Source organism: Mobula birostris, chromosome 11 (genome assembly GCF_030028105.1).
Source record: "Mobula birostris isolate sMobBir1 chromosome 11, sMobBir1.hap1, whole genome shotgun sequence".
NCBI classification, from domain to species: domain Eukaryota; kingdom Metazoa; phylum Chordata; class Chondrichthyes; order Myliobatiformes; family Myliobatidae; genus Mobula; species Mobula birostris.
Genome location: NC_092380.1, coordinates 90,665,816 through 90,954,173, shown reverse-complemented (window position 1 = coordinate 90,954,173; position 288,358 = coordinate 90,665,816). Strand labels below are relative to the sequence as shown.

The following is a 288,358-nucleotide window of genomic DNA, read 5'->3' as shown; positions in this document are numbered from 1 at the left end:
TTCTGAATTGTCCATGTGCAATGTAGTTTCAAATTTGTTAATTTCTTACTGGGAAATGTATCTTTGCTCATTATCAAAAGGAAACATCAAAGTAAGCTATGTATTCCTTTGACATTTCTGCCAAAACTTCCTGATGGCATGCTTACCAAGTAAAACATTGAAGTAAATATGTATACCATTCCTGATATACAGCTGAAGTCAGAAGTTTACATACATTTAAACTCAGTTTTTCACAATTCCTGACATTTAATCCTAGAAAAAATCCCTGTCTTAGATCAGTTAGGATCCCTTCTTTATTTTAAGAATGTGAAATGTCAGAATAGTAGAGAGAATGATTTATTTCAGCTTTTATTTCTTTCATCAATTTCCAGGTGGGTCAGAAGTTTACATACACTTTGTTAGTATTTGGTAGCATTGCCTTTAAATTGTTTAACTTGGGTCAAATATTTTGGGTAGCCTTCCACAAGCTTCTCACAGTAAGTTGCTGGAATTTTGTTCCATTCCTCCAGACAGAACTGATGTAACTGAGTCAGGTTTGTAGGCCTCCTTGCTTGCACATGCTTTTTCAGTTCTGCCCACAAATTTTCAGTCGGATTAAGGTCAGAAAATGATGTCAAGTCTGGCTCATCCTTGGGAGCAATTTTCAAACACCTGAAGGTACCATATTCATCTATACAAACAATAGTACCCAAGTATAAGCAACATGGGACCATGTAGCAGTCATACCACTCAGGAAGGAGACACATTCTGTCTCCTAGTGATGAACGTACTTTGGCGTGAAAAGTGCAAATCAATCCCAGAACAACAGCAAAGGACCTTGTGAAGATGCTGGAGGAAACAGGTAGACAAATATCTATATCCACAGTAAAACGAGTCCTGTATCGACATAACCTGAAAGGCTGCTTAGTAAGGAAGATGCCACTGCTCCAAAACCACCATAAAAAAGCCAGACTACAGTTTGCAGGTGCACATGGGGACAAAGATCTTACTTTTTGGAGTAATGTCCTCTGGTCTGATGAAACAAAAATTAAACTGTTTGGCCATAATGACCATCGTTATATTTGGAGGAAAAAGGGTGAGGCTTGCAAGCTGAAGAACACCATCCCAACTGTGAAGCATGGGGGAGGCAGCATCATGTTGCAGGGGTGCTTTGCTGCAGGAGGGACTGGTGCACTTCACAAAACAGATGGCATCATGAGGAAGGAAAATTATGTGGATGTATTGAAGCAACATCTCAAGGCATCAGCCAGGAAGTTAAAGCTCGGTCGCAAATGGGTCTTCCAAATGGACAATGACCCCAAGCATACCTCCAAAATTGTGGCAAAATTGCTTAAGGACAACAAAGTCAAGGTATTGAAGTGGCCATCACAAAGCGCTGACCTCAATCTGATAGAAAGTTTGTGGCCAGAACTGAAAAAGCATGTGCGAGCAAGGAGGCCTACAAACCTGACTCAGTGAGACTAGTGAGACATAATTTGGAGTATTGTGTGCAGTTTTGGTCACCTATCTACAGGAAAGATGTAAACAAGTTTGTAAGAATGCAGGGAAAATTTACAAGGATGTTACCAGATCTGGAGGACCTGATTTAAAAGGGAAACTTGAATAGGTTAGGACTATATTCTTTGGAATGTAGAAGATTGAGAGGAGATTTGATAGAGGTAAACAAAATTATGTGGGATATAGATAGGGTACATGCAAGCAGGCTTTTTCTACTGAGGTTGGGTGGGACTACAACCCAAGGTTATGGGTTAAGGGTGAATGGTGAGAAGTTTAAGGGGAACATGAAGGAAAACTTCTTCACTCAGAGGGTTGTAGAGTGTGGAATGAGCTCCCAGCACAAGTGATGCATGTGAGCTTGACTTGAATGTTTAAGAGAAGTTTAGATCGATACATGGATGGTAGGGATATGGAGAGCTATGGTCCCGGTGCCGGTAGATGGGAGTAGGCAATTTAAATGGGTTTGGCATGGACTTGATGGGCTGAAGGGCCTGTTTCTGTGCTGTGCATCTCTATTATTCTATGACTCTAAAAGTTCAACTTGGTGATAGAGACAAAGTTAAGCTTTCAGGTCAATGATACTTCATCATTTTTGGACTGAATGCATCATGTTCCTTGACCAACCTTGATCTCCACTTTTCTTGTGCTTACTGTATGATTGCTTGGATCAATTATTAATAACTTCTTCAAACAATTTACTGTTTGTAATAAGTATTGAAGACATGTATACAGGCCTCCCAACAGTGGCTAGGAGGTGGACCACAGGTTACAACAGGAAATAGAAAAGGTGTGTCGAAAGGACAATGGGACAGTCATGGGAGATTTTAACATGCAGGTCAATTGGGAAAATCAGGTTGGTAATGGATCTCAAGAGAGTGGGTTTGTTGAATGCCTAAGAGATGACTTTTTAGAGCAGTTTGTCGTTGAGCCTACTAGGGGATCAGCTACTGTAGACTGGATTGGGTGTTATGTAATGAACCAGAGGTGATGTGATTAGGGAGCATAAGGTAAAAGAACCCTTAGGAACCAGTGATCACAATATGCTTGTGTTCAGCTTGAAACTTGATAGGGAGAAAGTAAAGTCTGACGTAGCAGTATTTCAGTGGAGTAAGGGAAATTACAGTGGTATGATAGAGGAGTTGGCAAAAGTAAATTGGAAGGAGCTGCTGGCAGGGATGTCAGCAGAGCAGCAAGGCGGGTGCTTCTGGGAAAAATGAGGATGATGCAGGACATATGTATTCCAAAAACGAAGAAATACTCAAATGGTAAAAGAGTACAACCATGGCTGACAAGGGAAGTCAAAGCTGTTGTAAATGCAAAAGAAAAGGCATACAACATAGCAAAATCAGTGGGAAGATAGAAGACTGGGAAGTTTTTAAAAGCCTACAGAGAGCAACTAAAAAAAAAACATTTGAAGGGAAAAGATGAAATATGAAAGCAAGCTAGCAAAAATATCAAAATGGATATTTTTCAAGTATGTTAAAAATAAAAGAGTAATGAGAGTGGATATAGGACTGCTAGAAAATGAGGCAGGAGGAGTAATAATTGGGTACAAGGAGATGGCTGATGAACTAAATGAGTATTCTGCGTCAGCCTTCACTATGGAAGACATGAGCAGTATAATTGATGTTGTTATGTGTGAAGGAAGAGAAGTGGGTGCAGTTACTATTACAAAAGTGAAGGTGCTCAAAAAGCTGAAAGACCTAAAGGTACATAAGTCAACTGGACCAGATGAACTGCATCCTAGTGTTCTGAAAGAAGTCCTCTTTGTGCAGAACACCCGAGAGGTTAACTTGCAGGTCGAGTCAGTGGAGAGGAAGGCAAATGCAATGTTAGCATTCATTTCAAGAGGTCTGGAATACAAGAGCAAGGATGTGATGCTGAGGCTTTATACGGTACTGGTGAGACCTCACCTTGAGTATTGTGAACAGTTTTGGGCCCCACATCTTAGAAAAGATGTGCTGGCATTGGAGAGGGTCCAGAGGCGTTCACAAGGATGATTCCAGGAATGAAAGGGTTATCATACAAGGAACGTGTGATAGCTCTGGGTCTGTACTCGCTGGAATTCAGAAGGATGAGGGGGATCTCACTGAAATCTTTTGAATGTTGAAAGCCATAGACAGAGTAGACGTGGAAAGGATGTTTCCCATGATGGGAGAGTCCAGGACAAGAAGGCACAGCCTCAGGATAAAGGGCACCCTTTCAAAACAGGGATGCAGAGAATTTTCTTTAGCCAAAGGGTGAATTTGTGGAATTTGTTGCCATGTGCAGCTGTGGAGGCCAGGTCGTTGGGTGTATTTAAGGCAGAGATTGATAGGTTTTTGATTGGACATGGCATCAAAGGTTACGGGGAGATGGCCGGGAACTGGGGTTGAGGAGGAGAAACAAAAAGGATCATCCATGATTGAATGGCGGAGCAGACTCTATGGGCCAGATGGCCTAATCCTGCTCCTATGTCTTATGGTCTTATGGTCTAACGAAGTGTTATTTACTTCAAGTGTACGCTGGGTGGTCAGTTTCTTAGGCACAGGAGTGGAAACCAGTGTGGTCTTCTGGTGAGGTAGCACACACACTTCAGCTTTTGACGTGTCGTGCATTCAGTGATGCTCATCTGCACACCACTGTTGCAACACGTGGCTATTTGTGTTACTGTCGCCTTCCTGTCAGCTTCTACTAGTCTGACCAATCTCCTCTGACCTCTCTCATTAACAAGGCATTTTTGCCCACAGAGCTCTTGCTCACTGGTTGTTTTTTATCATTTTTTTTTGCACCATTTTTGTAAACTTTAGAGACTTATGTGTGAATATCCCAGGGAGAACAGCAGTTGTTGAGATGCTCAAGCCACCCCATCTGGCACCAACAATCATTCCATGGTCAAAGTCACTGAGATGACATTTCCTCCCCATTCTGATGTTTGGTCTGAACAATAACTAAAGTTCTTGACTATGACTTTATGCTTTTCTGCATTGAGTTGCTGCCATGTGACTTACTGATTAGATATTTGCGTTTACGAGCAGGTGTACTTAAACAAAGTGGCCACTGAGAGTATTTTCAAAAGAAATGAAATGAAAGTTTGAAGCAAGCAGACCATAACACAAAATGTCACACAGACAGGAATTCCATTCTGGAAAGTGCAGCTTTCTTTTCTCCTGTGAGTTGTGCGTGTGCAGACAAAGCCCCATTAAGCTTAAAGGCACCACTCCTCATTCCGTGTACTGCACCACGTTTTTACAACTTTCTATCTGATTACTGAAGTGTGCACTACCTGAGACCTTTTATTCCACATCGTTGCAGAATTAGCTATGGTTGACTGTCAAAATTTCATGCAAAAGTGATTGCAGGATTCTTAACACACTTTGAGAAGTACAGAATCAGCCTAAATGACACATCCTGCTTTTCAATACAAATCAATATCAATTCTCTACAATTTAATTTTTAACAAAACTGAACATTGCAGATAGCTTATGTGGTGAAAATAAATAGTAATCCAGGGTGAAATAAATTTAGAGTTTGTTTTGATGAACTCAAGGATCAAGACAGAATTCCTGTGTGGCATGTAGGGAGCTATGCATCTCATTTGTAAACGCAGATTCAAGGTTCACAAATATTTAAAGTAATGAGGCTCAGTTTTCTGAAACTCACAATGAAACATCTTGATTCTTCTAGGAAAAGTCTCCCATTTTAAACAGAATACTTTTTTTTAAATTTAGGTCTAAATTCTAGGAAAGAAATAGTTTCTTTATTATCTCTAGGATTTGGTTACTGCTACTTGATGAGCCAGCTGTGAGCGGGTTATGATCTCCACGATGACTGGAGGCATTTGAAATGTGGTGTTTAAGGAGAATGCAGGAAATTAGATGGGTGATGAAGGTCAGTAATATGGAAGTGTTGAAGAGAGTGAGGAGAGAAAAGGAGTTGCTGAAGAATGTGCAGAAATGGAAGGTGGAACATGCTGGGCACTTGTTACGAGGTGGCGGACGGCAGAAATTGTTATTGGAAGAGATGATAGAAGGAAAGAGGGAAGGGGGAAGGCAGCGAACCACTTGGTACGATAATGTGAGGCAATGGACTGGGTTGAGTTATGCTGAGGCTAGAGAAAGAGCGTAAGATTGAAGAAGATTGACGTGCATAGCCGCCAACTCTGGATTCGGGACGGCACCCACTGACTGACTGACTGACAGTCGAATACTATCTAATGAATACAAACCACATGAAAACCATCAAAGATTTACTGTGTTTTATTAATGAATCTGACTAAGAATTTTTGACTTATCTTTTTGGTGCCTTAGTAAATTGGTTGGGGATTGATCACATTCTTTTTAACCCATCCAGGTGATTTTCTTTTTCACAGCACAGATACAAGCCCTTCATCCCAACTGGTCCATGTTCATCAAATCATAAGTTTAAGAGATTCTACAGGTGCTGGAGAACTTGAGCAACATACAAAACGTGCTGGAGGAACTCCGCAAGTCGAGCACCATCAATGAACGGGGATAAGCAGCTGGCGTTTCAGACCAAAACCAAATGAAGAGTCTTGGCCCGAAGTGTTGACTCTTTATCTCCTTTCATAGATGCTACTTAAAAACATACCTGGGCTTGGTTCGGCAGCACAGCAGTTTGTGCTGTACAGCTGGAGGGATCTGGCATCAAATGCAATGCCTGTGAAGAGTTTCCACACTATAATTCGTAGATTCTCTCAAGGTATTGTGGTTTCCTTCCACATGTAGTGGCTGTTGTGCTTACTGGTTAGTGTAGGTTAATGGCAGAAAAAAACAAACAGAAAGCAAAGGGAAGGCATGGGTGAGAATACTTCGATTGACTTGAATCCAGCATGACTGGGGTACATATATAGTTTCAACAGAGATTAGGGAACTGGTAAACTTGGATCGAAGGTCCAAGCAGCAATTGCAGAAGGATTCTAAAGGGACTTGGACCTAGATTGGATTCCATTGTACTTTTTTCTTCTTTAGTGTGGGATCCTATGTAGATGGTAGATACATAGGTAATGCGAGGTAATGATGCAGCTCTATAAAACTCTGGTTCGGCCACACTTGGAGTACTGTGTCCAGTTCTGGTCTCCTCACTATAGGAAGGATGTGGAAGCATTGGAAAGGGTACAGAGGAGATTTACCAGGATGCTGCCTGGTTTAGAGAGTATGGATTATGATCAGAGATTAAGGGAGCTAGGGCTTTACTCTTTGGAGAGAAGGAGGATGAGAGGATACATGATAGAGGTGTACAAGATAATAAGAGGAATAGATAGAGTGGATAGCCAACGCCTCTTCCCCAGGGCACCACTGCTCAATACAAGAGGACATGGCTTTAAGGTAAGGGGTGGGAAATTCAAAGGGGATATTAGAGGAAGGTTTTTTACTCAAAGAGTGGTTGGTGCGTGGAATGCACTGCCTGAGTCAGTGGTGGAGGCAGATACACTAGTGAAGTTTAAGAGACTACTAGACAGGTATATGGAGGAATTTAAGGTGGGGGGTTATATGGGAGGCAGGGTTTGAGGGTCGGCACAATATTGGGGCCAAAGGGCCTGTAATGTGCTGTACTATTCTATGTTCTATGGGATTCTCAAACTGGAGGGTTGGCTATCCATTGCCCTCTGCCAAGACCTCAACAGTGTAGCTGCGGAAGATGATGACACATCACTATGGCAGTGAAGGTGTTCCCAGTCATCTTGCATTCCATGCTACTAGACCCGACCCTGATCTGTTAACATCCGCATGGAGGCTACCTGTGCGTCAGCCTCCCCATGTTAAACAAAGTTGCACACAGACATTCTCCATTAAGGCAAACTACCCTAACATTCAAAATTAAGTCCTGTGGCGATTAGCAAGTGGCAAAGGGAGCAGGATTGTGAGGCCTGGAATCCCCTAGAATACTTAAGGTAAAATAAAGTAAAGTAAGTTTATTATCAAAGTCAATATATGCCATCATTTACATCCATAAGATTCATTTTCTTGCAGGCATTCACAGTAAATACGAAGAAACACAATAGAATCAACGAAAGACCACAAAGACAACAAACTTTGCAAATACAAAAGGGAAAACAAGTAAGCAATAGATATTGAGAAACTGAGATGAAGAAGTGAAAGTGAGTCATAGGTTGTGGGAACAGTTCAGTGTTAGGGTGAATGTAGTTGAGTGCAGTTATCCTCTCTAGGCAAAAGCCTAATGGTTGACGGTGATAGCTGTTCCTGAACCTGGTGGTGTGGGTCGTAAGGCTCCCGTACCTTCTTCACGATGGCAGCAGTGAAAAGGGAGCATAGCCTGGAATGTGGGGGTCTGCAATAATGGATGTTGCTTTCTTGCGACAGTGCTCCATGTAGATGTACTTAATGATAGGGAGGACTTTACCATGTTGGACTGGACTGTAGCTATTTTGTCAACTTTTCTGTTCAAGGGCCGTGATGCAACCAGAGAGTGAATATACTCTCCACCATACATCTATAGAAGTTTGTTAAAAGTTTTAGTTGTCATGCCAAATCTTCACAAACTTCGAAGAAATTAGAACTTCTAAGAAAGCACTGTAGTGCCTTCTTTGTAATGGCACTTACTTGCTAGAACCAGGACAGATTCTCTGAAGTAGTAACATCAAGGAATTCAAAGTTGCTGACTCTCTGCACCTCTGATCCTCCGATGAGCTCTGGCGGTAGGGATCGTTTGCGGATCAGCTTCTACAGCCACATGAAGACCCACCAATAGACAGCCCCTTAGGAGAACACCCTCCTCAGCTTGAGTGATTGTGTTACTACAATAGATTGGGCATTGACAAAATGGCAACTTTGCTTTTCTTGCATTTAGCGGAGCTCTGGAAGTTCAACTGAATTGGGATTTGCTTTTTGTAATCAGTTTACTTTCCATGCAAAATGATGTTGTTGCTCAGTTTGAAAAGTAGCAAGAGAATAATTTGTATTTTCCCACAAGTGCCAATTGTCCAACAGTTTGCACTGTAAAAAACTTCATTATTTTTAATTCCCTCTACTTACCTTCAAATCCAAGCCTCACAAAGCGCTGAACCAACCTCCCGGTCCTGTTGGATGGTTCTGACTTTAATCATGCCCTCCTGCTGGACCCAGCTTGCGGGTTCAACACGTACCTATATGCTGAGGTAAAAACCTCATGATTAACTACCTCTCTGACTCTCCACCCCACAATGTCTGAGCCAGAGTCACTCAGTCACTCAACAAATACTTCACACTAAGTTACTAAGTGGTCTACCAATCACCATGAAACCACTCTCTTGGGTTGCTTCCCACAACATACGGAGCTATCACCAGTAATCTTGCTGTCGATTATCTTAGGAACATCAGGACTATTTGCAGATGTACTGGGCTGCATGGTTTTGACAGGAAATTTAGTAGTAGAGACAGCCCAGTCCATCACAGGTAAAGCCCTCTCTACCATTGGGCTCATTGAATAATGTTCAGGTCCTGTTGTAATGCCATTCCCAATCACTAAGTCACAATATTTTGGACATTTTTATTTTCTGTGGTTGATAAAGGAACTTGAGATTAGTGTTCACTGTAAGGAAGAGATTCATAAAATTGCCAGTAACTGTAGTTCTGAGGACTGTCAAAGGAGTGGTAGTCCTGAGGGTGAAAACACCTCGTTAATGCAAGAAGCCTGAGGATTATGGCCAGACTGGTTCAAGCTATATCAGCAATTTGAAATGTCCAAATGTCATATTTTCAAGTCTGTTGATGACAATCCCAGGTAAAATCGTGAAAAGTAAGGAGGATATAAAAGGCTTTAAGGGGTGACAGACAAGCTGAGAGATTGGGCAGGGCCATGGCGGGTACCAAATGTGCAAAGATGGGAATCCATGCATTTTGGTACACAGCTTGAGATTTGGGGATTGGCCAGTGTGGAAATGAGCTGCCAATGGGTTCCATTTCAACATTTAAGAGAAATTTGGATAGGTACGTGGATGGGAGGGGTACGAGGTCAATGGTCCAGTGAGGGTCAATGGGAGTAGGCAGCATAATCGCTTGGCACAGACTAGATAGGACTAAGGGCCTACTGTGTGCTATAGTGTTCTAAGATTCTGTCTCTAAAGTTTCACTGAACTGGTTCTGGGGATGGTGGGTTTACTGACAGGAGAGATTGATTAAACTCGGACTGTACTCTCAAGAGTTTTGTCATGGTCCGGTCCGAAGGCCACATTCCGGTTCACGATCCAGTCTGCGGACTCCAGACTCCGGGTCTTCCGGCTGTCCCTTGTTTCAGTTGGACTTAACCGTAAGCACCTGATGCTCATCTTAGGGCTGGGAATATAAGTGGCCCTGGGATTGTGTGTGGTTGCTGGGTTGTCTTGTCAGTCTCCCCTTGGAGTGACCCACTGGTGGAAGGCTAGTGCAGCCATCAAGATATGGATTTGGCTGTTCCGTAGCCTGCCAAGGTTACCGGCCGCCTCGAGCCTTGGAGCCACCATGGACTTAGCTCCCTTCCTGTCCCTTGCCTCTGTCGTTTAAGCCAGGACGATTGTCGTTACCCTGCGGTTGGTTCTGTCCCTTCCTGCCCCTTGCCTCCGTTGGGTAAGCCAGGCCGATTGTCGTTACCCTGCGGTTGGTTCTGTCCCTTCCTGTCCCGTGCCTCCTTCGGGTAAGCCAGGCTGTTTGTAGTTACCCTGCGGTTGGGTCCATCCCTCCCTGTCCTTGCCTCTGTGGGGGAGTCCCGTGTTCTGCCCAGGAGTTGCCTCGAAGTACCCTTGCCCTGTCATGTCCCCGTCTAGCCTCCAAGAACCCGAGCCTCCGAGACCCCAAGCCTCGTCACGTCCTTGCCCGGTCTCCAAGAACCCGAGCCTCGTCACATCTTTGCCTGGTCTCCAAGAACCTGAGCCTCATCACGCCTTCGCCTAGTTTTGGGGTCTGAGCCCGAGTCAAGTCCCAGGTTCTGGGTCCTTGTCCAGTCTCTGGCTCGGAGTCCATGCCCAGGCTCCTTGTTCCCAGTCCCTCGTCCTGGTCCTGCTTCCCTAGCCTAGTCTGTGCTCCTGTCCCTACTCCAAGTCTGCATCCTGTCCCGTCATTTATTTTTGTTCATTCCTGTTCTTAGTATTTCTGTGTCTTGCATTCGGGTCCATTCCCGACGACCCCATTGTGACAAGTTTAGAATAAGAGATCTCTTTGAAATGTACAAAGTTCTTCTGGAACTTGCCAGGGTGGATGTTGGGGGTATTTCCCCTGGCTGTGAAGTCGAGAGCCAGAGCTGACAGTGTCAACATAAAGGCTAGGCCTTTTAAGATTGAGCTAAGACAAGGTGCCGGCTCTTCGAAAGACAGCGACTGTGAAGGCTCAGTTGCTGGATTCATTCAAAACATGGATTGATTTCTCAGGATATTAAGAGAATTAATGGTTTGGGGTGGAAAATGGCAATGGGTTTGGAGATCAGCCGCAATGTTGGTGAATAGCAGAGCAGCCTCCTTGTGGCAAAATGGCTAAATCCTGCTTGTAGCACTTTCCTTACTTTTGTTGTTATTTATTATATTGTCTTCTCCATCGTGCCCCTTCCAATCTCTCTCCCCAGCCCTCTCCGCAGCTCAACCAAAGAAGCTACAGTGGGGACATTCTTGAATGTTTTGAGGTCTTTCATGGCAGGAGGAGCTGCAGATGGAGACTAGCTGGACAATACAAAGATGGCGTACCACAGACCTACCAGCCTTGTCCCAACGTACAAAGTTTATAGTATTTCATTGCTCAGTAGACCACATAGGGCTTTAACAAAAACTTTGCTAATGACTTCTAAAGACTTCATTAAATTCATCAGATAATTTTAATCCATTACAGTGATTATCAGTGATATAAGACTATTGGCTGTGCACAGATTTAATTATCCCCAAGTCAGATAAGAGATGCCAGACAAATTCCTAATTTTTTTTTTTGGAATTGTAGTTGGACATTTGCAGTTTGGCCATGTAGCTGACAGCAATGTGCCAGAACTAAAGCTTCCATGTGGGAGAACAAAAGCAACCGCAGATCCCGGCTGGAGCATAATGAAACTGTTACAGCCCCCATGTACATTTTTGATCATCCCTGTCATCTATTGCAACTAATAAAGTTTCTGTTCTCTATGTGTGCAGCTATAGTGCTAAACAGCCAAGGGGCTGATGGGGGTCATGAAAATGGCCACAACATCAACTACTGCACAGAGTCTTGTCATCTTCAGAAGTTTTCTGATGACTTTGTCATAGTTGGATGCATCAGCAAGGGAGACGAGGCTGAGTATTGGGCTACGGTAGGAAACTTTGTCACATGGTGTGAGCAGAATTATCTGCAGCTTAATGTGGAAAAGACTAAGAAGCTGGTGGTAGACCTGAGGAGAGCTAAGGTACCGGTGACCCCTGTTTCTATTCAGGGGGTCAGTGTGGACATGGTGGAGGATTACAAATACCTGGGGGTACGAATTGACAATAAACTGGACTGGTCAAAGAACACTGAGGCTGTCTACAAGAAGGGTCAGAGCCGTCTCTATTTCCTGAGGAGACTGAGGTCCTTTAACATCTGCCGGATGATGCTAAGGATGTTCTACGAGTCTGTGGTGGCCAGTGCTATCATGTTTGCAGTTGTGTGCTGGGGCAGCAGGCTGAGGGTAGTAGACACCAACAGAATCAACAAACTCATTCGTAAGGCCAGTGATGTTGGGGGATGGAACTGGACTCTCTGACGGTGGTGTCTGAAAACAGGATGCTGTCCAAGTTGCATGCCATCTTGGTCAATGTCTCCCATCCACTACATAATGTATTGGGTGGGCACAGGAGTACATTCAGCCCGAGACTTATACTACCGAGATGCAGCACAGAGCGTCATAGGAAGTCATTCCTGCCTGTGACCATCAAAGTTTATAGCTCCTCCCTTGGAGGGTCAGACAGCCTGAGCCAATAGGCTGGTCCTGGACTTATTTCCTGGCGCAATTTACATACTACCATTTAACTATTTATGGTTTTATTACTATTTATTATTTATGGTGCAACTGTAATGAAAACCAATTTCCCCCGGGATCAATAAAGTATGACTATGACTATGAACTTTAATAACCAGTCTATTCAGTCCAGGGTACAATTTGCAATGAAGTTTGTTCCTCGCTAGGTTACACTATTTGAAATGCTGAAATATCTGGATGTGTTATGTTTTGTAACTTCAAAAGAGGAATCTGAAATGTGGGTCTAACTTTGAGTTTACTTTGAGCGAGATGTATGCATAACACGTGGCAGTGTGATGAGGTATGCAATTCATGTATTTGTACACATATCCTGTAAGGCATTTTTAAATCAATAAGAATGTTAATTAACTAGTATACTGTATATACAAGATTACGCAAATAAACTAAAATATTAGATACACAAAAGTCCTCTCTGCTTAGCCATAAACTCCAACTCAATAGGATGAATCTCAACTACATACACAGTAAATGATATAATGCAACTGCTATACTGTATACAGACATCCACAGCATAGTACATTTTTAAATTGTCCTATTCAGGGCTAAAGATTTAATCTCTGTGGAGGATTTCTTACTCTTGTGGGGGGGGGGGGTATCATTTTGCTTTGTAGATGAGACGTGTGGCTGCGAAACCATCTCAGGTTCTGGGGCCTCCTCCGTGGTGCTTGTAGGAGTTGACTCTGAGACTGCAGGAAGTGGTTCTGACAGTGGCAGCCACCTTTATTCTCCTTCCTTTTTCTTCTTCTAGTTTGTGCATCTTGATCTTGGGAAGGTACATTTAGCTCACTGGAATATTCTCTTATTACACCTACTGTTGCTCCCCTTATGATCTGATCTCTCCCCTTGGTTTCCTGATCCACAGCATTATCTGACGAATCCTCTTTTTTCGTATCTCCATTGACTTTTTTCTGTTTGGCCTTCTATTTATCCAGCTGGGCTTTGGTCTTTGCATCTACTTTTACAAGCAGTCTTTTGTCTCCCAGTTGAAGTTCATGCGATAACCTGAGTGCACTTAAGGTAGATTCTGGTTCTTTATACTCACAAGAGGCAAATAATTGCAACAATTGATCAATTGCTCCTTGATCTCTCTGGAAGCTTAAAACTGAGCCACATTTCACAAGTAATTGCTGAATAACATACAAGAGAAAATCTGCAGATGCTGGAAATCCAGGCAACACACACAAAATGCTGGAGGAACTCAGAAGGCCAGGCAGCATCTATGGAAAGGAGTACAGTTGATGTTTTGGGCCTAGACAGGTCCAGCCAAAATGTTGACTGTATTCTTTTCCATAGATGCTGCCTGGTCTGCTGAGCTCCTCCAGCATTTTGTGTGCTGATTAACACACAGAAGCTTTCTCGGATATGTTGCATCCAAAAACTGTTGTAGTTGGACCACTGCTTTTGTCACTTGCACGCTTCCTCTGAGCATGGTCCTTCCTTGGTCCAATATGCTTTCCAACCAGAGGCACAGAGCTTGGCACCAATACCTGTTTGCCTTCTGTTGAGCCCGGTGTTCAGCATGGAGACAGTTGTGACATCATCCAGTAGGTTTCTTAATTTGCTTTCAGTTGGCTTCATTGTAAGGATATGGCCTGCAAATTGTTGGTCGATCTCCAATCAAGTTGTAGGTGTCTCAGCACTCACATCTCCACTGTGTTGGTCCTCCTGTTTTTACCACATACAAGGTCAATGTGGCTTGCTGGTTGTTGTAACTCACTATAATGAATGTCATTCCTACGGGAGTTATCTTTTCTCTAGTATAAGTTCTTAACTGGACATCTGGAGCTTCAGTTTAGTATCTTTGAAAAGCTGTTCAAACTCATTCTGTGGATGACTGAAACAGCTGAACCAATGTCGAATTTCATGCTAATTAATTTGCCGTTTACTTCCAGCTTAAGCCATATTGCCTGTCTGTTGTTAATCTTTACACTATAAATCTCAAGGCTACACAGTCCTATGTCACTCACATCATTATCAGACTTTTCATCAAAAGCATGCTCTTTTTGAAACTGCAACTTGACTTTTTAGTGTTTCCTCTTCCCTGTGCTCTTTGTATGTGCTGTATTTGTTGCATTTTCTGCAAGTTTCACCTTAAAATCTGCATTTGTTGTGTGTATGTGAGCCCCTGCCACAATAGTTACAGAATTTGTTTGCTGTTTATGCACTGCAATTTTGTTCAAGCTCACTTTCATTCCTGACTGCAACTCAATTGCATCTCTGTCTGTGGTTTCCACTGAAACAGCATTTTCAACTGCTCTTTTAAATGTAAGTAGAGCTTCAGTTAGGAGTCATTTTTAAATGCTTTCTTTTAAGATTCTACAAACTAAATGATCTCTTAGGATATCATTAAGTACATTACGAGACTGATAATGCTCAGACAATGCCTTCAATTCAGCCACGTATGTGAAATGGACTCCCCTTCATTTTGATTCCACTTATGAAACTTAAAGCATTCTGCAATCAACAATATTATTATTTCTAAATGTTCCTGCATTACACTTACAATATCAGCAAAGCTAATTTTGGATGTTTTGGTTGGAGCAGTTAAGCTTTGAAGAAAACTGTATCCCTTTAAACCCATTGCACTCACCAGAACTGGCATTTGCTTCTCATTGGCTGTTTCCTTTGCTTCAACATACTGTTCCAATAGCTCAATAAACATAAGCCAATTACCCATTGTGTAATCAAACTTGTCAATCTTTCTGATGTAGCCAGCCATATCTGATTTTTTAAATGATTATTAAAACTCAGTACTCACTCATCATGAACCATGAATTCTTCCATTTGCTGACTTCAAAAACTCGATCATGTCTTCCTTTCCAAAGAACACATCTGCACTGCACCTTTTGAACTTGACCATCTCTCTGCAAGCGCAGGACTGTGTTTTCAAAAAATGCGACCATTCCTCGCTGCATTTTTTTTAGTTTGGATATCTTGCTGCGCTTTAACAGGTCAATAGCCATCTCAGGTTCGTTTTAAATATACCCAGACATCCCACCTCTCCCGGAAGTTCCGGGAGTCTCCTGCATATGAATAGTGGCTCCCTGATGCCCGCAAATTATATACAATAGCACGGAAATCAATTTTTTTGAGAACGAGCGAGCGAGAGAAAGCAAGCGAAAGCGCGAGAGAGTGAGCGAGAGAGAAAACAAGCGAGAGAGCGAGAGAGAACGCAAGCGAGAGCAAGCAAGCGAGAGCGCGAGAGAGTGAGCGAGAGAAAATGAGAGAGCGAGAGAGAAAGCAAGCGAGAGCGCGAGAGAGCGAGCAAGAGAGAAAACAAGCGAGAGAGCGAGAGAGCGAGCGAGAGAAAACGAGAGAGCGAGAGAGAAAGCAAGCGAGAGCGCGAGAGAGTGAGCGAGAGAGAAAACAAGCGAGAGAGCGAGAGAGAAAGCAAGTGAGAGCATAAGAGAGTGAACGAGAGAGAAAGCAAGCGAGAGAGCGAGAGAGAAAGCAAGCGAGAGCACGAGAGAGCGAGCGAGAGAGCGCGCAAGTGACGACGAGAGGGAGAGAGCGAGCGAGAGTGCACCATGGCAGAATGTTCCAAAAAAAAGAAAATATAAAACATACGTCACCCCAGACTCCACTAAAGTATACCCCTGCCTAATAGGGGTCAAAATAATGACAGTGTTGCTCGCTGGCTGTTTGCAACAATGACTTTTCTATTGCCCATGGTGGGTTAAGATTGTAAAAGACATGTTGAGCTGAGTCTAACAGGTGTCATTCGTTCATTAGCATAGCTAACATTATTTAAACTAGTTGGCCAGCTGCTAAGGAGCTACTCTATTGCAGACATCCCACCTCTCCCGGAAGTCTCGTGCAAATTGATGGTGCTACCTGATTGAAATCAGTTTTTGCAGGGTGGGATGTCTGTATACCTCGTTGTCAATGTTATGTTTTGCAACTTCAAAACATTAAACTAATTCAAAGGAAGACAAGGGAGTCCAAAATGTGGATCTAAATTCAAGTTTACTTTAAGTGAGGCATGCACATATCACATGGTAGTGTGATGATCTATGCAATTCACTTATTTATACGAGTAACCCCTAATGGATTATTTAAACAAACAAACAAACATCAGCGCTGGTCTTCAAGGTGGATGGTCCTGAATTCTAATCCAGCTGGGATCCAACCTGGGCAGCAGCAGTGTCTGCTCTGAAGAAAGGCCTGGCAATCTACTTCCGTACCTTGCCATGGAAACTCTACGGACAACTACACTACCCATAGGGTCACCATGAGTCAACAGCGACTCGACGGCACTCAACAACAACAACAACAAATATACAGTCAAGATTTCTCAAATATAACTGAAATATTAAATACTCAACAGGATATTCTGCAGTGCAATGGAGATCCCAGCGATCATGATGAAGTGTTGTCTGATGCATAACCGCCTCAAAAGAAGGTATTGCAGGAAAAGCCAAGATCTTGTTTGGAGAGAATGTGGCAAAATGTCATTCAGGATCATCACAGCTGGCATGGCCTCTGCCTGGCTGGAAGCTATTGTTGTGGATTGGTTTGGGAATGTTACATGCCGCAGAAGGAATTGAAGTACCATGTCTTTTCTACCTCTAAGCTTAATGAGGCAAATTGTGCTACAACCTTCACTACATGACTGTGCAAAATCATAATTTGCCTTGAATAAGTTAACTTCTGGTAGATCTAGTAAACAGGCCCTTAGGAGACTGTATAAACCCATTGTTTCACACGAACTAGCACACACTAATCTGTCTCCAGTGTGAGTGGGCTACTGACTTGTCATTCTTCACAATAATTTATTTTTGCAATAATTGGAGGCAAGAACATTCCCAGGCCAATTACCACTACCATCAATCAGCAACCCTTAATCCTATCTTTAGAATACAAATGATAGACATGTTTGCATTAATGATATATCATAATATATTGTGCTTAAATGAAACCTTATGCTGCTCTATTTGATTGGAGAGCCCTGGAATTACCACATGACCTCTTGTACCACCTTGTTCTCATCTGATCAGTTAGGGATAAATTGACTGTTTACTCATTCAGAAAATATTTAAACAGGACCTCTGTGTGGGTAATGAATAACTCAGAAGTCTCTGGTCTGAAACAGCAAGTTGTGTCAACTCTGTGCCATGTAAGTAAGTAAAAACAATTCATCCTCACAGTGACTTCTGTGTGCGATAATGAATTACAGAAACATGCTACCAATGGTACTTTTCAAATGGATCTATAAATGGCCAAATTAGTTTGGCGAAATGAACAAAATATGGGCCCAAAGGAATGGTTAAACCAGAATAGATGTGACAGCAATTCATGCAAAGCCAATTGGAAAGATTTGTTAAGTCCTGCAGTTTTATTTGAGCTGGGGTTTTGTCGTGACTTTTGCTATTTATTTTGGACACATGAATGAAATCGATAGTATTTACAAATCTCATTTGACTGTTTGCAAGTTTATTGAAGCACTTAATCTATTGGAAATTTCTCCTTTATCTTGATTCTGCACTCCAATAGTTTTAAATGAAAACTACATTCCTTAAATGCAGTTTGTATTGCTTCACCTTAAAATGAGATTAGAGATTGGATTGATTTGCTTCAAATAATGAATTAAGCTATGCAACTATTTTGTGTTCTTTCTGTTTGGGTAAATAGTTACATGTTGGTGACTATAGTCCTTGTAAATTCAATGCACAAAACCACAGGAGGTAAGTCAATGCGATCTCTGCTTTGTTAAGTAATGAACTATATTTCAATAAAATGATTGGTCTGAGGAGTGGTTAAATCAAACTGTACTTTATTTAAAGTGTTGTGCAATATTTGTGACTCTGGGGCTGAAATGAGTAGCACATGTCATCCAAACTAAACTGAGCTTAAGTTAAATTTTACTGTTGTGGGTATAAATGACTGTGGATAGATTAGCTGCTCTGCTTTATCCCTCTATTAATGTGGGCCCACATTTGACACTAGTTTAATACACAAGCAGCAAGTTTATAGAAAAAAACTATCAATTAGTTTCCTGGACAATTGCTAAAATTCATTTTAACAGTAGCTTTATTTTAACATTTTACATTTAAAAAAACAACTCCTGAACACAACAATGGGCTAGTTCAGTCATGAGGAGGGTGGGCTAACATCACAGTAGTTTTGGCCTGCAGTAGTGTGGTGCTTGGGTGGTGGATGATTATCTGTTGTTGGAGGCTTGGTGCTGAGAAGGGGAGCCTAGATTTCAAAGAAAGTTGTGGTGCGAAAGAACTGGGGAAGTAACATGGGGAGCAACACACATAAAAGTTGCTGGTGAACACAGCAGGCCAGGCAGCATCTCTAGGAAGAGGTGCAGTCGACGAAGGGTCTTGGCCTGAAACGTCGACTGCACCTCTTCCTAGAGATGCTGCCTGGCCTGCTGCGTTCACCAGCAACTTTTATGTGTGTTGCTTGAATTTCCAGCATCTGCAGAATTCCTGTTGTTTGCGTTTTTAAAGTAACATGGGGAGGTGAGTTTTGCAGGATGTCAGGGTGTTAGGGAAATAATTTGTTCTTGGGACTACTGATGGATGTCGGGGTCTTAGAGGAATACCAGGGAGTTGGAGGGCGGTCCCTAGGATTGGTAGGAGTATTTAACTTGGCAAGCATGAAACCATGAATTGAGAAAGATAGCATCAAGATGAAGGTGTTAGGGTTTAGATTTCCAAGTGTAATATTTGGATGTGGGATGTAGGTTTACCTGTAGGCAGGGAACATCCGGTGATTAGATGCATTGCTTCACCTCTAGCTTTTTGAATTCTTTCCGAGTATAATTTCTGGACATCTGACTCATTAATATTCCTCAGGAAAAGGCAATTTTGTTTTACCTCAAGTAAATAGAACTACATGTGACTCCAGACCCAGTAATTTGACTCATTTTTAACTGGGTATGAGCAATAATTAACCACATTTGGAATCGTCAACATTCTGCAGAGGAAAACATTGGAAAAAAACCCAACCTGTAGGTGATTTACTGTAGATTTTAAAAAAAGCCAGATCTTAGTAATTTGATTATAATATACAATTGTAACTTAGGTGCATAGGGTGGTGAAGAAGGCATTTGGTATGCTTCCCTTCAACAGCCAGGGCACTCAATATGAAGTTTTGGAAGACATTTTGTAGCTGTATAAAAGTTTGATTAGCCCACATATGGAGTACAGTGGATTCCAGTTAATTGGGCTGTCGGTTAATTGGGGCAGGCTTGGGACAACTCTTAAAGACCAAAAACTAATTGAGAAAATTGTCAGAATTTCCTTCATTTATTTGTGAATTATGGTGCTTAATTGGGACAGGAGACCGTTGCCAAACAGTTTCTAACTAGCATCAGCTGTGTGCACTTGTGTTTCATTAGACACTAACACCATGCTTTCAGTGAATGGTTTTAAATAGTGTCAGTTGCCTGTGTTTGTGTTCAAAAAGCAGTGATTTTTGTCACTGGTAGTTGGCAAGAAATAAGCAGTAAGAAAATTCAGAACTGTTTTGCTCACAGTGGTTTCAAGGATTCAGACTTGGAGATGCCAGAAACAGCCGGGAGTGAAAATGAAATGATTTCACTACTTTAACAAGTTTGGAACTACAAAGAACTCGAAGTTATTGACAACCACCTTGAATGTTAAAAAATGAAAATAAAGATTTGGAGGATGCAATCATTGAAAGAAATGCATGCAGGCAGTTCTTTATCTGAACTAGGTGCCTGCACTGATTTTGTTTAATTACAGTCAGTCGAAAGAACACACAGTGTACACTGGGCGAATCCCTCTGTCGATGACTATTAGGAACAAATACACAGTTTTATAGCACTGTAATAATATTGGCAGTATTCTACTTTGTTCTGTAAAACATAATTTACTCAGTTAAACAGTAGTTCATCCTTTTTTTTTATAACTTTTAAACTATTTCCAAGAAACTTCAGCTAATTGGGGCAACTGCTTAATTGGGCTAAGATGTACTAAGAGGTCCCATTGAGTCCTAATTAACCAGAATCCACTGTATTTTGTGCAGTCTGGCCACCCCACTGTAGGAACAATGTGGAGGCTTTGAAGGCAGTTCAGAACATATTCACCAGGATGTTACCTGGTTTGGAATGTATTATCTATAAGGAGAGACTGGACAAATGTGGATTGTTTTCTCGGAGATTTGGAGACTGGGGGTGCAAACTGAAAGAAGTTAACACAATTAAGTGAGGTGGATAGAGTCTTTTTCTCCAGGCTAGAAATGTCAATTTCTAGACGGCATAAATGTGAGGTAAGAGGAGGAAGGTTTTTGAGAAGATTTGTGCAGCTTCTTTTTTTAACACCATTGCCAGGACCATGCTGTCAGAGGAAGCAGACGCAATGACACATTTAGGAGGCAATTAGATAGTCACGTGAACAGTGATGGAATATAGAGGCATAGTCAGCACATACAAGTAGATGGAGGTCAGTGAGGACCTAACGGACCCATTTGCTTATGTTATGACAGGTAGAAATTAATAAGAAGAAATTTCTTCATAATATGTCTCTAATAGCATGTCTCAGGATGGATCAACACATTAGGCATTTTTAATGATTGGAATTTTATTATTTTAACTTCATCATGCAATTTTGCTGGAGTCTAAAATTCTGGCTCAATTACACAGTACATTCTAAACCAGTTAAAAATCTTTACTTATGTAAAGATTCCTGACACCTTGTGGCCATTCTGTGTTAATGCAGGTGATGTTACATTTCAGTCCTCCGTCCTCATTGTTGTCATCCTTCAAAGTTCTCTGGCCTCCAGGATGATTTGCTTCCATTTCTGTTCCATGCATTCTGAAGTAGCTGATGAGGCAAAATGGTGACCTGCACCTTCTACCACTGGTAAGGAGGGAGATGCTTGAGGCAGCTGGGTGGGGGAATACTTGCTGTTGTTTACAGAGGGTGTCTATACTCATGACTGCTTTGTTATCTACACCCTCACACTTGCATGCTAATACAAATATCAAATCAGCCAATCTTGTCATAGCAACTTAATGCATAAAAGCATGCAGACATGGTTAAGTAGTTGTTGTTTAAAGCAAACATCAGAATGGGGAAGAGATTTGATCTAAGTGACTTAGACTGTGGAATGATTGTTAGTACCAGATGCGATATCTCAAACTGCTGATGTCCTAAGATTTTCATGCACAACAGTATCTAGAGTTTTCAGAGAATGGTGCAAAAAAACCCATCCAGTGAGCATCGGTTCTGTGGACAAAACCTTGTTAATGCCTTGTTAAAGCGAGAGGTCAGAGGAGAATGATTCCAGGGTGAAAGCAACTCAAATAACCGCCTGTTGCAACAGTAGAGTACAGAAGGGCATCCCCAAACGCACAGCACATCAAAACCTTGAAGTGGACGGGCTACAGCAGCAGAAGATCACAACACAAACGTACAATCAGTGGTCTCTTTATTAGGTACAGGAAGTACTGTGACCACTGAGTATATGTGCTCTCATCAAGTAGACTGTATGTTCTTGGGTTATTGGATCCTGGGTGCTCCTTCCCTTAGAAAGATTGTGGGTCATGGATTCCAACAAGTCACTGGGAAGGTTACGTTTTCAAAGAGCCTTTGGGAACATTCATTTTATTCACCCAGTAACCTTTTGCTATGACTGGACTGAAATCGGATGCCCTATTCTGTGTCTCTCATTGCAAGTGGTCTGCTACCTATTAGAGATGATCGGATGCCACTAGACCCCAACGATTGGGCTGTCGGTCTGAGCTTGCTTCACTTCCCATCCAGTGGCTTTGTGGAGATGGTTTTGGTGGTATCTATGCACCACCCCCCTCCCCCCCCCCCCGAAGGTCCTTCTCTCAGACATGAAAGATGTGGTTGTAAATTTGTCATCGAAATTCCTATCTGTTGATGCTAAAATTTCAATTGCTTTCCAATGCCCTGTTTTACAATTGACCTTATTTTACAACTCTTGAACATTGTTGAGTGGTGGAAAGGTAGTAGTGGATAGTTTACTGTAGGATGGGGTCACGGGTAGTTAAGAGACTCCTGGATAGGTACATGGAGCTTAGGAAAATAGTCAAAGTCATAGTCATACTTGATTTAATCAGCCGATTAAATTTAAGTATTTAATCAGCCGATCGTGTGGCAGTAACTCAATGCATAAAAGCATGCACACATGGGAAGTGGTTCAGTTGTTGTTCAGACCAAACACCAGAGAGTTGAAGAGGCAGAAAAAAGGAAATTATAGGCCAGTTAGTCTGACCTCAGTGGTTGGGAAGAAGTTGAAGTTGATTGTTAAGGATGTGGTATTGGAGTACTTGGAGGCACATGATAAAATTGGCCAAAGTCAGCATGGTTTCCTCAAGGGAAAATCTTGCCCGACAAATCTGGTGGAATTCTTTGAAGAAATAACAAGCAAAATACGCAAAACAAGAATCGGTGGATGCTGTTTACTTGGATTTTTAGAAGGCCTTTGACAAGGTGCCACACACAAGGCTGCTGAACAAGTTAAGAGTCCCTGGTATTACAGGAAAGATACTAGCATTGGCTAATTGGCAGGAGGGAAAGAGTGGGAATAAAGGGAGCCTTTTCTGGTTGGCTGTTGGTAACACAGGGATCTATGTTGGGACCATTTCTTTTTACATTACACATCAATAACTTGGATGATAGAAATGATTGCTTTGTGGCCAAGTTTGCAGGTGTTACAAGAATAGGTGGAGGGGCAGGTAGTGTTGAGAAAGCAGAGAGGCTGAAGGAGTAGGACAGATTAGAAGAATGGGCAAAGAAGTGGCAGATGGGATACAGTGTTGGGAAGTGTATGGTCATGCTACGGTAGAAGAAATAAAATCATAGACTATTTTCTGAATGGAGAAAAAATTCAAAATGCTGAGGCGTGAAGTGACTTGGGAGTCCTTGTGCAGGGTTTCTTAAAGGTTAATTTGCAGGTTGAGTCGGTAGTGAGGAAGGTAAATGCAGTGTTAGCGTTCATTTCAAGAGGACTAGAATATAAAAGCAAGAATGTAATAGAGGCTTTATAAGGCAGTGGTGAGGCCTTAGTTGGAGTATTCTGAGCAATTTTAGAACATAAGAAATAGGAGCAGGAGTAGGCCATCCGGCCCATTGAGCCTGCCCCGTTGTTCAATAAGATCATGGCTGATCTGTCTGTAAACTCAGCTCCATCTACCTGCCTTTTCCCCATAACCCTTAATTCCCCTACTAAGTAAAAATCTATCTAACTGTATCTTAAATATATTTAGTGAAGAAGCCTCAACTGCTTCCCTGGGCAGAGAATTCCACAAATCCACCACTCTCTGGGAAAAACAGTTTCTCCTCATCTCCGTCCAAAATCTTCTCCCCTGAACCTTGAGGCAATGTCCCCTAGTTCTAGTCTCAAGTTTTAAGCCTCCTATCTAAGAAGCGATGTGCTGACATTGCAGAGGGTTCAAAGGAAGCTCATAAAAATGATTCCAGAATTGAATGCATTGTCTTATGAGTAGTGTTTGATGGCTCTGGGCCTGTACTCACTGGAATTCAGAAGAGTGGGACAGGGGTCTCTTTGAAACCTATCAAATGTTGAAAGGCCTCAAGAGTGGATGTGGAGAGGATTCTGGCATGGGTGAGTCTAGGACCAGAGGGCCACCTCAGGATAGAGGGATGTCCATTTAGAACAGAGATGAAGAGGAATTTCTTTAACCAGAGAATGGAGAATCTGGGGAATTCATTGCCCAGGTGACTGTGGAGGCAAGTCTTTGGGTATATTTAAAGCAGAGGTTGATAGGTTCTTGATTAGTCTGGGCATGAAGGGTTACACGGAGAAGGTAGGAGATTGGGGCTGAGAGGGACATGAAACAGCTATGATGACATGGCGGAGCTAACTCGATGGGCTGAATGGTAAAAATTGTGCTCCTATATCTTATGGCCCTATATGTAAAGGAGATATGACGGGCGCACTCCTCTAGGCAGTCTCCTGGAAATCTCTGGAAGAAATCTCTCTGAACTCCAAAGCAGCAAACCTTTAAGACAGTATTAAGGGATGACTCACAAGGGCTACATAAACAGCCCCCAAAAAATTGACAGAACACATACTTATAACCATTTATTAAGCAGCAAGTTAGCCAGACTGGACACCTTCTTCATCTGATCCTGTGGGTGTCATGTTGTCCATTTAACATGCATATTTATCTGCACTTTCCCCCGAGTAATTAAATGCAGCAAACCCCAGGATGCCCCATACTCTACAATGACACTGAAACAGTTTGAAGAATGTTTTTTTTTGTATTACTGGTTGTGATCCCCTGTTAACTCCTGATTTATGTTGCTTCCCCCACCCCACACAATAGTGTTTCCCTCCAGTTCTTTGTGTTTCTTCCCACATTTTCTTTGTAATGGCAGATTCGTGCTGGGCCCAGGACAAATCGCTTGAAATGATAACACCGAGCAATTTAAAGTTGCTGACCCTCTCCAGCTCTGATTATAAGTATGTGTTCTGTCAGGTTTTTTTGGGGGGTGTGGGCTGTCTATGTAGCCCTTGTGAGTCAGTACAAAAGAAACAAGGTATATCTTGTGTATAAGATAAAGAGAGGTATTGATCATGTGGATAGTCAGAGGCTTCTTCCCAGGGCTGAAATGGCTAACAGGAGAGGGCACAGTTTTAAGGTGCTTGGAAGTAGGTACAGAGGAGATGTCAGGGGTAAGTTTTTTTTATGCAGAGAGTGATGAGTGCATGGAATGGGCTGCCGGCGACAGTGGTGGAAGCGGATACAATAGGGTCTCTTAAGAGACTCCTGGATAGGTACTTTACCATCATGGATGGCCCTGTCAGGAGATAAGCTCCAGACAGCATCACACGTGAGATTTCAGGAACTCAAAATCCTTTCCGTGACAACAAGGTGATGATCCTCATAGAAGGATCCGGAACACCTGTGGGGCTAAAACCATTGTATGTAATCCTAATAAATACACAAAGAAAATGAGGCTCATAGCAGTTTAATTTTTAAAAAGCAAAGTATTTTGATGTACTAAATTCAGCCTGACTTGTACTCCGTTGTGGTTGCATTAACACAGTGGTGTCTAACGTTTTTGAATAAAACCCAGTGATATAGACATGGTTCCCCATATCCAACCTCATTTGTAGGCCACTCATTTTGAGAAACTGGCAGACCGGTGGACTGCTAATAGGCAAAGATCTCTTTCTAAAAAAAACTGAACACTCCTTTTGATGTTTGGATTAATTATGTAGGGACCCAGATTATTGCTTCTGGATGGGATTGATCATCTAAAATGAAAATATTTATTAAAAAATTTGCACATGTTGCAAATCTGAACTAGAAACAGAAAATGCTGAGAAACTTAGCGAGTCAGACCACATCTATAGAAAGGGAAACAGTTAATGTTTCAAATCCAGTACCCTTAGTCAGGCCTGGGAATGAGAAAATAAATCACACAGGAGGGAAGGGTTAGGTTGACCTTTCAGTACGTTAAAAGTTTGGCCCAACATCATGTGCTGAAGGGCTTGCACTGTGCTGTAGTGTTCCATGTCTTGTTTTCAGCAGGGTAGTTGGTGGAGGAGGGAGGGTGAAATGGATAGAACAAAATGAATAACTTTGTTAGCCTTTGTTAGGAAAAATTTCTTTGCTGTTCTGACTACTTCTGCCTGACATCGTTGACTCAGTTTGTCTTATTCTAGTCTGCTAGGCACATCCCACAACCTTGCTGTTACCCAGGCAGAATTATCTTGTGCTTTGCCACAGCAAACATTCATATTACCATAGATCACTCCTTTGTTTTATTCACTTCTCCACCCTTCCTACTGAAACTTGTTTTTTTAATCTTTATACTGTAAGGTCGGACTAGACTTGAAGCTGAAATGGATGCTGTAACCTTGAATAACTGGAGCAGATTCAGGGGTGGATTAATATAAATCAAACTGATTCTGACTGAGGCATGATCATTCATTCTGAACCTGCCCACAGGCACCAGTTCTAATGTGCATAAATAATTGGTTAATTCATTAATGCATCTGAGGGTGGAGCTGCTTAATATCCTTAAAATGATTTTAATGTAAGGTGGCATCAAAGGATTTATGGTGCTGGATCTTTTCCACCAGAGATTTGTGATTTTCCACCAGAGATTGGTGCATTTTGCATGTTTTTAAAAGCACTATTAAAGCTGCCAATACAGTTTATCTGATAAAGGGGGTGACTGGGTGTTAACTCTCAGATGATATTTTAAAATTTGGGCATACAGTAGAGTGCACACCAAGCTGAGAGCAATGTGCTCTCCTTCCCCTGCCCTTTATCTCTTTTACCTATCAACTTTCCATCTCTTTACTTCACCTCTTCCACCCGCTCCCAGTTTCCCTAGCACCTACCACCTTGTACTTCTTCCTCCCCTCCCCCCTCCATCTTATTGCTCCGACTTCTCCACTTTTTTTCCCAGTCCTGATGAAGGGTCTCGGCTGGAAATTCGGCGGTGTACTCTTTTCCATAGATACTGCCCGGTCTGCTGGGTTTCTCCAGCAACTTTGCTTGGACTTCGTATCTGCAGAATTTCTCGCGTGAGAGCAACGTGCGTTCTGCCTGTGCTGACAAGCAAGCTTTTTTTTAAAAAGGCCCCTGAGGGAAATAACTCCTCCCCTTCAATTATAGAGCACCTTTGAGCATCACAGGAGAAGAGGGAGCAGTAGGGCAGGTCCATAAGAGAGTATAGAAACATAGAAAATAGGTGCAGGAGTAGGCCATTCGGCCCTTCGAGCCTGTGCTGCCATTTACTATGATCATGGCTGATCATCCAACTCAGAACCCTGCACCAGCCTTCCCTCCATACCCCCTGATCCCCATAGCCACAAGGGCCATATCTAACTCCCTCTTAAATATAGCCAATGAACTGGCCTCAACTGTTTCCTGTGGCAGAGAATTCCACAGATTCACCACTCTCTGTGTGAAGAAGTTTTTCCTAATCTCGGTCCTAAAAGGCTTCCCCTTTATCCTCAAACTGTGGCCCCTCATTCTGGAATTCCCCAACGTCGGGAACAATCTTCCTGCATCTAGCCTGTCCAATCCCTTTAGGATTTTATACGTTTCAATCAGATCCCCCCTCAGTCTTCTAAATTCCAACGAGTACAAGCCCAGTTCATCCAGTCTTTCTTCATATGAAAGTGCTGCCATCCCAGGAATCAACCTAGTGAACCTTCTTTGTACTCCCACTATGGCAAGGATGTCTTTCCTCAGATTAGGGGACCAAACCTGCACACAATACTCCAGGTGTGGTCTCACCAAGGCCTTGTACAACTGCAGTAGTACCTCCCTGCTCCTGTACTCGAATCCTCTCGCTATAAATGCCAGCATACCATTCGCCTTTTTCACCGCCTGCTGTACCTGCATGCCCACTTTCAATGACTGGTGTATAATGACACCTAGGTCTCGTTGCACCTCCCCTTTTCCTAATCGGCCACCATTCAGATAATAATCTGTTTTCCTATTTTTGCCACCAAAGTGGATAACTTCACATTTATCCACATTAAATTGCATTTGCCCACTCAGCCAACCTATCCAAGTCACCCTGCATCCTCTTAGCATCCTCCTCACAGCTAACACTGCCGCCCAGCTTCGTGTCATCTGCAAACTTGGAGATGCTGCATTTAATTCCCTCATCCAAGTCATTAATATATATTGTAAACAACTGGGGTCCCAGCACTGAGCCTTGCGGTACCCCAGTAGTCACCGCCTGCCATTCTGAAAAGGTCCCGTTTATTCCCACTCTTTGCTTCCTGTCTGCTAACCAATTCTCTATCCACATCAATACCTTACCCCCAATACCGTGTGCTTTAAGTTTGCACACTAATCTCCTGTGTGGGACCTTGTCAAAAGCCTTTTGAAAATCCAAATATACCACATCCACTGGTTCTCCCCTATCCACTCTACTAGTTACATCCTCAAAAAATTCTATGAGGTTCGTCAGACATGATTTTCCTTTCACAAATCCATGCTGACTTTGTCTGATGATCATGGAAGCATCTGTCAAGACTCCTTAAATTGTGGCTTTGTAATCAGACAAAATAGGGAGGTTTTGAGGAGGTCAACCTTGTTGTTTATTCAAATTAGTACAAATATCCTCCTCCACCCATGTTATTCAGTGGCTAACCCTGGACTCGGTAAGCTAGTTTGGCTACTGTCCACCCAATGCCACAGTTTAAAGTTCTCACTTACAAGGTTATAAATCAAACTCTTCATTATCTTGCTTCTCTTTTGTTTGTCACCTCTGTCCAAGTGTTGGCATTCCTCCAATAGACTTTACAGTGCCACCTCCTCCAACCCTAGATAACTCTCAGCTTATCTACGACATGCCTTCTTTGAACATGTCTGCCCATTCTCCTTTTATACGATTCCAGTTAAAAGATACCTGATTGGGTAAGTATCGGTATACTAGTGCTGGTGGCAACAAGGCATGCACCAATGTTTTAGTGGAACTTAGATGGCAAAAGACAAAGTTACAGAAACACAAGAGATTCTGCAGATGCTAGAAATCCAGAATAAGGAACTCAGCAGTCAGGAAACATCTATGAAAAGGAAAGAAGAGTCAATAATTTGGCCGAGACTCTTCATCAGGACTGGAAAGAAAAGGGGAAGAAGCCAGAATGAGATGGTGGGAGGGGAGGAGAAGGTGTACAAACAAGGAGATAGGTGAAGCCATGCGAGGGAGAAGGTGGGTGGGTGGGGGAGGGAATGAAGCGAGGAGGTGATAGGAGGAAAAGGTAAAGGGCTGAAGAAGAAGGAATCTGAGAGGAGAGTGGACCGTGGCAGAAAGAGAAGGAGGGACACCGGAGGAAGGTGATAGGTAGGTGAGAAGAGGTGAGAGGAGAACCAGAATGAGGAATGGAAGAGGGGGAAAGAAATTACCCGAAGTTGGAGAAATCTACGTTCATGCCATCAGGTTAGAGGCTACTCAAAGGAATATGAGATGTTGCCCCTCCAATCTTAGAGTGGCCTCAGAGGAGGAAGTCCTTGGGAACCTGTCTGGGTCAAAGGTAGACATCCTGGTTTAGCATGACGTGGTAATCCAAGAAAGCTGATAAAGTTAATGAGTTCAGATGTGGATTGAAGATGAGCACACCTTTATTCCAATATCTAAATTAAGAAAACTTTATTTGATCTGAGACAGCATGACACACTGTTAAGATAGAACTAGATATCAAAGATGGTTTTGGGTGTGGTTGCTGTGGATCTGTGTCTGTATCAATCCTTCGGATGTCTCCCATTTACAACGGAGTGGGACGTAAAGACCACGCAACATACCAATTACAATCTGATGCACTGGTGGAGGGGGAATTGAATTGAATTGACTTTATTACTTACATCCTTCATATACATGAGGAGTAAAAATCTTTACGTTACATCTGTGCCTAAATGTGTCATGTGCAATTATAGTACTTTATGATAAATCTTATGTATTATGTACAACAGGATAGTCAATATAACACAGAAATACAGTTGCGTCAGCATGAGTTAATCAGCCTGATGGCCTGGTGGAAGAAGCTGTCCCGGAGCCTGTTGGTCCTGGCTTTTATGCTGTGGTACCGTTTCCCAGATGGTAGCAGCTGGAACAGTTTGTGTTGGGATGACTTCGGCCCTTTTTACATAAATGTCCTGAATAGTGGGAAGTTCACATCTGCATCTACAGATGCGCTGGGCTGTCCGCACCATTCTCTGCAGAGTCCTGCGATTTGAGGGAAGTACAGTTCCCATACCAGACAGTGATGCAGCCAGTTAGCATGCTCTTAATTGTGCCCCTGTAGAAAGTTCTTAAAATTGCGGGGGGAGTGGCATGCCAAACTTCTTCGATCGTCTGAGGTGAAAGAAGCACTGTTGTGCCTTTTTCACCACACACAGCCGGTATGTACAGACCACCTGAGATCCTCGGTGATGTTTATGCTGAGGAAGTTAAAACCGTTCACCAACTCAACCCCAGATCCATTGATGTCTATAAGGGTTAGCCTGTCTTCATTCCTTGTGTAGTCCACAAGCTTTGTTTTTGCGACATTGAGGGAGAGATTGTTTTCTTGACACTTCTGTGTCAGGATGATGACTTCCTCTCTGTAGGCTGCCTCATTATTATGTGAGATTAGGCCAATCAGTGTAGTGTTGTCAGCAAATTTAATTAGCAGATTGGAGCTGTGGGTGGCGACACAATCACGGGAATATAGAGAGTAAAGTAAGGGACTTAGTACACAGCCCTGAGGGGCACCTGTGTTGAGGGTCAGAGGGGCTGAGGTGAGGGATCCCACTCTTACCTATTGGTGATCTGACAGGAAGTCTAGGATCCAGCTACACAAGGCAGGGTGTATTGGAGTGAAATAAAAGTTATCATACATTTATTTCTTTCAAGCTACAGTGTGAAACAGCTCCTCCAGTCAACAGGCCGCATCGCCCCCTAACCCACTAATTTAATTCTAGACTAATCACAGGACAATTTGCAATGGCCAATTAACCTACTAACTAGTATGTCTTTGGACTGTGAGAGGAAACCCAGGCGGTCACGGGGAGTACATACAAACTCCTTACTGATGGCACCAGAACTGTGGCGTTCAAGTCTGGTGACACAGGTCCGTACAAGAAAACCAGTTACGACTCATGGAGGGCTGTTTCGAGAACTAAGAATCAATTCCAAGCAAAATTGGAGGCAACATCGGATGCACGTCAACTCTGGCGGGTTTACTTCCTACAAAGCGAAACCCAACATCCTGAAAGGCAGACATGAGGAAATCTGACAAACGGTCTCGGGCCGAAACGTCAACTGTACCTCTTCCTATAGATGCTGCCTGGACCTGCTGCGTTCACCAGCACATTTTTTTTTGTGTGTATCATGAATAGCAGATGAGTTCAATGCCTTTTATGTTCATTTTGAAAGGGAGAATAAAACTACGTCTATGAGGATCCCTGCAGCACCTGGTGACCCTGTGATCTCCGTTTAGGAGGCCGACGTCAGCCTGTCTTTCAAGAGGGTGAACCCTTGCAAGGCGACAGAGCCCGATGGTCCACCTGAAAACCTGTGCCAACTAAATGGTGGAAGTGTTCAAAGACATTTTCAATCTCTAATTGCTACAGTTGGAAGTTCCCTCTTGCTTGAAAAGGGCAACAATTATACCAGTGCCCAAGAAGAACATGGTGAGCTGCCTTTAATGACAATGCCCAGCAGCACTCACATCAACATGCCTTGAGAATCAACTCCTGTCTCGGCAAGAACTGGACCCACCACAATTATCCTACCGCCACAATAGATCTATGCCAATCTCATTGGTTCTCCGGTACAAATACTTACTGTACATCAGGATGCTGTTTATTGACTACAGCTCAGCATTTAACATGATCATTCCTATAGTTCTGATCAAAAGGCTCCAGAACCTGGACCTCTTTACCTCCCTCTGCAATGGATCGTTGACTTCCTCACCAGAAGACCACAATCTGTGCGGATTGGAATTAATATCTCCACCTCGCTGACAACCAACACTGGTGCACCTCAGGGATGTGTGTTTAGCCCACTGCTGTACTCTCTTTACACCTATAACTGTGGACAGCTCAAATGCCATCTATAAATTTGCTGATGATACAACCATTATTTGCACTATCTCAGGTGGAGATGAGAGGGTGTACAGGAATGAGATATACCAACTAGTTGAGTGCTATCGCAGCAAGGGTAAGACAAGAGTACACACACCAACCCTCTTAGAGGGATCAGAAGTGGAAAGAGTGAGCATTTTCAAGTTCCTAATGGGAAATAACTCTGAGGATCTAACCTGCATCCAATATAGCGATGCAGCTACAAAGAAGGCACGACAGCAGCTTTCCCATTAGGAGTTTGAGGAGATTTGGTTTGTCACTAAAAACTCCTGAAAAGTTCAACAGATACACTGTGGAGAGCATTCTGACTGGCTGCATAACCGTCTGGTAAGGTGGGGGTGGGGGAGGGGGCTGGGGCTACTGCACAGGATTGAAGTAAACTACAGAGAGTTGTAAACTCAGTCAGCTCCATCATGGGCTCTAGATTCTGTGGTATCCAGGCCATCTTCAAGGAGCAATACATCAATACTTCAAAAAGGCAGCGTCCATCATTAAGGAACACCCCCCCCCCCATCACCTATGGCAAGTTCTCTTCTCATTGCTACCATCAGGAAGCAGGTACAGAGGTTTGAAGGCACACACTCAATAATTCAGGAACAGCTTCTTCCCCTTTTCTGAATGGACATTGAACTCATAAACACTACCTCACTACTTTTTTTTATTTTTATTTTTTGCACCACTTATTTAATTTAACTATTTGGTATATGTATACATTTACTGTAATACAGTTTTTTCTCTATGATTATGTATTGCATTAGGGTACTGCTGCCGCTAAGTTAATAAATTTCACGACTTATGCCGGTGATATTAAACCTGTTTCTGATTCTGATTTGGACTCCGAACTCGACGCTGTAATAACATTGTGCTAACCATTATGCTACGGTGGCAACCTCACAGTGGGTCACATTTTCTTCCAAGTCCAAAGCTTGTAACTTAAATCTCTTGATGACTAGTCAAGAGCCCTAAACTTCTGCGTTTAAATCCTACTCCAGAAACTTGCACACAAAATTCAGGCTGATGCTCCAGTCAAATACTTGGTGATCCTGCCTTTCAAAAGAAACATTCTGCAGAAAGTTGTCATCTGTTCTCTCCATTAGATGTCAGCCTTTCAAAGAAAAACTGAGGTGCTTATCCCTAGCTGCTATTTATCCCTCAGTTACAAAAACAAAAGGGCAGGTTGCCTGGTGACGATCAGATTCAAGATTGTCTATCATCTTTCTTCAGTACATGAGTGTGAAGGAGAACGAAGTGATTGTTATTCTAGGTCTGATGCACCATAAAAATGCACAATTAGCACAAAAACATAATAAAAAAACAAAAAAAACTCAATAAGTATGAATATAAAGGCCAACCTATAAAACAAAGTGTATAAGTAACTGATATATAGATAGACTGATTGTATGTACATGAAGTAGTACTAGCTGATGTGTACTATATGTGGTGGTTGGGTGGAGGTGCTGATCAACCTGATAGTTTGGGGTAAGTAACTGTTCTTGAGTCTAGTGTTCTTGCAGTGAATGCTGTGTAGCCTCTTCCCCAATGGGAGTGGGACAAACAGCCCAGAAGCAGGTTAGGTAGGATCCATCATGAAATCGCTGGCCTTTTTCCAGCACCTTTCTGTATATATGCTATTTATTGTTATTTGTTATCATTATTATAACACATATAAAATTGATAATAATCTATTTTATATGTATCATAATTATGTTATGTTTGTAGCATGCTGTTTGTTGTAAATTGGAAGTGTTTTTTTTTGCAATGGAACAATATCAGAGACTGTGATCATGGCTGTAAAATGTACTGGGATGTCCTGTCGTTGTGAAAATCACTTCTGAATTTTCTTTCGGTTGGGAAACACAGCAGTTTGAAGGATAGCATAGTCAGGCAAGTTGTTGAACTTGGATAGTGTGAATGGTCTCATTTATAGTTCAATTATAGTTAAGTTATGGAGATTATTGATTTGAATGATCATTGGCATGGGTCAAATGAGTGGTAAACTACACATGTGTGAGAAATGTACTGCAGATTGAAGATGTGCCCTAAGATTTGAAAGTGATGGAGAAATGACGTGGTGATTGTGGCACTGTAAAGGAATGATAAGCAGGTTCCCAGGATTCAGATCAATGAGGGAGAAGGAACACCCTAAAGGTGATGTAGGGTATATTATTAGAGTATAATAAGTGATAAGGAAAAAGAAACATACAGATATAGAGACACTAAGTCTAAAACAATGTGTAAAATAATTGATAAAAGAACAAACCCTATGTCCTTCTACTAAGTGATGCAAAGGATTAACAAAACAACAAGTCTAAAACAGAGTACAGAATAATTAATACAGCAACAAGACTCTTGCCTTTCTGCCTACCTAGGACTCTGATTTACGATGACTGGCCTAGAGGCTCTTAGATGTCCTTAGCACCGATCACGAATCTGGTCTGAGGACAGAAATCTTGTTCACTGTTCACACTTACAGAATCATGAAAGCCTACTCTTTTTTTTTTAATCTATGCATACCAGTCAGCTACAATTCTAAAATTAATTATTTCTTAATGATGGATGGATGTATAGGGAGGATTTTATGTTTTTACTGACCTAGTCTCACTTGTTTCCGAAAATCTTACCAGTTAAACTTTACTTTGTCAACTGACATGGTTTTGCTTATCTTTGAAAAAGAAAACAAGTTATCATATTCCCTTAATGGCTTAAATCTGTATAGTTTAAGGCCTCATGAATCATGACTTAATGCTTTACTTACCTTTCTAACAAACAGGCTTGCTCGTTATGAGTACTGTGAATGGACAACTCCAGTCCAAGTAAAAAGATCTGTTTTTAACCCTCTCATTACAGGCATTCAACCCAAACTGCAACACAGAAAAATGGTAAACATAGAACAGTCCAGCACAGGAACAGGCCATTCGGCCCACAATGTTGAGCCAAACCAGCTAAAAAGCAAATCGAAAACGCCCAAACACCATTCCGTCCTACCTACACAACGTCCATATCCCTCCATCTTCCTTACATCCATGTACCTATCCAAATGCTTCTTAAAAGCCTTGAATGTATTTGCTTCTATCACCATACCAGGCAGCACATTTCAGGCATCCACAACTCTCTGAATTAAAAAACTTACCCCTCACACCCCCCTTGAACCTACCCCTTTCACCTTCAATGCATGCCCTCTGGCATTAGATATTCCAACCCTGGGAAACAGATACTCTCTGTCCACTCTATCTCTGTCTCTCATAACCTTATAAACCTCTATCAGATCTCTCTTCAGCCTCTGGCGCTCCAGAGAAAACAACCGAAGTTCAACCAGCCTCTTATGATAGCAAATACCCTCTAAACCAGGCAGCATCTTGGTAATCATCTTCTGCACCCTCTCCAAAGCCTCAATAACCTTCCTATAGTGGGGCAATCAGAACTATATGCAATAATCCAGATGTGGCCTAATTAGAGTTTTATAAAGTTGCAACATAACCTCTTGACTTTTGAACTCAATGCCTCAACTAATAAAATCAAACATTCCATGAGCCTTCTCAACCACCTCATTGACCTGTGTAGTCATTTTCAAGGAGGTATGAACTTAGATCTCAAGATCTTTCTGCTCAGCAACACTGTTAAGGAACTTGTCCTTAAGAGTGCACTGTCTGCTTGCAGTTGCCCCACCAGGGTGCAATACCTCACATTTATCTGGGTTAAACTCCATCTGCCACTTCTCTGCCCATATCTCCAACTGATCTATATTGCGCAGTATTCTCTGCCAGTCTTCTACACTATCCACAACTCTGCCAATCTTGGTCTCATCTGCATACTTACAAACCCACCCATCTACATTTTCATCCAGGTCATTAATGCACATCACAAACATTAGAGGTCCTAGCACAGATCCCTGTGGAACACCACTAATCACAAACCTCCAGCTAGAACAAGTCCCTTCTACCACTAAGCTCTGTTTTCTATGCACAGACCGGTTCCGAATCCAAACAGCTAAGTCGCCCATGTATCTTTATCTTCTGGATTAGCCTCCCATTGGGGACTTTGTCAAATCCATGAAGACAACATCCACTGCCCTATCCTCACGATCTTGAAGTTCCTTAAAACTTGCAAGTATATCTAAAAAGTAGAATTGTAATGGTTTTTCATTTTAGTCTGGTTCCAATAGAGCCACATTCTCCACAGCAAAGCTGATGTCCAGCATTTCCTGAATGGTTATTCCATGGTGACAAATGACTTTTGCTTTTTTTTTCTTACAGAAACATCTGCATAATACTAATGTTTCTGAAAGAAAAAATGGCAATATACTGCAAACCACGATGAAGTCATTTTGAACATATTTAATGCAGAAAAAGTGAGGGAGAAACAAGTCTCTACATAGATTTATCTACTTTGGCATAGTTCTATGTGTTCAATCAATTTACAGCAAACATTTAAAGAGTGACAGTATGAAAATTGGCCCTTCAAACCAGCAAGTCCACAGCAGTCATCAAACCACTCATTTTAAACCAATGCTATATTAATCCTAATTTTAAATTCTCCCGACATTCTCTTCAGGTTTCAGATTCGACTAGTCACCAACACCAGTGACAACTTAAATCAACCTACCAACTTGCATATTTTGGAAACCTACATGTTCATGGGCAGAAATATGCAGACTCTGCAGACAGAGCACCTGAGGTCAGGATTGAAACCAGGAATCTGTTGTTGACAAGCAGCAGTTCCACTCATTGTGCAATTGTACTGCCTTTGATTTGTTTGTCTCAAACAAGTTAATGTTTAAATATTGGTGAACTAAGGACGTGAAAAGCAGACCTGAGGTAAATTGGTCAGCATGTTTCCTTCAGGAGCTTAAATAGAACTTGTGTTAAAATGTCCATTCTCCCTATTATTATCAAGTTTTATTTGTCACATCTCACATTAGGTACATCTTGGAGAATGAATACATCTTAAAATGTTGAGTACCCGATATATAGTACCTATTCCTAAAAGCAACTTCCCTTTTTTTTTAATAATTTGGGGATGCGTATAATTTCATATTTGATCTGTTTAACTCTTCTAGGAATTTTCATAACCAAATACAAGTGCTCATCGAAGGATCTTATAGTCATAGTCATACTTTATTGATCCTGGGGGAAATTAGTTTTCGTTACAGTTGCACCATGAATAATTAAATAGTAATAAAACCATAATTAATTAAATATGTAAATTATGCCAGGAAATAAGTCCAGGACCAGCCTGTTGGCTCAAAGTGTCTGACCCTCCAAGGGAGGAGTTGTAAAGTTTGATGGCCACAGGCAGGAATGACTTCCTATGACGCTCTGTGTCGCATCTCAGTGGAATGAGTCTCTGACTGAATGTACTCCTGTGCCCAACTAGTACATTATGTAGTGGATGGGAGACATTGTCCAAGATGGCATGCAACTTGGACAGCATCCTCTTTTCAGACACCACCGTCAGAGAGTCCAGTTCCATCCCCACAACATCACTGGCCTTACGAATGAATTTGTTGATTCTGTTGGTGTCTGCTACCCTCAGCCTGCTGCCCCAGCACACAACAGCAAACATGATAGCACTGGCCACCACAGACTAGTAGAACATCCTCAGCATCGTCCAGCAGATGTTAAAGGACTTCAGGGAAGCAGAAGTGATATAATGACCATCAAACAAGTTCCTAATACAAATCCAAATATAAAGAGAAGTTTTCAATGTGCAAACAACATGTGCAAATAATACAAAGTCAAAATTCCCTTAGTGCTTATTTTGTGTCAATGAGGCAACGTTGCTAACTTCACAAAAGTACCAGATGGCTGTTTTTTGCAAAGAATCCTAAACTTTATATACTAGTTCAAGGCAGACCTTGTTGTGAAGGAGACCCAGGCTGAGTTGTACTTGGACATATTGATTGTACAGACTGTCCAAATTAATGGACGTCCATACATACCAATGAGATTCCACTGAATTCAAAAGTCAGATTGCCTGCATTCGTTTGTTTCTATAGAATTAGTTTCCTTCACACACTGGAAAGACTTGATGGCAACACAACTCAAGCCTCCCACGCAAACTACAATCACCTTTAGAGTGCCACAATGGACAGTGATGCTTGTGATTTTTACAAACACTGTACCATTCTTAAGAGTATTTTGCTATCACTATGCCTCAGGAGACCAAAAGAAAAATGCACATGATGGTAGTACATCTCAAAAAAGGAAAACAATTACAGTACAATGAGAGTAGAAATGGCTCTGAAAGGGAAGGAAATGCCATCAAAATCTGGCAGTGTGAGATTTTAGTCAGTCAGTGGTTTGCACCATCATACATTTTTGAGCATGCTAAAGGATAAACTCCAATACAGGCTACTATCATTATGAAGCAGTGAATTTGACCACTGAGATGAAAAAATTGTTGGTAATTTAGCTTCAAGATCAAAGTTAATGCTGCATACCTCTTAGCCTGATAATTATTGAAATAAATGAGGGGTGACCTCAATGAAATCTATCGAATGCTGATGAGCTTCAATAGAGTGGATGAGGAGAAGAATGTTTCCTATGGTGGGGGAGTCTAAGACTAGAGGACACAGTCCCAGAATTGAGGGGCATCCTTCTAGAACGGAGATGAGGAGGAACTTGTTTAGCCAGAGAGTGGTATATCTGTGGGATTCAGAGCCACAGGAGGCTGTGGAGGCCAGTCATTGGATATATTTAAGGCAAAGGCTGGTAGATTCCTAATTAGTCAAGGCAAGAAGGGATACAGGGAAAGGCAGAAGATTAGGGCTGAGAGGGAAAATGGATCAGCCATGATGAAGTGCCAGAGCAGACTTGATGGGCCAAATGGCCTAATTCTGTTCCTATATTTTATGGTCTTAAAAGCCAAGGGTCTTCTCAAAGATTTGGTAATGAAGGTGAATAATATGTTGCAAGTACAAGGAGGTTTAACTTACAGAAAGCAAGATCTAATTTGCATATATTCACCATACCTTAGTTAATGCATTTCCTGATATGTTGGTTCAGATAACAAGATAGAGGGTTTCTTGTGCCAAACAAGTATTTGATGTGGATGAGGCTGTGCAAAACATGGCAGGTGTATGCCTGAATGTACTTGTATAGCAAAGTTACTCCATGACATCAATCATCAAAAGGGGCACTTAACCCATTGATGATGGAAATTTAATATGAAATTAAAAACATCCCAAGAGAAAGAGTTTGTAGAATGTTTCCGAGATGGCTTTTTAGAGTAGCTTGTGGTTGAGCCCAATAGGAAAAGGCAATGCTAGATTTGGTGGTGATATGAACCAAATTTGAATAGGTACCTTAAGGAAAAGGAAACCTTTAGGAGGCAGTGATCATAATATAACAGAATTCATCCTGCAGTTGCAGAAGGAGAATCTAAAATGAGATGTATCAGTATTACAGTGGAGTAAAGGGAACTCCAGAAGCATGAGAGGAACTGACCAAAGTTTATTGGAATGGGTCCTTAAATGCCAGCCCAGATAGAATGAAAAGGCAGGGTGTCAGTCAGAATGAGTGCCGATTTCATCGTTCTCCGTGATGGTCATCTCTATGACACTGAGGCTATGAAGACTGCCCCGGCTGCTGTGCTCCGTGCCTGCTGATAGGATGAACTGATAAGTGAGGCTTTGGGCCTACTCTGAGCTGCTCTGGGTTTTGGATCTGAGGATTCATTTTTGGTTCGGAATACTGTTGTTCACTTCAAATGTTTGCATGATATTTAAATTTATTTTTTCTTTCTCTTGCGCATCATTGGTCTTTTATCCTTGTTTTCTTTAAATTGGGTTCTTCTGGGTTTCTTGCATTGTGGCTACCCGTGAGCAAGCAAATCTCAACGTTGCATAATTTATACATTCTTTGCTAATAAATGAATATTGATATTGGTGCAATTATGAAGAAGGCACAACAGCAGCTGTATTTCATTAGGAGTTTGAGGAGATTTGCGACGTCAAAGTTCAAAAAACTCAGTGTACATTTATTATTAAAGTAATCACCATACGCTACCCTGAAATTCATTTTCTTGCAGGCATTCACAGTAGAATGAGGAAATACAATGGAATCAATGAAAAACTACACACAAAGACTGACAGGCAACCAAAGACTCTAGCAAATTTCAAGAGATGTACCGTGGACAGCATTCTAACTGGATGCAGCACCGTCTGGTATCAAGGGCCCACTGCACAGGATCGGAAAAAGCCACAGAGGGTTGTAAACCTAGCCAGCTCTATCATGAGCACTAGCCTCCTCACCATCGAGGATATCTTCAAAAGGTGATGCTTCAAAAAGTGGCATCTATCATTAAGGACAACCGCCACCCAGGACATGGCCTCTTCTCACTACTACCATCACCGAGCAGGTACAGACACCTGGACACTCAACACTTTAGGAGCAGCTTCTTTGCACCTACCATCAGATTTCTGAGTGGACAATGAATCCATGCAATCTACCTCACTATTTTTATCTTTTTGTTCTATTAATTGATTTTTTAAATAAATATTTCTTGCTGTAATTTATAGTATATTTTATGCATTTTTCTGTACTGCTACAAAACAACACATTTCACAGCATATGTCAGTGACAATAAACGTGATTCTGGTTCTGAGTAATTCAGAGGGCATAGGATCTGCTCGTCCCAAAGAAGTATTCTAAAGGGAAGATGAGCCAACTGAGCCTAACAAGGGAAGTCAAAGACAGCAAAAAAGCGAAAAAGAGGGCAGTTTAACAAAAAATAGCGGGAAACTGGAGGATTGGGAAGCTGCTAAAAATCAACAGAAGGGTACTAAAAAAGCAATAAAGAGAGAAAAGACAAAATATGATGTTAAGCTAGCCAACGATATAAAAGAGGACACCAAAAGGTTTTACAAATACAGAGAGAGTAAAAGAGAAATGAAAGTGTGAGTCCTGCTGAAGGGTTTCAGCTTGAAATGTTGACTGTTTTCTCTTTTCCATAGATGCTGCCTGGCTTGCTGAGTTCCTCTTGCATTTTGTGTGTGTTAATTTGATTTCTAGCATCTTAAGATTTTCTCTTGAAAGTGGCTATCAGACCGCTGGAAAATGACACTAGAGAGGTAGTACTGAGGGAGAAAGAAATAGTGGACAAACTTGATAAGTATTTTGTGTCAGTTTTCACTGTGGAATACACCAGCAGTATGCCAGGAATTTGAGAGCATTAGGAGGTAGAATTGAGTGTAGTTACTATTACTAAGGAGAAGATGTTTGGGAAGCTGAAAGGTTTGAAGGTAGATATGCCAGATGGAGAGGTAGCTGAAGAGATTGTTCTGAAGAGGTAGCTGAAGAGATTGTTGGGGCATTAGTACTGATTTTTGGAGAATCACTATACTCAGGAATGGTTCCAGAGGACTGTAAAATTGCAAATGTCTACTCTTTAAGAAGTGATGGAGGAAAAAAGGCAGGAAATTATAGGTCATTTGACCTGACTTCAATGGTTGGCCAGGTGCTAGAGTCCATTATTAAGGATAGGGTTTTGGGGTACTTGGAAGCACAATACAATAGGCTGAAGTCAGCATAATTTCCTTAAGGGAAAATCTTGCCTGATAAGTCTGTTGGAATTCTTTGAGGAAATAACAGGTAGGATAGACAATAGAGGTGAAATGGTGGATATTGTTTACTTGGAATTTCAGAAGGTCTTTGACAAAATCCCACACATGTTACTGCTAAACAAGATAAGAGCCCATGGTATTATGTGATGGCATTTGGTTTGCTGACTGCAAAGGTTCTAATCTCAAATATCTAAATCCTATCAGATATAAACAGCCATGAATACTCTCGCTAAAGGGCGATCTTCAAAGACTCGTTTACTTCCCTGTTTATTCTCCGCAGCGAGTTTAGCTGCCAATACCCACTGTTTGAATGGTGGGTCCCCTCCCCCCTACCAAGGAGAGGATACTTCCTTCTAACAAAGTAATTTTAAACATGCCCTTACACTTCCTCCCTTACCACCATTCAGGGCCCCAAACAGTCCTTCCAGGTGAGGCAACACTTCACCTGTGAGTCGACTGGGGTGATATACTGCGTCCGGTGCTCCCAATGTGGCCTTCTATAAATTGGCGAGACCCGACGCAGCCTGGGAGATTGTTTTGCTGAACACCTACGCTCTGTCCGCCAGAGAAAGCAGGATCTCCCAGTGGCCACACAGTTTAATTCCACATCCCATTCTCATTCTGATATGTCTATCCACGGCCTCCTCTACTGTAAAGATGAAGCCACACTCAGGTTGGAGGAACAACACCTTATATTCCGTCTGGGTAGCCTCCAACCTGATGGCATGAACATTGACTTCTCTAACTTCTGCTATTGCCCCACCTTCCCCTCGTACTCCATCCATTATTTATTTACATACACACATTCTTTCTCTCGCTCTCCTTTTTCTCCCTTTGTCCCTCTGACTATACCCCTTGCCCATCCTCTGGGTTTTCCCCCACACTCCCCATTTTCCTTCTCCCGGGCCTCCTGTCCCATGATCCTCTCATATCCCTTTTGCTAATCACCTGTCCAGCTCTTGGCTCCATCCCTCCTCCTCCTGTCTTCTCCTATCATTTTGGATCTCCCCCACCCCCTCCCACTTTCAAATCTCTTACTAGCTCTTTCTTCAATTAGTCCTGACGAAGGGTCTCAGCCCAAAACGTTGACTGTACCTCTTCCTAGAGATGTTGCCTGGCCTGCTGTATTCACCAGCAACTTTGATGTATGTTGCTTGAATTTCCAGCATCTGCAGAATTCCTCGTGTTGTAGTTTCAAACGCAGTTCATTTATTTACAGTGAAGCTCGATTGAATCCAAACATTCTTAAAACATATTTAAAACTCACAGAGGATTTATATCTTAAACATTTATTCCCCAATTACAAATTGTTTATAGATCATAACACATTTTTTAAACTCAAAAGATTTCCAAAAACATAGGTCCATCTCCTATAAACTTAAAAAAAAACATGATGTGGATGAGCAAATTGTCCATTGCAGAAACTGAAGCTAGAGAAATGTATTCTTTTTACCCCATCTTCATCTCTTGCTTCTCGATGTGAGAACCTGAATTGCTCCCTACACTTGTATCCTTTTTCTACCACTTGGATGACTTCACACACATGATATTTTCTCTGATGTCTTTTCAACACAAATGGTCTAAAAGCATTTTGGACACATAGTTCTTCAGCTATCTACCATTAATGCTGTAAAGTTGTGAAGCTAAATTCCTTGAGCACATAAAACCTTTCAACTGTAAAAAATCATATTTATTGACATGCTAAATAATATTATCCATCTGTTCTGCAAGCTTCCTTCAACCAAGCAACTTAAGAGTCAGCTTGTCTGTTTGAAACAATCCGAATTAAACAACTGCATCTTAAGCAGTAATAAAGCAGGTGTAGTGAGTTAAACCTTACAAATCTCAGACAGGACATTATTATCCTCAAAGCTTGTTTGTAAAGCTTGTTTTAACTTCAAGGTGATAAGTGCTTGCCATTTACATTTTAAGAACTGAAGACTGACATCACTTTACAACCAAAAACCAAACAACCATTTGTGGAAGTTTACTTACTTCTGTTTGTGATCTTACAAGTGACAGGTGCTGTGTTTAGAAAGCAAGATTAGCAAACAACCAAGAGAAATAAAGGACTCACTGGCCAAGAAGTGAATATTCATCACACTTACAGGAAAGGTACTAGCATGGACAGAAGATTAACTGACTGGCAGGAGGCAAAGAATGGGAATAAAAGGAGGTCTTTCTTGGTTTGCTGCAAGTGATTAGTGATATTCTGCATGCATTGGGACTGCTTCTTTTCAAGTTAAATGTCAGTGATTTGTACGATGGAATTGATGGCTTTGTGGCCATATTTGCGGACAATACAAAGATAGCGGAGGGGCAAGGAGTGTTAAGGAAGCAAGGAGCCTGCAGAAGGACTACAGAATAAAAGACTGGGAAAAGAAGTGGCAGATGGAATACAGTGTAGGGAAGTGTATCATCGTACACTTTGGTAAATGGCATAAAGGCATTGACTATTTTGTAAATGAAGAGAAAATTCAGAAATCAGAGGTGCAAAGGGACTTCAAAACCCTTGTGCAAGATCCCCTAAACGTTAACGTGCAGGTTGAGTTAGTGGTAAGGAAGGCAAATGCAATGTTGGTATTCATTGTGAGAGGATTAGAATATAAAAGCAAGGATGTAATGCTGAGACTTTATAAGGCAATGGCCAGTCCACATTTGAGGTACTGTGAGCAGCTTTTACTATCTTATCTAAGAAAAGTTGTGCTGGTATTGCGGAGTCCAGAGGAGGTTCACAGAAATTGATGCCAGAAATGAGTACATTTGATGGACCTGGGCCTGTACCCACTGAAGTATAGAAGAATGAGAATGGATCTCATTGAAATGTGCCGAATACGGAATTGCCTAGATACAGCGGATGTGGAGAGGATGTTTCTAATAATGAGAGAGCCTAGGTAAGAGAGGGAACAGCCGCTCAAAATACAATGACATCCTTTTAGAACAGAGATAAGGAGTTTCTTTAGCTAGAGGGTGGTAAATCTGTGGAATTCATCGCCACAGATGGCTGCGAAGGACAAGTCATTAGGTATATTTAAAGTGGAGTATGTAAGGTTCTTGATTAGTAAGAGTATCAAAGGTTATGGACAGAAGCCAGGAGAATGGGGTTCAGAGGGATAATATATTAGCCAAGATTGAATGGTGGAACTGACTCAATAGGCTGAGTAGCCTAATTCTTCTCCACTGTCTTATGGTCCTAAGCCTTTGCTTGCTTATCGATTTCAGAGACCTTGGGCTCTGAAAGGAATTTGGAAGGCATCTCTTCCAGTCATCTGGAAGTCAAACAAAATTGCTTGAGTGACATTGGTCCATTGTGAAGACTGGTTTATAATCCATTAAGTTTCTAAGGTGCAGAGCTACTTCGAAGAATTTGTCATTCAAATTTTCATTAATTCTAGATATTGCCCCTGCAACCTGCATTTCTGAAGGGATTTTCATTGTATACTTGCCATCAAACACAACAGTATTCTCCATCCAATGGGTCAAGATGTAAGTGCCTCTTTTAAAGAATACTATCTCTGAAAGATACTTCCTCAAACTATTAAAGTAACTAATGTTGCAGAAAGAAAGACGAAGAGAATTTTGGAAGTCATACAACATCTATAATGCAGTGAAGAATATTACAGATGGTTGGACTGAAGTAAAAAAAAATGTGAATGGTGTATGGAAGAAACCTGGCCTTAACTTTGTTCATGATTTCCAAGGTTTTTTCAAAGCAATAGAAGATGTGAGGGAATAAGTGGTGGCTCTTGGTAATCAACTTCAGATTAAGATTAATGAGGATGATGTCACTGACTTGCTTGACTCCCAAGAAAAGCCCAGCAATGAACTTATGGAACTAGAAAACAGCTGTTAGAAGAGGAAAAATAACAAAACTGAAAGCCCAGAGCCGGAAAATAGATTATTACAGAAGGATCAGTGGCAAGATTTGCAGTTTTAAGGCTTGCCAACGATAGTAGAGCCAGGACTCTATCTGGACAAAGAACACAGAGGGTTGTACAGGTGTCAACAAGAGTATTTGTGCTATAAAGAGATTTTGGTACGAAGGAAAAATGCATCAGTTCAATCTTCATTTGGTATGTTTTTAAACTCTGGAAGGAAATTGGAACCACTTTTGCAGTATCTCGAGAACCAGCCACATCAATCTCAATGTGGTGGAGATATAGTAACATCAATCAAATGGATTTGTTTACACACTGCATGAACTTATTTTCAAAGTTATGGAAGCCAAGGGAAGGGCATATAAGGTACTAAATGTGAAGTTGGATAATTGAGAAGCTTTTAATTTCCAACAAAAGGCAACTAAAAAAGCTATAAGAAAGGAAAAGATGAAATATGAGGGCAAACTAGCCAATAATATATAGCAAGATACTTAAAAAGTATTTTTCAGTTATATAAAGAGTAAAAGGGAGGTAAAAGTTGTTATTGGATCATTGGAAAATGATGGTGGTGAGGTAATGATGTCGGTGAGGTAGTAATGGGGGGACAAAGAAATGGCAGATCAACTTAATGGGTACTTTACATCTGTCTTCACTGTGGACGACTTTAGCAGTGTGCCAGTCCTCTGTGAGTGTCAGGGGGCAGGAGTGAGTGCTGTTGATATTCCAAAGGAAAAAGTGCTAGGCAAACAGAAAGTTCTTAAGGTGGATAAATCACCTGGACAAGATGGACTACATCCCAGAGTCCTGAGAGAGGTTGCTGAAGAAATAACTGACGCATTGGTCATGATCTTTCAAGAATCACTTGATTCTGGCATGATCCAAGAAGTCTAGAAGATTGCAAATGTCACTCCACTCTTTAAGAAGGGAGGAAGGCACAAGAAAGGAAATTATAGGCCAGTTAGCCTAGCCTCAGTTGGGAAAGTGTTGGAATCTATTATTACGGATGAGGTTTTGAGGTACTTGGAGACCAATGATAAAATAAGCCAAAGTCAGCATTGTTTCTGTAAAGGGAACTCTAGTCTGACGAATCTGTTAGAGCTCTTTGTGGAACTAACAAGCAGGGTGGACAAAGGAGAGCCAGTGGATGTCATTTCCTTGGATTATGGCATTTGATAAGATGCCCTAGATGAGGCTGCTTAACAAGATAAAACCCTGTGGCATTACAGGAAAGACACTGGCATGGATAGCAGAATGACTGACAGGCAGGAGGTAGTGAGTGGGAATAAAAGGGGACTTGTCTGGTTGGCTGCCAGTGACTAGAGGTGTTCCTTGGGGGTCAGGATTGGGACTGATGATGATATGAAGATAGGTGGAAGGATGGGTAGTGCTGAAGAAGCAATGTGTTTGCAGCAGGACTTAGACACATTGAAAGAATGGGCAAAAAACTGTCCGTGGACAAGTGGCAGATGGAATACAGTGTTGGGAAATGTATGATAATGTGTTTTTGTAAAAAGGACAATAGTGTGGACTGCTATCTAATTGGGGAGAAGGTGCAAACATCAGAGGTGCAGAGTGACTTAGGAGTCTGCATGTAACACTCCCAGAAGGTTAATTTACTGGTTGAGTCTGTGGTAAAGAAGGCAAGTGCAATATTGGCATTTATTTCAAGGGGAATAGAATATAAAAGTGAGGAGATAAGGGTGAGCCTTTATAAGACACTAGTCAGGCCGCACTTTAAGTATTGTCAACAGATTTGGGCCCCGTATCTCAGAAAGAATGTGTTGTCATCGGAAAGAGTCCAGAGGAGGTTCATGAGGATGATTCCAGGAATGAAGGGTTAACATATGAGGTGTGTTTGGTAGCTTTGGGCCTGTACTCATTGGAATTTTGAAGAATGCATGGGGATCTCACTGAAACCTATTGAAAATTGAAAGGACTAAATAGGGTGGATGTGGAGAGTACGTTTCCTGTGGTGGGGGTATCCAGAACTCGAGGGCACAGCCTCAAAATTGAGGTGTGACCTTTTACAGCAGAGGCAAGGAGGAATTTTTTTAGCCAGAACGTAGTGAATTTGTGGAATGTTCTGCCACCGACTGCGGTGGAGGTGAAATCTGTAGGTATATTTAAGGCGAATGTTGATCATTTCCTGATCGGTCAGGGCATCAAAGTATTTGGCAAGAAGGCAGAGTTATGGGATCTGGTATCAGTCATGATAAAATGGCAGAGCAGACTCGATGGGCTGAATGGCCTAATTCTGCTCTTATGTCTTATGGTCTTATGTCTGTAAAAGCAGAATTTGCTTGTAATCAGGGAACAGGGTGTATTGGGAGAAGACTAATTTGAATCTAATTTGGTCAAATGATACCACTGAATGTACTTTTATTACTGATCGTACAGCCAGGGAAAAGAGATCCCAGGATCTTAAAAAATCCCAGAGCCATGAGAAGGGCTAGAAGATTCTGAAGTGGAAACTGCCATTACTGAAAGTACTATAGAAACTCCAATCACTGTCCCAGAGTGTGGTAATACTCGAGTTTTAAAAAGTTGGTGGCTGGTACAAACAAGCACAAAACCCCACTCAGCAATAAACAGTTCCATGCCGTTGCTAATAAAGCACTATTTTCTACCCTTCCAACTGGATTTACTGAAAACATTGTATACTGACAGTCTTTTCATAGCAACTATCATTACTAGAACACATCATTCCTGACTAATGGTACTTTGATCATTGCTGCTACTTGGACTGAACAAGAACAGTACTGATCTGATAGCTCAAAGATTTACTGCTCCGGGATTACTTTCCTTCACGCATTAGCTGTCTTGTCCCAGAGTGTTACCAATTTATTTATTCCACATTGTTCTGACTCAACAGAAAAGTGCTATCACTGAAAGCAAAAGTCTAATGCGACAGTAAAACAAGACGCTGGAAATCCAGAGTAACACACACAAAATACTGGAGGAACTCAGCAGGTCAGGCAGCACCTATGGAAAGGAATAAAGAATTGATGTTTTGAGCCGAGACCTGATGAAGGGTCTTGGCCCAAAACGTCAACAGTTGCTGTCTGACCTGCTGAGCTCCTCCAGTATTTTGCATGTGTTACTCTAATGTGACAGTGTATCTTTTACAACAAGGTGAAAGAGTTGGTAGCTGTCAGCAGTAGTTTATTTTCATATTTGTACATAGGCCCCAACATAATGCCTTGGAAAATGTGAGTTGTTATCTTGAACACTTGCAATCTGTCTACTTCTGCCCCAAACACATACATGCGAACACGAACACACACACACACACACACATCCTCTTCGGTCTCAACATGAAACTGCATTATGTTTCTAAGTCAGGATATATGCAACTTTCTACAGCAGGAGATCGCAATCATTTTATGCCATAGACAAATACCATTAAGCAAGGGGTCCGTAGACCCCAGGTCAGGAACTGCAGTTAGAGGAATCTGTGAGTGTGGTGTTTCATTATGCTTATTGTCTCTGTCTGTGCTGGCAGAGGTCATGGGCTTGAGAGCTGTTGACCTGGTAGTTTTGGCAAGTAATGCATGTGCATTTTGTGGATGGATCCACATTACAGCTGCATTATGCCAGGGAAGGAAATGAACATTTAAGGCAATGCGCAAGGTATTAATCAAGCTGAACACTTTCCCTTGTATGGTGTGGTTGAAATGACACTTATCCAAGCATCTGCAGATGATTCACATGATTGAGCCTTGCAGATGGTAGTAAGGCTTTGGCAAGTTCCGAAGTGGAGGATATGCAAAACATTATTTGCTCTTGTAGCCACAGTATTTGTTTAACTACCTGGCTAAATATTGGGTTAAAACAGGGGTTCCCAACTTTGTTTATGCTATGGCCTCCTGCCATTAACTGAGGGGCCCATGGACCCCAAGTAGGAAACCCCTGGGTTAAAAACACTTAGATTCTCTTGCAGTTATGATTATAATGCCATTGTGTATAATGAGAGGTAGTTAGTCTCTGTTGGAAATGGTAATAATCGTACCAAGAATACTGAGGAGATTTACCAGGATGCTGCCTGGTTTAGAGAGTATGCATTATGATCAGAGATTAAGGGAGCTAGGGCTTTACTCTTTGGAGAGAAGGAGGATGAGAGGAGACATGATAGAGGTACACAAGATATTAAGAGGAATAGATAGAGTGGATAGCCAGCGCCTCTTCCCCAGGGCACCACTGCTTAGTACAAGAGGGCATGGCTTTAAGGTAAGGGGTGGGAAGTTCAAGGAGGATATTAGGGGAAGGTTTTTTACTCAGAGTAAATACACTGCCTGAGTCAGTGGTGGAGGCAGATACACTAGTGAAATTTAAGAGACTACTAGACAGGTATATGGAGAAATTTAAGATGGGGGGGGTTATATGGGAGCCAGGGTTTGAGGGTCGGCACAACATTGTGGGCCGAAGGGCCTGTAATGTGCTGTACTATTCTATGTTAAGCTATAAATTTGACTTCTATGGTGGGTTTCGAATAGAACTGTTTTTCAAGAGGATTGTACTGCATATTGTTATTTGCTATAAGTGATTTGCTTTGCTAATTTTAATCGACACTGTCTTGACATTTCTTCAGACTGAATTGTTGAATTTTTGTTATGATCTTTTTTACATTTATAGACTATTACCACAATGCAAACAATATTTTCAAAGCTAATAGATATATTTTAATTTATATTGCTCTTTCGTTACATAATGTCCTAAATCACTTCCCCAATGAAACCCTCTATACTTAAACAAATTACTAAAATGCATAGTAGGGGAATTAAAGGTTATGGAGAAAAGGCAGGTAGGTGGAGATGAGTCCATGGCCAGATCAGCCATGATCTCATGGAATGGCGGGGCAGGCTCGACAGGCCAGATGGCCCACTCCTCCTCCTATTTCTTATGTTCTTATGTTATTATGTTAATGCTCTCATTTCTTGAAGCAAGTTATTGTGAAGTACTTTGACCATACTGTTTGTAATATGAAATTTTAAAGAAATTATCAGTGATATACAGAAATAATAATGATAATGACTTTATTTATACAGCACCTTTCATACATTAGGATGCAGGCTCAAATAATTTTACATAGATTGTAAAGACAAATCAATATAGTTATAAAAATAAGAAAATGAAAAATCACAAACATTAGGGAGGAAACGTCGACTCAGACTATAAGAGGCCTGCGTCGGGCATTTTCATGCCTTACAAGGTACAGATTGGAAGTCTGTGTGGGGCACCACTCCTTGCACAGACACTAGAGCAATGTGTGGTTAAGTGATTTGCTCAAGGACACAAACACGCTGCCACAGCTGAGGCTCAAACTAGCGACCTTCAGATCACTAGACGAATGCCTTAACCACTTGGTTAATATACCAAATTATATAAATGTAATCAACATCAATAGGTATTAAGTAATCCAATAAGTATACCAAATTAAAAAGTAGGTTTTTAGAGGTGTTTTGAAATGTTCCACAGTACAAGCCTGGCATATCTCAGTCGGTAGAGTATTCCAGATTTTTGGTGCATAAGAGCAAAAGGCCACATCACCAGTTCTTATAGGTTTGGCTCCCGAAACACTAAGCAAACCAGTATTCGTGGATCTAAAATTATGACTAGGGATGTAGGGGAAAGGCACTCCAATCTATATGGAGGAGCTAGATTATTCAGAACCTTACATACAACTAAGAGCATTTAAAAATTGATCCTAATGGACAAAGGCAGCCAGTGTAATAATTTATAAACTGATCAATAGGCAGACTACCAAAATCTTCATTTTTAAGTATTTATATGTTACCATACAGTGCCTGCTTCAGGCAACGGAGCCGTGATAGAACTTCATCCCAATCCAGGTATGCTCCTTCCAGTTGGCGATAATGACCATCAGTAGAGTGATAACCTCGTCGGCCATGCAGTACTCTCCAGTTATCAAAGGTTAGAATATCCCCTGGAATTAAATAAAACCAAATATTTTTTAATGTATTTTCATTAAGTACGATTCCATATATCAGATTCTGCCCTTCATCTATTCAAATTGTGTAAATGAACATTCCTTTCATGTCCACGCACGGTATCTTGATTGTCCTTTGCAGAAGTGCTTGACAAAAACAAAAAAGAAATAAATGTTGTGGGAGAGAATAAAGCTAATAGCAATACTATTTTGTTAATGCTTTAGGATTAAATAGTTTTAGACAGAGGGGAAGTGACCAGAGTATTGTATTAAAAAACTATGATGAAAGGGTAATGGAAATGGTTGTGCTATTTCAGTTAAGGTACAAAGTAGGAATTATGAAAAGTAAATGATAGTATAGTTTCCATTAATTCATAGCATCCAAGGTATAAGTGACGTAACATAAAATGAGAAGCAGCAGGATGTTAATAAATATGAGAGTATCAACAACATGGATATAAAATGTAAATGCAATCTTAGCATTCATTTTGAGAGGACTAGAATATAAAAGCAAGGATGTAATACTGAGGCTTTATTGGTCAGACTGCACTTAGAGTATTATGAGCAATTTTGGGCCTCTTGTCTAAGAAAGGATGTGCTGGCATTGGAGAGGGCCTGCAGAAGGTTCAGAAGAATGATCCTGGGAATGGAAGGGTTAATGTATGACAAGCATTTGATGGCTTTGGGGCTGTACTCACTGGAGTTTAGAAGAATGAGTGGGGGGGAATCTCATTGAAACCTACCGAATATTGAAAGGCCAAGAAAGTGAATGTGGAGAAGCAGTTTCCTATAATGGGGGAGTCTAGGACCAGAGGGCACAGCATCAGAGCAGAAGGACATCCCTTTACAACAGAGATGAGAAGGAATTTCTTTAGCCAGAGGGTGGGTAAATTTGTAGAATTCATTGCCACAGATGGCTGTGCTGGGCACATCATTGTGTGTACTTAAAGTGGAGGTTGACAGGTTCTTGATTAGTAAAGGCGTTAAATGTTACGGGGAGAAGGCAGGAGAATGGGGTTGACAGCGATAATGAATGAGCCATGATAGAATGGCAGAGCAGAGTTAATAGGTTGAATACCCTAATTTTCCTCCTATGTCTTATGGTCTTGGGGTGTATGGGGTGTCCCAGGGGGTGGGTGTGCCACCTCTGGTGAAGGGGGCTAGTCATGTCCATTCCAGGGCAGCTCACTCACCTTTGGTGCCCACCAGACTCAGCTCTCACCTGTGGCTCCAACTAGCTGTTTGCATGTGACAGCAGCCACACCCCGATACACTGCTTTGCCAGGCAGGCTAGACCAGTTGAGAGTAAGCCAGCAGCCTCATACCCCGGTGAGATCGGGACATGCCTGTCCCAGCATGTAAAGCCAGCTCTGGCAAACTGGGCAGATGGGATCTACAGTGAGATCCAATGTCTAGGAAGGTGATATTGCAACACCCATTGGAGAGTGAAGAGCATGACAAGGCACAGAACATGTCATGATCATTCACTACAACTACGGAAGGCTCCAGTTTGTCGCTTGTTTGTACCACTGAACCCGGACTTCTGAAGTTGCGAATGGTTAAATGCCCCAATGCATTGGCTTTTCCACTTCCTGCACAGATTTCCTGTCATCAGCAGACAAGATGGGCAACCATGACTTATGGTGTTAAAATAAAACAGTTACAAGAAACTAAGTAGAAGAGGTTCAAACACACAATATTTTGAAAGAGTGAAATATATGTTTTCTAAAACTTGCTCCACACACCTGCGCCAAAGATGGCTTGTACCATTCAGGGCTGGATAATTACAGTATACCTAAGGAGAGTGTGACCGAGCTAGGTGCTTTTTTAAAAAAAAATCATTGTGAATAATGTTCATATTATGAGAGACCTCAATAAAGATAAAGAGAAGGGACCTATTCCTCTAGCAGAGAAGTCAGCAAGTGAAGAGGAACTGATTCAAGTTTAGTTGTCGAAGGTTTAGGGGAATTTTGAGAAAAAGCTATTTCAGTCAATAACTGATTCAAAACTTCACTGGCTGAAATAGAGACAAAAATGCCCTGTTTTATAAAAGTACTCATCTAAGTTTTTGTACAGCCATATCTACCAGAACTCTGGACAAAGCAGTGTAAGCATACTGTAAGTTACACAAATCAATGAAATTTATTTCTCTTTTTTGTCAGGTTTCCAAGCAAATGGGGAGACCCTGTGATTGGAGACTTGCTGCAAGATTTAAAAAAGTGGATTGTTAAAGATAAGTGCATTTTAGTATTTACAGTACAAGGCTTTTCTGATACCATCAGTAGTGTTACTTACCTGGCTCCATTTTGAAGGTGACCAAGTTTTCTGGCTTGTACATGAGAAGTACATAGTTCTTGAGAGCAGCGAGGAATGGCTGTACCTGTTCTGCAGGCAAATTGAGGACTGAGTCCCGCGTAGCATTGTTATAATTAATCTGAGCAACATTTCCATCATGGTCCAAGCTGCATAGAAGGAGAAAGACTTCTTAAAAATTGTATTAGAATGTCTTTAAATAAAATAATTTTTGCTTTAGCTGCTCAAAAAAAAAACTTCCAAAAGGTTCACAACCTTGTTGTGGTATGGAGCCTTGCATGCCTCAGTGACCCAGAGTGCTATGCTGGCTGGAGTCAGGGCTTTATGCTTTGACTCTTGGTAGGGTCACCCATTGCAAACAGGTCAAAGGGTAGAGACCAGACTAAGAGTGGTCCACAGCACTCTTCCAGGTTTGGGGCTTCAGCTCAGGGCTAACAACCCTCACTAATCAAACGATACCGTTACAGAAACAACAATGTGTGCAATGGTGTACATGGCCAAGTTCAGACACAGATGGAGGACCTTCGCCAGCAGGCATAATGGGCAGTAAGTAAGTAAGTCTGTAAAATAAAACCTTGGCGTCCATTGGAATTATTAGAAGTAAACTATGGTATTATTTTGTCCAATTGTACATATTTATGATCAAATATAATTTGGAGACACAACTATATTTGTCATGACAAATTTAACATCAGTGTTTACTGGTAATTGCATGATGATACATGAAACCTAAGACTGAATGTTTAAAAGATGCTTTAATCTTGATGAGGCAGCAAATATATTTCTCAACAAATAGCTTTCAAATATTTTGCCGGGCCACTAAATTCCATCCTTTTTGTCTCGGGAATGAAATTCTACTGTCAATCTCCTTTCATCTGCTTTTCCGCTATTTTAATCTCTAAGGCCACATCTGCCTTCAATAGGCTTTTATTATTTTTAAGACTGTCTCTGTTCTTGTAACCTTCACCACCTTTGTTGCGATTTGTTGCTGCACAAAACACCTTTCACCTGTTATTGCTTCCTCAAGTCAGAGTAAGAAAGTGGGGGGAGAGGAGGAAGAAATACAAGTAGTAGTTGATAGGGTGATAGGTGAAACTGGGAAGGGCTGGAGAAGTGGGAATCTGATAGGAGAGGCCAGAGGCCATGGAAGAAAGACAAGGCGGAAGAACACCAAAGGGAGGTGATAGGCACGTAAGGAGATAAGGTGAGAAATGGAAATAGGAGTGAGGAATGGTGGTGATGGTGGGTGGGTACTGCAAGTTCCTCTCCTATCAGATTCCCTCTTCTCCAGCCCTTTATCTCTTTCACCAATTGATTTCCCTGCTCTTTAATTCACCCCTTCCCCTCTCCCAGTTTCACCTATCACCTACTACTTTATATTTCTTCCTCACCTCCCCCCACCTTCTTACTGTGACTTCTCATCCTTTTCCTCCAGTCCTGATAAAGGGTCTCGGCCCAAAATCTTGACTGTTTACTCTTTTCCATGTTGCCTGGCCTGCTGAGTTCCTCCAGCATTTTGTGTGTGTTGCTTGGATTTCGAGCATCAGCAGACTTTCTTTTGTTTGTGACTGAAAAATAATATTCCTGTTATTATTGATAACTCTGGGCCTATACTCGTTGGAGTTTGGAATAATAGAGGGGAAACGTTTAAGTCCATTGAATATTGAAAGGCCTGGATAAAGTGGACATGGAGAAGATGTTTTCTATATTGGGCTATCTAGAACCAGAGGGCATATTTTCAGAATACAAGGACATCCCTTTAGAGTAGAGATGAGGAGGAATTTGTTTAAACTGAAGGTGATGAATCTGTGGAATTCATTGCCACAGAGAGCTACGAGGCCAATTCATTGGATATATTTAAAATGGAGCTTGATAGCTTCTTGATTACTAAAGGCATCAAATGTTACAAGGAGGCAGCTGAATGGGGTTGAGAGGGATAAAAATCAGCTATGACGGAGTGTAGGAGCAGAATGGATGGGCCAAATGGCCTGATTCTGTTCCAATGTCTTATTATCCTTGGAGTTTAATTCCAATAGTCTTGTATCATGGTGTACTTCTCAAAATAACACATATAAATGCTGGAGGAACTCAGCAGATCAGGCAGCATCTATGGAAAGGAATAAAGCGTTGTCATTTCAGGCCAAGACCTTTCATCAGGTCTCATCCCAAAACGTTGATTCTTTATCCTTTTGTATGTGTGCTGCCTGACCTGAGAGGTCCTCAGTCACTTTGTGTGGGTTGCTCAAGGTTGTCAGCATTTGCAGAATCTCTTGTATCTCTGATATGAAGTGTGCCAGACCTCTCAGTAGGTTATGGGGCCAAACTGGACATTGTACCTGTAACTCATCAAACGTGTTCAATGACAATAAACTCAACTTGGTTTGATGTGCGGAAATTTGGGTTGGACTGACCAGTACCTTCCCTGCTTTTGTGTTACTAGTATGTATGTCTGGGTGCCTGAAAAGCTCTCACTTAGTTAGGTCCAGTCCAATGATATAAAACCAGGTACTATTTTCTGACAGCATAAAGCAAACAGCTTGAAAGCTGGTCAGCAGGGGGGAAAATACACCTGAGACATGTTGTGGGTAGTCATTAAGATGTGGGGCCTGTTATGAATATTGTATGTGTTCACTTGGATAGTTAATTAACACTGAATCAGTGCAGATGTTCTGCGAAAATCCTGGATCTTTACAAAATGTTATTTGAAAACAAAAATTAGGGCAGGAATGTGCAGATCATTCAGGGAAAAAAGAAAACTTGATCCAGGGATATGACTATTGACTTGGCAACAGCATTAACAAATGCATGACTAACAAAAATAGTGTTGCCATGGTAACAGGAGCACAAAATGCATTTTGAAGGCAGCAAAAGCTTTTCACTTAATGGGATGTGCACCTGAGTTTGACAGCCCCCGTGCACATTTACAGCTGGGAGAGACGGTTCAACTATTTAACAGTCCAATGTAAGTTACATATTAATCAAAATTACAAAGAGCACCAAACAGTATCTGAGTAATTCTACTTCTTGTTTGGGATGTCACGTAGCATGACCCCAGATCGAGAGGTGTTGCACTTAAAACTCACGCGCCTTTGTCCATAGAGGGGGCATGTACCCAGGGGGAGTGCATGCCTTGGTGAATGATTTGATGATGTGTTGCAGTTCTGAGTATGCATAAATGGAAGTGTTCCTTGCATAATTGCAGAGGTTTTGGTGACTTTGTTTCAGGAGTGTGGGTGATGAAATGCTGAACAGTTTCCCATCAGTTCGGAAGATTAGCCCCAGTCCCTGTAGAAAATTTGTTGGAAAAATGCAGAAAGGAAATTTAGGAATTACTGGGACAAAGATGCAGCCTTGTTTAACACTAGTCTTCAGTGAGGTTGGTTCTATTGGAGACTTGCTCTGGCTTGCATTCGTAGAGGTATTTAAGTCTTCTCTGGTCAACCAAATTTTAGGAGATGTTGTATTGTCACTACAAGGTGACTGAGTCCAAGTGTAGCTTTCCTTTTGTAAATGTTGCACAGTGAAGATCATATTCACTGTTTCTCTTTGTAGATGGAATCAACACTGAGACAGACAGGAGCTACTCTTTGGATGAGTGCTCAGATTGTAGAGGAAGACCCTGGCAGTGGATCCCTGTGGTAGAAGGTAGTGAACCTTCTCTGCAGCTACTATTGTCATACTGACACCCCATACAGGGGTGTATGGGGTGTCAGGGAGGGGTAGCACCTTTGGTGGGGGAACATGTTGCATCCTTTTCAAGGCAGTTAGTCCACCTTTGGTCCCCACCTGGCACTCAGCTCTCACCTGTGGCTCCCCATAGCTGTTTACATGTGACAGCGGCCACACCCCGGGGCAGCAGCTTCAACAAGCCGGCTAAACTAGGTGAGGGTGGCCGACGGGTCTCAAACCCTCGTTGAGATAGGGAGATGTCTATCCCAGCATGTGAAGACCGATTCCAGTAGATTGAGTGGACGAGACCAATGGAAGGTCCAACGGTCAAGAAGGCGGTCTCTGCAAGCATCGTGTAACGTATACAGCAGGACAAGACACAGAAGACATCCTAGTCATCCACTGAGCCTAGTCCCATCTCCAGCTGTCTCAACTCTATCTTGCCACTGGATCCAGCTGGGAATTGGGAGGAGAGAGTGAGGCTGACGCTGCACAACTCTCCCTCACTTAAATCCAAATCACGCGCTAGTCTCGACATCATCATAATGGTGTCAAGGTCCTCATCGACGTTGACGATGGACGAACACAGCATCTCTAAGAACCCCTCTCACCAAATGTGGTCAACGAGACTGTGGATTCCTGACTTGTTGCTACTGAGTTTTGGGAATTCAGGGCATTACCATCTGCTCCTTTGTTATTTTTGAGTTTAGGCAGGGCATTCTTGACAACTTGTTGATCAAGCTGGTAGTGGGACTGGCTTGAGTATTTGGTGTGGATGCAATCCAGAGCAACAGTTGAGAAGCCTTTTGAAGTATTCTTTCCAGTGGCTATTGACTGCCCCTGATGAGTTCATATCTTTTGTCTCCTTTTGGAAATGTATTTTCCAAGATAGGAGCACAAGTCTTCCTTGGTCTCATCAGAAATTTCATGGTTGCAGCTGTGTACTCATGACCTTATTGTGTGCGGCCACTCTGTTAGAGTGAGGTGCGGAGTTACTAAGTTGTTTGTTAATTCTTTAGGGGCAGTTGATAAGTTGCTGGATAAGTTCATTTATCTTTGTCACTTCTTAATTTCCCTTCAATATTCTTGTTGAACTTGACCATGTCCCTTACTCTTTGTGACCCAATGTACGTAACTTCAGACTTGGTACTTTGAGGCATTTTTGGCTCCTTGGTAATAAGGTCAGAGCATTAACCTCTTGTACCGTGAAAGGGCATGGGTTTTAACTGTAAGTACAAGGCACAATAAAATGGTAGCAACCAGGCCAGACGTGAAATAAACTTTTCAAAGCACTACTATGTAATCAACATTATTTATCCTAACATTCTCTCCAATAAGTGGCAATGAGATTGGTGATATTTGTAATAATACAGTTTATCAGTAGATGGCAGCACCTCTGAATCCTTGAAGTTCCACAATAGTTGATGATGGATATTGTTACCAAGCAACTATGGAGAAGTTGTTTAATACAGAATATTATGTGAGGAATACACAATAAGTAATCCGCAGAGCTCACTCTTCAAGCCAATGAGATGCTTCCCTATAGACTGGCACTAAACTTTCAGCATGGCAGTTCAGGCTGGGTAGACAGGTGGATCTACCACTCTAATTGTGGGGAAGTTAGTCCTGTTGCAATATTTTGGCTGGTTAAACTCCAGTAGCACCCACAGACACTTTCGAGGGCCGTGGACTTATGGAATTCGTTGCCACATACAGCTGTGGAGGCCCAATCATTGAGGCTTTTTAAGGAGGAGATTAATAGGTATCTAATTAGTCAGGATATCAAGGGATATGGGGAAAAGCCGGAAATTGTAACTAGATGGTAGAGTAGTTTACTCTCAATGGCCATTGAAATGTTGGTTATTTCAAAATTGGATCACTTGGGGTTGCAGCATGCAATAGATGTTCACACAGGTAAATCTTTCCATGTGTTTAACTCTACACATTCAGTGGCTTCTTTATTAGGTGCACTTCCTCGATAATGCAAATATCTAAACAGCCAATCCTGTGGCAGCAACTCAATGCATAAAAGCACGCAGACATCATTAAGAGGTTCATTTGTTGTTTGGGTCAAACATCAAGATGGGGAAGAAATGTGATCTAAGTGAGTTTGACTGTGGAATGCCTGTTGGTGTCAGATGGGGTAGTTTGCGTATTTCAGAAACCGCTGATCTCCTGAGATTTTTCACACACAGCAGTCTCAGAGTGGTGCAAAACAAACAACAAAAAAAAAAACCATCCAGTAAGTGGTGGTTCTGTGAATGAAAATGCCTTGTTAATGAGAGAGGCCAGAGGAGAATGTCCAGAATGGTTCAAGCTGACAGGAAGGCCACAGTAACTCAAATAACCATGTGTTACAAAAATGGTGTACAGAAGAGCAGGTCTGAATGCACAACATGTCGAACATTGAAGTGGATGGGCTACAGCAACAGAAGACCACGAACATACACCTCATGGCCATTTTATTAGGTACAGAAGGTACACAATAAACCCGGCCACTAAGTGTACTTGCTAGATTCTTAAATGTGCACCATTTTCATACAAAATGAGACCATTGTGTTAATTGCTGGATCTTACTTCAACAGCATACAAAATTCAAGCATTTTCATTTCAATGAATGTGTCGTTTGAAGTGAGTAAATCTTGGGTTTAGAACAGTCAGCTTTCACGGTGTGGTTGCATTGTTCCAAGTATAGTGGATTTTGGTTAAATGGGCCATTGGTTAATTGGGGAAGCTCCGGGACACCTCTTAAAGAAAAAATAATCAAGATAATTTCCTGGATTCCCTTTGTTCGTTTGGGACGCTATGCTACTTAATTGGGGCAGGAAACTGTTAGTCAACAATTACTTAAGTCAAATGCATGCACTTCTGAGGATGTTAGATACTACACCATGCTTAGAGTGTGCTTATGCTCAAAAAGCAGTGATTTCTGTCACTGATAATTGATGAGAAATATGTAGCAGTACAACTCAGAATAGCTTTGCTCACTGCAGTTTCAAGCATTCAGGCTTAGAGATGCCAGAAATGTCCAGCAGTGAAAAAGAAACAATTTCACTACTTCAATATGGTAGGACCTACAAAGAGTTTGGAAGTATTGATAATCATCTTGAATGTTACAATGAAAATTAAGATTTAAGGGTGCAATCGTCGAAAATTGTATGACAGCAGTCCATTATGTACACTAGGTTGTCTGTGCAGATTTTTTTTAACTTACAGCCAATCAAAAGAGCACAGAGCACGTACACTGGATGAATTCCTCCATCGATAACTATTAGGAACTATTACACAGATTTATAATGCTGTAGTAGTATTAATAGTGTTCTAATTTGTTCTGTATTTCACTTAACTACTTAATTTGTTACCTAGTTAAAGGGTAGCTTGTTTTTTTTTAATATACTTTTTTAACTACTTCCATGAAACTTCTGCTAACTCAGGCAGCTGGTTAACTCGGCCAAAATGTACTGGTCCTGATGTGTCCTGATTAACCAGAACCCACTGCATTCCATTTGTTTACAACATTAGAGTTTCTTTATATAGTTTGTCTGTTTTCAATCCTTATTATGGTAACAATTATATGGCAATTAATTTTGAAATATTCTGCCACAAGGCAATTTTTCAAACTTGGGTCAGTGGATGGGAAGCTCAATTGCCGCCAACATGTAGCTTCCCGGAATTTTGCAGCAACTCCTAAATTTTTCATACCCGTTTGACTTTGATCTCTGGCTCCTGCATAGGTGTGAATGCAAGTACAAGCTCAAGAAATAGCACTGTGCATGTTGAGAAGGTACTTCCCATCCTCTTAATGGTTTTGATCATAAGCACAGTTCTCATTCTCCTTGGGTTAGTAGGTGCAGGCGATACCTCTGCTGAGTCATTTTCACCCCCATCTTCACTTCTTTATTATCTCCTGAATCTTCTTACCAATAATGTCCCACCTATGTTCTTCTTCCTTACCTCAGCCCCTTTTCCTTAGCTCTGTACTAACTTGTTGTTAAATCGCTAACTTACTCCAGTCTGATGAAAAATAGTTGCCCTGAAACATCAACTCTTGCTTCTTCCTGATCTACTATTTCCAATGCAAGATATTCTGCAGATGCTGATAATCCAGAGTAATACACACAAAATGTTGGAGGAACTTAGCAGTGAGACCCACTCTCACTGCTCCTACTCTGTGATCGCTTGTCCTCTCTACAGATGTTTCCTGATCTGCTGAGTTTCTCCAGCGTTTTGTGTGTGTTTCCAACAACTATTTTATTTTAAACTGTTATTAGCCAAGCCACATGCTCTTCTATAGCTGTTCCTTTTCTTGCTATCCAGGGTAGGACTTCATTTTCATACTGTGAGGACTTAAGTAGACTCCATATTGCACAGGGTAAACTATAAGACAATTCTCAGAAAAAGAGCAACATTTTTGTTGAATTGATCAGTTGTGTTTTTTTTAAGAAAATATCTCTCAAGATACCTTTGTTTGTATTTGATGGATTAGTCCCTCTCATGCTAAGTCCAATGATTATATAAATACATAGCTAAGACACTTTTTAAAATAAAGGATATCACTTAATTTCACTTTTTAAAAAATCATATTCTATAAGCATGAGGTAACAATCCACTTTGAGGGTGTGTGCCAAATTGGTGATAACCTTAAAGATTTCGCATGCCATGGTAATTTTCAGCAGAGATTATCATTGATTAATGAATGAATTAATCAATTCATCAGAACTCATACATTTAAGGAAAAAGATGTTCTGTTGCTTATATGTACTCATTGTTTGAATATCAATAAAATATAAGAGACAGAATGGAAATAAATGAAGCATTTTAGAAAGCATGTTCAAAAATTATTGATATTAATCTTTTAAAAAGATCATTGAAAAGTAACTATTTCTCAGTAGTATTGTCATTGTACCTTATAACATGAGGAATGTGAAATGGCAAGTTTTGCATATTCATAAAAGTTCAAAGAAAGGAAAGTAAACACTTTGAGACTTTTGCTGCTACACTAACAATGATAAATATTTTACAGCTGGCTTATATTTGATTGTACAGACGGCCACAGTTTGAGGATAGAGGGGAAGCCTTTTAGGACCGAGATTAGGAAAAACTTCTTCACACAGAGAGTGGTGAATCTGTGGAATTCTCTGCCACAGGAAACAGTTGAGGCCAGTTCATTGGCTATATTTAAGAGGGAGTTAGATATGGCCCTTGTGGCTACGGGGGTCAGGGGGTATGGAGGGAAGGCTGGTGCGGGGTTCTGAGTTGGATGATCAGCCATGATCATAATAAATGGCGGTTCAGGCTCGAAGGGCCGAATGGCCTACTCCTGCACCTATTTTCTATGCTTCTATGTAAGTCTACTCAGACTTGACCAAGTTCGTCATTGAAAACAACGACTCACATGAATAGTCATGGCGGCTGCACGACATTCAGTATTGGCTGTTAATAAGAGTGAATATTCAATGCTCACTCACAAACAAGAGAAGTAAAAAACACAGTACTGTGCAAAATTCTTAGGCACACATATACAGCTAGGGTGCCTAAGACTTTTGCACAGTACTGTATATGTCAACATGGAGCGGAGAGCGAGTTTGGAAATCTGTCAGGGAACAAAGGATGTTGGGAATGACGAGGGTGAAGTGCCATGGGAGGGTGTGAGATGGGTGGCAGAGAAGGAGTGCCAGGGTGGGGTTGGTACGGGGACAGACACACCAAACCCTGAGATACCAGGCAAGGTCACTTGATTCTAAACAATCGGTTTATCGATCACTGCAGAAAGTCTATCCTGTGATTCCCGCTCCCTTCGCTCTTCCTTCCCCTTCTCCCAACCATGATTCCCCTCTCCCTGCCCCCTTCCCACTCTCAGTCCACAAGAGAGACCCATATAAGAATTAGCTTTATCATCACTCCCATATGTCATGACATTTTGTGCAGTAGAAGTACAGTGTAATACATGAAATTACTACAGTACTGTGCAAAAGTCTTAGGCACCTGAACTATATATACCTGTATGTGCCTAAGACTTTGGCACAGCACTGTATAAGCAGAGCAAAGGCATTGCCAACTGGCCCAATTGTTATTATACCAATACTGAAGTGTATACCATGTCTGTGAGGATTTCAAAACTTATTATCTAATTGCACGTGTTCTCGCAATTGTCTAGCTGACACCAAAGCCGTGAAAACTTCTCACTACTCTTGGGTTGTAAAAAAAATTCTCTGCTTCATTTGGCAGTAAAGATAATCATCATGCATCTTTTATTATTGGTGGTGGTTTGAAGAATTGAGGGGCAGCACTGCATGCCACATGCCAACAAAACTTTTGTCCATGCCACAGGTTTGCCACCCCTGCCTTAGATAAAAATGCTCAACCTTTTGTCTTTGGTAATGGAAATGCAAATTTTTATGGACGTTCAAAGTTAAGTCTGGGAACAGCTGAAACAAACACCCTTCTTCATAAAGCAGTTTCTTCTTGCTAACTTTGTAAGCCCAGCTATTGCAATTGGCTTCTTGATGTGTGGATATAACTTACCTCAACTGAGAGAATTTGCTAAATTAGTAAAAGGAGGGCTATTCAGCACAGAGTATACCAACACAACCCACCTGGTCAAAGGTCTTCCATATAGACACAATCTTCACTTCCTTGAGAGATCTTCACTTCACAGCTTCCAACCTTGTTATGCTTTAGGCCTGCACAGCCTGCTGCTATCATCTACCACAGATCTACAAGTATCTGTAGAGGCAAACCCATTGTTCTCAGCCTGCTCTTGTTCCAATGAACAGATTTCTTCCTACCTCAACTCCATCATTCTCCCTTGGCAAAGTTTCTTCCCACTTTCATTGAGTCAATTTGGAGACTAAAGCAGTTTCCAATTTCCTGGTCCCAGCTGGTTCATTTTCATCATTGATATACAATCCCAGAACATCTCCGTAGCACAATGGGAGAGTTTGGGGGAACTCTGTTTCTTCCAGTCAGATGTCTAACAGATTGCCCTCCACCAACACACTTCTTTTCCTAGCTGAACTTGTCCTCCAACTCCACTCACTTTTTCCAGATCAAAGGTGCAGTTTTGGTACTCGTATGGGGCCCAGACTACATCTTTAGCCTTCTGAGCTCAACATTAAGTTCTCCAACTTTGGATAATTTACTCTTTATTACAGAACCTTGTCAAAGGACTTCTGAAATTCCAAATAAACAACACTCACTGACTCTCCTTTCTCCACCCTGCTTGTTATTGTATTTCCTCAAAGAATTCCAACAGTTTTCTCAGGCAAGATTTCCCCTTAAGGAAACCATGCTGACTTCGGCCTACCTTATCAGGTGTCTCCAGGGTAAATACAAGCAGGCTTTTTCCAATGAGGTTGTGTGACACTACAATTAGAGGTCATAGGTTAAGGGTGATAGGAGAAATGATTAAGGGGAACACGAGGGGGAACTTCTTCACTCAGGGTGGTGAGAATGTGGATGAGAAATTTGGAAAGGTACATGGATGAGAGGAGTATGCAGGGCTATGCTCAGGTGCAGGTCTATGGGACTAGGCAAATTAATGATTTGGCATGGACTGCTTCTGTGTTGTAGACTCCATGACTCTAGAACCACTGAAATCAGGCTAACTGGCCTATAATTTCCTTTTATCTGGGTCCCTCTCTTCTTGAAGGGTGAGGTGACATTTGCAGTTATCTAGTCCCCTAGTGCCATTTCAGAATCCAATGATTCTTAAAAGATCGTTAATTAATGCCCCCACAATCACTTCAGCTACCTCTTTCAGAACCCTTTGGTATGGTCTGTCCGGTCAAGGTGACATCTACTTTCAGACCTTTCAGCTTCTCAAGCACCTTCTCCTTTGTAATAGCAACTACACTCGCATCTGCCTTGACACTCTTGAATTTCTGGCATACTGCTCATGTTTTCCACAGTGGACAATGATGCAAAATACATATTAAGTTCATTTGTCATTAATTTGGCCACCATCACTACCTTCCCAGCATCATTTTCCAGCAGGCCAATATCCACTCTCGCTTCTCTTTTACTCTTTATATATCTGAAAACATTTTTAGATATCCTTTTATATTATTGGCTCTTTTACCTTCATATTTGATCTTTTCTTTCATTATGGCTTTTTTAGTTGACTTTAGTTGGTTTTAAAAGCATCCCAATCCTCTACCTTCCCATTAATTTTTGCTATGTTATAAGCCCTCTTCTTTGCTTTCATATTGTCTCTGGCTTACCTTGTCAGCCATAGTTGCCTCATCCTCCCGCTTGAATACTTCATTATCTTTGGTATGTATCTATCCTGTGCCTTCTGAATTACTCCCAGAAATCCAGCCATTGCTATTCTACCACCATCCTGCTACTGTTCCAAAGAACTCCAGCCAGCTCCTGTCTCATGACTCTGTAAATCCCTATTCCCCTCTGTTAATACTGATAAATCGGACGTTAGCTTCTCCCTCTCAAACAGCAGGGTGAATTCAATCATATTATGATCACTACAACCTAATGGTTCCTTTACCTAAAGCTCCCTAATCAAATCTGGTTCATTAAGTAACACCCAATACAGAATTGCCTTTCCCCTAGTGGGCTCAGCCTCAAGTTGCTTTAAAAAAGCGTCTCGTAGGCATTCTACAAATCCCCTCTCTTCGGATCAAGCACCAACCTAATTTTCCCAATCTTCCTGCATATTGAAATCCCCATGACTATCATAACATTGCCTTTTCTATCCCCTGTTGTAATTTGTACCCCACATCCCGACTACTGTTTGGAAGTCTGTATATACTCCCTCCTCCTCTACTGTAAAGATGAAGCCACACTCAGGCTGGAGGAACAACACCTTATATTCCGTCTGGGTAACCTCCAACCTGATGGCATGAACATTGACTTCTCAAACTTCCACTAATGCCCCACCTCCCCCTCATACCCCATCCGTTATTTATTTATATACACACATTCTTTTTCTCTCTCTCCTTTTTCTCACTCTGTCCCTCTGACTGTACCCCTTGCCCATCCTCTGGGCTTCCTCCCCTCCCCCTTTTCCTTCTCCCTGGGCCTCCTGTCCCATGATCCCCTCATATCCCTTTTGCCAATCACCTGTCCAGCTCTTGGCTCCATCCCTCCCCCTCCTGTCTTCTCCTATCACTAAGGATCTCCCCTTCCCCCCTCCCACTTTTTTACTAGCTCTTCTTTCAGTTAGTCCTGATGAAGGGTCTCAGCCTGAAACGTCGACTGTACCTCTTCCTAGAGATGCTGCCTGGCCTGCTGCGTTCACCAGCAACTTTTATGTGTGTTGCTTGAAATTCCAGCATCTGCAGATTTCCTCATGTTTGCATTTATCATCCCTTCAGGGTCTTTTTAGCCTTACAGTTTCTTAACTCTGCCCACATGGATTCTACATCTTCTGATCTCATGTCACCTCAGTTTAAGGATATCACTTCATTTTTTACCAGCAGAGCAACCCCACCCTCCCTGCCGACTTGCTTGCTTGTTCTTATATTACAACGTGTATCCTTGGATGTTAAGTTCCCAACTATGTTATTCTTTCAGCCATGATTCAGTGATGCCTACAATGTTGATCTGTCAATCTCTAACTGCACAACAAGATTATTTACCTTATTCCATATACTGCATGTATTCAAATATGAAACCTTCAGTGCTGTATTCATCATCCTTTTTGCTTTTGTCCTCATCTTACACTTTATCTCTTCCCATTGACTGCAATTTTGCCCTATTATCTGCCTGTCCTTCCTCACAGTCTCACTACACACTGCATCTACTTGTATATGAGCTGTCCCATCTCAGCCCTATCACACTGATTCCCAACTCCATGCCAAACTAGCTTAAAACCTCCCCAACTGCTCTAGCAAACCTGCTTCAAGGATATTGGTCCCCCTTGGGTTCAGGTGTAACCTGTCCTTTTCATGCAGGTCACACCTTCCCCAGAAGAGATCTCAATGTTCCAGAAATCTGAAATCCTGTCCCCTGCACTAACTCCTCAGCCGCGCATGCATCTGCCAAATAATCCTATTCCTATCCTCACTGGCTTGTGGCACAGGCAGTCTCACTGCACAATGCATCTACTTGTGTACGAGCTGCCCCATCTTCAGCCCTATCACTCTGCTTCCTATCCCCATTCTTCAGGACTTAATAAACTCCTATATAGAGTCCTGATAAAGGGTCTCGGCCTGAAATATCAACTGTTTATTTCTTTGCATAGATGCTGCCTGACCTGCTGAGTTTCTCCAGCATTGTGCATGTGTTACATGTATTAAGTCGTTGAGAATAGAGGAAACATAGATCACATATGCCAGGAAAAGTGAAACAGAGAAGTGGGGTGAGAGCTATGAAACCTGTGAGGAAAAGATATTTCCTGACATAATTAAGCTCTCTACTTTGGCTTGAGGCCTACAACAGAGCAAAGCACAACATGAAGTGCAATAGCTGCAGCTTATGCTGGGCATCGTTGTATATCATAGGAGCCCAAAGATAGAGGGCAAAGTGAGAGTGCAATGGAGAATTAAAGCAACAGATAACTAGAGGCTGACCTTGTGGACTATATGACAACTTCTCCAAGGAAGAGAAGAGTATGCCGAAAGCACTGGATGCCACAGACTAGAAGGAATGCGAGTTAATTGCTGCTTATATTTCTTCCAACATTCAGCGAAAACAAGTCAACCCTTCTGTTCTAATTTTTTATTCAGTCTCTTGGGATTGAGGAGTTGCCTCCATTCCTGGTCTGTTGGTTCTGAGGTTGATAATGAGGCCATTCTTGAACTATGATTGTGGGTCCTGACTCCTCATCCAAAAAATAGTGTGGGTGGAAATTGTATATTTTTTTTATATTATGGGGTAGCTGATAACTACCAACTATAATGTGGGCTTCCCAGACGAATGTAATGAAGCAAGTACATGAGAGATGAAGATAACTAGAATAGAAGCAGACAATTTAAGAAAACATTTAATTGCGGTAGGGGGAAATATGATGCTATTAGCCAGAAACTTGGGAGCGTGAATTGGGAGCAGGTGTTCTCAAGGCAGAAATGTGGCAAATGTTTAGGGAACATTTGCATGGAGTTCTGCATAGGTATGTTTCATTGAGGCAGGAAAAGGATGGTAGGGTAAAAGAACCATGGCATACAAAGGATGTAGTAAATCTAGTTAAGAAGAAAAACTTATGAAAGGTTCAAGAAACTAGGTACTGTTAGCTCTAGAAAATGACAAGATTGCCAGGAAGGAGCTGAAGAATGAAATTATCAGAGGAGAAGGGGCCATGAGAAGGCCTTGGTGATCAGGATTAAGGAAAACCCCAAGGCATTCTACAAGTATGTGAGAAGCAAGAGGATGAGCTCTGTGAGAATAGGACCAATCAGGTGAGATAGTGGAAACGTGCATGGAGTTGGAGGAAGTTAGGGAGGTACTTAATGAATACTTTGCTTCATTATTCACTAGGGAAAAGGACGTTGGCAATTGTGGGGGTGACTTATAGTGGACTGTAATGCTTGAGCATATAGACATTAAGAAAGAGGATGTACTGGAGCTTTTCAAAAGCATTAAGTTAGGTAATTCGCCTGGTCAGAATCAGAATTATTATCGCCAGCATGAGATGTGAAATTTGTTAACTTAGCAGCAACAGATCAATGCAATACATAATCTAAGAGAGAGAGAGAGAGAGAAAAATAAATTGAAACATAATAAATAAACAAGTAAATCAATTACATATATTGAATAGATTATTTAAAAATGTGCAAAAACAGAAATACTGTATATTAAAGAAGTGAGGTAGTGTCCAAAGCTTCAAAGTCCATTTCGGAATCGGATGGCAGAGGGGAGAAGGTGTTCCTGAATCACTGAGTGTGTGTGCCTTCAGGCTTCTGTACCTCCTACCTGATGGTAATAGTGAGAAAAGTGCATGCCCTGAGTGCTGGAGGTCTTTAATAATAGATGCTGCCTTTCTGAGACACCGCTTCCTAAAGGTGTCCTGGGTACTTTGTAGGTTAGTGCCCAAGATGGAACTGACTAGATTTATAACCTACTGCAGCTTCTTTCGGTCCTGTGCAGTAGCCCCTCCATACCAGACAGTGATGCAGTCTGTTCGAATGCTCTCGACGGTACAACTAATGAAGTTTTTGAGCATATTTGTTGACATGCCAAATCGCTTCAAACTCCTAATAAAGTATAGCCACTGTCTTACCTTCTTTATGACTACATCAATATGTTGGGACCAGGTTAGATCCTCAAAGATCTTGGGCAGGTCAAGGACAGGTCATGCCTTATGTGCCTGATTGAATTCTTCGAGGATGTAACAAAACATGTTGATGAAGGTAGAGCAGTGGATGTAGTGTATATGGATTTCAGTATGGTCCCCCATGCAAGTCTCATTCAGAAAGTAAGGAGGCATAGGATCCAAGGAGACCTTGCTTTGTGGATCCAGAATTGACTTGCCCACAGAATGCAAAGGATGGCTATAGATGGTTCATATTCTGCACAGAGGTTGGTGACCAGTGGTGTTCGGCAGGGATCTGTTCTATGACCCCTCCTATTTGTGATTTTAATAAATGACATGGATGAGGAAATAGAAGGGTGGGTTAATAAGTTTGCTGATGACACAAAAGTTGGGGTGTTGTGGATAGTCTGGAAGGTTGTCAGAGGTTACAGCAAGACATCGATAGGATGCAGAACTAGGCTGAGAAGTGGCAGATGGAGTTCAACCCAGTTAAGTGTGAAGTGGTTCAGTTTGGTAGGTCAAATTTAAAGACAATATAGTATTAATGGTAAGAGTCTTGGCAGTGTGAAGGATCAGAGAGATCTTAGGACATTCAAAGCTGCTGTGCAGGTTGACAGTGTTGTTAAAGAGGCGTATGGTTTGTTGGCTTTCATCAGCCATGGGATTGAGTTCAAGAGTCGTGAGATAATGTTTCAGCTATATAAGACCTTGGTCAGACCCCACTTGGAGTACTGTGTTCATTTCTGGTCACATCACTACAGGAAAGGATGTGGATACTATAGAGAGAGTGCAGAGGAGATTTACAAGGATGGTGCCTAGATTGGAAAGCGTGCCTTATGAGAATAGGTTGAGTGAACTTGGCCTTTTCTCCTTGGAGCGATGAAGGAAGAGAGGTGACCTGATAGAGGAGTACAAGATGATGAGAGGCATTGATCGTGTGGATACTCAGAGGCTTTTCCCCATGGCTGAAATGGAGGGGGCATAGTTTTAAGGCGCTTGGAAATAGGTACAGGGGAGATGTCAGTGGTAAGTTCTTAACACAGAGAGTGGTGGGTGTGTGGAATGCACTACCAGCCACGGTGGTAGAGGCAGATACAATAGGGTATTTTAAGAGACTCTTAGACAGGTACACAGAGCTTAGGAAAACAGAGGGCTATGCAGTAGGGAAATTCTAGACAGTTTCTAGAGTATAGAGTAAGTTACATGGTCAGCACAACATTGTGGGCCCAAGGGCCTGTAATGTACTGTAGATTTTTAAATTCTATAAAGAGTACAACTGTGAAATGCTTCAGTACCCAAGGAACCATTCACGAGCCTGCCTGTGCTGCGGGGGACAGGATTAATTTAATGCATTGCATTTGGTAAACAGGCTTTAAACTAAATGAAAGGAGGGAGATACAGGAAATGTTCTTCCACTTAATAAAATGACAGGTCACAATTGTAGTCACCAACATAAGAAACTGATGCCAATTTGGCAGTGAACTGGCTGAAGGGTGAAAGCCAAGTGATTTTCTAGGACATAACATTTGCCTTAAAAAAAAACACTGGTTCACTAGAGATACTGATTAAATTATTTCACCCATTTGTTTTTGTACTTACTCAATAATTCTGTGCTTAGACTGAAGAGAGAAATCACAGTAATCTACCCCAATGTCCATAAAGTCAACAAAAGCAGAGGTAAGGATTTTGAAAGCCTCAGGATTCAGTCGTCTAAGTTGATTGGCAACATGGAATCCATCTACAATCACTGTTTCACCTCCAGCAACTGCCTTTTTTATGCAGTGAAGGAACTGGACCTAGGCCAAAACAGAAGGGCATGATAACTGTCACAGACTGCTTAAGGCACATCTTACTAATGCTGCAGCTTATGCAGGTGGTTGTAATTTTATCGTACATTATTTTTACAAGTTCTCTGTAGTCAATGGACAAATTACTTCCAAAATGTACAATTAAGATTATTTTAATAATTTATATGTAAATTTCTACAAAACAACAGATTACCAAATATCTAGAAAAACAAACTGATGTCTTTGCCTGAGACACAAGAGAGTGCAGGTTCTGGAATCTAGAGTAACAGACAGTCTGTAAGGACAGAGAGTCAAGCAGCAGCTCGAGAGGAAAAGGAATTGCTGATGTTTCGGCTTGAAACCATGCATGAGGACTGAGAGGAGAGAAGGGAGCTGGTGGAGGGGTGAAGATGTAGGGGCAGGTTGAACTAGAATAGGGTACAATTGGGAGATGGAGATGGAGATGGAGACAAACAAAGAGATGCAGATGGATCAAGCTAGGGGAGGGGAGAGTGAAGGTGGATACAGCTTCTGGAATGTGATTAGCAGGAACACATGTTACCAGAGATGCAAAAATAAAATATCCTAACGTCATTACCCAAAATCATAAAGTGCACATTTTTGAATAGGTTGCCATAGATTCCTTCCATCTTACCTCCAAGAATATCAGTGACTTTCTGAAAAAAACACTACACTCCTAGTCACATAGCTCACAACTACCATAGTGTCTTTATTAGCCTCACAGCCAGCTAGTTTCAAAGGCACAAATACAAATTCTTCAAAGTTGAAAATAAACGTATTATCAAAGTACATATATGCCACCATAAACTACCCAAGATTCATTTCCATGCAGCTATTCACAGTACATACAAAGAAACACAATAGAATCAATGAAGAAACACACACAGCAAAGATGGGCAAAACAACCAATGTGCAAGTACAATAAGAGAGAAAAAAAACAATAAATATCAATAACATGAGTTGTAGAGTCCTTGAAAGTGAGTCAATAGGATGTTCAATCCCTTCAGTGTTGGGATGGGTGAATCTGTTCCCCTCTGGTTCAAGAGCCTGATGGTTGAAGGGAAATAACTGTTTCTAAACCCGGTGATGTGAATGCTGAGGCTCCTGTACTTCCCTCCTGATGGCAGCAGTGAGAAGAGAGCATGGCCCGGGCAGTGGGGGTCGTTGAGGATGGATGATGCTTTCCTGTGACAATGCTCATGGTGCTAGGTAAACACAAAGTACTCTGCAGATGCTGGGGTCAAAACAACACTCACAACACACTGGAGGAACTCAGCAGGTCGTCAACGTTTCGGGTCCTGACGAAGGGTTCCGGCCCAAAACATTGACTGATCATTTCCACGGATGCTGCCCGACCCTGCTGAGTTCCTCCAGTGTGTTGTGAGTGTTCCTTGTGCTAGTTGGTGGGTGGGGCTTTACCCGAGATGGACTGGGCTGTATCCATTACTTTTTGTAGATTTTTTTTTCATTTGGGGAATTGGTGTTTCCATACCAGGCCATGATGTAACCAGTTGATATATTCTCCACCATGCATCTATAGACGTTTGTCAAAGTTTTAAATGACATGCCGATTCTTCACAAACTTCTAAGAATATAGAGACAGTGCTGCAAATTCTTTGTCAGATTCAGAACCAAGTTTAATATCACTGGCATGTGTCATGAAATTTGTTGTTCTATGGCAGCAGTACATTTTAATACAAAATAAAAACTGTAAATTACAGTAAGTATATATATATATATAAAGTTAAATTAAATAGGTAGTGAAAAAAGAGAAAAGAATAGTGAGGTAGTGTTCATGGTTCAATGTCCATTCAGAAATCTGATGACAGAGGAGAGGAATGGCCTACTCCTGCACCTATTTTCTATGTCTCTATGTTTCTATACCTGAATCATTGTGTGTGTGCCTTCAGGCTCCTGTATTTCCTCCCTGACGGTACAACTGAGAAGAGGGCATGTCCTGGGTGAGGGCACGTCCTATATGATGGAGGCGGCCTTTTTGAGGCATCGCTCCCTGAAGATGTCTTGGATGCTGGAGAGGCTAGTGCCCATGAGGAGCTGACCGAATTCACAACTTTCCGCAGTTTCTTTGAATCCTGTGCAGCAGTGATCTCAAACCAGAGATGCTTTGTAATGGCAGTTATGCACCGACTCAGGACAGATCCTCTGAAGTGATAATGCCATGGAATTGAACGTTGCTGACCCTCTCCACTTCTGGTCCCCTGATGAGGACTGGCTCATGGACCTCCGATTTCCTCCTCCTGTAGCCAATAATCAGCTGTTTGGTTTTGCTGACGTTGACTGAGAGGCTGTTCTTGTGGCATCATTCAATCTCTCTGCTAACACGCTGATTCATCACTCCTTTGATTGGACCAACAACAGCGATGTCGACAACAAACCTAAGTATTACTTTGAAGCTGTACTTTGCCTCACCACCATATGTATAAAGCGAGTAGAGCAGGGGCTAAGCACACAGCCTTATTCTGTGTAAAACCTGATTGCTTTTCTGATATGCACTGCATCACCTGTATGACTTTCAAACTTATGGCCAGAAAAGGAGAAGGAATACAAACATAATTTAGTCATTGACGAATGGAATCCAGCAAGGGTCAGAGCAAGCACTAATAGTTTGCAATGTACTATATTACAGTACTATGCAGAAGTCTTTAGCACATATACGTAGCTAGAGTGCCTAAGACCTTTACACAGTACTGTAGTAATTTTATGTATTGCACTGTACTGCTGCCACAAAAATAAAATCATGACACATATGAGTGATGATAAACCTGATTCTGATACGGGTCTCTATTGTGGACTGAAAGTGGGAAAGGGAGAGGGAGAGGGGAATCATGGTTGGGAAAAGGGGAAGGGAGAGAGGGAATGAATGGGAAGCATCAGAGAGATATTCTGTGATGATCAATAATTCAATTGTTTGGAATCAGATGACCCTGTCTGATGTCTCAGGGTTGGGTGTGTCTGTACCTGTGCCACACCTGCCCCTGGCACTCCTTCTCTGCCACCTGTCCCACACTCCTCCATGTGGGGCTCCATCTTTTGCTTCAGCAGATTTACAAATGCGGTCTCCACTCCATTCATCACATTTTGTACATATTCTATGTAGATGGTACATTAATGCTAATAATGTTACCATAGTAGCCCAAGGGATTACCATGACAGAATTGCAGTTGTTACTTATTACTGACAGGCAAATAGCAACTACAGCTGAGCGTCAATAAATCATGATCATCACATTTCCATCAACAAAAAAGGCCAAAATGAACAGTGACACAAGAGATTCTGTAGATACTGGAAATCGTGTGTGAGTCACACAAAATGCTGAAGGAACTCAACAGGTCAGGCAGCAACTATGGAGGGAAATGAACAGTTGACCTATCGGACTGAGCCTCCTCACCAGGAAAGGATGGATCCTGATGAGGTGGCTCGGTCTAAAATATCAACTGTTCATTTCCCTCCATAGATGCTGCTTGACCTACTGAATTACTTCAGCAATTTGTGTTTGACGGCCAAAATAAACACCATGGATTTAGGAATGGGGCATCATTTTCTTTTCTGAGAATTATAATAGACTGCTTGCTAACAAATTCACTTCACATTCAGAAAATCACTAATGAATTTAGATTTGCTTCAAGGTACCCCACTAGCACTAGTGGTTCTGAATTCGATGTATGAGAACAAACACTGTTGCCAATGGATGTGCCTGCAGAATATTGTGCTCCCATCTCGGCCAGACATTGTTACTCTAATCAATGTGGCTCGTATATAACAGTATGTTGACATACAACAAATTGTACAGCTTACCCATGTCCTAATGTACTTAGGCATTAAACTAAGAAGCATGTGAGATTTCAATACGGTTACTAGCAACAAAATAAAGTAAATGACTCAAAACATCAACTGCTAAGAGAGGCTCCAAGGTATCTCAGCCATTTGTAAGTCACACGAGGTACACTCAGATCTACAAAGTTCACTAAAATCATCGTATTCACCATTAATAATTAACAATACAGAGACTGAGTGCTACTTAAAGAACAATCCGTGCATCATCTTTCTCCAAATGAGGACATTTATACATAAGACATTGGATGAGAATTTGGCCATATACTCGTCTGCTTTGCCATTTGATCATGGCTGATTTATTTACCCAGTCAACCCCATTATCCTGTTTTCTTCCCGTAACCTTTGACACCCTTACTAATCAAAAATGTAACAACCTCCGCTTTAAATGTACCCAATGTCATGACTTCCACAGCTGTCTGTGGCAACGAATTCCAGATTCACTACCCTCAGGCTAAAGAAATCGCTCCTCACTACTCAGTAGGTTTCCATGAGCTCCCCTTCATTCTTCTAAGCTCCAGTGAGTACAAGCCCAGAGATGTCAAAAACTCCTCATATGTTAACCCTTTCAACCCCAGGATCATTTCTGTAAACCTCCTCTGGACCTTCAATACCAGAACATCCTTTCTTAGAAAAGAGACACTAATTAAACTGCTCACAGTACTCCAAATGTGGTTTGACCAATGCCTTATAAAGCCTCAGCATTAAAACTTTGATACCAGTCCTCTTGAAATGAAAGCTAACATTGTATTTGCCTTTGCCTTCCTTACTACAAGTGGATCCATCTGTGGTAAAGAAAGCAAAGGCAAATGCATGTTCTATCTTCAAATGCAGAAGCATACCCCTTAAAATCAAATATTAGTAAGGTATCAAGTACATAACAAATTTCACCAGAGACTTCTCCTGTCTTTATATTCTGTCAAAATTTTGAGCTTCACCACAAAAGAAAGTATTCATATCAAGGTCTTGAACAACATCCAACCATGGGTTTCTTAGCTACAGAATGGGCTGAGGAGTTGGAACTATTTGCCATAGAGAAATGGAGAGGAAATGACTGAGTAGTTTCATAATTTCCAGCTGGTCAAGTTAGTCTTGAGATTACTTAATTTCCTCAAGAGATTTGAGAATATTTTTCTTAAAATTTAATCACAAATTCTTTATCCTATAGAGTTCCACATTTTACAAATGCCAGTGGATTTTATCACAATGGTAATCATGAATAATGCTGGCTTTATTAAATCTTCAAGAAAAACAAAGATTTTGGTTACTGGTAATGTTTTGATAATTGTAAGAAGAAAATTACTTTCAGTTATGCAAAAGATGGGCATTTAGTTGCTGGCACAGAAGCAAGCTTTGAGCACAGGGGAAATAGGATACATTTATGAAAATGAATTGAAATTTGAATCTTTTACACATTCAAAGTGTATTATTGAGCACTCCTCCCCAACCATGTTCCATATAATATCTGTCCAGTAAGTGGAATTAAATTATAACCTCTTACAAATCAATGGTATTTTTTTGGATTTGATATTGATTCAGTTACATTTTATGTATTTCTTCCATCTGAAGGAAAACTGATTTTTAAGCTCTCTATACAATTTCAAGCCCATAAAAATCTGATTTATCAATTATTTAAAATATTTCAAACTGTAGTGCGCAAATATTGGCTTGTTAGGCATAGTTATTTCAATGGTCCTCCTTGGGTGGCAATGAGCTAAGTAAATATATTTAATTTATTTCAATACAAAGCTTATATATGAAAAGGAGACAACTGTTACCATAGACTGGTGTTTTTTTCCATTATTCAGATTTCTCTTTTGTAGTCCTAACAAGTTTAAAGCTTCATTCACAAACACTGGAGAAACTCAGCAAGTCAGGCAGCATCTATGGAGGGGAATAAGCAGTCAACGTTTTGGGCCAAGACCCTTCATGAGGACTGGAAAGAAACGGGGTAGAAGCCAGAAATAGAAAGTGAGGGAGTGGAAGGAGTACAAACTAGTAGGTGATAGGTGAGACCAGGTGAGGGGGATAATGGGTGGATGGAGGAGGGGATTTTGTAAGTCGCTTGGAGTGTATAGGTGGAAGAAGTAAGGGGCTGAAGATGGAATCGAAAAGAAGAGGACAGTGGACCATGGAAGAAAGGAAAAGAGGAGTTAGCAATGAGCAACCCCATACAGACTGGGGAACTACTTTGTTGAGCACCTTCGTTCCATCTGCTGCAAAAGGCGGGATTTCCGGTAGCCGCCCTTTTCAGTTCGATTTTCCATTCCCCTCCTGACATGTCTGTCCAAGGCCTCCTCTACTGCCACAATGAAGCCAAATTCAAGTTGGAGGAGCAACACCTCATAGTCCGTTCAACCTGTCAGCAGAAACATCGGATTTTCTAACTTCTGGTAGTTATTTCCCCCCTCCCCTTCTCTCTTTAGCTACTCCCCATTCTGGTTACCTTCTCACTCCTTCTCTTCTCCTCACCTGCCTATCACTTCCCTCTGGGTCCCCTCTTCCCTCCCTTTATACTACAGCCTACTGTCCTCTCATTTTCGATCCCTTTGTCTTAAGCCCTTTTCCTCTTCCACCTATCTCCTCCCAAGCTGTCACTTCATCCCTCTCCTGCACCCAACCTTCTACCCCCTCACCTGGTCTCACCTATTACCTGCCAGATTATGCTCCTTTCTCCCCCCCCGACCTTCTTATTCTGACTTCTGCCCCTTTCCTTTCCAGCCCCGATGAAGAATCTCAACCCAAAACATTGACTGTTAATTCCTCTCCATAAAAATTTCCTGGCCTCCTGAGTTCCTCCAGCATCTTGTGTGTTGCTCTTAACTTAGCACACATTGCTTTGTCTCGTTGGTGCAACTACACAAAAGAAAGTATTTTAATGTAGCTGGTTAGTTTTCAAGTTTTAATGCCAACAGATCAAATGACCTGGATGAGGAAGTGGAGGGATGGGTTAGTAAATTTGCTGATGACACAAAGTTTGGAGGTGCTGTGGATAGTGTGGAGGGCTGTCAGAGGTTACAGCAGCACATCGATAGGATGCAAAACTGGGCTGAGAATTGGCAGAGTTCAACCCAGATAAGTGTGAGGTGGTTCACTTTTGGTAGGTCAAAAATGATGGTAGAATATAGGTAAAATAATGGTAGAATAATGGTAAGACTCTTGGCAGTGTGGAGGATCAGAGGGATCTTAGGGTCTGAGCCCATAGGACACTCAAAGCTGCTGCGCAGGTTGACTCTGTGATTAAGAAGGCAGACAGTGCATTGGCCTTCATCAGCCGTGGGATTGAGTTTAAGAGCCGAGAGGTAATGTTACAGCTATATAGGACCCTGGTCAGACCTCATTTAGAGTACTGTGCTCAGTACTGGTCAGCTCACTACATGAAAGATATGGAAACTATAGAAAGAGTGCAGAGGAGATTTACAAGGATGTTGCTGGATTGGGAAGCATGCCTTATGAGAATAGGTTAAGTGAACTCGGCCTTTTCTCCTTGGAGTGACGGAGGATGAGAGGTGACCTGACAGAGGTGTATAAGATGATGAGAGGCATTGATCATGTCAGAGGCTTTTTCCCGGGGCTGAAATGGCTAACATGAGAGGGCAGAGTTTTAAGGTGCATGGAAGTAGGTACAGAGGAGATATCAGGGGTAAGTTTTTTACGCAGAGAGTGGTGAGTACGTGGAATGGGCTGCCAGCAACGGCGGTGGAGGCGGGTACGATAGGGTCTTTTAAGAGACTCCTGGATAGGTACATGGAGCTTAGAAAAATAGAGGGCTATGGGTAACCCTAGGTAATTCCTAAAGTAAGTACATGTTCGGCACAGCATCGTGGGCTGAAGGGCCTGTATTGTGCTGCAGGTTTTCTGTGTTTCTATGTTTCTATCATTTGTAACACTACATTTTTGCTTAATTCTGTAACTGTTTATGGTGCCACAATCAATTAAAAATAATTAGATACATCTGAACAATGTATAGTTAAGTAAAAGTTTGTGTTAATCAAAAACTTAAATTGTAGCTATTTATTTTTTTACTACTAACTTTGAGGATACATGTATTTTTTAATCTTCCAGATGATTTGGCTTATGTCATAAAACATGGAATGATACTGCACAGCTATGTTGTTTTCAGATTCCAGCCTTAAACCTGGATTTCTTCACACACAACTGAAGAATTAAGGGAATTCAGGATTGTCACATAAGTTGAAATGTCATTTTTGGGTAGTAGGGTGTGGGTGTCACCTTAACGTCATTTTGCTATGAGAGGTAATGTGTATCACCTCCCACTGAGATCACCGTTCAGCAAGTGGTGCACAGTTTACCACGGAGTCAGCCTACTTTCAGCTGGCTTGTAGTTTATTACCAAGAGGCACACTTTGCAGCTGCAATTGGTCTATGAATGATGGGTGGATGTCTCCAGCCCTTTCATGAAAGCTGAATCCTCAGGAGGCCAAAAGCAGCTGAGGCATTACAAGTAGGAGTATAAGTTTCCCTTCTAACAGCATCTATTCTTAAGGCAGTTAGCAGGCAAGAGCATAAACTCCAGATGTGATGGTATTGGGTCTGCTGCCCAAGAAGTTCTGAATTCAAAAGAAAATCTTAAGCCCTATTTGATAATACATAACTACAGGTACCTTCACTAAAGGGAGGTTATACTGTACTCACCTACAAAGGCTGTACACTCTTCAAAGGCTAGGTCACTTCTCTGAAGACTGTACACTCCTACAAGTCTGAATCACTTCCCTATTTATCCCCCACAGCAAGTTTAGCTGCCAATACCCACTATTCAAGCAGCATGTCCCTCCTCCCTACTGAGGAGGAGATACTTCATAGAAACATAGAAAACCTGCAGCACAATACAGGCCCTTTGGTTCACAAAGCTGTGCTGCACATGTCCTTACCTTAGAAATTACCTAGGGTTATCCATAACCCTCTATTTTTCTAAGCTCCATGTACCTATCCAGGAGTCTCTTAAAAGACCCTATCTTTTCCGCCCCCACCAGCAGCCCATTCCACGCACTCACCACTCTCTGGGTGGGAAAAAGCCTCTGACTATCTGCACGATCAAAGCCTCTCATCATCTTGTACACCTCTACCAGGTCACCTCTCATCCTGCATCGCTCCAAGGAGGAAAAGCCGAGTTCACTCAACCTATTCTCATAAGGCATGCTCCCCAATCCAGGCAACATCCTTTTAAATCTCCTCTGCACCCTTTCAATGGTTTCCATATCCTCCCTGTAGTGAGGCGACCAGAATTGAGCACAAGCGGGATCTGACCAGGGTCCTATATAGCTGCAACATTACCTCTTGGCTCTTAAACTCAATCTCACAGTTGATGAAGGCCAATGCACTGTCTGCCTTCTTAATCACAGAGTCAACCTGCGCAGCAGCTTTGAGTGTCCTATGGACTTGGACCCCAAGATCCCTCTGATCCTCCACACCGCCAAGAGTCTTACCATTAATACTATATTCTGCCATCATATTTGACTTACCAAAATGAACCACCTCACACTTATCTGGGTTAAACTCCATCTGCCATTTCTCAGTCCAGTTTTGCATCCTATCAATATCCTGCTGTAACCTCTGACAGCCCTCCACAGTATCCACAACACCTCCAACCTTTGTGTTCCAGCTAACAAAGTAGTTAAAACATAGTTCATTTATTTTTAGTGATACACATTTAAATTTCCATAAAATTCTTGAAACACATTTAAAACTCAGAGGATTTCTAACTTATAAAAGATTACAAATTATTTCTAAAACACAAACACACAGGATGTGTTTTGCAACCTTTTTTATGCCATGGACCCCAACTATTGATAGATCGGCTATTTGATGTGCTAAGTGATAGTAACAGTCTGGTCTGCAAACTTCCTTGAACTAAATAACTTAGCTAGTGTTGTCCAGTTTGATGCAGGCCCAATTAACATAACACATTGTCTTCCACTGCATTTCTTGAGCAGTCAGCATCATGCTGTGGCTGGCTGTCTGTGCTCTATAGAAAGTGCTGTTTGTTTGTAAAGCTGCTCTTTTAACTTCTCACTGACTATTGCTTGCAATTTACATTAACAACTGAGTGCTGGGAAGCTCAGGTGAGTGTGCTTTAAAAAGGAGCACGAAGCGGGGACTCCGGACAGTGTGATCGAGGAACGGTCAGAGCAGGAGGAGGTGCGAGAGGCTCGGGAGAGTGCTGAGTGCTGGGAAGCAGCTCAGGCGAGTGTGCATTAAAAAGGAGCGTGGAGGGCAACTGAAGGGTTAAACAGAGTGTTGAGTAGTTGATTAGAGGGAGTGAGTATTTGAGATAATTGGCAGGGACAAATAAAAGGAGGGGTAACTGAAGAGGAGCGGCCAGTGTGTGAGTGGCTCAGGGTAGGAGTGGAGCTTTGAGGCTTCGGTGAGCAGAGGCTGAGGACGAGCTTGCTCCCAGTGAGGTAAGGCCGGGTAAATTCCTTTAACAAATTTAATTAACTTAGGAGTAGGTAATGGAGGCAGCAGTTAGGGCAGTTGAGTGCTCTGTATGCAGTATGTGGGAGGTCAGGGACAGCACAGTTGTCCCTGATGACTACACCTGTAAAAGGTGCATCCAGCTGCAGCTCCTGACAAACCGAGTTCGGGAGCTGGAGCTGGAGCTGGATGAACTTCCGATCATTCGTGAGGCAGAAATAGACAGGAGTTTCAGGGAGATAGTCACACCTAAAAGTCAGGAGACAGGTAGCTGGGTGACTGTCAGGAAAGGGAAGGGGAGTAGACAGAAAGAGCAGAGCATCCCTGTGGCTGTTCCCATCAATAATAAGTATACCGTTTTGGATACTGTTGGTGGGGACGACCTACCAGGGACAAGTTGTAGTGGTCACATCTCTGGCACCAAAACTGGACCCTCAACTCAGAAAGGAAGGAGAGAAAAGAGGAGAGCAGTAGTGATAGGGGATTTGATAGTTAGGGGGACAGATAAGAGGTTCTGTGGGAGAGATTGGGAATCCCGGATGGTCTGTTGCCTCCTTGCTGCCAGGGTCTGCGATATCTTGGATCGAGTTCCCTGTATTCTCAAGAGGGAGGGTGAGCAGCCAGATGTCGTGGTCCATGTAGGGACCAATGATGTGGATAGGAAGGAGGAGGAGGTCCTGCAAAGAGAGTTTAGGGAGTTAGGTGCAAAGTTGAAGGACAGGACTTCCAGGGTTGCAATCTCAGGATTGTTACCCGTGCCATGTGCTAGTGAGTCTAGAAATGGGAAGATAATGCAGCTAAATACGTGGCTAAGGAGATGGTGCAGGAGGGAGGGCTTCATGTTTCTGGACAATTGGGCTTCCTTCTTGGAAAGGTGGGACCTGTTCTGACGGGACAGTTTGCACCTGAACTGGAGGGGGACTAACATCCTTGCAGGTAAGTTTGCTGGTTCTGCTCAGGGGGGTTTTAAACTAGATTTGCAGTGGGAGGGGAACCAGTATTCGAGCAGATGATGAGGTGGAGGAGGATAAAGATCATGCGAGGACTGCATGAATAGATAGTAATCAAAGGTTTGTACGTGATAGAAATGTTCTCAGGTGCACCTATTTCAATGCAATGAATATTGTAGGTAAAGCAGATGAGTTTAGGGCGTGGATTGACACATGGGATTACGACATTATTGCTATTAGTGAGACTTGGTTGCAGGAGGGGCAGGACTGGCAGCTTAATGTTCCAGAGTTCAGTTGTTTCAGATGGGGAAGGATGAAAGGGGTAGGAATGGCATTACTAGTCAGGGAAAATATCACAGCTGTGCGTAGACAGAACAGCCCGGAGGGCTTGTCTACAGAGACCATATGGGTGGAGCTGAGGAACGGGAAAGGTGTGACCACACTAATAGGGTTGTATTATATATGTATCAGAGAGAATTGGAGGAGCAAATCTGTAGAGAGATAGCAGTCCGATGTAAGAAACAGAAAGTTGTAATAGTAAATAATAGTAGGGGATTTTAACTTTCCACATACTGACTGGGACTCCCATACTGTGAAAGGGTTAGATGGTGTGTAGTTTGTCAAATGTGTTCAGGAAAGTTTTCTAAATCAGTATATAGAGGTACCAATGAGAGAGGATGCAATACTTGATCTCCTATTAGGGAACCAGATAGGTCAGGTGACAGAAGTATATGTAGGTGAACATTTTGGGTCCAGTGACCATAAACATTAGTTTCAAGTTAATTATGGATAAGGATAGGTCTGGTCCTTGTTAAGGTTCTAAATTGGAGAAGGGCAAATTTTGAGGAAATGAGAAAGGAACTAGGAAGAGTGGATTGGGATAAGTTGTTTTCTGGCAAGGATGTGTTCAGTATGTGGAAGGAATTCAAAGGCGAAGTTTTGAGAGTGCAGAGTTTGCATGTTCCTGCCAGGATTAAAGGCAAAGTTAACAGGTATAGGGAACCTCTGTTTTCAACGGATATTGGCGATCTGGTTAAGAAATAGGGAGGTGTATAGCACATATAGACAACAGGGAACAAATGAGGTACTTGAAGAGTATAGAAAATGTAAGAAAATACAAAGAAGGAAATCAGGAAGGCAAAAAGAAGACATGAGGTTGCTTTGGCAGATAATGTGAAGGTAAACCCGAAGAGTTTCTACAAGTATATTAAGAGTAAAAGGATAGTAAGGGACAAAATTGGTCCCCTAGAAGATCAGAGTGGCCGTCTATGCGTGGAGCCTCATGAGATGGGGGAGACCTTAAACAATTTTTTTACATCAGTGTTTACTCAGCAAACTGGCATAGCGTATATGGAAGGAAAGGAAACAAGCAGCAGTGTCATGGAACATAGAGATTAAAGAGGTGGAGGTGCTTGCTGCCTTACAGCGAATAAAGGTAGATAAATCCCCCAGGCCTGACATGATATTTCCTCGGACCTTGAGAAAGACTAGTGTAGAAATTGCAGAGCCCCTGGCAGAAATATTTAAAATATCCTTAGCCACAGGTATGGTGCCGGAGGACTGGAGGGTAGTTCATTTTGTTCTGTTGTTTAAAAAAAGCTCCAAAAGTAAACCAGGTAATTGCAGGCCAGTGAGCCTGACATCAGTAGTAGGTAAATTATTGGAAGGTGTTCTGAGAGATTGGATATACAAGTATTTGGACAGCCAAGGGCTGATTAAGGATAGTCAGCATGGCTTTGTGCGTGGTAGATCGTGTTTAACGAATCTTGTAGAGTTTTTGAGGAGGTTACCAAGAAAGTAGACGAAGGAAAGGCTGTGGATGTTCTCTACTAGGGCTTTAGTAAGGCCTTTGACAAGGTCCCACATAGGAGGTTAGTTCAGAGGGTTCAGACACTAGGTATCCACGGAGAGGTTGTAAACTGGATTTGAAATTGGCTATGTGGGAGAAAACAGAGTGGTAGTGGATGATTGCTTATCAGACTAGAGGCCTGTGACTAGTGGTGGGCCTCAAGGATCTGTGCTGGGACCATTGTTGTTTGTTGTCTATATCAATGATCTAGATAATAATGTGGTAAATTGGATCAGCAAGTTTGCTGATGACACTAAGATTGGAGGTGTTGTGGACAGCAAAGAAGGCTTTCAAAGCTTGCAAAGGGATCTGGACCAACTGGAAAAATGGGCCAGAAAATGGCAGATGGAATTTAATGCAGATAAGTGTGAGGTGTTGCATTTTGGAAGGACAAATCAATTTAGGACATACACAGTAAATGGTAGGGCACTGAAGAGTGCGGAGGAACAAAAAGATCTAGGAGTTCAGATACATAATTCCCTGAAAGTGGCGTCACAGGTAGACAGGGTTGTAAAGAAGGCTTTTGGCATCCTGGCATTCATAAATCAAAGTATTGAGTATAGGAGATGGGATGTTATGGGGAGGTTGTATAAGAGATTGGTGAGGCCAAATTTGGACTATTGTGTACAGTTCTCGTCACCTAACTATAGGAAGGATATCCAATAAGATTGAAAGAGTGCAGAAAAGATTTACTAGGATGTTGCCAGGTCTTCAGGAGTTGAGTTATAGGGAAAGAGTGAACAGATTAGGACTTTATTCCTTGGAGCATAGAAGAATGAGGGGAGATTTGATAGAGGTTTACAAAATTTTGAGGGGTATAGACAGGGAGTAAATGTGAGTAGGCTCTTTCCACTTAGATTAGGAGAGTTAAATATGAGAGGACATGGCTTTAGGGTGAAAAGGGAAAGGTTTAGGGAGAACATTAGGGGGAATTTCTTCACTCAGAGTGGTGGGAGTGTGGAACGAGCTGCCGTCTGACGTGGTAAATGCAGGCTCACTCTTAAGTTTTAAGAATAAATTGGATAGGTACATGGATAGGAGAGGTCTGGAGAGTTATGGACTGGATGCAGGTCAATGGGACTAGTGGAATAACATTTTGGCACAGACTAGAAGGGCTGAATGGCCTGTTTTCAGTGCTGTAGTGTTCTATGGTTCTAACTGCAGACTAGTTCTTGTTTATGACAGGAAACTGAGCACAAAGTATTGGTTAGGAGTTTAAATTACTCAAAAAAATTCATTGATCCCTGATAACATCAACTACTGTGTTAGGAAGCTGAGTTTGGCAAAAAGCACGCCCCTCCCCCGCCCCCCCAAATTCCTGGGCAGTGATTATCCATCACACAGCATCATCACTGATTTTTAAAATACTTGCAGTTATCAAACTCCTTTTACAATTCTGGGATATCACAAAGCACTTCATGGTCAATAAAGTATTTCAGAGAGGCAGCCACTGTTGTATTGTAGGAAACAAACACTTCTGTACCTACCCACAAACAACAACTATATATATGAAACAATGCATACTCAGCAGGATGCCAGTGATATCCCCTCTGCTATTCAATATTCAAACTCAAGATGTGGGTCAATGCACTGCCAACTGAGTTTCAGACAACCTGCTGCAGATGAATGTAAAACCTTCCACCTGTGGCCTTCAGATATTTTGAGGCAGCTTTTCAGAATTCAACGATCCATTTTAATTACCTTTATGTTTCCCAAGCCAACAGCCTGAATCTGATTCTCTGGATTTCCATTAGTAATATCGTTTCAGAGATACTTTCCAATTTTTTCACTGAACAGGGCCATCATCTTAACGCCAGCCTGTTCCCTTCTGAATCGGAATTAGGTTTATCTTCACAGGCAGCTGTTGTGAAATTTGTTGTTTTGCACCAGCTACCCAGTGCAAAACACAAAATCCTACTATGTTAGAATACAAAATATATAAAAGAGTAGTGTAAAAAGATAGTAAAATCATGAGGTAGTGTTCTATGTCTGTTCATAAATCTGATAGCAGAGAGGCAGAAGCTGTTCCTGAAACGGTGAGTGTGCATCCTTAGGCTCCTCTACCTCCTCCCTGAAGCCAGTAATGAAAAGAGGGCATGTCCTGGACAGTGTGGGTGCAGATTGAACATTCTGATTCCGATTCAGCCGTGAAGTATCCTTGAACTAGCCAGTTTCTTAAGAGGTCTGAAATCACATAAGTGGCCAGACCAGGTAAAGTCTGCATATTTCTTTTCCTATATTACATTACTAAACCAGAACAAACTGATCATTTATAGTTACTAAACTGATAGCAGATATTTATTCCAAATTTAATTTTACATATACTAGAGAATTTTAACTATCTGGCAAACGTTTGTAGTTATCCTTCACAGAATGCAAAAATAAATAGAAAATTTGTTGGAGTTTGGTAACTACTTTGGAAGCCTTCAGTATTGAAGTATTGTTAAGTATCTAACAAGTCGATGATCTATAACTACCAGGTATCTATCATTTTAAAATAATTTTGGTACTTTGATCTTATCACAGCCTTCTGACAGCTTTATGTATGTTCATTTTCTTGAATTACTTTGACGCCACAGCCAAGAAAGCTCACTGATTTCTCTCCATCCTTAGAAGGTTAAAGAAATTCAGCATGTTATTGTTGACTCTTGTCAATTTTTAATTGATACACCATAGGAAGTATTTTGTCTGGATGTATAATGGCTTGGTATAGCAACTGCTCTGCATGTCACCACAAGAGAGTTTTATGTCATCACAGGAACCACCCTTCCCTCTTGCACTTCTCACTGCCTCAGTAAAACAGCCAGCATAATCAAAGACCCTCCCCCCCCCCCACCTGGGCATTCTCACTTCTCCTCTCTCCCATCAGGTGGAAGATACAAATGCCTGGCAGCACATACCACTGGGCTCAAGGACAGCTTCCATCCCATTATCAGATTCATAAAAGGACCTCTTGTATGGTAAGATAGACTCCTGGCCTCACAATCTACCTCACTAAGATCTTGCACTTTATCGTTGATCTGCTCTGCACTTTTTCTGTAGCTTTTACACTTCATTCTGCATTATTATTATTTTACCTAATTCTAGCTCAATCCATTCACAGGGGTTCTCAACCCTTCTTATGCCAAGAGACGATATCCGATTAAGCAAGGGGTCCAGATTGGGAACCCAATGACTTGAACTTGTATAAACAGAATGCAAGGCAAGCTTTTCACTGCATCTTGGTACATGTGACAGTAATAAACAAATCCACTTATGCCTAATATATTTTTTTCTGTGAATCAGAAACAACAATCTTCGTTTGGAGATATCTGATAACACTGTTATTAGATGCAAAGTTGGTGATCTAATAAAAAGTGCAACCGAAGATCTGGGAATAAATTAACCAGCCATTTTTTCTTTAGCCTTTAAAATTCTAGTAATTGATCATAGATGATCTCATTACCTAATAATTTTTAAGTAATTAGATAAAAAGACAAAAAACCCTGAATAAAGATTAATTCTAACCATGAAATTTGATCTTCATCCTGGGTACCACATTACAGGAAAGATGAAATTGCAGTGGATGGGAGATTCAATGCATGGGAGATTCATGAAGATGTTGATGATATCTGGAAAATGGAGAGGGAAATGAAGCCATTGAGCAGTCAGAAAAGACTGGATAAGCAATGGTCATTGCTTTTGGAATAGAGGAAGCTAAATGGAGACTTCATTGTGGTGTATGCAACAGGAAGTATCTGATTCTCATAGAAGAGGGATCAAAAGCCACACGGTACAGATTGAAAACTGTTGGTAAGAGAGATAAGATTTTGTTTCTCACTCAGACTGAGAGGCGTCTGGGACTTACTGCCTGTGAGGATGATAGATTATTAGTACACTCAGAAAATATTTGGGTCCATATTTAAAAAGCCATGCCTTTGGGTTACAAGTACTAGAAATGGAATGTGAAGATTAGTTCTTCTTTAACCAACACAGACATGACGGACTAAATGGTCCCCTTCTATCTTGTACATTTTCTATGATTCCTATCAATAGCTTAAAACTGATCAAGGGTTCTGAGCAGTGCCTCTCTTCTATGTGTACCCAGTTAACCCAAAATTAGAATTCCCTAGTATATTAATAAATACAGTATGTACCTCAAATTGTAGCATTGTATTAAGCAAAAGTACTTGGAAGTACAAGAGGATTGCAAATTGGCAAACATTGCTTGACAGAAACTTTAGCAGCAATAAGTACATACAGGAAAGCAGTAATTATGACCTTAAGAATGCTGGGGCTTACTTAATTTGCTTATCCACCAGTAGATAATCTGTGTTGGCATATGTTCACTTTTAAAATAGAGTCAAAGAGCACTCCAGTATAGAAACAGGTCCTTCGGCCCGTCCATCTAGTTCAAGCTACTTGCACCAGTCTATAGCCTTCCATACCTCTCCCATGAATCTACTTATCCAAACTTCGCTCAAATTTACAACAGAACTCACATCAACCCCTCCACTGGCAGCTTGTTCCACACTTCCACTGTCCTCTGAGTGAAGAAGTTTCCCCTCAGATTACTCTTAAATATTAAACACCAGAGATTCTGCAGATGCTGGAAATTGAAAGTAACACACACACAAAAAAAAAGCTGGAGGAACTCAGCAGGTCAGGCAGCATCTATGGAGAGGAATAAACTGTCCTGATGAAGAGTCTCGGCCCAAAATGACGACTTTATTCCTCTCCATAGATGCTGCTGACTTCCTGAGTTCCTTTAGCACTTTTTGTTTGTGCTTCCCATTAAATATTTCACCTTTCACCCTAAACCTATAACCTCTAATTCTAGTCTCACCCATCTTGAGGGGAAAAAGCCTGCAACTTTATGCCCCTCATAATTTTATATACCTCCATAAGATCTCCCTTCACTGTAGCTAGGTGACCAGAATTGCACATAATTCCAAATTCAGCCTCACCAATATCTTATACAATGCAACAAATTGGAACCACCTCAAACATGTAGTTCCAACTCACACTATGATTTTTCAAAATTACTAATAATTTGCCTGTAATGGAGCTTGAAATCAGTGGATAAATTTAAAACAAGCTAATATGGTGATGAGAGAAATACTTCAAAAACTTACTTTGTAGATCCAACTAATTACATAATATACAATAATATCATGGTAGCTGAAACAGCAAAACTGAATAGCAATTGTTGAGAGAATTAAGACATTTTTTATAATAATCCGACAAATTATTGAAAATAGTAATATATGTGCTAATTCCTACACAACTCATAATATATACCTTTAAGACATCAAATATCCAGAACAGTCCTCAACATGTTTTTTCACAAGATGGCATTGGCAATACACGGCGATGTTTTGTGGACTGTTCACAAAACTTCTAGATATACCTCTTGTAAACTACTATTACAACAATCTGCAGCCTGTGATTTCCCTTTAGTAACGTACTTTTAAACAGACTTAACTAACCAGAGATATCAAGGTACCCTGAAGGACTTGGCAGACTCAACTCTCAGGAATGTAGGTACGGCACCTTTAGGCAAACGAAGGTATATTGCCATGGCCAGAACAGAGGAAGGAGGACTCTAGACTAAAATGGCAGGGTCAGAACTTCCTCTACCCAATATCGTGTTAGCAACTGTGCAGTCGCTGGAGAACAAGACAGAGGACCTAAGGACAAGATTGCTATGTTGAGGGAAATGAGGGATTGCTGAGTTCTCTATTTCATGGCGACATGGCTCTCCTCAGATAGGCTGGAAATGGCAAACAGACCCAAGGGGTTCTCCATCCACCGGATGGACCGGACTGCTGATTTGAGCAGGACAGAAGGTGGGGGTCTCTGTTCCATGATAAACTCTTCATGGTGCTCAGATGTACTGTTCTTGATGTACTCTTGTTCACCCAACTTAAAACATCTAATGATTAAGTGCTGTCCATTCTACTTACCGAGTGAGTTCTCCTCCAGGATCCTGACCACAATTCAAATCACTGCAGTGTATTTCAATCAAGCTTGCTTGAAGAAATCTTTGCCCATTTATCATCAATATAAACACATGCAGCACCAGGGGTCCCAACATACTCAACCATCTCGACACCACCTGAAGGAATGCCTACTGTTCCATTTTGAGAAATCTGACCATCTGGCTGTTCACCTCCAACCTGCATACAGGCAGAGGCTACAGAGCAAGACTCCATGAGTAAGGATAATGAAGAGGGTGCCGAGACAGAGCAGCAGCTACAGGATTGCTTTGAGTCAGTGATCTGTGTCATGTTCAAGGAATCATCAGACGATCAAAATGAATACCCCATGATTGCTGTGGACTTTATAAAGCCAGTCATGGGTGAATGAGTTCCCACAAAGTCATTTGAATCTTCCAGAGCCTTGGATGAACCGAGAGATCCAGAATCTGCTGAGGGCCATATCAGTGTCATTCAGGTCCGGCGACCAAGTAAAATTCAAGAGGTCCAGGTATGAGTTCTGGAAAGCCATCTCACATGTAAAGTGGCAATTCTGGACCAAACTGGAATCACAGAAGGATGCACAACAGTTGTGGAAGAACTTGAACACCATCACCTTCTACAAAATAAAACCAAGCAACATATGTGACAACAAAGGTTGGGAGTTTGTGGATAGTCTGGAGGGTTGTCAGTAGTGCGACACTACTGGGCTGAGAAGTGGCAGATGGTGTTCAACCCAAATAAGTGTGAAGTGGTCAATTGAGGTCAAATTTAAAGACAGAGTATAGTATTAATGGTAAAATCTTGGCAGTGTGGAGGATCAGAGAGAGCTTGGGCTCCATGTCCACAAGACACTCAAAGCTGCTGCGCAGTTTAACAGTGTTGTTAAGAAGGCATATGGTGTGTTGGCATTCATCAACCGTGGGATTGAATTCAAGAGGTTTACTGTGAATGCCCACAAGAAAATGAATCTCAGAGTAGTATATGGTGACATATGTCATAAATTAGACAGTAAATTTACATTCAACTTGAAGTGATTTTTGTTTAATAAGATTGATTTTTGTTGAACAGCCAGGAAAATGTACATTAACTTGAAGAGGCTCAGAAATTATATCATAATTTGACTTAAAGTTAAAGCTTTAATTATGCTCTCCTGGTATTCTAACAGAAGTATATTTTTCCTATGTTGATGACTTTGTTTGATGATTTTAAAAAAATCTAAAAGCAACACTGTGATGCATCCTTCAAAAAAATCAGTTTAATAAATTTTGTGGTGTAGTTTTACTTGAAATATTACAGTTTTTAAGATTTTAAATATCCTCTCCTTTTTTGACATTCCTCCAATTCAATGCTGGATGTTGTGCTGTGTACAGTGCTCACAGCAAAATAAAAACATGTTATCCACTTCTCAGTATGACAGCTGTGTTCAGAATGGATGTTTTCATTAGATGGAAGACTGGAGTTCAATGAAGAACAAGGAATGCATTAGAAATGTATATGGAGATTGAATTTCAATGGTATTTTTGTAATCTTAGGAACACTTGTATAGATACACAAGGATAGTACACACTGGCAGAAAAGGTCTTTCAGGAAATAAGTTTTTATATACTTCTACAAATGTAAAGGGTTGGTTTTTAATTTATTTTTAACACTTTTTAATGACCTGTCATATTATTTTTAACTGCCAGTTTGCCGCCAGGCTTCCTCCCCTTTAAACTAGGAGCATGAGGCTGTCTAAACCACAAGATTTTCAGACTCCCTTCCCTGCTGTCCTGCAGTGCAACAGTTTGCTTTAGGTGTCAGGCAAGTAGGGACAAATGGAGATACCGATTCATTTATTTACCTCACGTACATACAGCGAAGTGCTTCGTTTACGTTAACAACCAACACATCTGAAGCATGGGATTGGACCAGCCCGCGAGTGTCGCCACACATTACAGGACCAACATAACATGCCCGCAATGTTTGGCAGAACAACTCAGAACATAACAGGCAACAGCAAAACAAGCCCATTTCCTCCGTCCCACGCCCCTACCCAAACAAAGGGTCTTCCAATTCAAGATCAGGTCTCCTACCATCAGGCTTTGACTTTATGCTTTCCGAATGACCTTCAGTACTGAATCCTGGGTGAGCTGCTAGGACCCCAAACCCCAGACCTCGAACTCTGGGCTTGCTGACTGGCCTTTGTGGCTTCTGCTCACACGGACATTCGACCCTGAGACCCACGGATGTTCTAGACTCCGTTTGTCCTTTGTCACCCATCCATATCGCTGGCCTTTGAGCACAGAGCGTAGGCTTAGACTCAGGATGTCCTTTGTTATCCATCCATGTCGTTGGCCTTCAAACGCTGAGCGGAGGCATAGACTCCAGAGGTTCTTTGGCACACAATCATATTGCTGGCTTTCAAGCACGGGGCAGAGACTAGCCTCCTTTGTCACACGTCCATATTGTTGGCCGTCGTAAGCAGATCTGAGGCCATCCAGCCTGACAACCAACTCTTCCTCATCTCTGTCCCTCAGCTCCAACTTGATCCCTAACTCCACCCCCCCATCCTCAAAACCATCCCTATGAAGTTGAAAAGCAACTCAATCTGAGCCATGATCTTGATGGAGACTGTAGGTCAGCGCCATCTTGCCTAGAAGACACTTACGACTTTAAATCAAATTACATAGAAATCCACAAGTAGGTTTCTGCTTTTCTAATAAAAGTGGCCAAACTAACCAGGACAGTAACTGAGAACCTAAAATAAATCAGATTCTGAAAATCTGAAATAAAACAGAAACTGCTAGAAACATTTAAATGGGTCAGTGAGCATCAGTGTTCACATTTCATGTTTGAGATCCATTCATTAGAACTGAGAAAGTGAAATCAAGGTAGTTTTCAGTTACAGGAGAGTCAGGGAAGCATGGATGACAAAAGAATATCTCTGATAGGGTGAGACCAAATGTGTTAATGTTACACGTATTTGTTTGCTAGTACAGGTTAAATACCCCTTATCCAAAAATCCAAAATAGGCAAACCTTCACCTGCTAGTCTACTGAAAATTGACTTATTTTCTCCCTTTCCCAGTTCTGTTGAGGACCTTGAACCTAAATATTAACTCTGTGTCTCATCCCACTGATGCTCTCTGACCTACTGAGTACTGTCAGTCTTATTTCTAATCATAACAGTTCAGACTACCATTCATATGCATTGAACCAAGGTTCTCTATCACTTTACATTAACTACTTATTAATGTTATCCCTCTATGCAATTGGATCCAGGATTTGCTCATTTGTAGACCACAGTCAGTTTGAATTGGCAAAAACATCTCCTCCACAATCTCCATCAGCACAGGAACGCCACAGGGATGTGTACTTAACCCCCTGCTCTACCTGCTTTACACCTATGACTGTGTGGCTAAGTACAGCTCCAAAACCATTTACAAGTTTGCTGATGACCGTTGTGGGCTGTATCAATCAGCATGCAAGAGGGAGATTGAAAACTTGGCTGAGTGATGTAATAACAACAACTTCTCACTAAATGACAATAAAGACCAAGGAACTGATTGTAGTCTTCAGCAGAGGGAAATGAGAGGTCCACCATGAGTCAGTAATCATCCGAGGATCAGAGGTGGAGAAGGTCAGTAACTTTAAATTCCTGAGTGTCACTATTTCAGAGGACCTGTTCTGGACCTATCATATAAATATTATTGCGAGAAAAGCACAACAGGGCTTCGACTTGCTCAGGAGTCTGCAGAGGTTCGGCATGTCATCGAAAACCTTGGCAAACTTCCATAGATGTGTGGTGGAAAGTGTGCATTACGACCTGGTATGGGAACACCAATGCCTTTGAGTGGAAAATCCTACAAAAGGTAGTAGATTCAGCCCAGTACATCACCGATAAAACCCTCCCAACCATTGAGCACACCTACGTGAAATGTTGCCGAAGAAAAGGAGCATGAAAGATCCTCATCACCCAGGCCATGCTCTTTTCTCACTGCTGCCATCAGGGAGAAGGTACAGGTGCCTCAGGACTCGCACCACCAGGTTCAAGAACAGTTACTATCCCTCAACCATCAGGCTCTTAAACAAAAGGGGACAGTTACACTCATTTAAGGACTCTGTTATATTGGTATTTCATGCTTGTAACTTATAGCTATTTACTTATATCTGTATTTGCAGTTTGTTTACAGTTAACAGTTCCTGACATTTACAGTTTACAGTTACTGCTCTATAGATTTGCTAAGTATGCACACAGAAAAAGAATCTCAGAGTTGTATGTGGCGACATGTATGTACTGTGGCAATAAATTTTACTTTGAACTTCGAAAATGAACCTTGGTGGCTTATTTGGTTGTATATGGTGTGATCAGCCACGACTTCTAGTTTAACAGAATTATCTCTCTGTACCTCTGAAACCTTTTGTTGCACCAGCAATATAACTGCCTCTTTTTCCAAGAAAAATCTGATACATTACTCACAACAAAATGATTGACTATATAGAAGTTAATTTGCCAACTACATGTCCATTGTCAAAATTAGAATCTGACTCACTGATGACTTAGATGACATGAAATTTGTTCTTGTGTTTATAAAAATTGCGGTTTTACGTTGAGTCTGAACTTAATATTTTTATGTTAAACTTCAGGACAGGTATGTGTGCATGGAATTTTGCAAATCAGCACAATTTGACGTTGCTCATTCCCATGTAAATCTTGAGGATTAGTTCCAATCCTCAATTACAGCTGGAAAGACTTACGGAAAGCTTACCATGTGATTTCCGACAACTGAATGACAAGTGTAGAGAGATTCGGAAGCACAGATATCAATATGAAACACAAATCATTGACAGATACATCCAACTGCTTTGAAGTGGCTCTGTTCATTTTTAATGGAAAATGGCACTTGCCTTGGAATTTGTTTCAGACTCTCTGAGATTTCAGCATAGCATTGTGAATAATCAACTGGCTATAGAGAGAGGCAGCTCTGAATCAGCCTCCATGTTGGTCTGAAATTCCAAAATCAATGAGTTCTTTATGGGTATATACAGACTGTTTCACTGAGCTGAAACACAGCAGCTACTTGGAGAAGTCCTGATCATTTCACCTGTCAGCTTGTATGCCCTCCCCCACCTCTTCCAGTCCTGAGGAAGGGTCTCAACCAGAAGCGTTGGATATTCCTTCCTTTCCATAGATGTCGCCCAAACTGCTGAGTCCCTTCAGCACTTTGTACACGTCGCTTAGAAAAGAGGTGCAGGCAAACGCCATGTCTGCACAAGCATCAGCAATCTGCTCTGATGAAGAACTTACAAAATATTCATTAAAGTGCCAGAGAAAAAGATATGGAAGAGGGTAGGACTGCACCTTGAAGTGGTGCAAAGGCTTGCCTCTTCCTGTGATCGAGGACTCTGTGGGCCGGAGAGTAGCTCACAATCAAATCACTATAGTTACAGTATAACTCCAGATAAATTAAATAGTAGCTTAGTAACCTAGAAGGCAGAATAAAACTAACTGATTTCCCATGTAAAAATTTTTATATAACTTAATCAGAGAAAGGAGGCTGCAGTCTTGAAAGTGTAAATAGTTAATTGTGAAAAAATAATCTGGTTGACACTTCCAGGTCTTGCATCTGTTGGTCCAGAGATAGACATTGCATATGGAAAAGTCCACTGCAGAATCTGGTATGTTACGAGTGCAGATTCACAGTCACAAACTCTCTAAAGTGCAGAGTTTTCAAAAAACAAACTCCATTTAGTGCTCACTTCAGATGTCAGCCTTGACAGAATCAGAATCAGGTTTATCATCACTAAAGTATGTTGTGAAGTTTGTTTCTTTTTGTGGCAGCAATACAGTGCAAGGCTTAAGAATTGCCTTCAGTTACAATATAAATAAGTAAAGAAATCGTGCAAAAGAGGAATGGCGAGGTAGTGTTCATGGTTCATAAACTAATCAGAAATCTGATGGCAGAGAGGAAGAAGATGCTCTTAAAATGTTGATTGTTAGTCTTCACGCTCCTGCACCTCATCCCTGATGGCAGCAATGAGAAAAGGGCATGCCGCAGATGGATGTCACCTTTCTGAGGCACCGCTTTATGTAGGTATTCTCGACGGTGGGGAGGGTTGTGTCAGTGATGAAGCTGGCCGAGTCCACAATCTTTTACAGTCTCTTTTGATCCTGTGCACTGGGCCTCAATACCAGGAGGTGATGAAATTAGTCCAAATGCTCTCCAGGGTACGGATTGTGTCGAAATTTAAAAGAGTCTTTGATGATATACCAGATCTTCGCAAACCAGGATAGATTCTCTGAGATGTTAGCACTAAGGAACTTGAAGCTCTTCACCCTCAGCCTATCCTTTGTTGACCCCTCTCCCCACCAATCATGAGACTGAAGAGTGTTCTCCTGACTCCCCCTTCCTGAAATCCACAATCAAGTCCTTGTCTTGCTAACACTGAGTGCAAGGCTTTTGTTGTGAAATCACTCAACCAGCCGACCAATCTTGCTGGTGTATTCCTCCTCATTGCCAGCTGAGATTCTGTCAACAACAGTAGTGCCATGAGTGAATTTATCCATGGTGTTTGAGCTGTGCCCAGCCACACAGTCATCTGTGTAGAGAGGGAGCAGACAAAGCATGTATCCTTGAGGTGCTGATGTCAGCTCGGAGGTGTTACTACCGAACCGCACTTACTGTGGTCTCCTAATGAGGATCCAGTTGTGGAAGGAGGTACAGAAGCCCAGGTTTTGAAGCTTGTTGATGAGCGCTAAGGAGATGATGGCTTTTGGAGACTTAAACACATTAATCTTTGATGGAACTCTTTGTGCTACGGAGGCGATACTTTACTGATGAACTATTAACTGAAGCTGTACCTGCTAATAAAAGGTCCCAAGGTATTCCTTAAAGTGCAGCTTGGGAGCTTCTCTGATCTCCAAGTCCGTGCTCACGTGGCATCATTAACCTGAGTAACTGGTCACACACAGAAACACAAGAAATTCTGCAGATGCTGGAAATCCAGAATAACAGACACAAAATGCAGGAGGAACTCAGCAGGTCAGGCAGCATCTAAGGAAGGGGAATAAATAGTCAATGTTTCAGGCTGAGAACCTTCATCAAAACTAGTTACATGTCTTCAACTAGTCATATGTCTCATTGCGTTTTTCCATACAACCCATATGTATATCAGCTGGAAGTTTTGCCTATATAACAACTGTGACTAGACATCAAAGGTACTTCAATAGAAAAGATGGTTATAAGATGGTATAGGAAGGAATGCTGTAGGATTTTAGCCCTTTGAGCCCTTCAGTGAATGGATAGAAAAGGATTCAAAAGAAAGAAAAACAGAACTGGAAATGGAACACACAAAATTAATGAGATAATTTGGAAGGCAGAGCACACAATGTTGGAAATACAGGTGTCCCCTGCTTTATGAAAGTTCGCTTTACGCCACTTTGCTTTTACAAAAGACCTACATTAGTACCTGTTTTCGCTAACCGAGAAAACTCCAAAGAGGATTTTCGCTTCTACGAAAAAGGCGCCCGCTTTAAACTTGTGTTTACCCCGAGGAAGACTACCATGACTGTGAAGCCTTGCGCGGGCAGGTGTGTGCGCATGCCTGTACACGCCGATTTTTTCCTACAAATTTGGCTCAATCTTCCCGATACTGGTAAGTGAAACTACACTGTACATACATTATTTCTACTTTATATAGGCTGTGTATTTATCATATCATTCCTGCTTTTACTATACGTTAGTGTTATTTTAGGTTTTATGTGCTATTTGGTATGATTTGGCAGGTTATTTTTTGGGTCTGGGAACGCTCAAAAAATTTTCCCATATAAATTAATGGTAATTGCTTCTTCACTTTACGCCATTTCGGCACGAAAGGTTTCACAGGAAAGCTCTACTTTCAGATAGCGGGGGAAACCTGTATACTATAGAAATAGAAAATAGAAAGAAATGCCTTAAATGAAAGGATAGCAATGAACAAGACAGATGAGCGGAAGATACTGACAGACATTTGGAAATGTAATTTAGCAACACACAGTCATGAAGAGGGGCAGGCCTGGTAGCTTACTGTTCCCGTTATGGTCCAAGTATGTAGAGACCTTGCAAAAGGAGGTGCACTAGTATCTCTACCTCCTCAGGAGTCTATAGAAATTTGGCATGTTCCCTTTGGCCCTCACAAATTTTGATAAATGCACCATAGAAAGCATCCTATTTGGATGCATCACAGCAATAAACACAAAATGCTGGAGGAACTCAGCAGGCCAGGCAGCATCTATGGAAAAGATGCTGAAGGATCTCGGCCCGAAATGTCGACCGTACTCTTTTCCATAGATGCTGCCTGGCCTGCTGAGTTCCTCCAGCTTTTTGTGTGTGTTGTTTGGATTTCCAGCATCTGCAGATTTCCTCTTCTTTGTGGAGGCATCACAGCTCAGTAAGGCATCTAAATGGACTAAAACCACAAGAATCTGCAGAAAGTTGTGGACACAGCTCAGCACATCATAGAAACCTGCCTACACCTCTCACTGCTTCAATAAAGCAGCCAACATGATCAACCATCTCAACCACGCTGGACATGTTCTCTTTGCCCCGTCTCCCATTTGACAGAAGATTCACAAGTCTGAAAGCACAAACCACCAGGTTCAAGGCCACCTTTTATCTCACTGCTATAGTACCACTGAACAGTACCATATGAGGGACTCTTGACCTCACAACCTACCTCATGATGGACTTATACCTTATTGTTTGTCTGCACTATACTTTCTCTGTAACTGTTATATAGTTGTCGGTGGTTGTCATCTCTCTGTCTCGAAGGACAATGGGTGGTGATGATCATCATCACGAGCCTTGGTGGAAGGTTTGGAGATCCTGAGATGCCCAGTCGTCAAGATCCTCTTCGTCGCTTCACCAGTGTAGTCCAAAGGAAAGCTTATGAAGCAATATGTTTGGCACCAGCTTGGCTTCAGTAGAGGCCGGAAGGATGTTCAATGACATCCAGCCACCTTAGGGGCCCCACTCTGGATTTGCTGTCTAGGTTTACCCCCGTAGCTTTAGTCTCTCCCAAGGCTGCCCACAAGGCAGTGGGGCTATTTTACCCATAGCTGGGGATCTGGTTCACGAGCAACAAGGCATGTCCACAAACCGGTGGGCCTGCATGCTACATGTGCAGGGGCCGGACCTCCTCCCTGTCCTCTGTAATATAGTAGATTCTGGTTAATAGGTCCATTGGTGAATCGGAGCGGCCATTTATTTGGAATTGCTCTTAAAGGACAAAAATAGAGAAAATAGCCGAGATTCCCTTCATTTATTTAGGACACTATGCCATTTAATTGGGGAAAGACATTGTTGTTGAACAGTTTCTATTTAGTGTCAGATGCATGCACTTGTATGGACGTTAGACGCTACACTATGCTTAGAGTGTGCAATTTTTAAAAGCGCCATTTGCATGAGCAAATGCACGTTCAAAAAGCAGTGATTTTTGTCACTGGTAGTTGGCAAGAAATAAGTAGTAAGATAACTCAGGACTATTTTGTTCATTGTTGTTTCAAGCATTCAGGTTTCGAGATACCAGATATGGGCGGGAGTGAAAATGTAACAATTCCACTACCTCAACCAGTGAGAAACTATGAAGAATCTCAATGTATCAACAATCATCTTGAATGTTACAATGAGGATGCAATCATTGATAGTATTGTTTGAAGGTTTCTGTGTTGATCTTGTTCATTTACAGTTAATCAAAAGAAGGTGGCAGCATACACTGAATGCCTCTGTTGGTAGCTATTCAGAACTAATACACAGTTTTATAGCATTGTAGTAGTATAGAGAATGTTCAAATTTGTGCTGTATTTCATATAAATACATAATTTGTTACTTCGTTAAACGATAGCTTGTCTTTTTTAATACCTTTTTAATTGGGCCAAAATGTACTGGTCCCCATGTGCCCCAATTAACTGGAATCCACTGCATTTCATTCTGGATGTTGTTGTTTGTTCTATGGTTCTAGAGCATTAGCATCAGAGCAACTGGAAACATTCAAGAGGACAGTATAAATCTATATTTAGAAAAGCATAGATTATTTGCTTATGGGCCCAGCAAGTAAATGCAATTATAAAGAAGGCACGGCAGTGCCTCTACTTCCTTAGGAGTTGGTGAAGATTTAGCATGTCATCTGAAACTTTACCAAACTTTTATAGCTGTGTCGTGGAGAGTATCCTGCCTGGCTGCATTAGAGCCTGGTATAATAACACCAATGTCCTTGAATGAAAAATCCTACAAAAAGTAGTGGATATGGCCAAGTCCATCACAAGTAAAGCCCTCCCCACCGTTGAGCATATCTATACAAAGCCTTGGCACAGGAAAGTAGCATTCATCATCAGTGACCCCACCACCCAGGTCATGCTCTTTTCTCGCTGCTGCCATCAGGAAGAAGATACAGGAGCCTCAGGACTCACACCACCAGGTTCAGAAACAGTTGTTACCCCTCGAACAACAGGCTCTTGAAGCAAAGAGGATAACTTCAATCAATTTCACTTGCCCCTGTCACTGAAACGTCCCTACAACCTATGGACTCAGTTTCAATTATTTCTTCAGATTTCCTTCTGTAATCCTTCTGATTTCCTGGAGATCAACAATTTCCTGTGCACTTCTGTTTGATCTTTCAGTAAGAATATACTCGAATAAAATGCTCTTTTGATAAAATGACAAGGTTTCATTACTTTCACTAAATATTATGATTATTTTTGAGAATAAATATAGAAATGCTGCAAACCTGAAATAAAGGTGAAGTTAGGGTAAAGGTGAAATAGAGTAGTTAAGAAAGCTTATGGGGTGTTAGCTTTCATAAGTCGAGGGATAGAGTTTAAGAGTCGCGATGTAATGATGCAGCTCTATAAAACTCTGGTTAGGCCACACTTGGAGTACTGTGTCCAGTTCTGGTCGACTCACTATAGGAAGGATGTGGAAGCACTGGAAAGGGTACAGAAGAGATTTACCAGAATGCTGCCTGGTTTAGAGAGTATGCATTATGATCAGAGATTAAGGGAGCTAGGGCTTTACTCTTCGGAGAGAAGGAGGATGAGAGGAGACATGATAGAGGTGTACAAGATAATAAGAGGAATAGATAGAGTGGATAGCCAGCGCCTCTTCCCCAGGGCACCACTGCTCAATACAAGAGGACATGGCTTTAAGGTAAGAGTTGGGAAGTTCAAGGGGGATATTAGAGGAAGGTTTTTTACTCAGAGAGTGGTTGGTGTGTGGAATGCACTGCCTGAGTCAGTGGAGGAGGCAGATACACAAGTGAAGTTTAAGAGACTACTAGACAGGTATATGGAGGAATTTAAGGTGGGGGCTTATATGGGAGGCAGGGATAGAGGGTCGGCACAACATTGTGGGCCGAAGGGCCTGTATTGTGCTGTACTATTCTATGTTCTATGTTAACTGAAATGCTCACTCTTTTTCTCTTTTCACTATTGCTGCCTGGCCTGGTAATTATTTCCAGCATTTACCATTTTTATACCTGTTTTAATATAAAGCCTTCTGTTGCCTGTAACCAAATGTACACAAATATACCAGTGTCCCTGTATACCTGCAAAAAAAAATTATCTTCTCCCTACCAATTTTTAAAGCCGATAAAGCTATACAATACTTTGCTATTAGAACAAAATCATATGCCTTTCAATTACTTCTTTCCTTTAAAAAAATGCTCCTTGAGACAAAGATCTGTGTTCCCTGCAAAACAGCTGCATATTGTCATGCTCCAGAAGCAATGCCAGACACGTTTAACACCACACAAAGTGCTGGAGGAACTAAGCAGGTCAGGTAATGTCTATGGAGAGAATAATCTGTCGATGTTTTAGGCTGAGATCCTTGATCAGGACTGCACTGATGAAGGGTTTTGTTCCAAAACGTCAAATATTTAATCCTCTCCATAGACGCAGCCTGGCCTGCTGAGTTCCTCCAGAAGTTTTTGCATGTTACTGTGGATTTCCAGCACCTGCAAAATTTCTTGTGTTTATAATGCTTGACACGCATTTTCACTCAATCAAAGAGCAGGCATGGGTTCAAACCACTATGCAATTTTCACTGTTTCACATTTTTTTTTGTAACTAATATTGTTTATCAAAAGTAGATTAAGGGATTTTGGGCAATATTCCAAGCAGACTTACCCCAGGAGGACGGTGCAGTGCTGGGTAATCAGTGTGCAGACTCAATTCTCCAGATGTATATGCTGCATTGTTAGCATTAGCCTTATCCTCCACTTGCCAGCAATTCCTTTAAAAAAACAGGAAGGGTATATGAAGAAGGAGAAACATTAATAGTCCGAAACATGGTCACTTAATTTAACCAACAGAATTTGAATTTCTTGTTTTTAATATCCTGCTTGATTAAGGGTAGAAACATATCAGCATTGTGTAAACCATTAAATGTAAGAATGGAAGGATAAGGAGTGTATGGTGAAGTCCTACAAGTCTGTTCACTCTTCAATGAGATCTTGGCATTTTGTGCTAACTCTCTTTACCTGCCTTCTATTCTTACTCTGGAGTATACTTTGATAACAAAAATTGATTTGTCTCAGATTTATCATTCCTGGATGAGAGTTTCAAACTTCCACCACTCTTTTCATATTGGTTTGTTTCCTAACTTCCCTCCTAGATAATCTGACTAGTCAATGCCCTTCGCCCTGGAGTCTTCAGGTGGCAGAAATACTTCTTTGCCTTTCTCCTATCTATTAGTCTCCCTCAAATGGGGCATATTTGGAAACTATACTGTCTCCTAGTAATTGAAGTGTAAAGGTGGGATGTGAACTAAGTTATTCCCTGCACTTATGCTGGGAGAGTTTGCCTGTTCAACCTGCACCAAGTTAGATATGGCAAATGATCAGCAAATATATTCATTGCAATGGCTATGAGAGACAATTAATTGTTTAACAAAATGCTTGTTTCTAAGGTCTTATGTCTTCAGTATGTATTATTTTTCTTTCAAAATGTTTAATTAAAAAAAATTAAATAGATTTTGAATGTCTTCCGATGTCAGAGGCATTCATAATTGACGGATTTCACACCTGTCTTGGTTTGTGTGACTTCCCCTAATGATTTAAGTTATACTTTAAGTTTGGGAAATCATTACAGTAATCTCCAAGACTGATGTTACCTTCCTTAGGAGTAGTGCTCACAATATTGCTGATCTAACCAAAGTTTTATGTAGCTTTCTCATAACTCCTATCAATGCATAAGTTACCAGCTTTTTATATTCTATACTTATCCACAACCCGAATAATTGAGAGTCAGAGAATTTTCATTTCATTGGAGGCACATTGGTAAAGATTAGGTCACACTGAATTAATCGACTTATTTTTTGAGTGGGTAACTTAAGTAACTGTGGAACATCTGTGGATATTCAGAGGCATCCACTAAAATTTCACATTAAATCCCAACAGCCAACGTGAAGATTTATTGAACTGAAGACAAATTGATAATTTGATTGAGTGGTAGTAAACAGATAGTGTGTGGGCACGTGGCCAAGTGGTTAAGGCATTGGACTAGCGACCTGAAGGTCGTGAGTTCGAGCCCCAGCCGAGGGAACGTGTTGTGTCCTTGAGCAACGCACTTAATCATACATTGCTCTGCGACGACACTGGTGCCAAGCTGTACGGGTCCTAATGCCCTTCCCTTGGACAACATTGGGGTTGTGGAGAGGGGAGACTTGCAGCGTGGGCAACTGCTGGTCTTCCATACAACCTTGACCAGGCCTGCGCCCTGGAGAGTGAAGACTAATGGATGCCTTTAAACAGATAGTAGGGTTAACATACTCTAAAAGGAGCAAGTGACTGGGAACCCTTTAAGGATTTGTGCTGGGATCTCAATTATTTACTGTTTTTATGTTATTCTGAAAACATAATAGAGAGGCATTTGTTCTCACATACCAACGGCACAAAGAGAAGTAACTGGCAAACTGGGCTATATTCACTGACATTTAGAAGAATGAGGTGACGGATTGATGTGTGAAGGACCAAAGGCTTTGTCCTCTGACTGTAAAGTCTCAGGATAAGGGAATAGCTATTTAGCATTGAGATAAAGAGAAATTTCTTTATGCAGAGAACTGTGTCTTTGAAAGTCTCTATGTCAGAGAGCTGTAGATGCTCAGTCATTAAGTTTATTGACCATGGGGTATTTTACCTACTCCTTCTGTTTCTGATGTTTTTCCATAAGAGAAATTGAAGTACTTTTAATGATGAAAAGCTGGGAACAATGAAGACAGCATAGGATACTAATGGTCAAATATAAACAATTACCAACAATATCAAACAAAATTTTCAACTAATTCAAAGCAGTATTGTTCAGTTTATAATTGTGCAAAAAATGATGTACTGTTCTAAAAATTTGAACTGTATGCAAATATAGTTCTTTCACAGCATCAGCAAATCTTTAAAACTGAAACACTTTAATTCAATCTCTCTTGAGAGACTCCACTTACAAATCATGACCTTTAAATGTTGTTGGAAAGAGCATTTGGCACTGCTCAATAGAACAATTCACTTCCGAGATGGAAGGCCACACGTTTAGCCCCATTCCAAAATTGAGAGCATAATCTGAGTTGACAGAGCCCTGTTACTGAGGAGCAATTGTGAAGTCAGAGATACCAAAATCCATGATTAAATTGTCAATTTAAGTGAGCATTAAAGATTCCATGGTAACATCACAGGAGTCCAGATACAGTGCATTCATCCAATGTCCTAGAAACAATTATGATTCAACTACCATCTTAGGACAAGATAACTGGGTCATTTCTCTCATTGTAGTTGTGAGCAAACTGAATGCTATACAGAGCAGAAACCACAATTCAAAAATATTTTAAGGCTCAGAAGTGCTTTGGGATATCCCAAGTGTTGTAAAAATCTTGTTCATTTCATTCTCCATAACAAAATTGTTTCTATATCAGGAATTCAGAGGGAGATTACCTTTTGTACAATCTATGGTGATTCACGGCTTCAAATAACAAGACTGTTTTATCCTTTCTGCAGCTACCAAGACAATGCATAATTCTAAATTATATCAAAGTATCAGCATGTTTCCTGAAATTTAGTACTATTGTAAAGAATATTAGATTTTTTCCCCCAATTATCATCCTTAGCGTACCTGCTGTATTGCATATGTAGGCTTTGCTGTTAAGTGTGACATAATGCAAAAGGCCCTATTTTTATGTCCTAATCTGGAAAAGATGCATTCTTGTGCCAATTCCTTTTCACTCCCTTGCACAAGGATTTTTTTTTGTTGCCATCCAATCAATTAACATTATAACTAAAGTGCAGTAGTAATCACAATTCTCAAACGCTTTTCTTGCATAAAATTATGAGGTCAACAGTCCAATGGTGGTCCATGACATTTTGGATGTAGAGCCTGGAACATATTACTCATCATTCGCACAACTTCACTTAACCAAAGAAATTACATAGGAGGAAAAGGAAAAAAACTAACAAAAACTTTTAACCTGTTGAAAGGTTTGTTTTTTTTCATGTAAAATCATGTTGGTAATGTTTAAGACTCTCGAGAAAAGATGATGTTTATAAAGAGCAGGTTATAATCCAGACAACTAAGAAAAACATTGGCACTCCTTTAGAAATAAAAATGATTAATGCTTTTCACCTATTTATGGCATGAGATTCGATGTTTAAAATGAATTGTACTGAACAAATTGTTTAAATAACTAGTTGTGGAGAGTCACAGTCATAATGGTATGAATAAATAAAATTAACATAGTGAAAACAATACTAACGAGTCCTGATGAAGGGTCTTAACCTAATCAGCTGCTATTCCTCTGCATAGATGCAGCCTGACCTACTGAGTTCCTCCAGCATTTTGTCTGTGTTAATACTAATATTGTGTCAGGTTCTGTAGTTATGATGGCATTACAGCTTCTTTCACCCCCATTTACAATGGAAACAGTCCAACATCTCAGCACTGGCATGGATGTGTTTGGACCATTTTTAAGTCCCCTAATCCTCATCACAATTTCTACATTCCTCCTTTAACTCCATCCACATCATTTTGCTCATGATGATCCCCATTTCCCTCCCATTGTTTCTCCTAGTCATCCTCCCAATCTTCTTTCCTCTCCCTCCTCCAAGCTCATTTTTCCAGTCAAGGCCACATCACTGGTTTCAATACCAATCCTCTCCCATGTTACTTCTGAATCATCAGTGGTCCCAATCCTTTTGTCCATCCCCCATCTTCATAAATTTCATTTCAATCATTTCAACTTCTTCCAAAATATCAAACTCTGTTGCTTTGTCTCCTCCATTTCTGGGCACACCATGGACCCGATAAGGCCTATTGCTGCCAACTCCCCTACACTCAACAGAGGTATCAAAATGCAACTCCCAGTCTGTTCTGCTGAAGATCCAAATGTAGTTTTAGGGAAGGATCAATGATTTAAGCAGCTGTTAGGGCTCATCTCCATGCTCGACTAGTAGATCTTTTAGGTAAATAAGATTAAGTGGATTGCAGAAAAGGTTCTCAATGTTATATTTGATGCAGACTAATTTGCATAGATTGGTCAGTATAACTTCAAAATGGAATCCAAACCTTGTGAATTCAACTTCTAGCTTTAAATTCCTTGGCATAAATATATATCAGATAATTTGTCCTGAATCAACATGTGAAGTGTCATTACAAAGATGGCAGTAAGTGCCTCTACTTTCTTTGAAGTTTCTGTTGACTTTGCAAATCACCAAAACCTTAGACAAGCTGAGTGGAGAGTATCCTCACTATCCCATCAGACCTAGTATGAAAGACCAATGCCCAGGAACAGGAAGGGCTAAAGAAAATGGTGGATACAGTCCAGTCCATTGCAGACAAAGCCCTCCCCTCCACTGAGTACACTTACATGGAGCACAGGCACAAGAGATCAGCATCCATCATCAAGAGCCCCCACCACCTAGTCCATGCCCTCTTCTGTACCATTGGGCAGAAGGTACAGAAGCCTTAGGTCCCACATTACCAGGTTTGAGAACAGGTATTACCCAACAACCACCAGGCTCCTAATCCAGCATGGACAACTTCCTTCACCACTACTCTGGATTGATTCTACAAACTCAGACTCACTTTTGAGGTCTCTTTACAAACTCATGTTCTCAGTATTGTTTTTATTTGCAGAGTTTGTCTCCTTTCGCACAATGGTGTTAGCCATTCTTTGTCTGTTTATGCATAGTTTAAGCTCCGGAACCTGGGCCTTAGCACTCAGATCTGCAGCTGGATTTTCAACTTCCTCACAGACAGGACCCAGGCTGTAAAAATAGGGGACAAGCTCTCCTCTACAATCACTCTGAGCACCGGTGCCCCACAAGATTGTGTACTCAGCCCCCTGCTGTACTCACTGTACACCCATGATTGTGTAGCCAAGTTTCCATCAAACTCAATATATAAGTTTGGTGATGACACCACAATTGTAGGCGGTATCTCGGGTAATGATGAGTTTGAGTACAGAGAAAAAATTAAGAACCTGGTGGCATGCTGCGAAGACAATAACCTATCCCTCAATGTCAGCAAGATGAACGAATTGGTTGTTGACTTCAGGAGTAGCGGACCACACGACGCCACTTACATCAGTGGTGCGCAAGTGGAACAGGTCAAAAGCTTTAAGTTCCTCGGGGTCAATATCACAAATGACCTGACTTAGTCCAACCAAGCAGAGTTCACTGCCAACAAGGCCCACCAGCACCTTTACTTCCTGAGGAAGCTAAGGAAATTTGGCCTGTCCCCTAAAACCCTCACTAATTTTTATAGATGCACCGTAGAAAGCATTCTTCTGGGTTGCATCACAACCTGGTATGGAAGTTGTCCTGTCCAAGACTGAAAGATGCTGCAGAAGATCATGAACACGGTGCAGCGCATCACATAAACCAATCTTCCATCCTTGGACTCACTTTACACTGCACGCTGTCGGAGCAGTGCTGCCAGGATAATCAAGGACACGACCCACCCAGCCAACACACTTTTTGTCCCTCTTCCCTCTGGGAGAAGGCTCAGGAGCTTGAAGACTCGTACAGCCAGATTTGGCAACAGCTTCTTTCCAACTGTGATAAGACTGCTGAACGGATCCTGACCCGGATCTGGGCCATACCCTCCAAATATCCGGGCTTGCCTCTCGGTTTTTTTGCACTACCTTACTTTCCCTTTTCTATTTTCTATTTATGATTTATAATTTAAATTTTTAATATTTACTATCGATTTGTATTCCAGGGAGCACGAAGAGCAGAATCAAATATCGCTGTGATGATTGTACACTCTAGTATCAATTATTTGGCGACAATAAAGTATAAAGTAAAAAGTATAGTTTTTCATAAAATTCTATCATATTTCTTTTTTCCTGTAAATGCCTGCAAGAAAATGAATTTCAGGGTGGTATATAGTAACATACTTTGATAACAAGTTTACTTTGCACTTTGATACAGCGCATCAGATCATTCACTGCTGTACGTTTGGTAGTCTTATATATGACAGAGAGCTTGCCTGCAGGATAAGTTAATAAATGGGTTTAGTAGAAATAAAGGAAATCTGAAGAGTGATGAAGAATTAAAGTAGTGTAAGGGATTGATAGTTAAAGGAATTAAGGTCTGGAAATATGAGATTGTGGTATATGTCACAGCAAAGGTGAATAATTACATTGCTGCTGCTGCACACCCAGTAGTGTAAGAATATTGTGAGTAATTTCTAGATCAGAGTAGTAGGAATCCTTAGAGATTTTAGAACCATGATTTGGATCTGGGGCCACAGCAGAAAAAGCTGTAATGTTGGATAGTGAATAGTCCACAGGAATAGGCAAGGAAATAATGAATGTGCTCCTGCTGTGGCCTCTTGTATATCGGTGAGACCTGACGTAGATTGGGATACCACTTCGCCGAGCATCTGCCAGACCGTTTCGTCCGCCAGAACAAGTGGGATCTTCCAGTGGCCGCCCATTTTAATTCCACTTCCCATTCCCATTCCAACATGTCCATCCATGGCCTCCTCCTCTGTCAGGATAAGGCAACACTTAGGTTGGAGGAACAACACCTTATATTCCGTTTGGGTAGCCTCTAACTTGATGGCATCAACATCAATTTCTCAAACGTCCAGTAATGCCTCCACACATCCCACCCCTCCTTCACCATTTCTCATCCACTTGTCCCTTTCTCATGTTATCTCCTTGCCCACCCATCGCCTCCCTCTTTGCTCCTCCCCCCCCTTTCTTCTTTCTTCCCTGGCCATCTGTCCCTTTCACCAATCAACTTCCTAGCTCTTTAATTCATCCCTCCCCCTCCAAGTTTCTCTCTCCCTTTCAAATCTAATCCTCAGCTTTTTTCTCCAGCCCTACCCAAGAGTTTTGGGCTGAAACGTCGACTGTAACTTTTTCCATAGATGCTGCCTGGCCTGCAGAGTTCCTCCAGCATTTTGTGTGTGTTGCTTAAATAGTGAATGTTTCCAGTTTGTCCCTTTTTAAGAATCACAAACAGCCTGCCTGGATACAGAGTGCCTATGTTTACTTCTTTTCAAGATTTGTTAGTCTCACTGGCACTCCAGTGATTTTAGTCGTTAGTGGGCATTACATCTAAAGCAGTTGTATTCTTTGCACTAAATGCAACAAGACACATTACCAACTGCAATCTCTTTTGACCTGATGAGATACACATGCAATTTCTTCCAAAATAGATTAAGACTTAGGACATGACATGTGTCATTTACAGAATAAACTTGTATTTATCTAATGTTTTTCAATACCCTGCAATAGCTTATGGTAATACTTGTTCTAGTCCTGGGTATGACTCTAAAATGCAACTGGTAATGAGGCTCTGATTGGGACTTTCAGAGCTTTGGGGAAAGTAGAGTTACTCCTTAGTCACTCATTGCTCCCAGGGCCGCTCTGACCCAGAACGGTAGCACCTGCAAGGGTTCCTGCTCAGGATACGAGCGAAGGCCAACAGCAGATCCGGCAGGTTCAGTAACTGAACTTATGATGGAGAAGGCGGATAAGCTACAACCTCAAATGTCAACGGCTGATGAACATTTGGGAAGAGAAATGGCGATTTCTCCTGGAATTAGTGAAGTTCGCTGGATAGGTGCTGGAAAATGTCAGATTAGAAATAAAACTCTGGTTTATTCTTGTGGAACATCCCATACGAATGGAGTAGGAATTCTTATGGATGAAAACATGGCAAAAAGTGTTTTAGGACATTGGGCAATATCAGAAAGAGTGCTCCTTGTTAGATTCAGAGGACAACCATTTGATTTAGCAATTATACAGGTATATGCACCGACAACAGATGGAACAAATGAGGATATAGATAAATTCTATGAAGAGCTTGAACAAGCAAAGAATGGATGCAAATCTCAAGATAAGCGCAAACAAGAGGAATTCTGCAGATGCAGGAAATTCAAGCAACACACATCAAAGTTGCTGGTGAACGCAGCAGGCCAGGCAGCATCTCTAGGAAGAGGTACAGTCGACGTTTCAGGCCGAGACCCTTCACCAGGTCTTTGATGTGTGTTGCGCAAATCTCAAGATATTGTTATTGTCATGGGAGATCTAAATGCTAAAGTAGGATAAGGTGCTGATGGAAATACCATAGGAAAATTTGGACTAGGGGAAAGAAATGAACGAGGTGAGAAATGCGTAGAATGGCGCAAGGTGAATAATCAGGTCATTATGAATACCTACTTTAAAAACCATCCAAGATGCTTGTGGACCTGGAAAAGTCCAGGTGATAACACTAGAAATCAAATTGACTTTACTACTATAAACCAAAGGTTTAGAAACTCCGTGACTCAATGCAAAACATATCCAGGTGCGGACTGTAATAGTGACCATAACCCAGTTGTATGTCATGTAAAAGTAAAACTTAAAAAACTAAAGAAGCAAAAACCTGAACAATCCCTTGACTGCTTGCAATTAATTAAAGAGGAAAAATAATGTATGAGATCATGAAAAGGCAACGTAACTTCATTGGACATGCGATTAGGAAAGAGGAGTTAGAATGAGTGGTAATTATGGGAAAGATTGAAGGGAAGAAAGCAAGAGGAAGACAAGGACAAATGATGGTGGAGACAGCAGCCAGAGAACTGGAAATGAATACCAATGAATTGATCCACTTGACCCAAAACAGGAGTGTGTAGGCCGTAGCACTCAAAGCTCAAACTGGGCATGGCACCTGATGATGATGATGATGAATACTTGTTCCCTTATTTTCCCACAAGCAGAATCAATTACAGTCTTACTCACATATATACAGCTAGGGTGTCTAAGACTTTTGCACAGTACTGTATTTGTCAATGTGGAGTGGAGAGCGAGTTTATAAACCTAGTGGGAACAAAGGATGTTGGGAACCGAAGACAAGAGCGTAGCACCATGGGAGGGTTCTGGGAGTAGGTGACAGAGAAGAAGTGCTGGGGTGGGCGGGGGAGGGCGGGGGCGAAGTGGCGCGGGTGCAGACACACCTGGCCTTAAGATATCAGGCAATTCCCAACAATTGGTTTATTGATCATTACAGAATGTCTCTCTGGTGCTTCCCGCTTCCTCCCTTGCCCCTCCCCTTTTCCCAACCATAATCCCATTCTCTCTGCCCCCCTTCCCACTCCCAGTCCATAATAGACACCCCTTTCAGAATCAGGTTTATCATCACTCACATATGCCATGAAATTTGTTTCTTTCGCAGTAGCAGAAGTACAGTGCATTACATAAAATTACTATAGTACGGTGCAAAAGTCTCAGGCTCCCCAGCCATATATACATGCCTAAGAATTTTGCACAATACTGTATTTTCATTAATATGTCTTATAAGAGATGTTGTTACTCAAAAACATCATTTTTTATTTATTATTCCTTTCTGTGATTTTACTAGATAAAATATTTTCTGTATTTCTTTATCATTTCTCTCAGCTCTTAGGCTAAAATCATTTTAACTGAACAAACTATTATTTTCCACCACAGTATTAATATATCTCCTCATCAGTAATAATAGCAATAAAGTTCACTCTATTATTAAAGTGCAAATCAGAATGTAACTTCCGGAGACACACATATATACATATCCAGAATAAACATAATGAATTTATTTTATCAACAAATGTACACTTCAAATAACAGAATAGCATGTGGATGTTGTACTACCCCTACATAAAGGATTATCCATGTCTACAGAAATGTGTTTTAAACAGTGGGATGTCTTAATTATTGTCCATCACATCTGACAATAAAAAATTAATTCAACAAGTAGAAAAGTCTTCGAATTCTAACTTTTTGGACACTTAAAATGAATATTTTCAAGTATTTTGCTCAACTCCCTATGTCATAGTGTAGTCTTTCTATACCTTTTACAGTTTCTGTACCTAATTTGACATGGAAATTTAACATATTCTGGTAGTTCTTAAATCATGTGTTATGCAGTTTTAAAACAATTCATCCATCTGACTGGATAAGGAGACACAGATGCTTACCCTGTTCACACGATACACCAGCTGCTGTATCTTGACAGCAGCTGGCTGACTGGTACTTTGAATGAAAAATTGCCCCAGGCAAGCTCATGGATGAGAGCAAGTGATGAAAGGCTACTGCTGTCTGACAAATGGCTAAGGCTCTGCATTTGTCCTTTCCTCAAAAACTGGACTGAAAGTTTTCAAATTTATAACCAGGATACAGTGTCACCTAAGCTGCTCAGAAAATACACATGTCTTGACACAGTTCGGCAATTCCTGACTAATTATCAGAAAACATTTATGAATTATATTGGGTAAAACAATTTAATTTGGTGAGTGACATGATGGAATAAGTTAGAGCGCTGTATAGCTCCAGAGTCCCATGTTTGGTTCTATTTTCAGGAGCTGTCACATGTTCTCTCTGAATAACACTTCTTCCCAAAGGTTCCAAAGATGAGCTGATCTGTGAATTATTTACCATAAAATACCAAATGTATATCAATAAAAAGAATCAGACTTATTTAGAGTCAATGGGAATCTGTGAGGGAAAATATGTTCCTAAGGAAAATAAAGGGAGAGTTTTGATTTATTATTGTCACATATAGCAATACACAGTGAAAAGCTTCACGTGCATACTGTTTATACAGATCAAATCATTACACAGTGCATTCAGCTAGAATAAGGGAAAGCAAAATAAAATTTAAAAGCTACCAAAAAAGTGCAGTTTAGGTAAAATTAAAGTGCAAGATCATAACGAGGTAGATTGTGAGGCCAAAGGTCCATCTTATTGTACAAGAGGTCCTTTCAAGTGTCGTAACAGTGGGATAGAAACTGTTCTCGAGCCTGGTGGTACGTCCTTCAGGCTTTTGTTCATTCTGCCCGATGGGTGAGAGGAGAAGAGAGAACGTTTGTGATGGGTGGGGTCTTTGATTATGCTGGCTGCTTTATTGAGGCAACAAGAAGTATAGACAGAGTCCATAGGGGGGGAGGCTGGTTTCTGTGATATACTGAGCTGTGTCCACAACTCACTGCAGTTTCCTGTGGTCAGGGGGAATGGGATTGCTCTTCTGGGAGTTTGCATGAACCCACTATGAGAAAATGTCTTTCTATGCCATTATAAATATCAAGATAGAAATTCTGCGCATGGTACTTCTTTTTAAAGGAATATTTGCAGAACAAAAGCCTAAACCTATGGATTCCCTTTCAATGACAACTCATGTTCCCAATATTATTTATGAATTACTATTTTTTCTTTTTTATATTTGCATGATTTGCTGTCTTTTGCACATTAGTTGTTTATCCATCTTTATTATGTGCAGTTCTTCATTGCTTTTATTGTATACCTTTGTATTTACTGTGAATGCCTGCAAGAAAATGAATCTCAGGGCAGTAAATTGAGACATATTTGTACTTTGATAATAAATTTACTTTGAAGTTTTTGAAGTTAATTTGAATCAGCTTTTCTCACAAACAATAATCTCCAGGTCAGTGCTTCAATTAAAACAGAAGTATAAAATTATAGAAACTCGGTTAAGATACCACTGTCATGCATGACATAGATAGAAATATTAATTACTGTATTGTAAAATATATATATCTGCCCCATGACAGCAAGTTTTTCATGCAATTGCTTTGACTTCTCCAACCTCCTTGTAAGTTGCTATTTTTTGTATGAGGTGGGTCTTTAAGAATATAGTTCCATTATGTGGTCTGAACAAAATAAGAGTTGATTGCAAGGGGGTGGGTATAATCTTGATACAGAATTGGCTGAACTAACAAAAAATAGACAATGGTTAGGTTCAAAGTGGGGGCAGAAGTTTAGCAATTCGAGAGATTCAGGTTAAATGTCTTCCCACAAACAAGAGAGAGGACTGCCAAATCTCGACCTCCTTTGATGACAGGTTTTATAAAGACAGGATAAGATAAACTCCCATTAGGGTGTTAATAGAGTTACCTCTCCTTCTCCTAAACTCGCAACTGTTTAATCTCTCCTCATAGGACAACCTCTCCAAACCAGGGACCATCCCATTGAAGCTTCTCTGAACTGCATCCAATGAAATAATATTTTTCCTTAAGAATCAAATTGTTCAAAGAACTCTAAATATGGTCTTAACAGTGCCATGAAGTTGCAGTATGATTCCTCCACTTTTATACTGCATCCTCCTTAAAATAAGGGCCAGCATTCCATCAGCCTCCCCCATTACTAGTTGCATTTGAGTGGCAGCTCTTTGTCTTTCATGCATAAGGCCCCCCGAAATCCCTTTGTACTGCAGTGTCCTACAATTGCTCCCCATTTAAACAGTATTTTTTTATTCATCCTTTATTCCATCTAATGTTTCCCTCATCTTCTTCGCTTGGCAAAATAACTTGTTTACTTTTACCTCGGTTTTCTGAGTTCTTCACATTTCCACCATATGCACTTAAGTTAAATCACTTCTTGTAAAATAATGTTTTGTGAAATCCAAATAAAATACACGGATTTGTTCCCTTCATCTTCAAGGAGTGATGCCTCAAAAAGGGAGCATCCATCATCAAGGACCCCCATTACACAGGACCTGCCCACTTCTTATTGCTACCACCAGGAAGGATGTACCAGAGCTTGAAGGCACACAATCACTGATTCAGAAATAGCGTCTTCCCGTCTGCCATCAGATTTTTGAATGGACATTGAACCCATGAACGCTAACTCACTACTTTTTTTCCCCTTTAGCACTGTATAATTTAACTTTTTTTTACTGTAATTTACAGTTTTTTATTATTATGTATTGCAATGTACTGCTGCCACGTAACAACAGATGTCCTAACATATGCCAGTGATATTAAACCTGATTCTGATTTACTCTGGTCCAGCAAGTACAGGGTCAGAGCCAACAAATGCTCCTGATACGTTAACCTACTCATTCTTGGGAACATTCTTGTGACATTCTCTGGACCCTCTCCAATGCCACCACATCCTTTCCTAAGTAAGGGCCCAAAAATGCTTACAACACTCCAAGTTCTGTCTGACCAATGCCGTATAAAACTTCAGCATTACATCCTTGCTTTTATATTCCAGTCCTCTTGAAATGAATGCCAACATTGCATTTGCCATCCTTGCTGCTGTCTCAACCTGCAAGTTAACCTCTGGGAATCCTGCAGTAAAGCTCACAAGTCCCTTTTCACCACTGATTTTTTAATTTTCTCCTCAATTAGAAGATAGTCTGCGCCCTTTTCCTTCAACCAAGGTGCATCACCATACACTTCCCTACACTGTATTCCATCTACCACTTCTTTGTCCATTCTTCTAATCTGTCTAAGTCCATCTCGGGCTCCATGCTTCCTCAACACTACCTGCCCCGCCACCTATCTTTGTATCATCCTCAAACTTTGCGACAAAGCCATCAATGCCGTCATCCAAATCAGTGACAAATAGAATACAAATATGCGGTCCCAATACAGACCCCTGTGGAACACCACTAGTCACCAGCAGCCAGTCAGAAAAGGCTCCCTTTATTCCCACTCTTTGCCTCCTGCCAATCAGCCACTGCTTTATCCATGCTAAAATCTTGCCTGTACTACCATGGGCATGTAGCTTGTTAAGCAGCTCATATTTGGCATCTTTCCAAAGGCCTTCTGAAAATCCAAGTACACAACATCAACTGATTCTCCTTTGTCTATCCTGCTTATTATTTCTTCAAAGAATTCCAACAGATTTGTCAGGCAAGATTTTCCTTCTAGGAACCTATGCTGACTATAGCCTATTTTATCATGTGCCTCCAAATACCCTGAAATCACATCTTTAACAATCAATTCTAACATCTTCCCAATCACTGACGTCACACTAACTAGCCTATAATTTCCTTTCTTCTGCCTCTCACGCTTCACGAACAGTGGAGTGACATTTGCAATTACCCAGTCTTTTAGAAACATTCCAGAATCCAGTGATTCTCAAAAGATCAATACTAATGCCTCCACATTCTCTTCAGCCACTCCTCTTTCAGAACCCTGGGGTGTCCACCATCTTACCTACCTTCAGACCTTTCAAGTTCCCAAGAACCTTCTCTCTGACCCCTGACACTCTGGAACTTCCACCATACTGCTAGTGCCTTCCACAGTGAAGATGGATGCAAAGTACATGTTCAGTTCGTTCTCCATTTCCTTGTACCCATTACTACCTCTCCAGCGTTGTTTTCCAGCAGCCCAATATCCACTCTGACCTTTCTTTTACACCTTATGCATCTGAAGAAACTTCCAGTATCCTCTTTAATATTATTCTCTAGATTACTTTTGTATTCCATTTTTTCCTTCTTAATGACTTTCTAGTTGCATTCTGTTGGCTTTTAAAAGCTTCCCAATCCCCTAACTTCTCACTAATTTGTGCTCTATTATATGTCCTCTCTTTGGATTTTATGTTGGCTTTGACTTCTCTTGTTAGCCATGATTGTGACATCTTGCCTTTAGAATATTCTTCCTCTTTGGGATATATATATCCTGTGCCTTCTGAATTGATTCCAGAAACTCCAGCCATTGCTGCTCTGCCATCATCTGCCATCAAAAGTGTCCTTTTTCAGTCAGCTTTGGCCAGCTCCTCTCTCATGCCTCTGTGATACTGTAATACTGATACATCTGACTTTAGCTTCTGCTTCTCAAATTTCAGGCCGAAGGTTTGTTTTATCGTAAGCTCTCTAATCAATTCCGATTCATTGCACAACATCCAATCCAGAACAGCTGATCCCCTAGAGGGCTCAACCACAAGCTGCTCTATGAAGCCATCTTGTAGGCAGTCTAGAAACACCCCTTCCCAGAAGTCAGCACCAATCTGATTTTCCCAATCTTCCTGCACATTGAAGTCCTGCATTATTATTGTAACATTGCCCTTTTGGCATGCGTTTTCTATCTCCCATTGTAATTTGTAGACCACATCCTTACTACTGTTTGGGGGTCTGGTATACAACTCCCATCAGGGTTGTTCTACCTTTGCAGTTCCTTAGCTCTATCCACAATGACTCTACATCTTCCAACCGTATGTCCCTTCTCCCTAATGATTTGATTTCATTTTTTGCTAGCAGAGCAACACAACTTCCTCTGCCTACCTGCTTGTCCTTTTGGTACAATGTGTGTCCTTGGACATTAAGCTCTCAGCTATAATCTTCTTTAACATGATTCATGATTCAGTGCACCTACAACATCACATATGCAAATCTGTAACTGTGCTACTAGCTCACCTGTCTTATTCTGTATACTACACGCATTCAAATATAACACCTTCAAGCCTGTATTCACCCTTTTCGATTTTGCTTGCTTTTTACATTTCAACTCATCCTGTTGGTTGTAATTTTGCCCTATCATCAGCCTCTCCTTGCTAGGAGTCTCACTACACATTGCCTTTGTTTGTAAACCAACTCCCTCATCCTCAGCACTATCACTCCAGTTCACATCCCCTTGCAAAATTAGTTTAAAGCCTCCCGAAGAACTCCAGCAAACCTGCCTGCAAGGATATTGGACCACTCCCCTCAGGTTCAAGTGTTACCCGTCCTTTTTGTACAGGGTGTACAGAACCGATTCCAATGTTCCACAAATCTGAAACTCCACGCCCTGCACAACTTCCTCAGCCATGAACTCACCTGTCCAATCATCCTATTCTTATTCTCACAGGTGCACGGCGCAGGCAGCAATCCAGAGATTACTACCTTGGTGGTCCTGATTTTCTACCTAGCTCCCTAAAGTCTCTCTTCAGCGCCTCCTCACCTTGTCCGCCTATGTCACTGGTGCCAATATGCACAGAGGCTTCTGGCTGCTCACCCTTGCCCTTGAGAATGCCATGGACCCTGATCCTGGCCGCAGGGAGGCAACATACCATCCCAATGTCTCGATCATGCCCACAGAATCCCATCTCTGAATACCTTAACAACAGAAGTGTTCAGAAAAATCTATATTTGCTCAGTACTTAAATACTGCTTTTTCATTTGATAGTTCAGGGAGAGAATACCTAATGCTTTGAAGGATAAATGATCATGTAAAGAACACTAGATTGGATAAAGAAAACTGCTACATGGTAAAAATTGATTTTCTCCATCATTGGAGAATTGTGGTCAAACCGTGAAGCTTCAAGAACATTACCAAGATGCTCCTTGACTAGATTAAAGGGGTCCCTATTTATACCAGCTATATATTAAATTGTGTATCATTGCAAAACATCTACACAGAAAGCCAGTGGCATGATCACTCAGTCTTGTAATTTGCTTAAGACAGCATTATTATTTTGAACTCTGCCCATTATGTACATTTAGCCAGCATTCACTGAATTAGGGTAGTTACATCATCAACAAGACATGAAGGGGCCTGTCTGCTGCAAATTTAATAAGTATTCCCAAGTATTGCTAGCAACTATCTAAATCAATATCATTAGAGATCTGGCATGACACAGTTGCATCCTTAATGTGTAGTTGATTGCATTTTGTTCAGTTAAATGTATTGCTTTTGTGTGTGTGCATGTGTGTGTTTCTTAATGTTTTAATTTTCTCTAGAATTCATTAAATATTAATTTTTTAATAGTTCTGAGAGGTTTTTGAATTCTACTTTTAGTTACAGTGTAATAGGTGAGGAGTCAGGGGCAAACCCTCAGTCTTTCCAACTTATTCAAAGCTTGTCAGTCACACCGGGAGAAGTCCTGCAAGGCAGGCATCTGCTGGAAAATAACACTCAGGTCCATATTGAAAGAAACAACATGCTCTAAATGCAAACAGCTGATGATCTGAGAATCAGCAGATCTGTTCAATGAGTCACAATTTTATGACAAAATAACCAGAAGGCTAAGAGCACTCCATTCTTTAGAATTCATACTTTAGTCATACAATCATAAGATATAGGAACAGAATTAGGCCATTTGGTCCATCGAGTCTGCTCTGCCATTTCATCATGGCTGATCCAATTTTCCTCTCGGCCCCAGTCTCCTGCCTTCTCCCTGTATCCTGTCATGCCCTGAACAATTAAGAATCAATTAAATTCTGCCTTAAATATACACAAAGACTTGGCCTCCACAGCTGCCCATGGCAAAGAATTCCACAGATTCACCACTCTCTGGCTGAAGAAATTCCACCTCATCTCCGTTCTAAAAGGACGCCCCTCTGCTCTGAGGCTGTGTCCTCTGGTCTAGATTCTCCCACCAGAGGAAACATCCTCTCCATATCCTATCAGGGCTTTCACCATTCGATAGGTTTCAATGAGGTCACCCCTCATTCTTCTGAATTCCAGGGTGTCAATAAAAAACACACTTGTCGTAATCAACTGGGTTGCAAAGAGCTTTGGAATTTTTGCAAGGGTTGTGAAATGTGTATGGAAAGTTTCAATAGTAACATGTTAGATACCAACTCTCTAGCTAACATAAGACCAGTGAATGGACCTCTTGTATGATAAGATGGACTTTCGACTCACAATCTACCTCTCATGTCTCTGCACCTATTGTCTGTCTGCACTGCAATTCCTCCGTAGCTGCTGGACTTTGGTCTGCATTCTTATTGTTTCACATTGTTCTGCCACAGTGTTTTGTTTGATTATTTTACCTGTATGAACAGTATGCAGGACAAGCTTTTCACTGTACCTCAGCACGTGTGACAATAAGAAACCAATTTCTGTTACAGAGGAAGTGCAAGTTAAAAAAAAAACGTCATAATGAGATAGATTGAGAGGTCGGGAGTCTACCTTATTGTATTAGGGAACAATTTAATCGTAGAAGCTGTCTTTGAGCCTGCTGGTTTATGTTTTCAGGCTTTTGTATCTTCTGCCCATTGGAAGAGAAGAGAGGATGCCTGGTTTCAGTAGGATCTTTTGTGCTGGCTACCTTTACTAAGCCACTGGGAAGTATAGACCGCGACTATAAGGGGAGACTGGTTTTTGTAATGTGCTGACTAGGTCCACAACTCTCTGCCGTTAGTAGCCTTGTGCAAAGCTATAATGCATCTAGATCCCATGGTTTCTATAGTGCATTGATAAAATTTGTTGAGGGTTGACAGGGATAAGGCAAATTTCTTCAGTCTCTTGAGGAAATACAGGCATTACTGGGCTTTCTTGGCCATAGTTGGGTCAGGATAAGCTATTCACTGCTAGGAACTTGAAACTCTCAATCTCAACACTGCTGATTAACACAGGATCATGTGCACCACTCTATTCTGAAGTTCAATGACCAGCTGTTTAATTTGCTGACATTGAGAGAAAGGTTGTTGTCATGACACCAATGTTACTAAGCTTTCTATCTCCCTCCTATACTCCAACTCATCATTATTTGAGATATAGCCCACTATGGTGATATCATCCACAAACTTCAAGATGAGGTTAAACATAGAAACATAGAAACATAGAAAATAGGTGCAGGAGTAGGCCATTCGGCCCTTCGAGCCTGCACCGCCATTTATTATGATCATGGCTGATCATCCAACTCAGAACCCCGCCCCAGCCTTCCCTCCATACCCCCTGACCCCCGTAGCCACAAGGGCCATATCTAACTCCCTCTTAAATATAGCCAATGAACTGGCCTCAACTGTTTCCTGTGGCAGAGAATTCCACAGATTCACCACTCTCTGTGTGAAGAAGTTTTTCCTAATCTCGGTCCTAAAAGGCTTCCCCTCTATCCTCAAACTGTGGCCCCTCATTCTGGACTTCCCCAACATCGGGAACAATCTTCCTGCATCTAGCCTGTCCAATCCCTTTAGGATTTTATACGTTTCAATCAGATCCCCCCTCAATCTTCTAAATTCCAACGAGTACAAGCCCAGTTCATCCAGTCTTTCTTCATATGAAAGTCCTGCCATCCCAGGAATCAATCTGGTGAACCTTCTTTGTACTCCCTCTATGGCAAGGATGTCTTTCCTCAGATTAGGGGACCAAAACTGCACGCAATACTCCAGGTGTGGTCTCACCAAGGCCTTGTACAACTGCAGTAGTACCTCCTTGCTCCTGTACTCGAATCCTCTCGCTATAAATGCCAGCATACCATTCGCCTTTTTCACCGCCTGCTGTACCTGCATGCCCACTTTCAATGACTGGTGTATAATGACACCCAGGTCTCATTGCACCTCCCCTTTTCCTAATCGGCCACCATTCAGATAATAATCTGTTTTCCTATTTTTGCCACCAAAGTGGATAACTTCACATTTATCCACATTAAATTGCATCTGCCATGAATTTGCCCACTCACCCAACCTATCCTGCATCCTCTTAGCATCCTCCTCACAGCCAACACCGCCACCCAGCTTCGTGTCATCCGCAAACTTGGAGATGCTGCATTTAATTCCCTCATCCAAGTCATTAATATATATTGTAAACAACTGGGGTCCCAGCACTGAGCCTTGCGGTACCCCACTAGTCACTGCCTGCCATTCTGAAAAGGTCCCGTTTATTCCCACTCTTTGCTTCCTGTCTGCTAACCAATTCTCCACCCACACCAATACCTTACCCCCAATACCGTGTGCTTTAAGTTTGCAGACTAATCTCCTGTGTGGGACCTTGTCAAAAGCCTTTTGAAAATCCAAATATACCACATCCACTGGTTCTCCCCTATCCACTCTACTAGTTACGTCCTCAAAAAATTCTATGAGATTCGTCAGACATGATTTTCCTTTCACAAATCCATGCTGACTTTGTCCGATCATTTCACCGCTTTCCAAATGTGCTGTTATCACATCCTTGATAACTGACTCCAGCAGTTTCCCCACCACCGACGTTAGGCTAACCGGTCTATAATTCCCCGGTTTCTCTCTCCCTCCTTTTTTAAAAAGTGGGGTTACATTAGCCACCCTCCAATCCTCAGGAACTAGTCCAGAATCTAACGAGTTTCGAAAAATTATCACTAATGCATCCACTATTTCTTAGGCTACTTCCTTAAGCACTCTAGGATGCAGACCATCTGGCCCTGGGGATTTATCTGTCTTCAATCCCTTCAATTTACCTAACACCACTTCCCTACTAACATGTATTTCGCTCAGTTCCTCCATCTCACTGGACCCTCTGTCCCCTACTATTTCTGGAAGATTATTTATGTCCTCCTTAGTGAAGACAGAACCAAAGTAATTATTCAATTGGTCTGCCATGTCCTTGCTCCCCATAATCAATTCACCTGTTTCTGTCTGCAGGGGACCTACATTTGTCTTTACCAGTCTTTTCCTTTTTACATATCGATAAAAGCTTTTACAGTCCGTTTTTATGTTCCCTGCCAGTTTTCTCTCATCATCTTTTTTCCCCTTCCTAATTAAGCCCTTTGTCCTCCTCTGCTGAACTCTGAATTTCTCCCAGTCCTCAGGTGAGCCACTTTCTCTGGCTAATTTGTATGCTTCTTCTTTGGAATTGATACTATCCCTAATTTCTCTTGTCAGCCACGGGTGCACTACCTTCCTTGATTTATTCTTTTGCCAAACTGGGATGAACAATTGTAGTTCATCCATGCAACCTTTAAATGTTTGCCATTGCATATCCACCGTCAATCCTTTAAGTGTCATTTGCCAGTCTATCTTAGCTAATTCACGTCTCGTACCTTCAAAGTTACCCCTCTTTGAGTTCAGAACCTTTGTTTCTGAATTAACTATGTCACTCTCCATCTTAATGAAGAATTCCACCATATTATGGTCACTCTTACCCAAGGGGCCTCTCACGACAAGATTAGAGCAGAGTCTGGCCCTGTAGTCCAGACAGTACAAAGACTAGAGGAGGGGGCTAAGGACATATCCTTGTGAGCACCAGTTTTTGGTGCAGCCATCTGTTGGTCAGGAAGATAAGGTTCATTGAAACACAACACTTATTTCTGCACTTTTTCAGTTTTTCCCATGCACCTCCCAAAACACATGATAATAATAAGCTAATTATTATCTATTTCAAAAATGTGATAGCTGACAATTAAATGTTCCAAGTGTGCAGATATGTTCCCTCATATTTTAATTATTTTAGATTTAAAGCCAGAAAGCTGTCCTTGATTAGTGGTGGTATAAGACAGAGACTTCGTATTGAACTCCAGTATTAATTCCATTGACTTCAGTGAGTGAGTTTCTGCACTGTAAAATTTAATAATATCTTTTTAAATTATTCCTTTGTCTTTTTTCTATTTAACTCATCATTCTTTCTGCTTTCTGTACATAAATTCACACACTGTCACATTGGGCTGGGGAAGTGGAGAGCCTGGGAAGTTGAGGTCCAGGTAACAACAGGACGCCAGGCATAAAGCAGAGCGTACGCCCTTAAATCTCTTGACTGGACATCACAGCTGGCAAAGATGGGGGCAAATCTTTGCTAGCATTGATATCTGTAAGGAAATTTAAACATTTGAAACATTCAAAGACATTTCAAAATTATTATTTATTTTAAGTAAAAAACATATTTTTAAAAATATATTTAAAAAAGGCAGCCTATGGAAACATAACAAACATAATTAAAAGTTTTGAGTCAATAATTAAAAACAAAACTTTCCTTTGAACCTCAGTCTGCAGAACTAGAATATTGAAGTCATTGAGGTCTTGGATGCAGGTCCCACCCATTGCAGTTTCAGAGTGGAAATTTCCCAACAGTATTGTTGACAGGATTCCAGCAAGTTTTCTTTCCATTGCCATGGAATCCAGCAAAGAAATGCAATGACAGGAGAGACACCATCTGTCATTCAGTTAGTCCTGTGCTTGAAAGCATATGTAAGACTTTGTACAAATGTCTGAGTGCTGCTGGTTTTCAAAGTTCAAAGTAAATTTATTATCAAAGTACATATATGTCACCATATACAGTGCTGAGATTCATTTTCTTGCGGGCATACTCAATAAATCCATTATAGAATGACAACCATAATGGAATCAATGAAAGACCAACCAACTTCGGTGTTCGACCAGTGTGGGAAAAAAAACAACAAACTCTGCAGATACAGTTTTAATATGGTTTTAAATATAGCTTTAAATATGGCTTTGACAGTAATTGTTGACAAAACAGCAATGCATACCTTAAAACTGTCCCGGTCCGAAACGTCAATTGTACCTCTTCCTACAGATGCTGCCTGGCCTGCTGCGTTCCACCAGCATTTTTTGTGTGCGATGCATACCTTAAAGCAGTGACTTCATTTTAAGAAGGCAACATCTATCATTAAGATATTCAGGCCATGGGATTTTCTCACAGCTACAATCGGGCAGGAGATAAAGAAGCCTGAACTCCCACACCATTAGTTTCAAGAACAACTTTGTGAACCAACCTGAATAACGTAGTCACTGTTTTAGTACAGCAGTACTAAGACCACTTTGATCACTCTGCACTACAGCAAATCTCGTTTCTTTCTGTTCCAGTTCTGTTCTTTCTTGTACAGGTTGTGTATAGTTTATGTTTAATTTACACATTTTATTCCCGTGAATGCATTCTATCTGATTCTATATGCATGTGGTGCTGTTCTATTTCATTGTGCGTATGCTTACGACAATAAGCTCAGCTTTCTAAAGTATTCCATTATGTGCAGGAACATTTCAAGGAGGAAGTGGAATTTAAATGCTAATGTTTATCTTTTCCTTTAATTTACTGTTCGTGTTCAGTACTTGCCTTAATAATTTAGTAATCCTTCCTTCAAGTTCATAAACATCACAAGTATATTGCTTCCTTCACGGCAATATTTCTAATTCCTAGTTTCAACAAGTTGACCTTCAAAATTTAAAAAAAAATACACAATAACAGCAAATGTGATTCCATGTCTTGCCTTTGTGAGCTATGGTCCATCACTGTCAATAGAACTCTGCCCTGGGAAGAGCCTCTAGACATGATTTGCACAGTATTCATCTGTAAAACAGATATTGTAATATTGTTTTATATTGCAGGTGATATCCCTTTGGAAAGACACAAAGCAACAACTTCCTTCTTGGGTTCTGTAAAAATCATCTTGAAATTCTTTGAGAGATAATGAAGTGTGAAATGAAATCATTTTTAATAATTATTCCCTCTGGATTTCTATAGTGGACATGGATTGTGTTAACCATATCATCTGTTCTCTACGTAAATATGTGCTAATGTTGGAATAGCTATTAACCTACTACAGAATTTTTTCTAATATTTGGTCAAAAAGGGTGGTTATGATTTATTGTTAAACTCTTTTGAACCATGTTGAAGGTTAACCACTGTAGCTAAAGACTATGTAGGAAGTCCAATGAAGTTGAAAATGGTTAAGTTACACCCATTTACAAACGTACTGTCATGTTGCATTTTTAGACCCAAACTTTCTCTTTGCTTCATCTCCAAAATGTAGAACAGTTAATAGTCTGGTCAGGGAAAAAGCCATTCACATCATCACCCAGAATTTCCAGATGTTAAAAACTGATGAATCAGTGTAAAATATTAAGTGGAACACACACATAAAATACAGGAGTGACTCAGCAGATCAGGCAGCATCTATGGAGAGGAATAAAGAGTCGGCATTTCCAGCCGAGCCCCTTCTTCAGGACTAGAATGAAAGGGGGAGAAAACCAGAATAAGGTGGGGGAAGGGGAAGGAGTACAAGCTAGAGGTGATAGGTGAGGCCAGGCAGGTGGGGGAGAGGGGCTGAAGTTAGAAGCTGGGAGGTGATAGGTGAAAAAGGCAAAGGGTTGAAGAAGGAGGAAGGTGATAGGAGAGGTGAGTGGAAAATGGGAGAAAGGGAAGGAGAATGGGCACCTGAGGGAGGTGATAGGCAAGTATGGAGAAGAAAAGAAGCAAGAGAGGAGGCAGAATGGAAGAGGGAAAGGGAGAAGGGAGAAATCGATGGTAAAGTATTAAGGAATTTCAAACAAATTCCATCCAATTCAACTGTGTTTCTGTGCTATTATTAACAACTAGCTTGTCCTGAATGGAAAACCAGCAACTGTCCACCCTCGATCAAATTGACTGCCATGCAAGTTTCTGCTACCCAATTCCATACATGGAAAATTAGCTTAATCTTAAGGAGGCTCTTGAAATTTAGCTGATTTTAAACATGAGAGCTAAGATAGCTGTTTTCTAAATACCTAAATGTAATATTTTTTAAAATGTAAATTTATTGAGAAATTGAGATGCAGGTTGGGGTGGGAAAACCCCATGTCAAGAGCTTCTACTCTCTGGTTTGAAACTTAGAGGTAAATTTTCCAGATTCAGTTGTGAATCTTCGGAATTTTCCACTTCTGAATGTTGTGTAGGCTAAAAACATTTAAACCCAGGATTTGAATGATGTCAACATCCCCCTTTTGTGGAATAGACAATTTCACAAGTGCAATTGAGGTCAAGTTCCCATCAGCTGTGATCTTATTGACTGGCAGAGCAGGTTCAGGGAACTGTAGAGCCTTCATCTTATCTTCTAATGCAAAGCAAGATCAACTACCTCTCAATAAAAGCTCTATGGCAATCTTGGTCAGCTGTATGGCAGTCATTGCAGAATCCTAGAGCAACAGATTTCAAAATCAAGCTACTGAAAAATGCACCAAGATTTCCTGCTTGGTGACTTTTAACTCTTTATGTTTTGTTTTAAATGCAGTGTCAAACGTCATCTTCCCTAGTCCAATAGGCAAACGTCTGGGAGACCAGGACGAATGATTTTAAAGGTCCCCCAAGTCTGGAGTTCCCAACCTTTCTTATGCCATGACTCCTTCCATGGACCCCAGCTCGGGAATTCTTGCTCAAAGTGTATACTAGAATGCTGATAGAGTTTTTGCTTCATATTGTTCGCCATTCTAAACCATCAGCCATAAGCTTTGGCAACACAGAGCCCTGTAAACTTCTCATTACAGCATCATAAGCTTGAGCAAGACCCCAGTAAATTATCAATAGTATCTAAAAAATGATGTGGCCCACGTAACAGATAACTCAATAACTCACAAAAGTTGAATTCAGTGGCATTTTATCACCTCTGAGCTATCTCAAATCTTTGTCTACGGAGTATAATGTAGGACTGCTAATTTCTTCACTTCTGACAGGGTGATTATATCTTCAGCTCCTTCTCAAGTAGGAGTTGCTTCCTTCAGTTCTAGAAAAAAATTGAAATTCTCTCACTATTACTGTCTAACATCTCAACACTTCCTTCCTTGATAGCTTGGGGCCCTTGTAACGTCTGGAATAATGTTCTCTTTTAAATAACGCCTTTCCAGTCAATATTTATATGATTTTATATTTAAGTGAAATATTTTTCTCTAAGGAATGAGCATCTCTTTCCTTTTCCAGAGAATATTTGAGCCTTTGAAAATCTTTAAGGCAAATTAGAAATACAGTCGACTATGGTAAATTGGGACACATTGGGACCAGTACATTTTGGCCCAATTAAGCGACTGCCCCAATTAGCTCAAGTTTTATGGAAATAATTAAAAAGGTATAAAAAAGGCAGGCTACCATTTAACTGAGTAATAAATGATGTATTTAAATGAAATACGGAACAAGTTAGAACACCACTAATGCTTCTACAGAACTATAAGTTCATAACAGATTAAGCTGCCAAGCACTGGCTAGCAAGGGACGGGTAGCATCTCTGGCGAAGGGCTTGTTCCATCTATTCTGGGACAGTTCACTCACCTTTGACCCTCACTGGACAGCCAACTCTCACCTGTGGCTCCAAGTAGCTGCTTGCATGTGAGTGACAGCAACCACACCCCAGCAAATTGTTTCAACAAGCGGGCTAAACCAGGTGAGGGTAGAAGATGGGCCTCATAACCCAGTGAAATAGGGACATACCTGTCCTACCATGTGATGTCAGCTCCAGTGGATTGGACAGATTAAATCAACTGTGAAATCAAATGGTCAAGGAGGCAGTTCTGCAACACCTTGTGGAGAGCAACGGGCATGATAAGGCATAGAAGAAGTCATGGTTATCCACTATAACCAAGGAAGACCCCAGCTTGTGATGTCTATTCATATCACTAGACCCGAACTTCAGGGGTCAAGAGAGTGGTACTGTCCCAGTGCAACAGATTTTCCACTTTAAAAACTCACCCACACAGGTTTCACTGTCATCATCAGATACGATGGATAACCAGCATGCTGCTGTGTTCTTTTGATTGAACATAGATAAAATTTATCAGGCACCTAGTGCAGATAATGGACTGCTTTCAATGATTACATCCTCCAAATCTTCATTTTTATTAGAACATTCAACACGATTGTCAATACCTTTCAATTCATCATAGTTCCTAACTTTCTGAAGTACAGAAATTGTTTCCTTTACACCCCCAAGCCATTTCTGGCAGTTCTAAGTCTGAATGCTTGAAACCACAATACGCAAAACAATTCTGCTCATTTTTCACCAACTACAAGTGACAAAAATCACTGCTTTTTGAAGACAAATTGATACAACTGACACTATTTTAAAACTGTTCGCTCTAAGCACAGTGTAGCGTCTAACGGCCATACAAGTTCACGTGACCAACGCTAGTTAGAAACAGTTTTCTGTCCCAATTAAGCGGCATGGTGTCCCAAATAAAACAAAAGGGAATCTGGGATATTTTCTTGATTAGTTTTTCTTCTTTAGGAATTATCCCAAATAAGTGGCTGCCCCAATTAAACGACAGACCTATTATCCGTAATCTACTGTATTCCCTATTAGCAAAGGAGAGAGAGATAACTGCAGGTAGATAGGAACATAGATCAGACGTCAGACCATTCATGATAATATCAAATGGTGACGAATGTTCAGAGAGTCAAGTAGCCTTTTCCTGATCCTAATTTGTATATTCCTATTTTCTCTACAAATTCTTTTGGCACCACAACCAACTCAGCAAACACAGATCTAAGCTTCAGCATACTATAATTCAAATTGACTACATGGTACTACTTGCTGCATCATATCCCTCACTATTACAGCCTAATGCTCAAGAATTACTGGAAAATTCAGTGTTTCTTTCTGCATCAAACAGTCCTGCTGATCCGTCAAACAAATGCCATCCTGAAATATTGCAATCCATCACCTCCTCTGCTGTCAAACAGGGTGATTTATTAGAAGAGGGCAATGGCTACTTTGATTAAATTGCATTTTACCCATTAAGTGTAGGAGAATGAGGGGAGATTTGATGGAGGTATACAAAATTATGAAGAGTATAGATAGGGAAAATGCAAGCAGGCTTTCTCCACTGAGGTTGGGTGAGACTAGAACTAGAGGTTATGGGTTAAGGGTGAAAGGTGAAATATTTAAGGGAACATGGGGGGGGCGGATCTCTTCTTCACTTGGAGGATGGTGAAAGTGTGGAACGAGCCTCCAGTGGAAGTGGTTGATGTGGGTTCAGCCTCAACATTTAAGAGACATTTGGATGGGAGGGTATGGACGGCTGCAGTCTAGGTGCAGGTCAATGGGACTAGGCAGATTAATAGTTTGGCATGGACTAGATGGGCCAAAGGGCTTGTTTCTGTGCTGTAGTGTTCTATGATTCTAAGATTTGAAGAAAAGATCATTTTGTTCTTGTTTCAGTCTAGAATGGACATCCAGGTCACTCCGGCAAAGTGCCTGAAGCAAACTGGCAAAGGTACTTCCAGCACCTTTTGGTTTTAGTTCAGAGTTAATAAGTTAATAAGGAGAATTTACTTTTCCTTTTTATGTATAATGTCTCAAGATCCTCATAGACATAGGAAAAAATCAGTCAAAAATTATACTAAAGCCAAAGAAAGAGCCAAACGTTGATCAAGATGAGGAGAGAGGTCTGGAGAGGATTAGGGAAGAAGCAGTTCATGAACTGTGGATGGAATAAGTGGGGGGGGGGTGTCCAAAAGAGTGCAGCATTTGGTGAATTCACAGTTCTTAGAAGGCTGGACAGGAAATAGCCAGAGTCAAGGCCTTGGCCTGAAGAGAAATAAAAATTTATGCACTGGTGGACAAGGAAACAATGCAAATCAGCAAAAGCAGATCTGATGGTTAAAGGGAAAGTGGCAAGAATTAGTATGTGAACAGTAAATCTACAGGTAGAGCTATGTTTATGGAAAGTAGATGAGGACACTGTATAGACAAACAGGTCTTTAGACACCAAAAGCTTGGATGTGGGTCTGCAACAGGGTAAAGATTTGTGATGCCATGGTGGTAGAAGGGGCTTGTCTTTGTAATCATGATTAAGAGCATAATGAGTTAAAGACATAAGAAGCTGTTTTTGTCATGCATTTATTTGGTCCTTAGAGCTATGTTAACATTTATTATTTCTAAACCTTCAGGACCCTGAATTGAGCTAAACTTGTGCTGTTGTTTGTATACACTGATACTCCAGCTGTAACAACATCTTTTTATTTGAGCAGAATGAGTTCAGAGCTATTACAGATTATTGACATCTTGTCAAATAAACAGTATTCTAAAGTAAAACTAGAATCCTCTGCAGGATTCAGGCACTGATTACATTGGATAAGGCAATGCTAATTGTTACAAAGACAAATTACATTTCTTTTGCTCAAAATGCCTAGCTGAGAAAATAAGGATCAGCAATTGACCACCTTTCATAATAGCTCCAGAACTCTGGAGTTCACAGACTCCTCTTTTGGATGGGCACTTATCTTTTCTCAAGCCTCAAACAGCGATTGCTGCCACTGAATTTTGCCTTATTTCAATAAAGTAGCTGATATAACTTTATGTCTCCTAAAGAAGATAAAACTTGGGAAAATTATGGGCCTGCAGGCTTGCTCCACCATTCAATATCCTGATCTATCTTTAGCCTTAATTCATTTTCTTGACTGCTTCCAAAATCACCTGCATTCCTCAGAATCCAAAAATCTATCAATCTCAGTGGTAATATACTCAATGAGTTAACTTTCATAAATCTTTGCAGTAAAGAATTACACAATTTCACAATCCGCTGAATGAAGAAATTGCTCCACATTTTACTCTTAAGTAGTTGATCCCTTATCCTGAAACTAAGTTTTTTAATTCTAGATTCTGCAGCCAAAGGAAACACCTCAGAATCCTGTCTGTCACCCCAACAGATTATTAAACATTTCATTGAGATTACATCCTATCCTCGTTATATGCGGGGGATACATTCCTCGAAGTCGACGCATAATGTGAATAATTATTTAAATGAAGAAAATATGAATGCATTCTGGAGGGCTTCCTAAATATGCTTTATCTGTAATTTATTCACATTTTCATATCAATACGACACAAAAGCAGTATCACAAGGCAACATTCGTACAATATTTCATCAATTTAAGGTAATATTCAATGTAATAAATCATAGAAAGTTAACATACTAGGGTGTACAGTACTCACCAACAGTGGCAGGTGTGTTCGCTCTGGGAGATGAGTGGTTGTGCAGTGGTGTCAGGCAGCTTTACATGGATGAGGTGGATGGTTGTGTGTCGTCAGGATCATTAAGGACAGCAAGGGGTGAAAGAAGACTCACAGAACTCTCAGAACTGCCGAAAGCAGGAGATAACACCAGTTTGAAGAAAGTGGTGAGGGCTGTTTGCTTGGCAGCATTTTGTTTTTCAGCAAAAATTTGCTTGTAAGGAAGAAGGCTTGACTGCAGGGAATGACTGAAATGCTGACTCTGTTCTAAACTTGGGTCCATGTCTATCGCCATTTGTGCCAAGTGTTCCACAGCCTTAAAAAATTCTGCCAGTTGTTTCACCGTAAAATCCTTCACCTGCAACTCAACACTTTCTTCTTCATCGTTATCACCTTCAGTCTGAGTTAAACGCAGAAGGTCATCTACACTTAATCCTTCATCGAAAGAATCCAGTTCTAGTACGTCAGCAGTCTCGAGATCTGAGAATCCTTCCCCACTAATTTTATAGCCCAGGGCCACACAATCCTGGCCAGCTGCAGCGAAGGCAGGAAACCCCTTGAGGGTGTGCACACACTCCACCCAAATTGATTTCCACGCTCCATTGAGAGGCTTCTTACACAAACCCTTAACAGCACAGGGGGTTTAGTGAATGGTAAACTAAGAGAGGCTTCATCTTACAGTCTCCTTCTGCATTGGAACACATAAGCAAAGTCCATCTACCCTTTGCTGCCTTGAAACCTGACGCAGATTTTTCATTTTTACTTATGCAATTGTGTTTCGGCATACGCTTCCAAAAAAGCCCGGTCTCATCTGCATTAAACACCTGCTTTGGTATGATGCCTAACTCAGCTATCATAGCCCGTAACTGCACAGGGTAGCGTCCCAGAGTTGTGTTACCTTCACTTGACGCCACCCTGTTTATAATTTCCAACTTTTTTCAAGCATTAAAGCGGTTCTCTGCCGCTTGGCTGATGGCCCAGGACTTGACATCGGAAGCTTAGGAGGCAGAGTTAAATATTTCAAGCACAAAATCACTGCACCGTAGGTAAAAACAACACAAGTTTAAGAGTGCAAGATTGCACATTCATACATTGCCAAAACCAATGCGAGACTGGCAGGAGTGAGATTGTGAGGCGTGCGCACGTGACTTGTATTGGTGGAAAAGCAGTGCTTCTTGTCCCAACAGTGAAACTGTGAGGTGTGCGCACGTGACTTGTATTGGCGGGAAAGCAGTGCTCCTTGCATAACTGTGAGTTTTGGACGCATATAAGGAGAAGTTGGTAGAAATAGGTTCCTCGCATAACTGTGAATCCGCATTGTCTGAAGACGCATATAACGAGGATAGGGTGTACTTTTCATTCCCACACTTTTTTTTTCTCATTTCAATTCCATTTTTGTGTGGCCAATAGAACTAAATCACTCAACTGTTATGTTCATAGAAAAGTACTTTGAAACATTAACACATTCAGAAGTTTTCATCACCAATTAATAACTGAGCAAGCTATGCACAAAGGAGCCAGTAAAGACTGGTGCTGAATGCAAATAGTTTGGAACAAAAGCGTTTGCTCTTTAAAAGGTATAAGTCTGCGAGAGAGCGCAAGAGGGGAAGGGAGAGGGGCGAGGGGCAGAGTGGGAAGAGGGGGGAACGGGGAGAGAGAGGGGGAGAGGGAGAATGAATGAGATGATCTTAAATCAACTGTACATACTCCTAATATTGCTTGTTTCAATTAATTCTGTAAAGTGGCTCCATCAATCACTAATATCTCTGTCATTGCTGCTCTACCCAATGATTGTCAATGCTATTGTAAGCAAATTAGTTATTTACCATCCCATACAGTCATCAATTGGTAGAAAAGTTTTATGATGCTTTGCCTTAAAGGGCAACTTTCTCCATTATTCTTTCTAAATCATTTCAGAGGATGAGAACGACTCCATATTCGATTTCTCTTACAACCCAACCATCCAGACTTTGTCCTATTCTCTCTCTGTCCAACTCTCGTCCTCTTTTTTTAAATGTACTATTCTATAAATCCCTTTGTTTCAAAATCAAGACCAGCGGATCACATGTATACTTTCTGATATCTGTACGGAGTAAATAAGGCCATAAGATATTGGAGCAAAATTAGGCCACACAGCCCAATTAAATCTGCTCCATCATTCAGTCATGACTGTTCTGTTTCTAACCCTCTTCACCCGCATTCTCCCCATAACTCTTAATCCCCCGACTAATCAATAGAGGGCTATCCAATAACTTTTCCTCCACATAACAAATTCAACATGTTCACAATACTCTGAAGAAATTCTTCATCTCAGTTTTAAAGGCCTTTATTCTGGGGCTGTGCCCTTGGAACCTAATAGCAGGACCCCAAGGATCATTGATGGTAAGAGGGATTCTATGGTGCAAGTTCATAGCTCCCTGAAAGTGGCAACGTGTAGACAGCAGGATAAAAATGAATTATGTGAGTATAAAAGTCAACAAGTCATGCTGCAACCGTGTATAACTTCAGTTTGACCACATTTGAAGTATTATGTGCAATCCTGTCACTGTATTACAGGGAAGGTGTAGAGACTTTTGAGAAAGTGCAGATGTTGTTCATCAGGACATTGTTGGATTAGAGGCTATTAGCTATAAAGGTTATAAAGGGAGAGTGGACACTTGGATTGTTTCCTTTGAAGTACCGGAGGCTGAGAGGTGACCTGATAGAAGTGTATACAATTATGAGAGCCACAGATAGGTTAGATAATCAGTCTTTCTCCCAGGATGGAAATGTCAAATACTGGAGGGCTAGAACTGGAAACAGGAAGAACAGCAGAATGGAAGAAATTGAATCGCATAGATGAACCCACAGATGAGGTGAACTCTAAAAGTGGGAAAATTATTAAGGAAGTGCTAAAATTATGGTACATAATTAGTAAAGTGGTGAAACAGAATAGAAAACTGTGCAGCACAAGAAGAGGCCTTTCAGCCCATAATGTGCGCATCACTTAAAAGTCACTATCAAACCTGCTTCTATCACTACCTCTGGCAGTGTCTTCCAGGCATCCTCCACATTTTGTAAAAAAAAACACTTGCCTCACACATCTCCTCTAAACTTCCCCTTCATGGTTTAAGTGCATTCCCTCTCATACTTGGTATTTCTTTCCTTGGTAACAGATATTTACTGTCTGCAGTATCAAAGACTCTTATGATAGCATATTTGTTAAATAGGGGGCCATGCACAATTCTGATTTGATGGAGACAGATGTGAGAAGCATGGAGGGAACATCTGGAGAAATTTCTGAAATGCCCGGTTTGCTGCCACTGCTACCGTGCGATCAAGAATCTCCGGAGGGTAGGCCCCAAATCCTTGGCTTTGCCTGTTGCTGGCGGCCGGGGCTGGGCTTGAAACGCTCGGCAGAGATGGTGCTCGGTGCTCGGTGTCGGAGGGCTGGTCAGAGGCTCGAAGTTTTCGGACGACTCAAGAGTCGGACTGTGGTCGGGAGCTTCCAGGATGCTGCATCGGCAAGTTTGCAGCGCTGGAAGCATGGCAGGAAGAGTTTTCTTCCTTCTCCCATCTGTGTGAGATCATGGGACTTTCGAGAGACTTTGAACTTTTTTTTACCGTGCCCATGGCCTGTTCTTCATCAAGTTATGGTATTGCTTGCACTGTTGTAACTATATGTTATAATTCTGCGGGTTTTTGTCAGTTTTTCAGTCTTGGTCTGTCTTGTGTTTCTGTAATATCACACCGGAGGAACATTGTATCATTTCTTAATGCATGCATTACTAAATGACAATAAAAGAGAACTGCGTATCCTCATAATCTAATCTAATCTAATCATCTAAATTTTATAAACTTCCAGCAGCCACCAACACTTCAGCGAAAATAACACAACCTTTCCTTATAGTTCATACTCTCCAATTCAGGTAGTATTTTACTAAACTTTTTCTGCACCCTTTAAAAAGCCTGCATATTCTTCTTGTAATGAGGTGACCACAAATGCACACAATACTCCCCAAGTGTGGCCTAACCAAAGCTTTATATATTTGCAACATGACTTCCTACCCACATACTTAAAGCCCCAACCAATGAAGGCCAGCATACCACACACCTTCATTACCCCACTCTCTACTTACAAAGTTCCAAATAAATTTATGATCAAAGTACATATATGTCACCATCTACAACCCTGAGATTTGTTCTCTTGTAGGCATCCACAATAAATCCAGAAGCATAACAGAATCAATGAATGATCGCGCCTAACTTGGCAGACTCTGAAGGCGCTAAGGACTTGGACTCCACCGCACCCCCCCACTGCCAAGATCCCTCTGTACATCAGTGCTCGTAAGGATCCACCATTAACTGTGTACTTTCCTGTTACATTTGACCTCCCTTTGATATGCATCTGATTTACATTTGATTAATCTTGAAATGCTACTCTCTGCATATTTCAACTTAAAAGATGATCCCAATACATCCTCTGAAAACTCCATCTTTACCTTATTCTCATTTATGCATTGGTCACTTTAATTACCTCCGGCTGTTCACTGTGGAAAACATACTTTTCTTTCCACGTTCTGATTAGTTTGCTTGCCCAAATGGCTGCTCACTGTGGATCTTAACTTGCCCGAAGATGCCTTGTGTAGGTTCAATAAGTCCTGCTAATCTGTTTATGCTTGTTAACTAACTGATTTCAATCTAAAATCTGTGTTCTTTGTTCAAAATCTAGCTATAGATTTGTTATGCTTCACCTCTACAATACCCTCCAATTAATCCATCATGATTTGCATACATTGACCCATCTAATTTGTGGAAGTCTGTTCTCATCTGGGCACTTTGCATGCTTTAAATAGCTGTCTTTTTCACAAAGCCTTTGAGCGCACTCCCAAATTACTTCCATGGAATCCATACTTGTTTTCTTAATGCATTTTTTAAAAATTTCAGTACTGGGCAAAAGTCCTCATCACCATAGATTTTTGATATAAATTTTGTTTTAGGTGTTTATTTTTTTCTTCTACATTAGTATGTCAGTAGAAAAGAGCAAATTTTAGATTTCCAAACATTCACTTTCCAAAAAACATTAAATGCTACAGAGAAACATTTGTATTTCATTGAAGAAAGTAACATATTAGAAGTATATAGTCCAGTGCATGATTAAACAAAGATAACAAACAGGATGCCAATGATCAATGACATAAAGAGTTGAATGGACTAAACTGGACAATCGAAACAGAAATGGATGTAGAAGCAACGGGGTGAACAACAACCAAATTAAAAGGTGAGGGGGTAGCAGCTGTAACAGTTTAACCTTCAAATCATCAATTCTTACACCATGGCAAAAATGAGCACAGCAACAAGACAAGCTAGCCATCCTGCAACAGCAAGGTCTCTCCCAAGCAGAAACTTCGTGGCAGACAGGAGTTTCAAGACGTGCCATCCAAGCTCTTCTGAAGAACCACAAAGAAAAAATTGCAAAGTTACGGACCAGAAATGCAGTGGTCGGCCAGGGAAATTGGGTGTGGCAGTTGAGAGGTACTGTAAATCAAACTGATGTCCCTTCTAAATCAGAAGTACAGCACTCTATCAGCTCTGAACTCACAGAAACCACTGGGGCCCAAGTATACCCCTCTATAGACCAGAGAAGTTTTGTCTGAAGTGGTCATCATGGAAGAGTTGCTGCCAAAAAGCCAAGTGGAAACAAAGCCAAGAGACTTACCTATGCACGTAAACATAAGGACTGGGGTGCTGAACAAGTGCTCTGGACTGTCAAGTCAAAATTAGAAATTTTTGACTCAAGCAGGAGGCAGTTTATAGTAGAACTGGACAGCACTACATAGATGAGTGTCTAATCTACAGTGAAGCATGCAGAAGTTCCCTGCATGTTTCAGGCTGCAATTCTGCAGAAATGGAGTTGGTGAATTGGTCAGAAGTAATGGAATCTTCAACGCTGAGAAGTACAAGCAGATTCTCATCCATCATGCAATACCATTAGGGAAATGTCTGATCAGTCCCATCTTCATTCTGCAGCAAGACAGTGACCCCAAACACATAACCAAGGTCATAAAAGACTACCTTCAGTGAAAAGAACAAAGAGTTCTACAACAGATGGTGTGACCTCCACAGAGCCCTGATTTCAACATCATCGAGGCTGTCTGGGATTACCTGGAGAGAAAGAAGCAAGCAAGACAGCCAAAGTCTGCAGAAGAACTGTGGCAAGTTCTCCAAGATGCTTGGAACAACCTAGCAGCCGATTTTCATATAAAACTGCACGACAGAGTTGATACAGGTTTAAAAGCAAAGAGTAGTTACATCAGATATTGATTTAGTTTTATTAAAGACTGTTTACTGCTCTTGTAGTAAATTTTTGATATTTAGAAACTTCCCATTTCATTATTTTTGAAAGCACCTTCCCTTTAGTTTTTTTCACATGTGCATTAGATTTTTGCAAAGCACTGTACTTTCAGTGATCTTTACTTCAAATAAAATCTTTGCATGAACATAATCTATTCTTGAATCAATTTAATCTCTGTTATACAGTACTGTGCACAAATCGTAGGTACTTTTATGACTGTTTACATATGGAGATAAATACACAATCTAATAACACAGTCCATGCTTTCCAAGTTTAAAACAAATAGATGATTTAGAAAATCTTTTCTGTGAACATTAAAATAGATCAACTGTGTATTGATTGAGGTAAGGTATCTCATGTGGAGGTGTTACAACCATGGTAAATGATCAACAGATAACTGCATTTTGTTGTAGTACATTATCAGCTTTAGAATTATATTTTTCACCTACCCATAAAAGGTCAGTCTTAGGTAGCCAATCCTCTTTCCCAGTCTAGCCACTTGCCCTTCTTTCACAGGAGCGTTCTTCAGTTGCACAAGTCCAATTCTACGCAGATTGCACAGCCATTCATAGGCAACTTCATCATTGGTCAACACTTCCTCAAAGTTGGCAGTGGGAATCTGGAGCTCTGAACCCCAATGCAGTCGATCTGATTTAAAGCAAATTATAATTCTTATTCAGAGCTGCCTCCAATTCATGATTTACAACAGTTCTATCGAAAGGAGACAGTGGGCATTAAGATAATGTTGGAAAGGTTGCAATAATATCGCACTTTATGAGTACGTTCCAAAGCACTTTGATTACAATGCAATACTTTTTGTGAGATGTACTACTATAAAAGTTACTGTTACCATTGTAATCAAACATAACAATCAATTTGCATGCAGCATGGTCAAGAACAATGAGTAAAAAAAATGAAAAGTTAATTTTTTCATGTGGTAAGTTGATGAAGGAACATCACTGAGGAAACCAGTAAGACTGTCAATTGATCTTGGAAAATGTGCTTTTGGACTTTAAACAAAATGCTTACTTGTGTAAGCTAATGGTTCATCTGTTTAAAATTTATACCAGTTGTAGCACTTCATACTGATATTGAAGTGATCAGAGACAGAAGTTGATAGTTGACGGTTGCTTCTGCCACAAAAAGTCTGAAACTACTAGGGACTGCTGGTACTTTGTGATCTGGATGAGAATTATAGCAAGTATTAAATAGTAAGTTCACAGATTATTTGAAAATTGACAGTTCTACTGTTGCAGACAGTAGTCTTCAGTTACTGAATGATGTTGATGAGTTGGTAGGTCAAGCAGGAAAACTAGATGGAATTTAATTCCAAAAAAACTACAAGCTGATGAAATTTGGAAAAGCCAAGAAGGCTAGGAAATGCACATTGAATGGTTGGACTCCAGGACATATGAGAAGAACTAACCATCGGGCTCTTGAACCAAAGGGGATATCCTCACCCACCTTCACTTGCTCATCATTGAAATGTTCCCACAACCAATGGACTCACTTTCAAGGACTCTTCGTCTCATGTTCCTGATATTCATTGCTTACATATTTATTGTTATTGTTTCATTCTTTTTGCATTTGTACAGTTTGTTGTCTTTGGCACACTGGTTTCGCCCAAGTTGGGTGGTCTTTCATTGATTCTGATATGGTTATTATTCTATGGTTCATTAAGGTTGTCATAGACAGGGAATGGTATTGGGAACAAGCTCCCACCACTGATTAGATACTCTCAATGGCGGGCGTCTCAAACAGCCTCTGACAACAAAGTCCAGCTCCTGAGCTTCACGCATGGATTAGATACTAAGCCCGATGAAACCGTTTCTACTGGCAGGAGAAGGGGCTAAGGCGGGTTACTGGTGCCTTAAAACCAGTCACTTCAGACAGATGGGGCTCATCAGCAGTAGTTGGCAGCTCACCTAGGAGAAGGAAAACTCTGATCTCAAACCTCCACTGCCTTGCGGCTATACCCATTCATGGGGAAGGCTTCAGGAGTAAAACCCCCTGGGAACAATCTAGAGCTGGAGTCCCTAAGGCAGTCTTACATTGAGTTCAATGCTGATTGGCAACTCCTGTGACTCTGCTGGTGCCAAACTGTTTTGGCCTCTGCTATTCCTTTGGGTTTATCAGATTCATGGAGGGAGGGAGCTTGCTACATGGACAACAGCTTGCTAGCCCTATTGTTCTACCCAGACTTGCATATCTAGACAGCTAGGACGCAACATCCATGAGTCTGACCGATGGGGGCCTCAGACTGAGACTATTATTCCTTTATTGAGTATGCCCACAAGAAAATTAATCTCAAGGTTGTAGATGATGACATATATGTAGTTTGATAGTAAACTCACTTTGAACTTTTGAACAAGGAACAAGATAGTGCAGGTAGATAAGGTGGTTCAGGCAGCACAGAAAATACTTGCCTTTATTCACTCGATAAGGAATACAAGAGCAGAGGATTATGTGGTACAACTATGTAAAATATTGGGTTTGGCACAGCTAGAGTATTTTATTAATTCTGGTCACCACACTATAACAAGAACGTCATTGCACTGGAACATGGTGCAGAGGTGATTTACCAGGAGTTTCCTTTGATTGGAGTGTTTGGCTATGAGCAGAAAATGGATTTGTTTTCCTTGGAGTACAGAAAACTGAGGAGGATATCTGACTAAAGTTAAAATTATGAGAGGCACAGATGGGGTAGAGAATAAGAAGCTAGCTCTCTAAACTAACCTTCCTCCTTAGCATAAGAGTATATTATCAGAGAGTTTGATTTAAGTTAAGGAGTTGGAGATTTTGAAGGCAGTTGAGGAAGAAGACTCCCTTCCTCCCACCCCCCACACACAAACACACCATGGAAATGGTTGAAAACTGGAAAATCTTCCCTGAAAAATACACACAAAATGCTGGAGGAACCCTTCTCAGTCCTGATGAAGGGTGTCGACCCAAAACATTAACTGTTTACTCTTTTCCATAGATGCTGCCTGGCCTGCTGAGTTCCTGCAGCACTTTGTATGTGTTGCTTGGATTTCCAGCATCTGCAGATTTTCTCCTGTTTGTCAGAACCTTCCCTGAGAAGTTGGAGGAGGTGGATACTTGCACAATATTTGAGCTTCTTCCCCTTTCCTTTCCAGCCCTGAAGAGTCTCAGACCACACCATTAAACGTTTACTCCTCTCCATGGATATTGCCTGACCTGCTGAGTTCCTCCACCATTTTGTGTGTTGATTTGAGCCTTTAAATGAGGACTTGGAATCAGCAAGGAATGGATGGCTGCCAACCGAGTGTGAGAAACTGAGGGTAATTTAGATAAGCACTTGATAGTTGGCAAAGACATGGTAAGTTGGAAAGCCAGCTTCAGTGGTGTGACTCTGTGATTAACTTCAATCATGTGCCAAAATGCTGAATGGAATTTGAAGTTTTCAGATCCAGAAGTTAAATTGCAAGTAAATGATTAAACTATTCCAAAATAAAGAAAAAGTATTCCACATATTGCCACTGTACTGAGATTTAAAAAAAATAAACTATGATTAATAAAAGAGCAATTCAGCAGAGAGGATAGATCGCAGTTTGAATGCAGAGGAGACTATGACAATGCTGACAACGCTGGTGAAACGTAGATAGGAGCAAAAACTGGCTGGGCTAGGGTTGCTCTCTTCGAGACATGGGAGGCTAAGGGTAGATTTAATTGACATGTATAAAAGGGCTTGGAATAAACAGTAATGATCGATTTGCCTTACTATAATGATGTTCTAATTGAGTAATATTTCTTTTCCACCCAGGGAGTGAATGTGTTCTGGAATTCACAGCCTGAGAGGGTGGTGGACATAGAAACCAACATCATTTTTAAATATATTTGGATTTGTACCCGCGCGGTAATGATACAGAGGAAACTAAAGAAGAGTATGCATTTTGACCCATTTGGCCTGCACTGCCATTCAGTAAGATCTCAGCTGTTGTGTGTGTGTAGGTGGTGGGGGAAGGTGAGAGGATGATATCTTCCTCAAATGTCTTCAAAATCTCCTACTTCTTAATGTACTCTTATGCTCAGGAGAAACGTTAGTTTAGAAAGTAAGTTTCTTATTCTCCGCCCTATATATGCCTCTCATACTTTTATGACCTTAGTCAGATATCCTCCTTGGACTTCTGTACTCCAAGGAAAACAAATCCAGTCTCTGCTCATAGCAAAACACTCCATCCAAAGGAAACTCCTGGTGAGTCACCTCGGCACCATTTTCCAGTGCAATGATGTTCTTGTTATAATGTGATGACCAGAGTTACATACGATACTCTAGCTGTGCCAGACTTAATATTTTACATAGTTGTACCACAAAACCCCCTGCTCTTATATTCCATATCCAGTGAATAAAGGCAAGTATTTCCTATGCTGCTTTAACCACCTTATCTACCTGCACACTGCCTTCAGGGATCCTAGGTCATACACATCTAGTTCCTTGCTCTCCCCATACTTCCAAGGTCCAGCCATTCAATGTGTATCCCCTAGCCTTACTGGCTTTTCCAAACTGCATCACCTTATTATTTTCCAGTATTAAATTCTATCTAGTTTTCCGTACAACCTATCAACTCATGAACATCATTCTGTAGCGGAAGGCTGCTGTCTGCAACAGTACATCTGTCAATTTTCAATACCACTTCCCTGTTCTTTCTTGAATATACTCTGGTACGTAGCCTCTAAATTCAACTCTGATAGAGAATTCCAAAAATCTGCCATCCTCTGAGTGAACAAGTTTCTCATCTCTGATTTGAACAGCTGATTACTAACTTTGGGAGAGTGACCGTTAGTTCAAATCAAAGAAATCCAACACGGAGACCAGCTCTTTGACTCACTGAGTCTACACTGAAAATCAACCGCTCAGTTATGACAAACCCATGTTGGGTCAATTTACAGCGGCAGAGAGTATGTGCAATTTCCATAGATTAAGTACAAGATTAAGGAAATATTAACACTGCATTCAACCATCTAGCCCCAGACCAATACAGACACAGTGAGTCAAACAGCCTCCCTTTAATTACAGATCTATGACTAAATTAAATTAAAGTCCATTCACATGGAGTAATAGAACACAAGTTGAATCTGTGCTTCAATTATGAGAATGTTTTGATCACAAGGGATCTGTTTACAGAAAGAAAGGTAGTCCACAAATGAAACATTGGTGTCTCCAAGCTTGAAGCTTGGGAATAGCAGGAATCGAAAATAAAAGATTAATTTTTGAAAGTGCTTTGTTTGAACAAATTCATCATTAGAAGCCTCCAAAGTGCGCTCATGTTTTTCATTCTATGAAAGCTCACAATATCCAAATTAAAAGCCTTGAAAATTTGGAAGATGCAATCAACTCCTATTCTTTTCTCTGCTCAGTGCTTCTTTAAGCAAGGTAAAATGTAAGCTTTATGAGATTCTGTCATGACCAGACAGTTCCCACTTCCTTTGTGAATCACACAGCCAGAATGAACATTTGGTCTGTAACCTAATCTAAACATTAAAAATAGAATTCAGCTGTTGTTTTAGATCTGCTTCCGCGTAAAAGTTGCAGCTTGTTTTTTCTCATGCAACTGGCCATAAATGTGTTCTGAAACAGATTCCCGTCCAGAGCCAGAGCAATGTTGGACTGAAAATCCTTCCTCTGCAGGATTTCTTCTCACCCTTGAAACACTGCCCTGTTCATCATCAAAAGTTGTTTAATAGTTTGCTTTTTAAATATTTATCAGAAAATTACAAATAATAGTCAACAACATCTTGTTATTCACACTCTATTAACACAGCACAAGTGGAAGTCTGCTAATTTTGCATAAACATAGTTCTGACAATTATTGGCAATGATTGAAAAAGTCCAAAGATTCATTTATTATCAAAGTATGTATGCAGTATACAACTCTGAGATTCATTTGCTCCAGATAGCCACAGAAAATTACTTCCATGGCAAAGAAAACCATGAAAGTTATTCAAAGAAAAACATCAACCCCATTCTGTGCAAAAATAAACAAATTTTGCAAAGCCCAAACCCCCTCCCTCACACAAAAAGCACTAACAGATCACACCAAATGAATTGAATTGAATTGACTTTATTTCTTACATCCTTAACATACATGGGGTGTAAAATTCTTTACATTATATCTCCAGCTAAATTTGCAATGTGTAATTTATAGTAATTTGTAATAAATAGTATATACAACAGAACAGTCAACATAGCATAGAAATACAATTGTATCAGTGTGAATTAATCAGTCCTGGAGCCTGTTGGTTCTGGCTTTAATACTGCGGTACCATCTCCCAGATAGTAGCAGCTGGAACAGTTTGTGGTTGGGATGACTTGAGTCCCCAATGATCCTTCAGGCCCTTTTTACACAACTGTCTGTGTAAGTGTTCTGAATAGTGGGAGTTCATATCGACAGATGCGCAGGGCTGTCCACACCACTCTCTGCAGAGTCCTGCGATTAAGGGAGGTACAGTTCCCATACCAGACAGTGATGCAGCCAGTCAAGATGCTCTCAACTGAGCCCCTGTAGAAAGTTCGTGGGATTTGGGGACTCATGCCGAACTTCTTCAACCATCTCAGGTGAAAGAGGCACTGTTGTGCTTTTTTCACCACACAACCAGTATGTACAGACCATGTGAGACCCTCGGTGATGTTGATGCCAAGGAACTTGAAGCTGTTAATCCTCTCAACCCCAGATCCATTGATGTCAATAGGAGTTAGCTCCACTCCTCCTGTAGCCCACAACCCGCTCTTTTGTTTCTGCGACATTGAGGAAGAGGTTATTTTCTTGACATCACTGTGTCAGGGTGATGACTTCCTCTCTGCAGGCTGCCTCATTATTATTTGAGATTAGGCCAATCAGTGTAGTATCATCAGCAAATTTAATTAGCAGATTCGAGCTGTGGGTGGCGAACAGTCATGGGTCTACAGAGAGTAAAGGAGGGGGCTTAGGACACAGCCCTGAGGGGCTCCTGTGGTGAGGGGCTGAGGGGTAGAGGTGGGGATCCACTCTTACCACCTACCAGCGATCTGACAGGAAGTCCAGAATCCAGCTGCACAAGGCAGGGTAAAGGCTGAGGTCTCTGAGCTTCTTGTTGAGCCTGGAGGGAATTATGTTGTTGAATGCTGAACTGTAGCCCAAGAACAGCATTCTCACATAAGCATCCTTCTTCTCCAGATGTATAAGAATGGTGTGTAGAGCTGTGGCTATTGCATCATCTGTCGGTTATGTCGGTCGGCAAATTGTAATGGTCCAGTGTGGGTGGTAGCATGCTGCAGACGTAGTCCTTGACCAGCCTCTCAAAGCATTTGCTTATTATTGAAGTGAGTGCAACAGGACGCCAGTCGTTCAGATATGTTACCTTGGTCTTTTTAGGTACAGGAATAATGGTGGATGTTTTGAAGCAGAGGGCACTCTACACTGGGAAAGGGAGAAATTAAAAACGTCTGTAAGCACACCTGCCAGTTGTGCCGTGCACATTCTGAGTTCCTACCCTAGGATGCCGTCCGGTCCCACAGCCTTGAGAATGTCCACTCATTGGAAACATCTGCGTACTTCGTCCTCAGAGGTGACCAAGGTGCAGGTCACTTTGGTGGTTCTCCTCAGGGGCGCAGTGTTGGCGACATCGAAAACCCACAACAGAAAGAGTAGCTACAAGACAATACATCAGCCCAGAAAAATATGTCCTCCAAATACTTTGTACTAGTTTTGTCTGATCATAAGCTGCCAGATTCGTCCAGCTAACAAGAAATAAGTCATGAGCTAATTTACATTACTTGAGCTGTTTTAAGATAAAAGGTGCTGCATAAATATACTAAGCCAGAGGAAATAGACAAGCTACTAAACAAGTACTTTGCATCAGGATTCACTAAGGAGAAGGACACATAAGGTAGGGGTATGCAGATATTCTAGGACAAAGGTTCCCAACCTGGAGTCTACGGACATGTTGGTTAATAGTAAGGACCGTGCCATGGCCTATAAGAGGTTGGGAACCCCTGTTCTAGAGCAACCTGATATCAAGAAGGTGATAGTGTTAGTTTTTTTAAAAAAAACATTAGGGTGAATAAGTCCTCAGGGTCTATTGGGATCCATACCACATTAATGAGAGAGGCCAGAAAGGTGATTACTGGGGCCTTGACAGAGATCTTTGTAGCCACAGACAAGATCCCAGAGGATTAAAAAGTAGCCCTCTGTGTAAGCAGGGCAATCAAGACAAACCAGGAAATTATAGGCTGGTGAGCCTTGCATTAGTGGCAAGGAAACTATTGGAGAAGATTCTTAAGGATAGGATCTAATTGCATCCGGGCAAGTTTAGACTTTACTAGAGATGTTCAGCATGGTTTTGTGCAGGGGGTGTCATGTCTTACAAACTTGATTTGATTTTTTGGGGTGATGGTGGAGTAGAGTCGATGGGCCAAATGGTCTAGTTCTGTTCTTATGTTTTGTGGCCTCATGAAGATAATCGTTAAGAGAAGGCCAGTGAATGTTTCATTTGGGATCTTCAGTAAAGCTAATAATTCATGGCTGCTGTGGTAAGAAACTTGCTTAAAACAAAAAAAGAATGCCCATTGCTTATTTGCTACCAAGCATTTGGGGTGGACTAGTAAAATATTCTAATACAGCATTGTGAAAAAGTTAAAGTGAAAATTATATAGTCATAGTGGCTCTTTCACAATCTTGTAGTTTGTTTAGCACACTACAATTTAGTCATTTGGGCATCTGGGAATAGTATGAACTTTAACATTGATATAAAAAGCAGCTTCCTTAATATTCCATTTATGCGGACCATAGGTGCTTTCTTTTTAAACTGCAACTGAACAAAGACCATTTCTTCTTGGGTACTTTGAGTCCAGCAGCTGAATCTTTTGAACGGTTGCTTCATTGACGATGCTTTCCCAAGATCTGAAACTCAAACTGGTTGCAACATGTGTCCAGAATGGGTTGTGCCCTGTCAATTGCTCTACTGGAGTGTGGTTACCCTGGAATGTAGATAAAAATCAGCCTCAATTTTTCAATTAAGTCACTGGCAAAGTTGTTGCTATACATTTGATACATCATGGAGTAATCGTCAAAAAAGCTGACAGCCAGCGCAGAGGCTTTTCACATACTAGAGACTATTCACACAATTTAGTTAACCGGCAATAAAGACGGTCTTATTAATGCATATATTGTTGTCAATTGCAGAACATACTATCTGAACAATTGAAGAAAAATGCCTTGGATTAACCTGTGCTTTTGTCAGTGAATAATTGCTTACTGGGAATAAGTAGCAATTCTGATAGTAGCAGCATCATAAGAGAACAGTGTCACACAGGCCCTTCGGCCAACTATGTCTGTGTGACCATGATGCCATTTAACTAATCCCATCCGCCTGCCAATAGTTCATACCCTGCATCTTTGTCTGTTCACATATCTGTCCAAATGCTGTTTAAATGTCACTATCATACTTGCTTCTACATGTTGCACTACATGGCAGTACACACCCCACACTGTGTGTAAAAAAACTTGTCTCACACAGGTTCTTTAAACTTTCCGCCTCTCACCTTAAACCTACGCCCTCCAGCTTTTGATTCTCCTTCCGTGCGGAAAATGCCTATGCGTCTCAGAATTTTATACACCACCTCAGTCTCCTACTCTCCAAGGAATGAAGTCCAAGCTTACCTATAATTTAAGCCTTTGAACATTCTCATAAATCTACTTTCAAACTGGGAAAAGCACGCTGGCTGTCAAATCTACATGTGCCTTTGATATAAGACCATAAGATATCGGAGCAGAAGTAGGCCATTCGGCCCATCAAGTCTGCTCCGCCATTCAATCATGGGCTGATCCAATTCTTCCAGTCGTCCCCATTCCCCTGCTTTCACTCCATACCCTTTGATGCCCTGGTTAATCAAGAGCCTATCTATTTCTGCCTTAAATGTACTCAATAACTTGGCCTCCACAGCTGCTCATGGCAACAAATTCCACAGATTTACCACCCTCTGACTAAAGTAATTTCTCCGCATCTCAGTTCCAAAAGGACGTCCTTCAATCCTGAAGTCGTGCCCTCTTGTCCTAGAATCTCCTACCATGGGAAATAACTTTGCCATATCTAATTTGTTCAGGCCTTTTAACATTCGGAATGTTTCTATGAGATCCCCCCTCATTCTCTTGAACTCCAGGGAATACAGCCCAAGAGCTGCCAGATGTTCCTCATACAGAAACCCTTTCAATCCTGGAGACATTCTCATTATACAATATTATATATTGTACTTCTTGCAGGATAGTCGTCAACCTCCAATGCTCCAGAAAACACAATCCAAGTTTGTCCAATTTCTCTATATATCTAATACAGTCCAATCCAAAACATTCTAGTGAACATTTTCTGTATCCTCTCCAAAGCCTCGATACCCCTCCTATACTGTGGCAACTAAAAATGCATACAATACTACAACCACAGTAGCACAGCAGTTAGTGCGACACTATTATAGCTCAGGGCGTCAGAGTTTGGAGTTCAATTCTGGCCTCGACTGTAAGGAGCTTGTATGTACACCCCGTGGCTGCGTGTGATTCTTCCACGTGCTCCAGTTTCCTCCCACAGTCCGAAGGTGTACCAGTTAGTAGATTCATTAGTCAGTATAAACTGTCCTGTGATTAGGTTGGTGTTAAACAGGTGGGTTACTGAGCGGCGTGGGTGGGGAGGGCCTGGTCCATGCTCTATCTCTAAATAAATAAATACATCGGACAGATTGACAAATAAATAACTAAAGTGCCCTGACCAATTCATTATGTTGATTTGCCAACTTTCATACTTGATGCTCCAACCAATGAAGGCAAACATACCACAAGCCTTCTTTACCATCCTATATGTTGGTGTTGCTTTCATTGAGCTAGGGACATACACTCTAAGATCCTGTGTATATCAATGCTACCAAGGGCCCTGCCATTTATGGTATACTTTCCTTTTGCATCTGAATCCCCAAAATTCAACATCTCTGGATTAAACTCTATGCTCAGATTCCCAATGGTCGATATTCTGTCACAACCTTCCTCAGCACCCACACCTCAGTCAACTTTCATGACGTGCAAATTTACTAATCAGATTACTTGCACACTTTAATCCACATCATTTAAATACATCTCAAACAACAGAAGTCCCAGTACTGATCCTTGTGGAATGCTATTGGTAATAGACATCCAATCAGCAAAATTCCCCTCCACCACTGCCCAGTCTTCTCTGACTACGCCAGATTTTTTACGCAATTTATCATCTAACCATTAAGTATAAGGTAGAGCTACTAGGACTTGATGTTTCAATCCCTATGGTAAGTTGGCACTCTCGATGTTGGCAGTGGGTTTGGAGTGGTGACAAGGAGGGAGGGTAGGTACGTCATCGGGGTCATCAGGTGGGCACCCTCCTTCTTTGACGTTTTGTTGATAAGCCCACGACGTCTCCAAAGGGCTCAACGGTGCTACCTGGCGTCTCAGATACACCCCTCTCAGTTCCATACCCTCCTGTCTTCATCTTGCAGCCCAGTTGTTCTCTTTCCTTTTAATCCAAATCCAATTGCTGCTTTCTTCTGCTGCATTTGACAAGGACTTGATTGCTTGTTGGAGGGAGTGACCCCTCACCCCCATCTTCCTCAATAGACTGGTCATAGATGTAGCAACAAATCCCCTGCATTCCACTTCTACAGGGAAAACCTTGGTCTTCCAGCCATTCTGGGCAGCTTCGGAACATATTTCAGCTTTTGTGGTTTTTTTAATAAAGATGCCTTCAATCAAGAACTACATACTGTTCACAATGCAAATCAGTTCTTATTTTTTAATATATCATATGTTATTAGAAGTGCAATTGTTCAGTAAAATTTCTTTAAAACCTACTTATGCCAGGAAATCAAAACTAGACTCGAGCTATGGTATGCAAAATAACAGGGGCTCCAGACAAAATTTACGGTCATGGTAACTCAGTGGCCCTGAAGTGCCTTTCCACAGTTAGCCCTATGTTGACTTCACTCTCCTTCTGGACGGTTTTGGTTTACAAATAAAGGGCATGATATCATTCACCTTAGGGCTTATTGAACGGTTTCAACTTTGAACATGAGGAGCTTGGCTCCAGGGATGTATTCACTGTTTTGGTGCCAATAAAGCCATGATTTGTTTAGTCCTTGGAGCCAAAGAAAATGTTAGTTGGAACCAAGGTTGACTCGACAACTCCAGCTTGTTCACCCCAGAACATATGCTCGCCACATTCAGCACATTAGGTAAAAATGGATTCTATTAATTGCAAAAAAAAATGCAATGTGACTGGCAGTAGAATAAACAAAGATTATTTATTACCTTGTTCAGTTGAGCAGAAAATCCAAGATGTGAGCTTCACATTTGTGCTGCACTTACATTCCCCAGACATCATTTTGAGCCAAAATACATAATCTCAGTCGAAAGTTGTATATGAAGGAAAAGAAACAGGAGTCGACCAATTCACTTCCTTAATTCGATTCTATCCATTGATCAAGCATTCATAGCCTTTTGGAAAACTTCCAGATTTCTAGAGTGACACATACAAAAAACTGGAAGAACTCAGCAGGTCAGGTGGCATCTATGGAGAGGAATGAACAGTTGACGTTTCAGGCTGAAACCCTTCATCAGGTCTCTGCCTGCAACGTCAATTGTTCATTCCTGTCCGTAGATGCTGCCTGACGTGATGAGATCCCCTAGCTTTATTTATGTGTTACTCTGGATTTCAGGATTCTGCAGAGTTACTTGTGTTCCAGTTTTCTATTTTCTTAAAAATGAAAGGAATATATGCCGACATGTCTAAGTTCTAAATTTAAACTTATACAAAGTCTACACACAGCACAGTAAAAGGCCCTGCAGCCCACCACATCTGTGCTGATGGCAAGGATCCACTTTCATAAATGCTATGTTAATACCATTTTTTAAACTTTCTGTCAACTCGCCCCAGATTCTGTCACCTACACAGAAAAAAGGGCAATTGACAGCAGGCAAGCAAACTATCAACCTGCACATCTCCGGGATGTCAGAGGAAACTGAAGCACCCTGCAGAAACCCACATGGCGACAGAGAGAATATGGAAACTCCATACCCTTGCATAGGAGGTCAAGATGGAACCCCTGTTTCCGGCTCTGCGAGAAAGCCCTTTTACTAGCTGTGCCACAGTTCTGCCCCTATCCACCTTCATCAGGTACCATGTGCCACCCATATACATGTCCACCAGATACACAGTTTCCTTACTTTATTACTTCGAGCATCCTGATTAGAAAACAATTCAATCTGATGGACTTGAGGGAATCCAGACCAAGATTTTGCAAATTCTTACTCATTTGAATACTTGAAACTAATAGAGTGAGTTGATATAGCAACCCTTCCAAAGCCAATATATTCTTTCTGACCGCATTGCCAAAAACAGAATCCAGCTCTCCAGATGGGGTCAGAGTAAAGCTCTGTAAAACTGAAGTATTAACTCCCTGGCAATTGATCCTTTGCACTAGACTCTCCAGAGGTAAAGGCTGACATTCCAATTAGATTTTTTAAAAATTTCCATTTGCAACGGTACACTAGTTTTTAGTACTTTTTATATTTGGATATACAATATCTCTTTGCTCCCTCACTGTTCCTAAAATTATATTTTTCCCCTCAGAAAGGACGAATTGTTTTAACTATGTGTACGCTACACACACCCTTTTATATCTCCTCATCGTTCAATCTTCATAGGGGAACATTTGTACAACACAAAAATGCTGACATAAAGTATAACGTCATACAACATAAAACCCAGTTGCACATTTGTGTATTTAGACCGATGGGTAGGACTTCGTTCACCATGTTTGTGGCACCAATAGCGTTGAATGCTGACTTTCCTCATTTTCAAGCTGTGTCGGGGCCAGGTGCATGACAGATGCTATGGTATCTGTCGTAGAGCAGTTTGGTCGATAAGCATATTGGTGAGTGTCCAACACGGCAAGAATGGGCTTTTTAATATGTGCCATTACCAGCCATTCAAAGCACTTCACTATCACTGGACAATAAAGGCATCCGTTAGTCTTGCGAGACCATGGATCTTCACTCTCCAGGGCGCAGGCCTGGGCAAGGTTGTATGAAAGACCAGCAGTTGCCCATGCTGCAAGTCTCCCCTCTCCACGACACCAATGTTGTCTAAGGGAAGGGCATTAGGACCCATACAGCTTGGCACCAGTGTCGTCGCAGAGCAATGTGTGATTAAGTGCCTTGCTCAAGGCCACAACACGTTCCCTCGGCTGGGGCTCGAACTCACAACTTTCAGGTCGCTAGTCCAATGCCTTAACCACTTAGCCACGTACCCACACAGACTACTGTCACTGGACAGTAGTCATTTACTTCTGAATCTGTAGAGTTCTCTAGTATAGGGATGATGGTGGCTGATTTGAAGCATGTGGGTACAGCAGCCTGGATGAGTGAAGTGTCGAAGACATCCATGAAGATGTCAATGAGCAGGTGTGCATACTCTGAGTACTCGGCCTGGGATGTTGTCAGGCTCGGCTGCCTTCAGGGGAGCTTAACTCCCTGCAGAGTCCTTCTCATGTCTGCTGCTGTTACAGACAGTGTCTGCTCACTTGGACGGGTTTAGCTTTTGAGGCCAGCATTGTGTTGCATGCCTCAAAGCATGCATGAAATTGTTAAGAGTGTCAGGGAAGGAGGCATCACTTTTACAGTCTGTGCCGTTTTGCCTTGTGAAGTCGGTAATGCAGTTGATGCTCAGCCACGTGAGCTGAGGATGGTAATTGGACAAGTGTTCCTAAATTTGTGTGCATAGGCAGTCTTCCCCCGCTTTGTGCCTAAGATCGAGTGTCTTCTGGCTGCTCTGAGAGCTGTTCTGTCACCAACTTGAATGCAGCATCCCTTTTGGTAGGGAGCATGCGTCTGTGTTCAGCCAGGGATTCTGGTTGGGCCGTGCGATGAGGTACCAACTTATTTTAAAATCAATGTATATTGACCTTCAATCATATTTATGAGGTTTGTTCTTTCCAGCAAGTCATGGTAAAGCATTTGCTTCTTTTCCTTTTCAGATCACTAATTTTCTTAAAATACTGCTAGCAATGTGGAGCCGTAGAAATTGCCACTGCCACTGACCATTCTTTCCATATTGCATAAGCCACAGTGATTTCTGGCTTCTCACTGCAAAAAAAAAATCACTGGTGCATTTCATTTTGGAGAAGAATCAAGACACTTCTGATGATTTTTACTGATATTCTATTTCTTTTTTAGATTATGAAGACACGCAGTCCTCTTTTTATTGTCATTTAGTAATGCATGCATTAAGAAACGATGCAATATTTCCTCTGGTGTGATATCACAAAACAAAGGACAGACCAAGATTGAAAAAACTAACAAAACCACATAATTATAACAAATAGTTACAACAGTGCAACAATACCATAACTTGATGAAGAAGTCCATGAGCACAGTAAAAAGTTCAAAGTCTCTCAAATGTCCCACATCTCACGCAGACGGGAGAAGGAAAAAAAACTCTCCCTGCCATCCCTGACCACAGTCCGACTCTGAGTCATCCGAAAACTTCGAGCCTCCGATCAGCTCTCCGACACCGAGTACTGAGCGCCATCTCTGTCCGAACGACTCGACCTCAATCTTGGTCGCCAACAGCAGGCAAAGCCAGGGATTTTGAGGCCTTCCCTCCGGAAGACTCCCAACCGCGCAGTAACAACAGCAGCGAACTGGAGTTTCAGAAATTTCTCCAGATGTTCCTCTGTGCTTTCACCTCTGCCTCCATCAAGTCAGAATTGTCCACGGCCCCTATTTAACGGATACATAATCATTTTTCACCAGAGGGCTGCGCACACGCAGTGCGCTGCTCTCTCTCCTCTCTTCATTGCCTCCATCAATATTTTATTAAATTACACTTCCATTGAACACTGTCATGAACTGTCCCTAGCCCAGCTGCAAAAGGAGAAGGGTTGGACATGGGGCTAGCAACTCCAACCTGCAAAAACCCAGTGCTACAGAAACACCAGCAGATACTCCAAAGGCCTCAACCCCATGAGGAGAAGCATCTGCAAAAAAAGGGCTATATCTGGGGATAACTGGAGGACTGACCCATACCCCTGTGGGGGTGATGAGTTTAAGAAGATGACACTTTCATTAAGATCACCTTGGTTTTAAAAGGTGCAGTTTTGCCCACCTTTTATGTTCTGACCTCTCTTTCAAGTATTTAAAAAGCTGCTTTTAGCCGCTTGTTGACAAAACTCCAACATTATGGTCAATAGCTGACACTTGGATGTCTAATGGGTCAGTTTCTGCATAAATTCTACCATGCAATTATACCACTAGCAGTTTCGTATATAGTATTTAGCAACTATAATTTTTAGAGGTCCTATAAGTTGCTTTAAAAACATTTTCTCACTTTCGTACTATACAAAATGGACAACTTAATTTAGGACAAAGATCTATATAGTCTGCTTTGCAGTAAATATAGGTGGCTTCAATACAATCTGTGTTGTGCAAGGTGAGGTCATTAAAGCTATGAGACTTTGCATTACAGGTTTATTATTTGAACAAAGCAAACGTTAGTAATGTTCCTGGGTAGTCAAGACAAATACTGGATACCTGAGAATCAGAAGTCTGCAGACCCTGAGATTCTGAAGAAAGAGCGGAAAATGTTGGAAACAACTCATTAGGTTAATAGAAAGAGAAATAGAGTTAATGTTTCATTTGAAGACCCTTCATCAGAAAGAGAAAAAAAAACAAATTAGTTTTAAGTTGAAAAGAAAGTGGGGAAAGGATTAAGGGCAGGGCAAGGGTTGTGATGGGGAAGTGAGACGACCTTATGCAAATTTATACAACCACCACGAGGGGCTTGGATAAGATGGACAGCAATCATCTTTTCCCCAGAGCTTCAAGATTCTAACTCTGGTGGGCACAAATACAAGAGAGGAGAGATTTAAAAGAGATCTGAGAGGTAAATTCTTCACACAAGTGGTCGAGGCGGGTATAATTGCAGCATTATGGAGGAATTTGGATAGGTACATTGAAGGGAAGGGCTCGGAAGATTATAGACCCAAAGTAGACAGCTGTGACTAGCAGGGAAGCTGTGGCTGACAAGGACCTAGTTGGGCCGAAGGGCTGTTACTCTGTAGTAATAATGTGCAGAATTACGCTATGGCTCTATGTTGTAGAAGTTACCTGCTGGTGGGAGCAGTCAGAGTGAGAAAATAATGGAACAAAAATAACAGTGTGAGACAGAAAACTGAAAGGCTGCAGACTGCTGGGTTGTAGGAGGTGCTCCATAGATTAGACTGAGCCAAAGCCGTATACTTTGTTGCTTCACTTGGAATGACCTTTGGGTTCCTGGCCCTTGGGGAGAAATTAAGTGGAAGGACAGGTGGCCGTTCCCTGTGGTTGAGTGAGCAGTTTCTAGAAAAAGGGTGGGGACCTTTTGGGTACAGAAGACAGACCCATAATCATGAAGGGAATGGTTTCCTTCAAAATCCCGAAAGGGGAGGGGAGGGGAGGAGAAGACGTATTTGGTAATGGAATATTTTTATGCTGTCAACTTGGAAAAAGCATGGATAGAATTCCATTAGTCCTCACTTTCCAACCCACCAGCCTTCACGTCCACCAGATCATTTTTCTTGCAATTACTGCGGGTTTCAACCAAATTCCACTACTAAGCACATCTCCTCCCTGCAATCAGTGTTCACTATGTGGCCTCTTCTACGACGAAGGATCCAAATGCAGATTGCATGACTGCTTTGCAGATAAATTCTGTTCAGACTGCCAGGACAACTCATAGCTCCCAGCTGCCTGCTGATTTCCATCCCATTCCCACAGGGACCTGTCTGTGGTCTCCTGTTGTAACAATGACCAATTTAAACTTGAGGAAAAACCTCCTTCTGGGCATACTGCAGCTTTTTGGTGTCGATATTGACTGTTATAGCTTTACTCATGCTGATTTATTGATTATACCATTTTTCTGCATATCTTCTGTCCAATCTGGCTGATGTCATTATAAATATGATCGGCAAGCACAGTCCCAATATTTCCATAATGACATCAACCATATTGATGTTTAAATCTGCAGATTTCATAAAAGCGCTTCTATTTGAATTTGGACACTAGGGAATATTATAAGAGCAGTATACTTTACCGACATCCACATAACCCTGACAATACCTTTCCAGAGTAAATACACACTGTGGAATGATAGAGAGTGGGCACAGAGAGCACGGTAGTGGAGCATTTAGCGCAATTGCTTTGCAGTGCTAGCAATCAACAATCGGGGTTCAATTCCTGCCACTGTCTGTACGGAGTTTGTACATTCCTTTCTGTGGCCACGTGGAATTCCTTTGGGTGTGCCAGTTTCCTCCTACATTGCAAAGTGTGTGAGCTACGGTTAGTAAGTTGTGGGCATGCTATGCTGGTGGCAGAAGCTTAGCAATACCTGCTGCACTTGGGTATTCCCCTGCACAACCGACACTGATTTGATTTGACACAAACGATGCATTTCAATACGTAAACACGAGGAATTCTGCAGATGCTGGAAATTCAAGCAACACACATCAAAGTTGCTGGTGAACGCAGCAGGCCAGGCAGCATCTCTAGGAAGAGGTACAGTCGAAGTTTTGGGCCAAGACCCTTCGTCAAGTCTAACTGAAGGAAGAGCTAGTAAGAGATTTGAAAGTGGGAGTGGGAGGGGGAGATCCAAAATGATAGGAGAAGACAGGAGGGGGAGGGATGGAGCCAAGAGCTGGACAGGTGATTGGCAAAAGGAATATGAAAGGATCATGGGACAGGAGGCCCAGGGGAAAGGAAAAGGGGGAGGGGGGGAAACCCAGAGGATGGGCAAGGGGTATAGTCAGAGGGACAGAGGGAGAAAAAGGAGAGAGAGAGAAAGAATGTGTGTATATAAATAAATAATGGATGGGGTACGAGGGGGAGGTGAGGCATTAGCGGAAGTTAGAGAAGTATTCTGACTATACCCCTCGCCCATCCTCTGGGTTCCCCCCCCCCTCTTTTCCGTCTCCCTGGGCCTCCTGTCCCATGATCCTCTCATATCCCTTTTGCCAATCACCTGTCCAGCTCTTGGCTCCATCCCTCCCCCTCCTGTCTTCTCCTATCATTTTGGATCTCCCCCTCCCCCTCCCACTTTCAAATAATCGACATTTTGGGCCGAGACCCTTCATCAGGAAAATCTCTTATGTTTTTACCAGAATCAGAATCAAAATCAGGTGTAATATCACTGGAATTTGTCGTGAAACTTATCGTTTTGCAGCACAGTACAATGCAATATATAGGAATAAAAAATATAAATTAAAGTATACAGTATGCATAAAATTAAATTAAATCATCAACATCATCAGGTGCCATGCCTAGTTTGAGCTTTGACTGCCATGGCCCACACACTCCTGTTTCGGGTCAAGTGGATCAATTCATTGGTATTCATTTCTAGTTCTCTGGCTGCTTTCTCCATCATCATTTGTCTTTGCCTTCCTCTTGCTTTCTTCCCTTCAATCTTTCCCATAATTACCATGCATTCTAACTCCTCTTTCCTAATCGCATGTCCAATGAAGTTACATTGCCTTTTCATGATCTCATACATTATTTCTCTTTTCGTGCTTGTTCTGTTCATGACATCCTTATTAGATATTCGTTTCGTCCATGATATTCTTTGCATCCTCCTCAAAAACCACATCTCTGCTGCTTCAATTCGTTTCCTCATGTTACTAGATATTGTCCAACATTCTGAGCTGTATAACATAACTGGATAAACGTAACATTTCAGTACGCTGAGGCGGGTTGTCATGCCTAGTTTAATGTTGGGTCAGTATACTCTCCATTCTCATTTATTCACTGCTCACTTATTGCCACTTGAAATGTAAGAACCCTATATTAAGCAGGAAGATTGGACAATGTGATAAATGAAATGGAAAGACTAAAGATTAACATCATGGGAATTAGCGGAGTTCGTTGGACGGGTGCTGGAACATGTCAGAATAGAAATAAAACACTAATTTATTCTCGTGGAACATCCCATACTAATAGAATAGGAATGCTTATGGATGAAAACATGACAAAAAGTGTTTTAGGACATTGGGCAATATCAGAAAGAGTGTTCCTTGTTAGATTCAGAGGACAACCATTTGATTCAGCAATTATACAGGTATATGCACCAACAACAGATGGAACAAATGAGGATATAGATACATTCTATGAAGAGCTTGAACAAGCAAAGAATGGATGCAAATCTCAAGATTTTGTTATTGTCATGGGAGATCTAAATGCTAAAGTAGGACAAGGTGCTGATGGAAATACCATAGGAAAATTTGGACTAAAGGAAAGAAATGAAAGAGGCGAGAAATGGGTAGAATGGTGCAAGATGAATAATCAGGTCATTATGAATACCTACTTTAAAAACTTAAAATTACATAAGTAGTGTAAAATAAAGAAAAAAGAAATAATCAGATAGTATACATGGGTTCATTGTCCATTCCAAGATCTCATGGGGGAAGGGAAGAAGATGTTCCTGAAACATTGAGTGTGTGCCTTCAGGGTCCTGTACTACCTCCTGGATGGCAGCAGTGAGAAGGGGGCATGTTCCTCAGATGGCCAAAGGCTGTGCTGGTGCACCGATAAAATGTTGAATTTCATCACCTATGGATGAGCTGGCAGACATTGTTGAGGCAGGTACAATTGCATAATTTAAGAAGCAATTGGATAGGTACATGGATGGGGCATGATGGGTCTAATGATGGAAATTGGGACCAGCTTGGTGGGTACTGTGGTCAGCATGAACTTATTGGGCCAATTGTATCCATGCTGTATTGCACTATGTTTCCATGTCTATATCCATTCAGAGCTGGCTTGAGATATGGAGAGTGATCTTTGCTTCTCAGAGCCTTGTATGGACCTTTATTGTTAGAAGTGAGTGGTGCACAGTGGTAGACTGGTATCAGGGTTAAAATGTGCAAAACAATGGTCCAAGATCAATTTTTTCACACACTTCACTGAAAAAGTTGGCAATGATTGAAATATGTCTTTGATTGGCCAAAATGCATACTATGATTTAGGGTCCAACACTCTGGTAGTGATGATCTGTATTACAGCAAATATCAAGAAGATCTCAGAGATGCAGGACCTCCTCTTCTTGATTTGGGAGATGAGTTAAGGCAAGGAAACAGGCTCATTGTCTCAACTGCTCCATGCTGACCATGACTGTCATCCAAGTAGCACCATTTGCTCTCATTTGTCCCATACAGTCTGGTTGTACAATGTCGTTCCTAGACTCTTCTTTGCCTTCTATAATTAGTTAAGCCAATGAATGAACTCAGTTTGATCCAGCTTCATGACACAATTCTTTTCTCATGTTCTCAACCATTCATTGGTGTTCATTAAATTTTGATGTACAAAAAGTATTTAAAATCAGTAACATATTATGTTATTTTTGTGCATAGACAACAGGTTAATTATATAATATCCCTGGTAACCCAGAATGTTGACAAAGTGGATCCTATAGATGGCACCAAGACAAATAATCAGTAAGACTGGGTACTGGCTGACCTCTGCTAAACTGGGATAGAGGCAACACCTATATCGTTGTAATTCTGACAATGGAAATACCCCCTTATAGGATTCACAAATATCTGAGATATGGAATAACAATTTGCTTTAGTAAGATTTATGTACAACAAGCTAATAAATAAACATATTTTTAAAAAGTTCACATTTCTTGGCTCATGCAGATGTAAACCGCCCTTTGGGAATACAATTCCCAGCCCCACGCATCTCCCAGTCTCCAAAACAGGCATAGTGCATACCAAGCTCCATCACTATTTACTTAAGTAATTTAATCAAACAGCAAAACTTTCAATTTAAGCTGAAACTTTTAAGAAAATGTTAGTAAGTGTTCTGCACTTGGAATCCTCGCCCTTCAGTTCATCTTCTCAAATAAATTTATAAAATTGATGAAGTCTGTTTTTCCAAGTCAGGATTTAATCCAGACATCAAACCCCTTTCTTCAACGGGTCAAGTTCACATCTCCATATATGCTAACTAAAGTTACTCTAAAGTTCCATTGCTGATTTATGCTGTTTGTCTCACTATATCAGGAAATGCCAGCATGGTGACAAGTATTGTGATAGACTGAATGGCACTCATTGTACAGTGTGCCTACACAGAGCTATATTTTGTGTTTTATGACCTTGGTTTTGTAAATTAAGTATACCATGCTCCATAAAGAGAACAGAATTGAATAAAGTACAACAGAGAAAAGGTTATAAAATATCTGAAAAACTTAAGGGGCTCAGGGTCGTAACATTCTACTGAGTACTTAATTGCTGAGAATCTGTTCCAGATGTTCTTGCTCTTCTGTTTGGAGCAATTTTGCCTCTGGAAAATGCCAAGATTCCTCTGAAGAATTGGCTTTTGCTTACATCGCTGTTTGGAGCTGTGCCCTTTGAACACATACAAATTTTGCTACTGAAGGAAGTGGCTGCCACCTTTTCTGACCATGGGTAGACTGATAATAGTCAATGTAGGGTGAGCTACTTGGTTTCATCATCATCTGGATTTCTTTCAACCTTTGAAATCCAGCCGGAGCTGACCTCAGATCATCTCTTTCGGGCAACTGAGAATCAGTGTATTGTTGCGTAAAATAACTAATGAATTATTCTAACAATTCAATTGAACACATTTGTTGTATATTTCTGATATCCTATACATTGCCAAATAGTCCATTGCTGCATCAATAATACAATTAAGGCAATTGTTTTCTAAAAATCTTTCCAGTTATTAGCCTAGATTTTCTGAGTGTTTATGTATTTGTGAACTGCTAATATTTCATTTTACAAAATGTATAATAATATTTTCTGTAAACTCTGATCCACATTTTCATACAAAATAATGTGAGGCCATTCACCCCAGTGATCTTGGGCTAACAATCAGTACATTTTCATTAGTCGTATTCCCTCACTTATGTCTTGTAACCTGTTCTCTCCCACATGCCCATTAACTGCCTTCAATTTTTTATAACTATTAACAAGAGGATTAATTCATAGTACAAATTAACCTTACAACTAGAATGTCTCAGGGACATAGAAAGAAACCTTAACGCATGGAGAAAACTCACACCAAAGTAGTCAGCATAGCAAGTCAGGATCACACCAGAGCTGCTAGCACTGTAAAGTAGCAACATTGCGCTGATCCAAATCAAAATACTTGTTATGCAAATAACATTAAGTAACAGTATTTCACATTGAACTATCTTCAGTTAAAGCATGAGTTAAAAAAAAAACAACAGCTCATTTTGAAAACTGACTTTTAAAAAAAAACAGAATTGCTAGGCTCAAGATGACCCAAAAAACTGCAAAAAGCCATTAGATATTATCGCTATATGCCAGATTTGATATTGTAACAAAGTTAATATAAACAAGCCAAAGACCCTACGAGGCTTGCCAAGTTTACATGCTTATGTAATTCAGCCAAAGGCAAAAGTTCTTATAACCACAAAATGACTGATTCATTCATCCCCTCACTTGGCTAAAGAACAACAGCAATGGAAACTAATCTTGATTTGCAATTGTCAACATTGAACAAATTTAATGAAGACATTTTTGAAAAAGTGGCCCTAGACATTAAAATTGTGACAGATGTTCAAATATCCAAGGGAATATTCATCGTTTAAGAATAAAAACTGCTCAATATTTATACCTCGTATCTCTTTCCAATGTTAAAAGAAAGTACTGATATTACAGGTAAAATAACAGTTTTAAAGGACAACGGTTAGAGGATATGGGGCTGTGAGGAGATAAAAAAACAGACAATAAATTTGTAAGAGTAAGAAAAAGTCCAGTGAGACAAAAGGGATGAATGAAGACAAAAATAAAAAATTGTTTGACTGTTTTCAAAGCATCAAACAAGAGCAAGCCCATAGTGTACCTGACAACTCCATGCAAATAGCTCTAGTTAAGCAATTTTTTTTGGTAATAATGATGCATTTTCCTTTCAAAAGCTTATATTAAGTTCCCATTTGAAAGTTACTTCTGAATCTGTTCATTGTCTGCCTATTCAGGAAATCCTTCCAAATAGTTATTCCTCATTTTCCTGTGTACTATATGTCCTTTGCCAGTATGGCCTGCTTTCAGCGGAAACAGCATTTTCCCCCTATCAAGATCCTTCAAAAATTCTGAATGCTGTGTTAAGAGTATCCTTAATGTTATTTAATCTAAGAATAACAATCTTAGTTTCTACTTATTTTTTATTTTATTTCGAGATTCGGCGCAGAACAGGCCCTTCTGGCCCAATGGTCTGCGCCTCCCAGCAACTTACCCATTTAAGACAAGCCTAATCACAAGCCAATTTACAATGACCAATTAACCTATTAACTGGTCGTTAGACTGGTAGGAGGAAGCTGGAGCACCTGGAAGAAACCCACGCTGAACAAACTCTGACAGACAGCAGCAGAGTTGGATTCTGAACTCCAGGATACCCGAAGATGTTACAGTATTGTGTTAACCCCTACACTACCGTGGCGTGACTAGTTTCTCTAGTCTCTCTACATAACCAAACTACCTGGTGCCATTCTGGTAAATCCTCTTTGAACCTTTTTAATGGTTTGAGATCCATTCCCATGTGTAATTCTATTATTATTTACTGAAAGTATATGTATCATTAGCCAACATTTATCGGCCATCCCTAAATATCCTTGGAAAAAATATTGTCATTTTCTTCCATTATTGCAGGTAGCCATGTTTTTGGCAGGGTGCCCTCAAACTTTCTAAATCAGGAGGGACACACAAAAAATTACTGGTGAACGCAGCAAACCAAGCAGCATCTATAGGAAGAGGTACAGTCGACGCTTCGGGCCCAGACCCTTCGTCAGGACTAACTGAAAGAAGAGATAGTAAGACATTTGAAAGTGGGAGGGGGAAGGGGAGATCCGAAATGATAGAAGACAGGAGGGGGAGGGATGGAGACAAGAGCTGGACAGTTGATTGGCAAAAGGGATACGAGAGGATCATGGGATGGGAGGCCCAGGGAGAAAGAAAGGGGGAGGGGGGAAGCCCAGAGGATGGGCAAGGGGTATAGTGAGAGGGACAGAGGGAGAAAAAGGAGAGAGAGAGAAAAAAAACAAATAATCAATAATAATAATAATAATAAATTAATTAATAACAGATGGGGTATGAAGGGGAGGTGGGGCATTAACGGAAGTTAGAGAAGTCAATGTTCATGCCATCAGGTTGGAGGCTACCCAGACGGAATATAAGGTGTTGTTCCTCCAACCTGAGTGTGGCTTCATCTTTACAGTAAAGGAGGCCGTGGATAGACATATCAGAATGGGAATGGGACGTGGAATTAAAATGTGTGGCCACTGGGAGATCCTGCTTTCTCTGGCAGACAGAGCGTAGGTGTTCAGCGAAACAGTCTCCCAGCCTGCGTCGGGTCTCGCCAATATATAGAAGGCCGCACCGGGAACACCGGATGCAGTATATCACCCCAGCTGACTCACAGGTGAAGTGTCGCCTCACCTGGAAGGACTGTCTGGGGCCCTGAATGGTGGTGAGGGAGGAAGTGTAAGGGCATGTGTAGCATTTGTTCCGCTTACAAGGATAAGTGCCGGAAGGGAGATCAGTGGGAAGGGATGGGGGCGACGAATGCATAAGGAAGTTGCATAAGGAGCGATCCCTGCGGAAAGCAGAGTTGTTGGGGGGGGGGGGGGGAAGATGTGCTTAGTGGTGGGATCCCGTTGGAGGTGGCGGAAGTTACGGAGAATTATAATGTTGGACCCGGAGGCTGGTGGGGTGGTAGGTGAGGACAAGGAGAACCCTATTCCTAGTGGGGTGGCAGGAGGATGGGGTGAGAGCAGATGTGCGTGAAATGGGGGAGATGCGTTTGAGAGCAGAGTTGATGGTGGAGGAAGGGAAGCCCCTTTCTTTAAAAAAAGGAGGACATCTCCTTTGTCCTGGAATGAAAAGCCTCATCCTGATAGCAGATGCGGTGGAGACGGAGGAATTGCGAGAAGAGGATGGCATTTTTGCAAGAGACAGGGTGAGAAGAAGGATAGTCTAGGTAGCTGTGAGAGTCCGTAGGCTTATAGTAGACATCAGTAGATAAGCTGTCTCCAGAGATAGAGACAGAAAGATCAAGAAAGGGGAGGGAGGTATCAGAAATGGACCAGGTAAACTTGAGGGCAGGGTGAAAGTTGGAGGCAAAGTTGATGAAGTCAACGAGCTCTGCATGCGTGCAGGAAGCAGCGCCAATGCAGTCGTCGATGTAGCGAGGGAAAAGTGGGGGACAGTTACCAGAATAGGAACGGAACATAGATTGTTCCACAAAGCCAACAAAAAGGCAGGCATAGCTAGGACCCATATTGGGTGCCCATAGCTACACCTTTAGTTTGGAGGAAGTGGGAGGAGCCAAAGGAGAAATTATTAAGAATAAGGACTAATTCCGCTAGATGGAGCAGAGTGGTGGTAGAGGGGAACTGGTTAGGTCTGGAATCCAAAAAGAAGCGGAGAGCTTTGAGACCTTCCTGGTGGGGGATAGAAGTATATAGGACTGGACATCCGTGGTGAAGATAAAGTGGTGGAGGCCAGGGAACTTAAAATCATCGAAAAAATTCAGAGCAGTATGAGATGTGAATGTGCAATTGATGATATTTCTATCTACCTACTGTCTTAGTGCCTCTTGGCAATGTACAGTAAGTTTCAAGACTGAAAGGTACTGTGCAAGTCCAAGACATGTACCATGAATGACAGAGCCAAAGCTTTAGAAACAAATAGACTTTGGTGCACAAGATTTCCAATGTCGGCAGCACTGTGGACAGAGTACTGAATACTACAAATGAGAGCTGTCTTCATCAGGCCAAGCTAAAGGTATAAGTGCACAAAGACCTTGGTACCAATTTATAAAAGACTAGTAAGACCACGTTGGAAGAAACTGTGCAGTTCTCACTGCCTTGGTATTGGGACAACATCCCATGCACCATCAATCTTCAACCCATGACACTTAAGAGACTTGAGCTTATATTATTTGTGACTCTGTGTGCTTTCGTAACTTTATGTGCTGTGTGTGACTGCATGTATGGTCTTTTGCACCTTGGCCCCAGAGAAAAGATGTTTCATTTAGCCGTATACATGTATGGTTAAATGACAGTGAAAATTGAGCTCAAACTTCCAATTTAAGATGATGCTGGAGAATCTCTGCGACTTCTGACTGGTAACATACTCAAAACGCTGGCGGAACTCAGTGGGCCAAGCAGCATCTACGGAAAAGAGTAACCAGTCAATGTTTCCAGCCCAGACCCTTCATTAGGACTCTTCTTCAGGATCAGGATCAGAACTTTTCCTTCCTGAGCCCTGATGAAGGTGTTGGCCCAAAACATTGACTGTTTACTCTTTGGCATAGAAGCTGCATGGCCTGCTGAGTTCCTCCAGCATTTTGTGTGTGTTACTTTGGATTTCCAGCATCTGTATATTTTCCTGTGCTTGTGACTTCTGGCTGGTGGAAAGGGAACAAGGAAAACAACTAAATACTTTGTGAATCACTCCTTTTCTGGTAAACGATCATCGCAAGCAATATTCTGCAACTTCCTGACGGACTTGGAGGCAATTTGATGTGGCAGAACTGAGGCAAGGTAGTACGCCCATCACCGAGAGCAAGGAAGTGCTGGGCCGAATTGGAAAGGTTGGGTCCAGGCCCCACAGTGTATGAAGCGATTGAACCCGATGTTTGGACAATGACTTAAGCGCTGGGCCGAATAGGAAAGGTTGAATTGAGGCAGTGCCGTTCAGGCCCTACAGCAGATCTATGCAACTGAACCTGTTTGGATGACGAGTTAGACTCTAGGTCAGATTGAAAGGTCAGGTTGTCAGGGCTCGAGGCGAAGGTCGGGCCAGTTCAACTTGCTGCTCGGCTCTGCGCTGAACTAAGGGTCTACGGACATACTCTCTTTGTGCACTTCAGTTCAGAACGTTATTTGCTGGCCTTTGTTGCTTGCATGATTTGTGTTTTTTTTTCCTCTGCACATTGGGTGCGTGAAGGTCTTTTTAAAATTTGTTTTGGGTTTCTTTGTTTCACGGCTGCCTGTTAGGGGACGAATCTCAAGGTTGCATAATGTATACATACTTTGATAATAAATGTACTTTGAACTTTGGAAGGAGATGACTGCAAAGGAGAGGATGAGGAGGAGATTTACCAGAATGTTGCTCTATATAGAATATTTTAGTTATAAGGATAGACTGAATAGGCTGGGTTTGCTTTCCTTGGACTAATGGAGGCTGAGGATAGACTTATTAGAGATGGACAAAATTCTGAGAGGCATAGGTAGGAAACAGCAAGAAGCCTTTCCCCATACCCTGCTACTTGATGGTCACCTTGGACATTCTGAGCCAAATGCCCTATTTCTGTGCTGTATGGATGTAACTTTGTAAACTAGAATTCCATTATCAATTCTATTTCATTTGTAAATGATGCCCAAATTAAATAACAATATTAAATCAAGTCATTGAAGAGGGAGAAAGGAGGATCACACTACTAAGAATCAGAATGAGAATCAGGTTTATCATCACTGGTATGTGACGTGAAAAAGTGCCATTTTGGAATAAATGCCATATATTATCTGTAGTAAACAGCACGGGATTGTGAAAGGGCAAGCAAATTGTTCAAAATATTCAAAAGAAGTGGTTGGAATGAGACAAGAATACTACTTCATGTTCTTAGGAATAAGCAATCATCATCAATAAATTAACCACCAGACTGGCTAGAAATTCATTGCCAGCTGGAATGTATCTGTGTGGAAACATACTTTATAAAGGTCTATTTTTGCAGATTCTATTGCACATAATACAAGTTGTTGTGTACAATGGGACATTTCTTGCGGGTTTCACATGCTTAAAAGCCTAACTTTACCCTTTCAGAGGTATTCTCTTTGTACTGTCAATCTCCCCCTCCCTCATCTAGTACCATACCCTGTCGTACGTAAGCAACTACCTCGTTTTATCCACCTTCCCACATATGACGCTGTTTGTTTGATCCAAGATGTTGACCTGGTTTCCCTTTCCATTGTTGCTGTTGGATTGGTCTGAAGTTGCAGAGAAGAGGATTATGACTACTGGAGAGGATTATGCTGTTAGTGGACATGTCATGTCTCTTTTTGGGAATGGGTTGATGGAGGTGTTAAGAACCTTCAGAAACAGCTGGAACAAATTTATTTATGTAAGGCATCCCTACACAAGGCATAAGACATAGCAGAAGGATTAGGTTATTTGGCCCATCGAGTCTGCTCTATCACTCCATCATGGCTGATTTCAAATCCATTCTCCTGCCTCTCTCCACAACCTTTGACACCCTTACTAATCAAGAGCCTCTCAACCCCCAGAATCAGAATCAAGTTTTATTTTCACTGATATGCATCATGAAATTTGTTGTTTTGTGGTATTAATGCAATGTAATATATAAATTATACTATAAGTTATGATAAGAATGATAGTTAACTAAGCAATGCAAAAAGTGGTGCTCATGGGTTCATTGTCTGTTCAGCCATCTGATGAGGGAGGGGAAGAAACTGCTCCTAAATCATTGAGTGCGTGTCTTTAGGCTCCACCACTTCCTCCTTGATGGTACAAATGAGGAGAGGACAAGTCCTGGGTGATGAGGTCCTTTATGATGGATACCACTATTTTGACACATCGTCTTTCTACAGTTTTACTGCCATCTGGCTTTTGTTTTACTCCCAACTCCAGACAAAATTAAACAAAAAAAACTTCTTGTTTTGCAAAAGAGATGCTGCAGTCCTACTAAGGACTACGAATGATGCCCACAAAATTCCTAACTGTGCCGTTCTGAGTAAAAGGTTTGCCCTATTGGTGATCAATTTTGTTCAGTGTTATATAAATGGCAGTAATTTGCTCATGCTTAAAGTCTAATGCTTGCATCAAGTGGGTCTGCTAGGATGAACCCCCAGGTCTTAATTTTGCAGACATAACACTTCTAGAGCTGATCAAGTCAAAGTGACACTGGGCTGAAATTTACTGGCCCCAGCCCCAGCTTTCACCTAGAATTGGCTGAGGGGAGTTTGGATATACTGGATTATTTTTCAACCCACTAATCTCATGCACAATGCATAATTTGCAGTGGCATGTTGTTCATAATTAGAAATGGAAATTTGAACAAAATATCTTTCCTAGTAATAATAGTCACATATGGTTTCTGGAACAGCAAAGCAGGATGGAATGTTCAAAACATGTTTTGCCACAAAACTGAATTTTGGTGCTATTATGTCAAACTATTAATAAATCGCTTCATCCACCATGATGTTATTTTATGGAAACAGAAAGCAGGAGAATCAGTGATGCATCAAAATGCATTACGTGTTTCGGCTGATCTACACAATCAACCATCATATGAATTGACAATCTCAGAATCAGACTGAGGTTTATTAACACTGACGTATGTGGTGAAATTTGCAGTTTTGTGGCAGCACAGTGCAAAACATTCCATAAAAGATTACCAGAAGTTACAATAAGTATTAAAAATAAGTAGTGAATAAAAAAGCAAAATGGTGAGGTGGTGTTCATGCGTTCAAGAACATTCAGAAATCAGATGTCAGATTGGGAAGAAGCTGTTCCTAAAATGTTGAGTGTTTCGTTTCAGGCTTCCATCTCCTCCCCAAATGTGGTTACGGGAAGAGGGCGTGTCACAGATGATAAGGGTACTTAACAATGGACGCTTCCATCTTGAGACATTGCCTTTTGAAGGTGTTGTCGATGGTAGGGAGGCTGGTGCCCACAGTGGAGCTGGCTGGGTTTACAATCTTCTCAGCTTTTTCCAATTCTGAGCACTGGTGCCGCCACAGCAAACGTTGATGCAACCAGCCAGAATTCTCTCCATGTACTGTACATCTGTAGAAGTTTTCTAGAATCTTATGTGACATAACAAATTATCTCCAGCTGAATGAAATATAGCAATTTTGACAACCTCTCAGAAACTCACAAAATTATTTATCATTTCAATCTAATCTAAATCATTTCTCTTAGACTAAAAAGTATATAATCCAGGAAATATTCATGTAAACTAGATGAATTTACTTAAGTAACTGAAAACCAATATGTGCTGTAGGCTCAGTAAGAGACAGGGAGGGTAAGTTGTCAAATTAGGCTTTATTATCAGAGGGTTCACGTGCAGGAATTAGATACTTCACTGCACACATGAGACCTATGGTACTGCATGGTGTTTTAGTTTCTGAAACTAAGAAAAAGATAAATGTACCAATCAGGAAGTGCAATAAAGGTTCATTAGATTGATTCCTGGAATGAACAGGTTTGTCATAGAAGAGATTGTGTAGTCAAGGCCTTTAATCTTCATAGTTGAAAAGAAGGACATCAGATCACAAAAAAACTGTTTAACAGGGCTTGACAGACTAGCAGAGGAGTCTAGAACCAGTGGACATAGGCTCAGAAGAATGGGTAGGTCAGACATGATTGAAATGGAAAGAAATTTCAGCGTAGAGAGGGGATTAATGAAGGAATTGCTTAATCTAAAGGAAGTCTATGCATGCTGCTGAGTTCATTCAAATCATAGATCAACAGAATTCAGAAATTTAAATCAGGGTGTACGGGAGTTGTGCAGGAAAATGGCATTGAGGAAGAAGATGAGCCATGATTCTGTTGAATGGCAGAGCAGGCTCACAGGGCCAAATTGAGGACTTCTGCTTTTCCAATGTTCTTATCATTTGAAAGTGGTTAAGGAGTTTGGAGGAAGACAACAACGTGCATAGTGTGGTTCATTTAGGTGACCAGATTAAAACCGATGTGGCTTGTGTTCGACTTTTGTTTTCATTTCCACAATTCAGCTTAAAATGTATTAATGTAGCATTCTGAATAGTTCCAAAAGTTCCCCATGTCTGCAGCAGGTGTTAAGACATTAGAGGTATATTTGTAACTGACTTTTTTCCACTAAACAAGTGCTATTAGACAAATATACTCTCCAACCACTTTTTACTTTCACCATTAATTATGGTGATGTGTGTCCAGGCAATTGAAAAGGTAACTGCCAATATTAACGTACATTTTTCCATTACATCAGCCAGAAGCAATTCTTCCACTGGCATTTATCATATAACTGTAAACATCAAAAGGCTGTTTCTTTTCCTTTCACAGGATATATAAAGGAAATAATTTTCCACGAACTCCATACTGCAATGCCAGGCATATCCAAATGACAGTTGGCAAAATTCCTACCACTAGAGAATAGCACACAAATCCATCTGCATTCTGGAACCAATTAAACAATTCTGTTGCCCAAACAATGGACCATACAAAAACTAATTTTGGGACTCATATTTTCACAACAGACCAAAATCCAACTGCCTGTACCACATCCCTTGTCAGCAGTTTATGGAGACAATTCACTTTTCGATTCACTGATTCCCACCAACCAACCCCTTTCTCATGGCACTTTCCCTTGCAACCCCAGGTGTGCAACACTTGCCCTTTCACCTTTCCCTTTCCAACATGACCTTTGACTCATAGGGGAGAATGAGGAGGTGATAGATAGTAGCTACAGAGAGGTAGTCATCCCAAAGTTGCAAGAGGCAGGGTCCCTGGTGACAGGAGAAGGAAAACGAATAGGCAGTTATTGCAGAGTACCCCTGTGGCTGTTCCCCTCAATAATAAGTATACCCCTTTGGATACTGGTGAGGGGGATAACCTACCAGTTGGAAGCTGCAGCAACCAGGTCTCTAGCACAGAGTCCGGCTCTGTGGCTCAGAAAGGAAAGTGGGAGAACAGGAGAGCAGTGGTGTTTGGGGATTCCATAATTAGAGGAGTAGAAAGCAGTTTCTGTGGATGTGAAAGAGCCACCCAAATGGTATGCTGCTTCTCCAAGTGGCAGGGCCAGGGATGTCTCGGATCAGGGACATGGCATTCTAAAGATGGAGGGTGAACAACCGGAAGTCGCGGTACATATTGGTACCAACGACATGGATAGGGAAAAGGAGGGGGTCCTGGAGAGAATATAAGGAGTTAGGTAGAAAGCTGACAAGCAGGACCTCCAGGGTAGAAATCTCTGGATTGCAGCCTGTGCCACGTGCCAGTGAGGTTAACCTCAGGATAATTTGGCAGCTGAATGCATGGCTGAAGAATTAGTGTAGAAGGTAGGGTTTCAGATTTCTGAACAATCTGTACAAAAAGGACGGGTGATATCTGAACCTGAGGGAGATCACTATTTTGCTAGAGCAGTTGGAGAGGGTTTAAATTCATTTGGCAAGGGGATGAGAACTAGAGTGATAGAGCTTAAGATGGGGCAGTTGGCATACAAGTAGATGTAGTGTGCACTGAGACTGTGAGGAAGGACAGGCAGATAATAGGGCAAAATAGAACTTAGCAAAAATTAGTGGGAAGGTACAGGATTGGGAAGCTTTTATAAACCATCAGAAGGCAACTAAAAAGGTCATAAAGAGAGAAAAGATGAAATATTTCTGTTTTTGCACTACTTATCTTAATTTAACTATTTAATATACATATATACTTACTGTAATTCAGATTTCTTTCTACATTTATCATGTATTGCATTGTACTGCTACCGCAAAGTTAACAAATTTCATGACAAATGCTGCTGACATTAAACCTGATTCTGATTCTGAAAGCAAGCTAGCCAATAATATGAAATAGGATACAAAAAGTTTTCTTGGATATATAAAGCATAAAAGAGAGATGAGAGTGGATATCACACCACTGGAAAATAACACTGGAGAGGTAGTAATGGGCAACAAGGAAATGGCAGATGAAAATAATAAGCATTTTGTGTCAGTCTTCACTGTGGAAGACACTAACAGGACGCTGGAAAAGAGAGAGTGCCAGGGGGCAGAAGTGAGTGTTGTTGCTATTACTAAGGAGAAGGTGCTTAGGAAAGATCTGAAAGTAGATAAATCTTCTGGACCAGATGGACTACACACCAGGGTTCTGAAAGTGGTAGCTGAAGTGATTGTGGAGGCACTAGCAACGATCCTCCAAGAATCACTATATTCTGGAATGATTCCAGAGAATTGATAAATTGTAAAACATCACTCTACTCTTTAAGAAAGGAGGAACGCAGAAGAAAGGAAATTATAAGCCAGTTAGGCTGCCTTCAGTGATTGGAAAGATGTTGGAGTCGATTATTAAGGATGTGGTTTGGAGGTACCTGAAGGAAGATGGTAAAATAGGCCAAAGTCAGCATGGTTTTCTCAAGGGGAAATTTTGCCTGACAAACCTATTGGAATTCTTTGAGGGAATAATAGACAGGATTGACACAGGAGAGTCAGTGGATGTCGTTTATTTGGATATTCAGAAGCCCTATGACAAGGTACTGCACATGCAGCTACTTAACAAAATAAGAGCCCATGGTATTAAAGGGAAAAGTACTAGAATCAGTAGAAGATTGGCTAACTGGCAGGAGGCAAAGAGTGGGAATGAAGAGGACCTATTCTGGTCGGCTGCCAGTGACTAGTGGTATGCCTTAGGGGTCACTGTTGGGATCATCGCTTCTTTTCACGCTGTATGTCAATGACTTGGATGAAGGAACCGATGGCTTTGTGGCCAAGCTAGTGGACGTTACAAAGAAAAAGGCAGGTAGCATTGAGGAAGCAGGATGTCTGCAGAAGGACTTGGGAAGATTGGGGGAATGGGAAAAGTGGCAGATGGAATGGCGTAGGGAAGTGCACAATCATGCACTTTGGCAGAAGGAATAAAGGAGTGTGGACAATTTTGTAAATAGGAAGAAAAATCAAAAATCAGAGACGCAGAGGGACTTGGGAGTCCCCATGCAGGATTCCCTGAAGATTAACTTGCAGATTGAGTCAGTGTTAAGGAAGGAAAATGCAATATTAACATTCATCTTGAGAGGACTAGAATACAAATGCAAGGATGTAATGCTGAGGCTTCATAAGGCATTGGTCAGACTGCACTTGGAGTACTGTGTGCAGCTTTGGGCCCCTTGTCTAAGAAATGGTGTGCTGACGTTGAAGGAAGTCCAAAGGAGGTTCACGAAAATGATCCCAGGAATTAATTATAGCTAACATATGAGGAGCATTTCATAGCTCTGGGCCTAAACCCGCTGGAGTTTAAAAGAATGGGTGAGGACCTCTGAAACCTAACGGATATTGAAAGGTCTGGATAGAGTGAACATGGAGAGGACGCTTCCTGTAGTGGGGGAATCTAGGGTTAGAGGGCGCAGCCTCAGAATTGAGGTACATCTACTGAGAACAGGAAAAATTTCGCTCGCTAGAGGGTAGTCAACCTGTGGAATTCTTGGACACAGATAGCTGTGCATGTCATGTTGTTGGGTATATGTAAGGCAGAGTTTGATAGGTTCTTGATTAATCAGGGGGTCAAAGGTTATGAGGAGAAGACAGGAGAATGGCGTTGAGAGGGATAATAAATTAGCCATGAAGGAATGGCTGAGCAGACTCGATGGGCTGAATGGCTTAACTCTGCCCCTAGATCTTATGGTTCCAACATCTGTGCATGCAAACAATCTATCCCGGTGAAGCAGTAATTCACCTGCACTTCTCTCAATCTGGTGCAATGCATTCTTTGCTTTACAGAGCACCAGCATTCAGTCCGCAGGGGCAACCCCAAGCTTCCCGATGACCCCCACTTCAATTCATTTGTTTTTCACTCAGACTTACTCAGTTGTAGCCTCAGTTCCACGACAAAAAAGACCCAATGCAAGTTTGAGAGTAGCACATCACCTTCTGTTTGGGCACACGCAATTTTCTATTAAGCTCTGCAATTTCACATGACTGTATCCGTCGCCCCGCTGTGATATTACCTCGGTGTGGGGGGGGGGGGGGGGGGATAGAGGATATTCTCAGTGACCAGATAACCTTTCCCCATGATCATCATGGTTTGACTGGATTAGAGACAGATCTCCTCCAGTACTATCGCTGAGGCTTCCAAGCTTCTTTATTGTCCTCAGTTCTGATGAAGCATCTTTGATCTGAAACATTAGCTCTACTTCCCTTTCTATAGATGCACCCTGCCTTCTTTTTTACCTTTACAACACATTAGGTCTATAGTACATTGCCAAGTCATTTGTATTGATTTATTATTTTAGATCTAGCATGTTTCTTTCAGCAATAAAAATCTACATCATTTATAAACATTTTAACACAAGTATTTTCTAGATATTCAAACCTTTAAGCACTGATAAAGTAGCTGAGGGATTCAATGTATTATATATAAAGCTTCAAAAGATGTTTCATAATTGCAAGATCTTTGTATGTCTGGAAGTGAGCAGGAGAGGCGTAGGCCCAGGGCCAGATTAACCTAGTAGCAAAAGTAGCATATACTATGGGCCCTGCATTTTCGACGGCCCCGCCCGCACTAAATGCCTGCAAGCTGCAATCTCACCATCTTCTCACAACTGTTAGTGTGAGTTTTGGGTAGACGATTCATTTACACTTAAATAAATGACTTCAGCCATCAGTCTTCTGTTCTTTGACAAAGTACTGTGGACTGAGTTCATAACAATGCATTTCCTAAAACCTGTGTACCCAGTTTCATTTGTAACAATGCACCTCTGGCGTCTCTGAGACAAGAATGCTAAGTTTACAGGTAGTTGCGAAGACACCATATCTATGCTTTTTGAATATGAATTGTCCTCTATGTTAGCACGTAACATACCAAGTAATGTATTATGGATTTTAACTTGCATTCCTAAAGGCCATGAATGCCAGTTTAGGCATACTGGCGCCGGCAGAAGGAATTTAAACAAAAGATGTGAAAACTTCAAAGAATTGTCTATACTTGTAACTATGAACTGTCCTTTGTGTTTAGCAAATAAATATCAAGCCTCAATCACAAGGCAGTTAGACCTGTTCTACCAGGGGCTCTGCCTGCTGTAACCTTGTTTTGTCGAATAAAGAATCTGCCTTGTACCTACCGGTAACGCAACTCTCTGATATTTCATCCATGCCACAACAACGACGATCTGGCAACGCTGTTGTTTTCATGTCGGGGGAGCTGCATGCTGCATGGTACAGTATGTGTGTGCAGGCGTGTGTTGTCTCCTTGCTGTGTCGTGGTGGTGACCTTTGTGCTATCTCCCATGCTCCCGAGCCGCTGCAGCGTGCGCTGTTACACCACACCCTCCAGCGCCGCCACGGTGAGCCTGCGACAAGGGATGTGCAACTCAACAGTCTTATGTGACCCAATTCATGATTCTTCATTTTTTTTCCCTGATTTTAGGTAGTCCGAACTAGGTGAGGAACATACAAGATTGGATTAGACTGTGAGTTTCAACCTGTATTTCCCAATTGAAATGAGCCTCAATAAGCAACTAAACAGATAATTTTCAGAACACTATTCCTAGTTGATTGTTGAGTGCATGTGATCCACACATGCTCATAGCCATAACAATCACATGAATTTGTTATTGTTCACTTGTCTTTGTTGATACCACTACTTAGCTTTTGTAACATAAAGTATTTGTTTTTAAATGCATATTTCATTTTTTTTCCATTGCAGATAGCAATGAGCAATAGAGCCAGAGATATTGGACGTCATTATGCTTCTGGAAATGCAAAACGTAAAACAAAGGGAGAAAAAGAAAGAAGAGACCAACTTGTGATATCAAAAGCACGTAAACTGACAGAATATTTTGATGTTCATGGAGATGGTGATGGTGCTATAACAGCTGAAGCTGGAAATATAGGAACAACTTGTACTAGTGCGGCAGAAGCCATGATACAGCAACAGCCAGCATCCATTAAATGCAAAAGGACAAGTGAAAAGGACAAGTACTCTAATGATATTGATGAATGGCCAAATCAACCTAAATGATTGTGATTGTGAACATTGGATAGCCAAGGGAAGTGATGAATGTCAACATGCTGAGAGTGACTCCTCCTCATCCATGCGATTGTATGACCATGAAAAGAAACCTCGGCATTGTCAGAAGTCTTATTTTACATATGTTCATAAACTTATAAACAAGCAACATGCAGGAAATTGGTTATGCTATTCAGAAAGCAAAGGAAGCCTATTCTGTTTCCCGTGCAAGGTTATGACTTCAGAATGTTCGTCAAAAGTTTACTGAAGAGGGGTTCAATGACTGGAAAAATGCAAGCAATCTATTACGTCAACATGAAAAAAGTTCCTCACATAGACAAGCTTTAATTTCACTGTCAATGCGCAAAAACAAAGCTAAACGCGTCGACTCCCACCTTGTGAAAGAAATGCAGACTGAACAAAAGTATTGGCGCGCACTTCTAGAGCAAATAATTGAAGTTGTAAAGTTTTTAGCAAAACGCGGCCTTTCATTTCGTGGTAGTGATGAAACTGCTGGCTCTCCTCATAATGGAAATTACTTGGGGTTGTTAGAATTACTGGCCAAGTTTGACCCTTTTCTGGCAGAACATATAAATGCTCATGCAAACCATGGAAGGGGACATAAATCATTCCTATGTGAGGAATTCATCAATCTGATTGGATGTAGCATACTGGATCACATTATCAGTAAAGTGAAGAAATACAAGTATTATTCTGTTTCATTGGATTCTACTCCAGATATACCTAATATGGACCAGCTGACTTTGTGCGCTATATTTTGCCGTCTGGACCAGTTGAAAGATTTGTGAAGTTTTTGGATATGGAAGGTCATGGTGCTGAACAGCTCGCTCAAAGTTTACTTGACTTTTTAAAGGAAAATGACATTGATATAAAAGTCAGCTGTGGTCAAAGTTATGACAATGCCAGCAACATGAGTGGCAAGTATAGTGGCTTACAAGCACAAATTAAAGAGCTGTATGAGTTTGCGGATTACATTCCATGTTTTGCAATTTCACTAAATTTGGTTGCAAAATGTGCTGCTGAACGTTGTCAAGAAGCATTAATTTTCTTTCAATTTGTAGAAAGCCTGTACACATTTTTTTCTGCTTCTACTTATCGGTGGGATCTCCTTTCTGCTGCATTATCTGATGGTGGTGCTAATTTCCCCATTGTGAAAAGAACGTCAGATACCAGGTGGTCAGCTCGTGCAGATGCAACAAAAGTAATTTTACACAGCTTTTCTGCAATAAAACAAGTCTTGGATGACATTTCAAGTAACAATGATCAGAAGAATGTCAACAACAGGCTTGTGGACTACTTTCAACCATGATAAAGTTGGAAATAGGAATAATGGTCATATTGTGGGATCAAGTATTACAGCATTTCCAAATGACCAGTGCTTCTTTGCAATCTTCTGGCCAAGACTTGGACACAGCTTGTGCACTCTATGAATCCTTGCATGGATATATTCAAGCTATGTAGTCTACTTTTTCAGACATTGAGCAAAAAGCCAAGGATCTGACTAAGTATGAAGATTATCAACAGCAAACGTGAAGAAAATTCAAGCAAAATCGCACGTATGATTATTTCAGTGGTTCCAGCACTCTTGATCCACTTGTTGAATCTCAAATGCCTTCTCAGAAGTTTAGAAGCCAGTATTGACAGTTTGCTGTCTGCTCTGTCAAAAAGGCAGAAAGCTTATCTAAAGGTGAATGGTGTTTTTGGATTCCTTCATCAGTTACAGTCATTTACACCTGAAGAGATTGTAAAGAGGTTACCAAATCTTATTAAATCATATCTGGAAGATCTAGAACAAAGTCTTAATGAAGAATTTGTGCAGCTTACTGAACTGTTGAAAACTGATCTTGCTTCTCATATTGGCACCAAACAAGACCTTGTAGAGTTACAGATGTACCGATTGATAACTGGCAATTCTTTGGAGTCATGTTTTCCAAATGTAGAAAATGCCTTGTGCATCTATTTGTCACTCGTGGTTACCAACTGCAGTGGAGAACGCTCATTTTCAAAACTGAAAAGGATTAAAAATGAACTAAGGAGCATCATGGGTCAAAACAGATTGAACAATCTCACTCTAATGAGCATTGAACATGAACTTCTGCATGAAATAGACATTTCCAGTATCATCAACAAATTTGCTCATGCTAAATCTAGAAAATCTAACTTCTAATTTGTAGATTTGTTACTTTTGACATTTGAAATTGATACCTACATACTGAAGTGTCAGACATTCATTGTATTATCTGGCTGTATAGCAAATGAAAAAAATTGAATTACTTTACTATGCAAGTAAATAATTTATGTTTTAATACTTAAGTGCATTTTTTAAATTTAGGGCCCCTTTATAACATATGCTACAGGCCCTGCACTAGCTTAATCCGGCCCTGCGTAGGCCCATGTTGCTCTGGGTCATCAGTCACTGTGATTGAGTCCTGGTGTCCAACTCAACCTGACCTATATTCCAGAAGATCAAGTTGGCTTCCTTCATTGGTCATGAGTTAGTGAGCTCCTGTGGATTAGTCATTTTGTGTACAAAACTAATACTGGCCCACAAAATGGATGGGGTTATTTGACAAAAATAAATTGGCAGGTTTTGTTTGTCCTAGTTCTTTGAATGGAGTTATAATTTACACAGCCTTTGTAATCTTATAGCAAAAATAACAAACGGTATGATTTTGATTTTAAAAAAACAGCAAATACAAATTCACCGAAAATTGCGCATTATTTGTTCTCCTTTTGAATTGTTTCTTTTCCCTGTTCTAGACCTATCTTTTAAATTACCTCCCTGCCATCATGTGGGGTGGTGGTTCAAAAGTAAACAAAAAAAATCTATTGCTAATCCAATTTGAATTATGTTGAGCTGAAGAATGTTTTACGAAATTCTCGAAGAAAATTGAAAATAAAGAACGAGAACTGTGTTGTAGTTTAATAACTTTTAATAGGATTCTTGTATATATTTTTCTAAATTATGCAAACATAAAGAAGTTGACTTCTATGATAACAGTGTTTTCTCAATTATACAGATCAAACCATTGATGGAAGAAAGAAATCTAGCACATCTTTAGCTTGAATGCTCCACAAGTAATTAGTTTTCAGAATTTTTGGGCCAAAGATTCAGGGAAGACACAGATTATAATATGGCCACTTAAAGACTTCAATCATGTTAACCTGCAGGATATTCTACCCAAATTCCACCAACACATCACCATGGCCACTAAGGGAACAAACAGGCTGGACCACGTTTACACAAATAGATGTGGTACTTGCAAAGCCACCCCATGCCCTCACCTTGGCCTCTCCGACCATCTCTCCATAATGTTAATTCCGTTGATGAAAATGCGAAATCAATCAAGAGGAACATCACATTATGGCCTCATGAGGTAATGTCTATGCTTCAGAACTGTTTTGAATGGTCTAACTGGCAGATGTTCAAGGAGCCCACCACAAGCGGCGAAAACACAGAACTCAAGGAATATGCCTTAGATGTCACGAGCTACATCTTTACATGGGTAGACGATGTTGGTACTTCAGGAAGGGCCATCTCGTGTCCCAATCAGAACCCCTAGCTGATCGCAGAGGTGCCCTCCCTACTAAAAGCCTGGAATGCTGCCTTCAACTGTGGAGACAGAACAACACTCAGAGCAGACAGCAGGAACTTCATCTCGAGCATCAAGAGGGCAAAGAGCACCTACACACACAAAAAAAAAATCAGGAATACCTGTCCAGTAATGATCCCCAGCATATGTGGCTGGACATCAAGGATTTTACTGACCTTGCAAGGGAAAACAGCATTGACTGTACCAGTGATGTCTCCCACCACGATGCTCTAAACAACTTTTATTCATGCTTTGAGGTATGCAATACCAGGCCAGGCTCGAAAGCTACAGCCCGTCCAGGTGAGCAAACACTGTCTATAACAGCAGCCGACGTGAGAAAAATTCTGCAGGGAATCAACCCCCGTAAGGCAGAAGGACCAGAAAACATCACAAACCGAGTGCTCAGGGAATGTGCACACAAGGTCACTGACGTCCTTGTAGGCATCTTCAACACTTTACTCACCCCCAAGATGCTGTTCCCACATGCTTCAAATCAACCATCATCCCCATGCCAAGGAATTTCACCTCAGACAGTGAGTATGCAGGACCGTTCCTCCCTCCCCCAGGGCTGTGTCCAAACACCCAAATAATCACGTTGTCAAGTTCACTGATGACATGACAAGAGAGGAGGTGGAAGAGCTCAGGGCCTGGTGCCAGGCAAGTAACCTCTTAACGTTATCAACACGAAGGAGATGGTTATCAACCTCAGCAGAACTCCCAGCACTCACACCCCTCTTTACACTGGTGGCACAGCAGTGGAAACTGCGAGCAGTTTCAAACTCCAGGGAGTGCACATCTTGCACAACCTCTCATGGTCCCAGACCACATTATACACAATCAGGAGAGCTCATCAATGCCTCTAGTTTCTAAGGAGGCTGAAAACAGCTGAAATGCACATCAGTACTCACAACTTTCTACAAATGCGCAGTGGAGAGCATTCTACCATCTGAATCACTACGTGGTACGGAAAATGCACTGCTGCAGACAGGAAGGCTTTGCAAAGGGTAGTCAAATCTGCCCAGTGTATTATCAGCTCCAGCCTACCTGCCATCAAGGACATATATACAGAAAGGTGCCAGGGAAAGGGCAGCAATATCGTGAAGGATCCCACCCACCCTGCTCGTGGACTGTTTGCCCAGGGAGGAGGCCACATAGTATACTCACCAGCACCACCAGATTCAAAAACAGTTACTTTCCCCAGGCAGTAAGGCTGATCAACACCTCCACCCACTAACCCACCTCTCACCAATTTCCCCTGGGATCAATAAAGTATGACTATGACCGCCACCACTTTATCATTTCCCGCCGGAGCCACCTTTTGTACAGATATTCCTGTGCCTAACATCACTTTATGGACATACAACCAATCTATGTATGCAAGCTATCTTATGTATTTATATTGATTGTTTTTTATCATTGTGTTCTTTATGTTAGCCTAAACATGAGAAAGTCTGCAGACGCTGGAAATCAAAAAGAAAATTCACAAAGAGCTGGAGAAAATCAGCAGCTCAGGCAGCATCCATGGACATGAACAAACAGACAGAACCCTAAGAGGGATGTCAGTGTGTTTTTTCTTAATATGTTGCATCAGAGCCGGAGTAACAATTATTTCATTCTCCTTTACACTTATGTACTAGAAATGACACTAATTAATCTTGAATTTGATTTGCAATATAAAGATATTAAATCATTAGATAGTAATCGATAAGGCACCATCTCTTTCCCATAAACGTGCTTGTATCATAGCTGCTAAAATGATGCAATCTAAAAGCTAGTCATTCTTCTTCTTAAATAAAGAGTTTGAGCAGAATTGTAGTTATAAAAGATGTTTATGCTTAAAGCATGGACTTGCCTCCCCTTCCCATGTCCCCACCTGCAGTGTACCAAAAGACTAATACCATGAGCTGTAGATAAAGTGGCAAATGTGGTTAAGATCAGAACTTAAAGTGAAGCTTGGCAGTGGAAAGGATCTGCATTCTTTGCCTTTTTTCATTTATGGGATTGGAAGACCCTGCTCTGTTTTACCTACACACTGTTTTCATTTAGGAACTCGTGCAGCTCTAGGGGGATCATTCTCACTTACTCCCGAGTCTTCCCTTTTTTCTTGGCTTAGAGTTGTTTTCCCTAACCTTATTAAAAAGCTAACTTATGTTTTCAGAGTTCAGATTCAATTTGAATTTATTTCTTCATGTGCTCCATTATTATCACACATTTTCAAAATTTTCTGGGGAATTGTGCTACTATGGTGAACCTATCCACAAAACAAAACACGAAAGCAATTGAAAAGACCACAAGTACCATTGCTGTTTATCCTAGCTATTACAGTATAATGCTTCATGGTATTTTAAAAGCACATTTCTATATTAATTTCTTTATATTCTGTTCATCTTCTTCAACATGCTTGTTTAAAATTAGGAGTTAGTTCTCATGAGAGAGATTAGAATTTCTGCATTCAGACTGTGGCTTTGATATTTATTTCTTGAGCACATCTTTTTTCTAATAATACTTCCATTTATAGCTGGGAGTTTCTTCTGTAAGTTTGAGTTAGGCTCATAAAAATTATTTTTTACTTACTTATTCCAAGAATAATACAGACTTTCTACGAATTTAAACCTGGCACAAAGCAAAACTTGACATGCTCATACCATACTCTGAACAATATGCTTGTTTCCCTTGTCATCAATTAAAATTTCTAGATAGAAATACAAATGATAAAAAATAAAAACAAGAAATCCAGTTTAGTCTAGTGAAGGGCATACTTCTGAAAGTGATTCTGCCTTTCAGATCTTCAACATGTTTGCAACATTTATTTTCTCACTTTTTTCATTAAAATCCATGACCCAGATCTTGCAATAAGAATAGTGAAGGAACTTTGAATTTATTGAGTTTAACAGTAAAATTGACTGAAATGTCTAAACCTGTATTTCTGGAGTTAAACACAGAAATCAAGCTGCTGCTATTTTGGTTCCTCTGCTCCTATACTGTGCAGTACATGCTTTGCTCTAACAATACCTCGAGAATCATGACACACATAGTCAGGGATGGGCTATCTACTACATGCTGGAGCAAGTTTCAGTTTGTTCACATGATTATGATTTTACTTTATACATATTGAAAATAATTACTTTATTCTCACCTGTTAACTTCATCTCTCTCTAAATCCCAGTTTCTCTCCCCCATGTTTCACATACACAAACCTGATTTAGACTTTACCAAACTTAGTGACGATTCTTCAGCCTGATTGAAGGGAGACATACCTGCTCTGCCTACACAGATTCAGGTCCTCTGCAGCAAGTGCCACTGGTTTTGCTTTTCTAAATGCTCAAGTAAAACGGAATCAAAAACCACGACAGAAGAACCTTGTGTGATCACTTCCTCTGGGACACGGACTTTGGATATGTACATTCAACTCTACCTCACCTCGCAAATAGTGAGCAAAGAAAATCTGCCCTTTGCAACATGATAGCCTTTAATGGACGAAACCACACACTGCTTATTTTATACCGTCTGACAGAATTGCCTTTAGAAGCAAAGCAAACCTAGGCTTACTTCTTCCCCCCACAATAATACTTGGGCATTTAATTAGAAAACACCTTTTTTTAAAAAAAAGTTCTTAAAAGCATAAATGCACCCTCTCCTAAGCTATTGAAATGGTAAAATTTTACCATTTGAAAATGAAGCGTTTTGTCAGTGTACTGTATATGGAGCATCAAAGTACAATTTATAAACTGCAGTACAATTCAGCTGGTTGCACTTTGTACTTTTCATTAATCCCTCATAGATTAGTAGGGCCCTAATAAGATTTTAAAATAATGTAACACAGAAGATCAATTTACCCAGTGAAACCAAAAGCAAAGGAGCAATAAATAATAATTATATCATTACTTCCACCCCACCCCCATTCTTTCAGAAACAAATCAAAGATCTTATACAGAGAGATTCAGTATTTACATAAAACAAATTCAGAACTGGTATTTATAGGCAATAGTCTGAAGGAAATAGAATATTTAGAGCCCAATCGAGACCATATATTGAAGAAAGCCAGATGTCAAGATTGTTGCACGAGTATTAGCACATTATACAGGAATGTTTATGTGAAGCATGAGGCTATTAAGTGACAATATGTAACATTTTTATTAACATTTATCAGATATTTGACTAATAGGTCAAAGCAATAAATCAAAATACTTTGAAAGGAGGAGTAAACAAAAGAATCATATATGTTAGTGCACAGAAATATCTCTTGTGTAGATCAAATATTAATTACAACCTTTGCAATAATAGCACATAAAGTGGGGGCAACAATTAACTGACTTGGTCATTTATATTATTCATCATTTTATTGGTTATCTAATAAATAAGTCATTAGAAGATGAATCATCCCTCACCTGACTTTATTTGTTCTCATGCCTCTATGGATACACAAAGAAAATTGATTTATCAATTGTCAGTACATCTGTAGGCCACAAATTTATTGTGTAAATGCTTAAAATATTTACTTGATTTTTAAATTGAAAACTGGACAACCGGGTGACCCATTGGGGCACCCTTTGAGAGATAGGTAGTGCAGTCTGATATGATGAGCTTTGGAAATTAAAGAAGAAAAACTCAGTTTATTAAAGAAGAAAGACACGTAGCAAGACAAATGTAGCTCCTCCTCGTTTAACGAAGGACACTTTTGATGACAACGTTTCTGGTTGATCTCCCACCCTTCAAGAATACTCTAACGTTTTCATTACTTTTTCCCCGGCTTAAAGCCACATACAGCTGACCATGCTGGAATACCGGTTTCTCCAGAAAGATCAGCACATCCTCCATGGTTTGGCCTTGCGCCTCATGTATAGTAAAGCATGACTGTATCGGGAACTGGCTCCGCTGAAGAGGGACATCTTCCCCTTCTGATAAATTGAGAGTAATTCTTAGGATCATGAAAATGTCATTTTTGAACACACCAATGTTTATCTGTGCTACGATGAGATTGTTGTGCAGTTCTTCCACCATCATTCGCGTTCCATTGCAAAGCCTTGGTGGATCCAAGTTCCTCATTGAAATGATGGGAGATTCCCTCTTCAAGTCCAGTTTATCTGGTGGCAATCCAGGGAGTTCGACCGAATCAAGGAATTCTGTTGGAAAATGAGTGGCGTTAGCTCCTTCACTTACGGCATTGAAGGAACAGTATTCTTTCATGATTCCAGGGAAGCCTCTAATGAATGTGAAGTTTATTTTTTGCACCATTTCATTGAGAGGAACCAAGATAGAATTCCTCGAGAACAGTTCTGCAGGATTGTTGAATGTCGGGTAGATGAAATCAATGCATTCTTCCATAGTTTTTGCTGGCAGAATCATATCTTCAGGTAATTTGATTTCATCGTTTTCATTTTTCTCAATCTTGTCTTCTCCAACATCCAATAAGAACTCAGAATATCATCCTTCTCCCTCACTCAATCGCATGTTTCTCTTCAATTGAAACTTGATGAAGCTTCTCCATAAGTAGGACCTTTTTATGCATGAATTCTCCACAACAGCATCATTTTCTCGTTTCACAACTGCTAGAAGCTGACAGAAATCGCCACAGCAAATGGTTAAAATACCTCCGAAGGCCTCATTCTTGCCGCATACATGACGAAGATTCCGGTCCACGGCTTGGAAGCTCTCCCTCCTAATCATGGGGCACTCATCCCAGGCAATAACTCTCACATTTCAGAGTAAATTTGCAGTATTGGTGTTTTTATCGATGTTACAAAGGGCATCTCCATTAACTTTGAGGGGTATTTTAAATCTTGAATGCACTGTCCTACCACCAGGCATCAATGTTGCTGCAATACTGTATGATGCTACAGCAATAGCAACACCTCCATCTCCCCTAACTTTAGTGAGGATCAAGTTGATGATAAATATCTTGCCCGTTCCTCCTGGTGCATCAATGACAATCATTGAAGAGAGATTCCTTTCTAAGCAGTTGCACACATATTCATATACTTCTCTTTGCTCATTATTCAATAGGGGCTCCTTCTGTGAAACAAATTCCTGCTGTTTGTCTGTGTTGTATTGCAGTTCACGCAAAAATTCCAGATTGCCAGCACTTTGAGTAATTGTACCATTTCTTGGTGTCGGCAAGTTATATTCTTCAAGGGTTTTGCCCAAGTTCTCAAGTTTCTCTTGAAAATACAAAAGAGCTTGTTCATGATTCCTCTCATCGAGCATGATGTTAGGATCATTGATAGTTCTCCTCTCCATTGGTAAGAAATCTTCAGACATTGCATTCTTGAAGTGGTTCCATAATTGCTGTGTATTATTGATTTCAGTGTTTGTCAGCAAGACGGCAAATAAATCTCTCATTGCTCTGGGCATTCTTGTTCTCTCTGCCTCTTCCATACTTTGCTGCCAATGATCGTCAGCTTGCAACAATCCTCTCTCTCTGCAGACGTCTTTGAATGATGGAAGGATATCTCCATCATGTGTTGTCAATGATTGGAAAGATACTGGCCCCTTTATGTGATGAAGAAGTCGTCTCAAATAGTAGAGGTCACCACTTCGTGGAGAAATGGTATACACTCAACCCAGAACATTTGCTTCAGAAATCCCGGAGTAGTCCTCCACTCTTTTCCCCATTCTTCTTCTTTCCCATCTCTTATTAGTCCAAGTGTAGAATCTGGGAATAAGGTGTTTCAAAGTACTTCATTACAATAAGGTTTAAATATCTCTTATTGATCGGCCGCAGTTTGATCTGTCCCATGCTGATGGTGATTAGCAGAATGTGACTGCTCGAAATAGAGCTGCCCTGCCCTTTTGCTGCGGTTGGTGTTGCTGCTGTGAGCATCGTGAAGCGCTGCTGAGGCTGGCCGTGCACATGCGCCGTGGTGTCACGTCGCAGCTTCCATTAAAGCTGGAATTGGCTCTTTGAGCATCGTGAAGCGCTGCTGAGGCTGGCCGTGCGCATGCGTAGTGGTGTTGCGTCGCGGTTTCCATTAAAGCTGGAATCGGCTTGGGTTGTGGAAAGCAGGGCCTATTGATTGACCAGTGACCGATTTTATACCAATATATAACCCTGAACTTTGCATGCATTCTGCAAGTTAGCACATTTTAAGTCGATTTAGTCAAAAAAAGTGTCGCTGCAATGCACCATTTGGGTTAATTGGAGGTTACAAACAGACAAACAGAGCATGAGAATTTTAGTAGTATATAGATAAATAACTCTTCTTTATAGGAGAAAATGTAGAAGAGTTCTTTTCCTGAAAAGATGGGGGAGGGGAATACTTACCTAAAGCTATAAGCTGCCACAACATGAGAGATGTTTTGAAGCTGTTGCTTTAGCCTAGTATCTCATTTTGGGGTTCTGGAATCCTTATCCACATTTTTTAAAAAAGTTGTGTGTGATTTTCTTTTAATGCTAGTTCACAAAGTCTAAGTTCATTTCTGGGGTCCTAAATGATGTGTACTTGTGCGGTGGCCTCTGAGTGAAATCAGTAGTTCTGGAAAACTTCAACACCACTTTTTTTTGTGCATCTGGTATTTGCACACTGTGTCCCAATTGCTCAAGGCAGGCGAGACGCAGTCAGTTTCCTCTGTAGCATTCACGGCACTAAATCAGTCTCGTATGTTCTGACAAGGGAAGCTGAACAAAACTTTCCACAGAACTAAGCTGAAGTCATTTGATTAATCAAAAGTTTCAGCTAAGGCTGTTTGTTAAATACACTAAGTGCTTTGGCACATGATGCACCATATTATTTTCAGCTGTTTGGTACAGTTTTGCTGTAATTTCATTTGATATATTACATAGGGTTAATGCATTAAAATTCTTAAGGGCCTAACAACTTCAACATGAGACAGACCAAAATTCAGGAATCAATTACCTTGTCTAACTAGGTGCATATGTGACCCTTGATGGTGAAGCTCCTTTGGATTCACAGGTAAGACCCATCTAAACTTCTTCCAAACATGAACAGCTCCAGGAGAGATAACTGGATTTGGATCAGGCATAGAAAACTGTACAGTTTTCTGCTTTAACATCATTTGTGAGAGTGTATTTATAATTGGTTTAATGCCTGCAATGCATGTTTCCTGCATTTGGTGCCAATGGAGTGGAAGGGGACTCTTTGAAGATCTGCCAGTCATAAAATATTTAAAAACAAACTTAAGAAATTCCTGCTATGGTTATATTAAATTGAGGCATCTGCATATATACAGGTTAAACTTCTCTTACCCTGCGCATGGCAATTCCCTATTTCAGTTACAATAGAAAGATGAGAAAAGATCTACAATGAAAGGTACTTGGATCATGGATTTGTCTTAAGATTAAACTAGAAAATAAAAGTAAGGATGCAATGTTGAGGCTTTATAAAGCACTGGTGTGAACCTCACTTGGAGTCTTGTGAGCAGTTTTGGTCTCTTATCTTAGAAAAGATATGCTGAAACTGGAGAGGATTCAAAAGGAGGTTCACGCAAATGATTCCAGGATTGAATGGCTTGTCATATGAAGAGTGTTTGATGGCTACGGGCCTGTATTCACTAGCATTCAGAAGAATGTGAGATGATCTCATTGAAACCTATCAGATAGTGAAAGGCTTTGATAGAGTGGATGCGGAGAGGATGTTTCCTGTGGTGGGAGAGTCTAAGACCACAGGCTCAGAATAAAGGGACATCCTTTTAGAACAAAAATGAAGAGAAATTTCTCTAGACAGAGAGTGGCGAATCTATGGAATTCTTTGCCACAGGTAGCTGTGGAGGACAAGTTTTTATGTATGTTTAACGCAGAGGTTGACAGATTCTGGATTGGTCAAGGCATGAAGAGATATGGAGGGGGGAGGCAGAAGATTAGGACTGACAGGAAAAATGGATCAGCCATGATGAAATGGTAGAGCAGACGCAATGGGCCAAATGACCTTATTCTGCTCCTATATCTTATGGTCTTATTATTTCTTTTTCCTAGGAAGGTGTGATCCTGTTCAGGTGTAGCAAACGTTGCATTTATATCACACTTGGGTCAAGGAGATGGAGCCTCCTGTCTCATTTTACTCTCAATATGCTTGAAATGCCTACTTTCTATAGCAACAATGAGAAATGATTATGCATAACCTCACTTTAGTCAGAAGGCACAGATACAGAAAGAAGAAAGAAGGGGCTCTGCAGGACCCAAGTCTATTTTTGAAGGTACCACAAAATCTTCATTACTTATTTTAAAAGTGTAATCACAACTGAACATAAAATCTCAAATCAATTGACTTTTTAATCTCATGCCATCACTGGTTCTTTTGCAAATCAGTCTCTGTTAATTATCTTTGGAAACAACTTCCTTTCATTACTCTATATCAGGGGTGGCCAACCTTTTACATTCCATGCATCAGTTTTTTCACTCACAAGTTCAGATGCACCATACAACTCTTGTACCCCCATTCAATTCTTGTAAAAATATGTTAACATAGAACTCGTGCATGAAAACAAAATCTCATCTGAACTCGTGCATGAAAAAATTGACGCATGGAATGTAAATGGTTGGCCACCCCTGCTCTATATAAACGTTTCATAAAATTTAAAACAACCAATTATCTCTTAAAATGTTCTGCTCTTAAAAAACAACTCCATTTTCTCAAATCTCTTTACATATGGGTATGGGAGTTTTCCAGACGTTCTGATCAACATCTTTGAACGAGATTATCATATTGTTGCAAGTTGTATGCTATTAGCTTTGCCTGTGCCTAGGAAACAAGAGTGGATCCACTTCAAAAGGGTTTGGGTGAATAGAAACAATTTGGAATGTCTTGTAGATATCCAACTTATTTGTTTTTACACTCTCCGTACTCCATAACTATGGTTTCCTTTGTTGTTACTCTCTGTTAGAAATACATCCAGTGTCAAATACGTTAGATTGTAATTTAGAAAAAAAAACTTAGAATTTTAGTCTTGTGACTCAAATGATACCTGTTTTGTTGCTTCTCAATTCTACTAATTCTGCTTTGATGATCCAAATTAACACCCATTCAATCTTATATGAACTGTATTTTGGCATGCGGTGGTTGGCATCCATCTTTCTCAAAGGACAATGGGTGACGATGATCATCATCACAAGCCTGGGCGGAAGGTATGGAGATCCCCAGATGCCCAGTCGTCAAGATCCCCCTCTCAGCCTCACCAGTGTAGTCTAAAGGAAAGCTTATGAAGGAATACATTTGGCACCTGCTTGGCTACAATACCTACCAGAAGGATGCTCAATGACATCTAGACGCCTTAAGGGGTCCACTCCGGATTTGCTGTCTGGGTTTACTCCTGTAGACTTCCTCTCTCCCAAGGCTGCCCACAAGGCAGTGGGGCTATTTACCTAGCTGGGGATCTGGTTCACAAGCGTATCCACACACTGTTAGGCCTGCGTGTTATGTGTGCAGGGATCGGACCTCCTCCCTGTCCTCTGTAATCCAGGGAGTGGGAAGCGCAGAATCAAATGTCGCTGTGATGATTGTACATTCTAGTACCAATTGTTTGGTGACAATAAAGTATAAAGTAGTTCAGCCAGAGTCCGAAAGGAGTTCAGTTTCCATGTGTCGCCAGTGACGAGGCACTACATCAGGCTTGCCATTGGAGAGGCCAGGTAATACACAATTTATCATCTTTAGTCTTGACCATACTTATTTGTAGGCAGCTGGTGGTGTAGTGGCACTCAGACCAGACTTTGAGGCGTGTGGTCCCGAGTTTGAGTCCTGCTAGCTCCTTGCACACTTTCCATCCGCGCTGGGTTGAGCGTCCAGCTAGCAACTTGACCTCATGAAAAACAGACAAAAATGCTAAAGAAACAGCAAGGTTGTCACCTGATCTGCCATAAGGTGTGGAGAGGACAAAAGATATATATTTATTTTATACTAAAATAAGCACAGATTTGTTTTGCTCTTTATCAAATTAGTACGGGGAATGACTCTTAGTACTTATGTTCCTTCCTAAAACAATGTGCTTACTGTTAGTTATGATACTTCGAACATACATAATACTTCAAAATCTTACCAATACTCTGTATGAAATCAGAGTACTTTGTCCATTTAATATATTTTGAATACATTTTTATGATGGATATTTTCACTTTCACCAGAAACATACAACAAGAATTAATAATTAAATGATTATGGTTTCCACTTCTTTAATTTGTTCCATGTTCTTTCTTCCATTATGGACAGCTTTATATATTTTATATTAAAATCCATTTGTCATTTATTAAGTAATTTAAGTAGTTCTGCACAATTTTGTTTGAAGGTTCTTAATTACATTAGATCAACAAAGAGGAACCATAAACTGTGCTTTACAGTTTTTATAAAAGCACATTTAGAAAAATGGCTCTTTGTAATGTAATTAAATATTGTTAGTCATTGTTTGGTTTCATTACCCATTTACAGGGAGACACATATAAATATTGATATAACATGACAAGAAAATTGCAAAGTTTATAAACGCACAACTTTGTTTCCTTGAGTCCTTTCGAAAATGTGCATTACCCACTATTTCCTCAATTGCGCTTTCATTACTAGAAATTCCAGCAAAATGTCATGACATAACATTCAGCAGGTTTGCAACACATTATCTGGGAAACTGTAAGCATAATCTGGCATTCAAATGTCACTTGGCACATGTTAAAGAGCCATTTATTCCCAAAGATTTTGCACATTTCCTTTGAAAAGAACATGATAAAAAGCCTTAATTCCAAAAATGACCTGATCCATTCAACATTTGACTGCCATATGCAAATCATTAGCTTCATAATATACAAATCTACAAAACTTTGATAATCAGAATAAGGTTTATTAGCGCTCATACATGTCATGAAATGTGTTATATTGTGAAACCAGTACAGAATAAAGACAAAAAAAAAACATAATGGAACTTCCAAAAGCAAAATACAGAGAGTACAGGGGAGGCTTACTAGAATTTTGCCTGGGTTTCAGCACTTAAGTTACAGAGAAAGGCTGAACAAGTTAGGTCTTTATTCTTTGGAGCATGGAAGGTTGAGGGGGGACTTGATAGAGGTACTTAAAATTATAAGGGGGATAGATAGAGTTGACGTGGATAGGCTTTTTCCATTGAGAGTACGGGAGATTCAAACAAGAGGACATGAGTTGAGAGTTAAGGGACAAAAGTTTAGGGGTAACACAAGGGGGAACTTCTTTACTCAGAGAGTGGTAGCTGTGTGGAACGAGCTTCCGGTAGAAGTGGTAGAGGCAGGTTCAATTTTGTCATTTAAAAAAATAGGTAGGTATATGTACAGGAAAGGAATAGAGGGTTATGGGCTGAGTGCAGGTCAGTGGGACTAGGTGAGAGTAAGTGTTCAGCACGGACTAGAAGGCCCAAGATGGCCCTTTTCCATGCTGTAATGCTATATGGTTATATGGTTACAAAATGGTAGTGATGTGGTGGTAAGAAATGAAAGTCAACTGCAAGCAACAAGTAGCAGACGATGCAGTGGTATTACTTGTATTTGATGATATATTTAAGGTGATAACTCCTTTATCACAGCTGGGGGAGGGGTTAGGGTCAGGAATTTAAGTGGTTACAGACTAAAAATAAAGAAAGAAACTGACATACATCACCTTCCTCACCTTTCAAGTATTTACTTTGTGTTGCTGTTAATTTTGTGCTCATTTCCCCCAATTCTGTGAGGCAGTCCAAGTTAAATAACCTGCTACATTTTTCCATTTCATCCAGTTTCCATGATATGAATGTGCAAAACCACAACCTTCCTGACAAATTTGACTTTTGGGTTATTAAATTAATTTGACTCTGTGCAAGTTTAAAATTGCAGTCTATTGTGTAGTACTGTGCAAAAGTTATATACATGACGAAGGTGGAGTGCCACACAAGGGGTGTGGGACAGGTGGCAGAGAATGAGTGCCAGGGGCTGAGGGAGGTGCGAGAATAGACACACCCAGCCCCAAGACACCAGGCAAGGTCATTTGATTCCAAACAATTGGCTTATTGATCACTACTGTATGTCTCTCTAGTGCATCCTGCTCCCTTCTCTCACCCTTCCCCTTTTCCTAACCCTGCTTCCCTCGCCCTGCCGCCTTCCTACTCTCAGTCCACAATAAATACCTATATCAGAATCAGGTTTAGCATCACTCACGTCATGAAATTTGTTTTTTTTTTTTGCGGCAGCAGTACAGTGCAAAACATACAATTACTACAGCACTGTGCACCTCTTACGCACCCTAGCATATATGCTATATATGCAGCTAAGACTCTTGCACAGTAATGTAGATGTAAATTCTCCAAATAAATTAAATATTTTAAATTATTTTCATATTGGTTGAAATGAAGTTTTCCACCAAATGTTTAATTTAATTCCAAAGTTGCTCAAATTCAAGGCATCCTTTACATTGATTTTAATAATGGTAAAAGTATGCCAAACTAATGTCATTTCAAATTTATAGCAGAATTCAGGATGTTTCTTTGTGCGGTGGAAATCCTGTCTCACTAATTAGATTTGAGTTTTCTTGAAGAGGTAACTCAGAAGTTTGATGAAGGCAAGACAGCAGATGCCAGTAGTACAGGTGGACAGTAAGGTGAGAGGTCAAATGAGCTCAAATTGGAGGTCAAGAGTCCATCTTCTCATACTAGGGAAACAGTCAATGATCTTTAAAGAGCAGAATAGAAACTGCCCTTGAGCCTAGTGGTATGTGCATTCAGGTTCTTCCTGTTCTGCCTGATCCAATAGGGGTAAAGAGATAACACCCAGTTTACTCCTCAATAACACACTATTGTATTAATAGATGTAATGCAAACTGAGTGAAGCTTTATGCTCTTAGAGTTACCCAGCTGAATATGGAACTAACAATGTGCATTTACAACTCAACTTTAACATACTAAAACTTCCAAGGTGTTTAGTAAGAACAGAAAGGAAAGGTTGTATTAGTCTGAATTTGCAATGAACTGAACTCTCAACTAATACCCAGATCTGATTGATTATATAATGGATGAAGTCCTGAAATAAAATTAATGACCTGCTCAACATAACACTTTTAATATTTTATACAAAAGAATGTTGGAATACGAGAGTGAGCAGCTTTAAATTCTTGGGTGTAAACATCTCTGAAGATCTATCCTAGGCCCAGCATACTGACGCAATTACAAAGAAGGCACAACAGTGGCTATATTTCATTAGTTTGAGGAGACTTGGTATATCTAGCAAGTTTCTACAAACGTACCATGGAGAGCATTCTAACTGGTTGCATCACTGTCTGGTACGGAGAGGTTAGTGCACAGAATTGGAAAAAGCTGCAGAAAGTTGCAAACTCAGCCAGGTCCACCATGAGCACTGTCCTCCCCAGCTCTTCAAAAGGCAATGACTCTAAAAGGCTGCATCAATCATTAAGGACCCCCATCACTCGGTACATGCCCTCTTCTCATTGCTACCGTCAAGGAGGTGGTACCGGAGCCTGAAGACACACACTCAGCAATTTAGGAGCAACTTCTTCCTCTTCGCCATCAGATTTCTGAATTTACAATGAACGCCTGTACACTACTTCACTCATTTTCTTTTTTTTACTCCCTGCTTATTTAACTTAATATATTTTCTTATTGTAATTTACAGTTTATGATTACGTATTGCACTGTACTGCTGTCAGAAAGCAACAATTTTCATGACATACTGTATGCCAATGATATTAAACCCAATTTTGATTTTGACATCCACTGGCACTCAATGGCTACTTCAATAGGTACACCTGTACACCTGCTCATTAATACGAATATCATGTGGCAGCAGCTAAATGTACTTAATCATGCAGACATGGTCAGGAGGTTCCGTTGCTGTCCAGACCAAGCATCAGAACAGGGGAGGAATGTGATCTAAGTGACTTGAACTGTGGAATGATCGTTGATGTCAGATGGAGTGGTTTGAGTATCTCAGAAACTGAACTCCTCAGACCTTCAGACACAACAGTCTCTACAGTTTACACAGAATGGTGCGTAAAACAAAAAGTATACAGAGAGCGGCAGTTCTGTAAGTGAAAAGGTTTTGTTTATGAGAGAGCTCAGAGGAGAACATCCAGACTGGTTTAAACTGACAGGAAGGTGACAGTAACTCAAATAACCTCGTGTTACAACAGTGGTGCACAGGGGAGCATTTCTGAATGCACAGCATGCCAAACCTTGAAGTGTATGGGCAAAAGCAGCAGAAGACCACAAGCATGCACTCAGAGGCCACTTTATTAGGTACAGGTGGTACCTAATAAACAAGTCAGAGTGTATTACAGCTACAATTTGTTCTTGACTAAATGTAGTTTGTGGTATGAACAGTAATCTTAGACTCCTGAACCTCTCGACTTCAGAGATTAATTGATGCTGTGCACTTCCTACACAAACCACATATGAATGTGTAATATGACATTCAGGTCTTTTCATAGATTACTACAAGACAGTTATCATTTTAAAGATCACCTCTATTAGATTTTTAATCCAAACAGACTGTTTTAGTACATTAGGAGATTGAATCTAGCTGGCAACCATAGCACAAAGAACCGTAAAACTCACAAATTTGACCTTAGCAACTGGGTTTAGAATCAGACAATTAGACTTTTTTTTAAGAAAACACTCCAGACCTATTGCAATTGTGGTGGACAAAGTGGAATCATAATTCCACCTAAAGATGCAAAGGGTAATTTCACACTGTCAGTAGGGAGCAGCATTCAAAATGCAGAGGGGGCAGAGAGCAGTGACTGCATTGTTCTTTCAATTCTGACCGAACTCCCTGTGCATATAGCTCTTTGGTAAGAACAAATAATTAGCTTTCCTGTTCTGAGTAATTATATAACACTGGGATAAAATTCCATAGAGAAAAGAAGCAATGGAGAAGATTTATTGCATAGCCTTTAGGATTGCTATCGAATCCTAAGATGCAAAGGTATGACAACTTGGCTGTGTTTTCCGAATGATGTGGTGCAGTTGATTTTCCATGAAGTGGCTCATTTTCATCAGATTGGCTGGTGAGCCTGGTTTTCAACCAAAACTAATACATATTTTCTTTGCTGTCTGCTAAATAGAACTCTGCTTATTCCAAAATGGGCACTCACAAACTTGGTGGACCATTGACAGCATTCACTGTGACAAATTTCTTAAGAAATCCCAATCTGCGACCAGCTTTTCCATTCATCTGCATCAGATCACTGCACTGCTTAGGTATCCTGTACAGAACACCATTCTCACCCGTCTGACTGCATAGCTCTTTGCCTTCACTTACCAGGTGTCCGCAGTGATTTGTTGATTTGGTTCAGTGCTATTGGAGGAATTCCTCATGTTCATTTTTTTGTACCAATTACAAAATTAGAAGTTGGTTGCCCTTCTAAATTCTACTGTTGAACCAAATAATCTCTAAATAGATCTCCAACATTAAGGACGATGCCTAAAATTACTTATTTTGTCAGTTATTGCCCATCACCTAGAACTGATGACAGCATTTGTTTGCTCTCTCTCCAGTTGTGTAGTTATCTCTCTCTCCTTTTGCTTGTTAAGTGTATCCATCTATGAAGCAAGGGATCTACGAAACAAGGGTCGTTGCAGACTTTTTCAAAAGTTGACCAGCAGATAGTCTTTGATATTAATCCCATCTTTTTCTAGCACTTGGCCCATAGCTATGCCTGGGTGATTCAAGTCTTCTTCAAGACATTTAAATGTTGCTGCAACACACATCAAAGTTGCTGGTAAACGCAGCAAGCCGGGCAACATCTCTAGGAAGAGGTACAGTCGACGTTTTGGGCCGAGACCCTTCGTCAGGACTAACTGAAGGAAGAGTTAGTAAGAGATTTGAAAGTGGGAGGGGGAGGGGGGAGATCCAAAATGATAGGAGAAGACAGGAGGGGGAGAGATGGAGCCAAGAGCTGGACAGGTGATTGGCAAAAGGATATGAGAGGATCATGGGACAGGAGGCCCAGGGAGAAGGAAAAGGGGGGAGGGGGGGAACCCAGAGAATGGGCAAGGGGTATAGTCAGAGGGACAGAGGGAGAAAAAGGAGAGAGAGAGAAAGAATGTGTGTTTATAAATAAATAACGGATGGGGTGCGAGGGGGAGGTGGGGCATTAACGGAAGTTAGAGAAGTCATTGTTCATGCCATCAGGTTGGAGGCTACCCAGACGGAATATAAGGTGTTAAATATTGTCAATAACTTTGTTTCCACTGCTTCCTCAGTGCTCACCAGCCTGTGAAAAAGTCCCTGTTAAGATCCTTTCCTTCCCCTTACTCTAAATTAATGCTTTTCAGTTTTATCCATCTCTGTCATGGGGAAGAAAATTTCTGTCTGTCTGCACTCAGTGGCTACTTTATTAGGAACACCTGTACACCTGCTAATTAATGCAAATATCTAATCAGCCAATCGTAAATAAAACTCAATAAATAAAAGCATGCCGATATGCTCAAGTAATTTGGTTGTTGTTCAGATCAAACATCAGAATGGGGAAGGAATGTGATCGAAGTGACTTTGACTGTGGGATGATTGCTGGTGTCAGATTGGGTGGTTTGAGCATCTCAGAAACTGCTAATCTCCTGGAATTCACATGGGCAACAGTCAAAGAGTTTACAGAGAATGGAGAGAAAAACAAAGACATCCAGTGAGTGACAGCTTGAGAACAAAGATGTCATGCTACTGAGAGAGATCAGAGGAGAACGGTCAGACTGGTTCAAGCTAACAGGAAGGTGAAATGGTGTTGTTTCGTGTAGCACCATGGTCCTAGAGGAACATTGTTTCATTTTTACTGTGTACTGTACCAGCAGTTTATGGTCAAAATGACAATAAAAAGCGATTTGACTTGACTTGAACAACATTCAATGAACCACACGTTCCAACAGTGGTGTGCAGAATTGTGTCTCTAAACACACAACACATTGAACCTTGGAAGTGGATGGGCTACAGCAGCAGAAGACCACAACAGTTTTCACTCGTGTACCTAATAAAGTGGCTACTGAGTGTATACTCTGACCTTCTGTGCAGTTCTACTGCTAATAGGCACATTGGCTGCAGGCGGTTGGATTAGAAACATGCATTTTCCACGTGCTATGGAATTTCAATTCTTTTAATTTACTCTCAATAATTTAAATTACTTTAGAGCATCAAGTCTTAACTCATGAGTAGTGTGTTAAAATACAGGATCACAACTTTGGCTGTCAATTTCCTGGTAAAGCAACTGATATTAGATCAGATTAGATTATGAGGACACTCAGTCCTCGTTTATTGTCATTTAGAAATACATGCATTAAAAAATGATACAACGTTCCTCCAGAATGATACCACAAGAAAACACAGGACAAACCAAGACTAAAACTGAAAAAACCACGTAATTCTGACATATGGTTACAACAGTGCAAAGCAATACCATAATTTGATAAAGAGCAGAACACGGGCACGGTAAAAAAAAGTCTCAAAGTCCTGATAGACTCATCATCTCACACAGGCGACAGAAGGGAGGAACTCTGCCCGCCGTGAACCTCCAAGCACCGCCAACTTGCCGATGCAGCACCATTGGAAGCACCCGACCGCAGCGGACTCTGAGTCCATCTGAAAACTTCGAGCCTCCGACCAGCTCCTCCGACACAACCTCTTCGAGCACCATCCTCTGCCGAGCGCTTCGACCCCGCCCCGGCCGCCGAGTAACAAGCAAAGCCGAGGACTCGGGGCCTTCTCCTCTGGAGATTCTGGACTACACAGTAGCAGCAGCAGCGAAACAGGCATTTCAGAAGTTTCACCAGATGTTCCTTCGTGCTCTCACATCCGTTTCCATCAAATCAGGATTGTGCATGGCCCCCTACTTGACAAATAACAGACATCACCACCGGAGTGGCTGCTGCGAGCTACATCACGCTGCCATCTTCTCCTCCTCCTTGCATGATATGCTGTATTTGGCAGGAGATGATAAGTTGCTCAAAGGGTGGTGTGATTAAATTGGCTACTGTAACAGAGGATAAAGCACAATCTAAGCAAACTTTAATACATTAGTACAAGAGGCATGAGTTGTTCCATAAAATTGAAATGAAGATGAAACAACTTAAGGGCAAAGGATGCAGTGAAACTCCACCTTGATAAAATGCTTAAAATGCTGCCGTTTTGTGAGGCTGCTAAGCGCACGGTGCAAGAACAATGTCCCTGATCCAGTCTCCAGAAACTCTTACGTTACGTTGCTGGCCAAGTGAGAGATAATGATGTCTGTATCACTTGTGCCATGACAACATGCATGACCGGCCACTGCTTAATCTATTCTGTTACCTCCATCGGCCTGGCCCCAACAGATCAATGTTGAACAGCTCAAAGCCTCCTCGAATATAAAAACATTTCTCGTAGAGTGCTTTGCAAACAGCCTAACCAAAAGGAGCTTCAGAGTGTCCACAGTCTTGACTGCCCTGATAATTTACATTCATGTAGAAACTCTTGGCGTGTGTATCAGGAAATACCAAAACTCTTGATGACGAGGACTTTTAAATCCAGAAGTTAATTAACTATATTGTGTTTATGGATGGGAACATCCAACATGCGCCAAGAGGATGGAAACAGTTCAGCAGGCTCAAAGGCTGATGTCCAATAGAAAACCTGTGACCTGAAGAACAGATGCTATGCAGAAACAGAGAGGGAGACTTGGCAACCATATCACCGGCAGGTGATATCAAGAACACTACTGCCCAAGACCACAGCTCTGTGACAGCCAGGAAGAGTGGGCAGCTTATCAAGAACAGAGTTGCAGCAGCAAGTACCTACTGTAACCATCTTCAAGAAAGGTGGTCAGACTGATTTCCAATACCTACAGAGGGATCTCTCTGTCTGTCTGTCACAGGGAAATTCATTACAAAAATCCCCCTAAGTGATGGAAGAGTCGCTTCCATAAATTGCAATGTGAATTTTATCTGAATAGTGGAATGATAGATGTAATCTTTCCAACTCCAACAGAAGTACTGAGCTCAGAATCAACAACACTGCATGACTGTTTTAACTTGATAAGAGCGTTTGACTCCAAGAACTGAGAGGAACTGTGCTATTTTAAGGCATCCGTTAGTCTTGCGAGACCATGGATCTGCGCCCGGAAGGTCTTCACTCTCCAGGCGCAGGCCTGGGCAAGGTTGTATGGAAGACCAGAAGTTGCCTATGCTGCAAGTCTCCCCTCTCCACGACATCGATGTTGTCCAAGGGAAGGGCATTAGGACCCATACAGCTTGGCACCAGTGTCGTCACAGAGCAATGTGTGGTTAAGTGCCTTGCTCAAGGTCACAACACGTTCCCTCGGCTGGGGCTCAAACTCCTGACCTTCAGGTTGCTAGTCCAATGTCTTAACCACTTGGCTATGTGCCCACATAACTGTGCTACACATTCTCTTCAAACGTGGTTGCTCACAGAAATTCATTTCTTCCCTACACCTACTACATAATAGTATTCCAGCTTTGATTTTAATCAACAGGATCGCAACAGCCCTAATCTCAGAGATGTTAAGCAAGGCAGTTTCATTGCCAGAAACCTCTATCAAGTTTTCCAATTGCATTTGACCCACCTCACCTCCAACAAGCTTCCACAGCTAACTAGGAGGACAAACTTGAAACTTCTTAATGTATGCCAGGTTCACTGCTGTTAGAGAAAAAAATTGCTACACCAGAGGACTTGGCCTGTTTGAAAGAAAAGCTACAATTTCCCATTATGGAACCAGAGAAAACATGGGAGATCTTGAACGAGGTGCACAAAATGTTACAGATGGATTTTACTGCACATTTTCTCAAATCCTAGTAATTTCTGCACACCTTTAGTTCTGATGTAATTCCTTAACAGTTGTCTGTTCTCCCTTGTGCTAATTTTCCTTCAAAGAAATGGCTGAGCCAGCACATACCAGATCCTCCAGAGGACCTGCAGGGAGCTGCTCACCTGGCATTTTGCCTTGACCCCATGAATTGGTTTATACTGGCCAGTTAAATCGGTCCACGGGGATAGCTGTAAATAAAAACGAGTGAAGAACAGGAGGGATCATTCAAGGCATGGAGAAGGAGGCCCCTTGTCATAGATTGGAAGCATTTTCTCCTGCAGCTGCTCAAGTAAGCAGGCTTTCATCACCTGGTAAGGTTTTAAACAAATGTTATTTGAGCACAGTGAATCCAACAGCTTCGACAGCATGGAGGAGTCATCACCCTCCATCATGGGTACAGCCCTCCCCAAAACTAAGCACATTTACATATTGTGCTGTCACCAAAAAGCAGGATCCAACATCAGAGACCCCCAACGTCCAGGCCAAACTCTCACCCTGCTGCCGCCATCAGAAAGAAGGCACAGGAGCCACAGGACTCACACCACCAGTTTCAGGAGCAGTTATTACCCTCCCAACCATCAGGCTCTTGAACCAGAGGGATAACTTCACTCACCACATCGTTAAACTGTTCCCACAACCTATGGAATCACTTTCAAGGACTCCTCATCTCCTGTTCTCAATATTTATTGCTGATTTATCTATTCCTTTTCTCTTTCGTATTTGCACAGTTGGTTGTTTGTCCGTCCTGTTGGGTGCAGTCTTTCACTGATTCTGTTGTGTTTCTTGGATTTACTGTGAATGCCCACAAGAAAACAAACCTTTGTATATTGTTGTATATGTTGTTTGATAATAACTTTACTTTTCTTCTCTTGAATTAGCCAACATTTCCACAAGCTGTGCAACTTCTCAAAAGTGAATGCTTGCTACCAAGGATTCTGTCATCAGCTCCTCACTAACCCAATGACTTGAGCACAACTAATGCTGTTTCACTGCTCTGCTATCAGCCATCCTCCCTAGGGAGCTGGGCTGAGGAGTGGCAGATGAAGTCCAACCCAGTAAAGTATAAAGGTCATTGAAAGCAGAATACAGGGTTAGTGGCAGGATTCTTGTCAGTGTGGAAACATACATAAATTGTTGGAAGCTAGAAATAAACAGAGCCCTTGAGGATTATAAGGAAGCCAGAAAAGAACTCAAGAAGGGAATTATGAAATCAATAGACAGTTGACGTTTTGGGCCGAGACCCTTTTCTTCAGGACTGGAATGGAAGAGGGAAAGGTGACAGAATAAGAAGGTTGGGGGGTGGGGGGGTGGTAAAGGACGACTAGTATGAAGATGATAGGTGAAGCCAGGTAGGTGGGAACGGAAAAGGACTAGTTTAAACCCTCCCAAGGAGCACTGGCGAACCGCCTGGCCAGGATGTTGGCTCCCCTGCAGTTTAGGGGAAACAAATCCCTCTTGTCCAGGTCTTCCCATTGGTTGGCTTGAGTGCTACGGCACCTAGTGTCCAGCTTCAAACGACCGTGTATAAAGAATAGCATGTGTGAGGGAGTTCATTCTCTCCCCTCAGCCTCTAAAGTACGTCTCACAGAACCATTTGGAAGGTACGCTCCGCACTCACTTTTAACTAAGTACCTGTTTGTTGAACATTTAGTTTTGCAGTTTGTGTAGCTTGGGGGGGAACTTAAGCGTTTGGTCTTTTTTTTACTGTTTGTAATTAAATGATTGATACACCGATACATAGGCAGTGTTTCCTGTCTCACCCGCCAAACCCGCGAACCTGCTTCAATGGGAGTTAAAAGTGTAAAGATTTTCAAGCGCAAACCCAAGCCGTTTCAAAGCCACTGATTTCCCTTCGGGTGGAGGTAGCATATCAGAGTGGGTTCCTCTTCCAGTGGGGCTGCATCGATTTTTAAACATGATCATGCCAGACTTCCAGAACTTCAGATTACCTGGCTATTTAAGACAGACCAGGAACAATAGGCACCTTCTGCCAGTGTCCTACGACTTTCCAGTACATCCTATTAATCTCCCAGACAACTTTTAAGTCCACAATGAAAATGCCAAAATAATCCAGACCCTCCTGTATAAATTTCATTAAACAGTCACTGAAGTTTGGATCACTTAGCTGTGTATGTTCAGTTGTCAGGAAAACAGGAGTCAATTCAGAGATTGTTCTAGAGTCAGGCAACACACATAAAAAGTGCTGGTGAACGCAGCAGGTCAGGCAGCACTTACAGGAAGAGGTACGGTCGACATTTCGGGCCGAGACCCTTTGTCAGGACTAACTGAAAGAAGAGATAGTAAGAGATTTGAAAGTGGGAGGGGGAGGGGGAGATCCAAAATGATAGGAGAAGACAGGAGGGGGAGGGGTGGATCTAAGAGCTGGAAAGTTGATGGGCAAAAGGGATACAAGGCTGGAGAAGGGAGAGGATCATGGGATGGGAAGCCTAGGGAGAAAGAAAGGGGGAGGGGAGCCCAGAGGATGGGCAAGGAGTTATAGTGAGAGGGACAGAGGGAGAAAAAAAAAGAGTAAATAAATAAATAAATAAATAAATAAGGGATGGGGTATGAAGGGGAGGTTAGATTATTAGATTATGAGGACACTCAGTCCTCATTTATTGTCATTTAGAAATGCATGCATTAAGAAATGATACAATGTTCCTCCAGAGTGATATCACAAAAAAAAACAGGACAAACCAAAGACTAACACTGACAAGACCACATAATTAGAACATATAGTTACAGCAGTGCAAAGCAATACCATAATTTGATAAAGAGCAGACCATGGGCACGGTAAAAAAAAAGTCTCAAAGTTCCAATCGACTCCCGAGTCCCCGATAGCAGGCAGCAGAAGAGAGAAACTCTCCCTTCCATAAACCTCCAAGCGCCGACAACTGTCGATACATTGGAAGCACCCAACCCACAGCCGACTCTGAGTCCGTCCGAAAACTTCGAGTCTCCGACCAGCCCTTCGACACCGAGCACCATCCTCCGCCGAGTACTTCGACCCTGCCCCAGCCACTGAGCAACAAGCAAAGCCCAGGACTCGGGGCCTGCTCATCTGGAGATTCAGGATCACACAGTAGCAGCAGCAGCGAAGGCGGCATTTCAGAAGTTTCTCCAGATGTTCCTCCGTTCTCTCACGTCTGTCTCCATCAAATCAGGATTCTGCACGGCACCCTACTTGACAGATAACAGATATCATTCACCGGAGTGGCTAATCTTAGACTCCTGAACCTCTCAACTTCAGAGATTAATTGATGCTGTGCACTTCCTACACAAACCACATATGAATGTGTAATACGACATTCAGGTCTTTTCATAGATTACTACAAGACAGTTATCATTTTAAAGACCACCTCTATTAGATTTTTAATCCAAACAGACTGTTTTAGTACATTAGGAGATTGAATCCAGCTGGCAACCATAGTACAAAGAACCGTAAAACTCACAAATTTGACCTTAGCAACTGGGTTTAGAATCAGACAATTAGACTTTTTTTTAAGAAAACACTCCAGACCTATTGCAATTGTGGTGGACAAAGTGGAATCATAATTCCACCTAAAGATGCAAAGGGTAATTTCACACTGTCAGTGGGGAGCAGCATTCAAAAGGCAGAGGGGGCAGAGAGCAGTGATTGCGTTGTTCTTTCAATTCTGACCAAACTCCCTGTGCATATAGCTCTTTGGTAAGAACAAATAATTAGCTTTCCTGTTCTGAGTAATTATATAACACTGGGATAAAATTCCATAGAGAAAAGAAGCAATGGAGAAGATTTATTGCATAGCCTTTTGGATTGCTATCGAATCCTAGGATGCAAAGGTATGACAACTTGGCTGTGTTTTCCGAATGATGTGGTGCAGTTGATTTTCCATGAAGTGGCTCATTTTCATCAGATTGGCTGGTGAGCCTGGTTTTCAACCAAAACTAATACATATTTTCTTTGCTGTCTGCTAAATAGAACTCTGCTTATTCCAAAATGGGCACTCACAAACTTGGTGGACCATTGACAGCATTCACTGTGACAAATTTCTTAAGAAATCCCAATCTGCGACCAGCTTTTCCATTCATCTGCATCAGATCACTGCACTGCTTAGATATCCTGTACAGAACACCATTCTCACCCGTCTGACTGCATAGCTCTCTGCCTTCACTTACCAGGTGTCCGCAGTGATTTGTTGATTTGGTTCAGTGCTATTGGAGGAATTCCTCATGTTCATTTTTTTGTACCAATTACAAAATTAGAAGTTGGTTGCCCTTCTAAATTCTACTGTTGAACCAAATAATCTCTAAATAGATCTCCAACATTAAGGACGATGCCTAAAATTACTTATTTTGTCAGTTATTGCCCATCACCTAGAACTGATGACAGCATTTGTTTGCTCTCTCTCCAGTTGTGTAGTTATCTCTCTCTCCTTTTGCTTGTTAAGTGTATCCATCTACGAAGCAAGGGATCTACGAAACAAGGGTCATTGCAGACTTTTTCAAAAGTTGACCAGCAGATAGTCTTTGATATTAATCCCATCTTTTTCTAGCACTTGGCCCATAGCTATGCCTGGGTGATTCAAGTCTTCTTCAAGGCATTTAAATGTTGTCGCAACACACATCAAAGTTGCTGGTGAACGCAGTAGGCCGGGCAACATCTCTAGGAAGAGGTATAGTCGACATTTCGGGCCGAGACCCTTCGTCAGGACTAACTGAAGGAAGAGCTAGTAAGAAATTTGAAAGTAGGAGGGGTAGGGGGAGATCCAAAATGATAGGAGAAGACAGGAGGGGGAGAGATGGAGCCAAGAGCTGGACAGGTGATTGGCAAAAGGATATGAGAGGATCATGGGACAGGAGGCCCAGGGAGAAGGAAAAGGGGGGGGGGGACCCAGAGAATGGGCAAGGGACAGAGGGAGAAAAAGGAGAGAGAGAGAAAGAATGTGTGTATATAAATAAATAACGGATGGGGTAAGAGGGGGAGGTGGGGCATTAGCGGAAGTTAGAGAAGTCATTGTTCATGCCAGCAGGTTGGAGGCTACCCAGACGGAATATAAGGTGTTAAATATTGTCAATATCTTTGCTTCCACTGCTTCCTCAGTGCTCACCAGCCTGTGAAAAAGTCCCTGTTAAGATCTTTTCCTTCCCCTTACTCTAAATCAATGCTTTTCAGTTTTATCCATCTCTGTCATGGGGAAGAAAATTTCTGTCTGTCTGCACTCAGTGGCTACTTTATTAGGAACACCTGTACACCTGCTAATTAATGCAAATGTCTAATAAGCCAATCGTAAATAAAACTCAATAAATAAAAGCATGCAGATATGCTCAACTAGTTTGGTTGTTGTTCAGATCAAACATCAGAATGGGGAAGGAATGTGATCGAAGTGACTTTGACCGTGGGATGATTGCTGGTGTCAGATTGGGTGGTTTGAGCATCTCAGAAACTGCTAATCTCCTGGAATTCACATGGGCAACAGTCAAAGAGTTTACAGAGAATGGAGAGAAAAACAAAGACATCCAGTGAGTGACAGCTTGAGAACAAAGATGTCATGCTACTGAGAGAGATCAGAGGAGAACGGTCAGACTGGTTAAGCTAACAGGAAGGCGAAATTGTGTTGTTTCGTGTAGCACCATGGTCCTGCAGGAACATTGTTTCGTTTTTACTGTGTACTGTACCAGCAGTTTATGGTCAAAATGACAATAAAAAGCGACTTGCCTTGACTTGAAAGTAATTCAATGAACCACACGTTTCAACAGTGGTGTGCAGAATTGTGTCTCTAAACACACAACACATCAAATCTTGAAGTGGATGGGCTACAGCAGCAGAAGACCACAACAGTTTTCACTCGTGTACCTAATAAAGTGGCCACTGAGTGTATACTCTGACCTTCTGTGCAGTTCTACTGCTAATAGGCACATTGGCTGCAGGCGGTTGGATTAGAAACATGCATTTTCCACGTGCTATGGAATTTAAACTCTTTTAATTTACTCTCAATAATTTAAATTACTTCAGAGCATCAAGTCTTAACTCATGAGTAGTGTTTTAAAGTACAGGATCACAACTTTGGTTGGCAATTTCCTGGTAAAGCAACTGATATTAGATTAGATTAGATTATGAGGACACTCAGTCCCCGTTTATTGTCATTTAGAAATACATGCATTAAAAAATGATACAACATTCCTCCAGAATGACATCACAAGAAAACACAGGACAAACCAAGACTAAAACTGAAAAAACCACATAATTATAACATATAGTTACAACAGTGCAAAGCAATACCATAATTTGATAAAGAGCAGAACACGGGCACTGTAAAAAAAAGTCTCAAGGTCCCGATAGACTCATCATCTTACGCAGGCGGCAGAAGGGAGGAACCCTCCCGCCATGAACCTCCAAGCGCTGCCAACTTGCCGATGCAGCACCACTGGAAGCACCCGACTGTAGCGGACTCTGAGTCCATCCGAAAACTTCGAGCCTCTGACCAGCCCCTCCGACACAGCCTCTTCGAGCACCATCCTCTGCCGAGCGCTTCGACCCCGCCCCGGCCGCCGAGTAACAAGCAAAGCCGAGGACGCGGGGCCTTCTCCTCTGGAGATTCTGGACTACACAGTAGCAGCAGCAGCGAAACAGGCATTTCAGAAGTTTCACCAGATGTTCCTTCGTGCTCTCACATCCGTTTCCATCAAATCAGGATTGTGCATGGCCCCCTACTTGACAAATAACAGACATCACCACCGGAGTGGCTGCTGCGAGCTACATCACGCTGCCATCTTCTCCTCCTCCTTGCATGATATGCTGTATTTGGCAGGAGATGATAAGTTGCTCAAAGGGTGGTGTGATTAAATTGGCCACTGTAACAGAGGATAAAGCACAGTCTAAGCAAACTTTAATACATTAGTACAAGAGGCATGAGTTGTTCCATAAAATTGAAATGAAGATGAAACAACTTAAAGGCAAAGGATGCAGTGAAACTCCACCTTGATAAAATGCTTAAAATGCTGCCGTTTTGTGAGGCTGCTAAGCGCACGGTGCAAGAACAATGTCCCTGATCCAGTCTCCAGAAACTCTTACGTTACGTTGCTGGCCAAGTGAGAGATAATGATGTCTGTATCACTTGTGCCATGACAACATGCATGACCGGCCACTGCTTAATCTATTCTGTTACCTCCATCGGCCTGGCCCCAACAGATCAACGTTGAACAGCTCAAAGCCTCCTCGAATATAAAAACATTTCTCGTAGAGTGCTTTGCAAACAGCCTAACCAAAAGGAGCTTCAGAGTGTCCACAGTCTTGACTGCCCTGATAATTTACATTCATGTAGAAACTCTTGGCGTGTGTATCAGGAAATACCAAAACTCTTGATGACGAGGACTTTTAAATCCAGAAGTTAATTAACTATATTGTGTTTATGGATGGGAACATCCAACATGCGCCAAGAGGATGGAAACAGTTCAGCAGGCTCAAAGGCTGATGTCCAATAGAAAACCTGTGACCTGAAGAACAGATGCTATGCAGAAACAGAGAGGGAGACTTGGCAACCATATCACCGGCAGGTGATATCAAGAACACTACTGCCCAAGACCACAGCTCTGTGACAGCCAGGAAGAGTGGGCAGCTTATCAAGAACAGAGTTGCAGCAGCAAGTACCTACTGTAACCATCTTCAAGAAAGGTGGCCAGACTGATTTCCAATACCTACAGAGGGATCTCTCTGTCTGTCTGTCCGTCACAGGGAAATTCATTACAAAAATCCTCCTAAGTGATGGAAGAGTCGCTTCCATAAATTGCAATGTGAATTTTATCTGAATAGTGGAATGATAGATGTAATCTTTCCAACTCCAACAGAAGTACTGAGCTCAGAATCAAAAACACTGCATGACTGTTTTAACTTGATAAGAGCGTTTGACTCCAAGAACTGAGAGGAACTGTGCTATTTTAAGGCATCCGTTAGTCTTGCGAGACCATGGATCTGCGCCTGGAAGGCCTTCACTCTCCAGGCGCAGGCCTGGGCAAGGTTGTATGGAAGACCAGAAGCTGCCCATGCTGCAAGTCTCCCCTCTACACGACATCGATGTTGTCCAAGGGAAGGGCATTAGGACCCATACAGCTTGGCACCAGTGTCGTCACAGAGCAATGTGTGGTTAAGTGCCTTGCTCAAGGTCACAACACGTTCCCTCGGCTGGGGCTCAAACTCCTGACCTTCAGGTTGCTAGTCCAATGTCTTAACCACTTGGCTATGTGCCCACATAACTGTGCTATACATTCTCTTCAAACGTGGTTGCTCACAGAAATTCATTTCTTCCCTACATCTACTACATAATGGTATTCCAGCTGTGATTTTAATCAACAGGATCGCAACAGCCCTAATCTCAGAGATGTTAAGCAAGGCAGTTTCATTGCCAGAAACCTCTATCAAGTTTTCCAATTGCATTGACCCACCTCACCTCCAACAAGCTTCCACAGCTAACTAGGAGGACAAACTTGAAACTTCTTAATGTATGCCAGGTTCACTGCTGTTAGAGAAAAAAATTGCTACACCAGAGGACTTGGCCTGTTTGAAAGAAAAGCTACAATTTCCCATTATGGAACCAGAGAAAACATGGGAGATCTTGAACAAGGTGCACAAAATGTTACAGATGGATTTTACTGCACATTTTCTCAAATCCTAGTAATTTCTGCACACCTTTAGTTCTGATGTAATTCCTTAGCAGTTGTCTGTTCTCCCTTGTGCTAATTTTCCTTCAAAGAAATGGCTGAGCCAGCACATACCAGATCCTCCAGAGGACCTGCAGGGAGCTGCTCACCTGGCATTTTGCCTTGACCCCATGAATTGGTTTATACTGGCCAGTTAAATCGGTCCATGGGGATATCTGTAAATAAAAACGAGTGAAGAACAGGAGGGATCATTCAAGGCATGGAGAAGGAGGCCCCTTGTCATAGATTGGAAGCATTTTCTCCTGCAGCTGCTCAAGTAAGCAGGCTTTCATCACCTGGTAAGGTTTTAAACAAATGTTATTTGAGCACAGTGAATCCAACAGCTTCGACAGCACGGAGGAGTCATCACCCTCCATCATGGGTACAGCCCTCCCCAAAACTAAGCACATTTACATATTGTGCTGTCACCAAAAAGCAGGATCCACATCAGAGACCCCCAACGTCCAGGCCAAACTCTCACCCTGCTGCCGCCATCAGAAAGAAGGCACAGGAGCCACAGGACTCACACCACCAGTTTCAGGAGCAGTTATTACCCTCCCAACCATCAGGCTCTTGAACCAGAGGGATAACTTCACTCACCACATCGTTAAACTGTTCCCACAACCTATGGAATCACTTTCAAGGACTCCTCATCTCCTGATCTCAATATTTATTGCTGATTTATCTATTCCTTTTCTCTTTCGTATTTGCACAGTTGGTTGTTTGTCCGTCCTGTTGGGTGCAGTCTTTCACTGATTCTGTTGTGTTTCTTGGATTTACTGTGAATGCCCACAAGAAAACAAACCTCAGAGTTGTATATGTAGTTTGATAATAACTTTACTTTTCTTCTCTTGAATTAGCCAACATTTTCACATGCTGTGCAACTTCTCAAAAGTGAATGCTTGCTACCAAGGATTCTGTCATCAGCTCCTCACTAACCCAATGACTTGAGCACAAATAATACAGTCTCACTGCTCTGCTATCAGCCATCCTCCCTAGGGAGCTGGGCTGAGGAGTGGCAGATGAAGTCCAACCCAGAAAAGTATAAAGGTCATTGAAAGCAGAATACAGGGTTAGTGGCAGGATTCTTGTCAGTGTGGAAACATACATAAATTGTTGGAAGCTAGAAATAAACAGAGCCCTTGAGGATTATAAGGAAGCCAGAAAAGAACTCAAGAAGGGAATTATGAAATCAATAGACAGTTGACGTTTTGGGCCGAGACCCTTTTCTTCAGGACTGGAATGGAAGAGGGAAAGGTGACAGAATAAGAAGGTTGGGGGGTGGGGGGGTGGTAAAGGACGACTAGTATGAAGATGATAGGTGAAGCCAGGTAGGTGGGAAAGGAAAAGGACTAGTTTAAACCCTCCCAAGAAGCACTGGCGAACCGCCTGGCCAGGATGTTGGCTCCCCTGCAGTTTGGGGGAAACAAATCCCTCTTGTCCAGGTCTTCCCATTGGTTGGCTTGAGTGCTACGGCACCTAGTGTCCAGCTTCAAACGACCGTGTATAAAGAATAGCATGTGTGAGGGAGTTCATTCTCTCCCCTCAGCCTCTAAAGTACGTCTCACAGAACCATTTGGAAGGTACGCTCCGCACTCACTTTTAACTAAGTACCTGTTTGTTGAACATTTAGTTTTGCAGTTTGTGTAGCTTGGGGGGGAACTTAAGCGTTTGGTCTTTTTTTTACTGTTTGTAATTAAATGATTGATACACTGATACATAGGCAGTGTTTCCTGTCTCACCCGCCAAACCCGCGAACCTGCTTCAATGGGAGTTAAAAGTGTAAAGATTTTCAAGCGCAAACCCAAGCCGTTTCAAAGCCACTGATTTCCCTTCGGGTGGAGGTAGCATATCAGAGTGGGTTCCTCTTCCAGTGGGGCTGCATCGATTTTTAAACATGATCATGCCAGACTTCCAGAACTTCAGATTACCTGGCTATTTAAGACAGACCAGGAACAATAGGCACCTTCTGCCAGTGTCCTACGACTTTCCAGTACATCCTATTAATCTCCCAGACAACTTTTAAGTCCACAATGAAAATGCCAAAATAATCCAGACCCTCCTGTATAAATTTCATTAAACAGTCACTGAAGTTTGGATCACTTAGCTGTGTATGTTCAGTTGTCAGGAAAACAGGAGTCAATTCAGAGATTGTTCTAGAGTCAGGCAACACACATAAAAAGTGCTGGTGAACGCAGCAGGTCAGGCAGCACTTACAGGAAGAGGTACGGTCGACATTTCGGGCCGAGACCCTTTGTCAGGACTAACTGAAAGAAGAGATAGTAAGAGATTTGAAAGTGGGAGGGGGAGGGGGAGATCCAAAATGATAGGAGAAGACAGGAGGGGGAGGGGTGGATCTAAGAGCTGGAAAGTTGATGGGCAAAAGGGATACAAGGCTGGAGAAGGGAGAGGATCATGGGATGGGAAGCCTAGGGAGAAAGAAAGGGGGAGGGGAGCCCAGAGGATGGGCAAGGAGTTATAGTGAGAGGGACAGAGGGAGAAAAAAAAAGAGTAAATAAATAAATAAATAAATAAATAAGGGATGGGGTATGAAGGGGAGGTTAGATTATTAGATTATGAGGACACTCAGTCCTCATTTATTGTCATTTAGAAATGCATGCATTAAGAAATGATACAATGTTCCTCCAGAGTGATATCACAAAAAAAAACAGGACAAACCAAAGACTAACACTGACAAGACCACATAATTAGAACATATAGTTACAGCAGTGCAAAGCAATACCATAATTTGATAAAGAGCAGACCATGGGCACGGTAAAAAAAAAGTCTCAAAGTTCCAATCGACTCCCGAGTCCCCGATAGCAGGCAGCAGAAGAGAGAAACTCTCCCTTCCATAAACCTCCAAGCGCCGACAACTGTCGATACATTGGAAGCACCCAACCCACAGCCGACTCTGAGTCCGTCCGAAAACTTCGAGTCTCCGACCAGCCCTTCGACACCGAGCACCATCCTCCGCCGAGTACTTCGACCCTGCCCCAGCCACTGAGCAACAAGCAAAGCCCAGGACTCGGGGCCTGCTCATCTGGAGATTCAGGATCACACAGTAGCAGCAGCAGCGAAGGCGGCATTTCAGAAGTTTCTCCAGATGTTCCTCCGTTCTCTCACGTCTGTCTCCATCAAATCAGGATTCTGCACGGCACCCTACTTGACAGATAACAGATATCATTCACCGGAGTGGCTAATCTTAGACTCCTGAACCTCTCAACTTCAGAGATTAATTGATGCTGTGCACTTCCTACACAAACCACATATGAATGTGTAATACGACATTCAGGTCTTTTCATAGATTACTACAAGACAGTTATCATTTTAAAGACCACCTCTATTAGATTTTTAATCCAAACAGACTGTTTTAGTACATTAGGAGATTGAATCCAGCTGGCAACCATAGTACAAAGAACCGTAAAACTCACAAATTTGACCTTAGCAACTGGGTTTAGAATCAGACAATTAGACTTTTTTTTAAGAAAACACTCCAGACCTATTGCAATTGTGGTGGACAAAGTGGAATCATAATTCCACCTAAAGATGCAAAGGGTAATTTCACACTGTCAGTGGGGAGCAGCATTCAAAAGGCAGAGGGGGCAGAGAGCAGTGATTGCGTTGTTCTTTCAATTCTGACCAAACTCCCTGTGCATATAGCTCTTTGGTAAGAACAAATAATTAGCTTTCCTGTTCTGAGTAATTATATAACACTGGGATAAAATTCCATAGAGAAAAGAAGCAATGGAGAAGATTTATTGCATAGCCTTTTGGATTGCTATCGAATCCTAGGATGCAAAGGTATGACAACTTGGCTGTGTTTTCCGAATGATGTGGTGCAGTTGATTTTCCATGAAGTGGCTCATTTTCATCAGATTGGCTGGTGAGCCTGGTTTTCAACCAAAACTAATACATATTTTCTTTGCTGTCTGCTAAATAGAACTCTGCTTATTCCAAAATGGGCACTCACAAACTTGGTGGACCATTGACAGCATTCACTGTGACAAATTTCTTAAGAAATCCCAATCTGCGACCAGCTTTTCCATTCATCTGCATCAGATCACTGCACTGCTTAGATATCCTGTACAGAACACCATTCTCACCCGTCTGACTGCATAGCTCTCTGCCTTCACTTACCAGGTGTCCGCAGTGATTTGTTGATTTGGTTCAGTGCTATTGGAGGAATTCCTCATGTTCATTTTTTTGTACCAATTACAAAATTAGAAGTTGGTTGCCCTTCTAAATTCTACTGTTGAACCAAATAATCTCTAAATAGATCTCCAACATTAAGGACGATGCCTAAAATTACTTATTTTGTCAGTTATTGCCCATCACCTAGAACTGATGACAGCATTTGTTTGCTCTCTCTCCAGTTGTGTAGTTATCTCTCTCTCCTTTTGCTTGTTAAGTGTATCCATCTACGAAGCAAGGGATCTACGAAACAAGGGTCATTGCAGACTTTTTCAAAAGTTGACCAGCAGATAGTCTTTGATATTAATCCCATCTTTTTCTAGCACTTGGCCCATAGCTATGCCTGGGTGATTCAAGTCTTCTTCAAGGCATTTAAATGTTGTCGCAACACACATCAAAGTTGCTGGTGAACGCAGTAGGCCGGGCAACATCTCTAGGAAGAGGTATAGTCGACATTTCGGGCCGAGACCCTTCGTCAGGACTAACTGAAGGAAGAGCTAGTAAGAAATTTGAAAGTAGGAGGGGTAGGGGGAGATCCAAAATGATAGGAGAAGACAGGAGGGGGAGAGATGGAGCCAAGAGCTGGACAGGTGATTGGCAAAAGGATATGAGAGGATCATGGGACAGGAGGCCCAGGGAGAAGGAAAAGGGGGGGGGGACCCAGAGAATGGGCAAGGGACAGAGGGAGAAAAAGGAGAGAGAGAGAAAGAATGTGTGTATATAAATAAATAACGGATGGGGTAAGAGGGGGAGGTGGGGCATTAGCGGAAGTTAGAGAAGTCATTGTTCATGCCAGCAGGTTGGAGGCTACCCAGACGGAATATAAGGTGTTAAATATTGTCAATATCTTTGCTTCCACTGCTTCCTCAGTGCTCACCAGCCTGTGAAAAAGTCCCTGTTAAGATCTTTTCCTTCCCCTTACTCTAAATCAATGCTTTTCAGTTTTATCCATCTCTGTCATGGGGAAGAAAATTTCTGTCTGTCTGCACTCAGTGGCTACTTTATTAGGAACACCTGTACACCTGCTAATTAATGCAAATGTCTAATAAGCCAATCGTAAATAAAACTCAATAAATAAAAGCATGCAGATATGCTCAACTAGTTTGGTTGTTGTTCAGATCAAACATCAGAATGGGGAAGGAATGTGATCGAAGTGACTTTGACCGTGGGATGATTGCTGGTGTCAGATTGGGTGGTTTGAGCATCTCAGAAACTGCTAATCTCCTGGAATTCACATGGGCAACAGTCAAAGAGTTTACAGAGAATGGAGAGAAAAACAAAGACATCCAGTGAGTGACAGCTTGAGAACAAAGATGTCATGCTACTGAGAGAGATCAGAGGAGAACGGTCAGACTGGTTAAGCTAACAGGAAGGCGAAATTGTGTTGTTTCGTGTAGCACCATGGTCCTGCAGGAACATTGTTTCGTTTTTACTGTGTACTGTACCAGCAGTTTATGGTCAAAATGACAATAAAAAGCGACTTGCCTTGACTTGAAAGTAATTCAATGAACCACACGTTTCAACAGTGGTGTGCAGAATTGTGTCTCTAAACACACAACACATCAAATCTTGAAGTGGATGGGCTACAGCAGCAGAAGACCACAACAGTTTTCACTCGTGTACCTAATAAAGTGGCCACTGAGTGTATACTCTGACCTTCTGTGCAGTTCTACTGCTAATAGGCACATTGGCTGCAGGCGGTTGGATTAGAAACATGCATTTTCCACGTGCTATGGAATTTAAACTCTTTTAATTTACTCTCAATAATTTAAATTACTTCAGAGCATCAAGTCTTAACTCATGAGTAGTGTTTTAAAGTACAGGATCACAACTTTGGTTGGCAATTTCCTGGTAAAGCAACTGATATTAGATTAGATTAGATTATGAGGACACTCAGTCCCCGTTTATTGTCATTTAGAAATACATGCATTAAAAAATGATACAACATTCCTCCAGAATGACATCACAAGAAAACACAGGACAAACCAAGACTAAAACTGAAAAAACCACATAATTATAACATATAGTTACAACAGTGCAAAGCAATACCATAATTTGATAAAGAGCAGAACACGGGCACTGTAAAAAAAAGTCTCAAGGTCCCGATAGACTCATCATCTTACGCAGGCGGCAGAAGGGAGGAACCCTCCCGCCATGAACCTCCAAGCGCTGCCAACTTGCCGATGCAGCACCACTGGAAGCACCCGACTGTAGCGGACTCTGAGTCCATCCGAAAACTTCGAGCCTCTGACCAGCCCCTCCGACACAGCCTCTTCGAGCACCATCCTCTGCCGAGCGCTTCGACCCCGCCCCGGCCGCCGAGTAACAAGCAAAGCCGAGGACGCGGGGCCTTCTCCTCTGGAGATTCTGGACTACACAGTAGCAGCAGCAGCGAAACAGGCATTTCAGAAGTTTCACCAGATGTTCCTTCGTGCTCTCACATCCGTTTCCATCAAATCAGGATTGTGCATGGCCCCCTACTTGACAAATAACAGACATCACCACCGGAGTGGCTGCTGCGAGCTACATCACGCTGCCATCTTCTCCTCCTCCTTGCATGATATGCTGTATTTGGCAGGAGATGATAAGTTGCTCAAAGGGTGGTGTGATTAAATTGGCCACTGTAACAGAGGATAAAGCACAGTCTAAGCAAACTTTAATACATTAGTACAAGAGGCATGAGTTGTTCCATAAAATTGAAATGAAGATGAAACAACTTAAAGGCAAAGGATGCAGTGAAACTCCACCTTGATAAAATGCTTAAAATGCTGCCGTTTTGTGAGGCTGCTAAGCGCACGGTGCAAGAACAATGTCCCTGATCCAGTCTCCAGAAACTCTTACGTTACGTTGCTGGCCAAGTGAGAGATAATGATGTCTGTATCACTTGTGCCATGACAACATGCATGACCGGCCACTGCTTAATCTATTCTGTTACCTCCATCGGCCTGGCCCCAACAGATCAACGTTGAACAGCTCAAAGCCTCCTCGAATATAAAAACATTTCTCGTAGAGTGCTTTGCAAACAGCCTAACCAAAAGGAGCTTCAGAGTGTCCACAGTCTTGACTGCCCTGATAATTTACATTCATGTAGAAACTCTTGGCGTGTGTATCAGGAAATACCAAAACTCTTGATGACGAGGACTTTTAAATCCAGAAGTTAATTAACTATATTGTGTTTATGGATGGGAACATCCAACATGCGCCAAGAGGATGGAAACAGTTCAGCAGGCTCAAAGGCTGATGTCCAATAGAAAACCTGTGACCTGAAGAACAGATGCTATGCAGAAACAGAGAGGGAGACTTGGCAACCATATCACCGGCAGGTGATATCAAGAACACTACTGCCCAAGACCACAGCTCTGTGACAGCCAGGAAGAGTGGGCAGCTTATCAAGAACAGAGTTGCAGCAGCAAGTACCTACTGTAACCATCTTCAAGAAAGGTGGCCAGACTGATTTCCAATACCTACAGAGGGATCTCTCTGTCTGTCTGTCCGTCACAGGGAAATTCATTACAAAAATCCTCCTAAGTGATGGAAGAGTCGCTTCCATAAATTGCAATGTGAATTTTATCTGAATAGTGGAATGATAGATGTAATCTTTCCAACTCCAACAGAAGTACTGAGCTCAGAATCAAAAACACTGCATGACTGTTTTAACTTGATAAGAGCGTTTGACTCCAAGAACTGAGAGGAACTGTGCTATTTTAAGGCATCCGTTAGTCTTGCGAGACCATGGATCTGCGCCTGGAAGGCCTTCACTCTCCAGGCGCAGGCCTGGGCAAGGTTGTATGGAAGACCAGAAGCTGCCCATGCTGCAAGTCTCCCCTCTACACGACATCGATGTTGTCCAAGGGAAGGGCATTAGGACCCATACAGCTTGGCACCAGTGTCGTCACAGAGCAATGTGTGGTTAAGTGCCTTGCTCAAGGTCACAACACGTTCCCTCGGCTGGGGCTCAAACTCCTGACCTTCAGGTTGCTAGTCCAATGTCTTAACCACTTGGCTATGTGCCCACATAACTGTGCTATACATTCTCTTCAAACGTGGTTGCTCACAGAAATTCATTTCTTCCCTACATCTACTACATAATGGTATTCCAGCTGTGATTTTAATCAACAGGATCGCAACAGCCCTAATCTCAGAGATGTTAAGCAAGGCAGTTTCATTGCCAGAAACCTCTATCAAGTTTTCCAATTGCATTGACCCACCTCACCTCCAACAAGCTTCCACAGCTAACTAGGAGGACAAACTTGAAACTTCTTAATGTATGCCAGGTTCACTGCTGTTAGAGAAAAAAATTGCTACACCAGAGGACTTGGCCTGTTTGAAAGAAAAGCTACAATTTCCCATTATGGAACCAGAGAAAACATGGGAGATCTTGAACAAGGTGCACAAAATGTTACAGATGGATTTTACTGCACATTTTCTCAAATCCTAGTAATTTCTGCACACCTTTAGTTCTGATGTAATTCCTTAGCAGTTGTCTGTTCTCCCTTGTGCTAATTTTCCTTCAAAGAAATGGCTGAGCCAGCACATACCAGATCCTCCAGAGGACCTGCAGGGAGCTGCTCACCTGGCATTTTGCCTTGACCCCATGAATTGGTTTATACTGGCCAGTTAAATCGGTCCATGGGGATATCTGTAAATAAAAACGAGTGAAGAACAGGAGGGATCATTCAAGGCATGGAGAAGGAGGCCCCTTGTCATAGATTGGAAGCATTTTCTCCTGCAGCTGCTCAAGTAAGCAGGCTTTCATCACCTGGTAAGGTTTTAAACAAATGTTATTTGAGCACAGTGAATCCAACAGCTTCGACAGCACGGAGGAGTCATCACCCTCCATCATGGGTACAGCCCTCCCCAAAACTAAGCACATTTACATATTGTGCTGTCACCAAAAAGCAGGATCCACATCAGAGACCCCCCAATGTCCAGGCCAAACTCTCACCCTGCTGCCGCCATCAGAAAGAAGGCACAGGAGCCGCAGGACTCACACCACCTTTTTCAGGAGCAGTTATTACCCTCCCAACCATCAGGCTCTTGAACCAGAGGGATAACTTCACTCACCACATCGTTAAACTGTTCCCACAACCTATGGAATCACTTTCAAGGACTCCTCATCTCCTGATCTCAATATTTATTGCTGATTTATCTATTCCTTTTCTCTTTCGTATTTGCACAGTTGGTTGTTTGTCCGTCCTGTTGGGTGCAGTCTTTCACTGATTCTGTTGTGTTTCTTGGATTTACTGTGAATGCCCACAAGAAAACAAACCTCAGAGTTGTATATGTAGTTTGATAATAACTTTACTTTTCTTCTCTTGAATTAGCCAACATTTTCACATGCTGTGCAACTTCTCAAAAGTGAATGCTTGCTACCAAGGATTCTGTCATCAGCTCCTCACTAACCCAATGACTTGAGCACAAATAATACAGTCTCACTGCTCTGCTATCAGCCATCCTCCCTAGGGAGCTGGGCTGAGGAGTGGCAGATGAAGTCCAACCCAGAAAAGTATAAAGGTCATTGAAAGCAGAATACAGGGTTAGTGGCAGGATTCTTGTCAGTGTGGAAACATACATAAATTGTTGGAAGCTAGAAATAAACAGAGCCCTTGAGGATTATAAGGAAGCCAGAAAAGAACTCAAGAAGGGAATTATGAAATCAATAGACAGTTGACGTTTTGGGCCGAGACCCTTTTCTTCAGGACTGGAATGGAAGAGGGAAAGGTGACAGAATAAGAAGGTTGGGGGGTGGGGGGGTGGTAAAGGACGACTAGTATGAAGATGATAGGTGAAGCCAGGTAGGTGGGAAAGGAAAAGGACTAGTTTAAACCCTCCCAAGGAGCACTGGCGAACCGCCTGGCCAGGATGTTGGCTCCCCTGCAGTTTGGGGGAAACAAATCCCTCTTGTCCAGGTCTTCCCATTGGTTGGCTTGAGTGCTACGGCACCTATTGTCCAGCTTCAAACAACCGTGTATAAAAAATAGCATGTGTGAGGGAGTTCATTCTCTCCCCTCAGCCTCTAAAGTACGTCTCACAGAACCATTTGGAAGGTACGCTCCGCACTCACTTTTAACTAAGTACCTGTTTGTTGAACGTTTAGTTTTGCAGTTTGTGTAGCTTGGGGGGGAACTTAAGCGTTTTGTCTTTTTTTTACTGTTTGTAATTAAATGATTGATACACTGATACATAGGCAGTGTTTCCTGTCTCACCCGCCAAACCCGCGAACCTGCTTCAATGGGAGTTAAAAGTGTAAAGATTTTCAAGCGCAAACCCAAGCTGTTTCAAAGCCACTGATTTCCCTTCGGGTGGAGGTAGCATATCAGAGTGGGTTCCTCTTCCAGTGGGGCTGCATCGATTTTTAAACATGATCGTACCAGACTTCCAGAACTTCAGATTACCTGGCTATTTAAGACAGACCAGGAACAATAGGCACCTTCTGCCAGTGTCCTACGACTTTCCAGTACATCCTATTAATCTCCCAGACAACTTTCAAGTCCACAATGAAAATGCCAAAATGATCCCGATCTTCCTGTATAAATTTCATTAAACAGTGACTGAGGTTTGGATCACTTAGCTGTGTATGTTCAGTTGTCAGGAAAACAGGGGTCAATTCAGAGATTGTTCTAGAGTCAGGCAACACACATAAAAAATGCTGGTGAACGCAGCAGGTCAGGCAGCACTTACAGGAAGAGGTACGGTCGACATTTCAGGCCGAGACCCTTCGTCAAGACTAACTGAAAGAAGAGATAGTAAGAGGTTTGAAAGTGGGAGGGGGAGGGGGAGATCCAAAATGATAGGAGAAGACAGGAGGGGGAGGGGTGGATCTAAGAGCTGGAAAGTTGATGGGCAAAAGGGATACAAGGCTGGAGAAGGGAGAGGATCATGGGATGGGAAGCCTAGGGAGAAAGAAAGGGGCAGGGGAGCCCAGAGGATGGGCAAGGAGTTATAGTGAGAGGGACAGAGGGGGAAAAAAAAGAGAGTAAGTAAGTAAGTAAGTAAGTAAATAAATAAATAAATAAATAAGGGATGGGGTATGAAGGGGAGGTTAGATTATTAGATTATGAGGACACTCAGTCCTCATTTATTGTCATTTAGAAATGCATGCATTAAGAAATGATACAATGTTCCTCCAGAGTGATATCACAAAAAAAAACAGGATGAACCAAAGACTAACACTGACAAGAACACATAATTAGAACATATAGTTACAGCAGTGCAAAGCAATACCATAATTTGATAAAGAGCAGACCATGGGCATGGTTAAAAAAAAGTCTCAAAGTTCCAATCGACTCCCAAATCCCCGATAGCAGGCAGCAGAAGGGAGAAACTCTCCCTGCCATAAACCTCCAAGCGCCGATAACTGTCGATACATTGGAAGCACCCAACCCACAGCCGACTCTGAGTCCGTCCGAAAACTTCGAGCCTCCGACCAGCCCTTCGACACCGAGCACCATCCTCCGCCGAGCACTTCGACCCTGCCCCAGCCACTGAGCAACAAGCAAAGCCCAGGACTCGGGGCCTGCTCATCTGGAGATTCAGGATCACACAGTAGCAGCAGCAGCGAAGAAGGCATTTCAGAAGTTTCACCAGATGTTCCTCTGTTCTCTCACGTCTGTCTCCATCAAATCAGGATTGTGCACGGCACCCCACTTGACAGATAACAGATATCATTCACCGGAGTGGCCGCTGCGAGCTGTGTCACGCCGCCATCTTCTCCTCCAGGTGGGGCATTAGTGGAAGTTAGAGAAGTCAATGTTCATGCCATCAGGTTGGAGGTTACCCAGACGGAATATAAGATGTTGTTCCTCCAACCTGAGTGCGGCTTCATCTTGACAGTAGTGTTTTGTCTGTATTATTTGTTACCAATACAGCAAATCACATTTTCCGTAGAATTAATTAAAATATATGAAATAGATACCACTCCACATTATTAATTTTAATAATGAGATGGCAAAAAGTGGTTTGACATTTCAAATATAAAATGCAGATGAAATATTAATTCAAAGGTTTAAATTAAGTTTTAAATCATGTGACAAATAGTTCTCTGAATATTCATTACAATTTTAAATATATTTGCATTTAATTGCAATGTTTCCAGTGTTCCATTGGGCATCCTGTGTGTGGAACACTCTGGACTGCCTCTACCCTCTCTCTAGATATTTCGCTGTTTAACAGTTATGCCTCAATTAGATTTACTATGAAAATCAGGCTGCCATGTTCCCATTATCCCTTCTGTCTTTCAGCTCTTCTATTTCTCCATATTTTGTCTTCTGCTCGCCATCTTTCCACAGCCACCAGCACCACCCTTGACTCCTACACAACACATAAAGCATTCTTAGGCATTTGGTATGGTGCTATTTGACTGGAAGTTAATGCAAAAGGATCTGAGAAACTAGTGTGGTCATATGTGCAGTTGATTGTAATAATAGCTGTCTATTATTTTTAGTCAGTGCTGTAAGGTCGTTTCATCAATGTACAAAACAAAGTGACAGCAAACATGGTTTCGTTTACTGGTGAAACCACTGATGCATTTTGTCAAACTGTTTGCCATCCACTCTAGATTTGTTTCTTCACATAAATTTCAAAAGGTTTTTGTTCATTTTTGATTCCACCAGAAACAAAAAAATGGGTTGAGAGGTGAGGGTTGGGAGAAGAGGGTTGGGAGAAGAAGGGCGGAGAAGAAGTTACAGACCTTGGAAAAAGTGGTATGCGTTAGCCATCATCAAACATAGAAGTAAGCCATTTAGTCTAAATCTATTGTCATTTATTATAATCATGGCTGATTGGTGAAGTACAGGTGTCCTCTGCTTTTCGAACGTTCGCTTTACGAAACCTCACTGTTACGAAAGACCTACACTAGTACCCTATTTTCGCTTTCAGAAGGTGTTTTCACTGTTAAGGAAAAAAAGCAGCGCGCGAAAAAATCAGCGCGCAATAAAAGGCAGCACGCGCCCCGAGCAGCCGCTCTCTCCCGGATTCGGAACTGCATTCTCGCTGGCATTGCTTAAACACATGCCTGTGGGCAGTCATTTGCAAGATGAGTTCTACGGTATTGGAAAAGCCTAAAAGAGCTCGTAAGGGTGTTACACTTAGCGCAAAACTAGACATAATTAAGCGTTTCGATCGTGGTGAACAAAGTAAGGACAAAGTGAGTATGGCTTGTGGAAGTTGACAAAGGTGATGTTGAAGAGGTTTTGGCATCCCATGACCAAGAACTGATAGATGAAGAGCTGATGCAATTGGAAGAAAAAAGGATAAAAATCGAATGCAATAGCGAAATGAACGTGAAGCAACTGCATGAGATTTTCACTGCAATGATAAAGTACGACTTTAATTTTGAAAGGGTACATAGGTTTAGGGGATATTTGCAAGATGGTTTGAGTCCTTACAAAGAACTGTGTGATAGAAAAATGCTCGAGGCTCAGCAGTCAAGCAAGCCTTCCACATCAGCCACAGCAGACAACAAACCTCCACCTTCGATATCGAGGCGGGCAGTCATAGGAGAAGATGAGCTGCCTGCCCTAATGGAAACAGATGATGACGAGATGACACCCCAGTGTCCCACCACCCCAACCCCCAGGCCACGGACAGATACTGATTCGCGGAGAATGCAGCGGTAGCCGGGGGGCACACAGCACATCTTTAAGAAAAAAGCCAAAATAAACATGCTAATTAATTAGGTGCCGCCTGACAAGTAATTGTCGGCCCAGATCAGAGACGACGCAATCAGAAATCGGCACTGATCTGGGCCGACAATTACCTGCCGGGCGGCACCTAATTAATTAGCATGTTTGTTTCGGCTTTTTTCTTAAAGATGTGCTGTGTGCCTTCCGGCTACCACTGGACCCCTGCATGCTTCACGGCAATGTATTGGTCAGCGGCCTGGAGGGTGGGGCCACTGCACCACCCCAACCTGCGACAACTCAGCCTAACACACCATCATCAGTGTGCTCGGCGCTGTCCCGATTCCGGTAAGTGATACTACACTGTACATACATTATTTCTACTTTATATAGGCTGTGTATTTTTACGTGTTATTTGGTATGATTTGGCAGCTTCATAGCTTAAAGGTTACTGGAGAGCGATTACGCCGTGTTTTTGCCAACAGCGCTTGCGTGGGATTTTCTGCCGACAGCGCTTGTGTGAGATTTTCGCTACGGAGAACAGTGCAGTAATGATTGTGGAAAAGTACTTCTACTTTATATAGGCTGTGTATTTATCATATCATTCCTGCTTTTACTATATGTTACTGTTATTTTAGGTTTTATGTGTTATTTGGCATGATTTGGTAGGTTATTTTTGGATCTGCGAACGCTCACAGAATTTTCCCATATAAATAAATGGTAATTGCTTCTTCGCTTTACGACATTTCGGCTTACGAACTGTTTCATAGGAACACTCTACCTTGGGATGGCGGGGGAAACCTGTATATAAATCTTTGCCTAGTATCCTTCAATGATGTTGCTAACAAAGATCTCAATTTTAGACTTAAAATTAACACTTGATCTAATATTGTTTGCTGTTTGCGAATGTGAGTTTCAAAGTTTGTCCATTCTTTCGAAGTATTGGCAGTATCTAACTTCACTCCTGGAAGTCCTGGATTTAATTTTTGACCCATGCCCCCAGTAATCCTAAATTTCCCACTCTTCACCATGCTTTCAGTGGAGTCATTATTATTAATGCAAAGGAGATCGCCATTCTGCATTTCAAGCCCACCCTCTTTTGCTCTATGGAGAACAAATTCAGTTTATACTTATACTAGAATTTATGATCTTAGCCGAAATGCCACTCTCTGTCTTCATCCTCTTTCATCATTTAATCCTATATGCACTTTCTTCTATTTGTTTTGCAATGTATTTATTTTATGTTATTTAGATATACGGCATGGTAACAGGCCCTTCTGGTGCAACAAACTCACTTGGCCCTACTTGACACAACAAACTCATGCTGTCCAATAACACCATGTGACCAATGAACATACTAACCCATACACCTTTGGAATTTGGGAGGAAACCACAGCACCTGGAGGAAACCCACATGGTCACAAGGAGAACGTACAGACTCCTTACAGTCAACGGCAAGAATTAAACCCAGGGCACTGGCTCTGTACTAGCATGTCCCTAACCTTTATGCTACCGTGCCGCCCTGGTGGAAAACGTTGGAATCAATCCTGCTACGTCTCACAGCAGTAAAGCTAGTGAAAGTTCTCAAGGGTGTTCACTGAGGCAAAGAGGTTGTGGTCTGACATTGGGTCATAAACAGGCTGGGGCAATGCTCATTGAGATTTAGAAGTCAGAAATGAATAACTCTACTACCTGGGAGCCTGATGAAAGAGACACTCAGGTTATCCTTTCACAAGAAATCTAGAAGTATAGAAGAATTAAGAAGTATATTTACAGCATAAAGTTTGCCCATTTAAGACTAAGGTAAGATTCAGCATTCATCAGCCACTCCCCTCACCTCAGCCCATCTAACATGAGCCTTTGCAGGCACCCACCGAGCTGTGTTTTGATGATCTTCATGTCACTGTTGCAGGAACACCAATCAAGGGCAGAGATGTGTGCCAGTCTCCCAGTATGGCAGTACAGGGAGTAATGTACCTCTGTCTGTTTGGACTCCAGACAAGAGCCCAATAACAACTTAGCATTCTGTGTGGTACCAGTGTACCTACATTTGCTTCAGCAAAAGAAGCTGATCCCAGTAAGCATAACCCTAAAACTATAAATTTGTCTTTAAAAACGTGGTTCACCAATGTCCTCATCTGGTCTACGTACGATTTCAGTCCCGCCATCCTGAGTGTAGCTTAACTTCTCCAAATATCAGAGGCAATTAGAGATGGACAACCAGTGACAACATTGCCAATAACATCAACATCCCACAGGCAGAAAATGGAAGCAATACAGATAGTTTTCATTAATTGGAACAAATAACAAAATATTGGATATGGTTATTCAATACATTTTGTTAATAAGGTGTTATCAATGCTATTGATTAAAACATTTCACAACATAGTAATACATCATAACTGTATCATAAAACTAAAACTATAATTATTTCTTGTCATTGCCTCAATCTTCTTTCCCCATGACGTACTGTAGCACAAAATTCCTGTTTTATACTTAACAGATGTACAGTATTTGCCAAAATACCAGTTGCCAAATATTAAAAAAATCTACATCAAAAGCTAACTCCATACTATTAATAGTTATAGATACACCATATGTTTAAAAAAAAGATATTTGTGTATGATTCAAGACCTGATATATCATTACCCGGTGTCTCTGCAGGTAAACCAGCTAAAGCATTATTAACTGATATTCTTACCATTGAAGAAATGTTGTTTTTGCTTCTCTTCTCTTGCTGATTGGTGGAAACATCTTGCTTTCAACCAATTTGCATCAAATTCACTTACGTGCTGGTCAGGCCATACCACTGAAATCTAGAGCAAAATGGTGATGATTTAAAAACAGAAATTTGTAACCATAGTCTGCAGGTTTTGTGTTATTATACTATGAACTAGTGGCATCAATTATTTGGACTACTGCACGTGTAAAATTGACAGAGTTAATATTGTGGAGTGGATATGTGCATACACGCACAAACAACTTTAAAGGACTTCATTGCATCTTTTGCATGATGACAGATAGGACTCTGTGCAACGGGATTCATCGACCCTACCTTTGCAGCGATTTGCCCTGTTCAACTGAACACTGAGGATTTGGGCCTGCTCTGGGCTGCTCCAGAGCTCCAAGGATTCAATGTGGTTCAAAATGCTGTTGTTGTTGCTGCTCACTTCTATTGTTCGCATGATTTGTTTGCTCCCCCCCCCCTTTCCCTGTGTGAATTGGGGGTTGGTCTATTTTTACATTGGGTTCATTCAGTTTCCTTGCTTTGCAATTGCCCATAAGCAAACAAATCTCAAGGTTGTATAATTACAGACATCCCACCTCTCCCGGAAGTTCCGGAAATCTCCCGCATATCGATAGTAGCTCCCTGATGCCTGCAAATTATATACAATATCCCGGAAATCGATTTTTTTGAGAGCGAGAGAGAGCAAGGGCGAGAGCGAGCGAGGGAGCGAGAGAGAGAGAGAGCGCACGCCCGCCATGGCAGAGTGTTCCCAAAAAAGAAAATATAAAATGTACGTCACCCCAGACTACACTAAAGTGTACCCCTGCCTAATAGGGGTCAAAAATAGTGACAGTGTTACTCGCTGCACTGTTTACAACAATGACTTTTCTATTGCCCATGGTGGGTTAAGACTAAAGACATGTTGAGGTAAGTTTAACAGGTGTCATTCATTCATTAGCATAGCTAACGTTATTTAAACTAGCTGGCTAGCTGCTAAGGAGCTACTCTATTGCAGACAGACCACCTCTTCCAGAAGTTCTGGGAGTCTCCCACAAATTGATGGTGCTACCTCCCTGAAATGAGTTTTTGCAGGGTGGGATGTCTGTAATTATATATTCTTTGATAATAAATGTACTTTTAATCTTTGAATCTTTATGCATGTGCAAGCTGTTTTGTGAAAAATTTTTAAAATATGTAAATTATGGCTTGATATGTAAATTATTGCTGGAAGATGCTGCTATTTCTCACACAAGTGGTAATTCACAACTGCAGCTGGATACAGGACTGAATGGGCATTATAGTGCCAGTCTGCAAAAGGGAAGAGTGGAAAAAAAATCAAAGGAATAAGCCTCTATAGATTACTTTCAAATATTAACTGGTAATTTGCCTTCAGTTCTGTTGGACGAATCTTCAGAACAAGGAACAACCTTTGTTGTCTGAAGTGACATGAAACCAGATTTCCTTGAAGATAATCAAGCAAAAATTGAAGAGAGTAAAACTATGGAATGAACATGTGGTAATTAAATGTGTCAATATTAATATGTAATAATGCACTGATGGTAAAAGGTCTATACACGAATGAGACTTTAAAATGGAGGGGGTTGTCATACAGCTAACACCAGAGAGATCAAGATTCAAAATTGATAAATTAATAGGTTTACCAATATGACTGGAAATAAGATGGGTCAAAAGTTTATAAGACGTAAGAAACAGTCACAGTCAACATTCATGAGTTACATTAAGGGAGAGACAGCCAAAAGTTTTGACGAGCTTATCAGACTTCTCAAATTAAAGACAGATGGAAGGCCAAGATCAGCCACATCATACGAAAGTGTTGATTCCTCAGAAATTTTCTGTGGTTATGCTAGACAGCTTGAAGCTAAATGCAAATACAATTTCAGATGTAGGAATTTGTTGAAACAAAATACTAACTTTTATTGAATATAATTTTTGCAATTGAATAACGGTGATGACACTTTGCAATAGTTCAACTAAGCTAAAAATGTTTTGTTGGTGATTTTCATTTGTACTCAGTGCCTGAGGCTTCTCATTTGAGTGTCCAATAATCAGCCAGCACTGATGGATTCCAGTTGCCCTGATACCATTTCTCTAGTACACAATGTCCTGGTGAAATCTTTCACCATGCTCGTCACTGACAGCACCAAAATCTGGAGGAAAAAACTCTAAATGGGAATACAGAAAATTAATCTTTAGTGACATGTTGCACTTCATGGTTCTGTATGCTTGAAGCTCATTATCAACCAGATGCACATAAAAAGTGCAAAGTATTCATTCCCCCCAGGAAGTTCTCATGTTTTATTTATTGTTTTTACACACCATTGAATTATGGTAGATTTAATTAGACGTTTTTGACACTGATCAACAGAAAAGACTCTAATGTTAAAGTGAAAACAGATTTCTACAAATTGGTCTAAATTTATTACTATTATTAAACACAAAATAATTGATTGCATAATTACTCACCCCCTTCAAGTCAGTATTTAGTAGGTGCACCTTCGGCATCAATTACAGCCTAAAGTCTGTGTGGATAGGTCTCAATCAGCTTTGCACATCCGGACACTGCAATTTTTCCCCATTCTTCTTTACAAAACTGCTCAAGCTCTGTCAGATTGTATGGGGATCATGAGGGAACAGTCTTTTTCAAAATCAGTCACAAATTCTCCATTGGATTGAGGTCTGGACTCTGACTTGGCCACTCCAGGACATTAACTTCATTGTTTTTAAGCCATTCATGTGTAGATTTGGCTTTAGACTTGGGGTCATTGTCTTGCTAGAAAACAAATCTCCCAAGTCACAGTTCTCTCGCAGACCGCATCAAGTTTTCCTCCAGGATTTCCCTGTATTTTGCTGCATTCATTTTAGCCTCTACCATCAGAAGTCTTCCAGGGCCTGCTGCAGTGAAACACTGCTACAGAATCATGCAACCACCACAATGCTTCACGTTAGGGATGGTGCGTTTTTGATGATGTGCAGTATTTGGCTTACACCAAACATAGCATTTAGTCTGATGCGCAAAAAACTCTATTTTGGTTTCATCAGACCTTAGAAACTCCTTCCAACTGACTTCAGAATCTCCCACATGCCTTCTGGCAAACCCTTCCTCAGATTTCCTGTGAGTTTTTTTTCCAACAGAGGCTTTCTCTTTGCTACTCTCCCATAAAGCTGTGACTGGTGAAGCACCTGGGCAACAGTTGTTGTATGCGCAGCCTCTCCCATCTCAGCTACTGAAGCTTGTGACTCCTCCAGAGCTGTCATAGGTCTCCTGGTAGCCTCCCTTACAGTCCCCTTCTTGCACAGCTACTCAGTTTTTGAGGATGGCCTGCTCTGGGCAGATTTACAGCTGTGCCATATTCCTTCCATTTCTTGAAGATTCACTTAACTGTACTCCGGGATATTCAGTGACTTAGAAATTTTCTTGTAACCATCTCCTGAATAATGCTTTTCAATAACCTTTTCACGGATTTGCTTGGAGTGTTCTTGTGCCTTCATAGTGTAGTTTCTGCCAGGATATTGACTCACCAGCAGATGGACGTTCCAGGTGCAGGTGTATTTTTACTACAATCAGTTGAAACACCTTGAGTGCACACAGGTCTCCATTTAACTAATTCCGTGACTTCTAAAACCAAAAGGCTGCACTTGGTGTGTCATATTAAAGGGGATGAATAATTAATTTAGATCAATTTGTAGAGATCTGTTTTCACTTTGACACAAAAATGGTCTTTTTCTGTTGATCAGTGTCAAAAATCCAAATTAAATCCACTATGATTCGATGTTGTAAAACAATAAATCATGAAAACTTCTTGGGGGGGTGGGGAGGTGAATACTTTTTTCTTGGCACTGTAATTTGGTGCGCTGCAGTTGGCAAGAAAATTTTCAATAACATCCTTGAATGCCTTCCAAGCCATTTTCTCCGGTCCCACTAGAAGTTGCCTGTCATTGATGACCTGTTTGATTTATGGACAAACAGAAACACCTTCTCTAATCTTTGCATCAGTTATTCTGGGAAAGACCTGTCTCAAATATCGAAATCCTTCACCTTTCTTGTTCATCGCTTTCACAAAATTTTTTTAATAAGCCCCAGTTTTACATGAAGAGGGAGTAAAAATATTTTTGTTGAGTCCACGAGTGGCTTATGTGCCACACTTTTCTGCCCTGGAACCAACTGCTTAAGGGGTGGTCAATCCTTTTTAAAGTAATGAGATTCTATAGTACGTTTGTCCCATTTGTAAATGAAACAATATTACTTGGGTTATATTCCTAGTAGCAGTGCTACTACTCTTAAATCACCACAGATGTTCCCGTTGTAGTTGCTGTACTGTTTCTGTTTCAACAAGACTTTCAAATTTCGGTAGCTTTCTTTCATGTGTACTGCACAGCCAAATGGTACTGCAGGGTGGATGTTGCCGTTGTGTAGCAACACAGCTGACCCACATTCAAGATTGGTGTTTATTCATGCTCATTTGTAGGCAATTCATATTTGTATTTTTGGGATATCCAATATTTGCATACTATCAATTTAAAAGATATAGATACAGAAATTTTAGTGTACACAAACATGTTTATTTCCTACTGCATGGTGGCTAAAAGGTGCAGTACAAAATTAACCGTGCTAAATGTGGCAAAGAGCAGGACATGATCCATCAATGGAGTGCTGCACAAGGAATCAAATGCAAATTAAATACATAAATTGCTTTGTAGCTGCAATGGTGGATCACAATCACATTTTCTACAGCTATATTATCTCACTTTTCTTTTTTCACAATTTTACCCTGTAATTACATACAATACTATGCTTACTAGCTGGCATAAAGATGATTATGTTGAGAAAAGTAGAACTGACCTTGCTTTTACAATTAAACTTAAGGTATCACCCCCAGTCCCAATAGAACTGAGCAACTCAATCAATCATTATCAAAGAATTGAAAATTAATTATAGAGGGGAAGAACATGTGGGGAAGATTATCAGAGGTTGTGACAATATGTCATTATCTGTTTACAGGATCAACTGAAATATGTAATTCAATTTCTAATCAATGCACCTGAATAAAATACACACACAATGAAATCCCCTTGTGAGTAGTATCTTTGTGGTAGTATCGCATGAATACTTAAATCTATACTTTTTAAATGCAAGAACTTAATTTATTCCCTTGTTTTAGATAGGATAAAACTGATTATGTATCACCAAGTTATATATTTGGCATTCCCTATATGTCCAAGTCAAAGTCCTCCTAAAACAATGCATATTCGTAACATTTTATTAATATGTTAATTAGAGATTCACAATAAAAAGATAGGTATAATTTAATCTATTGTGAAGTGGCTCTAATTTGCAGATTAATGGCTTAATTATGCAGCAATATTGACAATGCATGAAGAATTCTTTAAACTAATAATACCTTTGAGTCAGTCAAGCTGATTTTCTCTGGAGAAATATCCATATCCAGATCTTTTATGCCAAGAATCCTTGCTTTAGCTGAAGCAAGGAAACACTGGGAACATTGGCAGTTATCTCTTAACCATGCATAAGGATACAGGCTATGGCTTCCTTCCTCCCAGTGGACAATTAACCACTGCTGATGATCAGAGGTCTCTACTTTTTGAATGGATGAAACTGGCATATTTATTTTTAAAGCTGAGGGGCTGTGCAGTTTGCAGCCTTGACTAAGAACATTTTGTACAGGTTGATGCAGTGTGTTCCGTGCAGGCGCCAATTTTTGCATTCCAGTTTGATATATTCTGTTACTGAAAACATATTTTACAGCTGAACGCCACATTTTGGAATTTTGCACACTCCAAGAAACGTCCTTGAGTGCGTTTTCACTCTGTTGAACCAAGATTCTAACAGTCCACTTCAAGCTCTATTGAGTTCCTGTAAATCCAAACACAGCAAATTTAGTTCAGCCACAATTTGGCCATAAATATTCAATTGCCACTTACTCAGCTAAAATATTCCCCATTTATGAGGGGGAAAAATCCGACTAAATACAAATACACCTGTAGAAAAGTAATTATAAAAGTCAATATTATCGGTTATCATTAACTTGCATGACAAATCTATATTAAAAAGACATTTCTAGGGGATCACCAACAACGTTAACTTTCCATCTACGTCCTTCCATTTGTGCCAATTCCCAGCTTCTTGGAGCTATTTGAACACAGGAGTTTGCAGAATATCTCTGTGGACTCCATTCCATTTGGGACCAAATATGTGAAATCAGCACAATAGGCATGAAAACTTGAAGACAAACCGCTCCCAATCTCAGATATTGTGACTTGAAAGGAAACGTGCGTTCTACTCAAGAATAGTACCTTTTCCGTAACATTCTTATTCTCAGAACACTGTACTGTACCTGAGATTCTTTTTCTGTGGGCATAATTAGATGTATAGAACAGTAACTGTAAACAGCAAACATCAAGAACTGTTAATTGTAAAGAAATCGTGCAAATACAGATATAAATAAATAGCAATAGATAACGAGCATGAAATAACAGGATAAAAGCTATCCCCTTTTGTTCTTGAATCTGGTGATGCGAGTCCTGAGGCATTTGCACCTTCTACCTGATGGCAGCAGTAAGAAAAGAGCATGTCCTGGATGGTGAGGATCTTTGATGATTAATGCTGCTTTTCTACGGCAACATTTCATGTAGATGTGTTCAACAGTTGGGGTTTTTTTTACCCATGATGTACTGGGCCAAATCCACCACCTTTTGGAGGATTTTCCATCCATACTAGGCCATAATGCAGCCAGTCAGCACACTTTCCATGACACATCTACAGAAGTTTGCCAAGGCTTTCGATGACCTGCTGAACCTCTGCAGACTCCTGCGAAAGTAGAGGTGCTGTTGTGCTTTCTTCAAAATATATGATGGGTCCAGGACAAGTCTTCTGAGATGGTGACACCCAGGAATATAAAATTACTGACTCTCTCCACCTATGACCCTCTGATGATTACTGGCTCTCGGACCTCTGGTTTCCCTCTCCTGAAGTCTACAATCAGTTCCTTGGTCTTACTGACAATGAGTGAGAGGTTGTTGTTATTACACCACTCAGCCACATTTTCAATCTCCTTTCTATATGCTGATTCATTGCCATCTTTGATACAGCCCACAACTCAAAAGTTAGCAGCATTTGGATCGGCAATGCCAGTTCTCACCGTAGGCTACAATTTAGTGAGCAACTTGGAAACAAATTTGTGCCAAAACAACCAAGAGTTGGGTCAACCTATGAATAAGATTTCATCACCTCATATAGATGGTCACTTCAGGATCCTTTCCATAAACCCTACAATAAGAAAATTACTGCAAATCCTAATCACAGGTAACAAGTGCAGGGAATAATGGATATTGAGACACAGAGGGTTAGCTAATAAGGGGAACGATATGTCAGGTACAGTAGACTAAAGACAGTATGCAGATCAAGGGTATAAAAAGTAAAGGAAGGAACACTAAATAGGAATGATAAGAGGGATCACAATATAACACTAGCAGGCATGATTAAGATCAATTCAAAGGAATTTTACAAGTATATTGATGATAAAAATACAACCAGGAAAAGAGTAGAAGCCATTGGGAGAAAGTGTGTGTGGAACCAGAAGGTAAGGTATTAAATGAGTACATTTCATTGGTATTCTCAAAGGAAACGGGTTTAGTAGAGAGAGAATTTAGCAAAGGGAAAGATGAAATCCTAGTGCAAGTCTCCATGAATATTGATGTTTTAGCATGCTTAAAGGAGATAAAAACCTACAGCAGGTAGTTATAGGAAGCAAGGGAAGGGATCACTGGAGCTCTGAATGAGTTTCTTACATCTTCACTGGCCGTAATTGAGAAACCAGACGGCAGGATGACGACAAATTTTGTTCACCTTTTTGAGAAAAGCAGCTGGTGAAAAGCCAAGTAATTACAGGTTTGTGACACTAGCAATTAGTTCTATTACAAATAAAATGTCAGATGGACAGGAATAATGATCACTTGAAAAAGCAGGGACTAAATCAGTGAGCCAGCAAGGCTTTGTCAAGAGCAGACTGACCTGAATGAATCTTCGAAGGGGTAACAAAGTGGGTTAATGAGAGTAGTGTAGCAGATGTGGTTTACATGGACTTCAGCAAGGCCGTTGACAATGTTTTAAAAGAGAATCTGATCCAAATTGGATCCATGAGATCTAGGACAATTTGTTTGACAAGACAGCATGTGAAATTAAAAGGCTGTTTTTTCATGATTGGATGCCAAAGATTAGTAGCATTCCACAGGGTTAGTTGCTGTTTGTAATATACATGAATGGGTTGGATGCGATGTAGGGGGTATAAGCATCAATTTTGCAGATGACATTGGTGGAGGGAAACTTTGGCTGAAGGGTGATTGGCAAAACGAGTTGAGAAATGGTAGATGACATGTAACCTCAATCAATGTGAGGTGATGCATTTTGGGAGTACTACTGAGGCTAGAACATACACAATGGATGATAGGGTCCCAGGGGCTATTAAGGAACAGAAGGAATTGGTGTACATGTCCAAAGATCTTTGGTAACAGTTCCAGTAAATAATATAGTTAAGAAGACAAATGGGATACTGGCTTTCATTAGTCTGGGCACTGAATACAAGAGCTGGGAGGATATGCTCCAACTTTATAAAACATTTGTTACACCTCAACTGGAGCACAGCATGCAATGCTGATCACCAGACTTTAGGAAAGATGTAATAGTTCTGGAGAGGAGATTTACCAATTTGTTGCATAGGAAGGAGTGTTTCAATGAAGAGGAGACATGGGTTTGTTTTTGCTGCAGTGAAGGTAGTTAGGAGGGGAGATAACTGAGGTATACAAAATTATGAGGGCAGACTGCAGGAAATTATTAACTAGATCAGAGGTAGGCAAAGCTAGAAGACAGATTTACGGTAAAATAAAGAGATTTAGAGGGGATCCAAATAACAAGACAGTGCAGATGGATGTATAGTACAAAGACTCATCCCAATGCATTACTGCAAGAAGCCTTGTTATTAAACTTGGACAGAACTTAGAAATAAAATAGAATCGTTATGAAATTCTGGTTTACAGAGTCATAGCCTCATCGCTATATAGGGTAGAAATAGCATGTTTGGACCAGCATGTCCAAGCTGACCAGCAAGTACCAATCTCTGCAGAATTCCCTTCCCCTAAAATTAAAGCAAAATAATTATATAACTTAATCCTGATTAGTTAGAGCCGATGTTATCAGAAAGAATCTTAGATCTTTTAAATAGACTAAATGGGTGTTAGCAATGTAGACTGGATGCTTCATTCCAGGCTGTTGTCTGGAAACCTAACCAGTTCCATTCCATTAACACACTCCTCCACCTGGCAGAGCTGGATGTCACACTAACAATTTCTCTTTCAGGCCTGGCACTTTCTCCAATCCCAAGATGCACCTGCTTGGGCCCCAGCTGCCTTTTTGCTGGCTACATAGGACAGACCAGGTTCCAAGCCTACACTGGTAATGCCCCCAACTCTTTCTGCACAACATTGACCACAGCAGTTAGGAGAGGTTAGGAGTCAATTATATTCCTGTAAAAGAGAAGGAAGCTTTACTTCATTTTTAAACTAATTAACAAATTAGTGAATTTTTAAATAATCATGCTGAATATCAAGTTATCTATTAGATAGAACTAATGCCCCATTACAAAGAAATATTTCCATAAACACCTCAGAGATATTCTCAGGAACCAGACCATCTTCTAACCAAGATTTCTGCCAAATGCTTTCATTTATTGAAGGTTTAACACCCGATAAATGCTTTAAATGTTTTAACTGTGTTATTACAATGTATTGTTACTACTTACTAAAAGTTGTTCCAACATTTCTAGCACCTCCATAGTTTGCACACAATATCCTATTTGCATATCTATTAGACTGATTCCTCAAAATGTTGTTCAAATACAGACAGGCTCCAATATTAAGTTATTACTTATTTTCAGAATTTAGTAAGAATATACTTGTTTGCAAAAAAAAAGACGTAAGCAACGCAATAAAGGTCAAGTACACCTCATACCCCGTCTATGTAGCCTCCAGCTCGATGGCATGAAAATGAATGTCTCCTTCCTGTAAACTTTTACCTCTCCCTTCCCTCTTCTTTCATTCCCCACTCTGGTCTCTTATCTCTTCTCCTCACTGCCTTTCACCTCCCGCTGGTCCCATTTCTCCCATAGTCCACTCTCCTCTCCTATCAGATTGCTTCCCACTCACCTGTCTTCACGAATCACCTTCTAGACCGTCTCCTTCCCCACCACCTTTTTCCTTCTGGCGTCTTCCCCCTTCCTTTCTACTCCTGAAGAAGGGGCCCCACCTGAAACGTTGACTGTACCATTTCTGTGGAGGCTGCCTGACCTGCTGAGTTCCTCCAGCATTTAGTGTGTTTTACTCTGGGTTTCCAGCATCCGCAGGTTCTCGCGTTTATTGTTATTTTAACCTAGGCTCTGTAAAACCTTTCGCGAACTGCCTCACCACCCCACTTGCTCATCACATTTAAGCCCAGGTCACCGAGCCGGCTACTGCTCATACCTAGCGGAAACTTGAATGAACTCGCCGGCTCTTGAGGAAATGGCAACATCCTCGTCGATATATCAGCCAAGCGTCACGTCATCCCGTTTCCAACCCCAATGTGGCCCCGCCCCCTACACGCCGGCTGACCAATCGCAGGCAAGGGAGGGCCTCAAGCATGAGCCAATGACAGAGAGCAGTTGAAAGGCGTTGAAAACGCTGGGTACCCGGAGTACTTTTGCCGTTTAAATATAAACTGGCTGAGAAATAGATTCATATGTGTGTCTTCCTTTTAAATTGGAAGTTTGTTTAATTCATTGGGTGCAAAGGCCGGCCGCTAACGCAAGAGTGCTGCCGGCTGCAATTGCGTTGCCTGGTCTTCGGTTTGCTGATCGACTGTGCCAAGGGGATTTAATGCCCGGCTCTGGAATCATCCACCCGAGTAATGCAATCAACTGACCGACTGCCCTCAATCTCACTTGTGCTACGGCCCCCCACTACCTGCATCGACCTGTTCCCTTGATTGTGCAGCTAAAACAGTTAATGGGTGTGCTTAGGTCTCTAAAAGTACTGTAACAGCGATTGTTAAGGGGATGAAGAAATTGATGGGAGGAGGGGAGGAAATTATTATCCCTGAGCTTTCGGGACCTTAAAAGAATGGCATGTGATGTGGCATGTGGGGCAGGCCAAAATTCGATGAAAGGTTAAACCAGCAGTGTACTTGGATTTTATTTTTAAACTTGCTTACTTCACTCGGGTAAAGTGCATCAACTACAGGCATTCAGCTAACAAACGCAGGCTGGGGAGATCTTCTAGTGTATGGCCGGATTTTTTTTATAAAACATATATAATTAAACAAAAATATTGTCATTGCTTTACAAAAAAAAATCTTATTTGTTCTTACCTCCAATAATAAGCATTATATTACATTCCATCAACACACATCAAAGTTGCTGGTGAACGCAGCAGGCCAGGCAGCATCTGTAGGAAGAGGTGCAGTTGACGTTTCAGCCCGAGACCCTTCGTCAGGACTAACTGAAGGAAGAGTGAGTAAGGGATTTGAAAGTTGGAGTGAGAGGGGGAGATCCAAAATGATAGGAGAAGACAGGAGGGGGAGGGATGGAGCCAAGAGCTGGACAGGTGATTGGCAAAAGGGGATACGAGAGGATCATGGGACAGGAGGTCCGGGAAGAAAGACGGGGGGGGGGGGGGGACCCAGAGGATGGGCAAGAGGTATATTCAGAGGGACAGAGGGAGAAAAAGGAGAGTGAGAGAAAGAATGTGTGCATAAAAATAAGTAACAGATGGGGTACGAGGGGGAGGTGGGGCCTTAGCGGAAGTTAGAGAAGTCGATGTTCATGCCATCAGGTTGGAGGCTACCCAGACGGAACATAAGGTGTTGTTCTTCCAACCTGAGTGTGGCTTCATCTTTACAGTAGAGGAGGCCGTGGATAGACATGTCAGAATGGGAATGGGATGTGGAATTAAAATGTGTGGCCACTGGGAGATCCTGTTTTCTCTGGCGGACAGAGCATAGATGTTCAGCAAAGCGGTCTCCCAGTCTGCGTCGGGTCTCGCCAATATATAAAAGGCCACATTGGGAGCACCGGACGCAGTATATCACCCCAGTCGACTCACAGGTGAAGTGTTGCCTCACCTGGAAGGACTGTTTGGGGCCCTGAATGGTGGTAAGGGAGGAAGTGTAAGGGCATGTGTAGCACTTGTTCCGCTTACACGGATAAGTGCCAGGAGGGAGATCAGTGGGGAGGGATGGGGGGGACGAATGGACAAGGGAGTTGCGTAGGGAGCGATCCCTGCGGAATGCAGGGGGGGGGGGAGGGAAAGATGTGCTTAGTGGTGGGATCCCGTTGGAGGTGGCGGAAGTTACAGAGAATATATGTTGGACCCGGAGGCTGGTGGGGTGGTAGGTGAGGACCAGGGGAACCCACGGCCTCCTCTACTGTATTTTAACCACCTTGTCCATTCGTCCCCTCCATCCCTCCCCAGTGATCTCCCTCCTGGCACTTATCCGTGTAAGCGGAACAAGTGCTACACATGCCCTTACACTTCCTCCCTTACCACCATTCAGGGCCCCAAACAGTCCATCCAGGTGAGACAACACTTCACCTGTGAGTCGACTGGGGTGATATACTGTGTCCGGTGCTCCCGATGTGGCCTTTTATATATTGGTGAGACCCGACGCAGACTGGGAGACCGCTTTGCTGAACATCTACGCTCTGTCCGCCAGAGAAAGCAGGATCTCCCAGTGGCCACACATTTTAATTCCACATCCCATTCCCATTCTGACATGTCTATCCACAGCCTCCTCTACTATAAAGATGAAGCCACACTCAGGTTGGAGGAACAACACCCTATATTCCGTCTGGGTAGCCTCCAACCTGATGGCATGAACATCGACTTCTCTAACTTCCGCTAAGGCCCCACCTCCCCCTCGTACCCCATCTGTTATTTATTTTTATGCACACATTCTTTCTCTCACTCTCCTTTTTCTCCCTCTGTCCCTCTGAATATACCTCTTGCCCATCCTCTGGGTCCCCCCCCTTGTCTTTCTTCCCGGACCTCCAGTCCCATGATCCTCTTGTATCCCCTTTTGCCAATCACCTGTCCAGCTCTTGGCTCTATCCCTCCCCCTCCTGTCTTCTCCTATCATTTTGGATCTCCCCCTCCCCCTCCAACTTTCAAATCCCTTACTCACTCTTCCTTCAGTTAGTCCTGACGAAGGGTCTCGGCCTGAAACGTCGACTGCACCTCTTCCTAGAAATGCTGCCTGGCCTGCTGTGTTCACCAGCAACTTTGATGTGTGTTGCTTGAATTTCCAGCATCTGCAGAATTCCTGTTGTTTGCGTTTAATATCACATTCCATGGTAGCTTAACAAAAATATATCATTATGTATTTTTCACATTAAACCAAATCACAGAATAGTAAGTCATTGCAGCACAAGACACGGTTCAGCCGCCATGACTAGACTGTTCATTCAGTCATTCCCATTCTTTGGTACTTCCACCCGCATTTATTATTATTCAATTAATTTTTGAAAACTACATTTGAATCTGTGTCCATTGTAATTCTGGGTAGTGGGCTCAAAGTGTAATGAAACTTTTTCTTTTACACACAACCTTCATGTTAAATATTTGGATTCCAGTCCTTGAGGCCGATACCAAATGGAATAAATTCTTCTGTTTACTCTGTGAAGAGGAACTCTTTAGCCGGAGTGTGGTGAATCTGTTGAATTAATTGCCACAGAGGACTGTAGAGGCCAAGTCATTGAGTATAAATTGCGGAGGTTGCTACATTCTTGATTAGTAAGCGCAGCAAAGATTGCGGGGAGGAGGCTGGAGACTGGGGTTGAGAAGGATCCCAAGAGGAACATGGTAATCTGGCTCAGTGACTAATCTAATGCATTTACATCCACTGTGATGAAGTGCCCGGAGATACTGGGCATGAAGCATTTTAATTCCTGCCTGAGGGGTGAGGGTGACCTGGATTCATTCCAATTTGCCTACCGTCACAACAGGTCAACAGCAGAAGCCATTTCATTGGCCTTCCACTCAGGTGTGGAACATCAGGACAGTGAAGATGCATATATCAGGATGCTTCTCATTGACTACAGCTCAGCATTCGACACAATCACCCCTTCAAAACTTATCACTAATCTCCAAGGTCTGGGCCTCGATACCCCCCTGAGCAACTGGATCCTTGACTTCCTCACTTGCAGACCCCAGTTAGTATGGATGGGCACCAGTTCTCCACAATTACCATCACCACAGAGTCCCTGCTCCATTCCCGTTATACCTATGATTGTGAGGCTAAGTGCAGCTCCAATGCCATATTTACGTTTGCTGGTGACATCACTGTTCTTGGCTGAATCAAAGGTGGTGAAGAATTGGTGTATAGGAGGGAGATTGAAAATCTGGTTGAACGGTGTCACAGCAACAGCACCTCACTCAGTGGCAGCAAACCAAAGAGATGATTATTGACCACAGGAGAAGGACTTGGAGCTTCATGAGCCCCCAACACAGATCTGGTTGGATTGGTGTTGGTTATGTTGTTTTTAATCCAGTTTTCCTAAAGGAAGTAATGTCACTCCACCTCTCTACCAGAGGACTTCAGGTTCAGACCAAGGGAATAATTGTCAAACACAGTTTACTTAAGATTACATACTGTTTATTAACAAGCTTGTGTCTCAGTTGATCTGGGGCTGCTTGCTAAACATTCGTTATCACATAGTTCATCTAAGTTACAGAGAAAGGTTGAACAAGTTAGGTCTTTATTCTTTGTAGCGTAGAAGATTGAGAGTGGACTTGATAGAGGTGTTTAAAATTATGAGGGGGATTGATAAAGTTGACATGGATAGGCTTTTCCCATTGAGAATGGGAGAGTTTCAAACAAGAGGACTTGAGTTGAGAGTTAAAGGGCAAAAGTTTAGGGGTAACATAAGGGGGAACTTCTTTACTCAGAGTGTGGTAGCTGTGTGGAACGAGCTTCCAGCAGAAGTGGTTGAGGCAGGTTTGATGTTGTCGTTTAAAGTTAAATTGGATAGATATATGGACAGGAAAGGAATGGAGGGTTATGGGCCGAGTGCAGGTCGGTGGGACTAGGTGAGAGTAAGAGTTCGGCACGGACTAGAAGGGCCGAGATGTCCTGTTTCCATGCTGTAATTGTTATATGGTTATAGTACTCTGATTGTTGCCAGGCACCCTGGATTAGTGGTTACACAAATCAGCTTTCTCATGCAACAAGCACTCCTTTGTTTCTAGTTATCTTGCAGCATTATTCTCACAGTGCGACTAGCCAAGCTACAAATAAGTCAGTCAGGTTTTAGCCCTTTTAATTCTGTATATAATTTCTCAGTAAGATAGTTAAATAACTTGGTTACGTGAGCAAATAGAGAACTCGCTTTTCTTGGTTGAACACAAGAACAGAGAAGTTATGCTGCAACTATTATCTACCATTCGGTTTGCAAGTATAATCTGTCTCTTCTTCATAGTCCGTTTCTTAGGATTGAGGATGACCGCTTGTTTCTCTGGATTCTGAGATGATAGATGAGGTTAATGTGGAAACATTAGACACTTCCATAAACAGGGTGCAGGATGAAGCAGGCGGGTGAGTGGTTTGTGATGTGGTGCATTCTTTTCGTCATTTATGCAGGGCCCTGTGTGCTCCTGGTGTATGGACTCAAAGCTCTCAATACTACCTCAGCTGCTCCTTCTTCATTTTAATGTGTGAATCAGCAATACCCAACAGTCAATGAAGATGTTGCAACATTTTAAAAAGTTTTGAGCATATCCTTTTCTTAACCACGATTCCCCTCTCCCTGCCCCTGTGCTTCCCAATCTCAGTCCACAACAGAGGTCCATTTCAGAATCACATTTATCATCACTCACATATGTCTTTATTTGTGGCAGCAGTACAGTGCAATGCAGAATATTACTGTGGTACTGTGGAAAAGTCTCAGTCACCCTAGCTATATATAGATGTGCCAAAGATTTTTGCACAGTACTGAATGTACTTTGATAGCAAACTTAATTTGAACTTCGACATAACATCCTAACTCCTGTTCTCAATATTTTGATTTATGAAGGCCAATGTGCCAAAAGCTTTCTTTGCCACTCCATCTATCTGTGACGCCACTTTCAAAGAATTATGGATCTGAAATTCTCAGATCCTTATTCTCTGCCATACTCCTCAGTGCCCTATCACTCGCTGTGTAAGTCCTGCCATGGTTTGTGCTCCCAAAGCGCAACACTGGTGCAATCTCTGCAAAAGCCTCCAGTTCCTCTTTGAGGGACGAGGAAGAAAAGGTCAGTGTGTTCTCCCAGGCCCACATTCACGACCTTGTGGTTATTGATGCAATCATTCCGTTTGGGCAAGCCACATGATTTATGTGCCTGACAACAGACTCCTGAGGTAAACAATCTATTCAGAGCTCTGTCACAGGAAGGGCCAGCACGGTTAGTGTCATGTTCAGTGTAGTGGTTAGCGTAACACTATTACAGTGTCCGTGAGCCAGGTTCAATACCACGGCTGTAGGCAAGAAGTTTGTCTGTTTTCCCCATGACCATGTGGGTTTCCTCAGCACTCTGGATTTCTCCCACATTCCAACCACGGATTAATAGGTTCATTGATAATTGAGAGCATGCCCTGTCGAGTCCGTGAAAATGACTACGTAGGCTGTGGAATCAGTTTAGCGTTGAGGTGAGAGGAGTGGTCCACTCTGGTTCAGGAGCTTGATGGTTGAGGGGAAATACCCGCTCCTGAACCTGGTGGTGTTGGACCTGAGGCTCCTGTACCTCCTCCTTCATGGCAGCAGGGAGAAAAGAATGTGGCCTGGACGGTTGGGGTCCTCGATGATGAATGCTGCTTTCCTGCGACAGGCCACCTTGTGGATGTGCTCAATGGCGGGGCGGGCTTCACCTCTGGCGGATGGGCTGTATCCACTATTTTTTGTCGGCTTTTCTGATTCAGTGCATTGGTGTTTCCATACCAGGCCATGATGCAACCAGTCCGTTTACTCTCCACCATGCATCTTTAGAAGTCCGTCAAAATGTTAGATGGCCTACTGAATCTTATTGATTAATCTTGAAGAGTGAATACTGCTGAATGTAGAGCTGTATTGAAGTTATGTAAGATATTGCAGAGGTCTAATTTGGAGTATTGTGTGGAATTATGGTCAGCTACCTACAGGAAAGATATCAATATGATTGAATGAGTGCAGAGAAAATTTACAAGGAAGTTACTGGGACTTGAGTCATAGGAAAAGGTTGAATAGGCTAGGACCTTATCCCCCGCCGTTTAGGAGAACGGGGGGAGATTTGTTAGAGGTATACAAAATTATGAGGGGTATAGATATGGGAAATGCAAGCGGGCATTCTCCACTGAGAGAGGGTGAGACTAGAACTAGAGGTCATGGGTTAATGATGAAACATGAAATGCTTAAGGGGAAAATGAAGGGGAACATCTTCACTCAGAGAGAGGGTGATGAGAGTGTGGAACGAGCTGCCAGCAGAACTGGTGGATATCAGTTTGATTTCAACATTTAAGAGAAATTTGCGTAGCTACATGGAAGGCAGGGAAATGGAGGGCTATGGCCCAGCTGCAGATTGATGGGTCAAGGCAGAATAATAGTTCTATAAGTCTGTTGATATTTTCTCTGCCATTACATTTCAGAACTGTTCATGAACCATTTAACACTACCTCATTCAACCTCTTTAGCACTATTTATTTAGTTATAGTTATTTTGATGTCTTGCACCATACAGCTGCAGCTCAGTGACCACTTTGTTAGATACAACTGTACATCTACTTGTTAATGCAACTATCTAATCAGCCAATCATGTGGCAGCAACTCAATGCAGAAAAGCATGCAGACTTAGTCAAGAGATTCAGTTGAACTGATCCCACAGCCAATGGATTCACTTTCAAGGACTCTTCATCTCATGTTCTCATTATTTATTGCTTATTTATTTATTATTATCATTTCTTTTTCTTTTCTTTCTTTTTGTATTTGCACAGTTTGTTGTCTTTTGCTTATTGATTGTTTGTGTGTCCTGTTGGGTGCAGTCTTTCATTGATTTTATTGTGTTTCTTGTATTTATAGTCATGGAAAAATACAGCCCAGAAACAGGTCCTTCAAACCCCCTCCATGCCAAACCATTTAAACTGCCTGCTCCCATCGACCTGTACACGGATCATAGCCCTGTCATCCATGCACCTATCTAAACTTCTCTTAAACATTGAAATCAAACTCACATGCACCACTTGCACTGGCATCACATTCAACACCCTAACGACCTTCTGAGTGAAGAAGTCTCCCCTCATGTTCCCCTTAAACTTTTCACCTTTCACCCTTAACCCATGACCACAACCAGAGTTGCAATCCCACCCAACTTCAGTGGAAAAAGCCTGCTTGCATTTGCCATATCTATACCCCTCATAATTTTGTATGCCTCTATCAAATCTCCTCTCAGTCCTCTATGTTCCAACGAATAAAGTCCTAACCTATTCAATCTTTCCATATAACTCAGGTCCTCCAGTCCTGGCAACATCCTTGTAAATTTTCTCTGTGCTCTTTCAAAATTATTACTATTTACTATGAATGCCTGCAAGAATATTAACCTTGGGATTATGTATGATGACTTATAGGCACTTTGATAATAAAATTTACTTTGAACTTTTTGAACAGATAGGACTTATTGTCTTAACTTTAGGACTCTCAAATGGGTACACTCTATATCATCACAATTAAGGCTTGCACAGTGGGTGATAGGTGCACTTTCACTTTACTTCGGAAATTGCACTTTTATCTGTTAAATTATTAGATTATGAGGACACTCAGTCCTCGTTTATTGTCATTTAGAAATGCATGCATTAAAAAATAATACAATGTTCCTCCAGAGTGATATCACAAAAAAACAGGACAAACCAAAGACAAACACTGACAAAACCACATAATTATAACATATAGTTACAGCAGTGCAAAGCAATGCCATAATTTGATAAAGAGCAGACCATGGGCACGGTAAAAAAAAGTCTCAAAATTCCGATCGACTCCCGAGTCCCCGATAGCAGGTGGCAAAAGGGAGAAACTCCCTGCTATAAACCTCCAGGCGCCGACAACTGCTGATACATTGGAAGCACCCGACCACGGCTGACTCTGAGTCCGTCTGAAAACTTCGAGCCTCAGACCAGCCTCTCCAATACAACCTCCCGAGCACCATCCTCTGCCGAGCACTTCGACCCCGGCCCCGGCCGCCTAGCAACAAGCAAAGCCGAGGACTCGGGGCCTTCTCCACTGGAGATTCTGGATCACACAGCAGCAGCGGCAGCGAAGGAGGCATTTCAGAAGTTTCCCCAGATGTTCCTCCGTGCTCTCACATCTGTCTCCATCAAATCAGGATTGTGCAGGGCACCCTACTTGACAGATAATAGATATCATTCACCGGAGTGGCCACTGCGAGCTGCATCGCGTCGCCATCTTCTCCTCCGCCTCCTCCAACTGAATCTAGAATAATAAGCTGGTAATGATATTACATAGGATGCCAGAGTCACCTCTAGGATCTTATGGTGTGAACATTGGCTGCCATTTCCATACTTTGCATCAGCAATTGCATTTCAAAGATACTGCATTAGATTTGGATTCTGAGATTTTAAAAGGTATAATTAAATGTACATTGTAGGCATTTTAGTAAAATTATTTAATTCTTTTTCAGGAGCCTTTCACAACTAATTGATTGTGAATTAAATTTCTGATGTCCTGGATAGATGACCAGTCATAAAAAAACATAAAATAGTCATAGAACATAAAACTATACAGCACAGGAAAAGGCCTTTCAGCCCACTATGTCTGTGCTGTCCATGACACCAAATTAAAATAACCCCACCTTGCTGCACATAATCCATATTCCATCATCATCTGCATGCTTATGTGCCTCTCTGAATGTTTCATAAACAACACCATGAGTCTCTGAGCAAAATGATCTACTTGCTTTGAGCCGTGTTCTCCACAAGCATTTATTCAGCAGACACCAGCAGACAGTGAAATTCAAGTTTAATTCTCATTCAAACATACACGAATACTCATGAATACAGCCAAACGAGACAGTGTTACTCTGGGGTCAAGTTGCAAGACACAGTACCACCAGTCACACATAGTATGTATACAGTAGAAAGGTGCAGCCGCTCAATAAAACAGATAAAAACTCAAGCCATCCAACGGTGCTGAAATCTGCAGACGACCACAACAGAGCTTGTCTTCTGCCATGCGAACATTGGGGTGGGGGTGGGGGGTGAGGCAGCACCAACTCCAGCCTGGACACCACGGCACACCATCCCCGGTGGAGCGCACTGACTTAGCATTTATTCCCGGCAACTATAAACAGGCGACACTGCAGCCTGAGGCCTAGTCCTCACACAAACAAGAAAGCTAGCACAGATAGGATATCAGTAACACACTAACACACTAAATATATATGTATTGGAAGCTCAGATGAATGCAGATTAGGAAAATTGGAAGGTAGTTTGAAAAAACAACACACATCAAAGTTGCTGGTGAACGCAGCAGGCCAGGCAGCATCTCTAGGAAGAGGTACAGTCGACGTTTCAGGCCGAGACCCTTCGTCAGGACTAACTGAAGGAAGAGTTAGTGAGAGATTTGAAAGTGGAAGGGGGAGGGGGAGATCCAAAATGATAGGAGAAGACAGAGGGGGGTTGGAGGCTACCCAGACAGAATATAAGGTGTTGTTCCTCCAACCTGAGTGTGGCTTCATCTTTACAGTAGAGGAGGCCATGGATAGACATGTCAGAATGGGAATGTGATGTGGAATTAAAATGTATGGCCACTCGGAGATCCTGCTTTCTCTGGCGGACAGAGCGTAGGTGTTCAGCAAAGCGGTCTCCCAGTCTGCGTCCCATGGTCTCCTCTACTGTAAAGATGAAGCCACACTCAGGTTGGAGGAACAACACCTTATATTCCGTCTGGGTAGCCTCCAACCCGATGGCATGAACATCGACTTCTCTAACTTCCGCTAATACCACCTCCCCCTCATACCCCATCCGTTATTTATTTATATACACACATTCTTTCTCTCACTCTCCTTTTTCTTCCTCTGTCCCTCTGAGTATACCCCTTGCCCATCCTCTGGTCCCCCCCCTTGTCTTTCTCCCCGGGCCTCCTGTCCCATGATCCTCTCATATCCCCTTTGCCAACAACCTGTCCAGCTCTTGTCTCCATCCCTCCCCCTCCTGTCTTCTCCTATCATTTTGGATCTCCCCCTCCCCCTCCCACTTTCAAATCTCTTACTAACTCTTCCTTCAGTTAGTCCTGACGAAGGGTCTCGGCCTGAAATGTCGACTGTACCTCTTCCTAGAGATGCTGCCTGGCCTGCTGCGTTCACCAGCAACTTTGATGTGTGTTGCTTGAATTTCCAGCATCTGCAGAATTCCTGTTGTTTAGGTAGTTTGAAAAGGTGTTTCTGCAGAGTTTGTAAGAATGACATTTGAATGATATTTTATTGGGTTGTGTGATGGGAATAGAATAAAATCCTATTGTAAGAGGCTCAATGAAATATTGTCTTAGGGCAGGGGAGAGGTACTGCTTAAACAGGAATATGTATCGAAGAAAGTGTCTCAAAATGATAGAAGAGATGAGATACTTATTTGTTAATAGCAGTGCTGTAAGGCTGGTATTAAAGAGGGCGCATATAGTAAAAGATTACTCGGTTAAGGTTACAGTGAGAACAGTGAATGAATGGAAATGATGGTGAAAGCCTTTAATCTAATTCTTTTTTTTTATTTAGGGACACAGCACAGTGACAGCTTCTTCTGGTCCAACGAGCCCGAGCCACCCAATTACACCCGTGTGACCAATTGACCTACTAATCTGTACGTCTTTGGAATATGGGAGGAAACTGGAGCACCCAGAGGTCATGGGGTGAACCTATAAACTCTTCACAGACAGCAGTCATATTTGAACACAGTTGCTCGCACTGTAGTTACATTACGCTGACCACTACACTGCCACGCTGCCCCAAATCAGGTTCCTGGGAAGAGTAAAAGTCTGGTGCTTCAGCGTGGACAAAGTTGAATACTAAAAAGCGCTCAAGATGAAGCAGATTGAAGGCAAGCAGAATCTGCTGAATATGGTCACCAAATCAGGTCGTATCTATGGAGAAAGAAATACAGTTAACATTTCAGGTTAAAATTGCTTTCTTCACAACTGGATGTGAGGAACAAAGGGATCTGTGAGAGACTACGGATGTCTAGATGACACAGTGCTTTTGGTGCTGTATAGTTAGTCATAGGTGACCTGTTTGCAGGAGTGTCAATATTGAAGGAGAAGAGCAAGACAGATGGAGAAAGGAAAAAAAAAACAACATGCCAAAACTGTGAGATGCAGAACATAGCAATTGCTTCAAATCTGAAAGATAAAAAGAATGTTGCAAATGCTCAGTAGAGCAGGTGGCGTCTGTGGAGACAGAAGAGTTGAGTTAATGTTATTGAGCCCTAAGAGTTGCAGTACACACTAGGTGCAACCACTCATCTTATCATCTAATAAATGGCAGCCCTTAGGACTCAGTTTTGAACTACATTTATATTAGTGTTGGCCAGTCCTGATCTAATGTCATCTATCTGCAATATCATTTCAGTTTTACCTCTCACGCTTCTGTTTCCTTCTTGGAGGTGCTATTTTGGTAACCCAGATGCACAAAATGGGAAATTTTGTGGGTAAGATGAGAAAGTCTGCAGATGCTGGAAATCCAAACACCAACACAAAAAAAAATTGCTGGAGGATCTCAGCAGCATCTATGGAACAGAATAAACAGTCGACGATGTGAGCCAAGACGCTTCATCAGGACTGGAAAAAAGGATGAGGCTAGAGCAAGAAGGCGTGGGGAGGCTGAGGAAGAAGTACAAGGTGGTAGGTGACGGGTGAAACCGGGAGAGGGGGAGGTGTTAAATAAAGAGCCGGGAAGCTGAATTCTGTGGGTAGTACACACTGTGGCCTTGAGATGAGGAAATAAATATCAAGGGTGGTTGATAAGATGTCATTAAAGCAGTCTTCTTTGTCCTTGATAGTGTCATTGAAAAGCAAGAGAGTTTAAAATTAGATTTCCTCTTGTTGGGAATAATCATTGTCTGGAATTTTAGTGACACGAACGACATGTGCTCTGTAACAGTCCATGCATGAATGTTATCTAAGCCTTGCTGCATTAGGGCATGGACTGCTTCATTCACTGATGAGTTGTGATTGGAAGTGAATATGGTGCACTCATCAGCAAACATTCACACTTACAATATTATGATGAATGCAAGGTGATTCATTAAGCAGCTATAGATAGTTGGATCTTGAGCTCTGCACTGCAGTGATGATCTGGTGCTGGAATGATTGACTTCCCTTTGCACAGCCAACTTCATTTGTGCTAACTTTGGCTCAAACCACAGCAGTGTTCAGTGATGATAAACACAAGAGATCCTGCAGATGCTGGAAATACAGAGCAACACATACAAAATGCTGAAGGTTGTTCAGTGATAATAAACCTGATTCTAATTCTGTTTCCTTTTGAGTTCAGGTTTGCCTGGGCACCTTGATGCTAGCAATTAATTGCTGCCTGATGTCCAGGCAGCATTCTCATTTCACTTCTGGAATTCAGCTCTTTCGTGCATTCTTGGACCAAGGCTGTAAGAAAGTCTAGATCCATTCAGGTGGCAAAACACAGACTGGGCATCAATAAGAAGGGTATGGGGAAGAGCTACAAGTGATGCTGGATAGCACTATTGATAACAGCTTTCATTGCTTTGCTGATAATTGAATGTACACAGAATCACTGACATTTAGCTGATGAATTTAGATTTCATCTGATCAGCCTCTCTTAGACCATAGGACCATAAAACATTCGGCCCATCATGTTTGCTCTACCGTTTGACATTTTCTGATTTATTTTCCCTATCAAGTCTGATACCCTTACTAATGAAGGAGCTATCAACCTCTGCTTTCAATATACCAAATGAATTGGCCTCCAACCCCATCAATGACAATGAATTCCGTAAATTCACCACCCATTAAGTCAATGTGAACCCGCTGCAAGCAGGGTTCATAAGATAATTTCTCCATACTCTAATTATCCTGGTGAATTTTCTCTGAACTAGCTCCAGTGAGAAATCTAAAATAGAACTAATTCTGCACTATTTTATGTGTGGTCTCACTTGGGCCACAGGTTTCCATTTGCCTTCTTCCTTACCTGCTGCACCCATATGAATACTTCATGTGTGAGAACCTTCAAACTCCAGTGCTGCAGCTTTTTGCAGACTATCTTTATTTAAACAATAATCAGTGTTGTCACTCTTCCTTCACAATTTGCCACATGATGTTCCATTTGTCAACTTGATGTCTGCTCACATAAACTATAAATATATCATATCTTGGTAAACTGCTTAAATCCTCCTTACAGACTGCCTTCTCACTTCCTTTTGCAGTGTCTCCCAAGTATGTCTATATTACATTTGCTTCCTTCCCCCAAATTATGTATATATATTTCAAACTGTCCCAGCACTGATCCCTGTGATAACCTCATTCATTAGAGGTTGCCCTCCTGAAAATATGTCGCTTATCCCTACTCACTGCCTTCTCTATCTGCATATAATATGTATCTGCTAATATATTACTCCCAGACTTTGAGCTTTTTCCAAATTATCTTTCGTTTGGCAGTTGTCAATGCCTTTTGAGAATCTAAATATATTACACCCACTGGTTCCCTCTCCACCACCGCTCTAAAACTATTCCGACAAAGAATTATCATAAATTTGTCAGACATAGCCCAGTTCATCACAGGTAAATCCTGAGTACTACTGAGTACATCTACAGGAAGTGTTGTCACAGGGAAGTAGCATCCATCGTCGTGGATCCCCACCCCTCAAGTGATGCTCTCTTCTCACTGTTGCAATCAAGAAGGAGGTACAAGAGCCTCAGGGCTCACAGCAGCAGATTCAGGACCAGTTATTGCCCCTCTAACATCAAACCCTGGAACCAAAGGCGATAACTTCACTCAACTTAACTTACCCCATCATTGAAGTATTCTTACAACCTATGGATTTACTTTCAAAGACTTGTTATCTCATGTTCTCAATATGTATTGCTTATTATATTATTATTATTTCTTTCTTTTTGTATTTGTACGGTTTGCTGTCTTTTGCACACTGGTTTAACGCCCAGTTGGTCCAAGTACACCGGAACGACATTGATTCCATTTTGGTTATTATTCTATTGATTTATTGAGTATGCTTGCAAGAAAATGAATCTTAGGGTTGTAGATGGTGACAGATATGTTTGTTCCTCTCCGTTCCTCGGGCAGCAACCTTGCCATTTCTTTAGCACTCATCTGACAAGGCCAAGTTGCTAGCTTTACACTTAACCCAGCGAGCAAGGAGCTGGCCAGACTTGAACCCACGACCATTCAAGTCGAAGTCCGGTGTGGATGCACTACACCACCAGCTGGCTTTACATATATGTACTTTGATATGAAATTTACTTTGAACTTTTAACTTTCTTCCTGAAGTAACTTTCATTGGTCCAATTCTGATTTTTCTAAGGTTCTGCTCTTATCTCAATAATTTACTCCAACACTTTTTCAATCATTTATATTTGACTGCTTATCCAAAAGTGGCATAAGAGGGTGACAACTGAGTTGGTTGCTTTGGCCTGGAAGATATTGAACTTCTTGAGCCTGTGCACCTTTGGCCATTCAAACATATGTAGAGTATTCCATTGTACTTCTAATGTGATGTTAATTAGCAGATAGGCAGTGGAGAGTCAGGAGCTGGGTCACCTGCTGCAGAATGCCCATCCTTTGACTATTTTTTGCACCCAAAGCAATTATATGGCTAGATTATTTGAGATTCTTGTAAAGGATCATTTCATCAAGAATCTAATATGCAACTTCGATAGACGGAAGCTATCTAGTGCAAATGTTTGTATATTGTTACAAAAGATTTCAAATCCTATTGCTATAAATGTTGAATGATTTAGGATTTTTTATAAACATGAACTTATATAAAAGACTCTTTCAGAAGAACTGCAGTCTGATTATTCTGTGAACTTCAGCTGTAGTAAGAGGTCATATTTGTCAGCTTTGCGGTTAAAATTTTTGGGAACATTTTGTTCAACTGAGTGCTCTTAATGGGATTCATCATTCTACCACAAACAGAAAGCCAAAGATTTTGCAATCCCAAGATACACTGCAGTATGTACTTTAAGTATTTTTTTTAAGGCTAGATGTTTGGAAAAAAAGAACCATTGTGATTGAGTTTATACTGAAAACCTTTGTCTGAGAACCTGATGATAAATGATAGCTAACTAGAGGTTGCCTTAGTTTTAGCATGGCAGAAAATTTGAGGTCACATTATTGTAATAATTTGCTCAGCATGATATCATTTTACTCATTAAATATAAAATATTTTGGTCTTGTTTCAAGATCAAATAAAAATGTATTGCGGCTTTTAGCCAATGAACGTCGTGCCAGTGCTAATTCTACAACTAGAGAGAATCAGTCCTTTTTTTGCCTATTCCCTGCAGTTTTATATTCCACCTTTTAAAAATTGTTCTTACTTACTTTGTCATTGATATACCCTGTGCTTAATAAATTGGTAATAAATTTCAAATCTCAATAAATTACAGTGTAAAAACATGTTATGTTTGCCTAAATATTCTAATTATGTCTGTGTTTTGCCACCTTGTTACTGATTATCCCCCTAAAATCTTCCTCAGTTTTAAAAAAACTGTGTAAGTTCTCCTCTTAATCTCTTCTAGGAAATTATTGAATTGTGACTTGCAGCTGTATTCTTGCTATTATTCAAGTGAATATTAGTTATGCTCTTTCCTTTAGTGTCTGGCTGGTTTCCTTGCTTTCTATTCAGAGTTGCTGTCTTTTCCAGTTATAATTTTAAAAGTCCCTGTTACTTCACAGCTGTTACGAATAAGTACGTGGAATATTTTATTTTACAAAAATTATTGCATATTTCTTTCCTGTATTATTCTATATCTGTTATCTTTCAGCAATAGTATGTTAGTACTTGTGCAATCTTAGTCAATAAGACAATGTTTGCAATTATATTAATAAACCAGTGCAAATAGAGAGCAAGAGAACAATAAAAGACAAAAAGTATAGTGAGGTAGTGTACTTGGGTTCATTGTCCATTCAGAAATCTGATGGCAGAGGGGATGAAGCTGTTTCTAAAACATTGAGTGTGTGTCTTCAGGCCCTGGTACCCCCTCTTTAGTGGGAACAATCAGAAGAGGCCATGTTGTGGATAATGGGAACCCTTAATGATGGATGCAGCCATTTTGAGGCATTGCCTTTCGAAAATGTCTTCGATGCTGAGGAGGCTAAGCTTGCAACTTTCTGCAGCTTTTTCCTATCCTGTGCAGTAGTCCCTCTACACCAGATGATGATGCAAACAGTTGGAATGCTCTCCACAGAAGATCTGTAGAAATTTTCCAGAATCTTTGGTGACATACCAAGCTCCCTCAAACTCCTAATGAAATATAGCCCCTGCGTGCCTACCTCCCTTCTTAAAATGAGAGTAACATTTGCAATTTTCCAGTCCTCTGGAAGCATTCCAGAGTCTAGTGATTCTTGAAAAATCACTACTACTGCCTCCACAATCTCTTCAGATACCTATTTTAGAACCATGAGGTGCAGTCTATCAGGATTACGTGACTTATCTACCTTCAAACCTTTCAGCTTTCCAAGCAGCTTCTCCTTACTAATAACAGCTACTCACTCTGTTGCACTTTATTACTCTGTAATAAACCTTTCGTATCCTCTTCTGTATTATTGGCCAGCCTACCTTCGTATTGCTTCACCTTGATTTCAGGTGTAATCTGTTCTTTTTGTACAAGTCATGCCTTCCCTAGAAGAGATCCCAATGATCCAAAAATCTGAAACACTGTCCCATGCACCAATTCCTCAGTCACACATTCATCTGCCAAATCATCCCATTCTTAACCTCAGTGGTACGTGGCACAGACAACAATCCAGAAAATATTACCTTTCAAGTCCTGCTTTTCAGCTTTCTTCCTAACTCCCTATATTCTCTCTTTAAGATCTCATCCTTTTTCCTACCTGTGACATTGGTACCAATATATACCACAACTTCCAGCTGTTCACCCTCCCCTTTTACAATGCTTGGGACCCAATCCCATAGCTCCCTGACTCTGCTACCTGAAAAGCAGCATACCATCTGAGTTTCTCTTTCATATCCACAGAATTTGCTGTCTGCTCCACTCCACTTTACTTCTCTTCTCCACCCTCCCCTTCTGAGCCAAAGAACCACATTCAGTCTTGGTTGCTGCGGATTCCCCTAGTAGGTAGTTTTCCTCAACATTATCCAAAGTTGTATACATATTACTGAGGGGAATGGCCACAGGTGTATTTTTTGCACCGGCTGCAAGTTAGGGGCAAGTATCTCCATGTATCTCCTAACTATCACCTCTTTATTCTCCCATATGAGCCAACGGTCATCCAACTGCAGCTCCAGTTCCTTAACACAGTCTCTAAGTAGCTGCAGCTTGATGTATTATGACGGAGACCAGCATTCCCACATCTCACACAAAGAACATACCACTAACCCTGGATCCATTCTTAATGTACTAGCTATGTGCTAATTGACAAAGAAAGAGAAAAAAAATTATAAACTTACTTAGACCCTCTGCCTGTTTCCACCTTAGCCAGTTGAGTCAAAGTCTCCCACTCTAAACATGGCCCAGTCACACATTGGCCACTCTGCTTAAATTTTGCTTCTTTTTATTGGCTCTTCTTGCATAGTCACTAATAACCCAAGTAATCTCCCACTCTGCAGCCAAGACCCAACAGGCCCCACTCACTTTTAAAAACAGGCACATAAGCTCCACAAGAAACTGTCTCCGACTCTCTCTGTGATCTCCTGCAACGTAGACGTCCTGACAGGTCCCACTTCCTTATCATTATCAATATAAATGAAATGTGACAGCTGAGGCAAGTAGTAGTGAGTACGACACTCTCACCACCTTTTGGACAAAGAACTTTCCTTCTGAATTCCCTTTTAGATTCTTTGGTGACCTTCTATTCTATTTGATGCTGTTCAGTTGTGTTGTTACCACAGAAATCAAATCATTCTCTCTGTATCAACAAAAACTTTCATAAGTTTAAAGATCTCTGGCTCACCCATTGGCTTCTCGGTTTCAATGGAAAAACAATCCAGTTAATTTTCCATTCTTGATATGGTTACAGGTACTGCTTGATTTACAAATTTTCAGGAAAACTGTATTGAGTATTTGCAGATTTGAGTTAAGGTTTTTTTCCCACTATGATACAACCACGTTGAGAACCTCTTATTTTTGTTTCTAGATGTTCTACTTCTCTCTGCTTTTATAAGAATTTCATTACATTTCTGACCACCAATGATAAATTGGCTGTTATTGAACTGGGCATACTCTAGTCTCCTTAAGTATGGGTACTGTATTTTCGTCCCTCTTCCCTCCGGGAGAAGGCTTAGGAGCTTGAAGACTCGTACGGCTAGATTTGGGAACAGCTTCTTTCCAATTGCGATAAGACTGCTAAACAGATCCTGACCCGGATCTGGGCCGTACCATCCAAATATCCGGACCTGCCTCTCGGTTTTTTTGCACTACCTTACTTTCCATTTTTCTATTTTCTATTTATGATTTACAATTTAAATTTTTAATATTTACTATCGATTTGTAATCCAGGGAGCAGGAAGTGCAGAATCAAATATTGCTGTGATGATTGTATGTTCTAGTATCAATTGTTTGGTGACAATAAAGTATAAAGTATCTGCCAATCCTCTGCTACAATATCTTGTTCTAACAAATTATTAAATAAACAAGCAATTATTTTGCTATCTCTCCACAAAATCCTTTACAATGCATAGAAGCAATCTAGCGGGATAACGGGTTTTATCACATTTTTCTGTTTGAATAGAGTATTTATTATATTTCCTTTTCTATTTTATTCATATCTTGTTAGGCATCCATCATCCAATCCCATATCAATATGTTATAAGTTTTTGATAAATATAAGGCAAAGTATATTTCTGGCACCTCCCTCATTCCCTGTTTGTGGTCCTAATCCCATGCTAAACATCCTCTTCTTACTGAGGTGATTCTTTAATATACAGAAAAATTTATTAGTCTGGTTTTCTGATTATCATAATAACTGAGCTTCAACAGATTTCCATAGAACAAAATTCCAAAGATTAACCATCTTTTGAGTGAGGAAATAACTCTTCATATAAGTGTTAAATAATCTACTCCTTATTTTCAAACTGTGCTATCAAGTCCTAGACTCCTCAGTCAGGGAAACAACTTCTCTTTAACTTGCTTATCAAGCCCCTTAAGAATTCTGTATGTTTTGATGAAATCTCCTCATTCTTCTAAATTCTACACAGCATACTCCAGTCTACTCAATCACTTACCACCCAACCTAGTAAAATGTTACTGCATTCCCTCTTAGGGTAAAGAGACCAAAACTGGACTCAACAAGGCCCTATACAACCAATGCTATCTAATCACTCAACAAATCTGCTTCTTTTCTGTTATGCCCACCAAAGTAGATCATCTAAAATTCTTCACTATTGTGTTCAATCTGTGATGTTCTTACCCATTCACTTACCTCATCCATATTCCCTTCAGGCTCTCTATCTCATCCAGTTTAGTATTATCAGCAAACTTAGAAATGTAATATTTGAACACTTTAACTACACCTAGTGACCACTTCATTAGGTACAGCTGTACACCTGCTCATTAATGCAAGTATGTAATCAGCCAATCGTGTGGCAGCAACCAGTGCATAAAATCATGCAGAGATGGTCAAGAGGCTCAGTGGTTGTTCTGACCACATATCAGAATGGGGAAGAAATGTGATCTAGGTGACTGACTATGGAATGATTGATATCTCAGAAGCTTCTGATCTCTGGGTGTTTTCAGATACAACAGTCCCTAGAGTTTACAGAGAATAGTGCAAAAAAAAAAGCACACCTATTGAACAGCAGTTCTGGAGTTCTGTTCTTATCTTTTTAATGAGAGAAGTCAGAGGGGAATGGCCGGACTGCTTCAATCTCACGGGAAAGTTACACTAACTCAAATATCCATGTGTTGCAACAGTAAGAGCATTTCTGAACACACAACTTGTTAAACCTTGAAGTGGTTGGTTGCAGCAGCAGAAGACCACAAACATACACTTAGTGGCTACTTTATTAGGTATAGGAGATACCTAATAAAATGACCACTGATCCTATATCCACCAGCAGGGTAACAGGGAGTATATTTCCAATTCTATGTGTTCTTGTCTTGTTGATTAACCTTCTATGTGGGATCTAATTGAATTCTTTCACAAAATCCAAACAGGCTACATTAACTATTCTAGTCGACACATCCTCACGGAACTCCAGCAGATCACTCAGATATGATTTTCCTTTTATTAATCAGTGGTGACTCTACCCAATCCTACCATCTTTACAAAATATTCTGTTAGTCCAATTTCCATAATAGATTCCAGCATTTCTCTTCCACGTTGTTAGATCGACGGTTAAGTAGTTCCATATTTTCTCTTACCCATCATTTGTTAAAAAGTGGAATCATAGTTGCTTACCCTTCAATCCACAGGAACATTTCCAGAATCTAGAGAATTGTGCAAGATAACCACAGCCGCAACCATCTCTGAAAGCTCCTTTTTCAATAATCTTGGGTGTAAATCATCTGTCCTTGGGATTTATCTGATTTCGAGACCACCTCCAGTAATATTTTTTAAACTAAATAGTTCTTTCAGTTCTTCATTCCCGCTAAGCCCTTGATCCTCTGCTACACTGTATCTTCCAAGAAGCCACGTCAGTGGGCTTTCGAACTTTGACTTTGACATAGCCAAAGCGACACGATGTGTTTGTTTTTCCCAGACCGTTCATTGCATAGCGGTTCGGGGAGAATGCTACTGATTTTCCCTTTCTCTGTAAGTATTCAAATGCCCCAATATTACATTCAAGGTTCCTGATGCCCCCTTTAATTCGGTTTAAATTTTTGAACTATTACTACAGCGACATTGTATGTTACTTCTCAGATTAAAGTTGGTGATTACACCATTTAAGTATAATCACCGTTGTTTGAAGCTGCAGTTATTTTTGAACAATACAATCGCAGTAACTAAATGATTAACACAGTAGCTAAATGATTTGGGTTCATTCTGTGTCGGTGAATGCTGGTTAAAGAGTGGATGTCGGCAAAGCACTTTCGGGACTAAGTTGTTCCTTTATTATTTATTGATAACGCACAAGAAGGTCATTCGATTCATTGAACCCAGCAACGCGATCCCATCAGTCCCATTGCCGCGCTCTTTCGCTCACGTGACCACCAGCTCGCCTTTGACTCGTTGCGCTACTTGTCAACACTTAGGGTAGCTTACAGCAGCCAATTCAATTACCCGGATGAGGAAGGAAACCCAGTTCATCAGGGGAAGGCAGTGCGAACTCCACATAGACAATACCAGAGGTCGAGATTGATCTCGTATTATCTACAACAGTGAAGCTTCATATGAATAGGCAGACGATTTTCGCATCTCAGCCAAAATAGCACTTAGGCAGTTCGCAAACACGAGGAAATCTGCAGGTGCTGGAAATTCAAGCAACACATACAAAATGCTGGTGGAACGCTGGACTGTACCTCTTCCTATAGATGCTGCCTGGCCTGCTGCGTTCCAACAGCATTTTGTGTGTGTTACTTGGCCACTGCTTCGGTTTTACCCTGTCTTGTGAGCAGGGTGTGAATTATTCCTACTTTGGCGTTGAAATCTGCGTTTCTCACCAGATGACCGGCAGCACAGCAAAGACGACAAACAGATTTTTCCCCTCTTGGGTAAATTTTAATATATTGATGTAACTTTTATGAACCAACAGAAAAGTGACGTTTTCTCTAAAGGTAAAGGAAGGAACTCGAACAGAATAACATTGATGAACTGCTTGTTATTGTTACCATCGTTATCCTGCCGTGACGTAACACTAGTTGCAGTGGACGTTCACCCAAAGGACTTGATTCCTCTGTTCCAACGGCCGGCGGCGCCAATGACAATGATTTGAAGCCCTGTTCAATTTGTTTTAGGTTTGAATACATCCAATATAGTTCTTAAAATATTCTTCTGCAACAAAAGAATTTAACAGATGCATGTAACATGTAATTGGGAGAATGTGAAAACCAGAGTCGTAGAATTAACCAAACCATAAGTGGCATTGGACCATTGAATATAGCCCGGTTGAATTAGACATACATACAACCGTTACTGTATCATTCTAGTGTTTACATACGTCGTTAAAAAACCCAGTCGCCATTGTTTCATATTGATTCCAAACTTGGAACACGTTACGTGAGATAATGCCTACCAAGGAAAGGTATGAGCCAAGCTTGAACGAGGAAACAGATGTTTTTCGTCAGCCCTGAAATCAGGACGGTTCGGAAGGGCTGGAGTGCTGGTGCACGTTAGGAGTAATTTCCGTAAAGATACTGAGGAGACAATAGATTCGACAGCGATATTCTCTGAGAAATGAATTCTGCCTCATTGTCATCGGTTTTTGCTAATTGGCTAAGAATGGACAATGGTAGTTTCCCGATCTAGATTTTAACGAGAAGTTACTTTAAAGTTCGAGTTAATCTCCATGTCCAATATTTCAAAGGTCTTAGACATAACATATGAAAATTTACGCAATTACCCCATTACCCCACTGCTATATTGTCGTCTGCAACTGTCCAGTGTGGAAGCATTTAGTACGTATAGCTGCGGCATTAGTGGCAAACATGTGGGATTTAGACAGGTATTACTGGTAAATATATCCATGCAACCTACTTTAGAAATTGGAGCGCAGGTATTTTATTCTGTAGTCATTTTAGGGACCATGAAACGTTAAAATATATTTTTCCGGCATATCCCTGGCATTTCCCATTTTCTATAACTATAATAACGCCTATGCTGAACTATTATAATCACGTAGCATGTTTGTGCTATTCCTAAAATATAGTCAATGTAAGGATTCTTTTGACTAGGCTCAAATTTGGACTATAAATGAATTGGAAAGGCAAGTTTCGTTTTCCATATCGTGCACAGAAAACCACAGAAGCTTCATTAACCTAGTGAAACAGAATATGTCAGTTTTATTTCGCTGAAGACATTACCGTGCATTTGGTGGGCCCTTATGAAATCACCAGGGCCTCCTCTTCCTCGAGCTATTTTTTTCCAACAAAAAAAATTGAAATGTACATATCAAAACGTGGAGCTGGTTCAAATGCTTCTTCCCTTTTCGAGTTCGTTTGCTGGTATGTACCGGGGAATATGCAACGACTTTCATCATGGTTGTTCTGAAACTGTGTGGATATGGTCTAATTTACTTGAGGAAGATTAATCCTGCGGTGAAGAGATTAAAACACTCATTATGGGTAGAGGAATGCCGGCAGCCCGAGGACGGGTATCTGATAGAGAAGTGATTAACGACAATTAGAATGAATATGTACTTTGGGAAGCAGGTGCCATTAGCGGCGGTTGTATTGGACAGTCATTTTGTTGCCATTAAGATTACAACGAACTCGATTACATTTGGGAATAAACCGATGATGAACATGACCATCTAATACCAATTTTACACAGACGCAGATTGTGTTTTGGAAGCCCATTGATGACAGAGTGAACGTAAGAGCGATAGGCTCCACTCGAGCTCCAAAATACAAAGTGAGTATTTAACGGGAAATCGCGTGAAGCCCTTTTCGGGAGGATGTGGGCACTCAAATCGGACTTGCGACGGCGAACTGGTCTCGCGAAGTTCTATTATTGCGGTTAGTATTATATTGTCCATGTTATTAGAGAAAACAGTGGCAGACACAAGGAGTGAAGGGCAGAATACCTCATGAGACCCCGGGCCTTCACCGCGGGCAGTTGGATACTGGGAAACATGCACTGCAGCGGAATGCAATGCAGCAGTTAAAGTCAACTACCTGGTAGCAATCAACCCTACCATTGTTAATATAAGTACTGTACAATATATGATTGTTAACGCTTGCTCCTTCAAAATCACCAATCTAATGAATACGTAGCTACCAAGATACCGACCAGGGTTATATTCGACTTGAAATGAACTCAAGCGACTCGAGATAGCCTCTTGTAAGAACTTTAGTGTCGTTTAGCACCGAAGCTGACCTTCTAAATGAACTAAAAAGAAAAGTGAGCCAAAGACAGTGTCCTCTCCTAAACCAACATCTCTGGCATTTGGGTTCAAACTACGCTAAGCTTGGAGCTTCGGCTAGGCCACGTCAGTTGCCATGTTTCACGTCGGACTATCAGGAGACTATTCCAAGCCATGACATGGTTAAAGATTAAGAAAGAGACAGAGAGAATTAAAAATAATAATGCATAAACTCAAAGCCTCCTTGGATAAATTCCCTCGTTCCCGCTCACATTCAATCTCTATTCCAATTCCTTTCAAAGTGAAGAAGGAGCAATCGGGGTGGTATTGAGAACGGACCTTCTCCCTCACCTGTGGACGAGTCAACAATTTCAAGATTGTTCTCATTACGTCAGGACCCAGAAAATCAGAGTGAAAGCCGTATTAAAGGTAGAGGTTGGTTGATTCTTGATTAGTCAGGGCATAAAGGGTTACGGGGAGAAGGCAGGAGATTGAGGCTGAGGAGGAAATTAATCAGCCATGATGAAATGGCGAAGCACACTCCATGGACCAACTGGCCTAATTTTACTGTTACGGTCATCCTTGATCTGGAAGGAGTGCCGAAGAAGACTGGCGAAGAATTCAGATTAAAACTAGATTTATATTATTTGTACTGAGATCACCATAAACTATTTCATATGTTGCTATATTCGTACTTTTAACTGTAGGTTTCCTGCAACTATTTATTGGTGTAAAAAAAGTGAAAGTATCATATTCCTTTACTAACGTTTAAGCCTCTGTAAACAATGCTATTAACTCTACCAATAAACGGGTTTTCCCAGAAGGAACCTTAATTAAGAACCTGCAACAAAGAAAAGTGGTTTACCATCCAGCAATATTTTTTTGCATTTTTTTTAAGTTTACAAGCTCAGAATAACCAGCAATCGTTACTTGGTCAATATCTCGCTGCTAGGCCTATTTTATAACTTCACTTCTTTTCCTTGCGTTAAATGTTAGCGTACTGTATTTGTTAAATGTACCATATAATTAAATACAAATATTTCTATGTGTAGAAATCCTCTTTAAATTTGATTTTGAAACAAAGGAGTAGAATGTGACTTAAAATGGTCACTTGAACCTGGCTGTTTTCCGTTATAATGTTATTGCTATAAACTGAAGTTAGCAAAAGAGCCAGCACTTTCATCGTGTCGACGGTCACAGCGCCGCCTGCGGCAAACAGCACGATTCAGCCACCGTCAGGCGGTGTGAGGGCTCGGGATCCAACATATTATTGCTAAATTCCGTCTTCTGAATCATTGAACAGAGCACGCTTTTAAACTTTTGTTCATAAATTTAAACTTTAAATCTGCAACCCCCTCCTCCAAAATATCTTTAAATGTCAAAAGCTCCAACCGCGAGACTCGCTCAGAAAACAAACATTAACTCGATATGGGCTTGGTATGTTTCACCTCTTGAGTGTAGAGCGGAAATTGTTGGCAAATCCAGACTTTAAAGCCATATCATCAATCAAACCTGTCAGATTGTTGTAATCGAGTAGTGCAATATATATTCATCTTTATGACCTGTTCAAACCTAAGATGGCAGCTAAAATGAAGTTTGCTGATGTCTCAAATTTGTCCTAAATGTTTTTTTTTCTAATTTTCCATCGATTATTGGGGTTCAGGAACCAAAAAGGACTCATTGTATTTCTTTTAGACTCACTTAAAACGACACGGTTGACGGTTACCCTGAGCAATGCTGCGGTAAAAAAAATCTTTTATTTTTTTTGTATTAAAATACTTGTACCTGCCTGCGGTGTTTGAAGTGACACATAAGTATATATTTAAAGGCGGCAAACATACGTAGCAATGAACGTTCAACAAACACTGAAAAAAATCGACAGAATAACAGGATCACTTTTATGAACCTCCTCGCTTTAAATAGGCACGCTGGTCTTAAACCGACTTGATATGCTGTATTAGTTTATATGCAATATTAAGTTGGGGGAGGGGATCATTTACACATGTTGCCCGTCAGATCTCACATTACGACAATATATTTTGATAAATATGCTGCAGAAGTAATGAAATGTTATTACTAGAGGACGGGAGAATGGGTGAAGATCATCCATTGTGGTCAAACGGATCTCAGCCTCTCATAAAATCATTCTTCAGCCTGCTCAGCCTTGTCCCATGACTTCTGACGATTAGGGTGAGAAGTTCGTGTTTATCTTTTAACCCAGACGAGATCTCTCGCGTCTCCCTCAAAATCTCTCTGGTGTGATACAGCATGTTCACCACTTCATCGTTAATCTTGTTCACTTCCCTCACCTCGTTTTCTTGACTCTGTCGAAATTTCATCTCCAGCTCGACCAGAGAGCGGTCCGAATGCGAGAAAGCTTCTCCGATCTGCGCGGCTTCCCGGCGAAGGTAGTTTCCATAACTGTCTTCCCCGTCCAGATCATAGGCGATATTTTTCCCAACTCCTTCCAAGACACGCGCCGCGTCTTCCACTTGTCTTCTGATGGTGATCATCTCTTCTTTGATAAAAGTTTCCAGATCGGCTTCAATCCTGCAACTACGATCGTCGGACACCTGAAAAAGCATCTGGCATTTTTCAGGGTCGTCGTTTTCTTCGTAGTCCCCATCCGGTACAAAGTAGTGATGGAAAGTGCCGTTAGACATCTCTGGGTGCAGGGGTCCCCTGTAAAGAGCGTGCGACAGGGAGCACAGAAGGCTGATGTAGATCACGTTAAGACGCAGCATCTTTAATCCAGTACGCAGTTCAGAAGGAAAGACGGTTGAGGCTTTTCGGAAACAATTTTTTTCCATTGTAGGACCCCCCAGTGGAAATCCCCGTCAACTCTCCGCTCCCGTCTCCGACCAATGATTCCTCGGCAATCCTGCCATAAGGTGTAATTTGAGTTGAGCGTTATTTTTTTAAATCCCCTTCTCTCCGCGTCTCTTTTTGCAGCATGTTTCTGATCAGTCGTCAGTACAGATGAGGAAATATATGAACATTACAGATGACGTGCTCTGCGTCGATCAATCTCTCTGAGGAGTCCAACATCTGGATTGCAAGGGTTGTTTGGCAGCAGCACCACATCTCCGTTCTATGGTCCTTCGGGAGGCGGCGCAGGCATCAGCGCTACATTTACGCTGTCACCTCCGCGGGAATCATGGTGACTTATATTTTAAATCAGAAGTCTCCAAGTCTTTTTGTTGCGACTGCGCCTTTTCAGACTGAGTTCACAGGGTGACCGGAAAGCACGGAAACCAGTAACTCTCACTGTGGAACTGACCTATCGCACAGGAACAGGGTGATTTAAAACGCAATGAACAAAGCAATTTCTTTTTGGACATTTGACGATTTAAAGTTCTGAATCAGCTTAGTTCTCAACGCCACGACTAGCGCGTTCAGTTATTAAAACTCTACAACTATCGAATGGAGAAAATCCGGCACAGTCATGATTCTTGCACGGTGAAATCCGGACATGTTTTTTGCCAATTTATTTAATCTTTTTTTTCTAGAGACATCAAACCGCGTTTCTGTAGGTGATAAAAAAAGTTTGCTACTCTCTATGAATAGGGTCATAGGCCGATTTTTACTTCACAGGCGCAACCGTGGGGATCACGTATATCCAAACAACACCGGTGCGAGAAAAGGGCCTCATTTCATTTTTCTTGCTAATTATTCCAAATAAAAGTAAGCATGTCAAATAATTTAAGATCTGTAAAGAAAAATCAAAAGTTAGATTATGGCTTCGAATGTAACCACATTTGCTATTTAACAATATTTCCGTTTGACGTACACCCAATGATAGCTGCCCTTTATCCGCTATAGACCCTGACAACTCTGCTATAAATCTAAATAAAATTAAATATGCTGGACACGCTTAGCAGGTCAGTCAGTGTCTGTGGAAACAAAAACAGACAAATTGAAGGCTCTATTTGAACTGCTCTGCACTAAACTGGATAATTAAGTTCTCAATGATGATTCTCTGAAAGAAGTGTTGAAATCTAATCCTGCGTTTCCTTTCCACATATCAACATTTTGCGGAATATGATTATGACTTTTATAATTCCTAACTTTTTTCTCCTATGCAAAATAATTTCCGAATGAGTTGATAGTAACTTACATAAAATAAACCAGACGCTGGAAAGCAGATCTTTGTTGTTTTGTGATAATAATTTTAATTCCATTAAAGCAATGTCATTACTTTTGCTGAAATGACAGGTATGAAAAAGGTTTTAGAAACCCGGTTCACCACAGGTCCACCAGGAATATTCAGTCCCAGGGCACAATTCATACTTGGACACATGTGTCACATGTCTCAGGTGTCAGAAAGATGATTTTGACATAATGTAACAGCAAGCAGGCTTTGCTAGCTGAAGTGGGCATCAACTGGTAAACTCTCTGAGGGAGCTCCAATGCATAACAACGAAAATTCCTTAGGGCAGCATTCAGTAAATTAGCATGTACAGGTATATTGCTTATTTACTTATTATTATTATTATCTTTATTTTTGTATTTGCAAAGTTTGTTGTCTTTTGCACAGTGGTTGAACACCCAAGTTGGTGCAGTTTTTTGTTAATTCTATTATGGTTATCATTCTGTTATGGACTTACTGAGTATGCCCACAAGAAAATGAATCCCAGGGTTGTATGTGGTGACATATATGTACTTGGGTAATAAAATTACTTTGAACTTTGAAGATCCAAGTATATGCAGTTTCTACATCAACACATTTTCATCCACCAAAAACTTTGGTGAAGACTACTCTTTAACCCCGTTCACAATTCCTTAAAAAATGAAGCAGTAAACGTTCCTGTCAAGAAAGACCTGGATATCAGACATAAAAAATGCAAGCAACATTCATGCATATGAATAGCATTCAAATAGTTTTTTCAAGCAAGAAATAATTTCATTATTTATCTATCGAAAGAAGTGACATTAAAAACAGAACACTGGGGGAACTCTGCAAGTCCAGCAACATTTGCAAAGGCAGAAGGTGCAAGCAGCTGTTTGGAGCTGAGACTCCGCATCAGGCACGGGAACAAGAAAGACTGCCGGTATACCGCAGTGCGTGAAGGATGGGGGTGGGATAAGAATTTAGTACCTGATTGGTGGAACCAGACGGGGCGGAAATGATGGGCATGTGGAACCAGCTGGGGGAGGGGAGGGGTGATAGAGGCTGGAAGCTGAAATGTGGAGAAAAATGAGGGGGGAAAATAATGGGCAGATAGTGGGGGGGGGGTGGATGGGAGGAAAGAACAAGAAAACCAGGTGGGCAGGCCTAATATGTGAGAGGAGAGCGAATTAGTGAAACTGTGCAGATCAAGTCACCATTTTGTGGAGTAACTCTCTGCACAATGGCCATATTGAGCTTCCAATTGCACGTTATTTTAACTCCTCTCCCCTCGCTCACACCAACTTGTTTGTCCTTGGACTTTTCACTTGGCACAGGGATGCCAAACACAATTTGGAGGCAGAACTTCTCATGGGTACCTTACATGCAATAATAATATTTTCCCATTTCAGGTAAACCATGTCTTGGTGCTGTCCTCCTGCACGCATTCACCTGTTCACCTAGTTTTCTGATCCCTTTCTTCCTCCCTCCCATGCCCTCCACCCACCTGGTTCTAACTGTTTAGCACCCCTCTCCACCTGGTTCCATCTGCCCATCAGCCTCTTCCCATCTTGTTCTAAGTCTCACACACCAGCATTTATCCCACTTCCCTACATACCCTTACATACCAGCCATCCCCAGATTATGATTGTTCAATGTATGGACACCTGTACATGTGAACAAGCTCCAATAATATTATAAAATTCAGAAGTCTGATGTACATACACTCTTACAAATAGATCATAGAACAGTACAACATTGAAATGGGCCCTTTAGCCCATGATGTCTATGCCAAATATTAAGCAAAATTAAAATAATTCCATCTGCCTGCTCATGAATCTTGCCCCTCCATTCTCTGCATATTCATATGCTATCTAAATGTCTCTTAAACACAACTACTGTATCATATCTGCTTCCACCACCAACCATAGCAATACATTTTCCAATCTGTGTGAAAGAAAACTTTCCCCCGCACTTCTGCTTTAAATTTACCCCCTTTCACCATAAAACCATTCTCTCTTCTCTTTGACATTCAAACCCTGGGAAAAATATTCTGATTGTCTAACTTATCTCATAATTTTATAAACTTCTTTCAGTTCTCACCTCATCCATTGACACTTCAGAAATAACATTCCATGTTTGTCTACACTCGCCTTATATCCTTAATCCAGGTAGTATCCTGGTAAATGTCTCTGCTTCCTCTCCAAGGCCTCCTCATCCTACTTGTAATAAGGTGACCAGAAGTTCACATATGTGTGGCCTAACCTAACCAAATTTTTATACAATTGGCAAATCTAGTTTCCTCTGTTTTCAACTAGAATGGCAAATTAGTTTCCTGTCTCTTCCCACTTTTAGTAGTTATTTTTTCTTAATAATCTTGTGTGTTTTAATGCTATTCCTTAAAATACTGTAGAGGAATATTACCACATCAAGTGATTTTTTTTTGTGTAACATCTGACTTACGAACAAAGTCAACTTAAGGACACATGTAAAGATGGAACCCATTTGATACCCAGGGACAGACTGTGCTGGCAATTTTTCCTGTTCCCTTTCAGTCCAGATATGAGTCTCAACCTGAAACACCAGTTCACACCTTCTGCTTCCATGGATGCTGCTTGACTGCTGAGTTTCTTATAGTGTTAATTTTTTTTTGCTCTAGATTCCAGCATCTGGAATTTGTTTAGGTGATGAAGATGAATAATAAACTGCAATTCAGCTGAATTAGCCTCAGAAGAGCTGTGGTTACCAGAGCAAGACAAAAGCTGAGTATTCAATTGTGCATTGCTCTCTTCCTGGTTACTCATGATTAATCATGTTACTCATGATTACTTTTGCCCATAAAGCCCAAATCAGTAGACTGAAGAAACTTAACACATTTGTCTTAGTGAATTCAATTGAATCAGAACTCAAATCTGATTCCAGGAAAAAGCAATCTGTTTTATCTGAATTTCACCATTAGCTTAAATATTTCATCATCAACAATAGTTCCATCATCAACAATATCTACAGGGTATCTACAGCAATTCACTAAAGCCTCCACAAAAGTCCATCACCCAGAGGACAAAGGGCATACTGTATGTGAATGGAAAGATCTTTAGCTCTAACTTTTCTTCTTAATTATATGTCATTTTGCTGGACATATATCAACCTACCTTCACCATTTTGGTATAAACACCTTTGGATTTCCAACCCAATTGTAATTTTAGAGTACTTTTACCTCAGAAAGGTTGTGAGCTGTTTAAAACAAAAACCTCTCGTCACTATTCAAAAACAGCTGGAGGTAAACAATGATGTTCGGTTTAGAAGAATTTATCTTTTAAAATATTTATGTTCTCATCTATGTGTTTTTATGCAGATCTTGACTTGTAAACTGCTATTGGGGCATTTAATTTCCTGAAGATGACCAATAAAATAGGGGTGTCATTATGAGCTATATTTTCTATTGGAACTCCTGGAATATTTAAGAAATTTTGCTGTCAATAATAAATATACTTACACTGTATAGTGGTGTATTCTAGATCCACAAACCAGTTTTTAGTTCCATGTGAATAAAACAGAATACCAATAAAGATATGCTTGAGGCTTATTTATCCTTTCTATTTCTTCTGCATGTAGGTCTCCTTGTGGTTATACTGCAACTTGGATCATTGTATAATGTTATTTCTACTTAGCAGCCACACTCCAATTGGACTATAAATTCAGTGCCTTTGCCCAAAGAATCTAGAGAGGAATATTGTTAGAGCTCTTGAAGCAGGAAATTTCGCAACACTTTGATCTGATACTCAATTGACCAAATAGGAATTAAATTCTATGTGAGTACAAACTCCCTGCCTACTCTCTTTATGCATATTATTTAGCCATTAGATGTGCTTTTATTCTCCAGAGAAAGCAAACAGGAGTTAGCAACATATAAGTATGTATTGCTTAGCTGAATGTAGGTGGAACAATTGACATTCAACACACTTTTTTTCTTATACACCTAAGTGTTTTACTATATATCTCAATAGTGAAATAGGGAAAGTGCAGTAAATACATTCAGAACTTGATATATTGCAAAGGCATACACATACAAAGAGCAAACTGCTGAATACACATTCATAACTTTGTGAATACACAAATAAACTGAATGTTTCTTTCATTCCAGGATCACTGGGCTTTTTGAATAGGAGAAAAGTTGATATTTTAATTCTATTTTAAATTATTTCAATTACACATGTTTTAATGATTTTAATTAGAACACAATTTGCTATTGGAGCTATTATATTATCTAGATAGGCATTATATTTTAATTTCACTGGCCAATGAATGGTTCATTAAGACTCATGTGCCAACAACAACAGATAACAGAGAGAACTAGCTGTAGAGCTTTGTAAATGAATAAATATTTTCAGAGAGAGAAGTACAAACCTCTGGTTTGATTTGCATTTGCATGATTGAACAAAATTTATGTGAACAATGAGATTGAAGAATGGTGAAAGACTGATGAACAATGATACAAAATTAATTGCTTCTCCTAACAATTTATGGAAGAAAGCGGAATACTGGATGACTTTCCTAAGATGGGAATCGATGGTCCCAAAAGCTAATGTTTGTCATTGAACACCTTTCTTTCCACACCTGAATGATCTGAAGCTCTTCATTTCTTTAAACATAGACCCAGCCAGTTCCCTGTCACTACCACTCAGCTTTGCCTGGCTGAATTCACTTAACACTACACAACTTCTCTTTTAACCTCACTACCTCACTAACTTTCTTCAAGTCAAAGGTGTAGCCACAGAAGCTCATATGGACCCGAGCTATGTCTGCCTCTTCTCTGGATACATGAGACAGTCGCAGAATCATAGGGTAATACTGCACCAATATGGACACTGCTCTCGAGCAACCGTGATTTTTCTCCCTGGTATTCATTTAAAATCCCACCCAAAACCCACAGCTCAAAACTTGAGCAGCCCTGCTACTTTCTTCCAAGCCACTCTTTTACTCATACTATAGCTATAGAACAACTTGGGATTTTCCATACCGTTACCTGTTGGATCCATCTCATAACACCTCTTTGCCCTCCTGATTACTTAAGAGTAATATTAATCTTTTTATAGTCATCAAGGAATTCACTCAATCCCAATCTTCAAAACCCAATGTATTGCTCCTTTTTTCCCTTGACCAGCACCTCAATATGTCTGCCAAGGTTCCCTAAACTTGTCAGGTTTACCCTTCACCCTAACAGTGGCATGCTACTCCTGGACACTTGCTATCACAATCTTAAAAACCTCCCACATGCTATTTATTCCTCTCCCTTCAAACAGGCTCACCCAATTGACCTCTACTAGATACAGTCTAATTCCCCCAGAATTAGTCCTGTTCCAGTTTAGGATTCTTACCTGTCATTACTATGTTAAAACGAATAGAATTATGATTGCAAGAGCCAAAGTGCTCCATGGCTGCCACTTCAGTTACTTGTGCCACCTCATTCCCTAAGAGGATGTCCAGTACTGCACACTCATAAGTACGGCCCTCAATATACAGTGGATTCTGGTTAATTAGGCCATTGGTTAACCAGGGCAGCTGCTTATTTGGGACAACTCTAAAAGAACAAAAACTAATTTTAAAAATAGCTCAGATTCCCTTTGTTTATTTGGGCCACTATGCCACTTAATTGGGACAGGAGACTGTCGCCAAACAGTTTCCAATTAGCATCAGTTGTGTGCACTTGCGCTGTCATTAGACACTATATTGTGCTTACAGCAAACAGTTTTTAAATAGTGACCCTTGCATATGTTTATGTTCAAAAGCAGTGATTTTTGTCACTGATAGTTGGCAAGAAATAAGCAGCAAGACAATTCAGAACTGTTTTGCTCTTTGCAGTTTCAAGCATTCAGACTTGGAGATGCCAGAAACGTGAAAATGAAACAATTTCACTACTTCACTAAGTTAGGAACTACAAACAATTTGAAGGTTTCAACAGTTATCTTGAATGTTCCATCGTATGAAGGTAGTCCATTATTGTGAGCATGTGGCCAAGTGGTTAAGGCATTGGACTAGCTACCTGAAGGTCGTGAGTTCAAGTCCCAGCCGAGGGAGTGTGTGTGTCCTTGAGCAAGGCACTTAATCACATATTGCTCTGTGACGACACTGGTGCCAAGCCATGTGGGTCCTAATGCCCTTCGCTTGGACAACATTGGTGTCGTGGAGAGAGGAGAATTGCAGCATGGGCACCTGCTAGTCTTCATACAACCTTGCGCAGGCCTGCGCCCTGGAGAGTGAAGACTTTCCAGGTGCAGATCCATGGTCTCGCAAGACTAACGGATGCCTTTATTATTTATTTATTATTAGTCCATTATCTGTACTAGGTATTTTCTCTGATTTGGTTCATTTACAGTCAATCAAAAAAATATTGCTGCATGCACTGAATGAATTCCTCCATTGATAACTATTTAGAACTAATACAGTTTTATAGGATTGTTGTATTATTGTTAGTGTCTGTATGTCGTTTAAATGCACAATTTTTTTTCAGTTAAATGGTAGTTTGTCCTTTTTTGTATTTTGTTAACTATTTCCATGAAACTTCGGCTAATTGGGGCAGCTGCTTAATTGGGCCAAAATGTACTGATCCCAATGTCACTTATTAAACTGAAATTCAGTGTATTGACTCCTTGTTTTAGCCCTACATATGACTCCTTCCTCTGAAGTCTAGAGTCTAACTTATATTTGTGCTGCTTCCTGCGCTTTCATTGCTTGTGGCTGCCTGCTCTCACTTTCACACGGTCTATTTCTTAACATTTCTTGACATCTCAATCTCGGGTAGGGGGCCTAAAACTGCTCACAATACTTCAAGTGTGGTCTGATGAATGCCTAATTAAGCCTTGGCATTACAACCTTTTATTTTCAAATTATATCCTTGATTTTATATTCTCATAATGAGACATTCCAAACCACTATCTTTAAGATCTATCTCTTGTCCCTTGCTATCATTGTTGACTGTGCTCTTAAATTAATCTCCTCTATTTCCTCTACTTTTTTTTCAAATCCTCCCTTCTCAGCCAGAAAAAAAAAGTCTGGGGCTCTCCACATCCTCAACTTTCACCTTCCTAGCTTTTACATTCAATGAACCCAACTTTAATGGAATTTGGAAGAGCAAATGGGCTGGTACAGCAAGTGGAGAAGAAAGTTCCTGATACAATCAATGTAAATGAGTTAAATTGGCAATGTTAGTGATGTGAGCAATGTGGCTAAATCAGCAAGACATTACTTTCACTCCTTACAGGATTTCACCATCAAACGTATGCTCCAACCTTCTCCCTTTCAGCATCCTGGAGGGACTATTCCCTCTTGAGACTCCCTGTTTCCCTGCATCTCCATCAGCCACTGATCTCCTTTTGGAACTTCCTGGTGCAAACATAGGATTTGGTTTTCTCGTGCCATTTTACTTCTTCCCTTTCCACTGGACAGTGGCCCAAAATGGTCCTTTCAGGTGAGGCAACCGTTCACTCCACTTAGTGTATTGCATTTTGTTCTCATAATATGGAAACTGCAGAAATCTACAGCAGTGACCGTAGCTTTGAGTTGTTAGTCACTTTAATTCTCTGTACTGCTCCCACTCTGAATGATCAGTGTTTAGCTTCCAACATACTTCATAGACTCACAAGGTAGGCTCATTTATGTCATCTGTGCAAGAAGTAGCCCTCAGCACCCATTAAATTTAACAATTTCACATGAACACTTCTTTTTCATTCCCTCCACTGATGTGATTTTGACCTTATATTTCTTTTCTTTTTTTCAAGTTATTTGTTTCATATTCTGGTTATTGAAGTAACTGTTACATTGGCAACTTTCCCTTTGACTCTTCGACCTCTGAAACTTACATGAGAACTTGTTTTCCCACTTTTCTTATTCTGATCAAAGGGAGCCAGAGGGAAAAGGCCTTGGCTGAAGTGTGGGAGCAGAAGGCATGACCATTGGAAGGCAGCCAGTGATGTGATTAAAATCAGAGACAAATAAGAAGCCAGAATTAAATAAGTGCCAATTGGACAGCCATTTTAGCTTGCATTTTGTTTTGAAAATTAGTGCCCATTTTCCCTTACAAAATGTTAATTTTATTATTTATCTTTATTCCAAATCCTTTCAATTATATACAAAATATGGTTAAAGAGAATATTTCCACCATTGATTTTTTTTGGGCAGCAGAAAAGTTGAAATGTTCAGTTGTTCATAATCATATTGTAGAATATTATCCAAAATTACTTATAATTCATGGTGGCCAGTTAAACTATTAAAAAAATTCCTTTAATCTAAGCTACCTGGAAGTGGATATTGATACAGAGTATCTAGCACATAAGTCTTTGTCAAATCTAAGCACATTGAAAGTGGTAATATTGCATTTAAATTACCAGAGGGCAGTATTTTGAACATCTTTGTTCTTGTATTATGCTTTCTATAGACGGGAACGAAGTTCTGAAACAGTGGCAGTAAAGTGCAAGAAGAGCAGATTCAGCATTTGTTAAATACTTCTCTATTCACTCCTCAAACAAATCCACTGAGACTTCAATGGTAATCAACCCCCTCTGAAGAAAGGCGAGCTAAGTGCTGTCTGCCAAAAAGCTGCAATGCCTTTGACTGAGAATAGTTTGACACTGCCAGATATTCTAAAGAAAATACTTGACTTCAGCAAAAAAGAATGTGCAGGAATCAATGCCAACAACTTATCAGTTCAGAAAAAAAAACTCATGATTGTCAGAGTAAAGCTGAGATTTTATTTGTTCTGTAGCATTACAAATAAAATTGAGCTTTCAGACTGGCTATCCTGGGTTTGAAGGTCCATAAAGACCTATCAGGAAACAATAGATAGTCATTTAAATTATCATATAATATTGCGATGCTTAATCCATAGACAAAAACATTTTATGTAACAATGGCATTTTGAGCAGCTGATATACTTACATTTAAAGTTTTCATCTTTGCTTCAAATCCTTTAGTAGCCTCTCATCTCTCTACCTCTGAAACCTCCTCAGAGATCTGTGTTTCTCCAATTCTGGATTCTTATTTATCCCTGATTTTAATTAGATCACAAGTTTTAAATGCCGAGGCCTCTACAGTTCATTCTCTTCCTTTGAGAAGTTTGTTAAAATCTACTCCTTTGATCAAGCTTTTCATCATTTGCCCTTATGCAGCTGAGATTAAATTTATTTTTGTTAATTCTTTCAGGAGATGCCTTGACACACAGATACTTATGAACTAGAAGCATGAGTATATCAGCAAATGTAGAGGCTTGACCCAGACACAGAGCAGCAGAGACAATTAAGCAGTGAGCAATAACTTTAAAATAATAAGCCTAGAGGAGCCTTAGAGCAAGAGAGACCAGATTCTTAACACAAGGTAACTGAAGACTAGGAGCAACGAGTTGTGGCTGGCTGGTGTGTATGAGTGAACAAGGATTGTGGACAAGAGTTGGGTTTAAATAGACTGCAAGTGAAGATTTGGAAAGAAGTGGCAGGTCTGTTGGCTGGTGGAGACTAGGAGGCGCCTGACAGAACTCTTCCCCCTCCTATGGCCAACCCAAGGTGTTCCGCATGGGTCTGGTGGAGCTCTTCAACGAGTGCTGGATCCAAGTTGAAACTGGGTGGCACCCAAGCCACTCCCCCGGGCCGCACACCCCATCAATGACGACATGAACCCACAAATCAGCGAGCCATGTGCACCGGACCACCTTCTGTCATCCTGGGTTTCGTAGGCGCAGGCTCAGGTGGATTGGAAGCACTTGATGAAATGGCAGTAGAAGTTGGAGAAGCCCACAAAGTGCCATAGCTGTTTGAGGGGGCACGGTCGGGGGCATTCAATGGCTGTGCACATTTCCTCTGGGGTGAAAGAAATGACTGGGATGTGGAACTAGCATTTTTATAACTTGCAGTAGAGTTGGTTTCCCAAGAGATGCTGAAGGACTGAATGAATATGGCAGACGTGATCTTTGGGGGAAGATAAGGATGTTGTCAAAGTAGACGAACACATGCCTATGCAGCGTTTCTTGGAGGATCTCATTGATGGAGGCTTGGAAAACAGCTGGTCTGTTAGAAAGTCTGCAAGGCTTCACCAGGTATTTTTAGTGGCCGGTGGGTATTGAGAACGCTGTCTTCCACTCATGCTCCTAGCAGGTTGCACATGCTCCATAGGTCCAGTTTGGTGAAGATCTGGGCTTTGAATGCACTATCCATCAAAGAGAGAGGGTAGCAGTTCTTAATGGTCAGCACGTGTGCTCTGGCCATGTACATGCTCTGACCGCCCCAGACCCCAGTGGACATCCAATAATAGCCGTGTTGCAGAAGGGGTGAGAGATAGGCACAGTGGGGACTCCAGACTACTCACACAGAGTCCAATCCAGGAGGCTGCCTGCTGCGCCAGAATCCACCAGAGCCTCCTGCGCAGAGTTGTTGGGTTGTGGAGGAGTAGAGAGAGAGAGTGAGTCAGGTTATGGCTCCAGAACAAGAGGCTGGTAGGAAGTCGGGGGGAAGCTTACCAGATAGATGGTCCCTTGTCTCTACCTGGTGGTGCCATTGAACTGTACACAGTGGGCATTTGGTGCATGAATAATCGATGGCTCTGCATTAAACACACAAGTTGCTTTTCCATCGATGCCAATGCTCTTGGGTGTGAGGGTTGGTTAAGGAAGCTCTCCCTAACTGCATGGGCTCTGGAGATGTTGATGATGAGGGTCTTGCAGCTGGAAATGGTTCTAGAATGGAACTGGGGTTCTGGCTGGAGGTTTGTTCCATAAGACGATTGTCAATTCAGAGGGCCAGAGTGATGAGGCTTTTGGGCTTGATGGCCATCTCCTGGGGAGACAGCTCATCTTTCAAGTGCTCCAAGAGGTTGTGATGGTAATGGGCCAGTCACACTCCACTGTGTGAGTCCTGAATTATAGTGTAATCCAGCATCGACAGTGAACCCTGATGCTGATGAAGTATCCAATCCACTGCCTCCCATCGCTTCCTGGATGTCGAAAACCCAGTGCATCTCAGTGGTAAAAATTTCAAATGGTAGTTTTATTGTCCCAGTTAGTGGCAACTCAGGTCAGAGCTCGCCCAATCAGGAGAGAGGTGATAAAGTCAATCTTGGCTAGGTCTGTAAAATACCGAGATGCCTGGAGCTTGAAGTGTACAATGCACTGGGACAGGAAACTGCAGCATTGGATTGGGGATCCATCTGAGTGTTTGGGCACTAGATTCCAGGATGCCGAGGGGAGAGATTGACTGGAGCATGCTTGCTGTCTCAAGACGGAGAGTTGGCTGAGAGTGTTCAGCAGACGGTTAATGGCTTTCTGCTGTTAATGTGCTCCTGTCATCAGATGACTTCCTTTAGCTGAGCATACTCTGCTGATCAATCGTTGTTTCACTCATCCTCTCAAGAATTGTCGAGGAGGCTTGACCCAAACACAGCAGTGGAAAGAATTAAGAGGTGAGCGATAACTTTAATGATAAACTGCAAGAAAACAAGCCATAACCGGACATAAACCAAGAGGGAACAGATACTCAACACGAAAATGCAAAGTTCACATGTTCAAAGTCCAAACTTGTTTTATTATTAAAGTACATGTATGCCAACATATACAACCCTGAGATTTGTTTACTTGTGGGCATACTCAGTAAATCCAGGAAACGTAACAGAATAAATTAAAGACCACATCCAAAGGACAGACAAACAACCACTGGGCAAAAGCCAACAAACTGTGCAAATACAGTAATTATAAATAAGCAACAAATATCAGGAACATGAGGTGAAGAGTCATTGAAAGTGAGTCCGTAGGTTATGGAACAGTTCAGTGATTTTGAGTGAAGTTATCCCCTCTGGTTACAGAGCCTGATGATTCAAGAATAATAACTGTTCCTGAACCTGGTGGTGAGGGTTCTGAGGCTCCTTTACCTTTTTCCTGATGGCAGCAGCAAGGAGAAAACATGGCCTGGGTGGTTCGGGTCTTGATGACGGATGCCGCTTTCTTGCAACAGTACTCCATGTGGATGTGCTCAGTGGTGGGGAGGGCTTTACCAGTGATGGACTGAGCCGTATCCACTACTTTTTGTAGGACTATGTGTTCAAGGGCATTGGTGTTACCATACCGGGCCATAATGCAATATACTTTGCACCACACTTCCATTGTAGTTTGTCAAAGTTTTAGATGTTTTCCCCAATCTTCACAAACTTCTAAGGAAGTAGAGCTGCTGTCGTGATTTCTTCATAATTGCACTTACGTGCTGAGTCCTCTGAAATGATAATACTGAGGAATTTAAAATTGTTGACCCTCTCCACTACTGGTCTCCTGATGACAACTGGCTCATGGGTCTCTGATTTTCTCATCCTGAGGTCAATAATCAGCTCCTTGGTCTTGCTGACATTAAGTGAGAGGTTATTGTTGTGGCACCACTCAGCCAGATTGTCAATCTCTGTTCTATATGCTGATTCATCATCACCTTTGATCTGATCAGTGACAGTGAAGAGCCTTAAATAGTCAGCAACCTTAAATATGGCATTGGAGCTGTGTTTATTCTGACAGTCATAGGTATAAAGCAGGGGGCTAAGCACATAGCCTTGTGATGGTGGAGATTATGGAGGAGATGTTGCCAATCCAAAATGACTGGGGTATAAAGTAACAAGGGAATTTGAGGCTAGTCGGTTCATATGAGCAAACAAGGATTGTGGATGAGAGCTGGGTTTAAGTAGGCTGCAGGTGATGCAGTGAGTGGCAGGTGACTCCTATTAGTTGTGTGGGGATTGGAAAGTGCCTGTCTGTACAGGTCTGACAGAGTGGCCACCTGGCCTCTTGACCCTGTACTGTCCTTTAATAAAATGGTGACTTATCTGATTGTACTTTCAAGTTTGAATTCCCGTCTCCCTTTTTTGGTTCAGATTTCCACCATTTGTAGTTATTTTTGCTCCAATCAGTAGATTTGTGATAAGCGAAGGGCTGAAAAGATATTGCCAGAAGACAGGAATTCAGTGTTGAGATCACAGTCTGATGGGTCATGCTTTTAATAAAGGTGCTGATCAGCATTCTTATGTGATGTATATGGAGTTAGCAGCTCAAGTCATGGGGAAAAATGAGAGAGTAACATTTTTAAAGAAGGGGCGAGAAACTGAGAGCAGAGAGAATGCCTGTGACAGAATGCATGCCATCATTGTCAAGGCTGTTATCTGAGATTGTTAAATTCAGTTCTCAACAGCTGCAGATAAGCTACTGTTCCTCGACCATATGTTGAACATTGCTGGAACATAGGAGGCTGAAGACAGAGAGGTCAGAGTGGGAATGGGGCAGAGAATTAAGGTGACAGGTAACTGAAAGTTCAGGATCCTTGATACTCACTTAATGGAGGTGTTCTGTAAAGTGCTAATTCCAACCTGTATTTTAACTCTTCAATATATAGAATGATCCACTGGTCTGTGTACGACTTGATCTTTTCATCGTTCATGCCTAGGTTGCAGCCAAGTGATTCATACTTTCTTTTTATTGCAAGACACCGCTATGTGGTTTGCTAGGTTATATTAGAGGGCATTTTGGATTTCATTACAATGGACAGAGTGTTAATAGATGCTCAATTTTCTTCTTGGAAAGGCATTGGCGAACCTGTTGAATTTCTATGACAGTCCGATGGCTTCATACTCACATTTACTCAAACCAGCTTTACTCAATTCTAGTTAAAGATTAATAGTTTTAAAGACCAGATTTGTTAACAAACTGCCAGAATAGATTGTTTGGATTATTAAGCCAAGTTTCTAGGTCACCATCCCCATAGTATACTGTATTTATTAGGTAAAGTAACTTGGCTCATCCTCAGATCATTTCTAAACCAGAAGGTCCCATGAATTCATCTGGTTTGCTACAGACCACAGTGCAAATTTTATTCTGACATGGTCGTGTAGAATGAGGAATTGCTGCACCATTGGATAAGGTGTTTATCTAATGGTCTGTTCATTCTTTCTGATGGACATAAAAATTCTTCATGGAATGTGGGCCTTTATCTCACCAGTGCTGCTGGAGCCTTGCTTTGTGTGATTAGCTCTCAGGTTTTTCTTTATTACAATTCTCTCCTTGACTCAAAAGTATTTCATTGATTGGAAAAACTTTAAGATACCCTGGTACATTTTATGATCATGTTAATAAATAAAAGGTCATTGCATAAAAGGTGTAAAGAGAGGTGTAACATAAATTTCTTCAGAGAAAGTTATTAGTTAGCTTATTTAAAGCAATCCAATGAGGGGTTAATCTTCACACTGAATATCAAATTCCTGTATTAACAAGCAGGATAATTAGTATAGTTACTTATGTATTTGACAGTGTACTGTTATTATTATAAATGGTGTATTCTGGTTAAATTGCCAAATATATTTTAAAGTGTTGAATGATTATAATTCTTTGGAGCATGTGACAAATGAGAACCCTTAAAGCTTCAAACAGTATTCAAAAAACTTATAAATCTTAGCAGGTGTTAATAGTTTTGCTGCACACCAAAGTCTCTGTGCATCAGTGGTGATACTGTAGAAATGTTCTAGGTGATTAGGAGTCAAAAATTATTTGTAAGAGGCTATTCACCAGATGTTGCAGAGTTAAAAATGAAACCATCAACATCACATTTTTCAGCCTGGAAAGCAATTATGTCAATTGGAAAACTGGAAACTAGTGACTGAAGTTTCGCTGTCAAATACATTTTTACTTTCCCTTCAAGTTTTCTCTCTGTAGTTCCCACTTTGAAGCACTGAGTCTTGCTTATATAAGGTTCTATGATTTCCAGCAGCCATTTACTCGCTCCCTCATTCAACATTTGTGAGACAGAAGAATAATAAAGACCTTATCAAAGTGTACAGAAATGTTGCAGAACATTTTGAAAAAAAAGAACTTTGTTCAATGGGCATAACATGCTGCCAATTAGGCATAACAAGATCACACAACAATGAACATCAAAGGGCTATCAAGGAAATCAAAGCCAAAAGCAAGGCCAGACATCAATCTATTTACTTCTCCAATGGAGGCATTGGGTATTGACCATAAACACTGGTTCATAATTATTCTATAAAAACAAAAAATGGCTGAAATACTCAACAGATCAGCCAGCATTTATGGGGAGAGAAACAGAGTTATCTTTTCATGTCAAAACTAGGAGAATTTAGAATACAGGCATGTTTAAACTTGCAAGGAAATAAAAGTAATGAAGTAAAAATGTCATATTCTGAAATTGAAATAATTGCCTTCAATTCTGGCTACATTCAGGTTGTACTATATTTAGGATATGATATAATCTATACTACCATGGTTGCTGACTTTATTTTGAAGTGGAAATGGTCAACTTTTTGCTCAACTACATTACCCTTTCCCGTTATGTCGCCCAGAAAGCATCAGATGAGAATGATATTCTTCCATAATAAAATGAAAACATTGAGGATTAGAAGAATAAATTTTCTGTCTATCAAGCAAACATGAAACATACTCAGTTGTCACATTTTCTTATCTTTTATGCATAGGCTCAGCGGCCTCTTTCTGAGGTGCCTCCTGAACCTGCTCATGGTCTTCTGCTGCTGTAGCCCATCCACTTTGATGTGTTGTACATTCAAAGATGCTCTTCTGTAAACCACTGTTGTAATGAATTGAATTGCTTGGTTATTTGAGGTACTGTCACTTTCCTGTCAGCTTGAACCAGTCTGCCCATTCCCCTCTGACCTCTCTCGTTAACAAAGCGTTTTCACCTACAGAAGTGATGCTCACTGAACAGTCTTGAGACTGTTGTGTGTGAAAATCCTAGGAGATCAGCAGTTTCTGAGATGTTCTAACCACCTCCAGCATCAACAATCATTCCATGGTCAAAGCCACTTAGATCACATTTCTTCCTCATTCTGCTATGTCTAAACAACATCTGAATTTTCTGATCATGTCTACATGCTTTTATGCATTGACTGCTGCCACATAATTGGCTGATTAGATATTTGCATTAACAAGCAGGTGTACAGGAGTACCTAATAAAGTGGCCACTGAGTGTACACTATATATTCTCCTTGTGTGGTTAAATCCATCAAGAATTGTTATAACATTGTACCCTGTGCATTTATATGCTGTCCATGACCAAAATGCCCTTTAAACTGTGTTTCTGAATAACCTCTGTTATGCTGACATTGATTTATCTGTGTCATGTTGAATTCAAACATATCAATTAGCTTCCATTGCAAGTATATCATTCAAGTATGGTGTGTGTTCTGTGTTTCTGCCATTGACAGTGAAAATAAAACTGTACTAAGAGCCACATGGAATTATAACAGTTTGCCCTTGACTCCAGGATACATACAATGAAGGTGATTTTGTTTTCTGGTTAAAGAACAAGCTGAAACTCAACAACTAGTTTATGTATGCATAATTTTTTGCTTTCTTTAACTAATTGCTAAACAGAGAAACAAAAATGTTGTTCCATTTTCAGCTTGACTTTTTTCCAGCATCTTTCTGTATGCAGATGTTTCTTTTTAGATATTATGGATTGTGAGTTCATTTAAGGCAAGGAACAGAATAAGATCTATAACAATTATTAAGGAACTACTCCATTCTTTATAGATGAAGGATAGGATTTTATGGAGAGACATGGAAAACTATATGTGATGACACTGAAAATGTTGTGGGGGGGGGGGGTATGTCGTGTGATGATTGCAATGTAGGCAGAATGCCAGTGTCATGCTGTTGCTGGGCTGGATACATTAAAAAGAGGCCACTGTCAAAAGTGTCTAGCTCCCATTAAAACTAGCCATTCATTGTTCAAACCTGCCAGCAGAGAAGGACATTTTGTCAGGGGACAATGCAGCTTGTTGAGCCAGAATTGACTCTGACCTGGGAAATATTGATAAATGCACAACCTGAAAGCCTGTGGGCTCCAAAGTTTTTACCAATGTATGGAAAGTTACACCACATGATACAGTTGGGCATTTTCAAAACACTTTCTTCTTTCACAAAAGTGATAAAACTATACAGTGCCTTAACTATACAGAGACATAAAATTATATAATAAACTCATCAAATGATAACTTCAGTTGATTCTTGGTTGCTTTGTTAACTCTGAAATATCTAATCCAGACACTGATAATTCCAGTGGATTGCTTCTCTTGACTGGCCAGATTGTATATATCTGGTTTCACATCCTGTTCTGCAATTGTTACTTCAACACAACTGTCTTCACAACTGTGTAATATATTTTTGACAACTGTCTTGCTGGTATCAACTGTATATACCATAGTATTCACATAAAGCTAAACACAAAATCTCATCTTATTGCTTACATATTATTCTAATTTTGTTTCTTTGTTCTTACCCTGAATGCCCACAAAAAATGAATCTCATGGTGGTATATGGTGACATATATGTACTTTGATAATAAATAATACACTTTGAACCTTTTCCTCTAAGAGGACTACAACCTTGTCATTGGGTTTGGAGGTTTGCATGCCTCAGTGACCGGGGACTTATGTTGGCTGGAGTCAGGGCCTTGTGCACTGGTTCTTGCATCCATGCCAAACAAGTCAAAGGGTAGGGGCCAGACTAAGAGTAGTCCACGGGCCCTCCAGGTTCGGGGGTTCAACTCAGAGCTAACAACCCCGACTGGACAAAAAAATTGTTAGGAAGCAGTGATGAAGAGACCTTCTATATCTGTGTGTGACGCTACGAACAGAGGTGGAAGACCTTCATTGCTGCCCTAAACGCCAGCTGTGTAACAGGCAGTAACTAACTGACTAACGTCGAAGTTTTTAATCAGAGTAGTTATACCATGTATTAGGTGCTGCACTAAGAGCCACGCGTAATTACATCAGTTTGCCTTTGGCTCCAACATACATACAATGAAGGTGATTTTGTTTTCCAGTTAAGGAACGAGCTGAAACTCAACATGAACGCCAATTTTCCCCACAAATCTACATCTTGGAGCTTTAAAGACACTTGTAACATTCAAATAGTTAGGAAGCCCAGCTTTTCACCTTGGTAATGTTAAACCACGGGGTGGCTGATACATCTCTACCAAATGAGGAATAAGATGCTCCTTCCCTCCGCTAGCTTTTCAGGTCCCCTTTGGGCATGGTGTAGCACCTGTCCAGCCCCACGATCAGTGTCAGCTGAGGCCATGGGAGCAGGTGATGGATGGTCGTATGAGCAGCTGGTGCACATCACAAGTCCCGGTTAAGTGACTGCTGATGCCAGGCAGACAATCTCTGTAGAGTATTTATGATGATGGGGATCACCCATCTTGTAAAAGACACTGCCCAGAAGAAGACAATGGCAAACCACTTTTGTAGAAAAGTAGCCAAGAACTGAAAAAAAGATGAGGAATAGAGTTAAAAGGTGGGATCTCCCTTCCCTCCCCCCACCTTTTAACTCTACTCCTCGTCTTTTTTCCTCCAGTCCTGGTGAAGGGTTTCGGCCTGAAGTATTGACTGTACTCTTTTCCATAGGTGCTGCCTGGCCTGCTGTGTTCCTCTAGGATTGCATGTGTGTTGCTTAGATTTCCAGCATCTGCAGGTCTTGTCTTGTTTGTGAGGAGACTAAAGGTGTTTTTTATACTGAAGGGAGGGTGGCCAAGGGGGAGGGGAATGGATTTGATTGGGTAAAACTGGGGAAACCATGGAGATAATCTGTAAACAAGGTCGATGTAGTCAGAGTTCAAAGGTTCATTTGTTATCGAAGTATGTGTGCAATATACAACTCTGAGATTCTTTTCCAGATAGCCACAAAATAGAGAAAATCAAGGAATGCAGTTCAAAGAGAAAATGCAAACCCATCCCATCCTCACAAAAAAAGAATGGCAACACGATCATCAACACCCCCCCAAGCCCCCTCTCCTTGCACAAAACGCAACAAGAACATCGACCACCAAACCCTCCTCCCCCCACATAAAAAAAAATGAGAAAGAACGGATGACAACACAGAATGTAAAAAAACAGACTGAATAAATCCACAGTCCATTATCCAAACCCATAAATGCAGAACCTCGGTAACATCCTGTGAAAGAGAGAGGCACAGCTCGAGCGCAGAGGCCTACCCTCTAGGCCGCACAGGATCCTTCTCTGGTTCTCCAGCAGCAGAGCCACCAAAAGGCAGGTAATCAGCGCTGAACTCATACTCGGCTTCTACATTCGCTTCGATGTTTCAATCTTCCTCATCGCTTTCATTGATGAGTAACGTAAGCTTTAATTAGCGAAATGGAGTCAAGCTTCGGCACATGCCTTGTCTCGTAGTTTTTTTGCCACGAGGTTTGTGTTTGCTTCCCATAATCTTCTTGGAGACAGCAAAGCACTGGGTCACTCAATCAATTTCAAAAAACTGTAAATCGCAGGCTCTAACAGTTCCAGAAACACGTTTAATAGGAAAAACAGGCGTAAAAGAAATGAGATAAGCAGTTTCTCGATCTGTCCAGAAGATGTCGACTGAGTGAGTGTTGTACGCAGGCACCATCTTGACCAGAGAGTGAGAGCATAGACAGAAGAACATGTGAGTATGAAATTAAGGCAAGAAGACATATTACCTGCTAGTATGTAACTTCATTCGTAGTTCAGTTGATGAAAGAATGTTGGAGTGTGAAATTAAGGTGGGAAGACATGTCACCTGCTAATATTTATTGAGTTCTTGATCCCATCAAAATTTTAGACCAGGCAATGGGGATGACACTAATGACTGCTGGTGGGGAGCAGAGAGGGCCTCAGTTAATCAAGGGGTTGGAGTCAATCAGAGGCTCAGGTTGTGGGGAGAGTAAAAAGCTGGGAAACCAGGTGTCAAAAAAGAGTTGGTTAGAAAATATTGTGCCTTAGGCTGAACAGTGGGTCGGTTGGATCACAGGAGCGTGGAGGGATGGCTTGAGGATAAAATGTAACGTTCTAGCTGTGCTGAGTTACCTGACAAAAATAGTCCAATATTTACAAAGTTTGTAGTTTCTTGACTCTTTTTTGAGCATTTGATTTATTGATGGGAATATTACCAGTGGAAAGCCAATTAATTCTCTTTCACGGCAGTGGAATGAGTTATTTGATCACTTAATGAGCATTCCATTGATTCTGCTGTGAATTAGAAAGTAAATGGTGGGAAAGGAAGTCCCTAGATTTTAGGGGGATAAGAGAAGGGCTCCTGAGAGGAAGCATTAAAAGAATCAATTTCTGCAAACATGCAAGAACCTTATAAACCCTGTGCAATTAATATATGAAGCACAATGAAGGAAAATAGGAGTACTTTGAAATCAAACTTCATTAGGAATTTTTTTCTGCATTTCTGATTACTCTGTTCCTACTACATTTTTAAAAAATATAACTTGAAATGGCGCCTGGCACTATTTTGCATGTTGAGTATCTGAAACATCCAAAGTACAGCTATAAACTGACAGTTGTCATTTTGAACTAAACAACAACTGTTTTTATGTTGAAACAACTATCTGAAAAAAATTGCTAAGAAGTATATAAATAAAAGTAAAAACATAGGTGAAAAAGCATTGTGAAGCTTGATGAGAATGATTCCTAAGAGCAGCTGTTTTCAAATAGAACACAGCACTGGAGCCAAGACAACGCCGGGGAGAAATTGATTTCTAAAGTCCTTTAGTAGGCAAAAGGAGTCAAGTCACTACTTAATATCCACATAAAATAAATTAATAGCGATAGAACCAAATTACACTTTCCAATAGGCTGTGTATAGTTCACATTAGCATTGGTGTTGCCGAGAGTTACTTATTTATTGATTTTATGCTTTAGTAAGTCATTCTTGCCACCAGACATTTGCAACAATACATTGCAGCGTATGAAGTTTTACTGCAAATAGAGTGGAAAAGGAAGTTTAATCAATTAAAATGCTAAAATGCGGTTGGTGTTTATAGTGTCAGTGTCAACTGCAAGATGTCTCAAGTAACTTTACAGCCAGTACGGTGCTTTCAAATGTAATCATTGTGGTAAGATAGGAAATATGGTAGCATGCTTGTACATGGTAAGATCACAAATCTATCAGCTTCATGAAGACAAAATCATTTTCATAGTTATTTATTGACAGATAAATTATATCCAAGGATGAACCACTCCACTTCTTCAAACAAAGCAATTAGATTCCCTACATCCGCCCAATAAGGCATAAGTACCCATAGCTGAACATCGTATCGGAAATTCAGCACTTGCCCTCCATAATCTATTGACTTAGGAATGAATGGACAGCAGCCGATGATGTTGATACATCAATGTATTTGCTGGGGGCTACAATCACGCTAACTTGAAGAAAATTCTGCCCAACTACTAGCATCACATCATCTGCAGCACAAAGGGACCCAGCACAGTAAGCCACTGCTGTACCATCATCAAAAATGACTAATCACATTTCAGGAAATCTGAATACCGGGCTGTCCTCCTCCTACTGCATACAGGCCAAGACTGAAGAGCAAAACATCAGAGGAAGAGATGGTCAAGGGTGACAGTGAAGTGGCCTTGGGACTGCTTTGAATTGGTGGACTGGGCCACTTTCAAGGATTCATCAGTGGACCTGAATGAATACACCATGGTTGTTACTGATTTTATAAAGACCCATGTGGATGAGAGAGTCCCCAAAACAATCATTCAGAGTCTTCTCCAACCAGGATCCAAAGAATTCACTATTTGCTAAATGCTAGATTGGTGGCATTAAGGACTGGCAATCCAGAAAGTAGAAGATGTCCAGGTATATCATCATAAAGGCCATCCGTAAAGTGGCAATTGCAGACTAAACTTGAATCTCTGAGGGGTGCTTGACAGTAATGACAGGGCTTGAATGCCATCACCTTCTACAAAGCCAAACCAAACCACATAAATAGCAACACACACAAAAAATGCTGGTGAACACAGCAGGCCAGGCAGCATCTATAGGAAGAGGTACAGTCGATGTTTCGGGCCGAGACCCTTCGTCAGGACTAACTGAAAGAAGGGATAGTAAGAGATTTGAAAGTGGGAGGGGGAGGGGGAGATCCAAAATGATAGGAGAAGGCAGGAGGGGGAAGGGATGGAGCCAAGAGCTGGAAAGTTGATTGGCAAAAGGGATATGAGAGTATCATGAGACAGGAGGCCTAGGAGAAAGAAAGGGGGAGGGGGGATGCCCAGAGGATGGGCAAGGGGTATAGTGAGAGGGACAGAGGGAGAAAAAGGAGAGAGAGAGAAAAAAAATTAATAATAAATAAATAAATAAATAACGGATGGGGTATGAAGGGGAGGCGGGGCATTAACAAAAGCTAGAGAAGTCGATGTTCATGCCATCAGGTTGGAGGCTACCCAGATGGAATATAAGGTGTTGTTCCTCCAACCTGAGTGTGGCTTCATCTCGACAGTAGAGGAGGCCGTGGATAGACATATCAGAACGGGAATGGGACGTGGAGTTAAAATGTGTGGCCACTGGGAGATCCTGCTTCCTCTGGCGGACAGAGCATAGGTGTTCAAGGTTTCTTTCCCAGATGTGCTCTATGCCTTCATTTGTCACTTTGGCAACCAGGACATGGAGGCAACTTCACCAACCCCCACTGACTTCGATGACCCTCTGATCTCGGTCTTGGATGTGCGATGTCCTTCAGGAGAATCCCTGGATGAACCAAGGAATTCACTATTTGCTAAATGCTAGATTGGTGACATGAAAGACTGGCAATCCAGAAAGTAGAAGATGTCCAGGTATGGACCAGACGTGGAACCTGGCTGGGTACTGAAGACCCTGTGCTAATCCAACTGGCTGAAGTGTCAATGGTCATCTTTCACCTCTCGCTTCAACAGTTTGAAGCACCCACCTGCTTCAAGAGACATCTATTATACCAGCGCCCAAGAAGAACATGGTAACTTGCCTCAATGATTATCGTCTAGCAGTACTTACATCCACTGTGATGAAGCAACAATGATGAAATGGCATGCAGGGAGGAGGTTTAGCAGCTTCTGGACTGGTGTAAACACAACAACCTGAGTCTCAATGTGGACAAGACTGAAAAGATGCTTGTGGACTTCAGGAAGGTACAGGGTGACCACTCCCTACTGCACATCAAGTCACAACAAATTAGCAAAGAAGCAGACAGTCCTAAAGAATTAACTTGTGGTCCACTAAGTTTCTAGTTATTCCCTTAGCCCCTCCCCCCCCAGTATGTTGCTGGTGGGGGCTTGGTAATGCTCAAATCATTGAACGTAGCTGGAGTTGGTGATTACTTGCACTTTTGTTAAGCAAATTTTACTTTCCCATTATCAGTCCATGCTTGAACGTTGCCTAGGCAGTGCTGCATATGGCAGATGGAAGATGATTGGACAAAGGACA

At 41.3% G+C, this 288,358-nt stretch overlaps 2 protein-coding genes across 6 annotated transcripts; both read right to left on the bottom strand.

Moving 5' to 3' along the window:
• Positions 1 to 50,467: 50,467 nt before the first annotated feature.
• Positions 50,468 to 257,624, bottom strand: bbox1 (butyrobetaine (gamma), 2-oxoglutarate dioxygenase (gamma-butyrobetaine hydroxylase) 1). 5 transcript variants are annotated; one of them, XM_072272701.1, is made up of 8 exons: positions 257,417 to 257,624; positions 231,146 to 231,618; positions 225,699 to 225,813; positions 138,813 to 139,011; positions 102,581 to 102,686; positions 71,188 to 71,384; positions 53,694 to 53,860; positions 50,468 to 51,395 (listed from the first exon to the last, which is right to left on the bottom strand). In XM_072272701.1, the coding sequence occupies exons 2-8, from the start codon at positions 231,521 to 231,523 to the stop codon at positions 51,235 to 51,237; spliced, it is 1,323 nt and encodes a 440-aa protein (XP_072128802.1). In that variant the 5' UTR covers positions 231,524 to 231,618; positions 257,417 to 257,624; the 3' UTR covers positions 50,468 to 51,234. The 5 variants fall into 5 exon arrangements, with proteins under 5 accessions (XP_072128802.1, XP_072128804.1, XP_072128801.1 ...); XM_072272703.1 differs by lacking the exon at positions 257,417 to 257,624 and adding an exon at positions 237,160 to 237,196; XM_072272700.1 differs by lacking the exon at positions 257,417 to 257,624 and adding an exon at positions 236,277 to 236,364.
• A 5,092-nt stretch (positions 257,625 to 262,716) lies between these two features.
• fibinb (fin bud initiation factor b) lies at positions 262,717 to 264,165 on the bottom strand. The gene has a single exon (XM_072272698.1). It carries the CDS (start codon positions 263,786 to 263,788, stop codon positions 263,105 to 263,107), a length of 684 nt encoding a protein of 227 aa, XP_072128799.1. The 5' UTR covers positions 263,789 to 264,165; the 3' UTR covers positions 262,717 to 263,104.
• Between the last annotated feature and the right edge of the window lie 24,193 nt (positions 264,166 to 288,358).

Excerpts from the sequence above, each read along its gene's own strand:
- fibinb (XM_072272698.1), bottom strand. The coding sequence starts at position 263,788 with ATGGAAAAAAATTGTTTCCGAAAAGCCTCAACCGTCTTTCCTTCTGAA.
- bbox1 (XM_072272701.1), bottom strand. The coding sequence starts at position 231,523 with ATGTGGCGTTCAGCTGTAAAATATGTTTTCAGTAACAGAATATATCAA. Across the intron at positions 139,012-225,698 it reads AAAACAACATTTCTTCAATG|ATCGACTGCATTGGGGTTCA; the intron begins GTAAGAATATCA and ends GCTTTAAATCAG. Across the intron at positions 53,861-71,187 it reads TCTAAGCACAGAATTATTGA|CTTGGACCATGATGGAAATG; the intron begins GTAAGTACAAAA and ends CCTTCTATGCAG.